At 48.2% G+C, this 288358-nt stretch overlaps 2 protein-coding genes across 4 annotated transcripts; both read right to left on the bottom strand.

The window, feature by feature from the left end:
• Window positions 1-5889: 5889 nt before the first annotated feature.
• On the bottom strand, window positions 5890-45427 carry Tmem233 (transmembrane protein 233). Of its 2 annotated transcripts, none has more exons than XM_052168419.1 (3): window positions 45102-45427; window positions 17763-17899; window positions 5890-5962 (listed from the first exon to the last, which is right to left on the bottom strand). In XM_052168419.1, exons 1-3 carry the CDS (start codon window positions 45363-45365, stop codon window positions 5956-5958), a joined length of 408 nt encoding a protein of 135 aa, XP_052024379.1. In that variant the 5' UTR covers window positions 45366-45427; the 3' UTR covers window positions 5890-5955. The 2 variants fall into 2 exon arrangements, with proteins under 2 accessions (XP_052024379.1, XP_052024377.1); XM_052168417.1 differs by lacking the exon at window positions 5890-5962 and adding an exon at window positions 10005-10196.
• Window positions 45428-93867: 48440 nt separating this feature from the next.
• On the bottom strand, window positions 93868-254930 carry Ccdc60 (coiled-coil domain containing 60). 2 transcript variants are annotated; one of them, XM_052168484.1, is made up of 14 exons: window positions 254841-254930; window positions 184091-184173; window positions 149712-149882; window positions 139388-139495; window positions 132983-133090; window positions 122654-122744; window positions 117567-117780; window positions 110807-110891; window positions 106276-106347; window positions 104177-104239; window positions 103510-103632; window positions 102005-102136; window positions 99227-99416; window positions 93868-93969 (listed from the first exon to the last, which is right to left on the bottom strand). In XM_052168484.1, the coding sequence occupies exons 1-14, from the start codon at window positions 254928-254930 to the stop codon at window positions 93868-93870; spliced, it is 1632 nt and encodes a 543-aa protein (XP_052024444.1). The 2 variants fall into 2 exon arrangements, with proteins under 2 accessions (XP_052024444.1, XP_052024445.1); XM_052168485.1 differs by having other exon boundaries at window positions 184091-184170.
• Window positions 254931-288358: the final 33428 nt, after the last annotated feature.

The following is a 288358-nucleotide window of genomic DNA, read 5'->3' as shown; positions in this document are numbered from 1 at the left end:
TTAGAAATATATATTTCAATAGAAATATATACATCAATAGAAATATATACATCAATAGAAATATATACATCAATAGAAATATGTATGTATGTATATGTATATATATATACATATACACACATATCAATGGAAAAATATGTATGTATCTCACTCAAAGGCAAGTAGCACTGATTTTGGCTCACGGTTTGGAGAGCTTAAGCTATGGTTGTTTGGCTTTGGAGACCATACCACGACAATGGAAAACACACCTCAGGGGAAGCTGTTTACTTCATGACTGAAGCAGGGAAAGAGGGGACCCCATCCTCTGGGCTAAGACCAGCACAGTCAGGTGGACACGCCTGTTAGTTCATCCTCTCTGTGAACACAAGAACACTCTCCCAGACACCCCCAAAGTTCCATCCACTCCGTCTCCTGGGTGATTCTAAACAGCAGTGAAGAACGGATTGGGATTTTATCTGTTTGTTCGTCTGAGACAGGGTCTCCCTATGTAGCTCTGGCTGGCTTGGGATGCACGTGTCTGTGCCTGCCTCCTGAGTGCTGGGATTAAAGGTATATTGACACCACACTCGCCCCAGTTTGGCATATTTGTAACACCATCAGAAATTAATTGTATTAATGGGTGTCGGAATACTTCTTTACCTTCTCTCTTATGTGTGGCGATTTGTGTGAAGTTCTCTTTCACGATCTTCACCAGGCCGTACGTTATCCTTTTAGGCTGTAAAGCAACTAGTTCTATTTCCATGAGTTCTGAGTCATACCCCTCCCCCTCCCTCTCCTCTCACCCCTCCCCCTGATCTTCCCCTCCCCCTCTTTCCCCCATCCCTCCCACCCCCAGCCCCCCACCCCCAGGAAATGAACTTTGAAGCAGCATCAGGTGCAGCCTCCTTGGGAAAAGCAAAATGGTTGGGCATCATCTGTGGCCTGCTGTGTGGGTGTGGCCTGGGAACCACCTATACTTGGGGAGAACACTGTGGCCCAGCCACTGTCAGTTTTACTGGATGCTCATCTGAAACAGGTACCAGATACTTCATATACAAACAAGGCTCCTGGCTGCTTCCTCCTTCTTACCTCTGATGATGGACAATCAGGGTTGGGGAGGGGAATTTCTACAGTCTGTGACTTCTCCGTGGTGATGTATAACACTTAAATAACATCTTTAATCAGTGTTCAGTAGATCAGGATTTAAACGTGTGGGTTCAGGCATCTTCTTTTGGGATAACTCCCCAGGGACTAATAATCATAGGAATATATCTTTTTTCAGGATTGGTAGTAGACCGTGACTGTGGATGCTATTTTAGATCGGAGGAGTAGTTGGTAGCCCTAAACTGTCTCTTATATTTAGAAGCCCGGGTCTAGGGTTACATATCAAGGTACGTACAGGGAGCTGTTTTGCTGATTGCAGCTGTCCTGCTGTTTGCCAGGGCTAATTTGCTGATCCAGGAGCTGAGGCCAGCGATTTTTATGTCTGCATCTGCTTCTGCCCATAACTCGTGGGCAAAGACAGGGCTGCTTCAAGGTACCAGCTGAGCCGTGCGCAGAGTGGTGGGTGCATCAGCACGTGCTCTGCTCCCCTGAATTGTCGGCCCCTCACCGGCAGCTGACTCTGCCTTCCGCGGGGCGCCGAGCTGCCCAGGGCTTTGGGTGCTTACATTCAGAGGCTCTTCCTCCCAACTGGGGGGCTGAGCAAACTTCCAGGGTCTCCCCTAGAATTTCAAAGAGGAGTGTGTTCATGCCCAGTGAATGTCAGTGGATGGAGTCTTCTTCTTTCTTTCTTTTTTTTTTTTTTGATTTGTTTATTGTTATATGTAAGTACACTGTAGCTATCTTCAGACACACCAGAAGAGGGGGTCGGATCTCTTTACTGATGGTTGTGAGCCACCATGTGGTTGCTGGGATTTGAACTCAAGACCTTTGGAAGAGGAGTCAGTGCTCTTACCCGCTGAGCCATCTCTCCAGCCCCCAGTGGACAGAGTCTTAACACCGTTGGAATGGCTTTGGAAGCTGGTCGATTATTCTGCTCCTGCTCGAGGATGGCATAGTTAGAACGGGACGCCCGATGTGGGCGGTGCTTATGGTTTTGGCTCACCATCTGTCTCTCCTGGTAAAAGCTCTCTGGTTTTCCTTTGGCAAATCACCTTTCCCCTGAGCTGAGCCCTCCATCTATGAAGTCTGAGTGGTGTTAATCTTACAATGGTCCCCAAAAGGGTGGGGGAGGGGGCGGGGAGGAGGAGGAAGGGAAAGGGAGAGGGGGAAGAGGGGGAGAGGGGAAGAGGGGAAAGAGGGGGGAGGGGGAAGAGGGAGGGGGCAGCATACAGACTTCTTGTTTGTGGCATCAATCTGTATTGGCTACACCTGCCTGATGGTGGCTGGTATCCACCTGGTACATTATTTTAGATTGTGTTAGATTTCGGCCCCCCCCTCCCGCAGCAATTATGGAGGAAGATGCTTTGTTTCCATGGGTTCCATGCTATGAGAGATGGAGGGGAATGAGTTCCCGACAAGACAGAGCAGGCCTTCTCCAGGACATTCCCCCTACGGTTCTTCAGGCACACAGACAGAAGACCCCACTCTTTGCTTCAGCCTGTTGGTGTCATTGGCTGACAGAAAGATCCCCTTGGCCGATGTCTTAGGAGAGAGGACGGTGTGGCTCCTCTTCCTGTGGCTGAGATGAAACACCCTGCAAAGACCAACTGAAGACAGAAGGGCTTCCTGGCTCACAGGTAGAGGTGGTGCAGTCTGCACAGCATCAGGAAGAGGGCCATTGGTTACATTCTTCAATGCCTCAGGGGGAGAGGGGGGAGAGGAAGGGGGAGAGAAGGAGGGGGAGGGAGGGGGAGGGAGGAAGGGGGAGGGGGAAGGAAGGAGGGGGAGGGGGAGGGGGAGAGAGGGAAGGGGAGGGGGGCTTGTGTTCAGCTCTGTTCAGCTCACTTTTTTCTTACATGCACCTCTCCGTTCACTCCAGGATTCTGCGTGAGAATCTGTGCCGCCCACAGTGGACCCCACTCACTTAACCTGATGGAGATTAGCCCCTCCCCACCATGCCAGAGCCTGCCCTTGCAGGTGGCCTCAGATCCCATCAAGTTGACAATGGAGATTAATCATGAAGAGGAGGGACAGTCTAGACTTTATGAAAAACCTCTATAAGGGCTAGAGAGATGGCTCAGTGGCTAAGAGCACTGACTGCTCTTCCGAAGGTCCTGTGTTCAAATCCCAGCACCCACAGGGTGGCTCACAACCACCCGCAATGAGTTCTAATGCTCTCTTCTGGCATGTCTGAAGACAGCTATAGTGTATTTAAATATAATAATAAATCTTTAAAAAAGAGAAAAATGAGAACACTTAGATTAAAAAAAACAAACCTCTATAAAAGAGAACTGTCCCATATTGTTAATTCTAGTGCTTAGGGACCTAAGGAGGTCAAGGAAATTCAGAGCCTCTCTTAACCCCGCCCATCTCACTGACTGACAAGAGTTTCATATTTATTTTGACTTTAGCTAGACTAACATGTTAAGTGCCTCATAGGTGAGGCATGCGTGTGTTCAGCAACGTGGGGCCTCTCTAGCCCTACCCCTGTCCTCTCTATGGCCTTCTCTATGGAAGACGTGGAGGAGCACATTTTGGTTATGGAAGTTTCTGGAAGGGCAAACACAGCAAGAAAAACCAGACTCATAAGGCACGGCCAATGAGCTTCCTTAAAGCCATTTTTATTCTGTTCTCTCTCAATAACACTTTCCAGTCGGTTTGGGGAAAAGACCAGAGGCCGAAACACACACAAGGAGGATGTGAGAATCCGGATCCAGTGTGCTGGAATGGCGTTGCCGCCCCTGTGTGCTGAGAATCCCTGTCCCCAAGTCTGTCTCCTGGGACAAGGGGCGTCCCGTGACACACCTGGGTGGAGTCCTGTGCCCACCAACCTCCCCCTCCCCCAGCCCTGCGCCCGGGGAACCTCGTGTTTTCCCAAACACCTTCAATCCACTGTCACCATGCGTCATATTTGTTTAGTGCACAGAGTCGCCCCCCAGGGGCGCAATTCATGATAGCAATGAATTTTCATAACAGTATGAGGTAAGGAGGTAGCCGTTCTTATCTCCATTTTTCAGAAGAAACTTGTCTAAAATCAACTTGCATAGCTAGTCTCGACGTAAATGCAGAGTGTGTGGGCAAGGCAGCAGAAGCCTGGGGTCCCAGCCCTGGGCACAGGCAGAAGGTCATCCTTGGCTACATAGCAATTCAAGGCCGGCCCGGGTTGCCTGAGATCCCCCCCGCCCCAATCCAACCCCGCCCAAAAGGCATGGAGACAGGTGTTTTGACTCCCCATCACTTGTTCACTTAATAAAATGGGGTATCTTTTCTTTATTCAAGTTCCTGTCACTGTGTTTCTGGCATTAGTTTTGGAGATTTTATTTTGCCATAAATATTACCTGTTAGGTTAATCACTTTAAATCTCTCTGAATTCACTTGCTTAGATGATAGAGTATCTGTCTGTCCGTCTGTGCAGAACCACAGGAACCTATAAATAACTACTATAAAAACAAAACTATGGGCCTGGAGAGATGGCTCAGCAGTTAAGAGCACTGACTACTCTTCCGAAGGTCCTGAGTTCAAATCCCAGCAACCATGTGGTGGCTCACAACCATCCCTCTTCCAGTGCATCTGAAGATGGCTACAGTGTACTTAGATATAATAATAAATCTTTAGAACAGAGTGAGCAGGCTGACGAGCGAATAGAGGTCCTGAATTAAAATTCCCAGCAACCACATGATGGCTCACAACCATCAGTACAGCTACAGTGTACTCATGTACATAAACTAAATTAAAAAAAACAAACCCAAAACAATATCACTGAGGTCTATTGAGACCAAGGCTGGACCTGAAGGCCACTGTCTCTTTCTTTGCTATGGTGGGCAATGACGAGTTGTGGGAAGGTGTGAAGGCGCCACTAGTACCCAAGAGCGACACTCTCCTCGCAGCAGCAAGGACTGAGAAAGGAGAAAGCAGGAAGCCTTCGAAATTCGGCGTTATTTACCTTTTTTTTTCTTTTATAAATCAGAAATCACCTTGAGTACCACCCCTGGCACGTGCTTTGCACACTGCAAAAACTATGCCGGCATCCTCTGGCCGTTGGGGCAGTGGCGTCCTGAAGCCAGGTTTTCACACTTGAGCAGTTGACTTTATACAAGAGTGGGGGGCAGGGGGCGAGAAGCACGAGGGTGTGGCTCTTCCAAGTGGCCTCCTGGAAGATCAAAGCGCTTGCCCGATATTTGCTAAAAGAAATAAGAAAGCCACATTCCATGAAATGGCCATCTTTACTCCACACGTGGGGTGGAGAGGGTGCGCATGCGCCTATGAATGGGCTCATTCTCGGGCACTGAGTGATCAATGCAGATGCAAGCAAGAGAAGGCAGTGGGGAAATTAAAAATGGGACAGAAATCTAGAAAGGCTGGGGGAACGCTGGGGGCGCTGAGGGAGATGGAGAGACCCTACAATACAGGGGGAAAAAAGAAACCTATGACCTCAACTGTACTAGAGAACTTTACGCATGCCACGGTATTTGTACTCTATTTTGTAAACACCAGCATTCACAGCTCTCCCTGAAAACCACCTGCTCCCCTCACCGCCCCCAAATCCATACCCCTCAGTGAAAAGCAGCGAGGTTTCTGGAGTTCATCCCCGAAGAGGAGGAATGAATGCAAAGGGTTTGCTGAACTGAGACATGGAGGCGCCATTTTCTTTTTCCAAAGCCACCCACCAATGGCTTTGGAGGGTGTGTCCGCACCACTGCGAGCTCTTACAGTTCCGGGCTAGTGGGTGTTCCTTTGCCAGGGACCTGCCTCTGGAGAGTCCTGGAGGAAAAGATCTCACAGTCTAAAATCAAGGATCCGTTCCTCAGAAACGTCTTTAGGGTGTGTGCAGAGGAGGACGGTCCACCGTGCTTCCCAGCTGAGAGCGGTTCCTCAGGCCCTGTGTGGCACAGAGAGGGAGAGGATGTGAGAGAGACAGAGCACAGGGATGCCGGGATGGACCTGGGGGGGGGGGGGAGGCTTGCTGGTTTTACTTGGTCGAACTTAGTGCATCTAGAGAGGATGCTATCACTGGAGCGCTACTGGGCCTTTCGTGCTTTTAAGGAAAAGCACTTTAAAAACAAACAAACCAACCAACCTGTTACAAGTGGTTCCTGCGTATGATAGAGATGGAGTTACATCCCCTGAGCGTCTCTGTATCGCTTTCTCTTCCCTAATGGTTTTTGGTTCTCGGTGTTGGGTTGTATATATCCTTCGAGCACTTTCGTCTGCATTTAAATATGCAGCTGTCCATATTTTCAGGTAGGAGTGTATGTGTGTGTGTTTGTGTGTGTCTAAACTTATGAAGGTGATGGGTCAACATCCAGGGTCCCCAATCACCTCACTACCTTATTTTTTGAATCAGGGTCTCCTACGACTCTTGACCTTTTGCACTAGGACAGGGAGACAGGCCAGCAAGCCCTAGGGACTCTTGCCTCTTCTATCTTTCCTGAGCTAAGATGCCAGGAACATGTTGTGGCACCTGGATAAAGAGGTGTGCCGGGGAATCTGAACTCAGGACATTGGGTTCACACTTCACTGATGGAGCTGTCTCCTCAGCCCTTAGGTAGCCCTTAGAACTTACGGAAGCACTAATGTGTACTTACTTGCTATGAAGTACATCTTTTTTTTTTAAAAGATTTATTTATTTAATATATGTAAGTACACTGTAGCTGTCTTCAGACACCCCAGAAGAGGGCGTCAGATCTCATTACGGATGGTTGTGAGCCACCATGTGGTTGCTGTGATTTGAACTCAGGACTTTCGGAAGAGCTAAGCCATGTCTCCAGCTCCCTTAGGTGGGTTTTGAAGTATGAAGTTGGTGTGTTGCTAGGCACCTAGGAACATGGTTATTCCCTGTATCAAAGTGGGGTTGGTCCTAGGTCCTGCCACTCCCACAGATACCAGCCTCCCTTCACACAGCCCAGATCTCCTATATAAAGTGGCCTGGTATTTATGCAGACCCTGCATGAAATCCTTTCATCTCTAGATTATTTATAATTCTGTATGCAATGTAAGCGCGGAGATCGTCGCTATGCTATTTAGGAAATAACAAGAAAAACACCAGCCTGTGTGTGATGAAGATGTGGTATTTTTCTAAGCAGCTTTGGCCTGAGGATGGTTGAATTTAAAGGATTGAAGGCAATAGAGGCCTGAGTGTATGTCCAGAGAGAGAGAGACAGCTGCGAAGATGGTCCCAAGCTGCTCTTCTACCAACAGCAAGCAACCAGCGTTTCACACTCTGCCAACCTTGATCGTACCCCATCTTTTCAGCCGCTTCAATCTGACCAACAAAATGACGCAGCACTCAACTAATGTTCTAAACTGCGCTTCCCTGTTCATCCGTGAAGTCCTTCCTTTTTCTTTTGAGACAGAGTCTCAGTAGGCCAGGCTCTCCTTAAGCTTGAGGCGATCCTTCTGCCTCAGCTTCTCCAATGCTAAGATTATAGGCCCTAGTTACTGTATGGACTATATCATATCCCACTCATTTATATTTTTTCACAGTTAAAAAAACCCTACATTGCTGTATATCTAGTCTTGAATTTTCTTTCTCTTAACTTATCTGAGCCAATAAAGAAAGCCTGAACAATCTTTGAGGAATAGGTCATGTCCCTATTATTATTAGGAATAAACCCCAGTGAAGACATATATATATATATATGTGTGTGTGTGTGTGTGTGTAAAAACAGTACCCTGGAAGCCCCATCCCAGCCAATCACAATAAAGAACACATTTTTGTTTTAACAATGTTTTAAGCCGGGCAGTGGTGGCACACACCTTTAGTCCCAGCACTTGGGGGGGGGGCAGAGGCAGGGGGATTTCTGAGTTCAAGGCCAGCCTGGTCTACAGAGTGAGTTCCAGGACAGCCAGGGTTACACAGAGAAACTCTCTCTTGAAAAAAATAATTTTAAAGGTCACGCAGAAGTAATGTCTGGGGATCCTATTGTACCTTTATTTTACTTACTGGGAAATCCACACTGTTCCTCAAAGGGTAAGAGCTACTGGTCAGTTGAAGCTGGCGGACCTGGCTGTTGCCACACTCAGTCAGTGGAAATGAGCACACGTGAGAACCTAACTCTTGCTCTTTTCATATGAGCTGTGTGTGTGGTGTCAGACAGACAGCAAGCGCTGGACACACAGCCAAGGACTTCGGCCTCCGGTCCTTGCCCACCCTGTTCAGAGAGGGGGTGTTCGGGCCTGATTGGATCTGCCCAAGTGTGTAAAATAGCGCCCTCCTCTGGAAACTTCCAAGGTGAAGTTTGATTACACTCAACACCAGAGAAGATGTAAGATGAAGTTCCTCGGCCCCGCGTGGTCACCCGAGATCACCACACTTGTGGAACAGTACAGTTGTCAGCCACCTTGATGCTCAAACTTTGTCATGCTCGGGTGGTCTCATTGCTAACAAAGTTACATTGGTCCCACAGAACATCAGGTAGGTGGCTGTGAGCCAGGTCATGACAAGAGGGGGAGGAGGAGGAGGAGGAGGAGGAGGAGGAGGAGGAGGAGGAGGAGGAAGAGATGTGGGAGATGTGGAGTGGAGTTATTTTGGAAGCAGCAATAAGTGACGTGTCAGCAGGAGTCTCGGGCTGTGCCAGGACCTCTGTCCACCCTAGGGGGCTATGACAACCCCTCAGTCCTTGGAGACAGGAGCCCTTACAGAATACCTTTGTTTTCTTTGACACCAGATCCTGGCATAAAGCTTCAGATTTTCTCCGACTTTCTTGAGTAATAAGATTATCTTTTGTTCTAATGGATAACTCTTGCTTGGTCCCAAATAACCTAGCAATGCTGGGTGGTTGCCGTGGAAACCAATCATGTGATGACCTGTCAGTAAGTCTCCAGTCCTGTCTCTTTTTCCCAACCTCCAGGGAAGGGAGAGAGGCTGAGGCTGAGTTAATGTTTGTTCTTTGTGCCAACATTATGGAAACCCCTGCAACCATTCAAAGAGACAGGGTCTAAGAAGCTCCCAACAACTTGTGCCTGGAGGAGGTTGCACAAAGAGAGGCAGGGAAGCTCCCACACAGGATACTTACGGACACTTCTTAATGATGTACTTCATAGGGGCTGGAGAGATGGCTCAGAGGTTAAGCGCACCGACTGCTCTTCGGAAGGTCCTGAGTTCAAATACCAGCAACCACATGATGGCTCACAACCATCCGTAATGAGATCTGATGCCCTCTTCTGGGGTGTCTGAAGACAGCTACAGTGTACTTACATATATTAAATAAATAAATCTTTTAAAAAAAAAACGATGTACTTCATAGCAAGTAAGTACACATTAGTGCTTCCGTAAGTTCTAAGGGTCAACTACGCATGTGGGAGGGGTTTGAAGAGGGGCCCTGGAACTCTGATTCCTAGCTGTTAGAAAGTCACATTTAATTGGAGGCTTACCTCCTGATTGATGGTGGTGGTGGTGGGGTATCTGAGTTGCAGGCTGGTATTTGCTGAGAGCTTCTCTGCTGTGCAGGGTACTCTACCAACCTACATCTGATTACAGAAGTGCACAGCTGCGAATGTATAAAAACTAGGAAGACATGTTTTTATCTCTTCTGTAAGGCATGTAAACAGTCTGGCTCTATGTTACACGCCCATGGGCGAGAGTGCTTTTTCATTAAGTAAAAACTGTAAGACAGTAGTTCTGTGATGTTAGAACATTTTAATCATCCCCTGTGAGATACAGCATATTTTAAGATCACTCCCCGGCTTGTTGGGGACCCAGAGATCTACATTTACAAGCCTCCCCCCACTCCCCGCTGAATCTGTTGCAGGTGGTCTGAGAGCTCAGGATGCTTTGAAAAACATGACCAAATCTTGCTGGAATCTTCAAGGTAATTAGGAGAATGCTAAGCCCCCAAAGACATAGTGGCTTAGGCCCAGGATTTGCATATGTTCAGGATGAGGACTACTACCTTTCATCCCTGCAATTTATCTCTGCAACTTTCCTGGCCACTTGAGGGTGGAGAAGTCTCTGACTTTGAGAGACTTCAAGTTTCTGATGCTGTTTGGACCAGAACCGTCTGACAAGAAGACCTTGTTCTGTGCAAAATACCGAATATTTGCATTATCCTCATGTCTTCTGATTGGATGACGTGAAACTGCTCCTCCAACATCATGTGACTCACTTAGGTGGCCTGCAGAATTGGATGAGAACTTTTTGTGAGTTTGGTTAAAGACTATTATGATTTTGGACTATTTAAAGAAATGCAGTGGAGACATTGGCCATTTGAGTTCTATTCTCTGTCTTGATTATTATTTGAGAATAAAAACTAGCTACTGCTGGCATAGTGGTACATGCCCTTAATCCCAGTACTTGGGAGGCAGAGCCAGAGGGATTTCTGAGTTCGAGGCCAGCCTGGTCTACAGAGTGAATTCCAGGACAGCCAGGACTACACAGAGAAACCCTGTCTCAAAAAACAAACAAACAGCTAGCTACTTTAATATTTCTCTTCCTCCTCCTCCTCCCCTTCTTCCTCCTCCTCTAATTTTTTTCAGTGCTAGGGACCAAACCTTGGTCCTTGCTCATACCAAGCTGACACTTTATCACTGAGCTATATTAATTGAAAACTCTTTTTTTGAGATTAATTTGTTTTTGAGGTAGAAATTCACACAGTCCAGGCTGAACTTGAACTTGCTATGTAGCCGAGGATAGCCTTGAGTTCTCAGTTTTGTTGCTTTCTTCCTACCTGGTCTGTGTTGGGGTTTTAGGCACATCACCATGCTAGCTATGAAGATCTTTTTTTCAAAACATATTTATTATTATTATTTAATATTTATTTGTTTATTTTCTGTATATGAGCACTCTATAGCTATACAGATAGTTGTGAGCCATCATGTGGTTGCTGGGAATTGAACTCAGGACCTCTGCTCGCTCAAGTTCCACTCACTCCAGCCCAAAGATCTATTTATTATATGTGAATACACTGTAACTCTCTTCAGACACTCCAGAAGAGGGCGTCAGATCTCATTACAGATGGTTGTGAGTCACCACGTCGTTGCTGGGCTTTTGAACTCAGGACCTTCGGAAGAGCAGTCAGTGCTCTTAACCACTGAGCCATCTCTCCAGTTCAAATATTTACTTTATTATTTTTATTTATGGATGCCCGTGTATTCGCATGTGAGTTTAGTGCTCTCAGAGGCCAGAAGAAGGCATCAGGTCCTTTGGAGCTGGAGTTGTAGGTGACCGCAGGACTGTTTGATGTGGGTGCTGGGAACTAGACTCAGTCTGGAAGAGCAGCCAATGCCCTTAGCCTCTGAGTTTCTCTCTAATGCATTTATCATCAGTTCATTAGGTTTATTTCCTTTTATTTCCTGAATATGGGTGTTTTACATATATATAGGTATCTGTCTTGTGTGCATGCTTGGTGCCCTTGGAGACCAGTGCCTTGGATCTCTTGCGACTGAAATTACAAACAGTTGTGAGCCATCTGATGTGGTTGCTGGGAAGTGAATCCAGGTCCTCCTAATGAACAGCCAGAGTGCTTAACCACTGAGCCATCTCTCCAGCTCTCCCTTGTTTTGTTTATTTTATTTTTTGAGACAGGGTCTCTCTAGTCCTGATTATTCTGGAGCCTCTGTCCATAGAGACCAGGCTGGCCTTGAACTTGGAGATCTTCCCACCTCTGCCTCCCGAGTATTGGGATGAAAGGCATATGCCACCATGCCTGCATCCCTTGGTTTTGTTTGTTTGTTTTTAAGATTTATTTATTTATTATATGCAAGTACACCGAAGCTCTCTTCAGACACACCAGAAGAGGGCGTCAGATCTCATTACAGATGGTTGTGAACCACCACGTGGTTGCTGGCATTTGAACTCAGGACCTTCAGAAGAGCAGTCACTGCTCTTACTGGCTGAGCCATCTCTCCAGCCCTGTTTGTTTGCTTTAAAGGCAAATACAAACAGTCTTTAAAAACCTGTCCTTTTCTGTATAGAGGAGTTTCGAATTAAACTCAGAGAGTCCCCACATTCACAACTTTTCGCCTCACACCCAGGCTTGTGTTCTGTGCAGTCAGATTTCCTCGCCCTTCCATGAAGCGCATTCGGACTTCCGAGTTGTCACAACGGAGCCTGCTGCGGGGACACACGCTAGCCCGTAATCCTATTCCCCTCCTTGGCATTGCCTTAGAGCAAACTAGGACAGTGAGCTTGCTGAGGCCAAGGAAAACTGAGCTCCGCTAAGGGCCGCCCTTAGGGTGTGTGCCTTGGGCTTGGGAGGAAGACGATGCCAGGACCCGGCCACGGCCACGGCCATGGGGCTTCTGTCAAACACTGGGGTCAGAGCAGAGTTCAGAGCTGAACATCGCAGGCTCCCAGTCTCACATGTGCTTTATCTAAGTGTTCATTGGGCGACTGTATCTTTAAACCTTTCCAGGTGATTCTTAGGTGGTCCAAAATTTGGGAACTTATGCCTTAATAGTTCCACCATGCAACTTAATTCCTCCAAAGTAGGGCTGGGATATTTTATTTCAAAAGATTATGGAGAAATGGACTCTGTTATTCAGATTACTGGGAGATACAATTGATTTCTATGAGCTCTCTCTCTCTCTCTCTCTCTCTCTCTCTCTCTCTCCTCTTTCTCTCTTTCTCATGCATAAAGAACAAAATATTAAAATATTAATTTATTTGTGGCAGGGTCTTAGGACATAGCCTAAACTGGCCTTCATTCTTGCAAAATGCTATAAATCTTTTGAGTTTCTCCATGGGATTCTGACTCTGGGAACCCTCTTTGTTTTCTTTGATAACTTGGAGAGAAATGCACCTAGAAGGGATCTGAACCTATGGATGGGAGATAACTCTAGCTTCTATTCTAGGAGTGAAGGAGTCAGACCTGAACAGCTAGCTCAGATGGTCTGTGTGTCAGCTCGAGGGTTTATTTTGAGACACAATGTGCAGCTCAGGAACTTGAGACACAGTACAGGTTGTCCCTGAACTCACGGAGCTGTGCTTCCGCACGGTGACTGCTGGGGTTACAGGTAGACATTACCAGGTCCGAACTAGGATTGGAATCCTGGTAAAAGCTGGTGCCTAAAGCTGTGCTCTAACCCTTGTGAGACACAGCCCCAGGACGAAAGAATGGAGAGGTGGCCTCCAATTCACACTTCATATTTGTATTAGGAAAGCTGCAACCATAAGTCTGTCCACACCAGTACCTTGTCACACCTGGAGACGTGTATTATGAATGGCGGGCATCCTTATGCCATATCTTCTGTGTCTCTTGGTCAAGAAAATCTTGGGTGACATCATAAACACCTTATTTTTTTTTTTAATGTGTGTGTGTATATATGTGTGTGCGTATGTGTATGTGTTTGTGTGTGTGTTTGTGAATGTGCATGTCATGTGTATATTGTGTATATGTGTGTATTGTGTGTTTGTGAATGTGCATGTGTGTGCATGTGTGTATTGTGTGTGTGTATGTTATAGAGCAGGTCCTAGTGGATGCCAGGAGGCATCAGATCAGGAGTGGGAGTTACAGGCAGTTGTGAGCCACCCATTGTGGGTCCTAGGAACCAAACTCAGTTCCTGGCTAAGAGCAGGAAGCACTCATCAACGCTGAGTGTTCTCGCCAGCCCAGACAGTCTTATGCTTGAAAGCTAAATGTTTACCTCAGAATGTCAAGTAGACAGGTTTCAATCTGCAGGTGTGGTTATCGTTTTATGCTTGGGTTTAAACTGTGTGATGGTTTGTATACGCTTGGCTCAGGGAGTGGCATGATTAGAAGGTGTGGCCTTGTTGGAGGAGGTGTGGTCTTGTTGGAGGAGGTGTGGCCTTGTTGGAGGAGGTGTGGCCTTGTTGGAGGAGGTGTGGCCTTGTTGGAGGAGGTGTATCACTGTAGACTTGGGCTTTAAGACCCTCATCCTAGCTGCCTGGAATCCAGTCTTCCACTAGCAGCCTTCAGAGGAAGATGTAGAACTCTCAGCTCCTTCTGCACCATGCTGCCATGCTCCCGCCTTGATGATAAAATAGACTGAACTCTGAACCTGTAAGCCAGCCCCAATTAAATGTTGTCCTTCTAAGAGTTGCCTTGGTCGTGGTGCCTGTTCACAGCTGTAAAACCCTAAGACAATCAGTATAGTTGTCAACATCTTAATCAGATTTCTAAACCTTTTAAAAATGGGATCAACGTCTGGAGGGATGGTTGCTCCCTTTAAAAGGGTTCACCACCATCTTCCTTCCCTGCCCTGCCCCCTTACTGTTTTCTAACCAGAGCACTGTATTTGTGAATGTTCCCTGCCTGAACCTCACATCTGCCCTGACTCATTACAAATCTCACAGTGCTGTCACACCCATTGATGAATGCTGGAGTTGACCGTAAAGCAAAAACAGTTTATCCCTGTCACCAGGCACACCAGAAAAGAAGACATTGACAGACAGACAGTATGAGCTTGTAGTTAAGATCCCAGTGCAAGGGGGCTGGAGCGATGGCTCAGTGGTTAAAAGCAGTGACTGCTCTTCCAAGGGTCCTGAGTTCAAGTCCCAGCAACTACATGGTGGCTCACAACTACCTGTAATGGGATCTGATGCCCTCTTCTAGGGTGTCTGAAGACAGCTACAGTGTACTCATACATAAAATAAATAAATCTTAAGGAAAAGAAAAAAGATCCCAGTGTAGGGGCGGAGACACAGCTAAGTGCTTACACTGTAAGCATGATTTCAGGTCTCCAGAACCAGCATAAGAGCCAGGTGTGGTTATGTGAGTCAGTCACTCCAGGGATGCGGGCTCAGTGTCGGGATTCAGTGTGTGACTCTTCGTCAAACAATATGGTGGAGATGTAATGATCAGCCATCAACCTCTGACTTCCACGTGACCTTCAGAAGTGAGTCCAGCTGCACACACAGATACATACATGTGAAGTGCATGCATATTCACACATGCACAGGCATGCACAGGCATGAACATACATGCATGCACACATGCATAAACACAAAACCAGCACAAAGAACTGCAATTAAATCCTATCTTTTCTGCTAATCCTCTGTAAAGCTTTAGGCACATTACTTTGCCTCTCTGAACCTCAGCCATCTCCTCTGTAACATGGTATTTCCTCTTGAGTTGCATGGAGAGGTTATGCAAGCTTACCATGTGAGAGCTCTGAGTGTCCCCTGGTGTGTGACAGGATCCATGCCAGTGACATTCTGAGTCTCGCATTGCTGTCACTATAACCCATCTAGCTCAAAGTCTTGATCTGGGCAGTTTGTGTTGTCCTTAGAAATAAAACCACGACTGGCTTGTTCCTTTCCCCGGGACACTTGTCCTTTGTGCTTGGCTCATGGGTACACAGTCCTGAACCTTCTTCAGTGGCCTCTTAACAGCCCAGGTCCCCTCCTGCCGCACTGACAGCAAGAGTGATCATAACTTCAGCAAAGGGTCTGCGTTTCCAGTGCGTTAAGAAATAGCCAGCAAGCTGCACACAGTCTCTGTCACTTAGTGTGAACCACAGTTGGGGAAACTGAGGGCTGAGAAAGTCAAACAATTGGCTTGTGGTAAGTGAGAACCTGGGCACAGGTAGTCCGGTACCAAGACTGTACTATTACTAATGCTTCACAGTCCCTTACAACACACACACACACACACACACACACACACACACACATACACACACATATGCATGGGCATACGTGCACACATATACTCACACATGTACACATGTATGTACATGTACACACATAAACATGCATACATACCCACCTACCCACATACATGCTTGCACACACAAGCACATCCACCCACATATGTGCATACAGATGCACACACATGTGCGTGCACATCCACACCCACACACATATACACATGCATACACAATGCACCCATACATATGCACACATACTCATGCATGTGTGCACACACACTAATGCTTGCACACACAGAGATATACACATGCACACACATGCACACTCAAGCACTCTCACACCCACCCACACCCACCCATGCACACAGTGCCTTCTTTAAGAATGAGGTCAGGCACGTTCACATCTGTTCTCCAGTATTCTCATCTTCCCCCCATTCCAGGCCGACATCATCGCATTTCACAGAACTCGATGACACCAGCGGCATCTAAACAAATTCTGAGTTCCCTTTGCTCTTTCAGTGTTCCTTTTCCCTTCCTTGGACACTGTCACCTGTTTCCCCTGGGACACTTTCTGTTAGGACATGGGTTCCCATGTCCATCTGGTCCTCACCGCTCATGGAGATGGTTTACCCCACAGGAAGCTGATCCCCTGTGGCATTGCTGTCCTCTCAGTTGCCAAGGCTGTGCTGGGTGATCTATCCAGATTAAGGATCTGACCTCCTCCTTCCTCCACCAAAAAAAAGGTGATGTTCTCAGCCTCAGGGGCAGAGAGCTTTGGTCCAGGAGGAAGGAAGCATTAGCTGTCCAGGAAGAAAAGCTATAAGATCCTCAGCACTATGGGTTTAGGCTTTTCACTTCTGGGCCTGGGCTGTGTGCCATGCGTCCTTTTCCTTTGTCAGAACTCTGTCAGAGGTGGCCTTGATTCTAGCAGGGGGAGCTCACTGCAGTTTATTAGAGAAGTTAGAAAAAAATATGTCCAAATCCAGGGAGAAACATCACCGATCCTCTCTCTATGAGAGGAGAGCTCGTGGGTGATCTCAAAGCACCTGGCTCTTCTGCCCTTGAACTAAGAACCCAATGAGCGCAGCTCAAAGTTGTGCAGGGCTTAATTTTGCAGACATGTAGTGAGGCGGTTATTAGAATGGTCCTAGATGTTCCATGTATACCTTCATGTCATGTCTCCTACAGCCAGGTGGGGCGTGTGATGGGCTTCTGTCATCTAACTGTGAGCCTAAGTAGGATTTTCTCAGGCAGTGGGAAGTCCTCTAGGTTTTCTGACTTTCCCCACTCCCTGCTTTAGCCTGATGTCACTTCCTGTTCTAGAAATGAAGGTTGGGGAGGCATAGCCCACAGATAAAAGTACCCGTTTCTGTAAATAAGGTTTTACCAGGACACAGCCACAGCCATTGTTCCCACATGGTCTATGGCTGCCTCTGTGTCCTGGTGGCAGAGGCTCAGTATTTGTGGTGAGAGGAGCCACGTGCCCTGTGAGGTCCAGAATATTTACTACTGTGCCAGGGCAATCCAGTCCCAGTGTGTGTGGACAGGCCCTGATGCACTAGATCAAGGACTTCGCAGTACACTTTACTGGGGGGACTTGCTGATAAAACCTTGGTTACAGGCAGCACAAGAACATTGGATCCCTACAGCTTGGGTCAGAACGGAGGGGAAGGTAACTCCATCCTTGTTGGAATGCCCCTAGTTTATCTTCAGATGGTATTGAAGGGTCTGATGTACCCATCGGGCCTGGGTCTGATTGCCAACTTTCATATTCTACTTTAATGGTTTTGTGTACCTGTGGTTTAAGGGGAAACCAAGCAGGAAAAACAGATTAGGGTCATTCTGCAGAAAAACTCCACACGACTCAAGATGACTACAGTCATGTCAATCCATCTCTTCTTCTCTAGACAGAACTGCTATAGTACAGCTGCGTTATTGATAGTCTGAGGCTCAGAATGCCTGTGTGGGAGAGAGAGACCTTGAATGTGCCCTGCATGGTGCATATAACAAGCAAACACGAAGACCCTGCTTTATTTTTAATTCTCAAGCCTTTCTTAAGCTATCCCAATGGATCCCCACGGGCATTTGGGAAAAGCTCTTCATAGCAAGAGGGGTTCGGAGTGCCCACTTACTTCCTGGTGAAGTGCACCACACAGGAAACGCCGATGATGACCAGGCCGATGATGATGGAGGCGATGGCTACCCACTTGGCGTTCCGCCCCAGTCTCCTGGCTCCTTCGTAGTCTCCGTCATTGTAGCTGTTCAGAGACTGGGGGACACAAAAGAAGAGCCGGTGACCACAGACATCCCATAGGGAAAGGCACGAGCCTTCTCAGGCTGTCTAGATAGAACCACTCTTTTTTTTTTTTTTTTTTAAGATTTATGTATCATATGTAAGTACACTGTAGCTGTCTTCAGACACAGAAGAGGGCATCAGATTCCATTACAGATGGTTGTGAGCCACCATGTGGTTGCTGGGAATTAAACTCAGGATCTTTGGAAGAGCAGTCAGTGCTCTTAACTGCCGAGCCATCTCTCCAGCTGCAATAGAAGCACTCTTAAGGGGCCATTGGCGACTGTTCATCTCAGTGTCAGGCTGATGAGAACACACGGTCATCATTTCTTCTCCGGAAGCCTTCCCTCAGTCCAAGGCTTCTGTAGTTCCTAGTTACCCCACCCTCACTCCAGGGCTGCCTGTGTCTCTCCCACCTGTACAGAGACTGTATGATTGGTCATGCTTGCCTCTCTCACTCAGCCAGATATGTTGGTTCCCATGGCCGTAAGTGGAAGATACTTAATACATATCTAACCCCGCAGATGCATATCAGCAGAACCAAAGGACATGACCCTGTCAAGCATTAGGGCAGTCATTGCAAAGTATGCCTCACAGCCCCCGCCAGGGCCAGCTTGCCACCTGCTTTTGTATAGCTCATTTGGATCAGACACAGACTCACTTGTTTGCTATTGCTTGTGGCTGCTTTTGTGCTGCAGTGACAGCGTTAGGGACTCGGGACAAAGGTTATAGCGATTGTCAAGCTCAAGCTGCCTGCTGTTTGGTTGCTTACAGAAAACATCCAGTCATTCACACGCTAAGAACTTTGGCTCAGTGATTCATCTCTATGTCCAAGCCAAGACTGTCTTTTAACTGGTTCCCTCAGATGTAGCTTCTCAGGCTGTTAAAATGTTGCAACAAGGAGAAATGCTACCCACGGAGCCTTGTTCTGCCTTCCTTCACCCCAGCCTTCTGCTTTTCCTGTGAATTGACTGCAACCCCCACCTCCTACGGTATTGTAACCCCGAGGTCTTTGGGTGTGACAGGGTGCTACCACCTCTGACCATCTCCATGATCACGAGGACCCAAGTTCAGACAGGTGTTTTAGATTCTTCACAGTCAAAGTCACTGCAAGGAACATTAGGAATCCAAATTCTGACCTTGTGATCTAGCTTAGAATTAGGAAGATTCAGGCCACCCGCCCCTGACAGACAAATTATCATTCTTATGTTTGTCCTTGGAAAAACAACTTAGAGATCAGCAGTCATGATGCCCTGAGTAAGAAGAGGAAAAATAATGAGACCCTCAAGCAGGGTTAACTCTTGACTGTCTAGACAGGAAAATGTGCTCTTCAATAGCAGTGATCAAATATGGTGGGAGGACAACCTGGGCCACTCTGACGGCATCTGCTTCATCAGGCAGGGGGCTCATGGACTCAGGGGAGAGATGGGGGCTCAGGGGAGAGATGGGGGGCTCAGGGGAGAGATGGGGGGCTCAGGAGAGATATGGGGCACAGGGGAGAGGTAGGGAGCTTAGGGGAGAGACAGGGGACTCAGGGAAGACATGGGGGGGGGGGGCTCTGGGCTATTTGACTTTATTAGGGCAGGCCAGCAAAGTCACAATGACTGCCCAGGAGGCTGCTGTAGGATTGACACAGTTGAAAAATCTCTTTCAATGCCAAGGAGGATTATCTTCTCTGTATATAGGACTTCAGCTCTAACTTTGTTTCCCCTCCTGCCTCTGGGAGAAGAGCTCTCTCCCTGGTAAGTCAGCTAGGTGAACGTAAAGATATTTGTCTCAGTCAGGGTTTCTATTCCTGCACAAATATCATGACCAAGAAGCAAGTTGGGGAGGAAAGGGTTTATTGAGCTTACACTTCCACGTTGCAGTTCATCACTAAAGGAAGTCAGGACTGGAACTCAAGCAGGTCAGGAAGCAGGAGCTGATGCAGAGGCCATGGAGGGATGTTTCTTACTGGCTTGCTTCCCTTGCTCAGCCTGCTCTCTTATAGAATCCAAGAACACCAACCCAAATGTGGTACCATCCACAAGGGGCCCTCCCCACTTGATCACTAATTGAGAAAATGCCCCACAGCTGGATCTCATGGAGGCACTTCCCTAACTGAAGCTCCTTTCTCTGTGATAACTCCAGCCTGTGTCAAGTTGACACACAAAACCAGCCAGTACAATATTGGAGAGGGATCAGGGAAGAAGATTATATAGAGGTTCAAGATTCTAAACTAAGGGACTTGTGCTGTGTTGGTGGTGGTGGGGTCAGCTTAAGGGTTGATGCAAGAGTTACTTTGCTCAGAGCTGCGGAAAAGGACCTGACAGAAACAGCTTAGAGGAGGAGAGGTTTCCTGTCTGTATGTCTGTCTGAGGTGGCAGGAGATTGGGAGTGGCTAGCTTTATGGCAGGAATCAGAAACAGAAAGGGATCGGAACCAGAGGCAGGGCAGAGAGCCCTCTGAGGCCTCTAATGACCTACCTCTGCCAGCTGAACCCTCTGCTCCAGGCCTCCCCAGCCTCCTCAGACAGCAACGGGGGAGGGGCCCAAGCTTTGGATACTTCCATTCAGACCTTCAACCATGGGAGCTGGCAACGGTGGGTAAGAGGAATCCTCAGGCCCTGTCCAGTGCTAGGGTGCAGCTCAGGGACTCAGACTCCCTGCCCTGAGTGCTCCCTCAGTGCTGGACAAGTGCTCCTTGCCCTGGCTATAGTAATTCTTTTGCTTTTGGTTAAAGTGTCATCCTCGGGGGCTCTTGGCAGATGGGACAGATCGAAGTTGTGGAAATGGGTGTTAGAGGAAAATGCACAGTTTATAAATCTTTTTCTTCCAAAGAGCTCTGTGCAAACGGCGCTCTCTGGCATGAAGGGACAAGACAGGATGGGGATGTGATCTGGTTGGAGCGGATTCTTTCCTTGACACAGGGGTTGCACGGGTTGAACTCAGGTCACCAGGCTTGGCGACAAGTGCTTTTACCTGCTGAGCCACCTCACGGGCTCAGTTCACATCATCTTCTTATTTTTAAAAGTTATGAGTGCAATTTGGATACATACCAATCACCTAAACTCTACAGAAACAAACAGAACACGAAACGTCACTTAATCTTGTTTCTCGGTGTTAAGTAGCTTGGTATGTCTTTTAGATGCTTCACCCACAAATCCTGTGGAAATAATCCTGACGCTCCTCCAGCATCCATGATGACCAAGCACAGATGGATGCTGGGAGAAAGAAATTTCCACCCGGAGATAAAGCCAGAGCAAACCGTCTGCATGTCTAATCCCAGGCCTTCACATGGGAGTGCCTCTCACATTTCCTAGAATCTTTGTAAAGACAGCTTCATCCTCCCTCTGGCAAGGCTGGGGGCACAACACAGGCTACAGAGAGCACAACACAGGCTATGGGGGAGCACAGCACAGGCTACAGAGAGCACAACACAGGCTATGGGGGAGCACAGCACAGGCTACAGAGAGCACAACACAGGCTATGGGGGAGCACAGCACAGGCTACATGAGGAGTATTGCACAAGCTACAGAGTGAGCACAGCTCAGGGTACAGAGAGAGAGAGTACAACACAGGCTGCAGGGGGAGCACAGCACAGGCTGCATGGGGAGCACAGTACAGGCTGTAGGGGGAGCATAGCACAGGCTGCAGGGGGAGCACAGCATAGGCTGCAGAGGGGATTTTTGTTCTTACTGTGAAGAGCCTGCTGTAAATCCTGGTAGACTTAACAGATGGTATTTCCTCTAGACACCAGTCTTGTGCTTTTCATTTGGCTAGTTGGTTGGACCTTTTGAACTTGGACTTCCTTGCATTTCTTTCTAAGTAAATCCAATCGAATCCTTTCCCTCTCCACTCCTCCTCTCTCTTTTCTCTTTATCCTTTTTCTTCTCTTCTGCTTTTTTCTTATCCCCCCTTTTCTAAATGTTTGACTCCTGCTATAGTTCTGGAATGTTCCCCAGTGGGCCGTGTGCTTCAGGCTTGGTGGAGAAACCTTCAAGAGGTGGGGCTGGGAGGGAAGGGGCTCAGAACATTCTTCTCTCCCCTCCACTCTGTCTGTCTGTCTGTCTGTCTCTCCCAGCTTCAGTGATGGGAGTCACTTCCCCTGCCTGTGTTCCTGTCATGATATACTTGCCACAGGACGGACCATGCGCAGAAGCCTCTGATGCCGAGGTAAACCCTTTCTCCCTGTAAGGCGACTTGGAGGCATTTTGTTACAGCAGGTGGGAGGCTGCTGGGACAGCTTCTCACTCATCCCGGGACAAAATGGGAACCACAACAGGCAGCATCTGTGGAGCATCCCTTAATGCGTGACGCCATGTCACATTCTTCTCAAGGACTATTTCATTTATTTTTGGCTCTCTGAGGTGCGGAGTTTGCCCCTGTGGTTTTACTAATGGGAAGAAGGTTGAGGCACAAGGTTGAGGCATTCACAAAAAAGTACCCTGCTTGTTTGCTTAAGTCTCTCTGTCTCTGTCTCTCTCTCCCTCCCTCCCTCTGTGTGTGTGTAACACACACATAGACATAGGTGTTTGGTTATTTTATTTTTTCTTTGTTTCAAAAAAATACGACTTCCTGGCTTCTGCCCACTACAGGTTAAACAGGCTTCTAAGCTCTGTCAGAGCTCTGTGCTCTGTTTCTATCATAACTCAAGAGATTGAGTTGTAGTGGCAAGAGTTACCCCCACTTCAGGTTATCACTGAATTCTTTTTTTTGTTGTTGTTGTTGTTTTTTTTGTTTTTGCTTTTTGTTTTTTTTTTTGGTTTTTTTTTTTTGGTTTTTTTTGGATTTGTTTTTTTTTTGAGACAGGGTTTCTCTGTGTAGCCCTGGCTGTCCTGGAGCTCACTATGTAAACCAGGCTGTCCTCAAACTTAGAAATCCGCCTGCCTCTGCCTCCCAGAGTGCTGGGATTACAGGCGTGCGCCACCACTGACTGGCTTGTCATTGAATTCTTGGTGAAAACTTATTTATTACAAGGGCTTCCTGTGTTACTTAGGCTGGCCTTGAACTCCCAATCCTCTTGTCTCTATCTCCAGAGGGCTGGGATTAAAGGCATCTACCACCATACCTAGCTATCTGGCATACACACACACACACACACACACACACACACATATATGATTTATTTATTGTTATTATATGTAAGTATACACTGTAGCTGTCTTCAGACACTCCGAAGAGGGCATCAAATCTCTTTACGGATGGTTGTGAGCCATCATGTGGTTGCTGGGATTTGAACTCAGGACCTTCGGAAGAGCAGCCAGCGCTCTTAACCATTGAGCCATCTCTCCAGCCCCTATTTCTATTTATTTATTTGTTTGTTTGTTCAGCATATGTATATAAGGGGTAGCTCATGTGTATGCATGTGTGAGTGTGGCCAGAACACAACCTCAAGTGTTGTTCCTCGGGTATCTGTCTTTTTACAGACACAGTGTCTCTCACTGGCCTGGAGCTAACCAAGTAGGCCAGGCGAGTTGGCTCGAGAACTCCAGGGATCCTCCTCTTTGCCTTCCTGTTCATTGTTTCTAAACGGATCCTTATAGAACCTGGGCAAGGCATGGGGTTCCCTCTAAGCTACAGATTTTCTCATTTCACAACGACGCACCCTGCACCCTTCCCTCCACCTGAGCCTGAAGGTAGAAAGCAGGAGGAAGGGGGTCCTGGCTATGAGGTTAACCGGGGCAGAGGTGGGGCAGAGCTGCTTGGGAAACTCAGTGTAGCTGAAGTGTTGTGGAGAGAGAAGGAGGCATGCTCATGGTTCATATTGCTATAATAACTGCATATGCTTTTTATTGTGCCAGGCATTGTGTGAGGTACTTTGTGGGGGCAAAAAACAAAACAATTTTAACCCATTGTACACATCAGAAAGCCAAGGCTCAGAGACACAGGGAACAGGACTTGTGCTGGGGACTTCAAACTTAAGCAAAAGACACTTCAACGACCAAGCCTTCACCTCAGTGACTGCAGCCTACAGCCAGAGCCTAAGGGGGATCGACCCATATTCCTGACTTGATTCTAACTTAGGACAGTGTTGTTGTCTGCTGGTCAAGAAAAGAGGGAGCAGGGCTTTCTTGGCTGTGCCTCTAATCTTACCATGTTGACAATTTGTCTGTTTTCTTGGTCCTTCACTGCTGTGACGTTTCTATATTCACCCTCAAACAACCCTCCCCCCAATGATGGAAAGATGTGAAGAGGTTGTTTGGAGTTTAGCTGCCTGGTGAGTCTGGCTTTAGTGAGCCGGTTCATGCAAGGTGCTCAGGACAATGTCTCAGGAATAGCCGAATGGTTTCCGCCCTCCCCTGCATTATTGCACTAGTTGACAGAGATGAAATCAGACTCACATGAGAACTGGATGGGGAGTAGTGGGGGGAGGAAGGAGAGGGAGAGGAGGGGGAAGAGGAAGGGGTAGTGGGGGGATGGGGGGAAGGGGAGGAAGAAGGGGTAGTAGGGGGAGGGGGAGAGAAGGGAAGAGGAGAGAGGAGGGGGAGAGGAGGGGGATGAGGGAGGGGGAGAGGAGGGAGGATGAAGGAGGGGGAGAGGAGGGGGGAAGGAGGGAGGAGAGAGGAGGGAGGGGCTGTGTAAAATGAATAAATGAATAAATTAATGAAAAATAAAAAGAAAATTATATGCATATATCACGTGTGTTTGTGAGTATATATATATATATATATATATATCTGTGAGTGTAAGTGGGCAGGCACATCCGAAATGTGTGTGTGGAATTCCAAGGATGTTGAGACTCACCCCACCATCATGTCTTTGAGACAGGGCTTCTTCTTCACTGGGATTCTACTGTCTCCGCCTCGCCGTGCTCTGGGAACGCTGGGATAGCACCCAGCAGTGTGCTACCATGTCCAGCTCTATGTGTGTTCTTGGAATCTGAATTCAGGTCCTCACGTCTGCCCAGCGAGCACTTATCCACTGAGCCATCTCTGCAGCTACAATTATACTTTCAAAGAGATTTGTCTTTACTTTATGTGCACGAGTGCTTACGTGCATGTTGATATGTGTGTCACTTACATGTCTTGTGCTCAAAGAGGGCACCAGATCTCCGTGAACTGGGAGTGACAGACTGCACAGGGTCGTGAACCATGATGTGGGAGCTGAGAACCAAACCCACATCCTCCACAGCAGCAAGTGCTCCTGACCGCTGAGCCGTCTCTCCAGCTCCTCCAAACATACTTTCTTTGTGCTTTTTGTTGTTGTTATTTTGTTTTTGTTTTTTTTGAGACAGGGTTTCTCTGTATAGCCCTGGCTGTCCTGGAACTCACTCTGTACCCCAGGCTCAGAAAACCGTCTGCCTCTGCCTCCCAAGTGCTGGGATTAGAGGTGCGCGCCACCACCGTCTGGCTTAGATGCACTCTCTGGGTTCCATATTTCTTTGATCCAGGTTTCCCTCTTATCATTCCCAATGTTACCATGCAATAGCTTTTCTGGAAAACTCTTGCTATCTGATAACGCTAAGCCTGTGAGCATGAAAAGTGGAGATTCGAACCCAGGGCTTTGTGCCAGGCAGATGCTCCTGCTGAGCTGTTTCCTCACTCACAGCTTTCGTTGTTTGTTTTCCACTGTGAGACTCGGTCTCACTAGTTTGTCCAGGCTGGCCTTGAACCTGCCATCTTCCTGTGTCAGCCATGGGAGTGGCTGAGATTAGGAGCCCATGCCACCAATCCTAGCTTGGAACTCATATTTTAAATATGTATAAATTATATATAGTTATGGGCTTAACTCTTATGTTTTTATACATACTCATAGTGCCTTCCAATCATATTCCTTTTTCCCTATTATACTTGTTTGTCTTTCTTACACTTCTGCTAATTACCTGCCTTTTTTAACGAGCCTCTCTTTGCTTCTGCTTTCCTGTTGTGTGCCTGTGCATGTGTGTGCATTTGTGTGTGTGTGCATTCATGTGTATGTGTGTGCGCACACATGTGTGTACATGCATGCTTGTGTGCATTTGTGTGTGCATGCATGTGTATGCTTGTGTGTGTGTGCATGTGCATGTGCGCGCGCGCGCACGCGCGCGTGTGTGTGTGTGTGTGTGTGTGTGTGTGTGTGAGTTATGTCAGATTTTTCACAGGAGCATAGATAAGGGTTTGCTTACAGGGACATGTGTGCCTTACCAGTGGCTATGCCACTGAAGACAATGTCTCTCCCTCTTTATCCACCATTAACTGTGAGTTAATCCTCAGGGAGGGGCAGGGCGGGGCCCCACGAGCCTCTCCCACTCTGTCACACTGTGTTGATTGGATCAGCTCTGCTCAGGTAGTCCCAGGACTATGACTCTCAGCAGCCTTGAGTTCAAGAGCACAGAGATCCTGCTATGCCTGAAGTCAGCTCTGCACACTTGTCTGGTTCTTACAACTCTGCCCTTTCTCCCTCTCTGTATCCTGCCCCTGAGTGAGCAAGGTGAGGTTCCTCCCTCATCAGATGGGGAAAGCACCTGCAGCTGGGCCATTTGTGAGGCTGTAGTAAGGAGATGTAAGGAGCCAGGCTCTGTCTCATTTGACACAGAAAGGTTGGAATCAACACACTCAGGGTGTGGTGAGGAGATCCAGGCTCAGGGCTGCTAGGATAAGGGGCTGAGCTGGGATCCAGAGTCTGGCGTTGTCTTCAAAGCCTCAAGTGATGTGATATCTGCCTGTGAGCCTGTCTTCAGCCTAGCGTTCCTGTTAGGAACCAAGGGAAGAAGGGGGGGGGGAGTAACTGTTAGGAACGGAGGGAGAGAAGGAGGGAGGGAGGGAGGGAGGATGTATATAAACAAGACAATAAGAGGAACACTTTCACTAAAACTTCTCAGTGATTAACCAGACCTCCAAGAAGCACAAGGTGGAGAGAGAAGTTCCAGATCACCTACAAGGTGGAGGTGTGTGTGTGTGGGGGCCGATGGGGTGATACATTTGGTAACAATGCATACTAAAAACCGATATTTATAACGAGCTCTAGTTACTTATTAAAGAACAAAAACTAACCCAGCTCAAAAGTGGACTGCAGATCTGAATAGACATTTCTTCAAAGAAGATGAATGGCTAATAAAAAATAAGGAAATAAGGAGATGCTCAAGATCATGGGTCATTAGCAAAAGCCTGGGTGACACCGCGGACACCCAGCAGGATAGGCTGGAGAAGACAGGTGGTGAGAAAGACTGTTGAGAGAAACCGGAGCCTCACTAGGGACAGGTGGGAAGATGAGGTGATACAGCTGCTTTGCAAGTGGTCTGTCAGTTCTTCCTCAGCAGGTTAAAGCACCACACAGCTCAACAATGATGCTCTAGGTACGCTCCCAAGGCACCTGACATATGTGCTCACAGAGGGCTTGTGCCCGGAGGTCCGTAGCAGCCTTATCTGTTAGGGCACTGTGTTGGTTCCTCATGTGCCCTGTGACAGACACCTGGCAGAAGGAAGCAGGGTTTTTTTTTGGCTCATGGTATGGAGGGTTATGGTCCATCGTGCTGGGGAAGGCACGGTGGCTGGGGCTCTGCCAATGGCTGCAGCTCAGTTTGTCACATCTCAGTTGCTTAGGAAACAGCTCACCGGAAGTGGGGCTGGACTACAACCAAAAGAGCCGGTGTCCCATCTCTGCATGCTAAACCTTCCATCCCAGACGTCTTACATTTCTCTGAGTGGTACCACCAATTAGGAAGCTGGTGTTCAAACGCAGGCTGGAGGGAGACATTTTAGATCCAAACCATCATAGGCCCCCGAGTGACTGAAATCCAGATGTCCATCAACAAATGGCAGAGGGAACCATCTCTGGTCCAGGATGTTGTTTAGCCTTTAAAAGAAGGGAGTTCACATGCTGGACAACCTGTGTGGCCCTTGAGAAACAGCATGAGAAGTGATAAGCCAGATGTGAGATTAGGAGTGTAAGGTTCCAGGCTGGAGAAATGGCTCAGCGGTTAAGAGCACTAACTGCTCTTCCGAAGGTCCTGAGTTCAGTTCCTAGCAACCACATGGTGGCTCATGACCATCTATAATGTATCCGATGCCCTCTTCTGGTACATCTGAAGACAGCTACAGTGTATTCATATAAATAAAATAAATATATCTTTAAAAATAAAAGGAGTGTAAGGTTCCATTTTAAGGGATTATCCAGAATAGATACAATCTATCAGGACAGAGAGCATGTTGGTTTTGCCTGGTGGGGTTAGTGGGTGAGTGGTAGCAGACCCAGGATCTTTCCTTTCTCGTCAGTGTTTTATGTATCTATTCCTTGAGAATCTCCTCATGTATCTGTGTATACAGCTCCTCTCTGACTCCCCCCAACCTCATGTCCTCCTGTTCTCCTTTATGACCCACTGGGTCCAGGTCGTGTGCCTATATATACAGGGTGTCAAGCCATTCACCGAAGCGTGGGCAACCTAGGAGAGGCTGCAGCATTGAAGAAAATAGGTTCTCATGCCCTCAATGCCAATAGCTCTCAGTTCTGGGTAAGGCCTTGTGACCCCCCCACCCCACTCCTATGCAAACTGGAAACTTGTGCATATCTTATATAAGCAGCCATGGCTGATATGATCATGAGTGCAGCAGCCCTGTCATATCCTGTGTGGCTTTTTAAAATTTGAGACAACGGGGGCTGGAGAGATGGCTCAGCGGTTAAGAGCACTGATTACTTTTCTGAAGGTCCTGAGTTCAATTCCCAGCAACCACATGGTGGCTTGCAACCATCCCTAATGAGATCTGATGCCCTTCTGGAGTGTCTTAAGACAGGGACAGTGTACTTACATATAATAATAAATAAATCTTTAAAATAAATAAAAAAAATTGAAACAAGGTCTTTTCTATGTAGCCAAGGCTGACCTTGAACTTGTAGCAAGCCTCTTACTTCAGACCTCCCAGTGCTGTATGTGATTACAGGCATGCACCACGATGCCGGGCTAAGAAAATAGAATTTCTATGCTGCTGTAAAATTTGAGATTTTCCGTATTCATATTTTATTTTCCTCTGTCTCTCTGTCTCTCTCTGTCTCTCTCTGTTCTCTCTCTCTCTCTCTCTCTCTCTCTCTCTCTCTCTCTCTCTCTCTCTCTGTTTCTCTGTTTCTCTCTCTCTCTCAGACTCACTCATAGTCCAGGATGATCTTAAACTCATGATCCTGCTGCCTGAGCCATACACCTGTCAATGCAAGTTTTATTACAAAACATGGATTTTCACTGGAATCAGTGGGGATGGTCTTTCAACTAAACCCACCTCACTGTGTGCTATTAGATGGTGGAAGGAAAAATAGCCAGGGCCAGAAGGTTAGCTTCTTGAGAATAGCCTCCAGGAATTGATTAGTGGTTTCTAGGAAAGTTGGTAGTGCCTGTTAGAAGATGGTGGCAGGGTTTAGAAACAGCCTGTGGGCACAGTAACCACCGCAAGTGCCCACTGTAAGCTGCAGCCAGACCGGCATCAGCAGATCAGCAAGTAGGACTTTTGTGGGAGCCCCTGAGAAACACCCTCTTTCTGGTTTCATTCCATTGCTGTGTCAAACACCATGACAAAAATCACCTTAGGCAGAGAAAGGATTTGTCTGTTTACAACTTGCAGCTTACAGTGTGTGATCTCTCCTCAAGGGAAGTCAAGGCAGAAGCCAATGCATTGAGAAATACTGCTTGCTGGCTTGCTCTACACAGCCCAGGTCTGCCTTTCTAGGGAATGGTACCGCCCACACTGGACCCTCCTGCATCAATTAACAATCAAGACAACCCCCCCCCCCCCAGATATCCTCACAGGCCAATCTGATCCAGATAATCCCTCAGTGGAGACTCCCTTCTCTGGTGACTCTAAGCTGGCAATTATACAGACAGTAAAAGCAATCAGGAACACCTAAGAAGACAGACGCTTTACAGGGAGCCGGGTTGGCAGGGAAAGACAAGAACCATCCAGATGCAGCTATTGTTGGTTGACAGAAGCCCCATTTAAATCACAGCTCATTAACACACAGGATAGCCAGCGCCCGGACAAAAATGGAGCCCTGCTTCCACAGTGAGCAATCTAGCTTAGGGGAACTGGTCCAGTTTGGAAAGAGGGGTGAAGAAAGAGCAAATTGTGAACTGCTGCTGGATTTGTGAGCAGGTTGTACTGAGCTGACCAAAGGAAGGTCTGTTAAAATCCATTGCCAGGTGGCTGAAGACCCAGCTCCTTGTGGCCATTTCTGTGCTAGGGTTCATTCCTGAAGAAGACAAACTTTCTGTGACGCTGTAGGTGACATGAAATGTTTACCTTCTGAACTTGTAGCTCATGTCTGCTCCTTCCCCCCCCCCCCAGCCTTATCTCACCTGCCAGCCTTTGCCCACCACCATTTCTAAAATAAAATTCCCTCCTACCACTTGCCTCTACTGAGCCTTCCTGTTTCTTCTCCATACACTGCTGGTCACTCTCTGGAAGGATCTTGTTTACTCGGTAACATGTGTTACTGAGTCAGTAGGCCTTCAGGAATCCTTCCAGCCTTAGCTTCCTCCGTGAGGCATATGAGGCAGAGAGATGGTGTGTGGACACTGTTTACTGATAACTATGTGTGAGTGTGTGAGGGGGGTCTCACTGTTCATACAACTTGATAATCTGACTGCTTCCCTATTTGATCCTTTGTACTAAGCATGTAATTCCAACTGTTAGGTAATGTCCCGTGCCACACACTAGGTGTTTTATGCTTGAGTCAGATTTCTATACTGGAATTGATTCATATCTACATTGCAATTCAATCTAAGGCCTGTTGGAACTAAGATGGAACTCGTACCTGGCCCCATTCCTGGGGCCAAGAGCCTGTGACTAGAGAGGCCACTAGTTTTCCTAGAGGAAAAATGAACACAATTGTTCTACTAAATGGACTCCTGATGACTTATTAATATACCCAGAGACCCATGCATCTCTCAGCCCTCTGCAGAGAAGCTTCTGTTCACAGTGAGTGGTCACTGACACAGGGGCCCATGACTGGTCAGTGCACAGAGAGTAACAGGCTGTGGAGTGCTTACCCTTAAATCAGACGTACGTATAACGCCCCTTCCTCAGCTTTTCATGGTCTTCTCCAAGAGCGGGCAGAAGGATCGTAAGAGCCAGAGGTGGTGGGTAGCTTTAAGGAAATGGTTTTCTACATGCAAAGGGCAGTTGTACATAGGAACTCACAGTGATTATGCCAGCATGCACAAAACCTGTGCAAGCTCAAGCCAGACACAATCCCAACATGGATGGCGGTGGGCATGAAATCCCACCTCTAGCTGAGGAGCTGTTGGTACTTGAAAGCTACAGGGAGAGGGGGAGTTGGCTTTTTTAAATGTGATCTGTGGTAGGGGGACCACACTTCTAAACAGGTCCTGTTCTCAAGAGCATTTGGGCAACACACATTGGACTTCATGGCCTTAGAAGAAGAGGAGAAGGAGGAGAAAGGAGAAGACAAGGAAGAGGAAGAGGAGGAAGGAAATGAGGAAGAGGTTGAGGAGGAGAAGGAAGAGGTTGAAAAGGAGGAAGAGGAGAGGAAGAGGAGGGGGAAGAGGGGGAAGAGGAGAGGGAAGAGGAGGAGGAAGAGGAGGGGGAAGAGGAGGGGGAAGAGGAGGGGAAGAGGAAAAGGTGGAGAAGGCAATGACCGTGATAATCACCAGGATGGGTAGAGTGGATCTCAGGGGAGATGGGTAAGGGGATTGAATAGGATTAATATACATTATATTAAATTATCAAAGAGTTAATGAAGATATTATTTAAAACTTTCCATATTTCTAAGGAGACCAAAAATATTCACTAAGCAGCTGCTATGTTAAGCACTGTGCTTCCAAGCTTCCTAACCTACAATATAATCCACTGATAATGCTGGTTGAATCTCTAGCCACACTGTAGCTTTCCATAATAAAATTATAAAATTAAATTTTCATCCCTTAGCAGTGCTTTCTCTATACTGAGCTGACACATGTCCTAAATGTGCTTGGAGTATCAAAAGCATGTGAGTGTACATGTCATGTTTATACATGTATGTGTGTTCACATGTATGGGTGCATGTGTGCATACAGGTATACATGCTCACATGTATACATGTATGTGGAGACTTGAAGGTGACATCAGATGACTTCATAGACTGTTTTCTATGTCTTTACTGAAGCAGGATCTCTCAACTGAACCCAGAGCTTACTGATTGGCTAGTGGAGTTAGCCAGCTTGCTTGAGAGAATCTCTTGAGGGCTGGGAGCAGAGGTGTCCACCATGCTTGCCTAGTCTCTGTGTGGGTTCTGGGACTCTAAACTCAAGTGGTCTGTCCTTATGCTTACTCAGCAAGTATCCATGGCCCATTGCTCTAGTCAAGGGTGAGTTAATATTTTCTATTGGCTATTTTCAATATACTACTAGTATTCTGGCTTTAAAAATAAAACCTTATATTTAGTTAATTAATTAATTGACTAATTAAGTATGTATAGTGGATGAGGTTCACACCTGCCAATGTGTGCAAATATCAGTTGGGTATTGCAAATATCAGTTCTCTCCTTCCATTGAAGTGGTACCAAGTGATTGAACTCTGATTGCCTGGCTTGGCCTCTCCAGCCTTCTCATCTTGTGAGTCACAGCACTGAAGTCTTAATATCATAAGATGTTCTCTTTGGTTTACACTGACTCTCCTCCTTTCCAAAGACACTGCCATCCCCTGCCCTTTATTTTCCATACATATGACTGGGAGGAGTGGAGGTTTTTTCCTTGGCAGTTGTCTGCCTTCCTGTTTCCTCCTGCTCTCTCTCTGCTTCTCTCTCTCTCTCTCTCTCTCTCTCTCTCTCTCTCTCTCTCCCCTCTCCGCTTCTCCCCCTCCCCTCCTCCCCTCCCTCCATGTCTCCCTGTATCTTCTCAGCACACCTGTAGAGTTACATTGACACCAGTTCATGGCCTGAGTCCTTTGGACATGATGCAAGAACTCTGTGTCGATCAGCATTTTAGACTCCAAACTCCCAGACAGCTGACTTCCATCAAAATAGCTTGACGCATGCGGGCACTTAGTGGATATTCTCAGTAACAATGCCTGGATTTTCAGATCATTTGGGGGTTTCTCTTTCAGATTTTTTGCTTGCTCCAGGGTTTCTTTGCTGGGAAGTATTCCTGGGGAACTCTTGAGACTGGGCTTTCAGAGGGCAAGGTGTATTTCCTCTTATTACAGAAGCCCATTCATGCTCATCTGTCTCATTCCTAGTCTCTTGGTCTTTTTTTGGTCCAAAAATATCTTCAAGGACAGATGAGAATAGTCCTTTTTGCCCATCATTAAAGCCAAATGTCAGGGAGGAATTCAGCCAGGGTTGATGGAGAATAATAGATGATGCTCCTGTATTGACAAGGCAAGTCTATTAAAAGAGACAGCTTTCAGGGCCGGGTTCCTGTCAAAGGGCTGTGGGTGCATAACTCTCTACCCTGTGACAATGTTTCAAGTGACTTAAGTGGAAAGCAGCTACAATGTTTCAAGTGGCTTGAGTGGAGAGCACCATGGGGGAGGGGCTTACAATGTTTCAAGTGACTCAGTAGAGAGCAAGGACGGTTGTTTTGTTTTTGCCCCCAATATCACTTTCCTGAGTCTGTTTAAGCAGAGAGAACAACTTTCATGCATAGGAAGTGAAGTGACATGGCTGAGAAAAATGCTTCCCAAAACAAAACATTTGATGTAGTAAAACAGCACCAATAACAGGGGCCATGCCAATAGCAAGATGGCAGACCGCCCGAAGAACAGCACTTAGAAGAACAGTGACCCAGACTTTTCAAAGAACAGATAGTTTTGTAAAAAGGAACTTTAGAGACTTTCCACTCAGTTCATATAGGATACATGATCTAAAGATCGAACGAAACAGAAAGTGAACTCCCCATGTCTGGCATAGGGAAAGCGGGGAGAGGGCACAGAGGAGGCAATTTTCCAACTGAGCACTGAAAGAGCTGCACCACTCGTGACCTAACAGGTCCTCTGGTGACCTGAGAGCCTGAACAGCATTGTTTAATGGTGTGACTCTGCCCTGGCCCTCTCGAGAGTTTGGAAGCATCCTCCAGCGCTACTGTCAGAGCAGTAAGTCAGAAATGGCCTCCTTGTTAGTGAGCGGCCAACTCCACCTTAGCTGTGACTTATTTTGTGTCTTATTTTGCTGAATGTCTGGACAGTGTTTAATACTTTTGGAAGGAAGGATCAGTCAACCTAACTGCCATTTGCCTGAAATGCAGTTTTGATGGATGAGCAGAGCCTGGTTTGGTAGATCCCGGGCCAAATGGAAAAACATGCACAGTTCTCTTTGTCTTTTCTTTCTGTGGGTATTTATTTTCTTTCTGACCACAAATCTTGTCATCCCGAGAGGGTGTGGTCAATTTCAGGGCAGGTTTGTGGCTTTCTGTGAATGGCTTTGGTCCAAGCGTCCATTATCAATCTTCTGTTGGTTTATACAGCCAGTTGTGATTGCAGTAGTATTTCTTTGCTTCTTTCCTACATTGGGTATTTTTCTGGGTTCCATATATATTAGTTATTTCCACATTGCTTTGATCACAGTGCCTGTTAGAAATGCCTCAAGGGAGGAGGGAGTTATTTTGGCTCTGTCTCTTAGAGGTTCAGCCTGTCGTGTGCGGTAGGAAAGGGAAGCTGTGTTCATGGCGGTGGGTATGCCGTAGTGGCTTTTCACACTGTGGCAGACCAGGGAGCAGAGAGAGTGTACAGGAGCCAGGGGTCCCTACAATCCATGAAGGCCCGTGCCCAGCGACCTACCTCCACAAGATAGCCTTGACCTCAGCAAGTACCACATCCTTCCTAAAGTTCACCATCAACTGGGGAACAAAGGCTCGCACTGTGCCTGTGTAGGGGACCGATCAGACTCAGAGCGTAGCAATGTATTTTCTCTCCTCTTTATTCATTCTCTTTGAGGAGGCTGAGGACATCTTGCCATGACTTCCTGAGACAAGGTGTGTGGCAGGCATTGTTTTTTTTGATATCTTAAATTTCTGAAGATGTCTTTATCTCTTTCCCTAATAATTATTTTGATAACCCTGGAATGAATCTGGGGGTAGTTCTCCTCTATGTTCTTAGGTCATTTGTTTCATTACGGTGCTGCTGCTGCTGTTATTTTCATTGTTATGTTTTCTTCGTGATTGGCAGGAATTCTGAAGTCAGGGTGAAACCTTAAGTGGCCTGAAGTGGCTTATTTCTTCTCTTTGGTGGTTTGCAGGAGAGTAGAGGAATCTTACTCTTAAGTATTCGAGATTACACCAGACGCACATCTGTGAACATCTGGTTTCTATCATTTTATCATACTGAGGGATGCTTTTAACCTGGAAGTTCATGTGTTCTGTTGTTCTGGGACTCATTCTTGCATTATTTATTTATTTGATCATTTCTTCTCTTGTATTTTCTTTTTTTTTTCTGCAACTTTCCTGGACTGCTAGATTTCTGGGGGGGTTGGTGGTGTATTCTCATATTTTAACATCTCACCTTGATTTTTCTGTACTTTTTATGGGGGAGGGTATTTCCTTACTCTGTTTTTTCCCGTTGTGACAAAATACATGTAGTTATAAAACCATTTATCCCCATTTTTAAGTACACCGTTCAGGGGCACTGGTCACATCTGCATTGTTGAGGGTGTCTGTCACCAGTGTCTATGTAGATTTTCAGAATTTTATCAATTTTCTGGATGAAATTTCCTTACTGTTAAACAGCCCTCCATTTTCCTCCCTAACTCCCTGCGGCTCCTGTTCTGTTCTCTGCCTGTATGATGTCCACAACCTTCGGTCCTTTCTATAATGGAGCCTAACAATATTTACAAATGTGTTTATTGGTGATTGATTTCTTTTAGGTAGTGTTACATCTTCCAGGTGTATCCATGAAGTATCTTGTTACAATGTTTCCCTATTTAAAGACTGAAACATTCTACCAAAAGACACTGAGTTGCTTCTAAATGTTTCATTCTTTTGCTTTGTTTGTATCTCATCCTTGTGGTTTTAAAATGTCTAGTTTTACTATCTTTAAACTATATGACCTCATATTTGAAAATTCTTTTGTTTTGTTTGTTTGTTTGTTTGGTTTGGTTTTGGTTTTTTGAAATAGGGTTTCTCTGTGTAGCCCTGGCTGCCCTGGAACCCACTCACTCTGTAGATCAGGTTGGCCTCGAACTCAGAAATCCGACTGCCTCTGCCTCCCAAGTGCTGGGATTAAAGGCATGTGCCACCACTGCCCGGCTTGAAAATTCTTATATTTATTATTATGTATGTGTGTGTATGTGTAGGGGTCAGGTGACAACTTTTGGGAATCATCTCTCTTCCATAGTTGGCAACTGGACTCAGGTCTCAGATGCTTGTGTCATAAATCCTTTAGCCACTCAGCCTTTTCTTCATTTTTTAAAAAAAGATTTATTTATTTTATGTATGTGAGTACACTGTAGCTGTCTTCAGATGCACCAGAAGAAGGCGTCAGATCTCTTTATGGATGGTTGTGAGCCGCCATGTGGTTGCTGGGAATTGAACTCAGGACCCTCAGAAGAACAGTCAGTGCTCTTAACCACTGAGTCATCTCCCCAGCCCCAGCCCTTTTGCTTCTGATACCCTCATCATTTTTTTATTACTGATAACTGCTTCTGCAAATCTCCTGGTTTCTTCAAGGTGTTCTTGTCTTGTGGACACAACACAGTCTCTTATTTCTCTGAGATAAGATGCTAACCACGGGCCCTTGACATTTTCTTCTGCTTCTCAAAGTAATTTCTTTTCTTTACCTTCTACTCAGTTCAGAAAATCCCTCGGGTGTTTTCCTATTTGAAAGCAAGGCACCAAGAAGCTGCTCAGAAGTTGTGGCCCTGAGGATGAAGCTTACCAGTGGCTAGGTAGCCACTGCATATGGTGGCTGCCATTTCTCTGGGCAGGGGGACTCCTATTGTAGTAACTATTTATTGTTTCCATGTTTTCAACCCTGACAGTACCCAGGATCAACCAAGGAGACAGAACCTTTGGGAACATCTGTGAGGAGGTTTCTAGATCAGTTTAATTGGGAGGTACAATGAGAATTTTGGAATTTTGGTTTCTTAAAAAAAAAAAAAGAAAAACAACCCACAGAAATATTCTAAGAATCTGTTTTTGTTTGAATCTCAGGTGTAGAGATGTGGGGTTGCTTTGCTGCACCTGACTATGATTTGCCTTGTGATCCAGCAGAGGCATGTTTTTTGCCAGATTCTATCAAGATTCCGTGATCGAGTGACATTTGGAATTCTGGGAACTTTTTCGAGGGTGTATAAATGCTAGAACGCCCAATAGACAGGGTGTGTGGTTGGTCTTTTATGGGGGGATGGTTGCAGTTTGGTAGTATTTTTTACTCAAAGAAGAGTCAGGGATTTCTCTCTTCTCTCTCTCTCTTCTCTCTCTCTTCTCTCTCTTTCTCTCTCTTCTCTCTCTCTTCTCTCTCTTTCTCTCTCTTCTCTCTCTCTTCTTTCTCTCTCTCTCTCCCCTCCCCATCTCTCCCCCTTCCTCTCTCTCTCTGTGTCTGTCTTTCTCTTCTCTCTCCTTCTGTCTCTCCTATCTTGTGTTAGGAGATGAAAGTGGTGGGGGGATAAAGGGTGGGAAGAACTAGAACCTACAAAGTAGCAAAGACAGGCTAAAGCGGGGGAAAGACCAAGCCTAACGGTGGGCAGCATTTTCCCGTGGGATGATGTCCTAGACTGCCTAAAAAATAAATGAGCCAAAGGCTGGGCTTTGCTCCCTGATTGTGGCTACAGCATGATCTTCTGTCTTAGCTTCTCCTCCAGGAGGGATGTGTCCCCCAGCTGTGATCCAAGATAAGCCCCCCTTCCCTTAAATTATGCTCATAAGGTACTGGCTCTAGTCAGTAAGATCAACATGTAACACCATTTTTCTAGGCACTTTAGTTTTTTATAATTTTTTTTTGGTTTTTTGAAATTGTTTTTTTTTTTCCGAGACAAGGTATAGCCCTGGCTGTCCTGGAACTCACTCTGTAGACCAGGCTGGCCTTGAACTCAGAAATCCGCCTGCTTCTGCCTCCCAGAGTGCTGGGATTACAGGCGTGTGCCACCACTGCCTGGCTACACTTTAGTTTTTTAAACTGGAGAGAAATTTTCCTGTCTCCCATCTGGTTGCCAGAGTAAGGGATCAGTGAAGTGGGGGGGGGGGGGGGCAAGAACTTCCTGTTGAACACAGGGAGTTCCCATTAATCTCAGCTTCAGGCAGCCCCCCTGACTCTACTCTCTGACTTGTGTCTAGATGTGTTCTGTTTACTCCTGCCAGAGAGGAAATCCTTTTTCTGACAGTTACTGAGGATGCAGATGCCTGACATCATAGACGTGCTAGGTGATTCCTCGGTATCTTCTGGCTCCCTCTCCTTTTTAGAAGATTTACTTACATTTTTTTCATGTATGAACATTTTGCTTGCATGTATGTCTATGCACCATGTAAGGGCCTGGCACCTTTGGAGTCCAAAAGAGGTGTCAGATGATCTGGAACTGGATTTGTAGGGAGGTGTGAGCTGCCATGTGGGTTCTAGGAATCAAGCTACTCGTCTGCAAAAGCAAACACTGAGTCGCCTCTCCAGCTCCCTATTGGCTTCTAGAACATACTTTCAAAGATTCCTCCTCTCTTCAGCCCTACCATTAAAAAAAATGACCTTCAAAGACAATATATTCATTGGCACTTCTAATTTTTGAATCTTCTTAGAGTTTTGCAGGAAAAATTGAGTTTTTTTTTTCTCCTTGGCCACTGTGTAGGAATTAGACCTGATGTTTGCATGTGCTGAACAGTCAGTCAGTGCTAACCTGTCTCTCTATCTCTTGCTTTTCTCCTCCTGCACTCTCACTTTGCCCTTGGGTGCTGATATTGTCTACCAGCATTTGAAGTGGGTTCAGATCAGAGGAAGAGAAACAAGAACATTCACCATTCCGCATGGGAGACCACGTCTTCCTCTCTTATGAGTGTATGTTTGCTTTAACATTTACCTTTAGGCTGCAAGAAATACTTATTCAGGAGGCATGTCACTACTGTTATTAATATCATATTTGCTGGTCACAAAGCAAAACAGGAAAATTTCCACTGGGAAAAGTAGTAACTTGTGTCTTTTGGTCCTACAGACACAATCACCACTGCCACCTCCTCCTCCACCACCATCACCATTATTTCCACTACCATCATCATCATCACCACCATCACCACCATCACCACCATCACCACCATCACCACCATTACCACCATCCCGACTGCCATTATTATTACCAACATCACAAACAGCACAGGCACTGCGGTACTGCATTCTGCTTGTGTTCAGGTAGTAAACGGAACCTTTTAAATGTTTATCTTTTAATCTCCACAAGTACACTTGGCTAAGTGCCACTCCAGCCTCCATTTCACAGGGTTTAAAAAAAACCCCAAAAAATCTCAAGCTCCGGAAAGGTTGAGACAGTTACATGGAGTCATAAATAGCAAGCCGCAGAATTTGAACCTCACCAGAGTCTGCAGACAGGATCTGAAGGTGTGAGTGAGGGATTCTGGTGAAAGAAACTTCTAAGTCCCCCAGTCAGAAGCCTCGGACTGTTTCTGCATCCACGTCTGCAGAGACCATTTAGATCAGCTGTAGAACTTACTGCATCAGGATGTCAGGAAGGATGGGGGCTTAGTGTGGGCACACCTACAGTCTCCTGGGCAAGGCACCAAAGGCCCGTTATAACACCGATGGATGGTGCACTCTCCAAATGTGCTGGCTATCTTACACCTCACTGGGGAATCTCATGACTTCCTGATCTACAGACACAGAGAGACCTTACTGGTCTTCCTGAGTAAAAATAGAGGAAGCTCCTGGTGTCTGGGGAAAGTCTCCCATAAAAATATTAGTTGACTTGGCGAACATTCTTCCTCCAGGTGGAGGACTAGGCTGAGGAAGTATGGGGCTCCTTTCCACTGTGATCAACAGATATAAAATGGAGATTATCCCCGTGACCCATTTGTCAAGCTGTGTGCCCTGGTGCAGGGCTGTACCTGCATTGAGGCAGGTGCTGTATTCAAGTTCATGTGGAAATGCAGTGCCGGTTATCAGTAACTCCTTCTAGAGGGGAGTTCTTGGGGTATATCTGGTGGGTAGTGATTTTTTTCCCAATCAAAACATTCCCTCCTTGAGGGAGGAGGGGAACTTGGGACTTTTCAGTGATACATTTACCTTTGAGGCATTTCTACTCCTTTAATTAAGTCCTTCCCTTATTCTTGTAACTCCTCCCCTTACTCCTGTGAGTAATTCCTCCCCTTTCTCCTGTGAGTAACTTCTCCCCTTACTCCTGTGAGTAGCTCCTCCCCTTACTCCTGTAAGTCCTCCCCTTACTTCTGTGAGTAACTCCTCCCCTTGCTCCTGTAAGTCCTCCCCTTATTCCTGTGAGTAACTCCTCCCCTTGCTCCTGTAAGTCCTCCCCTTACTCCTGTGAGTAACTCCTCCCCTTGCTCCTGTAAGTCCTCCCCTTTCTCCTGTGAGTAACTCCTGCCCTTACTCCTGTAAGTCCTCCCCTTACTCCTGTGAGTAACTCCTGCCCTTACTCCTATAAGTAAGCCCAAATAAACTCACTGATTCACTCCGCTAGAATTATCTCTTTTGTGTGTCGCTGGTGCCCTGTCTGGGAAGAGCAGACATTTGTTCTTGTTGCCCTATGAAAAGTCGCACAGTACAAACCCCTCCAAGTTGACTACAGGTTACATATCCTTCTTTCCTTGGGCCGAGAATCTCCATGCTCCTGCCACAGGCAATGCTAAGCTTTGTTATTGCCCCAGGACCCCCTGGTTCCACATGGGTGTTAGAGAGAACACAGACCCCACAGCTTGGATGTTCTGTATTTTTCAGTGTGGTTACTCCAACGTGCAGTTCTATGTTATAGGCGCTCCTCAGGCATAGCTTTATAGCACAGGCGCCGGTTGTTCTGAGATTGCTCTTTTTTTTTTTTTTATTAACCATTTTGGGAACTGCTTGCTATTCTCAGCATATAGATATGTTTACACCAACGTCTACTATAGGGCGTATCATTTATTAGGAAGCGTACCAATTATCATTGGTGGTCAACTTGAGAAAGACTCAACTGTGGATCCACCCGGATCCGTTTGGTCTGTGGGCATGTCTGTGGGAACTGCCTCGTTATTTGTTGTAGGAGACGCAGGAGTGCCCAGCCTTCTGTGGGCATCACCATCCTCGGGCAGGCCTTAGGCGGGGTAGGAAAGCTCGCTGGGCATGAGCCAATGAACACCAAGCGGCATCAGCACCACTCCACGGGCCCTGCCCTTGGCCTCCTACCTTGAGTTTCAGCCCTGCCTCTATTCAATGACAGATTGTGACCTGGAAATCAGAGGCAAGGAAATCCATTTTCATCAGGGTGTTTTATCGCAGCGACAGAGATGAAGCTGTAACGGACTTGACTGTGCTGGTTTTGGAGGTGGACTGTGAATTACAAACTGAAATAAACCCTTTCCTCCCATGTTGCTTTGGGTCAGAACGTTTTATCACATAAATAGAAAGCAAGCCAGGCAGTGGTGGTGCATGCCTTTAATCCCAGCACTCTGGGAGGCAAGGCAGCTGGATTTTTGAGTTCTAGGCCAGCCTGGTCTACAGAGTAAGTTCCAGGACAGTCAGGGCTATACAGAGAAACCTTGTCTTGAAAAACCAAACCAAACCAAAAAACAAAAAACAAAAAACCAGAAAGCAAACAAGTAGGATGCTATTGGTACTTGGGATATGTTAGTTCAGGGGGAGAAAACCTTAAGCGTTGCTGGGGGTTTGCATTGGGTTCTTTTTATCAATGCCAATAGACCCCCAAACCGCCGTGGCCCTAGACTCTCCCCAACAGTCCCAAATGTCTTGATGGGGACTGTGCAACTCCTAGCCGAGACCCCCAGACCTATCGCTGAATTATCATATATTTATAGATGAGTAAGATTGGAAAACTGCCAGGGCAGGACAGGACATCACAAGACATCCTCAACCTTCTGCTTCTGAGCAGAACTGGACAATTGACTGTTCCGGTTTGAATACAGTGTTTCATGGAATCCCATGTTCAAACTCGATCCCCATTATGAGCTATCGGGCTTCGCTTTTAGAAGGCGACCAGGGTGTTACCCTCATAAGTGGGAGAATCCAATCATAGGATCAAAGACTGATGTGTTAATGCAGCTTCATAGGAGTGGATCTTCTCAAAAGCCAGTCTGTCCTGGGCTTCTTTACTCTCTGTACTCTCACGATGTCATACCAGCCAGAAGGCATGACGTTACTAGATACGCACCTTTGCATTTACACCACTTGAATGAGAAATTACTTCCAGTACACCAGAGAGCGAGCAACAGCTAGTGTTTAGCAGGCACTGTTTACAATCTTGGCTTCAATAGTTTCTGTATTCTGCTTGTACATCCATATGTAACATAGGATGTCTCCAGATACCAAATCTACCCATCTGTATTATGTTTGCTGCACACACTGCAGGTTCAATATGGTTGGCATGACATATTTTGTTCTACTCAATGTTAATGTGTTCACACCAGGTACAATGGCACGGACCTGTAAACCCAGCAATTCAAGAGGTCGAGGCTGGAGGTTTGTAAGTTCAAAACTAGCCTGGACTATAAAGGGAAACTCTGCCTCAAAACACCACCACCAGTACAGCTACCAGCAAACTCTGAGCCCCCACACAAACAAAAACAACGAAACCGAACTGGCAAGATGGCTCACTGGGTAAAGCTGTTGTTGTATAAACCTGAAGACCTGAGTTTAGTCCCCAGACCCCACCGTGTAAAGGTGGACGGAGGGAAACAGCTCCACAACATCCTCTGATCTCTACATACAAGCTGGGACAGGAGCTCTTCCGCTCACACACACCCACACACGCACCCACACAAACACTTAATAAGACTAAAATTAAGTTAAAACCCCAAACCGAGCAAACGTCAGCAAGGCACCCCAGCATCCTTCCCCTGCTCTTCAGATGAGCAACCAACGGTTTAAATAGCAAAACAAAAATTGTGCGGAACTTTCCCAAAGCTTTCTGTGTCTGGCAGCCAGATAGGGTCATGCTATAAAAGCCACTGAGAAAAGCTTGGGGGGGTGTGTGTGAGGGGGTTAGGTAGAGGGACTTCCACCAGAAGCCCTGTTCCCCAGGCTGTGTCACCACCAGCTGGAGTGGTGGCTGATTTGGGACCATTGAGAGGGAAAGCCTTCAGAACTGCTTTTTCCTACTTAGTGCTGGGGAAGGGTAATTTAGCTGCTTCATGAATAACCACGAACGGAATGTGGGCACTGGTGCCAGCTTGAGACTCTGCCGCTGGGAGAGTCTGGCAGCCCACAACTCCTCTGAAAATAAAAACAAACCCAGGATCAGATACTCAGGGAGGAAGGAAGTGCCAAAGTCCGCTGGTTGGTCTTACGGAAACTGGTACCGATAACTTCAGCTTCCGGGACTTTGAAACAGGAGCAACATGGACAGACATGTGAAGCCATCAACCCTTCCCTCACGCAGGCGCTCATTTCGTAATATTTCCTAAGATTATCCACGTGACCGATTCTCTTGTGGCTGCTTCCACAGCTCCCACTAATCAATGTGGTAATGTCCCTGTCCTCATAGAGCCTGCACGTAATGAGGGGACAGAGATAACGAACTTATTAAAGGAGAAAATGAGATGGCCCCAGCCTGCAAAGACACATGTTGCACAAGCCTGGTGACCCAAGATCCACCTGAAACTTGCAGTAAGGTGGAAAATGACAGAGAAGCCACTCTACAGATTGTCCACTCCTGTGCTATTGGTGCTCCCCTAAATAAAAACCTTAGAAGTCTTTGAAGTATGTTGCACTGAAAGCAACAGGGATGGGTACCTGCAGCTTGGGAAGGGATTTGGTTTTAAACTTTTAAACAGGTCTCATGAAATGATATTTGAACAAAGAGATTTATTACTACTACTACTACTCAGCACATCACAGTTATCTCATTAATACAATCTCCCAGAAATATAGCCACAACAATTCCCATTTTACAAAGCAAACCGAGGTTCAGAGACACGCACTGATTTCTGGACACCATAGGGCTCACACGTGGTAGGATTGGAATTTGAGCCAAGGGTTGTGCGCTTGCATGCTGGTGCAGCCAGCCAGGTTTGGGGAAGGGCAGTGAGTGGGTGCAAACGGAATCTCTGCGGTACCCAGGAGAGGTTTTACCAGTGGCTTACCGCAGGCTTTGGAACCTTAGCCCTTCTGAAGGAGACCTGTCTTTGGTGGAAGTTGCATTAGCTAGCTGCAGGAGAGGTGGGCCTTGGGGGAGGGAGCATAGGACTTCTGCAACTGCTGAGGTTGTCCCAGGGCAGTGTCTGTGTGAATTTCACCCTGCTACCATGACAGGACCAGCTGCTCCAGTCAATAAGGGAGGATCTGGTTCCTGGGAGTATTGAAGAGGGAGGACAGAGCTGAGCCCCAGGGCTTAGCTCCACAGAGGAAACCCCAATACACTGGCTGGAGCGAGACCCTGGGGTAGGACAGAGTGGTAGAAGGGGGCTCTTGGGAAAGTTGGACAAGATCCATGTACAGCAAAGTGGGGACAGATTAGGACAAACCTGAGGGAGAGAGCAAGCAGGCTTTCTTCCCTTTTGAGAAAAGCACTGGGCACAATCAAGAAAGTCCTACGGAGGTGTCCTGTGAGATAAATAACCTGCTCAGAGCTGAAATACAGGGGCCAGAGAGAGGTAGGGGGCGCTGGGTGTAACAAGAAACAGGAAGGAACTTTGACCCTGGGGGGGGGAGGAATGCTGGGTATTTGGGGGAGTGGGCAAGCTCAGGGAGGAGCTGTGGGAATCATCTCCATGAGTAACGGAGGCAGTGCCCAGCCAGCCAGCGCAGTGCAGAGAAATAACTTGCAAACATAGATGCAGCTCTGAGCTTTGGAGGGCAGGGCCTGGGTACTCAGTGTGGCCATTAGCAGGATATAGCTGGACCCAGAGGCTGCAGGCTCAGAGCTATGAGGGTGTACTGTGGCTTGTCAGGGCGAGCGCGTTGAGGTCCGAGGAAAGCAATGGGACTAGGAGAAGCCGCAAAGTCCAATGAGCTTGGAGTGGGAGCGTCCGCAGCAAAGAAGCGCAAAGTTGGTCTGGGGAAGCCTTGGTTAGCGGCTGTGCAGCTGAGGGCTGGTGGTCCTGCGCAAAGCATGGAGAGGGGATCTGCACCCCTAAACCCAGTACATAGGGCGATGATTGACAGCGCCGCCCGGATCTCTCCTTTGCAGCTGCTTTTGGTCCCAACCCAACTCACCATGATAGAGAAGACTAAAGCCACGATGTTGACCGGGTACGCTGGGCAGAAACACGAGATGATGGTGAGCCACAGATAGTTATTGGGGGCAGGCATATCCTCCTCGGTCTTGTCATCTTCTGTGTAGGCTTCTGGGCTGCTGCTGTCCAAAGCTCCCTTAGAGTCTGAGCGGGAAGCATACTGAGACATGGGCAAAGTCGGTGACACCGGGAGGGACGAGGAGCGCACCGTTCGTGCAGACTGGAGCTCTGGCTGTCGGTTCATGGCTAGCAGAGGCTCTGAAAAGCTTGCCACTCCTGTGTCAAGGGAGATGAGACTTCACTACTCCTGCGGAGGTCAGTCCTCTGCCTGCACGCGGCTGGGCTCAGGGACTTAGGCCAAGAGCCAGGAGCCTCCCCATAAGAGGGAGGGAGGGAGGGAGAAAGCAAGTGGGGGAGGGAGGAGCCTGTCACCCCGGGAGGCAGAGGAGCAGCTGCCTAGCTGTATAGAGACCCCTCTGCATATGCATGAACCAACTCACACTGAGAAGTTTGTAAGAAAGGGTGCAGGGAAGGGGGAAGCAAGACCTTTTAAGTTTTAAACGGGCTGCAAAGGACCATCTCACCCTTTAAAATATCACCGAATCGTGAGAAGGATTGAGATTCCTTCTATCTAGCTATTAAAACACTTTATATTACACTTCTTTCACTTCCCAGGAGAAGCAGGAGACCAAAATCTCTTTACTTCATCGCCCACAGGAAGACTCTCAGGTGGTTTTGGCTGGTACAAACATCCTGGACAGACAGAAGGGATAAAAAGAGAGAGGGGGATTCACTTAGGTCCTGGGGCAAAGATAGCAGCTAATGTTAGGATGTAAACTATTCCTAAGAAATCAGAATAGAGGGGCTGGTGACATGGCTCAGCGGGTAAGAGCACTGACTGCACTTCCAAAGGTCCTGAGTTCAAATCCCAGCAACCGCATAGTGGCTTACAACCATTCATAATGAGATCTGATGCCCTCTTCTGTCTTCTAAAGATAGTTACAGTGTCTTACATATAACAAATAAATCTTTAAAAAAGAAAAAGAAATAAGAATAGAGACTCTGCCCAGATGGAGCTTGGTTATAGGAAAGAAAGTTCCTATCACCTTACCCAGTCTCTACATTTGAAAAGGGTGGGGACATGCTCCATGCCTCCTCTGGACCTAGCAAGGAAGGCGTGTGATTGCACATTAAACCAGGCAAATCTATGTGCTCAATAAATGTTACCAATTTTCAGGATTCTGATCTCTTAGAATAGGAGTGATTATGCTGCATCTCAGACCCAGTGTTCACTGCTACAGATGTTTCCTCTGAAATCCAGATATTCAGAGCTTTGTAGGACCATAAAATAATAATAACCTTGATACAATGGGTTTTCAAAGCAATTACATCACCATCCCAAAGGTATTAATCATCGTGGTGGCTTTCTCAGAGTGTGTGCAGCATATTTGTCTAGGATGCTCTTGCTTACAGCATGGTGGCGGGGGTCATACGTATTTGGTTGTTTGTCATACTTACCTGTTTGTTTATCTGGACTGCCAATTCAAGAGAGAGACAGAGAGAGAGTACAGAGACAGAGATCATATTTCTGACCCCTTGTATCAGTGTGAGGGACAGCGCCCAGTGCGAGCTTACTGGAAGAACACTCAAATGAAATGGTCCTTTCTTCTCTGTGCTCTCTTCTCTAATTTGCTTGGTTAACCAAGTATGGGTAAAGCAAAAAATTGGGTTCAGTCTTCCTATGTTTGGTATAGGTATAGGTATAGGTATAGGTATAGGTATAGGTATAGGTATAGGTATAGGTACAGGTATAGGTACAGGTATAGGTACAGATACAGGTATAGGTACAGGTACAGGTATAGGTATAGGTATGTAAAGATATATATGTGTATATATATTAGGATGTCCCTCTACTCACAGCAATTCTCCTGCCTCAACAGCCCATGTGCTGTGATTATATGTGCACCAGCACACCCAGCCTTCCATTTGGCCTTTGTCACGGCTCTTCCCTCTGTCTAGAATATTATTCTCAGACAGCCTCTCTTTATTCTTCACCTGTTTGTTCAAGTCAGGTCTTACCAACGGTAGGTCCAATTACTGTTTGGTGACGTTTTATTAGCATGGCTGCTTTTATGTGTGAGGGTCTCAATGCTCATTTATGGTGTGCTGTTTTATGTTTCTGTCCGGCTCTTACTTTTATGCTAGCACATAGGGGAGAGAGGTATGAAACATCCCTGACTGAGCAAATCAGAGAACATTGAAGAATAGCTCTCCAAGTCTGAGGCAGTTCTGCATCTAGAAATCTATATTTTGGGTGCCTGAGAAACCCATAGCTCTGGACTCTGGTAATTCTGCTGCAATGGGGCACTTTCTCCAATCCCAATGCCACCTCTAGATTTTAGGTCTTAGCCTTGGAACTTTAGTCTGCAGATTTCCCTCTAGCTCTCTCGCCTCAACCTGCTTCCCAAGGCTCAAGCTTGACAAAATGTTTCTGCTTGCCCCCAGTTTCTCTCGGGTTAGTCCACTCTTTTTCTGTATTTCAGTCGCATAGACTTTCCCTCTTTATCAAATACAGTGAGCCTTTCCTACCCCCATCTCTGCTGCTCTCCCCTCCCCCCTCGTGACTCCATGGGCTCCCTCTTCAGAGGGGACCATTCTGTGTTAATGTAGCCTAACTCCTTCTTGTTATTCTCCACTCCTTAACCTTGTCTACTATCCTCTAAGTTGCCATGACCCGATACTTTCTTTCCTTGTTTCTTTGTTATGTTGGTTTTCCCAGCTAGAAAGAAAGATCCACAGAACAGGCCTTTCCCCCCTCTTTGGTGGACTATGATTCTCTTGCACCCAGAACAGCACCCAGACCATAGGAAGCACACAGTAGATAATTCATTGAGTGAAGCTGAGGGTATTTAATCATCCAAGTCAGGTGCTTGTGGACTCTTCTTCCCCTTCTTTCAGCCTCTCTGAGGGCTATTCATCAAACCCTATTGATTCTGCCTCAAATGGGACTCTTCAGTCTGCCCTCTTTCCTTTGCTAAGCCTGGTGTCCCAGTCCCGGCTTTTAACAGCCATGGCAAGGCTCAATGTGGTACCCCTTCTGTGATCTGAGGATGATTATTTTACTGGTGTGACCAAACTCAGGGTTTAGATGCTAAGTGGAGTTTTACTTTTCAAGCTCACCAATTGCACCATAAACTTTAACCCACTAGTATCAGCTAGGGGAACACAAAGAAGTTGCTGCCTCTCCAGACCACTGCCCAGTTTACCAGATTTATCAAACATTGACTGAGTGGTTCCTGTATACACACAATGAATTCTTTATGTTACCAACTCATTTAATCCCTACAGCTTGAAATAAGATGTGTGTGTGCGTGTGTGTGCATGTGTGTGCGCGTGCCCACCTATGTGTATGTATGGATGTGTATGTGTGTCTGCCTATGTGTATGTATGGATACCTGTGTATGTACAAGCAGAGGCAGTAGTGGATCCATTGGACCCAGAGCTACAGGTATCTGTGACTGCCTGATGTCGGGTGCTGGGAACAGAGCTGGGGTCCTCTGCTGGAGCAGCTAGTGCTCTTAACTGCTGGAACTTCTCCCCAGCTCCAATTCCTGAGCCTTCTGTTAGCTAGATGGTAAAGCGTCCATTTCACAAATGTGAAAATTTGGGATGACTTAGGTAAGAAGTCTTGTGTAGGGTCTAGGCAGAGGCACAGGGGTTTTAAGTAGGGTTAAGATAGTTTCTCCAGTGTCCGATGGACATCTTTGAAGCGTGTTGGTATTTCTCTAGTCTACTTACAGAGGGTGGATTAAGAGCTTGTTGGCTGGTTGAAAGTGTAGCAGTAAAACCATACACAATGACTTGAGACACTTAAAACAAAATTGAAAAGCAAGTGCTTATACCAGAAACCATAAGGTATACAGCACGGATTCTTGAGGGATATGCATTAGATCACTCGCTGGGATTTCTAGGTCTCATTTCCGGAGCCTCGCTAATTTTCTTTTGAGAGCTCAGCTTGTTGCTCTTGGATGAACCCTGCTGGCTGAGAGCTCAGAGATGTGGTCCCACCTTCCTCTTAAGGAGCCATCCATGGGGAGAAAGCAGCTTCCCAGCAGAAGACGGAGAAGAGTCTGCATCCCAGTGGAGCAAAACATCTTCCCCATCTTTGTCCTGAGGTGGTTTTTCTTCTTTTTCTTCTTCTCAACAATTTATTTATCTTTATTCAGTTTACATCCCGATCACAGCCCCTCCCTCTCCTCCCAGTCCCACCCTTACAAAGCCCTCCTCCCATTGCTCCTCCCCTTCTCCTCAGAGAAGGGAGAGCACTCCCCCCCCCATATGTACCACCCCACCTTGGGCTATCTAGTTCCAGCAAGGCTAGGTACAGCCTCGCTCACTGAGGTTCAAGCAGGGAGTCCAGATCGGGGAAGGGGATTCAAGGACAGGGAACAGAGGCAGAGGCCACCCTATTTAGATGTGGAATGGGTTCATTCTAGACAACCAGAGACAGAAGTGCTGCATAAGAAAGAAGAGTCCACCCAACAGTGACAGGGCCTGATCCCCTGTTAGCTTGCTTTCTATGGGTGCAATTTTTCTTCACTAAAATGGGATTTACACTCCCGCTTCTCCCTTCCCTCACTCAGTATAACTTGGCTACGAACACCCTTTGGGGATGTCGTCATTTTCCTGTGATTTCTCACTGATCACGTGGGTTATCATCACCACCACCATGACCTGGTTACCAGGGTTAGGTTGTTTTAATGTTTATTATTGTTGTTGTCGTCGTTGCAATTTTGAAAAACTTCAGTGAGCATTGTTGGTCTCCACATGTCTGTAGTTGTAATAATTGCTTTGTGGCTCATGATCCTATTTTCTTTTGAGAGTCCAGCCTTTTAGGCTGTAATCTGTGTGGGGAATTACAACCTGCCGTAATGGACAGTGGGTGTGGGAGGGTAGGGATGGGCGAGCTTGGTGCAGAGAAGACATTTGGAGGAGAGAAAGAGAATCAACAAGAATTGTCTTTAAGGGCGTCCGGGGGGGGGGACATTTGATTTCTGCATTTAGGGTGCATTACTTGGTGCTTATAACATATAACTTGGTGCAAGGTGACCAGCTCTTCTGGGTCTTTGTCACTCTGCATTATTATATTAAGTACTTACTCATCTGAGGGTGTCAGTCATAGGAGGCAGGAAGAGGACAAATGTCAATCTTTTAAAATATTGTTTTGAAAATGTTGATTGTATCCTTTACTATGTGTCTTTGTGGGTACGTGTGCTTGTGTGCACTGTGCATGAGTGCAGGGGTTATGTGTATTGTGCATGTGCACAGAGGCCCACATGTTAGATCTCTGGGAGCTGAAATAGCAGGCTGTTGTGAGCCATCTGAGATATGGATGCTGGTACCTGAACTTGGAAGATCTGCAAGCGCTCTTACCTTATATTTATTTATTGACACTTTCTCTCTCTCTCTCTCTCTCTCTCTCTCTCTCACACACACACACACACATACATACATATATATATATATACACAATGTGTTTCCATCTTTTTACCCTGAGTCACCTTTTACACCGCTCTCTCTGAATCACACACCACTCTCTCTGAATCACCTTCCTCCCTACCATGTCCTCTTCCTCCTCTTCCATGTCCATCTCCTTCCCACCCTCTGAATTTTGTCAGGGTGGCTTGCATGAGCTTGGGCAAGGATTGCTGGCTGGAACCCGGGCTGCTTTTGTAAGAGCGAGGAAAACACAGAACGGTTGGCCGAGAAGCCACAGTAAGTTACGAGCAGAAAGCATTCAGGTTAAACAAAATGACCATGGGTTTAGCAGGTGATAGAATGGAGGTGCTTGGAATGTAATGGAAAGAGAAGAATTCAGAGACCGGACTTTACCATTCCTCACTAGGAGGTTCCCTGATATGCAACAGGGTTGGTACTGAAACAGTGGGTGTGTGCTGGGAGTGGGGGTTTCAAACTGGAGATGTGGATAGGATGCTGGAGAGCAAGAGAGTGAGAGTGGAAGGGTAGGAGGAAACGGGAGGGGGGAAGGATGGAGGGAGAGGGGGATGGAGGGACAGAGGGAGGAAGAAGAAGAGGAGGCAGAGAGAGAAACAGTGCGAGCCCCAGGAATCTGCTGATCTGTGAAATGCGAGAGTCCAGGTCTTTAGGAAATAGTCTAAGAGGTCAAGCATATTTGTTGCCAAATTTCACATTAGCTCAAGCACCAGCCTTTAGTCATGGTAAAGTAACTGCCGTGGTCTCAGGGGCTTTCTGCAAGAGAACAGTGCCTTTTCGGCTAATATTATTAGAATACCTTTCCAGTTTCCAACAACTTTTCGTGAGGGAAAAACAAGGCTGTGTGGAGAGAGAAGGACTCTGAAGGCAAAGAGGCTTCCGGATGGGATTTCTTCAACTGAGCATGTTAGTGGAACCAGTTTGGGATGGCGGTGGAGTATAAAAATCAAACCCGCTAACGCTCAGGCTGTAATTCTTCCTTCATTGGCCCTCCACTGTATTCAGCAATAAAATGCCTGTCCACCATGTTGCTCTGATGGGATGGTAGGAAAACCTTGCCTCTCGGACCACACTCTGATATTCAGGATGAGCCCCTATGATAATAAGCCCAATAGAAGGGTGAGGAGGGCTGCTCAACTGCCGGGTGCTAGTTCAATACTTGAGAAAGACTAGATGTTTAGGAAGTACCTACTGTGTGCTCTCTGCGTGGTCTATGTGTGCACCCATTGGGTTCCCATGGCCACTTCTGGGAGGTAGATAGATGGTGAGTGTCCCTCTTAAAGACGGAGCAGCTGGGTCAGAGGGAGGAAGATGACTTCGGTGAGGATCCAAAGGTAAGGAGAAGTTCCAGGGTTGGGGTGAGGGCTAAGATGCTTGCTCGGGTGGAAGAACTGGACAGACAGAAATCACTCGAGCTGTGAGACACCAGCCATATCCATTCCCCACACTCCTTATCATTATGCCTTGTTTCTGGGCATGTTTTTTTCTTCCTTATAAAAACATGCACCACTCTTTGTCTTGAATCTTTATAACCCAGTGTAGGTCTTCTACCATTCTCTGCTTAGTCATTCTTAATGACTTTGCTATTTTATCGAGATTTGACTATCTCTTTCATAGGGAACCAGGTAAGAGAGTTCCTGTTTGTGTTAGAAGTTGGAGAGTGCTCCGGTCTGCTTTAGAAGTGATGGTGGGGAGAATTTCAGAGACTCACCCCCTCCCATTCCTTTCCCTTCTCTCCCTACAACCCTACCCAGGACTCTGCCTTGGCTTCTCTCAATGAAATGGCAACATCAGAGCAGGTTTTCTTGGGCTGACCATATTGGGAGGATAGGGGAGAGGTCCCAGGAAGCAGAGTTGTTTAAAAAGAAAGGAACGTTTGCACTCCAAACCACTTACAGCCTTTTAGGCTGTAATCTGTGTGGGGAATTACTACCTGCCGTAATGGACAGTGGACGTGGGAGGGTAAGGGATGGGCGAGCTTGGTGCAGAGGAGGTATTTGGAGGAGAGAAACAGAATCAACAAGAATTGTACTTAAGGGCGGCCCGGGGTGGGGGGACATTTGGTTTCTGCATTTAGAGTGCATTACTTGGTGCATATAACATAAAACTTGATGCAAGGTGACCAGCTCTTCTGGGTCTTTGTTATATTAAATACGTACTCATCTGAGGGTGACAGTCATAGGGGAGAGGAAGAGACTCATGATTCCTGTGCTTTTAGACAGACAAGGTACTTATAACTTATGATCTAGGGTATAAAATAAGATAGTGCGGTATTGATAGAAGGGTGTACTCTATCCTAGCTTAACTGTCATCTTGACACAGCCTGGAGTTGCCTGAGAAGAAAGTTTTAATTGAGCAATTACCAAGATCAGATTGGCCTGCATGCATATCTGTGGGGCAGTGTCTTAATTATTAATTTTACGTGGGATGATACAGCCCACCACGGGTAGCACCATTCCCTTGGCAAATTGTCCTTGGCTATAATAAAACTAGCTGAGTGTGTGTCTGGGAGCAAGCCAGCAAGCAGGGCCTTTCATGGCTCCTGTTGTTCTTTCTTGTCTCATGATTTCCCTGGTGACACTGCACAGAATTGCAATCTGCCTACTGCTGGGTCCCTGTGTTGACTTTTCTCAGTTATGGAGTGTGATGTGGATGCATAAGGTAAAATAAACCTTTTCCTAAGTTGCTCTTGCTCAGAGTGGGTTATCACAGCAGCAGAGAAAAAGCTGAGAGATTTCTGTCTCAGTAACAAATACCCGAGATAATCAACCTAGACATTTAATTATATAATCAACCTATAGTTTTATTACATAGCCAAAGACACCTTGCCAAGGGAATAAATCTATTGGCTCATGGAAATGTGTCGTGGAGCAAACCTACTCATCTCATGGACATGGATGTAAAAGAGAGGAAGAAGAAGAGAAGGATGATGATCAGGAGGAGGAGGAAACTGGACATCACAATCCTCTTTGACTGCATATCTCCATCTCCCTGAACATCTCCCACAAAACCTTACCTCTTACAGGTTTTGCCATCTCTCCATAACGCCACATTGAAGACCAAACCACAAAGCATGGGCCTTTGGACCTTGAGAGCTTGTTTGGAGGTCCTAGTAGGGGAGCACAGCATTCATATGCCCTTGACTGAAGGATCAGTTCTCTACACAGGGTATGGAGAGATCTTGATGACCCTTCAAGGATGTTGGCAAGAATTTTACATTAGGCTAGGACAAGGAAGGAGCCTCAAGATCTTGATCATCTTGCTAAGTCCCTGAATACCACAGAACCTTTGTTTATGCCTTGTTTGTCCCTTGACTACTTTGTCTTTGACCTAGAACTGACCCTATTCTTTGCATGTACCTAGAGTGGTAGGTATAAAAGCTGACTGAAAAAAAGTAAACCCGTCTTAGTACTTGTTAGGGCAAGTACTATAATATCTATAATGCTGTCTAATTGTCTCTACTTTCTTTAATCCTCACCTCCCTCCCTCAAGACCCTGTTGACTGACTGAGCTGGCTTGGTCATCAGGGAAAGTCATTCTCTTCAACTGAGCACTCAGCTCCTGGAGGGATGCGCATGGATCTGTGAGGGAGGAAGGGGACACCCACCTGGCCAGTCAGATCAGCCAGATCAAGCCCTGGTGATCAGTGGGGTGACAGGTGCAGCCAGATTGCCCACACATCCTGCATGGGCCTTTGGGAGCACTTAATGTACAAACTATAACAAGTGCTTTAAATACAGTGGTTGGGGAACACTCCAGATAGACTCAGCTTAACCCCACTGTCATTCTGCCTGTTTCTACCCCATGCTCTGCTCCAGAATATCACCATTAATGCTCTACAATAAAGGCCTGCAAATTACGGCCTAGTGTCTGCCTTTTGTAAATAAAGGTTTGTCGCATAAAAATATGTTTTTATAGAATTCTTTTTTTAAAATTACCTATTATTGTATGTAAGTGCACTGTAGCTGTCTTCAGACACACCAGAAGAGGGCGTCAGATCTCATTATGGATGGTTGTGAGCCACCATGTGGTTGCTGGGATTTGAACTCAGGACCTTCAGAAGAGCAGTCAGTGCTCTTAACCACTGAACCATCTCTCCAGCTCCCTATAGTATTCTTATGAATTTGTTGAGACTTTCATATTTTCCCAACTCCTCCTAGATCCTTTCTCACCTCCTTACCCACCCAACTTCATATTCTTCCTCCTCCTCCTGCTCCCCCTCTCCTCCTCTGTCTTCTTCTTCCTTAAAAACAAATGATAAAGTCTGGATTGTGTTACTATTTGTAGGCACAAGGCCTGCCCTGGAGTGTGGTCAGTGTATGAGGTGTCGCTTCACTGAAGGAACCAGAAAGCCCTTTCTCGATCAAATGCCCACATCTCATAGGTGAGGGGTGGGGCTTCTTATTTAGTGTCCTCTTCTAGGCTAGGATTTTGTATGGCTTCAGGTTTGTAGGTTTTGTGCATGATTTCTGAATCTCTGAGTTCATATGTGTATCTCCTCTGATTTATCCAGCAAACATGATTTCCTTAAAGTTGTCCACCACTTCTGGCTCATATAATCTTTTGGCCTTCTTCTGCGTACTTTACCAATCTTTGAAAATGTCATTCCGTGTACAATGATCATATTCACTTCACTCATCCCTACAACTCTTCCCAGCCCCTCCCCTACCTCTTTTTGTGTCTTCTTCAAAAGAACGCACTGACTTCAGTTTGTGTTGCTTGCATTGTCATGGTTATGGTGCTATCTGCCAGAATGTGGCTGACCTCCTGGGGACCACACTCTTGAAGAGATCTGACTCTCTCCCCCAGAAGCTGCCTGTAGTAGGTTGCCCTAATGCTGTTTGTATTCTAATACCAATTTGGGTCCCCCCCGAAATGTTCACCCCAAAGAGAGTCCAAAACTTAAGATACCGAGGAACCCTGTCCTCAGTTAATTCTGATTGGTAAACAAATAGACCAATAGCTAGTGGTTGGGGAGAAGAGACATAGAGGAGGTTTAGGTTCCTGGGCTAGAGATCACAAGGAAGAGAATGGAGAGGGAGGAGCCACCATGGAAGAGGAAGAGTGTGCAAGAGGGAGAAGGAGAGACACAGGGGGGAGCTGAGACATAAAAACACGGCCATGTGGGCTGGCCAACCGCAGTTAAGAGCAGCTGAGATGGAAGAGAAATTAGTAATTAGTTAACTCTCATTATTGGTAGGAAAGCGGATTCTAACAGCATGGAGGGTAGGCAGCTGCCCAGCTATTGTGCCGCCTGAGGCATATTTAAAAGTATAAGGCTGTGTGTGTCTTTCCTCTGTGAGCTTATATGGTCAAAGGTGGGAAGAAACCCCACATCAGGATTTTTACATCTGTTTTTACTACAGCTGCCGATTGAGGGTAGCGTCTTAGGACGAGGATCATGAGTCCCTTCTTCCCCTAAGTAGAATGGTAACTGGCTTGATCTTGTGTGGGCAACCACATGAGTGCAGAGGTCCTGTCATGTCCAGGAGGCACTGTTGCCGTCCAGGCTTTCCTGACCTCTGGCTCCTCAATGTTTCTGCCTCCTCCTCTGCTGTGACCCATGAAAGGGTTATAGAGATCTCCCGTCTGTGGTCCAGCACTGCACATGTACTTAATTCTCTGCATTTTGAATTGTGAGTTTCTGCATGAACCACTACCCATTGCACAAAGTGCCTTCTGTGAGGTCTGAGATCTGAACTGATCTATGGGTAGAGAGATATTAGAGGACATTTTGATATGATTATTTAGGGGAATAATAATAGTGGGTTATCCTTGGGACCTGTGAACTCCTCAACCACAGGCCGCTGGCCAGATTTACAGTATCAGACATATGCCTTCCTACAGAGTGAGCCTTAAATCTGATTAGGAAGTTGTTGTCACCTCCAGAATATTCGTAACACTATCACATATCTAACTGTCTTCCCCCCTGCATCCTCCATGGTACTTTCTGGTTCTCTGAAAGCTGGCTCTGGTGAAGGGTGCTTGGTCAGCATCAACTTGATCCCTCCATGTCTTATAACTAGGATGTGTGGTTGCTTCAGCAGCAGGGTCTTACCATGAAGCTCTGGTGCCAGTGACAGCCAGCAAGACCACTGAAGGAAGGAGATGCAGCAGCAGGGATGGGTGTGGTTGCTTTAAGTCAGGTCTTTCCAGTCCTGGTGTGGTCTGGTTTTTACTTCAAGAACACGAGAACATCACTGAAGTATTTTAAACTATATTTGGAGAGAAGTTAATTAATGTTCTTTTGCGCTAATTAGTTGCGTTAATCAGCTGTCAGATCTGGAGCGTGATTAAACCTGACATTGGGAGACTTATTGAAAGGAAGATTTATTTCACAGGCTCTAACAAGAGATAGACAAGCAAATCGCAGGACAGCAGACAGATTGGTTAAGTTAGGGACCTCACCAGAGGACTTTTTCTCCTGTCTTCTGGCTCCCAGTTAATAGCCTGAGGCTATAGATCAAACTCCAACTCCTTGGGAAAGTTTGCCTTAACTTGGCCATTGTCTAGAGTCTGCTACTGAGTAGGTGACCAACCCAAGGAAGTAAGGAGTCACCTCTTCTTTGTGTTGTTTACAAACACTGCAAATACCTTGAGCTATGTTAGGAGCTAGGGATGTATATCATAATAAAATAAGATATATTTTGGAGCTAAGTGAGCTCCTTTCTAAAAAAAAAAATAGTGAGCGAAATTATTTCAAAATGAATACAATACTTCAAAATGCTTCTCAGAGTTGGAGCTTTTATCTGATCATAGCTGTACGTTCAGAGGCTAAACCATGCCTGGCATACAGCAGATATTTGGTGAGGTTTAGTGGACCGACAACCTGTCATAGCTTCAGTTGACACACTTGGGGAGAGGGAGCCTCCGTTGAGAAATCACCTCAATGAGATTGGTCTGTGGGCACATCTGTGGGACATTTTTCTTGCCTTAGTTTGAATAAGAGTGGCCTTCATAGGCTCAGATATTTGGATACTTAGTCACCAGGCAGTGGTAGCATTTGAAAGGATTAGAAGAATTAGGAGGTGTGGCCTAGTAGGAGGAAATGTATCATTGGGGGTGGGATTTAAGATTTTAAAAGCCCATGCTAAGTGCAGTGAGTCTCTCTGTCTCTGTCTCTCTCTCTCTCAACCTGGTGATCAGGATATAGCTCTTAGCTACTGCTCCAGCACCACACGTGCCACCGTGCTCCTTGCCATGAGGATAATAGATTAAACCTCTGAAACTGTAAGCAAGCCTCAGTTAAATGCTTTTTAAACAAATAGAGTTTCTGTGGCCATAGTGTCTTTTCACAGCAATAGAACAATAATGATTAAAACTTTAATTGACCTAGGAGGGGCCAGTCCACTGTGGCTGGTACCATTCCTGGGCAGGTGGGCCAGGGCCGTATCAGAAAGGTAGGTGAGCACACTAGGGAAAACAAGCCAGTAAGCAGGATTCTGAATGGTTCCTGTCTCCAGGTTCCTATCTTGAATCCGCAGCACTGGCGTCCATGGTGGATGGGTTGTAATCTGTCAGCTAAGGCAAACCTGTTTCTTCCAAAGTTGGTTTTGGTATGTGTTTTATCACAGAATCAGAAAAGCACATCAGAGTGTGACCTGTGATGGATGATAGTAACAGAGTGTGACCTGTGATGGATAACTATAACAGAGTGTGACCTGACATGGATAATAGTAACAGGGTGTGACCTGTGATGGATAACTATAACAGAGTGTGACCTGTGATGGATGATAGTAACAGAGTGTGACCTGTGATAGATAATAGTAACAGGGTGTGACCTGTGATGGATAATAGTAACAGGGTGTGACCTGTGATGATAGTAACAGAGTGTGACCTGGGATGGGTAACTATAACAGAGTGTGACCTAACATGGATAATAGTAACAGAGTGTGTCCTGTGATAATAGTAACAGTGTGACCTGACATGGATAACTGTAACAAAGTGTGACAAGTGAAGGATGATAGTAACAGTGTGACCTGGGATGGGTAACTGTAACAAAGTGTGACCAGTGAAGGATGACAGTAACAGAGTGTGACCTGGGATGGGTAACTATAACAGAGTGTGACCTGATATGGATAATGGTAACAGAGTATGTCCTGGGATGGATGATAGTGACAGAGTGTGACCTGGGATGGATAATGGTAACAGAGTGTGACCTGGGATGGATGATAGTGACAGAGTGTGACCTGGGATGGACAGTAGTAACAGGCACTTACTAAGGCAAGAGGGAGCTGTAGCTCAGTGGTAGACTGCTTTACCTCACCTTCACCAGAATTTGGGGTCCATCTCCAGTGTGGCAAGAAAACAAGGAGCTGGGAAGGTCTCACCCAGATGTTCACTAAATATTTTTTTTAAAGATTTGTTTATTTTATTTATATGAACACCATGTAGCTGTCTTCAGACACATCAGAAGATGACATTGGACCCCATTACAGATGGTTGTGAACCACCATGTGGTTGCTGGGAATTGAACTCAGGACCTCTGGAAGAGCAGTCAGTGCTCTTAACCACTGAGCCATCTCTCCAGCCCTTCACTAAACATTTAAGCTGAGTCATGTTGTGGGAAAGGTAGGTGTGGAAAGCTCCAAGGTAGACACAGGAGAGATGAAAATGAACAGAGATTTTTTTTTTTTTTTTGGTAAGAAATGACTTGGCTATGAATCTGACATGCGCATGCGCATGCACTCACACACACACACACACACACACACACACACACACACACACACACACTTCCTTATCCCAAGTTGCTATAGGAGTGATAATGAGTCCTAGGAGTCGTCAGTGGGCCCTGGGGTACCCCCAGACTCAGGTCAACCTCAACTGAGCCAACTATGAAGTGCTCGGTTGCCTTATAAATGGCTAAATTGTCATAATTATCTTAAAATGGGATTTGTACAATTGACTCTAGTGTTTTAAAGTTAAAGTGGGGCATTTCCCTCCTCTGCCCACTTACCTTGTTTCTGAAATTCATCTAGGTAAAGTTAGTCAAAGTTGGGGTCCCAGAAGTCCCAGGAACCCTCTACTGTATAGGTGTGTGCATGAGTGTGTGTATGTATGTACATGTATATGTAGTGTGTTCATGCATGTGCATGTGTTTGTTTTATGTGCCTGTGTGAATGTGTGTGCATATGTGCATATGTATATGCACATGTGTACATGTATGTTACAATGCACATGCAGCAGTCAGAGGTCTACTTTTAGGAGTTGGCCTCCTACTTTGTTAAGGCAAGGGTCGCCATCATTTCTGCAGAGCTGTGTGCTCCATCCAGGCCCAGCTGGCACGTAAATTTCTAGGTAATTCTCATGTCTCTGCCTACCATCCCTTTGTGCAGGAGTGCAGGATCACAGCTGTGTTCTACCATGTCCATCTTTTATGCATGGGCTACAGGGATGGGATTCAGGTGATCACGGTTGCACATTTGTTCATCCAACATATCCGCCTCTCTCTTGCCTCTGTTGTTTCCAGCTTGAAAAAAAATGCCTCCCACACTCTCCCCAGACTCACCCACAAGTTTGCCTCCTATGCCCACCCACTGTCCTATGCCTACTTACTACTGTCCTCTCCATCGGGGCTTCTTTTGACTTGGCTCTGCTGATTTTATGGAAGGGCAATTCTCTGGTTGCAGGGTATTCTGGAAGATTTTTGGAAGCCCCAGGGCACAGCCCTACCCACCACTTGCCAGGAGCACCCTACTCCCAATTGTGGCAATCAAACATGTCTGCTGTCCCCTGGGAGGCACAGTCACCCCAGTGTTTTAGGTTTCCAGAGCATCCCAAGTGGCCCTGGTCTGTGAAATAGATATGGATTGGCACTTCTCTAAGCCTAATAAGATAGCCATTCCCTCTCTGGTTTTGGAGCCACTGTGTGTGTCCTGGTTACAATGTAAAATAATGTTACAGCCTATCTATGAACCAAGTTAGGTGTGATACAAGGAAGATGGGCTTCCAGCACCAACCTCTCAGAGGTAAATTGTCAGGAGACCACACATAATGAAACTTCTATTCTTATACTCAGCAAATTGGAAACCAGCTGGATAATGAATAGGAAAGGCTTCTCCGAAGCAATCATTTTTTTGGGTGGGGGAGGGGAGAAATTCCCGCTACCTGAGGAAACACAGTCGAAGTGAGTAACTCTCAAATGTTCTGTTGCAATCCACGAAGAGGGTCCGATGGGCTGAGACTCAGAATTAGCTCTTTTAATTGCCGTGGAGAGTTCCAGAAGGGAGCAGCACATTAGCCGAAGGCTCCATGTTCAATTTCTGTGGAAGCAGGAAGGGTTGTCAAGACATCCTAAATGTATTCAATTATACACGATAAAGTGAGCTTTCTATCGAGACCCAGCGAGGATGCTCTTCGGGTGCTCCTAGGGAATTTTGTGCATTAAGGATTTAAACTTTCTTGCATCTTTCTTGGCCAATGAGAGTACAGCAGGCTCTCACTTACAGGAAGAATTTCTGTTGTTCATTTGAGTATTATCAAAAGTGTTTTTCCCCCAAGTCAGCACTATGGTCAGCAGAACCATATTTGACCTTTTCTCTGTTTTCTTTCTGTTTCTATAAGTGGCCTTCTCCTCTTTAGTTCACATACTGTCTTCTGTTCATCCATTTGATTTTTCTTATTTCTGTAAATTGAGTATAATGAAGATCAATACATACATTTTCTATCTTATCATTTTACTCTAAAGTGCTCTCTTCTTTTTTCTTTCTTCCTTCCTTCTTTCTTTCCTTCCTTCTCTCCTTCTCCCTCCTCTTTGTCCTCCTCCCCTCCTCTTCCTCTTCTCCTCCCCTCCTTCTTCTCTTCCTCCTCCCTTCCTCAACTTCTTCCTCCTTCCTTCCTTCTCTTCCTCCTCCTCCTTCTCCTCCTCCTTCTCGTCCTCCTCGTCCTCCTCCACCTCCTCCTTCTCGTTCTCCTCCCCTGAGACAGAGTCTGGTTATGTATCCCAAGCTGGCCTGGAACTCAGTATATGTCCCAGGCTAGCCTTGAACTTCTGATCACAGCCTCAGCTTTGGAGTGCAAGGACAGGCTCATACTGCCCATCTCTCACTGCACTTGGTTTGTTTGTCCTACAAAACCCAAAACAAGTCATCACAGCTGCAGGAAAGGCACGGAGTCACCAGCTGTGAGGATGTCCCACTCAGGCACTGGCCACTGTCTGCATTTCCAGGCAGGGTAAGTTTGGAGAAAGCAGGAGCTTAGGCAAAGGAGAGTGGGATGTTCTGGGCCCCTGGAGTTCCTGCAGCGGGCATGGCTGTGCGAGATACTTACTCATCATCTGGCTCCTCACCTCGGTTCCCTGGGGAAACTTTTCTAAGCCATGGATGCACTTTGTGCCTCATGCTCAATTCTTGGCATCTCTGATTATTAAGTGCCTCCCTAGAGTCACAGATGGAATCCACCTTCATCTAATCCCAAAAGGTTTTAGGGGGGTCTGGTAAAGGAACCTGAGGACTCTGAGATCCCTAAGGCTTAACAACTGGGTTAGGTTAAGTCCTGTAAATCTCAGGAGGAATAATGGTACCCAGCACAGGTTGCACACAATGGCAGGGTCTGCAAGTGGACGAGTTGAAACCCGGCTTGAACAAGTTATCTGTTTGTTGTAGCATTTTTTAGTCCTCAGACATGCTGAGATTCACATAGCATTTTCTACCCCACCTTTGACCATTTTAGTTCCCAGATAAAAGACACACACAACCTTTATATTTACAATAAGCCTTAATCAGCACTAGAGCTGGGCAGATCTTTACCTTCTGTGCTGTTAGAACTTGTTTCCTATCAATAGTCTTGAGTTACTACTGTGTCTCATCTGGGCTGCTCTTAACTCCGATTGGCCAGCCCTCAGGGCCATGTTCTCTTGACTCCTAACTCATGGCGACTTTCTCTTCTCTCCCTCATGGTTTTCCTCCTGATTCCCAAGCCCTGGAACTCCCAAACCACCAATGTCTCTTCTGCCCAGCTATCAGCTGTCAACCTCTTTATTTACCAATCAAAAATTGGGTCTACATGCAGACTCTCTCGTCTCTGGGGCAACCAGGTCTTGGGGGCTCATACTTAGCATTACAATACACAGCAACAGTCTATGAACCTTGGTCTTCTTGCCTACAAAAGAAGAATTGGGAAGTGTGGTGGTTTGAATATGCTTGGCCCAGAGAGTGGCACTGTTAGGAGGTGTGGCCTTATTGGAGTAGGTGTGGTTTGTTGGAGTAGGTGTGGCCTTGTTGGAGTAGGTGTGGCCTTGTTGGAGTAGGTGTGGCCTTGTTGGAGTAGGTGTGGCTTTGTTGGAGTAGGTGTGGCCTTGTTGGAGTAGGTGTGGCTTTGTTGGAGTAGGTGTGGCCTTGTTGGAGTAGGTGTGGCCTTGTTGTAGTGGGTGTGGACTTGTTGCAGTAGGTGTGGCCTTGTTGGAGGAAGTGTGTCACTGTGGACATGACCTTCCTCCTAGCTCCCTAGAACAAGATGTAGAACTCTCATCTCCTCCTACACCATGACTGCCTGGATGCCACCATGTTCCTGCCTTGATGATAATGGGCTGAACCTCTAAACCTGTAAGCCAGTCTCAATTCCTTATAAGAGTTGCCTTGGTCATGGTGTCTGTTCACATTAGTAAAACCCTAACCAAGACAGGAAGTGGCAGCTATGGTGGGGCTGTTGTGAGGGTTAAAGGAGACACTGAATATGTAGCACTTAGCCACATGCCTGGTGCTTGAAAAGTGCTAGGTGTTAAGTACTAGGAGCTCCTAAGGACAAAGCCATTACTAATCAGGAGAACCCAAAGTGGCATGAGATCAGCATAAACCATCAGGGTGCTCTAGGCCAGAGGACAATGAGTTGAGGTCAGCCATGGTACAAAACTAAATGCTTTGGAAGGATAAGGGGTGGGGGTGTTCTTACACCTTGCTTACAAGAATGAACTTCCTTCCTAATTCCCAAAGCAGGAGACTCAGTTTAAACTACAAGATTATTGTATTTTGGATACTTACTGAACTTTTGCTACTGGGAGCCTTTAAAGAACACGCCTCTAATACCCTTCCCCACTCTGGCATCTTTGTCATTGATTTCTTGTTCTAGAAGAGATTCCTTTTGAGGTTTACATGACTATCTCTCTTGACATTCAGACTTCATCCCATTCTTCTTTCAACAAGCTCACTCTTGACATATGAGCTAATATAGACTCCAGGTTCCGGCCTGCTTTTTCGTATTCTCTGCACTTTTGGGTCTTTTTTGTATCATCATCATCATCATCATCATCATCATCATCATCATCATCATCATCATCTACACAGTATCTGTGTCTTTCATTCATAAGGTATAGAAGAATAATAGACTTAGGAACTTTTCTTGATGGTTATGTTCCAGGGCTTAGACTGGGGCCTGACATGTAACAAATGTCCATTAAATATTGATTAAATGAGTAAAGTAATATGCAGATATCAAACCTGATCCTTGTTTTTAATTAAGAATCTGGCATATCTGAAGTAACTTTAGCATTTGAAGAAACCATAGATACTTACTTCAAAACTTCATTCTGTATATTTATCCTTTTGAGATGGGAATCTTACCTGTGGCCCTGGCCTGCCTCAGACATGCTGAGATTCACATAGCTTTCTCTCCCCGGTGCTGGGATGCAAGGTATGTACCAACATGCTCAGACTAAAACATTTATTATTATTATTATTATTTCTTTTTGATATAGTATGCTTGTCATTTTGAGGCTTACATTAGTTGTGGTGATCTAGAAAACCAGGATAAATGGCCTTGGGCAAGCTGGTCCTGCCCTACACACTTGATGGTCAAACCCTTTTCTGGGATGTCATTGCATATGCTTAAACGCTTTGTATAGCACTTGGGAATCCATATGGTTGGCTTCAAAAGACAAATGTGGATTCAGGGAGCCCACTATGATTAGATCTGAAACAAGGTAGGGTCATTTGGAAAGAAGGAACCTCTACTGAGAAAATGCTCCCCTCAGAGTAACTTGTGGGCAAGCCTGGAGGGCCTAGCACCTGACAGGTGGGGCTATCCCTGGACAAGTGGTCTTGGCATGTATAGGTGAACAGGTTGAGCAAGTCATGGAGAGCAAGACAGTAAGCATTCATCCATTGCTTGGATTTCAGTTCTTGCTTTGAGTTTTTGCCTCAGTTTTTCCCAGTGGACTGTGATTTGGAATATGTAAGCCAAATAAATACCTTCTTCTTCTTTGGTTTTGTTCTTCTTCTTCTTCTTGTTCTTCTTGTTCTTGTTCTTGTTCTTGTTCTTCTTCTTCTTGTTGTTCTTCTTCTTCTTGTTCTTCTTCTTCTTGTTCTTCTTCTTCTTGTTCTTCTTGTTCTTCTTGTTCTTGTTCTTGTTCTTCTTGTTCTTCTTCTTGTTCTTCTTGTTCTTGTTGTTGTTGTTCTTCTTGTTCTTGTTCTTCTTGTTCTTGTTCTTGTTCTTGTTGTTGTTCTTCTTGTTCTTCTTGTTCTTGTTCTTCTTGTTCTTCTTGTTCTTGTTCTTCTTGTTCTTGTTCTTCTTCTTGTTCTTCTTCTTCTTGTTCTTCTTCTTGTTCTTCTTCTTCTTGTTCTTCTTCTTCTTGTTCTTCTTCTTCTTGTTCTTCTTGTTCTTGTTCTTCTTCCTCTTCTTCTTCTTCTTCTTCTTCTTCTTCTTCTTCTTCTTCTTCTTCTTCTTCTTCTTCTTCATGATGTTTTATCAAAGCAACAGAAACCCTAATTAAAACATGCCCCAAGACTCATGGATCAAAGGCTTGGTCTACAATATGGCTGGGTTTGGGGGTGGGACTTCCCACCATAGAGGTGATGGATCATGGGAGATCTAACTTTACCAATAGATAAATCCATCAATGAGTTTATGGTTCAATGAGAAGTTCAGAGGAAGGAGGTCATTAGAGGTGTTCCTGGTAGAGTATATTTTCACTCTGGTCCTTTCCTCTTGTTTCCTGTTCTATGTTCTGTCTCCACATGTCCTCTCTGCGCCATTCCCCTGCTTTCTGGGGACCTTGAGTTGAGTTTTGCTCTGTCTACTGTAGCTGTCCAGAAGCTTTGGTCAACTGGACACACCTGGAAGGACAGCTTGGGCTGAAAGAGAACATACAGGCGAGAGAAATAATGAAGCCAAGACAAAGTTCTGATCAAGGCTCAATGTTTAATGTCTTAACTCTGAAATATAGAGGGGGAAAACTGGAGCCCTGTTCTTTGTTCTGCCTGAGATGAGATGTAAAGTGAGCTCAGCAGGTGGTCGACTCCTCAGGGTTCTGGCCTGAAAATGTGGTGAGGCCAGAAGCTGTCTCCAGCCAAGCTGTAAAACCATTGGAAGTTTTGCCAACTTAAGGCTGAGGGGAAGGGTACAGTCTACTATGTGTTCCCCTGTCACGATGTCCTGCCTCATCACAGGCCCAGAAACAACCCAGGTGACCTTGAACTGAACAGTTTGAAACCATGAGCCAAAGTGAATCTTTCCTCCTTCTGAGTCTCTCCCTAGTGTTCTGTCACTGTTATAGAAAGCTGACCACGTCTGAGAATACCTTGAAAGATATTCATGCTTAGCCCTGGAAAACTGAAGACATCAGAGTAAGTAGATTGATTAAGACATCAGAGTAAGTAGCAAATAGATTGTGTTATACTTAGCTTGGTGCCTGATGGTCCTCTGTGATGTCTTCAGGATGCTTGAATTGCTGGTTGAAAGACAGAGATCAGGCCATCATGGGTGTTGCATGATTGAAGTCTTCCACACAAAAGGGATGTTATAATATAGGAATATATAATACATATATATAATATATATACATTTATATAATATGCTATATAATACATATGCACATATCTATACATATATATATATACATTTATATAGTATGTTATAGTAGAGGAATATATATCATGTTATAATAGAGAAATATTAATAGCATATATACAATATAACACAATAGAACATGCCATAATATATAAGCATGTATTAGATATTATATATAAATATATAATATCAATATTATATACAACATATTAAACATTCATATTAAGTAGTATACTAAATATAAATGTTATAAAATATGTATTATATAGTAATATAATAGATAACATATACAATAACATAATATAGTATATATTATAATATATTATATATATTAGCTCACTCAGTAATATTCACCTATCTGCTTAGCATAGAGCCATCATATGTATATGCTTATAGGCTAATTGTGTCCCCTGAAAATTCATATGTTGATGTCCAAATGATCAGGTTTGGAGGCAGGCCTTTTAAAGAGCCAATGAGGCTAAAATGGCATCATTAAGGCAGACAATGACATCATAGAGGCAGACAAGGACATCATTGAGGCAGACTGTAATCCAGTATGACTAACATCTCCATTAGTACACAAATACACACAGGAAGATCACCTGGGACCAGAGTCATGGGCAGCTAAAGGATACATCTAAGAGGAAACGAATCCTCACATCAAGACCTCAGACTTCTTTCAGTGCTATGGACAAGTGAATTTCTGTCGTTTAAGCCACACAGCCTGCAGTGTTTTGCTATGGATGCACTGGCAAATGAACACATGGACCTTATTCCGGTCTTGGAAGGCACGGGGTAGCTAAGACCTAATCTATACCATGAGAGGGACATAACTTGATACTTCTCTGAATTTAGCTGGAATTACTTTTATATTATCAGCTGGATGGCCCTGTCTTCTCAGGCTCACCCACACCTCCAGATTCCTTCAAGGGATGACAGACCCTGGTCGTATGTCACACATACTTGTCAGTTGTCAACTGTAGTCCAAATGTCAAGCTCCTGTGTTTGGGTCCTGTACTGGCTGATGAAGCCCTTGGTAGCTGTTTTTAGAACACCTCATTGTTGTTAGCTTTGACCCTGCATCCCAATGTTTGTGGGAAAGGCACACTTTCTTGGCCCTGCCAACAGCTGAAGTTCTATGCTCTGCTCTCTGAGGTTGGAGGTTATATGAAATGTTTAAGTCTGAGAGTCCTTTGTTAAAACAGAACTTTTAAATTATAGTCTGAGATATCAGTACAGGCACCCCTGCCATGGGGTAATCTGGTGAAACCTATTACCAGCATCAATGTCACCAATATGTGTCCACATCCAGAGGGATCTGTTCTATTTGTGCTTCTCTTTGTCTTTCCTTGCAGAATTTTCAATCTTAATTTCTGTAAGTCTGCAACAGTCTTTTGCTCTTTATCTTTCCTTTAGCATATCAGGTCTTCTCCTGAGATAAATTCTCTAGTGTTTACTTGTCTAGATGCATGAGTGTCTCACCTTTCCTGTTACAATGACTTTCCTTTCAGATGATTTCAAACTTAGGGAAGAGCATCTGCTTCTCCCTTCATCAGAGTCCAGTCTCTCATTTCACACCAGTGGTTCAATAACTTCCTTCTTGCTGTATGTAGGGACAGGGGTTCCAATGCTAAGGTCCTGTTCCTCAATTAGTTTTTGATCTGTCAGTAAAGAAGCCATGGGCCAATTGTGGGGTGGAAGGGTTAGGCGGGACTTCCAGGTCCCTGGAGGCAAGAGACAGATACAAGGGGGAGAGTAGAATTCTTGATGCTTCTGATGGAGAAAAGTTGTCCAGCTATGTGAGGACTTGAAACAGAGTGGCCACACAGGCTGCTCCTACAGGTAGGTGGTCAGGAGTGTTTAGCAGGAACTAGATATAACTGGATAACTAAATTTTAGGGCAGGTCGAGAGGGGAAGAGATAAGAGTATTGACAAGGGCACACTTTTCCAGGCGGGAGATAGCAGTGCCCAGCAATTGTGCCAAAAGGCAAGTTGAAATTGAACAACTGTGTGTGTGTCTTCTCTGTGGATTCAAGGGAAGCTGGGTGGGGGCTAGTAGTGTGGCCTGTTCCTGGAACTTAGGTGAGGTAGCAAAAGCTACACATAACAGCTGTATCCAGTGTCTGGGAGACCCTGTCATGATCAGTGAGCCAGTGCTGCTTTACCATATCTAAGTTCTTCCGTCTACATTTATCCTAAGTGAGAGCTCTCCCATGGGCTGGAGAGATGGCTCAGCATACAAGAGCACTGACAGCTCTTGCAGAGGACCTGGGTTCAATTCCCAGCACCCACATAGTAGTAGCTCACAACCATCTGTAAGTCTAGTTCCAGGGAATCTGATGCTGCCCTCTGGCTTCATGGGCACCAGGCACATACATGGTACACAGACATACAAGGAGGCCAAACACCTATAGACATAAAATAAGTTAAAATAAATAAATATATACAAAAATCAAAACTGTTTTTGCCATGTATATTTCCTATCCTTTAAGTACAAAGTCTTGAGTTTGAAGTTTCTTGTAAGTAGCATATAGCTGATTTTTGCTTTGTTATCCACCTTTCAATGTGCTCTCCTTTTTTTTAATTAATATGTTTGTAAAAGCTATAGTTAAGGTTACTATTGCTATGCTAGCTCTCAAGTCTGGCACTTTTTTTTTTTTTTTTTTTTTTTTTTTTTGCTTGTTTTCTGTGTTTCTCTTTTGGTTGCTTTCTGGTGGGGGTGGCTTGGATGTGTTTTTAGATTCCATATTGATTTTACTTTCTGCATTTTGAAATCTGTTCTGTCCAGTTATTCTGCAGTGGTTCTGGGTGTTTAATATATAGAAACACTTGTTGGCTTCTGATGGGTGGGGTCATGTTCTGTTAAACCTAAAATTGGCTGAAAATGTCACAAGGTAAAACTACATTTAATCTCTAGTGAGCGTAGAGTGTAAACTTGAAAAGTTGGCCGGGTATACTGGTGCATGTCTAGCATCCAGTTGCTCTGGAGGTTGAGGAGGGAGGGTGAAGATATTGGGGGCTAGCCTGGGCAACAAAACAGGACTCCACCACAGCATCTCACACTATACTGATCCCTTCTGTTATTTTTGTCTGGGTTTGGCATCAGTAGTATTTTAGCCTTAAAATATCTGGAATATGTTTCCTCTTGTTCCATTCTTTGGAAGAGTCTGTATAAAATTGGGATCATCCTTTTCCTCAAAAGATTGGTATAAGTTGCCTGTAATTCTCTCTGGGGTTTTCTTTTTCCTTTGAGCAAATAATTTGTTTCTAATTTCTTTAACCATTATTTTGGGCTGTCTACATTTTATTCTTTTGGAGCCAATTTTGGCATAATATATAGTTTTATATTAGTTAAAGTAGCTTTCTCGGCATAACACTGAATGTTATTCTACCATTTTGAACAGTCTCTCCTGTAGGTCATTTTAGGTATGTCCATTTGTAATATTCTCCCTTTACTACAGATGAATTTTTCTAGAAGGCTATATACAGTATCAGTTCTTCTCATAGACCCAAGCTGTGGCTTTATTTATTTATTTATTTACAATGTTTCTCTTATAATCCTGTTCCTCATTGCTTTGTATCCTTTTAGTTATTTCCTCCCTTCCTGGAGCTACTTTGTTACATTTCTAACTTTAAAGCTGGGGACTCATTTTAGTAACTTTTAGTCTTTTAAAAAACATAGTATTTTCAATGTCATTTCATGCATGCATACACCATATTTTGATCATTGTCATTGTTTTTTTTTAACAAGAGTTTAAGAATATACATTTTGTCCAAAATATTGCATTAATTTTGTCTCATAAAATTTGAACTATAGCATTTTCTTCTCATTTTCAATAGTATTTTATTTTCCTTTGGCTCATGAATTAAAAGGAGACGGGCTCTTACATGTCTAGTCCTTCTGGTTTCCTCATTGTTATTAACTTAATTGCATTCTGATCTGAGGTTGCAATCTATATGGTATCGATTCTTTGAAAATTGTTAGAATATACTTTGCTGCCTGGAATGTGGTCCCTTTTTAAAATAAATGTTTCATGTGTAATTGAGAAGAATCTAATTGTTAGAGACTGGCTTCTGAATACTATGCCCATTAAATCAAGCTTTTAAGTTGTGTTGTTCAAAGACTCAGTCAGTCTGAAGTGGGATCTGAAATCCTCCACTGTCCTTGTGGGTGCCTCAGTTTCTCCCCTTGCTATCTCAATTTTTGTCCATAGATTTCAGTGTTATCTTATTAGTGGCTTATAGGTTGTAACAGTTAAAGATTTTTTAATGAACTAAATGCTTTATCGTTAAATATTGCTCCCTTATAGTTCTAGTGCACACAGATAGCATCTTTTGTGTGTTTGTTTTGAAGTCTGTTTTGTGGGATGATAGAATCTTGGCTGTGTTGTATTGGGTACCACATTGGTCTTCATCTTTCTCTGGTCTCTTGCTCCTCATCCTCATTATTATTTAAAAATGTTCCTTTTAACAGATAAGATTCATGTATTTTTAATTTTGGTGTGTATGGGTGTTTTGTCTGAATGTGTGTCTGTATACCATGTGTATGCAGTGTCTCAGGAAGCCAGAGAGGGCGTTGGATCACCTGGAACTGGAGGTACACATGATTGTGAGCCATGATGTGGGTGCTCAGAACTGAACCTACATCTCATGGAAGAGCAGCCAAGGCCCTTGACCAGTGAACCATCTTTCCAACCCCCTTGCTTTAGCTTTTTGAGTCTGGTTCTCATTTAGCCCAGACGGGTCTCAGTTTTGCTATCTGGTAGAGGCTGGTCTTGAACTTCCAATCTTCTTGCTCAAACCTTTCAAGTGCTGAGCTTGGAGGAGTGAGTTGCCACATCACCAGGGTATTTTAAAGCAGGTTATAGCCAGTTTCAACACCTATCTTTTTATTGGTTCAAAAGTTTTATTTTTATTTTATGAGTATGGGTGTTTTGCCTGTGTTATTCTGTGCACTTTGTGTGTGTAGTGCCTGTACAGGCCAGAAGAGGGCACCAGATCCTCTGGAACCAGAGTCATGTCACAGACTTTTAGGAGCTGTCATGTGGGTACTGGGAATTGAAACTGGGTTCCTCCTGGCAGAGTAGTAAATGTTCTTAACCACTGAGCCATCTTCCCAGCCCCAACTTACATGTTTTATTGCCTATATATTTGGATTAATTTCTGTTTCAATTTTTCTAATTGTTTCAGATGTGTTGTTCCTGTATTTTAACCCTACTAGATGAAAGCATTTGTCTTTCCATAATTTTTTTTCATTTGTTTAGTTTTACTTTTTCTGATGATGCTTACGGTGGGCTAGAATGAGCAGCTCTGGGGGAAGGTGGCTGGTAGCTGGCTCTGCACAGGCTGGGGACATCTGCAGAGTACAGTCTTGAGCAGCTTCCTTGACTTTGGTATTCAGCTGGCTGGAGCCAGGCACCAGGCTTGGGACTCACGTGTTGTCCTGGGTGGGATGGCCCAGACCCTATACCACTCAAGGACTGTTCCTGTGCACTGGCCCCTGAGAACCTGCCTGGGAGGACCCTGAAGGTCAGTGTACTGGCTAGTTTTGTGTCAACTTGACACAGGCTGTAGTTATCACAGAGAAAGGAGCTTCAGTTGGGGAAGTGCCTCCATGAGATCCAGCTGTGGGGCGTTTTTTCAATTAGTGATCAAGTGGGGAGGGCACCTTGTGGGTGGTGCCATCCCCGGGCTGGTGGTCTTGGGTTCTATAAGAGAGCAGGCTGAGCAAGCCAGGGGAAGCAAGCCAGTAAGTAACATCCCTCCATGGCCTCTGCATCAGCTCCTGCTTCCTGACCTGCTTGAGTTCCAGTCCTGACTTCCTTTAGTGATGAACTGCAACGTGGAAGTGTGAGCTCAATAAACCCTTTCCTCCCCAACTTGCTTCTTGGTCATGATGTTTGTGCAGGAACAGAAACCCTGACTAAGACAGTCAGTCACAAAGTTTCCAGTTCTGCCAACCCAAGCTTGTGTCCCAGAGCTGGACTGTTTGTCTCTTAGAATTCGGATCTTCATTTGATGGCTTCTGCCTACACGGACCCACATCTCTGTGACTTCTTGGAGAACCAGGATGTTTTGGATGAGGAGGTGAAGTGCATCAAGAAGATACACACAGACAGACACACACACACATACATAGACACATATACACACTCACTTACAGAGACACACACAGACACACACAGACAGACATAGATACACACACACACACAGACAGACACACACACAGACACACACAAACACACACACAGACATATACATACATACACAGAGACAGACACACACAGACACACACATACACATACATACACACGCACACCAGAAATTAAAGAAAAAAGAGACCATGAATCTGAAACAAAGTAAGATAGGGCATATATATGGGAAAGTGTGGAGAGAGGAAACGGAAGGGAGACATGATGCAATTATATTATAATCTCAAAAAATAATTAAAAATAATGAGGCTCTAAGACCACCTGACCAACCTCTGCATGCTGGCTAGGTTACCACCACCACCACCGCCGCAGACTGGCACGTTGTGTTGCTGGGGTAGCTTTCTTCAGAAGCTTGCCCTCAAACCTGTCTGGGTACAGTGGGTTGGTCTGATGCTGCTCATATTCTAATGCTAAATACTGGTTTCTTATTTAAGTGATGCCATGTGAACCTTCTCCCCAATTTAACTGGTCAATAAAAGGCTAGAACCTGTGATTGGGCAATGGAGAGAGAAAGGTGGGACTGGAGGTTGTGGGGGAGGGGTGCAGGTAGAGGCGCAGGAAGCTGCCATGGCCCCCGGAGACTTGTTAGGACTGTAAATTCTTACTACAGCTAGGTGCTCCCTCCACACAGCAGGACACCTGGCTCGCTGTGCTCCCCTGCTCCTCCAGCCCCCACACAGCCTTGTAAGAACTGCCCACCAGCCTCCTCCAAGCCCTGGACCAAGTGAAACCAAGCCTTCAAACAAGAAACGAAAGTGTTCTTGACAGTTCTCAAGAATGTAATACATTGTTACAAACCATGGCAGTCACAGAATGCAGCAACCGAGACAGCAGGGTCTGACTGAATCCACAATCCCCCTGCCCCAGCCTCTCTACTGCAGAAACCACAGGCGGGTTCCATTGTCTTCCTTGAAAGCAGTTTTTACCGTCCCATATTTTAAGTCTAGTTTTATAGCTCAGGAATAAAATACTATTTTATAGGTAGAACTTGTTCCTATTTACTGGTTTACTAATATCTTTGATACCGGTCTTATATTTCAGACTTTGTGACATCATTTTTCTTCCTTTTTTTTTTTTTTTTAAATCTCTCCTTGGAGCTGTATTAGAGAGGCCCGTTGGTAGTAATGACTCCAGTGTCTGCCTTTTTGAAAATGCCTTATGTAGCTCATATTTCTGAAAGATAGCTTTTTGGAGCACACAATCCCAGCATGACAGGCATTTTTTCCTCCATATTTTATAAATACTATTTCACGTGGAGCGGGCTTTCAAGGTTTCTGGCAAGATGGTATTGTCTGTTTATTGACCATTTCTTTATAAATGATCTGTGCTTTCTTTCTGGCTGCCTTTAAGATACTTGTTTTGTTGTTTGTAATTTTATTATATATATAACATTTTCATAAACTGATTTATTTTACACGGTTAGCTGAGCTCCCTAACTGAAGCTTGCTTGCTTATTTATTTATTTATTTATTCATTCATTCATTCATTCATTTTACACCCAGACTGCAGTTTCCTCTCCCTCTTCCCCTCCCAGTCCCCCACCCCACCCCATTCACTCCTCCTCTGTTTCTCTTCAGAAAAGGGCAGGCCTCCCATGGATATCAGCCAGTGTATCAAGTTGTAGTAAGACTAGGCACCTCCTCTCCTACTGGGATGAGACAAGACAACCCAGTAAGAGATAGGATCCCCAAGACAGGCAAGAGAGTCAGAGGCAGACCCTGCCCTCACCGGTCCGAGTCTGTCCCACAAGAAGATGAAGCTACACAATTGTTACCTGAGCAGGGTTGAAAGGCACCCTCAGGAGATCAATGCATCCAAAATGCAGTCAAGGACAGGGGGGGAGGGGAAGGGTTTGTGACGTGCTCCTGAGGAGGGAGAGTCAGTTTTCTTCTGGGGTGAGGCCCCTCAGAAGTGGTCTATGCTCCAGTAGACAATCCTATAGTCATAAAGCGGACCAAGTGGACATAGTCTATTAAAAAAAAAGTCTGGAGGGAGAAGTTGTGGGAGATGCGGGAATCGTAGAGGAGAGAACAGAGGATGGATTTGATGAAAACACATTATATGCATGCACAGAATCATCAATTAAAACATTTTAAAATATCAGTTCTGAGGGCTGGAGAGATGGTTCAGTAGTTTGTTTGTTTTTTGCAGAGTTCCTGGGTTTTATTCCCAGAACTTGAATTGAGTGTCTCACAACCACCTGTAACTAGACTTCCGGGAGATCTGGCTCTTCCTTCAGACCTCTGTAGGCACTCACATAAAGACAGAAAAATGGAGGGAGGGAAGGAGAAAGAGAGGGAGGGAGGGGGAGAAATACTGATTTGCATTCCCCTCATTCTCAGGGGCAGTGCTACTATAGCCAAACACATTTACAGAGTTAGGAGACATGAGGGAGAAAATACCCACCAAGGACCAATTACAATCACACTTACTTCAAAGCAGAAGTCACAGGCCTGTGCTGACACCTCAACTTTCTCCCTGAGTGTGCTAGATAGCTTTCTGTCACTGTGACAAAACTCCTGAGGGTTTTGTTAAAGTTAAAGGAGGGAAGGTTTATCTTTCTTTGGTCATCTTTAGAAGGTCTCAGTCCGGGGTCACTTGGTTCTATTGTCTCTGAATGTGTGATAACACGATGGGGTGCACCTGGCAGAGCACATCAGCTTACCTCATGACAGACGGGGCAGAGGGACGGAGAGAAAGGGGTGGGGCACCAACATACCATTTCAACACATACGTCATTGATTATATCATCAAACAAGGTTCCATGTATAATATCACCACCATCTGGGGATGAAGGGTTCTCTGAACCTTTGGGGGGAACATTCTAGATCTCAGCTCTAACACAGGGAAGGGTGTCTTCCAAAGGAATGGTGGCTCTCTCTATTTCCCCGTTTGTATGGAGAACAAACAGGGCTACCTCTCGGCAGGTCTCACAGGAGCTGACACTTCAGCTACTTGGCTTCCAGAGCCTCACAAGTCTTCTCAACACGGAGCAGCCGTTGGGACTGGGGCTTGCCAAAATCTTCAGAAGTCCCCAAAGAGCTCTTACATTTCCCATCAATAAATATTGCCATGTGCCTTGCCCAGAAGCCTGTTAAACTTGCCTCTCCTCTTGGCCACGTGTTGCCTCACTGAGGAGGATGGTGCTCCTGGTTTCCCATGGTCCATTTCGCCGATTTGTGATCTGAAGCCTTTGTAGGTCAGGGGACTTGGCGGTCAGTGGGGTCAAGAGGGGTGATGGGCTGTTGGTTTTGTTTTGAGTGATTTTTAAAATCTCCCATTGATGGTCTTCCTTTTATCACATGGCAAACTAGGATTAGATGATTCCTTCCTACTCTGTATTGGGTGAGTTTGAGGCAAGGTGGCCAGGCAAACTTTTAAAAACGTTATGGTTGTTATAAATATTACCATTATTGTGGTGTGTGTTAGTTCATGTGTGTGTGTGTGTGTGTGCGTGTGTGTTTGTGTGTGTGCAAGCTCATGTGTGCAGGCACCAGAAGACAATCTCCAATATAGTTCTTCAGGCACTGTTCAACTTTTTGAGACAGAGTCTCTCTCTGATCTGGAACTTAACAAATAGGTTAGGAATCTGTCTGCCTCTGCCTCCCCAGCATCAGGGTTACAGACCCTCCCGCTTGCAAGGCAAACATATTACTGACAGAGCCATCTCCAGATCACTTAGCATTATCTTTTAAAAGAGATTGATGTAATGGATATGGTACTCATAAGGGTGACCACACCCTTAGTTACAGCCCGTTCTGGGAAAAGTAGCCAAAACGCTCCTTACTTTTCTCTCTCTTGAGACCAGTGCATTAGAGGGCTGAATTATACCTGTAATATTATCAGAGAGAGTGAGAGAGAGACAGAGAGAGAGAGAGAAGAGAAGATACACTTAGCATAACACCAGATACTTAGCAATGCTCAAGATCATAAGCTATTTTTAATTATTATTTATGTTTTAGGTTTAACCTTTAGCCAGAGTAGCCAAACTACACCTCATGATCTAAATCCAGTCCTCACCTGTTTTTCTATGACCTGTGTGAACCAAGAATTGTTTTTGAATTTTCAAGTAGCCGTGGAAATGTATAAAATGCAAATGTTAAATAAGGCTCTACTGGTGCGTACAATGCCTATTCTATTGTGCTTGGTCTGTGATTTATTATTATTATTATTATTATTATTATTATTATTTTGCAGTAACATGATTGAGTCGAGGGGCTGCAACAGACAGAGATAAAATGACTTGCAGACTCTCAATTGTTTACTTGGCTCCTTAGAGAAAGAACTTGCCAAAATGCTCACTAGACTTTAATATCCATCCAATCCCACAAGTATCATGAATATTTGTTGTGTCTGTGAGTTTTAGAGCATGCCTGTCTTTAATATTTTTAAAAGGAGATTTTTTTAAAAACTTTTTATCCTGTGAGTGTGTATCTTGCCTGCATGTCTGTCTTTCTGTGCACCGTGCACATGCAGAACCCTTGGAGGACAGAAGAGTATTATACTCCCCTGGAACTGGAGTTAGAGTTGGTTGTGAGTTGCCATGTGGGTGCTGGGAATCAAACCCAGGTCCTCTGCAGTGCAGCCAATGCTCTTAACCACGGGGCCATCTCTCCCTTCCTGGGACCGTGTCTGTTTTGTTCACCATTGCTTTTCTGGTTCTGAATACAGAACTTTGATGGTTGCTTGGCTCTGTCGTGCTCCTCCCTTGTGACCCAGGTGTATGGGACTCTCCAGTGTGCCTGCAATGATTGTATTACAACTGTGTGAAATCTCTTCCAAGACTTCCAGGCTTCAATCAGACCAGCCTCAGGTGGTTGCGGCCAGGGGTGGGGTCCCTGAGGACTTCTTTGGGGCTCCTGTTTGTAAGTATTTCACCAAGCTTCTCTGGTTATCTTAGAACCCAGCCATCCACTGGAAGCCCGATGGTAAATATGGGAGCATATTTGGAAAGTATACATCCTTAATTTTATACTGCACATATGTCAGAGTTCATAAGTCATGCTCTTTGGGTACCCTGAAGCAGGGATCTTCTCCTACCCCTGCTGTAGGACTGTGATAACCAGCTTCCTGTGTCTTTGATCCCCTCTCCAACCTTCAGAGTCCTATTTTGTTCTGGAGAGAGGAGAATCCTTTGTACCTAGTCACACAAATATAGTTTCCCACCCAAGTACTAACCAGGCCTGATGCTGCTTAGCTTCTGGGTTGAGACAAGATTGGGTGTGTTTAGGGTGGGATAGCTGTAGATACAGGAACTATGGTGTTTCTTCATTTGTTTGTCTTCTTTCCTCTGTGTATTTGTGTATATATATGTGTATATGTGTGTATGTGTCTATGCATGTATGTGTGTATATATGTATGTATATGTATGTGTACATGTGTGTGTGTTTGTATAAGTTTGTGTGTATATGTATGTATACATGTATGTATATGTGTATGTGTGTGTGTTTGTATAAGTTGGTGTGCACAAGTGTGTGTGTGTGCCTGTGTGTGCCTGCAGGGTCCAGAAGAGGTCATCCAATTTCCTGGAGCTGGAATTACAGGTAGCTACGAATTGCCTGACACAGGTGTTTGTGAACCAAGGCTTTGAGAGCAGTAGGTGCTGTTCACCTGTGAGAGGCCGCCCACCCTCAGAACTCTCTCTAGAGACACACACTCATGCTCTCAGTGGAAACGTTTCCAGACTGGCAGCTTCTCCCCTTTCGCTTAATTCAAAGCCCTCTAAAAATGCTTTTCCCTGAGCCAAACACAGCTCCTCCCCTCCCTCCTCCTCAGATCCCCTGTAAGGACCCCGCCCTTTATCCAGAGAGCCTGAGCAGCTCTGGTGGCTCAAAAGTCTGTTTGCACGCCCTGGTGAATATTTATTTGCACACCCATGGTGAGAGTTTATTTGCTCCTCCTCCTCAGCCTACAAAGTGGGATGAAATATCAGAGCCCAGTTTTATATCACAAAACAACACATGAAGGACCTACACATTATCTGGCTTTTGTATGTACCCACCCGTTGTATGGATTAATGACCTGCATGCGTTTATGTGTCATAGACTCACACACATACTTTTCTCGACAAAGCTCATCAAGAAGCAAAATGCATTTACTGTATAATCAATTATGTGCCAACTCATGGCGGGATCTGGAATGATTTAAAATCATTGGTACATTTTGCCCGAGTAGCCTCGTAGGGATTCTGACTCCAGGGTGATTCGTCTTTGGCTTGGAAATGCTGGGCTTAAGAGCTTGGTGCTAATGCCCAGATTGCAGATGGTTTTTCTGAGTGTGCTGCTTGGCTTCATTCTGATTTTCTATAGCACAGCCTGGCATCCTTCTCCGGCATTGGCCACCTGTGATGTCTGAAGATAACGCCCACAGTTCCCAGGACCGGGGCAAGGAAGAAATGGAGGTAGAGGACCACCATAGATCCCCATTAATGACTTCTCTCTGGAAAAGTCTCCCAGGTGCAGCTGGGGCGGTGGGCAGGTTATTCCGGGAGCTTGAGTCTAGGCGAGGGTCAGCAAGTTCTTCTGGCAATCAAACACAGTGAGCTGGAGGAAGGCGGTCTTGGGAGGCCTCACTGAGGAAGAGCAGAGCTTTGCGTTTTTACTAGTGGTTTCTGATGGTGTCCTGTGGCCTTGAGGCTTTCTGGAGGAACAAAAGGAACGACCAAAAACCCTGTTAGGGTTGATGGAGGTGGTGCTGATGGTGGGGGCATCCGTCACTGTCTTTCTGCTATTTTTTTCTTGTGGCAAAACTCACAGATGCATGTGCACACTTAAGATTATAGATAAGGGGGGCTGGAGAGATAGCTCAGTGGTTAAGAGCACTGACTGCTCTTCTGAGAGTCCTGAGTTCAAGTCCCAGCAACCTTGGTGGCTCACAACCTTCTGTAATGAGATCTGATGCCGTCTTCTGGAGTGTCTGAAGACAGCGGTAGTGTACTTACATATAATAAATAAATATTTAAAATAAAACAAACAAACAAAAGAATTATACCTTTAATCCCAACACTCAGGAAGATGAGGTAGGCATATCTCTGTGAATTTGAGGCTAGCCTGGTCTACAGAGGGGGTTCCAGGCTACATAGAGAAACCATGTTTTGGAAAAAAACTATGTCTGTCTGTCTGTCTGTCTGGGTCAATAAGGAAACAGTTCTGCCTTTCCAGTGAGACAGAGCCATCAGACAGTATCTATGAAGTGTTTCCTGCTCAGTGTTGGGTCCCAGGAATGTGGGGGAGAATTCAGCGTCACTCTTCCTTCTGGCTTTGATGACTGGATTGGATGAGTCAGGTGATCTCAGATGATGTCACTGATGGTAAAGAAAATGAAAAGGAGCTCGTGGTGAGTGATTCGAGGGGAAGTGAGTTTGGCGAGATGCGGCCACTCTCCCCCGTTTCTGGTAGGCCATTTTCAAGGGCCTCTTCTCCTCCACGTGGTCCCCTTCCCACCCTGACGTAACTGTGCACCATCTCTCTTAAGGGGGGAGGGGGATTAAGATGTGTGACGATGTTGAAACTTTTTTTTCACTTACTGTAGTGTGAGCGACTTTCCGTCTCATGATTTATTCATCTGCATCATTGATTTTATGGATGCAGAACCATTCAGCACCCAGGCTGCCGTGAATGACATCCTTGTGTGAGTCCCTCATGATTTCAGAAGCTGCTGCCCTCTGTTGGATGGACGGCATCTCTGCAGCATGTTTCTCATTAGTGGTACTTTCTGTTATTTTCTAGAGTGGAGAGATAGGTCTGCGGTTAAGAGCAGGTATTGCTCTTGCAGAGGACACAAGTCTGGTTCCCAGCACCCATGCAACCATGCCTTACTTATTATATGTATATCCATGTGTATCCATGTGTGCCCGTGTGTGTCCATGTGTGTGTGTGTCCATGTATATCTGTGTGTGTCCATGTGTGACTGTGGTGTCTGTGTGTGCCCATGTGTACCCAAGTATGTTGATATGTGCCTGTGTGTGGCCATGTGCATCCATGTGTTAACATGTGTTCATGTGTGTCCTTATGTGTTCCCATGTGTGCCCAAGTGTGTCTGTCTGTGTGTCTGTATGTCATTGTATGTTCATGTATGTGTATGTGGAAGGCATAGGGGAAAGGATATCTCACTCTGTCACCTTCCACCTCTTTCCTCACACCAGGGTCTCTCCCTTAGGCTGGAACCAGGCTTATGACCAGAAATTCCCCTCCTCCCCTCTGTGACCTTCCCATGTTCTCACAATAGGGTAGTTACAGGCATGTTGGTAGCCACACTTACAGAGGTCACAGGTGCTTGTGAGTCACCTGAAGTGAGTTTTGAGCTCTTCAAGAGCAACAAGTGTTCCTAGGCGCAGTGTTCCAGTTCCTACGCCCACTACCCCCCACCCCCAGACAGGTGTCTCACCGGCCTGGACCTCACCAAGGTTAGACCGGCTGGCCATCAAGCCACAGAATCCTCCTGACTCTACCTCCCCAGTCCTAGGATTGTAAACACAGGCCTCCATGCCAAGTCGCTTTTGTTTTGAAACTGTGGGTTCTGGGGCTAGGGTAGGTGAGGGTGAGGGCCTCCTGCTGGCAGAGAAAACACTTTCCCAACTGAGCTATCACCTCAGCCCTCTTTTTTATTTGAACCAGTATCTCAGATAGCCCAGGCTAGCCTTAAGTTCACTATGTAGCTAAGGATGGTCTTGAGTTTTTGATCCTCCTGTTTCTGCTTCCTGGGTGCTGGGATTGGAGATGTAATCTATAGCAGGTGTCTTATAGCTAACTATAGCTGTGTGCAGTAGAACACCAGGACATTACTTGTCCCATCTACCTGAATTGTGTATTTATTAACCAGTGTCTTCTCCTGCCTCCTCTCTCTGCTCGGTGCTCAGCTGCTGATAACCACGGATGACCTTTGAGCTTCTCTGGGTATTTCTAGGTTACATAGATGATCAGGATCAAGCAGGTTTTGCCTTTCCGTGCCTGGCTCGTGCATGTTCCTGACATGACAGGATTCCAACCCTTTATAGCCAGATCATATTGCATTATGTATATTGACCACCTCTTCTTGAGCTATTCATCTGTCATGGGCACAGATTGATGTTGTATCTTGCCTACCGGCGAACCACACTGCAGTTAGCATGAAGCTGCAGGTGTGACTTTGACATCCAGATGGTGTTCCATGTGTCCAGATGTGTCACCAATGTGATTGGTGGAGGCGATTGCTGTTTATGTTTAGACAACATGACGCCAATAAGAATGTGTACTGAGTCTGCTAAACATGGTGGACACCAGACGTCCGGAGAACTGTAGTGAGACCCTGAAGGCTGGCACCAGATGTCCAGAGAGCCCCAGAGCAGGAAGCGATGAATCTGTTCGCTGTTTCTGCCCCAGTTCCACTGTTGTCTGGGTTTTATATAACATGGTCCTGAGGTCAGAGGTGGCTGCCTTCACCTTGCCAGCTTGAGTGCCAGCTTGTGTGTGTGTGTGTGTGTGTGTGTGTGTGCACACGAGGCTCCTCATGTACCTGGATGCCTGTGTGTCAGCCTCCCTGTCAGCCTGTGGCAGCGAGCAAACCATGTTTTATCTGCCTGCGTCTCCTTTTCTACCTTCTGGCCTCCCACCACTGTCCTTTTCTTGTCTTAGAGTTTGGACTTCACACACATGGTCATTTTTAGTTTCTTGAGCATCCATGCTGTTTTCTGAAATGACTTAAACAGTTTACATCCTGACTTTGCAGGATCTATGTTTTCTCGATCATTCCTACATTGACATGATATGCATATGTTTATGTATATGTGTATGATGTATATATACACATATACACATATGTATATGTATATCTGTATGATGTATATGTATACATATATGCATATGTATATGATATATATGTATATGTGTATGATGATGTATTATGTATATGTGTATGATGATACATACATATATGATGGACACATATATGTATACATATACATATATATGCATATGATATATACATATACATAAGTATACATATGTGATGTATATGTATATGTATATGTATATGTATATGTATATGTATATGTATATGTATATGTATATAAAATCAGACATTTTGATTGGGACAAACCAGTAGCTTGCTAATAGAACAGTTCCCGAGTCAGTGCCCATGTAGCATAAGAAGTAATAGGTTTGCTTCTGTCAGCAGAGTTGGAAGGAGAAAGGCCGTTTGTGTTTCTTTTTATTTGGTGCCCCTGTCAGACCCTATTTATCCGTCTGGTTGATGGCACTTGGGTTCTGGAGGTCCCTCCCCATTTTCAGTCACTTCCCATTGAGCATCTCCACGGTGGGGTCTGAGACCTGGCTGGGTTTGTCCCTTTGGCCACCTTCTGCTCCTCCAGCTGCCAGGCTCTTGGTGTGCCCCTTTCTGGCTTAATTGAATCTGGGCGTCTTTCTTGCCAAATACTGAAACCCTGTTGGAATGAAGCGTTTGGGAGGAATGGGCTTGTAATTATCTCCCCAACCAAAGCTTCAAGACGTTGAAAATACTGAGTGAGCGGCCAGGCCTGAATTTGGTCTGCAGCTGGCCGACCTGTGCTCTCTGGAGAAGCCATGTTGACGTGTTCAGAAGATGCTCTGGGAACTCCCTTGGGGGAAGTCTTGACTCTGCCACCGCATTTGGTGGCACCCAGTAGGTCTGGGTTGTGCATTTTAAATATGCTGTGATGTTTTCAAGGCATTAGGAGTAAGAATAGCAAACACTCACATTACGGTTACCACATGCCAGATGCTGCTTGTTCTGAGCAAGCCGTCTCCTTATTATGAAATTGTCTGCAAGCCTTGCTGTGCATTAGACTCCGCAGAGCAGCTCAAGCCATCCTTGATGCTCAGAGGACACTTGCCACCTCTGAGATCAGAATCTCTGGGCTTGGGGAGCTTTTAAAGCCCCCCCCCGAAGCAATTCAGCTGTGAGGTCATGTGCAAGAATATTTTCATCCTCACAGAGAGAGCGTTAACGAGGTGGTTACCACCCACACTGCACGGGTGCAGAAACCCCAGCATCCTAGCAGGTTACGGTGACCCTCCTAAGGTCACACAGATGTTAGATATCATAGCTATGATCTGAATCAGGCTGTCCAAGAGCAAACATTGTCAGAACCTGAGATCTGTGGGAACACGGAGTGTAAATGATCTGTGTCTCTGTATCTCCATCTTGTCGTAGGTCTATCTGCCTGTCTCACTTGATTGGAGGTATGTTGAGCCTCGGATCAGTGGCCTATCTCACTGTCTCTCGTGTGAGGAGTACACAGGATAGGTAGTAATACCAGATCTGGCAACAGTTCCGTCTGCAGAAGGGAGATACTGTCTCCTTATCAACAGGAACAAAGACTGTAAGCACCCTGGGGTAAGGAGAAATTGCAGCCCATTGGCTGTTGCTGGGGAGTAGCCAGTTTCTGCCACACTGTTTTCTTTGACAAAATGACTTCTGTTGGGAGGTAAGCAAGAGTGCCCAGGAGGAGACAAAAGGGGGGGGTGTAATTAGAAAGCCACCACTGCCAAGTGAAGGGCAAGCAAGGAATCCCCTTCTGGCCGCATCGCTGGGGTACAGGAGCACAGCGCCGATTTCACAGGCACACTTCCTGCTTTGGGATAAATGGGGCAGGGATCTGAGAGGGACGGCAGAGTAAGACGTATGTCCTGGAGTGAGGATGAGAAGGAGATCGCCGCGTTATCCCTACAGTGTGGCATTCACATCCACCCTTGGGTTTCTATGCTGCTTCTATGGGTACCAGCCAAGTGGAGCCAGTCTAAGTGCAGAGCCAGTAGGGGGCGCCAGAGTGCAGTGCCAATGGGGGATGTGTGACAGAGTTCAGGGACAATAGGGGGCGCCAGAATGCAGCACCAATGGGGGGCGCCTGAGTGCACAGTCTGAATGGCAGCGTTTCTGCACAGGCTCATGTGTTCGAGCGCCTGGTCTCCAGATGATGGCGCTGTTTTGGAAGATTGGGGGACCATGACGAGGCTGAGCTTTGCTGGGAGAAGTGCATTACTGGGGATGGACCTCCATGTTTTATAGCCAGTTCTACTTCCTGTCTGTTCTGTTTCCTGACTGCGGAAGCAGTGTGACCAACTGTCAGACTCCAGCCGCCACTGCCTTTCCCACCGCTAGGGACTGTGCCCTCTCAAGCTGTCCTTCCTTCTGTTGCTTTGTCAGGCATTCTGTCACAGCAGGGAAAGGCAACTAATGCAGAGTGAGTTACTGCCTAAGCTGCGAGGGCTTAAAATGCTAGCAGCCTCACTGAGATAGCCTTGAATCTGTTCTGACATCGCCTTCTGCTCCGTAGTGGGCCATCCTGGGCTTCTCCTCTTCTCTGGAGACCTTTCAGATGGGAAACTCATATCCCGAAGCACCTCTTTGCACAGTGGCTGAAACACGAAGGCTGGTGTTGACCAACAACCCCTACCTTATGTGAGTTTCCTGCGCTTTTAAATACAAGTGGGCTCCTTCGCACCTGCTGCAAAAGCAAGCCATAAACCATCCAATTCCCCTCTCTCTTTTCTCTCTTGATCGATGTGGTGGATTTAACTTGGGTATTTTCTCTCAGCTTCTCTGATCTGATGTGATCTGACGACGGAGTCTCCTCTGCTGCCTTGCTAGTCCTGTCAGAAGGAGGGGCCTTTCTCAGGCAGAGGATTCAGCTATGCTCACACATACACATATCTCTTCATTTCTCCCCCTCTCCCTCTCTCTGGTGTGTGTGTGTCTCCTATTGCACTTGCTGGGCATCTTTTGTTGGGAGTAAAGGGAAACAAGTTGGATCTAGTTTAAGCAGAAAGTGTGCTAACTCCCATAACTGAATAGTTCAAGGATGTTCAAAGGGGACAGCCCAGGCGTGAGCATTTCTCGACTTTGATTTTGATGGTGTCACTGTGTGGTAGCTCCCCTAAACCTTGGGACAGTCTTACCTTTTTGTTTTGTTGAGACATGGGGTCTCGCTCTGTAGCCTAGGCCCATTTTGAATTACAGATTCTCCTGTCTCTGCCTCCTGAGAGTCGGTCACCACACCCAGCTTTGCTTTGTCTATGGTCAGCAGTTGCAGAAGAGAGAACAATCAGCCTTCCAGATTCATCGGACGTTCAGGGACCAGCTTGTACTGTCCCTTGGAGCGACATCTTACATTTTTGCTGTGACCAAAGGAATGCAGCACTTGGACTGAATGGGTCTGGGTCACAAGACCACACCTATCTCTGAGATTGATACACACTCTGATCCACAAAGAAAAAGAAGAAAGAGGAGAAACAGGAGGAGCAGGAGGAGCAGGAAAATGAAGAAGAGGAGGAGGAAGAGGAGGAGAAGGAGAAGAGTTGAAGATGATGAAGAAGAAGAAAGAAGGAAGAAGGAAGGAGGAGAAGAGGAAAAGGAGATGAAGATGAAGAAGACCAAGAAGATGGAGGAGGAAGAAGAAGAAGGAGAAGAAGGAGGAGGAGAAGGAGAAGCAGCAGCAGCAGCAGAAGGAGGAGGAGGAGGAGGAGGAGGAGGAGAAGAGGAAGAGGAAGAGGAAGAGGAAGAGGAAGAAGAAGAAGAAGAAGAAGAAGAAGAAGAAGAAGAAGAAGAAGAAGAAGAAGAAGAAGAAGAAGAAGAAGAAGACGACTTCCTCTAGAGGTGGGAGGCTTGAGGCCTGTGATGGCTAGTCTTGCTTGTTAGTTTGACTGGATCTGGCATTAACTGTAACACAGCTGCTGTGCACATTTTTGAGGGATTATCTTGGTAAGATTATCTGACCTGAAACTCATCCTGCATATGGGCAGCGCCTTCCAGTGACAGCCCTGGGTAACAGGGAGACAGAAGAAGGAAGTGCTGCATTTTGCCTGCTTGCTTTTACTCTTGCTGGCAAGTCCGTCTATCCTGTTGCTGTGACTGCTGCATTTCTTTACTGGTATTAGAAGCTTCTTCAGGCTTCCAACATACACTAAAGACCAGCGGCTCTCTGGGGATCCTCCAGGCTATAGGTGCTAGACTAGGACTGCCCCATCCAGTCCTGTGGGCTGAACAACTACTGGACTCTCAGATTCTCCACTGCGAGTCAGTCATTGTTAGACTACCCAGGCCCCCTTAGCTCTCCCTTAGATATATTTCATGCTATCAGTTCTGTTCCTACAGAGAATGCCGACTAAATAAGACCTAATGGAGAAGTGCCGGGCGGGCAGACTGTGTGTTTTTACCTTTGGTTTGGCGTTCTTGCCAGGGGCTCAGCGACAGAGCTAGAAGGATCCTTTGACTAATAGCTTTCTGCTTGCTATCCGACTGTGTTGCTAAGTACCCAGGATGCATTTCACAGAACTGCCTTCAGGACGTGCAGTAGCTGCAGGGGTCCCTAGCCTACACTTTTGCGCAACTGAGTACAATTTGGGGATTCCATCAAGTAACCCCCAGGTCCCAAAAAATTTCTTAGAACAACTCAACACTCAATAAAGTATGACACCTAAGTCGTAATTTATTCTTCTGATATTGTAATTATCATCACCATCACCAACACCATCATCATCGGCGTGAATAGACTGGTTCTCTCCCAGGCTGGATATGCTTGGCTGAATTAACGATTGTGTGATTGAACTTGGTTTTGGGGGCTTCCTTCCTTACAGGACAGAATGAATGACTATTTGATGGCCAGAAGTTCTAATTTTCTAATTACATACATTACATCTCTTTTTTCTTTCCTTTTTTGTGGTAGGAACAATATTAGGCCCACAGAGCAAAAGATTTCCAAGGAAAGGGAGGGGTGTGCATTGCTATTACAAATACCCCAAAGTGCTGGGCAGTGGTGGTGCACGCCTTTAATCCCAGCACTTGGGAAGCAGAGGCAGGGGGATTTCTGAGTTTGAGGCCAGCCTGGTCTACAGAGTGAGTTCCAGGACATCTAGAGCTATACAGAGAAACCCTGTCTAGAAAAAAAACAAAAAACAAAAAACAAAAACAAACCAAAAACCAACCAACCAACCAACCAAACCCCAAACCCCATCTACATATCTATGTATCTATCTCTCCAATCTAAATATGTATGTATGTATGTATGTATGTATGTATGTATGTATGTGTCTGTCTTAGTCAGGGTTTCTATTCCTGCACAAACATCATGACCAAGAAGCAAGTTGGGGAGGAAAGGGTTTATTCAGCTTACACTTTCCACACTGCTGTTCATCACCAAAGGAAGTCAGGGCAGGAACTCAAGCAGGTCAGGAAGCAGGAGCTGATGCAGAGGCCATGGAGGGATGTTCCTTACTGGCTTGCTTCCCCTGGCTTGTTCAGCCTGCTCTCTTATAAAACCCAAGAGCACCAGCCCAGGGGTGGCACCACCCACAATGGGCCCTCCCTGCTTGATCACTAATTGAGAAAATGCCCCACAGCTGGGTCTCATGGAGGCACTTCCCCAACTGAAGCTCCTTTCTCTGTGATAACTCCAGCTTGTGTCAAGTTGACACAAAACTAGCCAGTACACTATCTATCTCTCCTATGTATCTGTCTACTTATGTATCTATGTGTCTGTGTATCTATCTATCCATCTATCCATCTAGTCATCTATCCATCTATCCATCCATCTATCTATCTATCTATCTATCTATCTATCTATCTATCTATCTATCCATCCATCCATCCATCCATCCATCCATCCATCCATCCATCCATCCATCTATCTATCTATCTATCTATCTATCTATCTATCTATCTATCTATCTATCTATCATCCATCTATCGTATCTATCGTATCTATCCATCTATCTATCTATCTATCTATCTATCTATCTATCTACAGGAGATCATGAATTTGAGAGTGAGTGGGGGGCCATGGGCAACGATGGGTGGAAATAATGTAAACTCAGCACACATTACGAAAATTTTCAAAAAAAAAAAAAAAAAGATTAAGTTGCAAAGGCCAGATGTGTCTTTTCTCGTCACCGGGTTGGGAGCCTGTGACTTCATGTTCTTAGAGGCAGTGGTGGGAGGACTCGGGGTGCAGCTAGCCAGAGTCAGACACTAATGCCTGCACGTGGCGACAGTGACTGACGAGCTGTCCTTGACATGCAAGACTGACTGCACACTCCATTCTCTGTCCCCTCTCTCACTGTGGCCTTCACTAACGGGCATCTCCTACCATGAGGTGGAGGCTGCACACAGGGTCCTTGTGGCCTCCTTAGTGGTCTCCGCACCTGACAGAGGCCGTGCGGGGAGTGGGAGCGCCGCTGACATCTGGACTTTCCCACCCTTATGCCGCTGTCATCTCTCACACGACATGGAGTGAGCTAGCTATGTCTCCCAGGTTCAAATGCTGTACGAACGGCCAGGACTTGCTCTGTCTTGTGGGTCCCTCTCCCACTTGCTACCTCCAGAATTTGTCCCTTCATTATGAATAATTTTTACTTTCTTTCCACAGCTGCTCCCTTCAATACATAACCTTTTAAGATTACATTTAGCGTGTGTGTGTGTGTGTGTGTGTGTGTGTGTGTGTGTGTGCGCGCGCATGCGCACGCGCACACATATGTCCATAGAGGCCAGAGACCAACTTTTGAAAGTCAGTGCTCCTCTTTTACCATGTATAGATCCTGGGGACTGAACTCAGGCCATCAGTGTTGGCAGCAAGCCTCTTTATCCATCTTGCTGGTCCCTGACACCTTACAACCAGTGTTGTAAATCTCTGACAACCTGTTCTCCCTTATCACACTTATGTCTAGATTCTTGGGGACTTTGGGGCTGAAGATGTCTGTCTGATGAAGTCATTTGCACTTAGTATATCCTCCACTCTAATTCTAACCCAGTGGTTTTTAACCTGGGGGTGTGACCCCTTTTAGGGGTCATGTGACCCTTTCACGGGAGACCACATATCAGATATCCTGCATGTCAGATAGTTACATCACAATTCGTTAACAGTAGCAAAATCCATGAATTATTTTGTACCCGAGGTACATGCATTAACAAACTAGCAATGAAAATAATTTGATGGTTGGGGGAGGGGCATCACCAGAACATGCGGAACTGCATTGAAGGGTCGCAGCATTAGGAAGGCTGAAAGCCACTGGTTTATTGCAGCGCCTTGCATGCGGCACACACAGGCATCCTGCTGGCTCTCTCCTAAATCACCATCCCTTGCTGGTGCTTGATGGAATATCCCTGGGAAGGCCCCAAGTGACTGGCTACAGTGCAGTTGCTGCTTTCAGTGAGAGGAGGTCTGAGCATGCTATCTAGTTCACACCATGGGAAGTCTCCCCCTGACACCACCCCCGGGTACGTGGTCTCTTCCCATGAAAAGATAGCCACTGCCATTTTCTAAATATCTAAATAGATGCTGAGGCCATCACACGTCATCAGCCCTCCCAGCGAGTGCTTTTGGAAAGAATAGAAAACTCATCTTCTTTACATTCACCCTCAAGCAGGTGTCCCCAAACTCTTGACTTTTTAGCCTAAACATTATAGCCTGTGGTTTGCTTTTATAGGATTTTGCTTTTTAAAATAAGGGCTATGTAACTGGGCATAGTGATTCACACACCTGTGATCCCATTGGGAGATAGAGGCAGGAGAATCAGGAGTTCAAAGTCAGCCTCAGTTACATAAGCAAGTTCAAGATCACTCCCACAACGCTGGGCTTCAAAACCAAATAAACAACAGAACTGTTTTATAGACAGAAAATTCCACTGATATCTTCTAGAACATTTCTCTAGGGAAGATGCAGTTTTAGAGGTCATCATAGAAGCTGCTTAGATGGCTTGGGAAGTTTAGTGGGATGGCGACCTTGGGGACCAGATGCATTGTTGCTGCTCTCGGGTTCTGATGAAGGCGTTCACTCCAAAAATCTCTCTCCCTAGGACTCTTGAAGCCCACGAGATGGGAGATGATGCTTGTCTTACTGCTCCTTGCTCCATGTCCTGTTTCAGTAACAAATTGTCTTCCTTGTCTCAGTGCCTGGGGTCTTGTTACTGTCCTTAACCCTCTCTACTTTCCTTTTTGGCTGGACAGTTACATTTATCTCAAGGGCATGGTGAAAGTGGTACTAACAGTCGCCACTAGATGGCGCCACAGTTCCAAGCAATAGATCACCGGGAAGGGGCCCGGAGTGGAGGAAGCAGCAAGTCCTGTGATTTCAGGCTACTTCCTGTCCTAAACAGACCTCGTTCTAGATTCAGCTCTGCCACAGATCTTCTGTGTATGTCGTCATATGCTTAATTACAAAAATGGGGATCGTATGAACGTCAGGGAGACCAGACCGAGTATCAGCACCGGGTATCACAGCGTGCTCACTAAAGCCATTTCGTGGACACACTTCTCAAGACATGGCAAATGTCATGACCTCCTTGTACGGCAACAGTGAGAATCTGGGGGTAGCAGTGGGGGAACCCACAGTTGGGCAAGGCTGACCAGAGGGTTCCGAGCCAAAGCTGGATGGCGGCAAGTTCTAGTGTGCTGTGACAACTCGGGACAGCTGTGGCTGCAGATGCTACAGTTTGTTTAAAGGACAACGGGGAAGGGTTTGGGACATTTTTATTATAAATGATAAATCATTTGAGGAGTGAGCTATGTTTACCGTGATTGGACACAGTACAATGTACACATAAAAAAAATCACCTGGTACAGTATGCACAGTTTTAATGTTTGTATAATTATGGATCAGTTACAAATCAGTTTAGGGTCTGGGGAGATGGCTCAGTCAGTGCCGTGCGAGCGTGAGGGCCCGAGTCCAGGTCCTTAGCACTCGTCAAGCAGCCAGGTAGGGAAGCGCGTGCCTGGGACCCGGCACTGGGAGGCAGAAGCAGGAGGTGTTAGCAGACTGCTAGCCAGCCGCTCTAGCTGAGTCCACAAACCCCGCCCAGTGAGAGAGCCCCTCTCAAACTATTAGATGTGAAGAATGCTACAGTGTGTGTCAACTTGACAGAAACCTGGACAGCTCTGGAAGGAGGGAGACTGAGCTGCAGAATCCCTCTCACCTCACCGCCTTCACCCACGGGCACGGCTGGGCCAGGGGTTGGGGGCGTTGTCTTGATCGCACGCGCGATCCTGTGAGGTCCCATCCCAGGCAGGCGGTCCGCGGCTGTAGCAGAAACAAGCTGGGCAATTCGTAAAGAGCTTGGCAGCGGGCGGCCAGCGATCCACCGTGGCCCGGGCTTCAGGTTCTGCCTGGAGTTAGTATCTTGACTTTTTTTCATGATGATGGACTGTTCTCTGTAAGCCAAATAAATCCCTTTCCTCTCCGAGTTGCTTTTAGTCAGCGTTTTTATCTATTACTAGTTTTTGTCTTTTTTTTTTTTTTTTTTTTTTTGAGACTGGCTCTCACTGTGTAGCTCTGGCTGGGCTGGAATTAAAGGCGCTCACTGCCATCTCCGGCAGGGCAGAGTGTTTTTATCGTAGCAGCACACGGAAAAGACAGAGGGGTAGAGGGTCACTCAGCGTTCACCTCTGGCCTATGTGTATGTACAAACACACACATACACACACACGAGTATACTCACATACACACACATGCACACATGTGCACACACAAACAACCCTATACAAGCAACAGTAAATGTAACTTCAATTTAAAAAGAGTGCAAGAATGTTTCCAAGCTTCTGTCTCCTAGTTTGCAGAACAGTAACAGTGAGAGAGGCAGCACATGGGGCGGTGGAGACTGAGTCGGACAATCGATGTGGAGACGGAGTCGGATAATTGATGTTGGGTATGGATTTCCACACCGTGTAGAAGGGAGCAACTGATCCGTCAGTGGCACATTGTGAGCAAGCGGCTCATCTGTGAGTCTGTCTGTCTGTCTGTCCTCAGGGCCCCCTCGTTCCTCTCACTTTTCTCTTTATCAGAAGATATCCTGATGTCAACCTCTGCCTTCCTCATGTGCCCATGCACAACATGTATGTATACATGTGCACACATACGTGCTGTTTCTTCTTCTTCTTTATTTTCTCTTTTTTCCTTTTTTCTTTTTCTTTTTCCTTTTTTCTGTTTCTTTCAAGACAGGGTTTCTCTGTGTAGCCCTGGCTGTCCTGGAACTCACTCTGTAGACCAGGCTGGCCTTGAACTCAGAAATCCACCTGCCTCTGCCTCCCAAGTGCTGGGATTACAGGCGTGTGCCACCACCGCCCAGCATGCTGTTTCTTTATGTACATCGCAGTTAACCATCCATCCATTTTTAATCTATACTCTACCTGTCCATTCATCCATCTGCCCACCCATCCACCCATCTGCCCACCCATCCACCCATCCATCCACCCATCCATCCACCCACCCACCCATCCATCCACCCACACATCCACCCATCCACCCATCCATCCATCCATCCATCCATCCATCCACCCATCCACCCACCCACCCACCCACCCATCCATCCACCCACCCACCCATCCACCCATCCACCCATCCATCCATCCATCCATCCATCCACCCACCCATCCATCCATCCACCCACCCACCCATCCATCCACCCACCCACCCATCCACCCACCCACCCATCCATCCACCCACCATCCACCCACCCATCCATCCATCCATCCATCCATCCATCCACCCACCCATCCATCCATCCATCCATCCACCCACCTATCCATCCATCCATTCACCCATTCATTCATCCATCTATCTACCCATTCATCCACCCATTCATTCATCCATTCATCTATTCACCCATCCCCTTATCCATCTCTCTACCCATCCATTTATCCATCCAACTGCCTGCCTATACATCTATTTATCCATCTCTATCCATTCATTTATTCACCCTTCTGTCCACCAAAATGGTGTATGTGATATCGAGAACAACAGTCTTGCTCCAATGATATGGAATAGGGACATTGTTAGTATGTACTCAGGAATGTTATATGCTAATATAAACAATTATATTATGCAGGCAAAGCCCGTGGCACTGGGTTGTCACATTTACAAAAGCTCAGACGTGATCGCTTGTGCTACTAAAATCTGACGGCCACACCCAAACTCCACACCTTGAATTCTTCCTTGGGCAGATGTCAAACATCCAGCTCAGTTTTATTATCCAGGGTTTTCTGGGGGAAGGGGGAATGGCGATGGAGTCTGGGGGAGAGACGGCAGAGTCAGCTTTGGACTGTGAGTGGAGGCAGGGAACCTGGTGGGGGAGGGGAGAGCCGCGTGGGACCGTTCCTCACGGACAACCATATTGTTAGAAGTGTCTTCGGCTGGTCTCGCTGCTCCGTGCTGTGTGCCCGTGAGAGAGGAGAGGCAGCTATCGCACAGGCTGGGCTTAGGGCGCTGGCTGGCTTCCCTCCACGGGGACCGGCCCCCTCTACGTCAGGATGGTGCGATGCCTGATGGGCATGCTGACCCGGCCCTGCAGCCAGTTGATGTAATCCTCCTGCGGCATGTGAATGATGTGTTCTCTCACAAACTGTGGGGGCAAACATGGGGTTACTCTTGGAGGCTGGTTTGGAAGCTAGGCTAGACCACCACTCCCAGCCTCTCCCTGACATCCCAGAAGCCTTTGTAAGCGAAACCCAGGACGCCCCTGGTGACTCAGACACTCATATTTAGGTTGGTGCAAAAGTGGCTGAGATGTTTGTGTGTGGCTGAGATGTTTGTGCGTGGCTGAGATGTTTGTGCGTGGCTGAAATGTATCATTTGATGTTGGAAGACGTGCCTAAAAAACATGGCACTGTAGCTGTCTTCAGACTCACCAGAAGAGGGCGCCAGATCTCACTACGGATGATTGTGAGCCACCATGTGGTTGCTGGGATTTGAACTCAGGCCCTTTGGAAGAACAGTCAGTGCTCTTAATCACTGAACCGTCTCTCCAGACTCAGATATGGCTATGTTATACATGGCTTTTAATGCATGTTTCTTGATTTACATGTTTGGTAATGGCTTATCTTCTCGATGTTTATAGCATACTAAGGAAATTTATATTAGTCAGAGGACAAATTTGAGTTACTTTCTTCTTAGGAAAAAAAATATGTTTTCATTTTATATGTGTGAGTGTATGTGTGTGACTGTGGATCCTGGAGGAGGGCATCAGTCCCTGGAACAGGAGTGGCAGGCAGTCGTGAAGGGTCACATGGGGGCGGGGAACGGAGCCAGTGATCTTAGCTGCAGAGGCATCTCTGCAGCCCTTTGATGTTCTTATTTGAATTCAGCAGAGACGACACGTTTGCTCCGGGGACTAGTGACTGTCCAGTGCAGGGCGGTTCAGGGAGAGACCATGGCTCGCTGAGAGCCACCTCTGAAGCAGATCCACCTTATCCAGAAAGCTGTTGTTTGAACTGTCAGTTTCTCTTACGGTGCCCAGCAACACCCATTTCTCGATCGATCGAGTATGACACGGGCCAGAGAGTGGACAGGGTGAGACACACGGTGACGGCTGTGACTGGAAGTGGCTTTAAAGCAGTTCCTGAAGCCAAACTTGTACCAATACCAGTCATGGTAATGGCCACTGCTGGTCTGGTCTGTGACACCCGGGAACATCCCGGGGAGGTGGCTTTGGCAGGCATCAAGCACGCTTGTACACACAGGCAAAACAGGAATACACAGAATTAAAAATAAATCTCAGAGAGGGAGAGAGAGAGAGATACAGACAGACACAGACAGACAGACACAGACAGACAGACAGGCCACTCAAATTTGCTGTGGTGGCTATTCTTGGTGGTTAAGTTGGGATCTCTGAAATCAGCTAAACCCCGAGCTGCCAGGATTTCTCCGTGTATTTCTTAATTAAATCTTTTGAAGTGGGCAAAGCCACTTTTAATCTGGATCTTTCGAGGTGGGAAGGTAACACCTTTGACTTGGCCCACACCTTTCTGCTGGCAGCCTTTACAGAGGGCAGGGAAGAAGGAAGCCCCTCTCTTTACCGGCTTGCTCCCGCTTTTGGTCCGTTCCTCTGCTGGCACCCGAGCCTGCTTCTTAGAAGACCAGCTCAGACATCCAGCCTCGCGGGCTGAATGATGACTGGGCTCTTGTCCCCCCCATTGGTAGATGGCCATTGCTGGGGCTGGCAGGACTACAGCACATAAGCCATTCTGATGAATCTCCTTCCTGTGTATACATACTCACTCTATACGTTGTTGGAGAGAGCCCAGACTAATGCATTTGCCTTTTGCCAACAGACCAGTGCTTCCAAAGTTGAATGAAGTGGGCGGGGTTTTGAGCTATGGAACTTGGGGCTATGACGTTTGGAGCTGTGGAGTTTGGGGCTGTGGAGCTGTGGGCTGTGTTCATCCAGCGTGTTCCTCGGACCTCCTTCCAGCCGGTGTCTGCTTCTTCAGTCACCCGAACAACTCTTTTGCTGGGGAACACATCTGTAACCGGCTTCGTGTAGATGACACTCTGTAAGAGATCCTTGGATACGAAGGCGTGGGCTTTTACCGTATTGGAAAAACCAAACATGATTCACTGGGGGGAAAATTCGTCATCAGAACGGCCCCTGTTCGGGCTCATACGCACATGTCTGAGCCGTGTTGGGGTGATGCAGAACTCGCTGTCTAAAACCTCAGCTACTCTGGACCTGTCCTTCAGGCCAGACGGGTTGTTTGGGGAAAGAGCCTCGCTCTGGTTTCCTGCTTCGATTTTAAGCTAATTTTAAGCTCATCTTGTTGACATTCGTCCAGGAAAATTTGAGGAGAGCGAGAAAACCCAGCTACATAACTTTTTATCTCTTTTTACTTTTTAATATCTTAACATTATATAAAGAGGTGGGCTTACCATGGCTCAAGAAGCGCAAGCTCATTAACAATGGCCAGTGGCCCCTCCTGTCCTCACTCCCCTTTTTCATGTCATATGTGTGTGTGCATGTGCGTGTGTGTGTGTGTGTGTGTGTGTGTGTGTGAGCGTGCGCGCATGTTTATGTACGATCTAGGTTCTACCTAGAGAAATTCTGGTAGTCTGGGCCTTTAAAGCTTAACATAACAGTGCTAAGTTATGGCCACCTCTCTGTCAATGGCCTGGGCAACTTTTATAAAGTCATTTGTCCTTAAAGTCTTCCTTCTGGCTCGGCAGTTCCTTTAAGATTTATTAATTTTTACCTTGTGCAGGCGAGCGTTAGTCTGTCAAGAACAGCTGTGGCATTACATCCCAGGAAAAAAGGGCTCACGGCACACCGACCCCGGTGTTTGGCGTGGGATCTTGCTCTTAGGCGGTCTGTGATGCTCCCTCCTCGGCAGGAGTCCCAGTCCTGGGAGCTCGCCTTTAGGAGAGGGGACAGCTTTCCTACTCAGGGAGAAAGACTCTTCTGGTGCACCTTGTTAACTGAATCCATGAGTGTGGAGCGGGGAGGTGGTCGGCTGCCCTCAAGTTCCTTGTGTCTCGTCTGTCAGAGGTGTCCCTGGGGGGGGGGGTGTCTGAACTGCTACACGGGGCCGGCTCCCCCACCACCCTTGACCTTACCCCCCTGTGCACACCCCCCAGGTCATCCTTAACACTGTCTACTCTTAGAGACTCACATGCGATTTTGCTTCTTTTCCAGGAGGTGCTGAAGCCCCTGTCAAAATGCGCCTAATTAAAATACAACCTGTTACCGGGCGTGGTGGCCCACGCCTGTAATCCCACCACTTGGGAGGCAGAGGCAGGTGGATTTCTGAGTTTGAGGCCAGCTTGGTCTACAGAGTGAGTTCTAAGACAGCCAGGGTGACACAGAGAAACCCTGTTTCCAAGAACCAAAACCAACCAACCAAACAAAAACAAAACAACAACAACAACAAAAAACCCCAATGTATTAATATTAAGGAAGCATGAGATGGAGAGAGAAATCAGGGAGCTAAGTGGGTTTGCTGCTCTTGGAGATGACCCAAATTCGGTTCCCAGCTCCCATGTGAGGGGGCTCATAGCTGCTTGTAACTCCGGCTCCAGGGCAGGTGGGGGGCGGGGTCTGATGGCTTCTCTTGGCCTTGGTGTACACCTGCACTCATGTGCAACTCCTCCAGTGCACATAATTTAAAGACAAAGTGAGGGCTAGGCCCGGCGCTTTCAGCCTTCCCAACACTGTGACCCTTTAATACAGTTCCCCATGCTGTGGTGACCATCAACTATAAAATTATTTTTATTTATACTTCATAACTGTGATTCTGTTTCTGTTATGAGTCATAATGTGAATATCTGTTTTTTCTAAACGGTCTTAGATGACCTCTGTGAAAGGGTCATTTGACACCCAAAGGGGCCGTGACCCACAGATTGAGAACCACTGGCCTGGAGCCTTGGCTCAGAAGTAGAGACCACCAAATGCTCTTGCAGAATGCCTGAATTTGCTTCCTGGACCTCACATGGCAGATTGTAACCATAGGGAACATGCTCCAAGGGCTCTGGTGGCCTTTTCTGGCGTGTAAGAGCACCAGGCGTTGCACATGGTACACGTATGTACATGCGGACAAACACTCACATGCACATGGTAAAAATAAATAGTCCTTAAAAGACATAACCATTGGATGCAAGGATGCACCTAAGTCGTTTTTAAGTCAGGGCGTCACATCTGATTTGCATGCACTCTGTCAGTGGGTGACTTCTCCAGCCTTCCTGCCTTGTTTGATTTTGAGACCAGGTCTGGCTAAGTCGTCAGGAATGACCTTGGGTTTACCCCGTAGCCCAGGCAGGCGTTGGCATTGCGACCCTTCTGTCTCAGCCTCCAGAGCAGCCGGGAATCCACGCCTGGACCACTCCAGCTCCAAAAGCACTTTAGCTTTTCCGTGGCATCCTCACTCCTGTTGATGTGCCAGGCCTTCAGGGATGGAGAAGGTGAACACCTCTCACCACCCTTGAGTCCTGAATCTCTACCGCAACCTTCACAGGTCTCCTCAGGCTGACACACCACCTTCTTGATCTCTTTCTGCCACACCCACTGGCTTCCAAAGTGTTTCTCCAACAAGTCAGGCTGTGTCTTGCTGGGGAGGGGGGCTTCACAGGGGCCATCTTCTTGTCGCTGTGTCTTGTGCCTTCTCTCCATGATTCGGACTTCTCAATGTTCAAGTCAGAGATTAAAACTTTTTTTTTTAATTTTTTAAAAAAAAATTAGTGTTTTTTTTTTTAAGATTTATTTATTATTATACCTAAGTACACTGTAGCTGTCTTCAGATGCACCAGAAGTGGGCGTCAGATCTCATTACAGATGGTTGTGAGCCACCATGTGGCTGCTGGGATTTGAACTCAGAACCTTCGCAAGAGCAGTCAGTGTTCTTAAGCCATCTCTCCAGCTCCGAGATTAAGTCTTACCTTTCTCAGTTGCCCTGGTTGGCTAGGTCCTCCCTGCTTTACATTAAACCAGGATGCATCACTGCACATCCAATGTTCCTGCATCACTCACTGTGCATTCAGCATGCCCGGGGCCTTGTTAACACATCGGTCAATCTGGTCTGGTGCCTGAGGCCCCACGTTCCCCACAAGCACCCAGTGAGGGCCACAGTGCCGACCCATGAACCCACCACATGTTCGGACATTTGGTAGCCTGCTTGGAGATGCTCGTTTCAAGGATCCATCTCCTCCAGCCTCCCTGTCTCCAGGGAGCACCACTGACTAGACTCTAACGACCCAAGGGCAGGCCACACTCCCACTCCCTTTAGGGCTTCCCGAGGGCTGGATCTTTGTGCTCTGGGAAGACTTGGTCTACCCCGCCCTTAAGCAGGAGCTGACTGAGAACGCCCAGGATGCTGTGGGGGAGGGGCGCTCATTACCTCAATGGCCACCGCAATGTCCGGGGAGCACAGCTCCCAGACCCGCAGGTCCTGGAGCACCTTCAGGAGGACGTGCGGCCGGATCCTCAGGTCCAGGTTCTCTCCAAACTTCTGCAGCTTCGTCAGGATCTTTTTGGCTGGCCGGAAGCTCTTTAGATCCTCAGGGAGCTTGGATAACAGATCAAAGTACCTTCGGCCCAAGAGGAGAGGGTCAGTTGGTTAGGGAACCAGGAGGAGGCTGAGCCCCCTTGGTCGGCCTTCATTTCCTTTTCTACTGCTCTTGGGTTGTTCTGCTGCCAGCCTGAGGTTTCACCTGGGGGACCTGTTGTGCTCAGTTTCTGTCACACAGGAGGCAAGTGTTTACTTTTAAGGGGTGGGGGTGGGGGAGAGCCAGGGCTAGCCTGTGTTTCCCGGATTAACACGGAAAGGGCACGCTTTAAAAGGCATGCGCTTGTAACATAGCTTTCCATAAAGCAAATGGCGTGAAGCCCAGAAAACAAAATGGGGTAAAGGGCATTTAGGATTCCTTTCTGTTAATCATGCTGGGGGGGGGGGGCGTGGACACATCTGGAGGCGTTTTCTGGGGACAACGGCAGCAGCAATGATGATGGTGAAGGAGGTGATAGCATGTGTTTTTTTTTTTGTTGTTGTTTTTTGTTTTTTTTTTTTTGTCACTGTGATAATAAGCTCCGCCGACAGGCTGTGTGTCTCCTGCTACCACTGGGCATGTGTTGTTGGGATGGTGGGACAGGTGGGTTCCAACCCATCTCATCTCACCCGCTCACCTACCTTAGCTCTAGGAGCATGCTTTCTATGTGGTCGGGGCTGACTTGTGATTGGATGGCTGCGTCATTACAGAAGTGTTCTCAGGGCCGGCAGGCACAGCAAAACTCAGGTTTGCCACCCATGCCTGACCACCTGAGTTTGATCTCCAGAGCCCACAGAAAGGTGGAAGGCGAGAAGAGAATCCACAAAGTTGCCCTCTCACCTTGGGGCCTGCCCCCTACTTTCTGCACCCGCCTCCCCCACTGCACTAACAAATCAATAATAGCTATCGTGTAATTTATGATGACTGCGATGACTTGTGCCCTCGGACTGCAGCAGAAGGCTTTGAAGAATTTGGCCCACCCAGCATTCTTGGATTCTGGTTTTTCCTACTTAGGGAACGCTTTTATATGTTCCTTCCTGCGTCTTCGTGTAGCGTGAATCCCTGTGACAGCATGGGCCCTGCCTGTGGCTGATACACAGTAGGTGCTCAGTGGTTGGCCTCCGAGAGAGCATTTTTTCTTTCTTTTTTCTTTTTTGGTTTTTCGAGACAGGGTTTCTCTGGCTGTCCTGGAACTCACTCTGTAGACCAGGCTGGCCTCAAACTCAGAAATCCCACCTGCCTCTGCCTCCCAAGTGCTGGCATTAAAATTAAAGGCGTGCGCTACTTTTAACCCTGCTATGGTGGCCCCTGTTTCCCCATTAGACGGGCTCTGAGGTCGGAAGCTCCGCACTGATTCTTTACTAATACCTCCGTGTAAGTTAGTGTCTAACCCTTCTGCTTTCCTCCCAGACAGGGAGGGTTATGAACTAACTCTGCCTCCCAACACACACACACACACACACACACACACACGGCACCTTTGGGACTGGGAGCCCTGCAAGCCCGTGTATCTTTGGGGATAGCTCCAGCTCATCAGACAGTGAAGCTCCGGGGGAGTGAGGCATTGTGGGTAATTCCAACATCTCTCCTAAAGCTCAGGCTCGCCCTGTCCTGTTCTGCATCAGTAAGAACACGGGAGGGATTCTAGGTCACCTCCCCCTTTCTCTGTTTTTCTTAGATCTTTTACTCATTCTTGGCAGAACTGGGGTTTTGGGGGGATTACCTGATACGTCAGACTCCGACTGGATCTGGCAAGCGGGCATGCAGCGTAGGAGCAGGCAGAGGCTCACATCCTGTGCTCACCACGTACAAACTATGGCCTGGGACGAGGGAATGGAGTCCGTCCAGTCCCAGTTTCCTTATCAAATAGGGGTTTCATGTGTATCTCCCAGGGCTTGGGGATAGTAACATTACATTTTCTTAGGGTAGCCTCTGCCACCTGTCGGTCCCTCCGTTCATAGTGATTTCTTACAGCTGCTCACGTATATCTGGGCACGTGTGCGATATGTCCGGACTTCTTTTTTTTGTTTTGTTTTGCTGCTTTGTCTTTTTAAGACAGAGTCTCACTATATAGCCTTGGGCTGTCACCCTGCCGTGTGGCAGCACCCAGCCCTCACTACGCGGCTGCCTGTTCTTCAGTGCACTGAGGTACAGTGTTCCTAGGGTATGTCTGCCTGCGACTGCACCCCTGAGAGATTTGATTATTTTTATGGGGTTATGCAGTGATGACTTCACAGAACTCAGACTCGGCAGATAGATATTGCTTTGATGAACAGTTTTGATATTGCTCTTGAGAGAGAGAGAGTGAGAGAGAGAAAGAGAGAGAGAGAGAGAGAGAGAGAGAGAGAGAGAGAGAGAGAGAGAGAGAGAGAGAACAAGTGAGTCTTGGCAAGTGAACTCTCCTTATTTCTAAATCTGGATGAAACACAAGGTAACTGTGAAACCTGGTACAGGTTTCATGATGAGTGGTTCTGAAGCTGATAGGTACCCCTGATTGTGATTTGATCCGAGGGTTCCCGACTGGTGGCCAACAGTAGCTGGGAGGTGATGTCTCTAGGCTACTAAAGAACGCTGGGATTGACCCTGACCCAAGCCCCAGGGACCCTGTTGTGTGGTCCGCAGGGTCTCACCAGTGGTCGGCAATCTCCTCCGCATCCCCCTTCACTATCGAGACCTGGTGTCTCATCTTTGCTATGTCCTTCTGGAAGTTCGAGGCGACAATAAAGGAGTGGAACTTCTGGAGGCCTCGTTCCTCCTGGCGTCTGTGAAGTTGTGTGGAAGAGGACATCAGTCACACACACGATTCCCCTCCTTCTCCCCCACCCCCATCCTTCAGGTATCACGACCCACCTCTTCTTCAACAACAGGGCTGCTGTTACATTGTAAATCAATGGCGCTCTTCAAGAGCACTCAGTGTTCTGCCAGGCACACAGTAGGTGCTTAACTCCTGTTGGTTCCTCTCTCCCCTAATCTTATCATTTGCCCCCACGCCCTCCCTCCACAGAGGATTCATGCTGAGACTATGTCTGTGGCTGATGCCCCCCCCCCCCCAGCACCCACACTGTGCATCTTTAGATTATCCCTTAAGGTCCCAGGTGACCCAGTTCTTCCCTTTCCAATGCATCATCATGCTTAGAATTCCATGCCTCGTCCCTGTGATCAGAGCCTTAGGGACAAAGTGTGACCTCCACCGGTAGGCTAGTGAAGGCCTTTATGATCTGGTTTCTCTGGCTCTCTGACCACCTCTGCCCTCTGGGATTTTGCTTTTTGGTGGGAGTTCCTTCCTTTCTTAACTTCCTAGCTGGAGTCTCTGGGTCTGGATCTTAGTCTACTGCTTTGCCATGTACAGAGCCCTCAGTACGAGACGTCTCTGAGTGTGCTTGTGGAGGCGGCTGTATGGGTTCTAAATAACGCCCCTCACCCTTGGGGGTTGGCTTTGCAGCAGAAATGGTGAGGAACGGCAAAGGTCTAGGGTGAGCTCCCTGGGACACGCGGTCACCTTAGTTAGGAGACGGGCTGTAGTAAGGAGAAGGAGCCCTGCGGCTTCTTAACACTGATCCTCGCTGACGGACACTGATCCTCGCTGACGGTATTCTGACTGCGTGTGTGTGAATGAATGTCTTGCCCCTACCAGAGTCCCCAGGTACGTCCTGCTTTGAGAGTTTGAATGTAGTTTCTCTGCCACCTGGGATGATTCTCTTGCCTGTTTCTTCTCCTCTGGGTTCCTCTGCTTCCGCCATGAGCATCCTAACGCCTCCTCCTTAGAGAGGGCCTCCTGTGTTACCCAGCCTGACTCAGGATGCCTGGCTTCTGGCTCCTCCCCTCAGGAACCTCTTCCTGCTCCTGCTCCTCCCCATCCTCCCCTGCTCCTCCCCCTCCTCTTTCTCCTTTGCCGTTTCTCTTCTCTCTTCCTTCCGTCCTCCTCTCTTCCCACACGGGATGATTCTAACTTGTGTCTCTCTGTGGATGCAGAGATTTCGATTCTGTTTTCCCAGAGGCAGAGGCAGCTCCCCGAGGGTGGCGGGATGTCTCTCTTTGCCATTACTCTAAGGCCCGGCCACTGGACACGTGCTGAGCCTGGGGTAGGTGCCAGGTACACGTCCTTGCAGTGAACTGGACATGTGTGCGCTCTTACTTCCTGAGGATTTCCATCTTGTCTTGCAGGCAGAAGCCGGCCTCCTGGGCTACGCTGTAAAACTTGGCCCGCATGGTGTTACACACCCCAGTCTTGCAATAGATGATGTCACGGTTAGCTCGGCTGTTGACAAGAGAAGAATTAGGGAATGGGGCCCAGTGGGTATTCCTGACAGCTTCATGGGTCCCACTGGCCTCCCTGAGCCCAAGATGCCCCAAAGTGGGAGGAGTTGGTGTCCAACCAGGCTCTCCGTTTTCCCTGAGAGCCTCCCTCAGCATCTTCTTAGGAGGCTGAGAGAATGGGTGGTACCTCGTGAGCTCCGCCTCTTATTTCTATCCCATCTCAGCTGGATGACCGAGGACGGGACGTTACATGTGGCCAATTCTCTGCCTGTTGCTGTGTAAAATGAGACCACGCTTCCGTGTGGCAGGAGTCATGGGGACTATACTTAGGATGTGGCCTGTGTACTGTCAAGGGATCACACATCACTTTCTACAGTGCTGTCCAGTGTCAGGTCTGTGAGATCCATGTCCCTCTCTCCTGTCTATGGCTTCGGGGAATCTGGTCTGCAACTGAGCTATGTCCATGGTTCCAGAAGACAGAGGATGCCATTACGACTGCGAGGTCTGCCTCCGGCCCACACAGTCCACTTCCCCACCCGGCTTACCTCTTCGACTTCTTCTGCGTCACCTGGATATGGCTTTCTCCACTCGTAGTGCTGGACCGCTCGCTGAAAGACCAAGGGGGCAGTTTCTAGTGGTTTCCATAAGAGGTCCCACTGAGGCCCTCCCGGCATGTGCTAGGCCCCCAGAATTCAGGCGCAGTGGAGCCCCTTAATCTGGGCACCAGGATCCAGCACCCATCGGTGTGCTCCGTCTCGTCTCTGATCTTATGCCTGTCACGCTTTCTGCCTGGAGTGTCCTCCTCGCCCCCTTTCTGCCATCTCTGCGGTTGCTGTTTTGTCTCACAGTCCAGAGTGAGCCCTGCACCCACAGACTCCTTGACTTTGACCTTTCGCCTCAGCGTGGTGTCGGGATGACCTGCATCTTCACAGGTGCATGCTGGTAAAGGGGCGGCCGGGGCTCCTCCCCCAGCCCGCCCTACGCTGCCTTCGGGGTTCTCTGCAGACTCAGTTCACTCATGGAGACGCCTTGCTAAACCCGGACCCTGGATGGCTAATCCAGGCTGTCCACTTGACCACCTGGAAAGAGCTAAAACCAGGGCAGCTGGGCGCGTGGGTGAGGGCCGACACTTGATTGGCTCATTTGAGGTGGGCGGACCCAGCTTCAACCTACGCCATAGCTCCTGGTGAGTGAGCAGAGGGGGAACAGCGGAAGTTCGTCCGCTTGCCCTTACCCTTTCTGGGAAGTTCATCTTTCTGGCTGCTGCGGCTTTCCTTCGCTGCAATTAGAACCCACTCCCTCAGGATTCTGACACAGACTGAGGACAAGCAGAGACTTCTAGCCTTGTAGACTGAACACCCACTGGATTCTTGGCCTTTCCTTAGGGAGACGCTGTTGCTGGACTAGCCAGACCCCGCCCTTTAGGATACAGCCCTTGACTCTTTCTAGTTGTGGAGTGATTAGGCCCCTTGTGTTAGGCTTCTGCCCTGGGTCTCTAGCTGGGCCAGTTCCCATGAGGAGATGAGCATTCGCCAGATTAGACCTTTCCCCTCCCCCCCACCCCGACGCCTTTCTCCCAGGACGTTTGAATATCAGTGTGTGTGTGTGTGTGTGTGTGTGTGTGTGTGTGCGTGCGCGGGCGCGCGCCCGCGCACATGCATGCAGCCACCTTGCTTTTAATGTAGGACCTAGAGACTCAGACTTAGTCTTTCTGCTTGCATGACACACACTCTTTATCAACTGAGCCGCTTCCTTATCCCTGAGCATCATTTTTGCTTTTGAGACAGGGTCTCGCTATGTAGTTCAGGCTGGCTTGGAACTCCCTTGTGTAGACTCCAGAACCATTCATGCTCAGTGCTAATCCGAAATCAGTGCTCGTTAGACCCGCTGTGAAGGCTTACTCTATAATTCAGGCCTGAGGAAGCCCAGAGAATGCTCCAAATTCAGAAGCAAAGTAGTCCAGCCACCTGTGTCTCCCTCGGTGCTTTCAGAATCCCAACCTATTGCGTGCACTTATAACACCCTGAGAGGTCTCCATGGGCTTCCTTGTGCTAAGGGCCCAAAGCACGGGGTCCCCGTCAGATGTCTGAACATTGACGCTTCCAGACCTAGTACAGTTTCTGACCCACAGAGGGGACCTAGGAAGGTTCGAATCGGGGACCAACTCCACGTCACACGACAGAGTCCTCCAGGAAAGGCAAGAGGTAAAGTTCACGCGGAGTAAGGTCCTCTAGGCCTGTGTGTATTTGCCCCGCAGTTTCATGCTGCAGATCTCGGGTAGGCAAGATGAAACTTAATAGAAGACAAGGAGGGGAGGGTCACGTGGCATGCTCTCGCAGCTGGGTCTCTTCACAGGTGGGAGAGTTCAATTAAAATCATGGGATAGAAACGTCGGGGAGGGAAGTGTCTGGATGCTCACTGTCAGCCCCGGGGGCAAAAGGAGCCTGTTTTCAGTGACGTCAAAAGAAGGGAAAGGCGCCCCTCCCAGCCCTTCTCCCTGGGCTTCTGTGTGGCAGTCCTGAGACAGGACCGGCTTCCCTGCCGCTGTGCCCCTCCCCCGCCCCGCCCCGCCCCCTCTCATACCCCCCCCCCCCCCGGGCTCCCCATCTCTCCCCAGCTGCTTGCAGGCTTCGCAATTTCCTACCTGGACTTGTGTGTGGTCTGCCACTCCTTCCACCCATAGTCGCTCTTGATTTGCTTGACTAAAGACAGGATGCTGCAAAGCATGAGGAAACTTTTAACAAAATGTCAGATGCTACGCCCTGTAGAGCAGGTTGGATGTCGGACCCCGAGTGAGCTACAGAGCAGAGGAGGCCCAGCGGAGGGAACGCTTAGTGGGGTTACTGAGAACACAGATTCTGGGCCGCATGTCCAGACTCAGAATCTGCGTTTAGACTCCCTCGCTTCCTTGGAGTCACACTGACCAATGCCAGGGTGATCCGCCCCCTTTAGAGAATTGCAGAACCCCAGAAACACACACATAGCTACTGGAGCACTACACCTCACTCAGGAACTCACAGTCATTTAATCACCCCCCCCACACACACACACAATGATATTCACATTTTTAGAATTAATAACGTACCTAGAATTTTACATGCACAACAGGAATTACACACACATGTACAGACACATGGGGCATTTGTAAAGCACACCTAGAATCACACACTCATCCAGAAATCACACACTCACCCAGAATCACATACTCACCTAGAGTTCTACTCACACCAAGACTTCCACAGATGTCTGTAATTTCACACCTGTAGAATGTCAATGTTCCTGGAACTACCCCCCCCCCCACACACACACATGAGCATCCTCACAGAAGCCCAGAACTACATTCTCCGTGGAAATCCAGTCACACAGTCGAATTGCCAGGACTTGGGAGATAGAGTCCACTTGAAGGGCTTACTAGAAACCAGAGTTGCTTTGGAGCTTCTGCCTTGGTGGGTCTGAGATAAGGTCTAGACGCTGGTGTCTTCCCAAACACACGGTTCTGGTCCCCAGTATCATGTAGGAACCATCAGTACATGTGACAAAGAAGCCATCTTCCTATAGCCTTCGGGCTGGGGTTGGGTGGCGCTGGTTTTTTAGAGAGGTCCCTGTGGAGCTCCCAGCCTGTCAGCTGACCTCAGTGTGACAAGAGGGGAGCTAGGGCTTTTCCCATCTCCTTTAGTTCCACAGAGGCTTCAATATCTGGTGCTTTACTGAGTTGGTGAGATTTCATTTTTTTCTGAGAAAGAATTAACAGGGAAGGGCGGTTTCTAGAGTTTCTCCATAGCTGTGGTTATCATCGAATCAAAGTCAGAGTCCACGTGAAAGGTTTCTCCAGGGTTAGGTGCTTTATGAACCATATGGGAGTCATCATGGATGTTCGATGTCTTGTGAGGTGAGCTGTACTGGGTAGGGTTTTTTTTTTTTTTTTTTAAATTTTTGTCAGTTTGACAGAATTTAGAGCATTTAGGAAAAGTGAGCCTTGATTGAGAATATGCCTCCATAAGATTGGCCTGTAGGCATGTCTGAAAGGAACTGAATTGATTAATGACCGATGTGGGTGAGCCAAGCCCACTGTGGGTGGTGTCATCCCCTAGGCAGCCAGTCCTGGGTAGTGTAGGAAGGCAAGCCACGGGGAGCAGGGAGCAGCGTTCTTCCCTGGCCTCTCTGCTTCAGTTTCTGTCTCCAGGTTCCTGCCTGGACTTCCCTCAGTGTTGGGCTGCCTGACCATGAGTTGCAGACTGACGTTAACCCTTTCCTTCCTGACTTGGTTTAAGTTAGTGTTTCATCACAGCAATAGAAAATGGAACAGAACACGTGGTGACAGTGACAGCAGACACACCTGTCTCAGCACACTGCTGCAAAGATGTGTGGCTCTTCTATAAGGAATAAGAGTAATGACTGTCCCCCGCCAGGCATCCATTGGTTGCTAACTCTATGTCAGGAAGAAGCTGTCATGTGAGTAAATGCATCATCTCCCTAAATGCTCTAGAGACTCGCTGAGACACCCTCAGAGTACTTTACAAGCACAGTATGGTTTACTAATCTCGCTATGGCCATTTTGGATAGGTTGCTAAGGGGATTTATTTTACAGCACTGTAATAAAACTCAGGAGAAACAGTGTGCCAGTTATCACACAGAAATTGAATGATAGGATGGAGACATTCCCTAGTCTATTAGGTTCCAAGCCATACCTTGATGCTCCACATACTTATGTGCTCCACATACCTAGGTACTCCACATACCTAGGTGGTGCTCCAAATACCTTGGTGGTGCTCCAAATACCTTGGTGGTGCTCCTCATTCCTAGGTCCTCCCTATTCCTAAGTGCTCCACATACCTAGGTGCTCCACAGTCTCATTTTACAGGTGGGAGGACACGTGCTTAGGGAGGAAGGAGACACCTGCCCTCCAGCATTGGGCTTCAGATCCTCACCAACTTGACTTAGAAGCTTTTACAAGAAGGGAGGTCTCTCTCTGAGTAGACATTTGCCAGCTTCCTTCGTCTGTCCCTAATGCTGACCCGGAGAGTGCCTTATGGGCTGGCACTGTCTGAGCCTCCGCACTGTGCCACCTTCGGCTGAGTGTTTGAGCTGAGGCTGCGGCAGACAGATTCATCAGTGACAGGCAGAGGTGGAGTGTGATGTATTCGGAAAACATCGGGCAGAGCATAATTACAGCGGTAACGATAACCAGTAAGTCATAGCTGGCGTCCCAGTAGGCCGAGGCTGATGATGAACTTCCTCTTCGCTTCATTTGTTTCCCTAAGTAATTTGCTTTCTCAGAGGGAGCCACCCGTGAGGAGGGGAGCTCTGACTGTACACCCAGCATTTTCTCTGGGGCAGTTTTAGAGGCCACAGGCCTGTGGGGGAGGCTTTTCACCAGAAAAATGGGCATCTTGGGCTCAAGTTCAGCACTACTTGGGAGTGTCCAAAGATGCCTGTGCTTTTAGCGTGAGAATAAAAATCCTCCAGGTGAGGGCTTCCAAGATGAAGTCCCTCACCAGCGCGTGCTTTTCTCTATCCTGTTTCGGCTCTGTTTCCATCCCCTGATGTGCCGTGGTCCCTCCTAACCACCACTGCATATGGCTGCCCGCACGTTCCTCCCCGACCCTGTATGTCCATTACTGATGACAGGCAGGCCTTTGCCCGACTTTATCCCAAAGAAAGAAGAAACTGATTCTCATGACTATCCCTCCCTGACTAGATTGGTACGCCCCTGCCCCAACCTGTTTTAAGCCAAGGGTCTTGCTGTGTAGCCCAGGCTGGCCTCAAACTCAAGATCTTCCGGCCTCATCTCCCGAGTGATGAGATTATATGTATATACTAGCACGCTTATCTTATGTTTGGATTTCTCTGACTCTCTCTGAAGTGCTTTGCATGCACTAACCAAGTCCTCCACCACCGAGCTTCCCGTAGCTCAAAGCTCCTATATTTTTGTTCATCTTTTAATTTTGACAACTCCATGCCTGTACACAATGCATCTCGATCATATCCATTCCAACTGTCTTCTCCTAACTCCCCTACTAAACACCCCTCAATATATCTCTTCTAACCTATGTCTTCTCTCTCTCCCTCCCTCCTTTTCTCCCCTCCCTCCCTCCCTCCCTCTTCCCCCCCCCCCTTTGTGTCAAGCACCGAATCACTACTACCCATTGGATTGTTGACTGGTCTTGATGCCTGGCTCTTGCTCAGATCTTATGCACGTCGCCATGACAGCAGTAGGTTTAAGAGTGCAGGGAGGGCTGAAGAGACGGCTCAGCGGCTAAGAGCACTGACTGCTCTTCTGAAGGTCCTGAGTTCAAAACCCAGCAACCATCCATAATGAGACCCTACGCCCACTTCTGGTGTGTCTGAAGACAGCTACAGTGTACTTACATATAATAAATAAATCATTAATAAAAAAAGTGTGGCAGCTGTGTTGTATCCAGGAGACAGCAGTTTGAGGTCTCACCACTCACCACAGCCTCCTGGTCTTACATTCTCTCTTCCCTGTCTATGCATACCTAGCACCAAACAGCTGTTTGTCCTCAGCGCTTTGACCTGTTTCGAGTCTCTGTATTGATAACTGCTGGCTTCAGAAGATACTTCTCTGACCAACCTCGAAAGCAACATTATTTTATGTAAAAACCCCTATTTTTTAATTTTTTAATTTTTTTTTTTTTTTTTGAGACAGGGTTTCTCTGTGTAGCCCTGGCTGTCCTGGAACTCACTCTGTAGACCAGGCTGGACTCGAACTCAGAAATCTGCTTGCCTCTGCCTCCCAAGTGCTGGGATTAATTTTTTAATTTTTAAATACTTAGGCCTTCCTGCTCTCCTTGAGTGCATAGTTTACAAGTGCTCATAAATATTCATGAGGAGGGTAGGTAACAACAGGACTCCAGGCCATCAAGGCGGCTGCTTTTGGGAGTTAGAACCATCTAGATGTAAGCAGTTTGAGTCACCTCACCATTCGCCAGCTGCGTGTCTGTCAGTTTTAGCCTCTCTGACCCCTGTTTTTTTATTTGTGAGGTAAAGATAGCAGCTCCCACCCTGAGGGGTGATTGTAAGAATCCGGGGCAGTTGCACACATACGCAAGTACCCGGCTCGGTGTTTGGCTCGAGTTGGTGACTGCTATCATGGCGGCCGTCGCTATTTGACTGACACCCTTTATCTGCCGGAGGAATTAAGATGGCGGACATACCTGGGGGCTTTCTTCTGCATCTCGTTCTCCACCAAGATGGTTCTCCGGGCATCTTCCCGGACCATCTCCAGGAGCTTCTGCAAGTCTGATGGGGACAGGAGAGGTTACCATTGATGTGGAGATAGGATGGATCCCATGCCAAGCCTGGGGATGCCTCTGCCGTGGGAGCCAGGGGCTCAGACAGGGATCCTGCCAGGCCCTAGAAGGGGCAGCTCCCAGCGGGCTGGCAGGTTACCTGTCTGTCTTAGTCAGGGTTTCTATTCCTACACAAAACATCATGACCAAGAAGCAAGAGGAAAGGGTTCATTCAGCTCACACTTCCACACTGCTGTTCATCACCAAAGGAAGTCAGGACTGGAACTCACACAGGGCAGGAAGCAGGAGCTGATGCAGAGGCCATGGAGGGATGTTTCTTACTGGCTTGCTTCCCCTGGCTTGCTCAGCCTGCTCTCTTATAGAACCCAAGAGCACCAGCCCAGGGATGGCCCCACCCACAATAGGCTGGCTCCACCCACAATGGGCTGGGCCCTCCCCCATCAATCCCTAATTGAGAAAACGCCTTACAGCTGGATCTCATGGAGGCATTTCTTCAAGGGAGGCTCCTTTCTCCGTGATAACCCCAGCGTGTGTCAAGTTGACACACGAAACCCTCAGCACACTATCCCACCACCACTCCTTGATGTAAAACCATCCCATAATTTATCTTTTGCATGTGGCATATACCTGTTCCCGTGTGTATGTGTATGTGGACATACGCATGTGTGTACACATGTGAGATCAGAGGTCAAAATTTGGTGTGTTCAATCTCTACCTCATGTTGTTGAGCCGAGAGTGTGTTTCTGAAGCTGGAGCTTACTGACTGAGGAGACTGTCTGGCTAGCAAGTCTTTGTCCCGAGTCTCCCTGCTGGGCACTGAGGTCACTGGCAGGCACCACAGTCCCTGGCTTTTTATGTGGGTGAGGAGACTGAACTCAGGCTCTCATATTGGCGCGGCAGGCAGTTCACCGACTGAGCCATCTTTCCAGCCCCATGAAAGGATCTTAAACTCTGCTTCCACCGCAGAAAACGGTCTCAGGTTCTGACAAGAAATCTTGTTTGGGGAGCTTGGACTGCTGATTTTCCAAACGGGTGATTTGCAGCCTGAATCCAGACCACAATTGCAATCGCACTTTGCTTGAAGAGAGTGCCAGCCTTGGAAAACCAAGCCTTTGCATAAACAGCCAGACCCTGTAATTCCCTCTGAAAGGAGCTAAGATGTGACCACACTGTCCTTGTTTCTGCCGCACACGGAGTGGGCTTCACACAGGCTGTGATTTCCAGCCCACACCACCATGTCAGCTGACCCTCATCATGGTTCCATGTGTCGGAGGTTTGGTCTCCTTTCATGGGGTTTTGAGAATGCTGCCACCGGTCTCGGTCTTGAGGGGGCAAACTTCACCAGGGCCGAGTCCATTCTGGATGTGCTGCTAGGAGGCGGGGTGTAGCCAGAGGAAACAGGGACATGGGACCGTATATCTTCCAGGGCTTGTTTCAGCCCCTTCCTTTCCGCTCACTTGGGCCTTTGCTGCCTCCAGGTGGGAACCACCATATGATGCTTTCCCTAGCCACGCCCCCGGAAGTGCCGATGCCAATGAAATCCCTGCAGATCTACAAATCCCCCCACCCTCCAGCAGTCTCCTCTGGACCAAGAATGATAGAAGCAGCTTTGACTTTCTTACTTGATGTGCTCTGTTCCGTAAGCTTTGCAAATACTTTTTTGATGCCTGGCTCCTGCGAGTTGGGTTCTTGTCTCTCAAAAGATAGGCTGAATTCCTAGTCTCCAGGACTTCAGAATGTGATGGTGACTGGAAGCAGTCAAGGTAATTGTGATCACTAAGGATGAGGTCACGCTAAAGTGTAGTATGGTGGGCTCCTACGTTTGTGTGACTGGCGCCCTTGGAGGAGGAGGAGGGCGGGGCACATCAGGGTGAGCATGCCCATGCGGTGCCGGAGGCAGAGGCGTGTGGCCTGCCTATGAGCAGAGGGGTGTCAGTCTTCCCAGCATCTGACAGCTAGAGAAGGCTAGCAAAAGGAAGGGGAGCACCTCTTCATTGACCCCATGATTTTGGAAGCCAGGTCCCCACAACCTTGAGGTAATAAATGATTGTGTTAGACCTCACGTACTGGCATCCCTAGGAAGCTCATATACAGACTCTCTAAAAAGTTAGAAAATGAGATGCGGAGTGAGCTGTGTGTTTCACAGAAGACGAGGAGGAGGGAAGGGTGTAAGGGAACAACTGTGTTTTACAGGGTCACACATTTGCTTGAGAACAGACCACTGGGAAACACCCTGTCCAGAAGCATGTAGCTGTCCAAGGTGCTGAACCATCACTTGGTGCTGTACCAGAATTTCTAGATTTAAGGAGGCAGGGAGGGAGAGAGGGGGAGGGGATAGGGAGGGGGAAAGGAAGGGAGAGGGAGGACCCAAGGGGAGGAGGAAACTCACATGGGCAAAGCCACTGATAGATAAAAGGGGAGACTAGAATTCTGAAATAGTTTTCAAATAATTTTGGGAAGTAAGAAGGAGATAAGGAGAAATTAATGAAATTTGAGCATTTGAAGGGAGAGTGGTAAGATTGTGCTCTTGGATTTACCTCAGAACGAAGATATACACAGCTGGCCTCATTGAGTAAAAGGAGTGTGTGTGTGTGTAAATATATATATATATATCACACATATATATATGTATAAAACCAATCATATATATTATATATAAAAGGCATGATATATCAATGTATATTATTATCAATATATGTTAATGTAGTAACATATATGCACAAATATCTATTTATATTTGTTTTATGGTCCCCTTTGAAGGGAGTGCAGTGGATGGTATCAGACTTACATCTCTCTCTTCACAGTCCCAGGTCTAGTAGGAGGAATGGGTTGGGCTTCAGGGGAGGGGTCAGTCAGTGGAGAGGACAGAAGCCTCTGTCCCCAAGATCTGCACTGTATAAGTTTCATTATGCAGCTGACCCTGGAAATTAGCTCTCCCCAGAAGGCATGCTGCTCTGGGTGGGAATCAAGAATTCAGCATCAATTTGAGCAGGGTTTAAAAGGCGAGGAGAGGCCAGGGAGCTAATCTGCCTTTGTCAAGGCTGCAGCAAATGGGGCGAGGCTGAAGATAAAAACACAAATGGGGCGGGGCTGAAGATGTAAATGAAATGGGGCGGGGATGAAGATGTAAATGAAAACGGGGTGGGACTGAAGATGTAAAGGAGAGGAGAGAGTGGAGGGGCTGAAGAAGAGAGGCTCCCCCCACCTTGCCTTGAGACAGACCCTGGTCTCAGCAATGGCTGCACACCTATTGTGCACCAGGCTGAAGGTATGACACAACACACTCAGGCCTGCAAGAGTCTGATCTCCCTTATTCTTCAAAGCTCTTTAATCTTGCAAACTTTTATTTACTTATTTATTTATTCATCTGGAAGGGAAGTTTTTTTCCAGTTCATTTTCCCTGAATCCTTTGCAGTTAGGTGTAGACCTATGACTGGGAGATCTAGACAATGAGGTTTTAATTCTCTCTCCTCTTTCTCCCTCCCTCCCTCTCTCCTTCCACCCATCCCTTTTTCCTTCTTTCCCTCCCTCCTTCCCTCCTCCCTGTGTATATGTGTATGGAGGTCAGAGGGAAATCTTGGAGTCCTTCCTCTCCATCTACCCTGTGGGTCTCAGGAATCCAACTTAGGCAACCAGGCATCAAGTACCTTTGACTGCTTAGCCTATTTATCTCCTTGAGGTTTTGGAAGTGGGGTTGCCACATCTGGGTGTGGGCACTTTTATACCCTGTCTACTGCCTTCTGCTTCAAACCTTGGACCTGGGTGTGATAGTTAGAGCTCTGGTGGCCACTCTGGGCCATGAGGTGATATTGGGGTTGGCCAACTGAAAAAAAAATGGAGTAAAGTGGATCTGTGGTGACACTTTTGAGGGTCATTTTTATCCACCCTTGCTTAGACTTCTTTAATCTGTAAGAAAGTGGAAACTTTGATCTTTTTAAAGTCACTTTTTTTTTCCAGGCCTTTGTGTCAACCAAAAGAAGTATCTCTTTGACACATGAGATGAAAACAGTAAACTAAAATTAAGACTTCAATAAGGCCTGCTACAAAGTATCAAGAGACTTGAAAAGAGTAGACTTGGTTGGGTCGGGTCAGGCTTCACAGGGAAGATGTAAGGGAATTGGGTCTTGAAGATCAAGGTGCCAGGGTAGGAGTTGGGGGGTGGGAAGAAAGGAAGTGACGTAGAATGATGCTTTTCTTGAACAGAGGAAGGTCAGCTGGTGAGGTTCGGCTGCTCAAGATACGAACCAGCAGGGTGCCAGCTCTCAGCATCCTGAATAAGTTATCTTGGAGGCCACGGGCATGACTGAAAGATGCTCAGCTGGGGGTGGAGGCAGGGAGGTCACTGTGTCCAGGGTTTAACTCTCTGGATCAAGGTGGAGAAAAATCAGTGAGTGGGGGCAGGCAGAGCAGAGAGTCGAGTCTGTTAGAGACTGTCAGGCCTTGATGCCCGTTCCCAGCCTCATCTCTTCAGGTCTCAGCTCAGTAGTCGGAGGTGACAAAGGCTCTCTTGAGTTGTAGTTGCTTCAAGCTGGAGAGAAAACCGCACCTGCTCTCTAGATCAGCACCTTCAGTGTCCTCTGAGTACTAGAGATCTTAGTCATCTTGTTCCTCACGGCTGCCTTGTTTCCCACCTGAGTTTTCCTTCTAAAATGTATGCTCATGTCATTCCTCCCTTATCACAGGTGCTCAGTACACACACACTGAGGGAGGAAGGTTCCACAATTCTGAAGAATCCATGTCTTGCTCCCTCTCTGTCTCAAGTAATGCCTCTGCCCAGAGAGCAGTTTTGAAAGCTCCAAGTCTCCCTTGGGCCCCTGTTGACTTGTCCTGACTCCTCCTTGGGCCCCCATTGACTTATCCTGAGTCTTCTTTAGGCCCCCATTGCCTTGTCCTGACTCCTTCTTGGACCCCCATAGACTTGTCCTGATTCCTCCTTGGGCTCCTATTGACTTGTCCTGACTCCTCCTTAGATCTCCATTGACTTGTCTGACTCCTCTTTGGGCCCCCATTGGCTTGTCCTGACCCCTCCTTGGGCCCCCATTGACTTGTCCTGACTCCTCTTTGGGCCCCCATCGACTTGTCCTGACTCCTCCTTGGGCCCCTATTGACTTGTCCTGACTCCTCATTGGGCCCCCATTTACTTGTCCTGACTCCTCATTGGGCCACCGTGGATTTGTCCTGACTCCTCCTTGGGCCCCTGTTGACTTGTCCTGACCCCTCCTTGGGCCCCTGTTGACTTGTCCTGATTCCTCATTGGGCCCCCATTGACTTGTCCTGACTCCTCCTTGCACTTCTGGAGTTTTGCTTGGTTTTGGTTCTGATAGCCCTGGCACAATCCAGACTCTGGGTCTACTCTGGCCTCTTTGAATCTAAATAGCACCTGGTCCTTGCCAGTTCTTCCAGGGCCAGCCCCAGCTCAGCTGTCAGACATCATCTTCACCTTGTAACAGGAGCTCTGTACTTTTCTACGGTGTGTACGAGGCTCAGTGGCTCACAAGCTCCTGGGAATTCTTGCTTTGGCTTCCCATCCCTCTGTGGGAATGCTGGGATTACGGACACTCGAGCTCCTCGAGCTCCACTTCTGGCTTTTTTTTTTTTTTTTGGCGGTTCTGGGGATTTGAACTCAGGTCCTTGTGCTTGCCCACAGAGGCCCTGCTATGCATCTTGTTATATTTGTCCAATGCAGGGGATTCTGAGAATGAATATTTGACATGATTTGTGGAATAGATTCTTGAACAGTATTCATGGTTTTAGATTTCTTTCTTAAAAGAAGACCCACAGCTTTCAGATTCTTGGGAAGTCTAAGTGACTTGTGAATGGCTATAAAGGTGACTGATATGAGAAAGCATACACTTCTGGGCAAAAGTAGATCTGTGGCACTTCAGGTTTGGACTTGGTGGGGAGAGGGTCTACAATGGGCTGCATCTTCTGCTGGGTCGATGGGAGTGTTTTAAAGTCGGACAGGGACAACAGATACACAGATACGGACTCTGTCAACTTCATAAAATTGTTGGCTTGTACATTTCACCATGTGTGGTTAAAATGGATGGCGCTTTGAGGTGGGGGTGGCAGCAAATGTATGTCTTTAAGTCTTTCCAGCCTTTGGGAGACTAAGGCAGGAAGATTGTGAGTCACAGGACCTCTTGGGCTATATAAACATGCATTGTCACACATGAACACACACACACAAAACAAGCAAAAATGACATGTCTGCAAATCAGTGTAGATATCAGGTACTAAATTTGAAGAAGGCAGAATAAAATAAGATAATCTATCTCCATCATAATTCCTATCTTCATGAAGTATGGAAAGGGAAAAATTCTATAGAAATTGATGTAAATACAGTATTTTTAAGGTGCTATGGGGGTAAATGGTAATTGTGCCTGGATCCCTGAAAGGGAATGGCCATTAGTGACATGACTTATGGGGGGAGGGATATTTCCAGCCTTTTGGGGATGGTGGGTGCGGGGAGGGGAGTCAAGGGACAGGACCCAAAAGCTTTGAAATAGCCTTCTGACAGACATCTGACAGCTGAGCTGGAGCTGGCCCAGGAGGAACTGTCAAGGGCTGGGTGGGTACTGAAAGGAATCGGAGGTGGGGCAGAGGGGCTTGAGGTCCTAGGAATATAAAGGCAGACTTTGGCAGGCTCTTCAGTGGGACTTACTGAAGTGGAGGATTTCCTCTTCCGGCTTAGTGGAGGATGACTCGTTGTCTTCAATGTCCTTGCTGCCCGTGGGCTCGTCAGAGCTGGGGTTCATTGACATCATGCTGCTCTGGGGAGAGGAGCCCCCACTGGTCCGAGTCAGGCTGAGGGTGGAGCCTCGCTTGCTGGGCTTGCGGCTGGCTGTGCGGATGGCAGGGGCTTTGACTTTCTTGGTCTGAAGGAAAAAGAGAAGAAAGAGGGATAGTATCGATATCGAAGATAGCAAGGGGGAGGGATGGAGGAGGGAGGGGGAGGAAGCCGTAGGGAGGGGAACAAGGGGAAGGGAGAGAAGGAAGGTCGAGGGGGGAGGGGAAGAGTGGGAGGAGAAGAGGAAAGAATGAGGAAGGAAGGAAGGAGGGAGGGAAGGGAAAGTGCTATTTCGAATCCCTGCTGAGGTGGAGGTCAGAGTCAAAGGATGCTCAATTCCTCCCAGGGCTCCTGCTGGACCCGAAGCCACCCTTTGTCACCAATCAAGCACATAAGAAGACACTGGAGGTGCCCTTGTCTCTCTACTGAATATCTTGAGATATAGTCTCTCGCTGAGCTGCAGAGATTCTGGGTCTCTACCACTTTCCCCACGGAGCCGGGGTTACAGGCACACAGCGCGCACACATCACCATGCCAGGCTCTTTGGTGGAGGTGATGGGGATTTGAACTCAGGTCCCAGTGTTTGTGCGGCAAGGCGTCTGACTCGCTGAGCCATCTCCTCAGCCTCAGGAGCAATTTCCCTCGAGAGCTTTTAAGATGAAAGTGCTCGGGAGACTCGGGTTGACAGCGGATTTATAGGAAACTTACAACCTCTAAGGTCCTAGGGAGGAAGGCGGTGGCAGCGGGGAGCAGCTGGGGTCCTGGAGGCCTTACAGAGATTTACCACCAGATGCACCACCGTGATGCTCGTGATGCTCGAGATGGGAGAACCGCACTTAGCCAGTTTGCTTCTGGGAAGTGTGTTAGTAATGGTTTGCTCAGCCTGCCTTGCAGGGCCTTGACTGCAGGCAGAACTGGAAGCGTGGAGGGAGAGGGATTTCTCTGTGGCACAGAGGAAGGGAGGAGTGGGGGAGAAAGGAGAGGGGTGACTTCAGCTCTCATTTCCTTTTTTTCTTTTTTTTTTCTTTTTTTTTTTTTTTTTTTTTTTTTTTTTTTTTTTTTTGCTTTGTTCCCTTCCTCAAGTATTTATGGGCAAAATTTTGCATGAGAAGGCGTCATTCAGGATGGGACAGGCTGGGAAGGCTGGACTTTTGGGTTGGGATTATCCATTTCTCAGAGGCAGTGCACAGAAAGGCCAGTGATGGAGGGAAAAGTCAATCATCATCATCATCATCATCATCATCATCATCATCATCATCATCGAGATCTTATGTGGGCCAGGACATCAGCCAGCAAAGTCAAGAAAGTCCCTTGTACTGACCTTGCAGCTTGGTGGAGAGCTTGACAGGCCACATCCCCTGCCGCTCTGTGAGAGAGGCTGCCAGAGCTCAGGGTTGGCCTGTACCCTCAGAGGTCAGCCCTGCCTGCTTCAGCTGCCAGCTGCTACTTGGCACTGGAGAACAGAGTCTGTAGACCAACACCATTGCTGAAGGTTTAACAGCCGGTGGGGGGTGGGATGGGGGCAACCCGGAGAGTCTGGCAAGGAGCCTTTGACTCCCAGCTGAGGGGCTAGAGCACCCTGCCTCAGTTTCCCCATTTATAAAACACTGGGAATGGGACTGAGGTAGCCACAAAAGGACCTTGGTGTCCTCCGCAGTTCTCAGTGCACCTCCCCTGAGCGGCTGGTTTCATCTGGTGTTCCTAAAGCTGTTGTTAATTAACATTCAATTAGCCACCCCTGCCAGGGGCCTAGAGTGAAGGGCTGACATTTCTGATTAATTGAGAGCGTCTTGGGGAGATGAAATGTAGGGGGAGGCGTGACCCGCTCCACCGTGTTGTTTGCCCTTTGTTGAAAGGACTCTTCTCCCTGACTTGCGTCTCCACGTGCTTTTTTTCCATTTCAGTTAACTCAGGGGTGTGTTGTGATCCTGCTGCCATGTTCTGCCTGGGGAGGGCCTGGCCCCTCCCCCGCTTCCCCTTTTCTGTAAGAAGGGAAGCGTTTCCTGAGTGAATCCTTTTGTTTTCTAAGAAGTAGGGGTTGGAATCCCATGGGGAGACCTATTTAGCCACTCTGTTTTTCTTTTTAAAATGACAAATTTGGAGAAACCCCTACACGTTGGGCTTTTGCTCAGTATAGTGAGCCCTGGGCTCCCGTCTGCGTGGGGGGGTGGGGGTGGGGATATAGGTGTCCCCTGCCTCCCCTTCTGCTTCATTTTGCTACAGACCTCGCAACCCCCTGCCGTGTTCCAGTCAACATGATTTTTTCTTTTTTCATTGACAAGGTTTCAGGAGCGCATGGTGTGCTACTGATGAGGTCTGTGCATACCAAAAAACCCACTGGGGGACTGTTGGCTGGGGGTCTCTTTCTAGATCCCCGTTTTACAGAGGGACAAACTGAGGTCAGGGGAGGAGAAAGGGTAAGCAGAATTAGGCGGGGCGGCTGCTCCAGTGTCCTGCCAGCCCTGGAGCAGACTGCACTACTGCCAGGGTCCGACCCACACTCTCTGCAGGGCATTCATTCGCTTGTGAGAATTCCACGGTAGCTTTACTGGACGTTCTGGAAGGACACATCCGCCCCACTCCCCCCACCCCCACCCCCCCGGAGGCTCATGGCTCCTACAGCTTTGTGTGTCTCTAGAGATGGATGCACACCATGTCTCCATAGCAACTTGGTGTGAGGAAACAAAGGCTCTTGCTTTTTGGGTCTTACCAATGAAAGAGCAGGAAGCAGTAAAATAAACGGTCCTGTTGTGGGGACCATGACTCTGAAGAACCTCGGGTTTAACACACAGGCCCAAGGTGGACCCCAGCCTAGATGTGCGACCCCATATAAGTCGCTCAGCCTCTCTGAACTCCAACTACTTCTCCCATCAGAGTAGAAGAATGGTGTCCTGGGGGACATTAAGAAGGCAGCATATGCCGGGCGGTGGTGGCGCACACCTGTAATCCCAGCACTCTGGGAAGCAGAGGCAGGCGGATTTCTGAGTTCGAGGCCAGCCTCATCTACAGAGTGACTTTCAGGACAGCCAGGGCTATCCAGAGAAACCCTGTCTCCAAAAAACAAACAAACAAACAAACAAACAAAAGAAAGAAAGAAAGAAAGAAAGAAAGAAAGAAAGAAAGAAAGAAAGAAAGAAAGAAAGAAAGAAGGCAGCATATGGAGGAACATTTAAAGAGGTTGACCCATTTGTCAGTATATTGAAAAGTGCTTCTAATTGTATGTCTTAGGTTTGTTGGTGTGTGTGTGTGTGCGTGCATGTTTCTTTTTCTTTCTTTCTTTCTTTCTTTCTTTTTTTTTTTTTTTTGGTTTTTTTCGAGACAGGGTTTCTCTGTGTAGCCCTGGCTGTCCTGGAACTCACTCTGTAGACCAGGCTGACCTCAAACTCAGAAATCCGCCTGCCTCTGTCTCCCAGAGTGCTGGGATTACAGGCGTGCACCACCACCGCCCAGCAGCATGCGTGTTTCAGAGGACTCGCTCCTTCCACCATGCTGGTCCTGGAGATCAAACTCAGGGCATCAGCCTTGGCTGCAAGCCCCCTTACCTTTAAGCCATTTTGCCTACTCCCATTTTCACACTTTCAAGGGCGTTTGCATGCCCTTTCTCTGAGCCTCTCACTGGCTGTGTGGTAGGTGGAGGTGGGCACTGTTTTGGTCCTGTGGGCGAGGGGGCACACCTCAGCTGCACAGCTGTGTGCCCCAACTGATACCAGCTTTCTCTGTGCTTGTTGAGTAGATGGACTCGAGAGCTTTGGGGAAAGGCACAGCTATGGGTTGGAGACAACAGACCTCAAACTACCTTCCTGGCAGCAAAGACAGGCATAGATCGGAAGACTGTCTGAATAGTCCGGGGATGGAGGGGAGAGGGACAGAGAGATAGAGACAGAGAGACAAACAGAGGGGAAACAGAGAGAGAGAGTCTATTGGTTATAGAAAAGAGTGAAGTGACTCTGCTTCCTTCTTGACATCTCACTAAGCAGGTGACGGTCAAACCCCTCGTCCCCTTTCCTCTTTTCTTCCAGTGTGTCTGGCCAAATGTCATTTTCCCTACAATCCCCAGATAACCATTTAAATTAAAAATTACAAACAAACAAACAACAACAAGAAAGCCCAACAACAGTGGCAAGTGGTATTTCCTTTGCTTGGAGAACCACCTAGACAGACACCTAGCCAGACACCCAGACAGACACCCAGACACCTAGACAACTACCTAGCCAGACACCCAGGCACCTAGACACCTAGATACCTACCTAGCCAGACACCTAACCAGACACCCAGACACCTACCTAGCCAGACACCCAGACACCCAGACACTCAGACACCTACCTAGCCAGACACCCAGACACCCAGACACCTACCTAGACAGACACCTAGACAGACACCCAGACACCTGGACACCTACCTAGCCAGACACCTAGCCAGTCACCTAGACAGACACCTAGACAGTCACCTAGACAGTCACCTAGACAGACACCTAGACAGTCACCTAGACAGTCACCTAGACTGATACCTAGACTGACACCTAGACTGACACCTAGACAGTCACCTAGACAGTCACCTAGACTGATATCTAGACTGACACCTAGACTGACACCTAGACAGTCACCTAGACAGTCACCTAGACAGTCACCTAGACAGACACCTAGACAGTCACCTAGACAGTCACCTAGACAGTCACCTAGACAGTCACCTAGACTGATACCTAGACTGACACCTAGACTGACACCTAGACAGTCACCTAGACAGTCACCTAGACAGTCACCTAGACAGACACCTAGACAGTCACCTAGACAGTCACCTAGACAGTCACCTAGACTGACACCTAGACTGACACCTAGACAGTCACCTAGACAGTCTCCCAGACAGATATAACTGAACCTTTCCCATCAGAGACCGTCTGAGGAGCACACACTCCTGCCTCTGCCTGGGGCCTGGGCACTCAGGTGAGCGTGGGCTCTGGTTACCTTGGGTGCCGTGACGAAGTGATCCCACCTCTGCCCCATGGACTTGTCCTTGATGACCTTCTTTATTGTACTCTTGCTACCACCTGGGTCCCTGCGTGAGAAATAGCTTGATGAGTTTTCAGTTTGCAGAGGCTTGGTTTATTACAAGGTCCCCTCCTCCTCACCTTTTCCCTAAAGGAAACGTAGATTCAGGCTGACTAGCAGCTGGTCTCTGGTACTGTTTTCTCCCCCTGCTACTTTTGAAGTGTTGGGGGCAGGGCAGCTCTCCATAGATGGGCCTTTTGAGGGGAACAGACTGAAGGCTGAGAGAGACCCCCATTCTCTGGGGGAGGACTGAGGGAGATGGGATATATTTGCACGTATTCTGTATCTATTTGTGTCCTGGGCATTATGGAGTCTAGGGTGTGAATGCAGTTATGCCAAGGGTGGACTAAAAGGTGTGCTTGTTTCTGGCTGTGCCTTGTGTGTTGCTCGTGGGCAGCAATGTGGACAGCACTCTTGAGTGTGGTGGGGGAGGGGGCACAGCAAAGCTGGGTGGAGGCGGGCCGGGGCTGGGGGTGGGGCCGGGGCGTGGGTGTAGGTGGGAAATGTGGATGAGGGCATGGCTAGCTGCAAGATGAATCTACTGGTGTGAGGCTTCCTGGTGAGAGGTTATCTGAGATGTTCTGTGCTAGATGCTTCTGGGCACTCGTGGAATCATCTCCATCACTGTAGCATTAGGCCTGATTGATTATCACCCCCTTCTGCAGCAGAGGAGAGGACCAGACACAGGGATCCTTGCCCCGGGGTGTCTGCACCTCTCTTATACTGTCATCTTGAATTGTTATAGTGCCCTCCTCCTCCCTGTGAGTACCTGTTTCATGCCTTACCACACCATGCCCTTCCCAGGTGGGAACTTTCTGGATAAGAGACTAAAGTCCCAAAGGGCTCTGTGGGTGATGGCTCCCTTACAGACATGTCAGCAAATTTGCCATTGTGGGATTTTATTTTCAATGGAATATGTTGCATGTGTTGTGTGTAACTAAAACCCTTCCAATGGGTTTGGGGAAGACTCTTATAATGAAACACATGAGCATGCCTGTAATACAATATGTGGATATTTATACTTTGTGAAAGAAAGACTCTAAAATTGTTGTTCCGTGTCAAGTTTCAGTTTGGTTCATTTTGGTTTCGGGCCTGATTTTGTGGCCAAATGAGTTCTGAAAAAGCTGAGTTTTTGGAGCCATTAGATTTTGAATGTAATGGTTGTGAGACTTTGGGTCTTCATTGTTTCGTAAGTGGGGAATCTCACTGTGTGATCTGACTTCCTGCACAGTCATTTGGCTTTTCAAGCTTTCCATCCCTCTTTCCTTTCATTATCTATCTTATCTACCTATCCATCCATTTACTGTGTGTCTACCTATCTTTCCACCCACCCACCCATCCACCCCCCATCTATCCATCCATGCCCCATCCATCCATCCATCCATCCATCTATTCATCTAACTATCCACCCCCCCATCCATCTACCCACCCACCCACCCATCCACCCACCCACTCATCCACCCACCCACTCATCCACCCACCCATCTATCCACCCATCCATCGTCCATCTATCCATTTACCCATCCATCCATCTATTCATCCACCCACACTAACTCCCTCACACCCCCATCTGTCCATATTCCTACTCATTCATAGATTTCATTATCCATACATCGATTTTTTTGTTTTTTTTTGTTTTTTTGGATTTGGTTTTTTCGAGACAGGGTTTCTCTGTGTATCCCTGGCTGTCCTGGAACTCACTCTGTAGACCAGGCTGGCCTTGAACTCAGAAATCCGCCTGCCTCTGCCTCCCAGAGTGCTGGGATTACAGGTGTGCGCCACCACCACCCGGCTCCATACATCCATTTTTTTAAAACCTCATTTTCTCTGCAGCCTAGTTTTGGGTGCGTGAGACCCATGATGTACTCGGCGGGCTCTCAGCCTGTACAGAGCAGGGATTTGAGGAGATGAAGTGATCAGAGCGACTTTGATGGCTGGGGTTGGGGGATGGCACTCACAGTGTCCAGGCTTGTCAGAGTCTGCCAGCACGATGGCTGTGGATCAAAGTATTCAGACACAGGGGACAAGAATGGTCGGATGAACTGAACTTAAGGCTGGCTTCTTGTGAGTAGTGCTGAGTAGCAGATCCACAGGCTGTCACCAATAAGGAGGAAAACTCTTTTGCCCCTGAGGCAGGAGCCGTTGGATGTCCAGAAGTACACAACCATGACATAAGAAGCAGACTCCAGAATGGGAGCCGGGCTGGGGTGGGGGTGGGATGTGCCTCCAAGCCTTTGTAGTAAGACTTTATATTTGATTACACAATAAAGAGTTCTGAATAATTAACAGAAAAGCTCATTTGAGTCAGTTCTGCTTGTTTTTCCCTTGAGTAATCGAATTAGGCAATGTTTAGAATCCAACTGGAGGAGGGAGCCCTTCTCCCAGCCTTATGCACAGTCTTTAAGCAACAGCCTTCTGAAGCCTGGTTGCAGGCTAACCAATAGGAGGCCTTGGTGTTCCACGGTGTCTTTCATGACCACCGGGCTTTTGGCTTTCTTCTTTGCTAAGGCAGCCCCCGCTGAGCTGCCAGCTCCTTCTTGAAGTTCAAAAGCAACCCCCTTTCCCTTTCAAAACTAAATCTGGGCCCAGCCAAGCTTTCGAAATCTTAAATATTCAGGTCCAATCGGGGGAGATAGAAGCCTTCCGCTAATGCTGACTTCCAAGGCGACCTGAAGACTTCAAGCAGCAGGGCTAAATGAACTAAAGACGTGGCCAGATCCCCGCAGCCCTTCCGCAGCCCTCAGTGCCGCCTCTGCAGAGCCGATGATAAAGGAGAGGCCAGGTTCGACAGGATCCGGCTCTCTGATGTTTCCTTCTCCGTAGCAAATAAACCCAAAAGGAAGATCAATAGGCAGGGAGGAGAGATCAAACGCAGCTGGAGCGGAGAAGTCCACTGCTCACCTTGCTGATGAGGCTAAAAGCCAGTCGGCAAACCTTCCTCTCCACTAGTGCTGCTCACCAGATGGAACCTGTTCCCCTGGCTCCCCGAAGTCCTGTGTCTCTCTGTGACTTGCTTTATTTATTTTATATATATATATGTGTGTGTGTGTGTGTGTGTATGTATGTATACACACACATATATCCATATATGTGTATGATATGTGATATATATCACATATATCATGTTATATGTAACATGTATGTTATATATAATAATATATAATATAAACACATATAACTATGTAACTATATATACATATATAACTATATATAACTATAACTGTGTGTGCATGTATGTGTGTGATATATGTGATATATATATCACATATATCATGTTATATGTAACATGTATGTTATATATAATATAATATATAATATAAACACATATAACTATGTAACTATATATACATATATAACTATATATAACTATAACTGTGTGTGTGTATGTGTGTGTGATATATGTGATATATATATCACATATATCATGTTATATGTAACATGTTATATATAATATATAATATAAACACATATAACTATATATATGCACATATAACTATAACTGTGTGTGTGTGTGTGTGTGTGTGTGTGTGTGTGTAGAATGACTTTCTTGGGCAGATGCTCTGCCAGCCGGATTCTGTGTTCTGCCTGGCTGATAGTAGGGACTAGGGTTAGGTAGGACCTCCATCAGCTCTGTTCCCCATATGGCTATAATGAGGAAGGGCCTGGTGTTGGATACAGAAGCGGAGCCAAAAGCCAGCTTTAGTGGTGGAGAAGAGGAAGCAACGGTCGTTCGGTTAGGACATCTGACTGGCTCACTGTCCGGGGACCTCAGGCGACGGTCCTTGCGTGTCAGGACCTGTTGTTCCGCTAGAGTCTGCCTGACCTGCTGCTTTCTATGTGCGTGGCTTTGTACAGGGTTGCTTAGCTTCTCCCAGCCCAGGGGTCTCCACCTGTAAGATGGTGCCAAGGATGTTAGCTGGGCCAAAGGATTGCTGTGGATGTGAAGAGAAAAAACTCTCAGACGGGTGAATCCGGTTCAGCCATTAGCAACGATAACAGGCTTTCATGGGCAGGAGGGAGCTGACAGGAGTGGAAAGTGAGGTGGGGTGGGCAGCTCTCAGCGGAGTGAGCTGTGATTTTTCAGGCCGTAATTTTCCCCCTGCTGACGGCTTTCTGGGGACGCCTGTTTCTCAGAAATCGAGGGAAGAGAGCAGAGGCTTGGCTCTTTAAGCTGCGTTCTCCGAGCACGTTTTGCTCTTGGAGGTCACTTGACGATGTCTATCTGTCGGGGCAATCAGAGCAATTTTCTCTAACGCTTTGCTCTCAGTTTCCCGGCTCTAATGCTGGGTGAAGCGCCCTCTTCTCAAGATGAAAATCTCCTGGGCTAGTTTAGGATGCGCATGCGCTCCTGGTGGGCTCTGTGGCAGAGAGGGGGAGGGGCTGGGAAGAGGTGCTGATTACACACACCAGGGAAGGTCCAGTGTTCAAGCTCTTGGCATCTTCCAGGCTGGGTACCCCTGTTCTACTTCTTCAGAAATAAGGTGACCAGGTGATCCTGCTGTGTTCTTTCCTGAGATGTTGGCTTGAGTACCAGGGTGGGGATTGACGTTGTTGTGTTGGCTGGGGAGAGGAGAGTGCGTGTGTGGGTGTGAGGCAGATATTTGCCCAGGTTGCCCATCCTAGGAAGGTTTTCCTTGACGATCAAAGTGGAAAGCAAGCCCGTACCCCACCACCGCCAGAGTGCCCATCATTCCTTAGAATTTTATGAGTGTTTTAACCTGTATTGTCTGTGCACCTCACACAGAGGTCGGGAGAGGGCGTCATAGGTGGGTGCTGGGAACCAAACTTCGGTCTTCTGCAGGAGCAACAAGTGCTCTTGGCTGCTGGGTCACCTCTTCCCCTCACGCATCACCTGGGCCTTTGTGTGTTGGGCTGTGGATTCCTCCAGCCCCTTCCCTGGGACGGGAGCTCCAGTGGGCAGTGGTGGGGGGCCCCCACTTCTTTTGCTGTTGATACTCCCCACCGGTGGTTGGGAGTAGACCCACGCGAGAAGAGAGCCCCTTTAAGTATAAAAATAGTTATATTAGGAAACTGCTGCTTATGTGTGCTGTTTAGAATACTGCCGTGTCTTTCACAACGATAAAGAAACTTAAGTCTTGGAAGTGTCCTTGAGTCTGTTTTGTTATCAGTAACCTCCAAGGTAGGGAGGGGCCCAGATGTGGAAGGCTGCTCCTTCTGTTAAGTCAGAGAGCACACATCTAGCTGCAAAGTTGCACATGCAGAACGATTTTGGAAAAAAAAATTTTTTTTTTACAATTTATTTTATGTATATGAGTACACTGTTGCTGACATGCCAGCAGAGGGCGCCAGATCCCATTACAGATGGTTGTGAGCCACCATGGGGTTGCTGGGAATTGAACCCATGAGCAGACAGGGCTCTTAATGCACGAGCCATCTCTCCAGCCCCTAAAACTATTTTATGGTTTTTGTTTGTTTGTTTGTTTTTGGATATTTTGTTTTTTTCGAGACAGGGTTTCTCTGTGTAGCCCTGGCTGTCCTGGAACTCACTCTGTAGACCAGGCTGGCCTTGAACTCAGAAATCCACCTGCCTCTGCCTCCCAAGTGCTGGGATTACAGGCGTGCGTCACCACTGCCTGGCTCTAAAACTATTTTATAAGAGAAAACTTGCTGTGGGATCATGTTCTGGAAGCCTGTCCCCACCTGGTGGAGCTGGTTTGGCTTCAGAACCTTCAGGAGGAAGACCCTATCTGGTGGCGGGAGGTCATGAGCCATTAAGTGTCTGGACTCTTAATAACAGGTAGGATGTCTGGGAGCTTGATAGAATGCAGATTCTCGGGCCCGTCCAGATCTACCAAATCGACAGCTTCCACACAGCAAGGTCTTCAGTTACTTCACGGTACAGCCATAGCTTGAGAAGCCTTGCCTCATGACAGTGTTCCGCAAAGTACAAAGGAAGCATTGTACAAAGCAAGACCAGTAGCTTACAAAAGCCAGTCCCCTACCCAGCTGGGTTTGTGACAAGGCCTGCCCTGGGCTGTCTTCTTTCTGGGACAGCCTGAGGTAACCAGGCTTACACACTCACCCTGCTCTCAAGGGCCTGTGTGTGTGTGTGTGTGTGTGTGTTTGTGTGTGTGTGTGTGTGTGTGTGTGAGAGAGAGAGAGAGAGAGAGAGAGAGAATGTTCTTCCGTGCCATGTTCTTCCTGCATGGTAAACCTGTGGCTGTCTTCTCCCTCTGTTCCACTGGGCTTGCCATCACTGGTGAGGGAGGGCTGGGCTAGCTGTTCTCCCCCGTCTGTGTGTCTGTCTGGTCACTGTGGATCTCATCTGTTGGAGGTAGAGTTCTCCTCCAATGCTGATTCCTTACAGCTTGAGGTGTCTGAGAAGCTGATGGGTGTATCTGACTGTGCTTCAATTAGAGATTTTTATCTTCAGAGTCTGTCACAGAAAGAACGTTCACTGTGTTTCTAGATGTCTTAGTTAGGGATTCTTTTGCTGCAGGGAAGAAAAACCATGACCAAACATCAAGTTGGGGAGGAAAGGGTTTATTCAGCTTAGACTTCCACATCGCTGTTCACCACTGAAGGAAGTCAGGACAGGCACTCATACAGAGCAGGAACCTGGAGGCAAGAGCTGATGCAGAGGCCACGGAGAGGTGCTGCTTACTGGCTTGCTCCCCATGGCTTGCTCAGCCTGCTTTCTTACAGAACCCAGGACCACCAGCCCAGGGATGGCCCCGCCTAATTGAGAAAACGCCTTACAGCTGGATCCCATGGAGGCGTTTCCAAGAATCTAGGTCAAGAGTCTAGCGGTGGTTCAGTCGGTGAGGCTGGATGTCCCAGCTGGTCTTCAGTGTACACCAGAACCCGAAGATGTAGGCGCCAATGCCAGTGAAGGGACAGTCTTGCCAGTGGGAATGAGGGCAAACAGGCTATGAGCAAAAGCTTCTTTTGTGTCCTTATATAGGCTGCCAGCGGAAGGCATAGCAGAGGGGCATGCTTTCCCGGATCAAAAGATCTGGATTAAAGCTGTCTTCCGACTTCCTAGATCTGGGTTAGAAGTAGATCTTCCTACTTCAACTTAAGCAAAGATTCCCCTAGAGGTGTGACCCTCCGTTTGAGTTTTAGTAAATTCCAGAAGTAGTCAAGTCGGCAACTAAGACCAGCCACCACAGTCTCTCTAAACTCCAAGTTCAACCACACCACACGGCGTTCACCATCTTGAAAGGGGCCATGGTGGGGTTTTCACATATATGTCCTATGGAGATCGGCATGGTGACAAATCATGGGTCTCTGAGCTCTGGGAACAGTAAAACTCTACCATCATGTCTCCAACTCCAAGCTTAGAGCTCCCTGCACAGAGGGAAGGATCCATTACAACACACAAAGCCAGGCAAACCCAGCTGCCTCCCTGTGGATGCCCTTCTGGAGTTCATTTCCGCCTCTGGTGCCCAGGTCTGGTTCTGGTTCTGTCTAGAGGGAGCCAGACATGTTTAGATCCTTGGTGGATTCTGTCCTGATGTATCCTGGAAAAATACTGGCTCCTCTTAGCGTGACCTTACATCTTTTTATCGAGGTTAACGACTCGCTACCCTGTCCCGAGCACATTTATGAGAGCAACTGAAGGCAGTGTAGGCTGACCGTCGTTATCATTCCGATCCGAGTCCTGCGTGATCAGTTTCCTTCCACGTGGAAGAAGGGGTGTTCATGAGGCAAAAGAAGTCACTGGGGCAGGTGATGTGCTGAGGATTGCTTGTACTGTCTTAAGACCCAAGCCCCCAAGCCCACAAATGCTTGGCCATGAGTGAGATGCATTCAGGCATTTTAGGAAACATGGGTTTTAATGGCAGAGATTGGGGAGCAGTGTCAGCGTCTGTCCACAGAGACTTGATGTGTCCCTCCATCTACGCAGGAGAATTCCCTGCTGGGGATCCTTCTCTGTGTTAAGCATGTAGTACCTGGGAAGATGGCCAGGAGCTGCTGCTTCTGGGCTGCTGTATTTGTGTGGATTCACAAGGGGGAGGTACCGAAAAGATGTGGGACAGCACTCCTTACACCCTTACCAACCGGCTTACACTCAAGGCAGGGATTTCCAAGGTGGTAGAAAAGCCTTCACACCTTATATATTTACATGCGGGGGTTTGGGGGAGAGTTTTTGCAGAGAACACCGCATTAACTGATAGCTTGGGCAGTTTTATTTGAAAGGAAGATAGATGATGTGTGGAATGTATTACTATTATTATTTTTTGTTTGTTTTTGTTTTTTCGAGACAAGGTTTCTCTGTGTAGCCCTGGCTGTCCTGGAACTCACTCTGTAGACCAGTCTGGCTTCGAACTCAGAAATCCGCCTGCCTCTGCCTCCCAAGTGCTGGGATTAAAGGCGTGTGCCACTACTACCTGGTGTATTATTATTTATTTTTAATAAACTGATTTTTGGTGTGTGTGATGTATGCCTGTGTTTATGTGCATGCCTAGGTATATGCAGAGTCACATGCATCTGCGTTGGCGCATGCAGGGCCAGAGGCTAACAGTGGACATCTTCCTCAATTTCTATCGTCCTGAACTTGGAGGTCACTTGACCAGAGGGCAGCAAGTCCCTGGAAGCTACCCATCTCCGCTCCTCAGTGCTGGAGCCACATGCATGAACCACCATGCCAGGGGTTTCAGTCACGTGCGGGGGTCTGAACGTGGGTCTTTGCTTGAACAGAAAGTACTTGACACTGAGGACCATCTCCCCATCCCTGGGAAGCTGTTGTTAAGGTCACTGTGTCTATACAGACTCTGGGAAGAGCCTACAAAGACATTTTGAAATAACTGGGATGACACGGTCGGTATGGGAGGAAGCTGTGGGAGGGGAATGTGTTTCCCAGACACCCAAACTTGTTCCAGACAGAAAGTCCATTGGGATTACTAGATTTGTGGGTAGGTCATTGGTTTATGTCTGTGATTGTGTTTGAGATGAGTTTGGGGTGATGAATATCGATTATCAACCTTGAGGGGACTGAGGGATTCCTAGGGGATCAATGCTTTCACGTCCATTTGGTATATCTGTGGGGGTGTTTCCAGACCATGAAGGCTCTGGCTTAGCGAATGCTTCCATTATTTGATGGATTCAAAATTTTGAATGTGTTGCCTGCGTGTGCATAGACACACACACACACACACACACACACGCGTGTGCACACACACACACACACTGTATAGGCAGTGCAAGAGGACTCCAGAAGAGGGCAGCAGATCCCTCGGACTCGGGGCACAGACTGTTACCAGCTGTGGATGCTCTAAACCAAACCCTGGCTCTCAGCAAGAGCAGCTGAGTTCTTAACCAACAAGCCATCTACCTCCCCAGCCCTGGGTTCAAACTTGACTATACAGAGGAAGTGGGAGGTGGCCAGGTGAAGGAGGGACCAGGGGACAACGCTGAGGAGACACAGTGTGTGTGTGAGGAGGGCCAGGGAGAAGTGTTTGTGGGTCCACAGCGTGCTGGTGTAGCTTGGTGTAAATCTTCCCGCCGTGCTCCATTTTAAGCTGTCAGTGTATCCCCTCTCTCCCCACATTCTCTCCCTTCCTCTCCCCTCCGTTCCTTCCTCTCCTTCTTCATCCCGTCATTTGCTCTTTCTCTCTCCATCCCACTTCCCCCTTCTCTCTCCCCACTTGCATTCAGTCCCTCGTTTTCCTTCCCTCCATTCTTCTGTAGATCTCCTTTCCATTTACCCATTCCTCTTTTCTTTCACCACTTTTTATTTCTTTTTTCCTATTTTTCTCTCTTCCTTTCCATACCCCCTCCTCCTACTGCCTCACTTTAGAACACTCAAAATCCCCCAAGTCCTTTTGCTAGGTCTGCTATTCATTTCGATTTTAACTTTCCCTATAAGTGAACGTAGACAGTGCTGTCCAGGAGCATCTGTGGAGACCCAATTATGTCTTCATGGCTGCTTTGCCATGAGGTAATATATATGCGGGAGACACATTCTGTAAGAGTCTGGGAGCCCAGCCTTCTTAGGTGCTTTAGCTTCCTCTGCTACTCTCATTCTCTGGCCTGATTTGTAGTGCGATGGCACCAGGCAGAGATGCTTTTAAAGAGGTGTGTGCAGTGGGACTCTGGGGAGAGCGTAGGCCTGAGCTCATCCACAGAGTGCATCAACTCCTAAGGCAGACCACCCGTCAACCATCCAAGGGGAGGGTGGGAAGGGTAAGATCCCCGCCCCTACCACCCAGGACGAGTGCCAGGTCACAGTTGGGCTGAGCGGGGGGGGGGGGGGGGGGGGGGGGGGGCGGCTGGGCTTACTTGGGGTTCCAACAGGCAATCAAGGGCCTCATGGTGTGGTGGGTGTGGTCGATAGTCAGGGCCTCTAGAAGCCAGTGGAGGGCACACAGCTGGCGGAAGAGGGGATCCCTGCAGAGACAGAGGGAGGGGGCACAGGGGCATCTGTTTAGAACACCTGTTCGCAGAGACCGCAGCTGCTCTGGCTTCAGTGGGAGCACTGGTACTCAGGTGACTGGTTTGTGCCCATTGTGAATGACATGCCTGTGGATCCCACTGTGCAGATAAGGACACTGGAGGTGGGTGGGACTTAGGGAGACCACATGACCATGTCACTGAGCTCTCAAGACAGGAGCACCAAGTTCCTCTGAACTTGGGGTGTAGTGGGTGGAGTCTCTCCTCTCCTAGCTAGAGGTCATAATTCAGGCAGATAAAATCAGGATTGAAGGCATTAATATTACACGGATGTCTGATAATTTATCTGATTAAAAAAATGCAGTAAATAGCCTGAAACTGGGGAAGAGTATTATCAGGATTGAAGCATAGCTGGCCATTGAAGAAAAACACATATCATTCGAAAATGAAAGAGAATGGATTGCCTAACAGTATGGCTGATTGACAGTTTTGACCTTCTGGGGACCCCATACTCTCTGCAGTGGACTACACAGCTGGTGTACTTTCTCCACATTATTTAAAGTCCCAACAACCTGTCGGGGCACAAATTATGACCCATGTCAAAGGGGGAAACAGAGTTCCAGAGAGGCAGAGCCAGTGCTCAAGGTCACACAAGCCTGCTGTGAGCAGAGGTGGTGACTGGATGTTTGATTTGACATCGAGGTAGGGTGGTGGGAGACCTGAGGGTCTGAGAGTCACAGCGAGTTACCTGAGGCCACACAGCTAACACTGGTGAGGGGCTGAACCAGGGAGTGACCCGGCCCAGAGATGGTAGCCTTAGGGAGCCAGTGCGTGGTGGCCACTCTGTTAGCCAGGCCAGGAAAGGGTTAAGCTGATGCCTTCTTAGAACCGAGAGGGGTCGTCCGGGAAGCTGCCTCCTCCCCCAAGAGTGCTTATCCTTGCTAATGGAAAAGAGCCTTCAATTACCAAACTCCTGGGATGGCTCTTTCCTGAAACTGCATCCTGCCCAGACCGCTGCTCCCCAGGGGTTCCCGGGCACAGTTCTCCCAGGCCCAGGAAGGGATGGCTTCTCAGTTTCCAGGAAGATCTCATCTTATACCCTGTGGGGAGCTGTCCCAGGGTGCAGGGTGTCCCCTGAGAGCCGGCTTTTTAGTTATCTAGGGTAGAACAGAGCTGTTCCACCTCTACCTGCCCTCAGCCTCTTCTCCTAGAGCGTGACTGTCACATCAGAGGACAAATAGAACCCCCGTCTCCACTCTCTCTTCTTCCCTACCGTGTGTGTGTGTGTGTGTGTGTTTGTGTGTGTGTGTGTGTGTGTGTGTGTGTTGTGTCCTGCATTTAGACAATGAAGTCAACGTGTCATATGCCTTTTACTGGGCTTTAAGCACTGAGATACTTCCTAATTGTAACACTAACAAACTAACAAGTCTTGAAAGGCTGGGGCAGGGAACCTTGCAGGTCTTTGCTATGGGATGTGTGCAGTGGGGGTGGGGGTGGGGGGTAAGCCGGGGTGGGTAGTGGGGGATGGAGTCTGCTTGGTTGTGGGGTGGTATGGGAGACATGGGGCCTGCGAACATCAGACTCTTTCATTCCCTCCCTCCCTCCCTCCCCTCCCCTCCCCTCCCCTCCCCTCCCCTCCCCTTCCTCTTTACACATAGGATCTCATCCCCCACGCCCACTTCCATCCTAGTGATTTATGAAACTGCCCAGAATGAGTCGAAGTGGACCCTCTCTGCCCTTACTTAACGCCTCCAAATTCCCCACACCCCTAAACAGCCTAATTGTAGACCTTGAAATTCTTATGTTAAAGCTATAACCCCAGTGTCCGCAATGTGTTTGGAGATACGGCCCGTTGAAGAGGCACTCCATTTAAAAGGAAGCCATTTTGGAAGGCTCTAATCCAGGCTCAGTGGCAAGAGGGGATGTGGATACATACTCTCCATTATCTACAATACAGAGAAGGTCGCTGTGAGGAGACAGAGAGAGGACTGCCCTGTGCAGTCAAGAAGGGACCCACCCTGGCAGCACCTTCCCAGAACTCTGAGACAGTAAACCGCACTTCTTTTAAGGTCTTGATCTCTCTAGGTCTGGGTTAGGCCCTGTCCAAGGATATTCCTATGACGTGTCCCCCTGAGTCTCTACACCCCAGGTCTCTGTTTATGTCAGCTGCTTGTTTATTTACTGTCCTTGCTTGTACTGGCTGGTTCTGTGTGTCGACTTGACACAAGTTGGAGTTATCACAGAGAAAGGAGCTTCAGTTGGGGAAGTGCCTCCATGAGATTCACCTGTGGGGCATTTTCTCAATTAGTGATCAAGGTGGGAGGGCCCCTTGTGGGTGGGGCCAGCCCCTTGTGGGTGGGGCCAGCCCCTTGTGGGCAGGGCCCTCCCTGGGCTGGTAGTCTTGGGTTCTATAAGAGAGCAGGCTGAGCAAGCCAAGGAAGCAAGCCAGTAAGGAACATCCCTCCATGGCCTCTGCATCAGCTCCTGCTTCCTGACCTGCTTGAGTTCCACTTCTGACTTCCTTTGATGATGGACAGCAGTGTGGAAGTGTAAGCTCAATAAACCCTTTCCTCCCCAACCTGCTTCTTGGTCATGATGTTTGTCCAGGGATAGAAACCCTCACTGAGACATTGCACAAGGACCTGCAAGACAGTCTTGGATACAGAAGCATCCTTCTGCTTATTGCATGGTGGGAACTGGTTGCTTTGGGTCTGACGTTTTCCTTCAAACTGATAGCTTGGGGTGCTCTTCTCACGTTCAGGGCCACTGATGTGTGGTAACAACCCAGCCCCAGCCCCAACAGTGAGCACCCCAAGAGCACAGTGTCACTCAGTCACTACTCATGGGTCACTCTCATCCTAGTGAATCTGGGAGGAGGGTACCACAGGCGTCCCCATTTTGCTGATGAAAGAAACTGAGGCATAAAGGAGCAGGAAACTCATCTGAGGTCAAAGGCAAGCAAGCATTAGAGATGGACCCTGAGTCTAGCCTCCTGAATCCCTGCTGTAAAGTAACCTGTTGATGCTGGTCTCCTGCTGTGGGTGGAGCCTTCCTTTCTCATCAGGAAAAGCCTTCATCTGATAGGGCTAGACCGCTTGCTCTTGCATGGGATACGTCTCAAACCTGACCCTCGCTCCTGTAATCCGCAGTGAGCAGACTAGAAAAAAAAAATGATCACAACAAAACCCGGAAGTGAGCCTGGTGGCCACCTGTCTTTTCTCTCCAGGTCACAGAACAAAAACCTCAGATTTAAAGAGAAAGCACTTATCTGCTTGAATGCAAGGCACACACGGTGAACTCACCACACTGGCTTGTAAAAGGTTCACAGCTGGCTGCAGTGCCCAGGCTCAGAACCTAGGCTATCGTCACTCAAGTGTACAACTCTGTGTGTGTGTGTGTGTGCATGCGTGTGTGTGTGCATGCGTGCGTGCGCACGCGCATCCCTGGGGGGAAGACAGTCATTTCCTCTCGACAGCTGCCACTCCATGTGTTCATTGCTGTCCTAGCCTGTGTCCAGTGGCAGATCAGGACACGGGGTGTGGGCATGCTTTCACTGAGCGGGTATTTAGAAAAGGCTGCTTGGGACAGCCTTGTCACTTCAGAGGGATGATAGGAAGCTGTATCTCAGTGCCCTAGATCGCCCCTCCCATTTTGAAAAGTAAAAGCCAAACTTCCCCACACCACCCCCTCCAGGTGATGGAATTGATCCCCACCCGACTAATTCAGGATTATCGGGCCAGCTTTGGGTTCAATCGCACTGGGATCGAGGGACTAGGCCAGATTCTGATCTACACTGGCTGGTGCGGTAGCTGAGGTGTAAGAGAGGACAAGCAGAGACTAATGGTGTGGGTCGGGCTTAGGGCCCAGGGAGCAGGCCCTGTGAGCTAGGACTGCCTGGTGATCTGCTCAGCTATCAGCAGACTGCCTGATGGCCGTGCCTTCCCCTCTAGGCTGGGCTGTGTCCCCCCAACTCCAGCCAGAATCATTTCTTCTTCTCTCACACTGCTTCTTCGCCTCTTGTCTTTTCAGGATTATTTACAATTGTGTGTTGGGGGGAGTGGGTGTGTCGTGTAGCACTTGTGGGGCTCAGAAGACAGACTGCAAGAATTGGTTTTCTCCTTCCCCCTTGTGGGTTCAAAAATCAGGGCACCAGGCACGGCAGTGGGTGCCTTTACTAGTCTAGCCCCTTAAGTTGCTTCTTGTCAGGCATTCTTGACAATGGAAAGAAAAGTGATGAATATGGCTGATTGGAAAGATGCTCTAGTTCCCGGAGAGACGGCTCAGCAACCAAGAGCACTTGCTGCTCTTCCAGGGAACCAGGTTCAGTTCCCAGTTCCCAGCACCCACACGAAGCTTAGAACTGCTTGCAACTCCAGCTCCAGGAGATCTGCTTCCCTCTTCTGAGCTCTGAGGGCATCACACACACACACACACACACACATACCCCCCCCCCCACACACACACACAGAGAGAGAGAGAGAGAGCGAGAGCGAGATTGAGATTGTACACCCATACCCAAACATACATCCATACACACACATACACATACATATGTACCCGACATAGGCAGACACACAGACACACACACCCTCACATACACATGCATGCACACATATAACACCCACACCCACATACATATACCACCATACATACACCTTTATACATATATACCTATACACATACACACAAAGACACATGCACCCATATACACATAGCCATGCACCCTCCTTACACACAGAGACACACATGTGACACCTATACCCACACGTACACCTTTATACATATACCTATACATAGACACACACAGACACCCACGCCCCCACATACAAACATATACACTCACACATACACATACATATAGTCACACATAACACATATATACCTATACACACACATACATGCACACATACACATGTACACCCCCCCCACATATACCCATACATACATATACCCATACACACACATAGCCCCCATACACACATACACACACAGACACACGCATATACATACCCCCCACACCAGATACTCAAATGCTCACAATTTTAAAGTAGTAAAAATAAACCTTTAAGATACCTAACTCCACCTCACTCCTCAGTTGGATACTCGGCGCTCTGACTTTGCTACCTCATCTTATCAGGAGACCAAGTCTTTCCCTCATTCCCTGGGTCTGCTCTGCTCTTTTGGCTTGGGCCATGGCATGGCAGAGGGCCGCTGAGCCTCCTGTGAGCTTTTGCCTCAGGAAGCCTTGAGTATCAAGGCCCTTGTGCTTAGAATTCTTAGGTATAGTGTGACCAAGCCCGTGACAGCCCGCTCTAGATGCTGAGAGATACTGCTGTCATCCAAAGCAACCAATCAAACCAAAGCCTGCCTTGCCAGGGTCAGACAACCTCCCATTTACCCATCATCTGGATACAAACAAGAAGGCAGACGCAGCCAGCCGGGAGCAGGCAGAACAGGTTTGCCCAGCAATCTGTAGACTTGGGAGCCGTGGGAGAAGGTTCTAAGTCATTCCGAGTTGAGTGATACATCAATGTTCCAGCTGTTCAGTATGGCCAGAACCTTTCACCAGCCAAGGAAAAGAAGCAACCATCTTTAGTCTAAGGCAAGGGTTGGCAAACTACAGCCAATGAGTGGGCGTGCAACTTGTTTCCATAAAGGCTGGACAATACAGCCAGTCTTGTCTCTTTTGTACCACAATGGTAGAATAGAGTCGAGACAGATCCTGTGATTGGCAACACCCTAGACATGTGCTACATACGTCACGGGATAACAGTAAACATTTCTATCACACCCGCCATGGGTGGACGGTCATGATGAGAGCCTATCTAATCCACTTGAGCTGAGAGCCGGGGTGAAGATTCCCGCTGCGAGGCCCCTGGCAGGGTTCAGTTTCCCACCAGGCATGGAAGGAAACAATGTCTATACACACACAAGCTACACTTGAGGCTCACCATGGTTAGCCTCATTACTCAGATCACACGGATGGGGGACAGGACACCTTTTTCTAGGCCTCTCTCCCCGTTCCCAGATCCGTGTGCATCTCGTGCTCCCAGAGCTGCTTATCTGAGGGAATGGCGGGGAGGGCGTCGGCGCTTCTGAGAGACGCCGTGAGAAACCACAGGGCCTGACGGGATGAACCACAGGTTCTCCTGACGGGATGCTTTACGGGCGTCCGCCTTGGGCTGCTAGTCGGAACTCTCAGGGCACAGAGGTCAGTGTGATATGGGGACGGTTTAGCTTCCCTCCCTTTTCTGACCCAGCGAGGCTATCAGAGCGGAGGTGGGGCCTGCTTACACGTGAGACTCAGGCAGGGAGGGCGCCATGATACAGTTGTGGATGGGCGTGAACGGGCGGATGATGACACCGGCCTCCAACTTCTTGATCTTTTCGTAGTCGTAGGTTCTGAGGGGAGAGCAGAAGGGGGAGTGCAGTGAGTGGGGTGGAGGAAGCAGCGGTGAGGCTCATCCCTGTCAGGTCTGACACTGGGTACTGGGCACCTACGCCAGCAGCACCCAGCAGTCCTGGGTGAGAATTCTGGAGGCAGATGGTGAACAGGACACATTAAAAGGAAACAGGCCTGCCCCTCCAGAGGAGACAAGCAAATAAGAAGGTAAATTCCTTGTCTCAGAGACACCGGGTGTTGGAATGTCTGGGGGGGGGGGGAGGGGAGGGAGAGGGGAGGGAGAGGAGGGAGAGAAAGAAACCTGTGGTGACTTGCTTACTCAGACTCCCAGTTTGTGGGATTGTGTGACTCACACAGGACAAATCTCCCGTTATTAGCCAGGGGGTGGGGTGGGGTCCTCTCTGGAAACCCTCTTACAGTCGCACCCATAGACAGACACCGCACATCTCGTAGGTGTTTTTCAATTCAGTCAGATTGATAACTAAGACTGATTAGCCTGCTTTCTGACCCTGTTCTATGCGAAGGATATGTCTGAGACCACACTTCAGCGGTTTCTTTCTTCCCTCCACCCCACCCCCACCCCCACGTCTCTTACAGAGGAGGTTATCTCAGTTACAGAAAATGGCTTCCTTTCAAATATTCCTACATCATAGGTGTTTTCTCTTATAACTGAATTCGGCCTGCAGGTGTTTTAATCAGACTTCTCTCTCTCTCTCTCTCTTCTCTCTCTCTCTGTGTATGTGTGTGTGTGTGTCTGCACATGCATATACACACATGCGCGCACATATGCATGTACCTTAAAATTTAAAACTACCAATGTTTTAAATTTTAGACTTTTCTTGTAAATGTTTGGTTCTTAAGACCTTAAAAATGCTGGCCACTCTGGGCCATGTCCCCACTGAGTATCAGTAGCAGCTGAAGATTGGGAGTCGCTGCCTGCTTCTCTGGGGTCGTGTGCCGCAGGCTTGAGCACCCCTGGTTTCTCACTCTCCCGTTCCCTCGAAGCTTTGATTACCCAGGAGCCCCATCTAAGTGCTTTCCTTACAGGATCGCTCATGGGCTGCTGGTTCACTGACTTCCATGTAGCAGGAGCTGCTGAATATCTTCTCTGTGCAGGGGCAGCAGACGTAGCAAAGAAGGAGGCTAACCCACCCCTGCCCCTCCTGAGGCTTAAGAGTCTTGTGAGTGTTGGGGACAGGGATAACCAAGCACATGGCTAGGTGTGTATAGGGAGATTACACAGCATTTCCAGCCTAACATTGGCTGTAATCCCCCAGGGAGTCATGAGTTACAAAGGACAAATGAGAGGTGGGTCCCCTTACTTTCTCATCCTTGGATCTTGGCTCTGTGGTGGGGTTGACTCAATAGAATTTGTCAAAAGTGATATCATACCACCATTCAAGAGTGAGTGGCTGGGCTGGAGAGATGGCTCAGAGGTTAAGGGCACTGACTACTCTTCCAGAGGTCCCGAGTTCAAATCCCAGGAACTACATGGTGGCTCACAAGCATCTGTAATGGGATCTGACGCCCTCTTCTAGGATGTCTGAAGACATTTACAGTCTACTTATATATAATAATAAATAAATCTTTAAAGAAGATTAAGGAAAAAGAGTGAGCGGCCTCTCCTCCTTGCCTCCTGGGATGCCGTCAGCGGCCTCCTCTCTATGAGGAATTCCCCAGCCTGCGAGGACAGTGCCACAGGGAGAGATGCCAGGCGGGTGTGAGACCATCTACTTTGAGCCACTCTGAATGGAGGGAACACCATCGTCCCCTCTGATCACAGATCTGGGGACGTTGTATTTGTTGCCTTGAGTAGGTACATCACAGCTGCAGTAATGAACGGGACAGGGACAATGAGCCAGAATCAGAAGGCCAAATGGGATTAAGCAGACAAATAAAAGGGCTGGCACTGGGGAGCAGCCACAGGGGTGGGGGGCCATGTGGTCAGAGGGGCAGGAGGAGGCAGTGTGCCCAAGCGGGAGCATCAAGCCTCTAGCAAGGCTGTCTGGGCCTGTGAGCTTCTACCCAGACTTGCCTTTTTCTGCCGAGGAAAGGATACCCTGGAGAGGGCTCCATTGGGAGCAGTTTCTCTTTTGAAAGGATGATCCTAGTTTCTTGTGAGGTGGTGGTGGCACATGAGGACCAAGCACCTTCCTCTGAGGAATCTGAGGACAATCCTTGGGGTCAGAGAACTAATTAACAGATAGCCCCGGAATCTAGGTGCCCTGGTTTCTGTGGGCATTGACCCCTTATTTGACACTGGAGCTGGGAAACAAACAAATTAGGGGGGAAAAAAACCTCACTGGCAAATACATCGCTGAATTCTGTGCCTGCTGCACATGGTTACGTGTTCCATGTCTCCCAGAGTATAAAGAAATTAACCTAGACATTGCACTCATAAATCCCTGGTTTGATACCGTCTCTTGATTCCAATAATAAGACAAATTCCACTCCCCCACTATTTTTTTTTTTTTTTTGGCCTGAATCTGTAGCTGAAGAGGGAGGTCACTGAGCATAGTGAGAGGATGGCTCGCAGGCAAGAATCTGTGCTGCACGCATGAGCATCCCTCTTCCTGGCCTAGTGTCAGACTTAAAGCTTTTGCCTGCAGTCACTCAGATCCTGACATGTGTGTGTGTGTGTGTTTGTGAATGCATGTGTGTACATGTCTCTGTGTATGTATATATGTATGTGTGTGTATATATGTGTGTATGTATATGAATGTATGTATATATGTATATATGTGTGTATGTATGTATATATGTATGTACATATGTATGTTTGTATGTATATATGTGTATGTGGATATATGTATGTATATATGTATATGTCTGTGTGAATGTATGTGTGTATATATGTATGAGTGTGTATATGTATGTATATATATGCATATGCATGTGTATGTGTGTATGAGTGTGTATATATATATGTGTGTGTATATGTGTGTATGTGTATGTGAATGTATGTAGGTATATGTGTATGTGTGAATGTATGTATACATGCATGTATGTATGTATTTATGTATGTATGTGTCTGTGTATATGTGTGTGACCTTTGCTTTATAAAAGCAAAAGGTCATGTACTTGGTTAGCAAGCATTTATGAAAGAACACTGGCATTCTTGAGACCTCTACATTGGAACCATATTTGCAGAAGGCAGGCTCTTAGATATGGGAGGCCTTCATGGAAAAATAAAAGATTTTTATGCAAAAATTCTAAGGAGTTTAGCTAAAGAAGGCCCAGAGAGGTCAAAATCACTTTGTTGTATTACAGTCACTGCAGCCACCGAGCATGTTCTGTAAGCTGTGATCCGTGCTAAGCTTCATTTCAAGTAATCCTCATAGCGAGCATGGGTGCTTGGTCCCATCCGTACGGGCGGGGTAAATGGAGGCTCCGAGAGGGCTGGCGAGCTGCTTGAAGTCCAGCAGTTGTATGGTGGAGTCAGGACTCGACTCCAAGTCCTACCTGTGCTCCTGAGTGTGACGCCATCTTGCTGTGGACAGTCTCAGTGCCAGTTCGTAAAGCAGGCCCCAGTCCTGCATTTGTTGCTGCACTCACAGAGTTAGGTAGCCATTTATTTTAGTAACTGGGCTTGTCCAGCCCAGAGACCCTACCAGATAAGACTAGCCGGACTGTTGAAAGAAGTAAGTATACACTTATTAAACTTTAAATAAACCATGTCTTGCATACCCAGGGGGAGGGACTGAGAAAGGATGCGAGAAAGGTGTCCTCAGACTGTGGATCCTATGAAACCTCTTCAACATTTTCCTCTCCTTACTTGGTGCAGGCTGGGTGGCGTCTTAGTCAGAATTTCCATTGCTTTGAGGAGACACCATGGCCAAGGCAACTTTTATAAAGGAAAACATTTAACTGGGGCCGGCTTACAGGTTCAGAGTTCAGTCCATTATCATCGTGGCAGGAAGCATGGCAGCATCCAGGCAGACATGGTGCTGGAGAAGAAGCTGAGAGTTCTGCATCTTGATCCGCAGGCATCAGGAGGGAACTGTCCCACACTGGGCGTAGCTTAAGCATAGGAGACCTCAAAGCCCACCCCACAGTGACAGACTTCAGACAGACAGGCATCATGTAATTGTGAGTTTAATATCCATAAATACAATTGGCTCACCAATTTAAGATTAAGAGTCATGCTTTACTGGGTATTTGGAAGGAGTGGGCAAAGGGTTAGAGCGCGGGGGTGCAGTGGGGCATGAGAGATATGGTCAAGCTGGCAGGATTGCTGTAGGAACTAGCTGGGAGACATTAGCTCAGTGGCAGCAGTGAGAACCGGGCTGAGCAGGACTGGGCCGGGACTTGGTGCTGAGGCCTGGTGGGGGCAGGAGAGTTGGCGGGGAGGTCCTTATTTTTTTTTTTTTAATAATTCCTGTTACAATACAGAATGCATTTAGTCCAACTTCAAAAGTCCCCATAGTCTGTCACAGTATCGACAATATTTAAAAGTCCAGCATTCAAAGTCTCTGTTGAGATTCATGCAATCTCTTAACTGTAATCCCCTATAAAATGAAATAAAAAAAAATCAAGAAGCAGGTCACATATTTTCAACATCACAGGATATACATTACCCTTTCAAAACATAGGAAATACTGGACAAACTCCAAAATCTGAATCTTCCTTGTGTGACGTCAGAATGCTCTTCAGATCTCCAAGTCCTTTCGTCTTTGTTGACTGCAGCACACTTCCTTCTCTTGGGCTGTTTCCACCCTGTTGGCGGCTTTCCTCAGGAGACATCTTGTGGCTCTGGCATCTCCAACATCTTAGGGCCTCCAAGGCCATCCAGGTTTCCCCTTCAAAGCTTCCCACAATGGCTTCTCTGGGCCTTCACGCAGGGACACTCCTGCCACATGCTGGCCTCAATGGCTTTCCTTAGTTGCAGAAGGAAATTCCATCCTTGAGTCTAAACCCGTAACTGTGTGGCCCAAACTGCCAGGTTCTGCTGCTTGCTGGGGCTGGAACATGGCCTCCTTATTCAATCACATCTTACTAGATTTCCGTTTTCCATGATTTCCTTCACCTCCTGAGCCTGGCTGTCCTGGAACATGCTGTGTAGACCAGGCTGACCTAGAATTCAGAGATCTGCATGCCTCTGTTTCCTGAGGGCTAGGATGTCTGTTGGTTTTCCCATTGTCATCCCTTAGAAGCATCCTTAGTCGCCGTGCCTGGACCTAAGCTCTTCTTTAATTCCTCCTTCTCATACGATGGAAGCTTAGCTGGTGTGATCTTGCCCCAAGGTTGCCACTCCCTTAATCCACTTAATATGGATTTAACTCCTTTCCCTTTAATCCTTGAACCACACATTTTGTATTTTTCCTTCCTGAGCATGCTATGTTTCATCAAAACGCTGCACAGGACAGAGTCTATGCTAGGCTATCTTGAGATGTCCTTTGTCAACGCAATTAATCTAAATCTCTTTACCTTATCCTCATGCAGACTCTTCAGACAAGGGCAAAATACAGCCACATCCTTTACCAGAATACCACAAGAACAATCTCTAGGCAACAAACTAAAATTCTTCTCCTCTGAAACCTCTTGAGCCAGGCCCCCAGAGTTCAAATAGCCCTCAGCACCAATGTCTTCCATATTCCTATTAGGACAGTTTATTAAGCCCCACTTAAAACATTCCACTGCTTTCCAAATCCAAAGTCCCCAAATCCACAATCCTACAAACAAAAACATGGTCTGGCTTATCACAGCAATACCCCAGTCCCTGGTACCTAAGACCTGTCTTAGGGTTTCTATTGCTATGAAGAGACACCATGACTAGGGCAACTCTTATAAAGGAAAACACTTAACTGGAGCTGGCTTACAGTTTCAGAATTTAGTCCATTATCATCATGGCAGGAAGCATGGCAGCATGCAGGAAGACATGGTGCTGGAGAAGGAGCTGAGAGTTCTACATCTTGATCCATAGACATCAGGAGACTCTGTTCCACACTGGGTGGAGCTTGAGCATAGGAGACCTCAAAGCCCACCCCCACAGTGACACACTTCCTCCAACAAGGCCACACCTACTCTAACAAGGCCACACCTCCTAACAGTGGCACTGCCTGTGGGCCAAGCATTCAAACACATGAGTCTGTTGGGGACCAGGCCTAGTCAAACCACCACAGGTGGTCTCTTCATTAAAGGACAGTTTCTGCAAAAAGGAGGGAGAACTTTAGTCCTCTTTATCCTAGGGCAAGGTTGCAGTGATGGGCAACTCTAGGAGTCTGCTGCTGTCTAACATGCCCCCCCCTGGGGAGGACAATGTCTAACCTTCCACAGCAGCAGAAGACAGTGAGCTGCATGCTTCTGTGAAGAGAATGGATCGGGCTCTGAATCTTCTCTACTTGGTGTGCATGAGGTGACAGGCCTAGTAATGATGCCAGCCCAACCACTGCATATTGCATGAGTCTATTGAGATGCCACACTGTACCCTATGAACACACACACACATACACACACACACACACACACACACACACACACACACACACACACACACGAGTTTGTACCATGAAGGCATTTTTTTTAAATTTATTTTTTAAATTTATTTACATTTCAAGTGTTATTTCCTTATCCTGGTTTCTTCTCCCAGAAACCCCCTATCCTATCCCCTCTCCCCCAGCTTCTATGAGAGTGTTCCTCCCTCTCCTGCCCCCCCCCTCGATTCCCCTACACTGGGGCATCTATCGAACCTTCATAGGACCAAGGACCTCTCCTCCCATTGATGCCTGACAAGGTCATCCTCTGCAGCTGGAGCCATGTGTACCCCATGGTTGGTGGCTTAATCCCTGGGATCTCTGGGGGGTCTGGTTGGTTGATATTGTTGTTCTTCCTATGAGATTGCAAACCCTTGCAGCTCCTTCAGTCATTTCTCTAACTCCTCCATTGGGGACACTGCACTCAGTGCAATGGTAGGGCGCATTTTTAAGAAAGAAAACACAGCACCGCCCTAATCACATAGACTGGATACCAGGGCTCCCGATGGACTGATCCTGCCGTGGCATCGATGTGTCTTGGCATCACACACCATGATCCGTCAGCCTTTCGGCCCTGATCAAGTCTCCACTCTCTGGAGGTGTTCTGTTTTTCCTTCTAGATTCCTGTTTATTCTTTCAACTGAAAGCGATGGGTAGAGTGGAGTTCGGGGTGTTCTGGGTCCACGTCTCAGTGCATCACTGTTAGGTGAGTAATACGAATCCTCAGATTGTGGTAGTTTAACTCTTGGCCTCCAGGTGGTAGTGCTGTTTGGGGATGGTTACTGTTGTTGTTGGAGGAGGAGGAGGAAAAGGAACAGGAGGAGGAGGAGGAGCCTTGCTGGAGGACTGAGGCATTGGAGGTGGGGCTGGAGCTTTCACAGACCAGATCTGCTTCCTGCCCATCCCCTGCTTCCTGAGTGCAGGTGCTGTGTGACCAGGCTGCCCTCCTGGTCTTTCCTGTCTCCATGCTTTCCCGCCGCCTTGATGGAATGAATCGCTTTGGAATTTAAAACCAAACCAAGCCCAAACAGGAACTGGCTCTTGTCAGGATATTTTTTCACTGCCACAGAAGAGATCAAGAGATTCTCTTTCTACTCTCCTGTTCACTTTGAGCCTGGTCCAGGGCCTGATAAAGGAACTTCTGGTCATATCTCATGAGGCAAAGACTCCTCAAAGCCTGCCTTCCACCTCCCTTTCCTCATAAGGGCGGCTCCCTCAGCTCTGCTCTTGGCTGCTCTCCGTCTGCTTCTAGAGGGCATCCGTGCCAACAAAGCCACCCCACCCCACCTGCGTTATGGGCTAAATGTGTCACGGCCATTTAGAAGTTCTCCAGTGGGGCGGATCCCGGTAGGAAGTGTCGATGAGGAGCTGTAAATCATAAATGTTGTTTTCTCATCTCAGAGTGAATAGAGGATTCATAAATGATGAACGACAGCTAGCTTAGCTTGAATGACCTTTTGGGTGAAAGTTATAAAATATGCTAGACAAAACGGAAAGAAAAAGGAAAGGAAAAAGAAAAGAGGAAAACTTAAGGGTGCTAAGTGGCCACTGGCATTGCAGAAGTAGCCGAGGAGCCCTCATCAGCATGGCCACCAGAGCCTCTAACCGGCACACACAGTCCTTTCATCAGAGGATGCTTGTCAGTCACTCTCCCAGAGCACCAAGGAGAAGGCTCAGAGGGGGCGGGGACACCATGGCATTTCCACAGTGGGAGGTAGGTGCAACTGTCTCGGCCTCCATGATGTCTGACTGTCACCTGGAGTGTTGGGCCCTGCTGTCCGCCGACCCCTGGCTAACATGACCCTAGTGATGCACCAGACTTAGAGTGTTAAGTGACATAAGCCACACAAACGTCACACGTGGTAGGAATCTCCCGCAGGAACTCCCCTTTATTTAAGATGTGCACATCAGTCTTTCTTTGAATTAACTCCCCAATGGCAGCATTTGGGTAATGATGGAGAGGAAATTTTCTCAACCATAGCTTCATGTTGGACTCACTGAGGGGAACTTAAAAAAAATGCTGTGAACATGTAACTTCCCAACCCACAACAGAACCTGTTATAGCTGGCTTGGATGGAGTCTGGACACTGGTAGCTTAAAAATCACTCCAGGTGATACTTAAGATATGTATGTGTGTGTGTATGCATATATAAGTGTGTGTATACTTGTATATGTGTTTATATATATGTATATATACATGCGTGTACATATATATGTATACATACACACATATATTGGTTGGGGACTGTGTATATATATATATATATATATATACACACACACACACACATATATATTGGTTGGGGATCTGTGTGTATATGCACACATATATGGTGTATGTGTATGTACATCTATCTATCTTGCTTGCTTGGAGTCTATGTATGTATATAAATGTATATAAATATATATATTCACACACATTTATATATGTATATAAACCCCCCAAATCTCTGTGTATGTATATACACACATGTCTGTATGTATATATGTGTTTATATATGTACACGCTACATATACATACACACACATATATATATATATTGGGGTCTGTGTATATGTATGTATATATACATATACATATATTAGTTTGGGGTCTGTGTGTATGTATATATATGTGTCTATACACACATACCTACACACACACATATATAGGTTAGAGTCTGTGTATGTATATATATGTGTATGTACACATGTATTGGAGTCTGTATATATGTATATATGTATACACACACACACGCACACGTCAGAGTCTTTAACTCCCCTGTCTCAGCTTTCTGCATAGCTGAGATTGCCAGCATGTTCTCCAGGTGATTCTATGTGTTCCTAGGGTGAGATCTGCTCACTGGTTCCCGCTGCAGCCGGTTCCTGTTGTGTGCCTCCCTCTGTCTGCTTTAGCCATCTCTTCACCACCTGAGTGATGTGCTGAGTGTGTGCTGAGATCCGTCTTCACGAACTGAGTCTCCTGGGACCTTGTTTTGTGATGACTGACCGCTGAAGCCTGTAAGTTTTGTTAGCACAGAGTGTGTGGCTGGGGATGCTTCTAACTAACAAGGTTGGGAAAAGCAGCAGACACCGCAGTCCCTGTTTCTACATCTCTCCAATGTGGCTAACAGATCCCTGTTTTGTAGGAGCACCACAGAGCTGACCCTCATCCCTACTGCTGTGCTTGATGCTATAGCCCCTCTTCATATTTTGTCTGTGCAAGCATCTCGGAAAGGACTCGTCCTCTCCCAGCCAAGAGAAGTGCCTTTACTCAGAAGTCAGACCTTTCCGTGGACCTGCAGTGTGCTGACCTATGGGCGGCAGCTGGCGGTACAGGACAGAGACACTGATTCAGGATAAAGTGAGTTAGTGTGGGCATGCCTTGAAGACCTGTGGCTGGCTGAAAGCTAGGACAAACCAGCGGAAGGCAGCACTGAAGATGGCTGTTGAGTACTGAGCAGAGCTTTGGTTGGGGGAGGATGTGGGGAGGGATCAGGGTAGGAGAAGAGGTGGGAAAGACAGGGGGAGAGACATAGGGAACCAGCAGGGTTTCCTCTGTCCCTCTTACTACCATCAGACAGGAGGATGCAGCGTGCAGCAGAGGATTCTGCACTTAAGGTCAGAGAGCGGGGATGGCCAGCTGGGCTGAGCTGGGCTGGGCTGGGGAGGGCACCGAGCGCCAACCTGGGCCCGGGCCCGGGGAGCTGCCCTGAGCCAGCCTCCAGCACCCAGTTGCCTCCTGAGACCGATGGCCACTTACGTCAGCAGGGTGTCCCTGCAGTGGATGTCCGAGATCTTCTTGGCCGGCTGGAACTTGTTCAGCTCTTCCTCCTGCAGCTTCTGGAGTTGCTGCTGCTTCTTTTTCATGGCATTTTCCTCTCGCAGTATGTTGAAGTAGCCGCGGCCTATCTTCACACACTGGATCAGGAAGCTGGAGAAAGAGCGGGATGTGGGGGGGAGGGAGGGGGAGGGGAGGAGGGGGAGGGGGAGGGGAGGAGGGGAGGAGAGGAGGGAGAAAGAGAGGGGGAGGGGAAGGAGATGGGGAGGGGCAAGGAGAGGGGAAGGTGGAAGGGGAAAGGGGAGAGGGAGGGAAGGGGGAGGGGGAAGGAGAAGAAGGGGGAGAGGAGGAGGGGGAGGGGGAGGGGGAAGGAGATGGGGGAGGTGGAGGGGGGAGGGAGGAAGAACAGGGAGAGGGGGAGGGGAGGAAAGAGAGGGGGAGGGGGAAGGAGAAGAAGGGGGAGAGGAGGAGGGGAGGGGGAGGGGGAAATACCAAAGATAAATTATTAAATATATTAGGAGAATAACCTTCTGTCTTTGGATCAAAGGGCACTACCAAGCCCACACAACTAGGACCGTTATATAAGACTGAGTGCGACATGTCCCCCACACATCTGCTGTGTGCTTGGCTCCGGCTGCTGGTGTGGCTCTGGGAGGCTGTGGGGAGTCTAAGATGAGGGAGTAGCTGGAAGAGGCGGGCCACGGCAGAGACCTTTGAAAGTTCTCTCCCGGCTTCTGGTGCTGCCTCCAACCACTGCTTCATGGTCAGCTGAGATGTGAGTCACCAGGTTCCCAGTCACTGCTCCCAGCACCAGAGACTGAGCTGCACTCTCTCTAGCGGTCCCTGCCATGATGAATCTGTGAGCTAGCCAAAATAGAGCTTTCCTTCTGCTGACTGTCTCTGAAGTAATGAATATTCTCTTCTGTCTCCCATTTTCAGAAAGACCCCGGCTTGAGTTCTGAATCCCTGGAAAGTTATGTTATGCCTTTAACATGACTTATGGAATGTGCTTCCTACCCCGGGCCTGCTAAAGGGTGCTAGGAGGAGACACAGGTTCAGAGCCCAGGCCAGGGAGGTGAGCCAGTGGGCAAAGTACCTGCTACTCAAGTGTGCAGACCCGAGTGCAGGACTCCAGAAAGCATGTAGACAGACCAGAGGTGGCACCTGCTCTTGGGAGGTGGCAGACAGGCAGATCCCTGGAGCTCACTGGCCAACCAGTCAAGCTGGACTGATGCGCTGCGGCTGCGGTGAGAGACCTTGCCTCCAAAAATAAAGATGAAGGATGACCAAGGGAGACCTCAGGCCTCCACATGAATGGAACCCACAGGCATACACAGTAACCACAGTAACCTTCAAGCATGCATATACCACAGTACCAATCATACACACACACACACACACACACACACACACACACACAGAGTACCAATCACACACATACACAGTACCAACTATACACACATACACTTAGAGTACCAACCACATACACACACAGAGTACCAATCACACACACATACACACATATACCTGAGTACCAACCAACCACACACAGTACCAATTGCACACATACATACACAGATTATCAACATCACATACACAGAGTCCCAACCGCACATACACACACAGTATAAATCACACACACACATAGAGTGCCATCCCCACAGAGTACCAACCATACACACATGTACACACACAAAGAATGTCAGTCTCACACACACACACCTAGAACCAATCACACAGAGCACCATACACATACACATGCACACACATAGAGTACCAGCCACATACACACAGTACCAACCACACAAATGCACATGTATACACACATAGTACCAATCACACATACACACACAATACCAGCCACAAATACATACTTGCACACACATACACACACAGTACCAACTATACACACTTGCACACACATACACACAGAGTACTGATCACACAAAGTACCAAACACACACACACACACATACACATACATAGTACCAATTGCACACAACACAAAGAACCAGCCACACACATCCATGTATACATACACACACAATGTCAATCATACACACATACAAAGTACTAGGCATACACACATACATACATACATATGCGCACACACAGTACCAATCACACACAAGTCCTATGTTGGGACTTGACATTCTTTCTCTGCCAACTCAACCACAGCTCCTGGGTCAGCCCTGAGGCTGGCTCTCTGGGAAGAGAGCCTGTGTCTTTACAGCCACACCTCCTTCCCCTTCCCCATCTTCAGCCAAAGGTAGGATCTGATGGCAATGAGCTGCAGAGGAAGAAGGAATGCATGAGTGTGTGTATCTGTCCATCCACCTGTCAGTCTGTCCACCTCTCTGCTTAAGGTATTGCCCGGCAACATAGTAAACTACCACCATGTTTCTTAGATATATTTTGGGGGCCTGGAATTTAATTTGTTTTTCAAATTCTTGATAAGCAACCTATGTATAGTGACTACAGCTGTGGACAGGACACTGGGGGCTTTGGTGCTTGTGGCTTTTTAGGGGAAAGAAAAGCACAAAAGGCCAACAATTACACAGAGTGAGAGTAAGGAGGAGATTCTGGGCTTTTGGGGAAGGGGATCCTTATTCAGATTAAAGGGTGTTTGGAAGCCTCTCTCTCTTGGGAGAAAGTAGCGTTTGAGTCCCCTGTTCTGAAGTAACCCTTTTCTCTTCTCCAGGTCCTCACTGTGCAGGCCTGACTGGCCCTGGCTTCAGAATTCTCTTGTCCCAGCCTCTGAGTTTACAAGCCTGCACCATCGTACCCTGGTATTCTTTAATTATGAATGGAAATCTCAGGCTTTGTGTTACTATTTGCGGTGACAAAGTATTGGGCAGAAGCAATTTGTGGAAGGAAGGGTTTATTCTAGTTTCTAAATCCAGGGCTTCTGGGTGGGGGAAAGATGTAATGGCAGGAAACAGGGAGTTGTCTATGGTCAGGGAGCAGGAAGGACGGGCTGTTAAACTTCAAGGCCCGCCCCCATGACTCACTTCCTCTATCGAGGCTCCACCTCCTAAATGTTCTGCAGTAGCTACAGCCCAAGTGTTCAAACCACGGAACCGGCATTTCCCACAGGAACCACTAGAGGACGCTACTATGACCAGACGTCCGCATGGCTAAACTGATCCCTACTGATTTTCTGAGGAGGGAACACTGCGAGGTTGGGGTGGAGTGGGGCGGGTCCGGATTTCAGACATCGCTGTTTAAGAGGGGCTACATCAAACACCAAGCACACAGTACTTGTGTAGGGTGTTGGAAGCAGCATGCACAAGCAGACATGCTCCTCACAATATGCCAGAGGGCCTGGTGGGGGTACCTAGAGAAATCCGGAGGGCCTTCCCAGAGGAGGTGACATTATGGCTAAGTAGGAGCTCACCTGGACAAAGTGCAAGTCGGCGTGCTGATGGGTGAACTAGAAAGCATAAATGCTGAGCTGAGCCTGCTGGCGGCCTGCTGGGGCGGAGCTGGGGCACCTGGAGCCTTGCACCCTGACGGGAGTGAGTCTGGGTTTAGGGGGGCTGCTGGGACTGTGCCTCACTACTTTAAGAGGCGCTTAGAGTGTTTGTGGGGGCTCTCTAAGCTAGTGAGCGCCAGGGACAGGCTGAGAAGCAGGGGCTGGTAATCTTGAGGAAAACGACTGAGTTTTCAGCCCCATCTCCAGCCAAGGCAGCTGGAATCCCAGCTGCTGAACCTTCTGGAAGGGCCCAAGTGACAGGTGAACAGGAACGGGCGAGGAGAGAGTCTAGCCCTGATGCCAGATGTACCAGCCTGTTCCTGGAACTTCAGACGGTGGGGACCACTGAACGAGCTCGGAGGTGTTCCCCAGATACTAAAGAATCCCTTTTAAAAGACGTTTGATTTTATTCTGCACCCACCCTACATGCTTCCCACACCTTCCTCCTCATTACTGCTGAATATTGAGTACTCGGCTATTTGTAGCACGGGGGCTATTTGCGGGGAAATAGCAGGTTTTGGTTTTAATCCACTCATGGGGGTTCTTTTGATCATGGCTGCACAGGGTGCAATGCTCCCCTAGCTGACGTCATAGGGGATTGATGTGGAGGGAGGCCATAGCCAGATCCAGGGAGCAGAGGCAGGGGCATGAGGCATGTTATAGAATGCAGTTTCCTCTGCCAGACACAACTTCCTCACTATTGAATGCGGTGGGTGCTCACATTTTCCAGGGACATAGGTTCTCTGTATGGGAGTCTGGGAGCCCATTGCAAGCCTGCAAGGATTGCTTGCTGTGCAAATGGGAGGACTCTGTGTGGCTCATCAGGGATAGGGCAGAGGAAGTGCGGTGTGCCATGGAGGGAAAGAAGGAGATGGGTCCATATGGGATTTTTGCTTTGTTACATTTTGTGAGGTGTTATTTGTGTGTATATGTGTGTATGTGTGTGCCCTGTGCGTATGCACGTGTTCATGCATGTGTACATGTGTGCATACATGTACATGCATGTGTGCATTGTGTATATGCATGTATCTTCATGTATGTGTGCATGTGCGTGCATGTGCCTTGTGCATGCATATGTATGTGTGCATGTGTATGCAGATATGTACATTGTGTATACATGTATGCATGTATGTATGCACACATGTATATGCACGTGTACATGTATGTTTGCAGCATGTGTACATGTGTGCACATGTGTGTATGCTATGTACATGTATTTGTATGTATATGTATCCGTGTTGTGCCTATGTGCAGAGGCCAGTGAAACATGTCAGGTGACCTGCTCTACCACATTTCATCTTATTTTCTTGACTGGGTTCTCTCACTGATCCTGGAGCTAGGCTGGAAACGAGGAAGCCCCAGCGATCTGCCCGCCTCCGCCCACCTGCGGCAGTGCGCCATCTCAGACAGGAGATTACCCTAACTTCTGAAGTAGGTTCCGTGATTTTAACTCAGGTCCACATGCTTGTACAACAAGTGGTCTGACCTGCTGAGCTATCTCCCCAACACCCGGATGGGTTTCGAAATACCACTTATTTGTATTTTTAGTTGACATAATGACTCCGAGTGTTTGGGGGCTCGGTGGGGTATTTCCACACAGGTGTGAATGGCTACTGGCCACTGAGGGTAAGTGGCGTGACCACCACCCCGATGCTGGGTAGGCTTTGTGTTAGGGACACTCCAGCCTACCCCTATCAGCTGTTTCCTGGCACTCAGTTAACAGCTGTCACTCAGCTACAGCCGTCAGCGCTACAGACCACTGGAGGGCCCACTGTACGCTTGTGCCCATGAGCCAGCCGTTCTGTCTTCCCTTCCTCCCTCCCAGCCTGTGGTAACTAGTATTCTGCTTCCTCGTCTATGCCATCAGCGCTTGGCTCCTGCGTATTTCAGGACACACCATGTTTGCTGCTCTGTGCCTGAGCCACTTCACCCAACACACTCCCCCCTTCCCCCTCCCCCGGCTTCCCTGAATAACTATAAATAGTATGTGTGGTGCTTAGTTTTAGTTGTCGGTTTGACATTGTAGAAGCACATGGGAGATGGTCCTTGGGCATGCTTGCGGGGCATTATCTTGATCATGTTAACTTATGTGAGGAGACCCACGTTGATGGTGGGTGAGGTCATTTCATGGGCTGTGTCCTATGTGGTAGATAAGGTAGAGAAAGCTAGCTCAGGACCAACGTGCGTGATTTGTGGTGTCAAACCCATTTTCTTCTTGAGGTGACCGGCTGAGCTCCTGTCCCCGTCCCGTCCCTGCTACAGCGGACTACAGCTGAAGCTGTGAGCTGGACTCAGCACTCTCCCCAGTTTTGGGTGGAGTGTTCAGTCACCACAAGGCAGTAAGAGGCACACGTAGTATGCATGTTAATTTGAAGGTGTGACCTGGGCTGGCCCCTCCCTCCATCTTGGGATCCTACTGGGTCCACCTCCCAGTGCTGGGATTTCAGGCTTGGTCTTCGCAGCTGGCTAATGAAGGGGGTTGGGGGGAGCTCTGTCTTCAAATGTGACAGGCATCTCTTAGCTCCTGCCTCAGACGGCTGTTGGGACGATTCAGGGAGCCCCCCCCCCCCCAATCCCCCGAACCAGTCATGGGGAGCTACACTTACTACTTAATTACTGCTTAACGGTCTAGAGGGGCCTGTGTGGTTTGCAGATGAGAGATCAGGGGGAGGCCGTTACATGTATGAGGGGTGTCACGGCAGGTGGAATCTACGAGAGAAGGGATCAGAAGTATCAGAGAACCCCGGCCTTTAAAGTGGCCAGGCCCCAACAGACAGGGCTGTGAGCAGGGTTGGAATGACACCCACCCCACAACTCATTATCAAGATAACTTGGCTTTGGACACACAGTATCCAAGCCACTCATCCCTGTGACCTCTGTGACCTCTGTGATCCCTGTGACCCGTTATGCTCCTGTAGCTCTTGCCACATCACAGGCCACACACACACACACACACACACACACACACACACACACACACACAAACCAAGCCTGCTTCCTCAGGGTGTAGGGTCTCTCCTTCCTCTGGAAACCTGGAAAGACAGACACCCCGCTTTGTCTCTTGAGTCTGCAAGTCTCTGCTTCAGACTTTTTCTGTGGCCAGTGCTTTGCCTAATGGATGACTTGAGGGAGGAGCAATAGCTGCTGTCATGTCGTTAGGGACGGACACACCTCGCCAGAAGAGAACCCAACTTTTAATGGTGTCATGGCTCCGTGCCCAGCCAGTTTTCACTCACGTCTTCTGTCTCTGCCTACAAGAAACATGGGGCTATAAAGACAAGAGTGCTTCGGCGGAGAAGGCTGGATGACAGTGCGATGGACAGATACTCCTGGCACACGGACTTCCTGCTCCGGGAGCCGGTTATGGCCTACACTGGAAAATTTCACTTGACCTGTTTTACTGGTTTCAAGGAATACCAGATGAATCAGTGTGTTCCCCATGCCCAGAGGCTAGGGGTTTAGAGAGCCAAAGCCTTGCTTTGTCGGCCCACGAGGTGAGGTATTGATTTCTCAGGGTGGGGCAGGGCAAGCATGAGGGAGAGTGGACAGGATCGAAAACACCATCCTCTGTCTCTCGCCCATTCAGGCAAGCTGGACGTGCCAAGTTAATACGGAGGCTCTGGTTCCCACACATCAGAGCATTTATTTTGCATTTAAATTCCCTGCGTTAGAATGCCCTGTTTATACAATAACTTAATAAAAGTAGTCTGGCTGCCAAATTGACAAGGAGGTGAGACCCATTCATTAAAATGCAAATGCGGCTGAGATGAAATTTGGGATATATTTATTACAGTAATTGAACCTCACTCATCGGTAATCACAACAGAGTTTGAATTGCCTTTTCAGACAAAAGGAGGGTGCGGGATTAAGCCCCTCCCAAGTTAACATCTTTGTCAGCAAGCAGGTTGAAGCTCTCTTCCTGAGTGCTGAGGGAGGCTTTTCCTCTCTTGCTAGGACAGGATTGCACAGACAGAGGTCAGCCACACACACAAAGGGTGACTCTGGTAGCATATTGTGTGAACTGCGAATTGACTAAAACTGGTTCTGAGTGCACATCGCTACCCACTTATTAGATGAAGGCAGAAGTGGCCCTGGGTCGTTTGCTGATTGTCACACTTGACTGTGGGGTGGCGGTTGGGGGCTCCCCAGCCTCAGGGCTTTATCTCTCAGGCCCCACATTCAAGATGGCTCTGGCTGGCCTCGAGTGACTCTGGCTGTGGGTGAGGGGCCACAGAGAGGCTGGTTCTTGGTAGTGGGGGGACAGGTCAGGCGGCGTCAGGGGTGTTCTCTTGAGGCCTCTCTGAAGGACAAGCTGTGTAGGTCTTAGGGATCGGCAAGGCAAGGCACTCCTTGCCTCAGAGACTCTGCTCGGTTGGTGCTGTCGGAGGCAGGGACCATGGGGGCAGGAGATGTGCTAGCTGCCTTGATGCTGCCCGAGGTGCCACTCAGGTGATGCTGGTGTCTCTGCTTGGCCGTAGAAAAGAATTGCAGGATAGTCAGTTTAAAAAAAAATAGCTGAATTTATTTGTAGAAAGGTTTTGGTATAGAGCTAACAGTGGTAGAGAGGGGCAGAGGGAGGGAGGCAGGAAGAAAGGGAGGGAGGGAGGCAGAGAGGGAGGGAGGGAGGCACAGAGACACAGGCAGAGTGAGAGACACAGAGAGTCTTATTTGAAGTGTCACTTGCTCCTTTGCCTGAAACTCTCCTTCTCTTCTCCGTGGGGCTGTAGAGATCTTTGTTTGCTTGTTTGTTTGCTGTTCCCCTTTTGAGACAGGGTCACTGCGGACTTCAGGTTGTCCTCAAACTCACAGTTCTTTTTCCTCAGCCACCAAAGTGCTGGGATTCCGAGTGTGTGCACCGCACACCTGGCACAAGCTCCTTCTAAGCTCAGGTCTAGCCACTGTAACCAGCAAGCTCCAGTTGGCCCAGTGGCTGCCCGCCATACTCGGGACAATGTCACATCCTTTCCTCCCCTGGGCTCTTAAGTCTTCTGGGACTTTGCCTCTAGCCACATGCCCAGGTTCTTCAGGGCATCTTCCTCTTCCTCTCCCTGGGATCTCTCTCTCTCTCTCTCTCTCTCTCTCTCTCTCTCTCTCTCTCATTCTGTGTGTCTCTTTCTCACTGTCTCTGTCTCTCTTTATCTGTCTCTGTCTCTCTTTATCTGTCTCTGTCTCTTTTTATCTGTCTCTTTGTCTCTCTCTCTCTCCTGTCTCTTTGTCTGTCTTTCTGTGTATCTGACTATATCTCCCTCTGTTTCTTGTCTCTTTCTCCATCTCTGTCTGTCTCTCCCTGTCTCTCTTTGTCTGTCTTTCTGTCTGTCTCCATGTCTATCTGTCTGTCTCTGTCTCTCTCTCTCTTTCTCACACACATACCCCATCTCCACCTCCATCCTTTCCAGCCCGGCACATGTCACATTGGATGACAGTGGTCCATTTACTAGTTGGTCCTTCTTTCCAGGCTGTGCGGTTATTTGATTTTATTTTTAATGTAAAATTTTAAAGCTTTTGTGTGTGTGTGTGTGTGCATTTTGCCTGCATGTACGTGTGTCTGTGTACCACATGAGTGCTTGCTTGGTGTTTGGGAAAACAAGAGAAGGCATCAGACCGGCCTTTGAATTAAAGTTACAGATGACTGTGACCCATGATTTGGGGCTAGAAGTTGAACCCAGGGCTCTTCGAAGAGAAGCCAGTGCACTTAACCTCTGAGTCATCTCTCCAGCCCAAGCTGTGGGCTTCATAAAGGAGAGTCTCCAAAGACACTTGTCTGACTCCCCCTCCTTTCTCCCTGGTTTCTAAATGCTCATTAGCTTCCTTAGTAGCAGACACCATGATCTTGGGCTTTAGTGTGCCCAGACAGGGAGGAAGGGAGGAAGGGAGAGAGGGGAGGAGGGAGGGAGGGAGGGAGGGGAGGAAGGGAGCCTTCACACTCCTCTGTTTTCTGGCTGCCTTTAGACTGAGCAGGCTAGTGAGATACAAGGAGAGGCTCCGGGGAAATTCTTTGATGGATTTTGGTGTACCTGCATGGCATGAATTCGAGTCTCTTTTCCTCCTATTGCTTGAAGTTGGCTGTGACAATGTAGCCTCCCGACCCTCCCAACCATTTTGCTACTGGGAGAATCCTGGCAGCGGAAACGGGTTGGAGTAGCATGTCGGCCACAGAGCAGGAAACCAGACACTGGTGACCATGGGGCCAGCCTGTAGGTGCTGGATTGTCTTCCTCCAGAAGGTAAACTTTTATGTGAAGGATGGCAATGATGTTGTTACTATTATCGTTGCTATTACTATTATTGTTGTTGCGATCTCTGTTATTGTCTCTGTTGAGACAGAGGCTTTTCTTGCATCCTACCCTGAACCCAAACTGGTGAGCCTTCAACTTCAAGATGTTCCAAAAGCTCGGATTAGGCATGTGCCACACACCTGGGAAGGGATGTGATTCATTTTGTAATGTCTGTTGGCTTTTGTTTGCTTGATACAGTCTCACTATGTGGCTCAGGCTGGCTTTCTTAAGTGATGGCATTACAGATATGAGCTGTATATGCCCAGCTTGAGGGTTCTAATGTTTTATTTAATTGTAGCCAGGCGAGTTTGGGGCTCTGCTACTATGTTTCAGAATTCAGTCCTAAGCGACTCCTTTTCTCTTAGCCCAGCATCTTTGGCTAAGGAAAGAGGCACAGAATCTCAGAAGCATAGGACCTCCGCCATGAGAGTTAGGTCTGGGAGAGTTTTTAGCAAGCAGTTGGTGGGCGAGCCCTGGAGGACCCAAGCCTTTAAGGACCAGGGTCTTAGGGCAGGAAGGTGGCTGCCATTGGATATAAACAGGCAGCTTCTGCAGCAGTGGTAGGGGTGCCTCATGAAGGGAGACCTTGAGCTGGGCGCTCGGCTCACCTCAATGAACTTGCCCAGTGCCCCGCCATGTGCCTGTTATCTATGTTCTGCTCATAAGGAAACACAGGCTCAGAGAGGTCGGGTAGACGAAGTGCAGAGTCAGCGCCCAGTGGAGTTGGAATTGAAATCCCGACAGCCCGACTCAGCAGACAGGCACAAGGATGTGGTGGCTTTGTGCACCGTCATTTCCCAGACCCAGGGTTAGCATCCGTGACCGTGGGTGACTCGTGCTGCTCCCTTGAGGGGCATCTTCCTCCGTTAAAGCAGCGGCTTTCAGCCTTCCAGATGCTGTGACGTTTTGACATAGTTCTTATGTTATGGTGACCCTCCCCCCCCCCGCCCCCTCCCCACCATAAAGTTATTTCCCTTGCTCCTTCATAACTGTAATTCTGCTTCTGTTAAGAATCATAGTGCAAATATCTGATATTTGGCCCCTGTGACAGGGTCATTGAACCCCAAAGGGGCTGAGACGCACAGGTTGAGAACCACCGCACAGATGGCTACCAATCTGTTGTACTTTGGTTGTGAATCGCACCTCCGCCCCACCCTCCAGGCTCATGAGTCATTCAATACTTACTCTCCTACTTGTGTGCTACTTAGGGAGGTTTTGGAGTTGTTGGGAGGTGGGAACTGGATTAAGAAAGTCTGTCACCAGGGAGAGAGTCTTTCAAGGGGAGCTGCCATGTCTCTGCTTCATGTCAGCCACGTGGTGAGGGACAGGCTCTGCCCCCACCCCGCCCCGCCCCGCCCTGCACCCCTGCCTCTGTGGTGTTCTGCCCTGAGTGCATGAGGCCAAGAACCACCCACATGTGTCACCCTCTGAGGACACGAGGCCAGGTGTATTTCCCCAGCTGGGGACACGACTCAGCCACACAAGCATGAGGACCTGAGCTCAGACCCCTGACTGGCATGTAAAAAGACAGGTGAAGCATGGCTCACCTTTAACCCCAGCTCTGAGGAAGCAGAGGCAGCTGGGATCCCTGGGGGACTTGCTGCTCAGATCTGCCATCCAAACTGGTGGGCCCCAGGGTCGGCGAGCGAGAGATGCTGTGTCAAAGAATAAGGCAGAGACCAAGGAAGACATCCAAGATTGACCCCTGCCCCATCATGCGTGGGTGTGTATGTGGAATACCCCACAAGTTCACACATACAAGCTCACGCTTGCCCATACACACGCATGCACACGTACACATACACACAAAATGCATGCACGCACATGTGTGTGCACACACGAGCTCACTGCACACATATACACATGCACACTGCACATACACACACACACACACACACACACCCTCCTTAAGCTATTTTGGTCAAGTATTCAGTCAACACACCATCCTAGGGAAAGTCTACATGAGAAGCAGTAGCCAGCACATCAGGGGACCTGGTTGCAGCACCAGCTACTGCTCTCTTCTTTACCATCACCGCTCATCCATCACCAGCAGTCACTGACGCCCGAGGCACCGATACGACTTGCACATGGCCAGGGTGTTGGTTTGGCTGTAAGCCCCAGGAGGCTGCTGGGAAGCGGCGCTTGCTCTAAGTGGCAAGCTCAGGAGCGGTGGCAAGAGCAGTCTAATTAGACCACAATTAGTTTGGGATTTGGTGAATTGCGTTATGAGGCAATTCACAAAGGTCCGGCGAATCTGCCGTGCAGAGTGTCGGTGCAGACGAGTGCCTGGCTTTTGAGCAGTAATGAAATTTATTAAACTACAGGGTCGGGGAGTTAACCTCCGCGCTGCTGAAGGAGGGGCCGCATGCATACACCTTCTAATTATTTTAAGTGGTTTTCTTTTCTGGGTTTTAATCTAATCGCTATCTCTGATTGTCACTGAAGAAAATATGGGAAGAGAGGGGCGAGGAGAAGGGAGTAATGGAGAAAGGCTGGGGGAGGGGCAGGACCTGCAGAGCTCACACCCACGCCTGGTGGGGTCACACGGGCCCTGCTGACCAGTGAATGTCAGTCAAGCCGGGTGGTTGGCACTGAGCTTTCTGAGTTCGCAGGTCAGGGAATCTGTCGGATGGACCCAGAGGTCCTATTCATGTTGGTGGTCAGCCATGCATATCTGATTGTGTGTTTGGCCCCTTACGAACACAATCAGTGTTGGCCTTCAGTGTGGTGGTGTAGACATCCAAGGCCCAGGGAGCACCTCAGAAGAAGGGGTGGAAGACGGTAAGAGCTGGAGGATGGAGAAGAATCCACTGACACAGCCTTGTGAGTATGACATGGTACTGCATTGTGAACACACAAACATGTGTCTACTTGCATGCATTTGTGCACATATACACACACATACACATATATACACAGACACATATACAGACATATACACAAATGCACACATGTACACAAATATACACGTACATACACATAGATACATGCACACATATACATATATAGTAATACATCTGCACACATATACATACAAATATACACATACATATATACATATTTACAGACATGCACACACATATACAATACACATATAAACATACACATATACACATACACATATACACACATACATATATGAGACACACACACATAACAAGAAGGAAGGCAGCTAATTGGGGAGGAGGGAGCTGGGGATATTCACTAATGGGGTGACTGCAATCCCAGTGCACACATAGAACTGTCAAAATGATGAAAAGATTCCTGGTAAAATGGGGGTACCGCGTAAAAGAGGCAGATGACGGTGTTGTTTGTAAGGTAGTTTGTAACCTTTAAATCAGAAAAGCTTCTGTAGGCATCCTCTCAATAAAGCCAGACAAAAACTGCAAGTTAGAGGCTGGAGCGACGGCTCAGTGGTTAAGAGTGCTCAGCTGCTCATGCAGAGGAACCAGGTTCAATTCCCAGCTCCGGCATCCTGCTGTGGAGAACCTGACAACCTCTTCTGACCTCCACAAGCACCCATACAGTTGTGGCGCACGTGACACACACACACCATCACCCCACAAATACCCCACATCCCCCATACAAACTCAAAACAAAAGTGAATCTTTACAGGACAAACCCCCCAGGAGTGAGGGGGGGGTTGAACCTCTGTCCCTGCTCTCTGACAGCTTGAAATCCACGTTCACAATGGCGGTGCGGCTCCCAAGAACCTTACCTGAGGTCCAGCCACTGCTGGACACCAGGCTTGGGGTCTAACTACTAACAACAGGATGTTTGATAGAAACAGGACTGGCCACTCTGCTCTGTCAACTGGAGATGTAATCAAATGGTCGTTATATAGAACGACCACTAACATCTCCACACCATCACCGCCAGCAGCACTGCTTACACCGTTGGTACACCAAGAACCACACCATCATGGCCAGCAGCACTGCTGACACCGTGGGCACACCAAGCACCACACCATCACCACCAGCAGCACTGCTGACACCGTGGGCACACCAAGCACCACACCATCATGGCCAGCAGCACTGCTGACACCGTGGGTACACCGAGCACCACACCATCACCGCCAGCAGCACTGCTGACACCGTGGGCACACCAAGCACCACACCATCACCGCCAGCAGCACTGCTGACACCGTTGGTACACCAAGCACCACACCATCACCGCCAGCAGCACTGCTGACACCGTGGGCACACCAAGCACCACACCATCATGGCCAGCAGCACTGCTGACACCGTGGGTACACCGAGCACCACACCATCACCGCCAGCAGCACTGCTGACACCGTGGGCACACCAAGCACCACACCATCACCGCCAGCAGCACTGCTGACACCGTGGGTACACCAAGCACCACACCATCACCGCCAGCAGCACTGCTGACACCGTGGGTACACCAAGCACCACACCATCACCGCCAGCAGCACTGCTGACACCGTGGGCACACCAAGCACCACACCATCACCGCCAGCAGCACTGCTGACACCGTTGGTACACCAAGCACCACACCATCACCGCCAGCAGCACTGCTGACACCGTGGGCACACCAAGCACTGGCAGCTGCATTCCACTCTATCATCGAGCACCGCCTGCCTCAGCAGCAGGACCTCCTTCACCATCATCACCTCCATCACCACCACACACATCGATAATGGCATCATCATCATCTCCACCATCACCCTGTGGCTGTGAGGATCTGTGACATGGGGCGGGCTCACCAGCTGGGCTCCTGTCTGGGCTCCAAGCCTGAGCTGGTTTCTTTTGGTGATTCTCCAAGACCAGGTTATCTCACCTGACTTGTAAACTTGGAAGTGAGGTAAGACCCAGGATCGGGAGGATTTAAAAGACAAAACCAAAAATAACAACAACAAAATCCCAAATGAACCTGGTGCAAAAATCCTCAGCTGAATATTCAGGCGGCTTTGGGAAGAGAGGGGAATGGTGCTTGCTGCTTGATCACATTATTGCTGGTCAACAGGTCCACAGCAAGCCCACCTACCATGCAGGGGACACACACTGATGGTGTGGGCACATGGGGGGGCGTGGGTGGGTACAAGATGCAAACATTTGAATGTCTATGAAAAACAGCACCTAGTCTCTGGAAATCTGATCCCTTGGAGGCAGATACAGGCTGGCCTGACCCCCCCCCCCCCCACACACACACAGTTTGGTGCATAGTAGGAATCCTAGAGACAAAGCATGCTGGATTTCTCCCCATCCCTTGTTTGGTGCATAGTAGGGACTTTAGATGCAGACACATGCTGGACTTCCCCTCCATGCCCCCGCCCCCCCCCCCATTGTTTAGCACATAGTAGGGACACTAGAGGCAGACATGTTGCTGGACTCCTCCCTCTGACTTCACCTCCCCCATTGTTTGGCACATAGTAGGGACCCTAGAGGCAGACATGTTGCTGGACTCCTCACACGCCCTTTGTTAGGCACACAGTAGGGACTATTTTTCATCATCAGTGAATAAAGCAAGCAGTTTCTGGAAGTGTTGTGAAGAACACAGAAGGATCAGGCCGGCAGTTTGATCTCCCGTTGGTTTAGTTTTCATTCGACTGCAGTCCAGGGTGGCGTATTGTATCGTGTATCGGATCGACAGCTTCGCTGCTATCTATTGCTATAATTAGAGGCCAGCACCTCTGGCTACACTTTCCAAGATTCACTGGCTCACTCGAGACACCCTGCTTTCTCTGCAGGGCGCTTACATCTTCCCTGCCACTAAGTAAACAGGATCAAACTGCCTGGCATGTGCATGCACACTGCCTGGTGCAGAAAGCACTTGTCCCTCCCCCCTTCTCTCCTGTCCTCCCCCCATCTCTTCCATCCTCCCCCCCACCCCTCCCTCCCAGGTATCTTTAGTAGACACTGCTTGCAGGGTTATTTGCACAACACGGAGAGCATGCAAAAGACACCGCCTTTCCCTCAAAAACTGCCCACCCTGGGTGGATGGTGTCTGGGCCTGGAGCCCTCTCCTCCCCTTCCCTCCCCTGGCCTTCTCCCCTCCCCATCACTTCCCTTCCCAGGGCCCCTGGCTTGACATTGGGAATTGCTGTTCCAGACCCAACTCAGAAGCTGGACTGAGTCTTTGAGAAAGACCCTGGTTTTCAGAGGTGTAGAGAGGAGAGGCATCCTGTGGCAAGTTGAGACATCCTGTGGCATCCTGAGACAGAACCTGGACCGCTGTGAGGGAGCGGGGTGTCTGTGGGCTCCCTGCGCCCTGTGCCTTCTTTTAGAGAGCCCCCACACACTGACTTAAAATGGCGGTAGAGGAACCACAGCGGTCTTTGGTCTTTATTCTGTAGCCTCGGGCGGTATTTTGTCTTTCTGCCTCACACCTGTGTCACCTCCTAGCCCCACTGACATTGTGTGGCTCTCTCTGTGCTTCTGTGACTTCCTTGGATGCATCTGGGGTCCGTCCCCAAAGCATCTAATCCAGACTTCTGTGTGACAGCCCTTCCCTAAAGACCTGGCCCTCTCTTCTGTCCTGTCTTCCTGAGACTGTGTGTGTGTGTGTGTTCTCTCTTCTGTCCTGTCTTCCTGAGACTCTGTGTGTGTGTGTGTGTGTGTGTGTGTGTGTGTGTGTGTGTGTGTGTGAAGCTGATTCCGGAGAGGCTTAACCTCTGGGGTCCTGGATTGAGTAGAAAGAGACCAAGGAGGGATCGTGCTGAGCCTAAGCATTCGCATGTCTCCTCTGTCTGTGGGCGTGAAGTGACCATCCAGATAGCCGCGTGATCCTTTTACTCACCTTCAGGCCCTGTGCTGTCCTACCGTGTGTTGCGTCTTAGACTACTGAGTCCCCACAGATCTCTATCCCTTCGCACTATCTGGTGTCTTTGTCATAGCAGCTAGAGAAGTGACTCGTGTGTTCTGCTGCCTTACAGGACCCTCAGGGACCAGGCTTGTCCCCTCTTCTTAACTTCTTCATTGCCTCTGGCTATTCTAGCAGCACCAAGGGCTGTGCTCTGCAGCCATGCCCTTCCATACCCCAGGGCTCTGCTTACACCACCTAGGATGCTCCGCCCCTCAGCCCTCAGACCCTGCTTAGTCTCAAGCCCCGCCCCCATGCTCACCGGAAGTCGCCCAGGTGGGGTGAGCTCCACCTGTGAACTGCTGGCCCCAGCTTGTGTGGCCACAGGTTCCCGCCTCCCACCACGGCACAAGAAATGCCCTCATTATATGCCAAGCAAAGTCTTGGCATGTGTCTGATTGGTAGTATAAATTCAAGAATTTCAAGTGGCCTCATCTGCCATGCAGCAGTGTTCCAAAGAGCAGACCCCCGTGTGCCCGATCACCACACCAGCTTCTGGGGCACAGAGGAGTTTAGAAAGTTCCTGAGGCGCCCGTTCTTGTGCTTGGCATATAATGAGGGCATTTCTGGGCGCATTCCCTTTCTCTTTGGGTGGAGCAGGCTATGGGACTGTTTGTGCAGAAACAGGATGTTGAAAACAGTGTGGAGATGAATAGCTATGCGTGCGCACACGTGCACACACACACTTGCACACATATATTTACACATATGCACAAATAGATATAAAAACAAATAGGTAAATATATATATATATAAACAAATATATACTTATACATATTTTTTCAGTCACTGGAAGAAATGATCAAATGGAGTGGCCTCTGCATGCCACTCAGGGAAGTTACTTCTTGACCCCCGTGATGCCATCTCTGACCCACTCCCTCATGCTACATCACATGGTACCCAAGCCCCCAAAGGGAGGGCAGAGCCAGCCTTTAGCATCAGGTCACACAGCGCCCACGTACGCATGACACTGTGTCACACTTTGATTGATTGATTCCAGGATCGCATGGGTGTTTCAAGCTTTGTGACCTCACCGAGTACATGCGTGTATGTACACACACACACACACACATACACACACACACACACACACACACACACTTTGTCCACAAAGACACCATAGACCCTGGAAACACTCCATAATGATTTTAGTGGCAGAAACTTTAGATGGTTGTTTTGTTGGAGGAGGGGGATGCTCCATTGCACCCGCCTCTCCCCTCCCCTCCTCTCCCCCACCTGCTCCTCTCCTCCCATGCCCCACCCAGCAGTCTTCCCTGTCAGGTTAACAGATGCCTTGGCTTGGGACTACTCTTTAATTACTGTGAGTCAGCATTTGTACAAGAAGACTGAGTCTCTTCTGGAAGAAGAAGAAGAAAAAACCTGCTGCGCGCCAACAAACAGTACTATACACATCCCAATTAGGGTGGTCGCTGGAAGGCAGCTAAGCCCCACCGTGGCTCTGGTTTCTAAGCAACTGCCATTACAAGTTCTGAACCTCCTCGGAGAGGGAACATCACCAGGCCTGCCTTGTTAAGGAGCGCGACAAGCCTCTTCCTGGCTCCCCCTTCCACCCCGCCTCTGTTTTTGTCTGTTTTACACCCATCACATTTAGAAGCAGAGGGGGGTGGCTTTGTGAGGCGGGTGTCGACGAAGCTGGGTGTCCTCGAGGTCAGAGGCCCTGGCAGAGGGCTCGGGCTCCCAAGATGCCCTCGATGGGAACCATCGCTAATCCGTGTCCACTGGGACTCCTGTCTTTTGTGTTAATCTATCTGATTCCCCCACAATGAGCTTATCAGGAAGAAACTATCATTTTGGAAACTGGAGAAGTACAGCCACTTGCCCAGCCCCTCACGATGGGAAGGCGGCAATGCCAGTCTGAATCCCAGAGCCTCCCCTCTCCTCTCCCCATTCCTCCTCTTTCCCCAACTTCCCTTTCTTCCCTCTCTACTCTTTCTCCAACTCCTCTTCCTTCTCCCTCCTCCTCCTCCTCCTCCTCCTCCTCCTCCTCCTCCTCCTCCTCCTCCTCCAATTGTATATATTTAAGACCTACAACTTCATGGCCCACTATTTGCATACTTGGAATAATCGCCATTGTCAAGATAATTAGGACATCCCTCAACTACCACCCCACCCTACCTCTGAGGACAAGAACGGTTAGGATCTAACTGGTTAACGAATTTCATGTGTTCCATACATCAGAGGATCTGGACCACCGCATTGCAAACCAGGACAAGGCCAGGCTGCAGAGCCGAGACTCAAGCCCCGCCCCCTTCACTAGCATCTTCCTGTGCTACCCCTGCCTGGAACCCAGCAGCTACCGCCCATCTCTGTTTCTATGAATTTGGCTGTTTCAGGCCCAGAATCTTTCTTCAGCCCTGCACAACCTGCTGACTGTCAGCATCCAGTCAGGTCCCTGCCCCCGGCAGGCAGGAAATCTGAGGAAGCAGACCAGCACCGCATAGGAGACACACAGAAATGGAAACAAACCCCACCCCACGATAGCTGCCCTTTCCTGTTGTGCTACAAGGGCTTAATGACTAAACAGGAGGGCTTGCTCTTCCGGGACCCACCGGGGTGGGCATTTAAAAATGCGTTAAGCAGGGAGAGAATGGCTTTTCCCAGGGTAAACAGACAATTTCTGAAGAATCACTGGGTCACAATGTTGGGACAGACAAGACACAAAGACCACCAGCCTGCGTTCTTCCTGACTGCCAGTGTGGCTGCTGTCTGGAGACATGTGCATCCTTAAGGATCTACACTGGCTTTGCTCTAAGTAACGTTCAAACAGGGGGAGGTAGGAAGGGCCCCAGGGTGTGACGTGATCGAGGAGGGTGTGGTCAATGGCTTCCTCATTTACTTCACAACCTTACTTTGCCTGTTACCAAGAGGATGGATCTAAGAGCCCCCTGGACATGGGGTGGTTGCCTGTCACTCTTTGTCCTTGCCACAGTTGATTTCTAGGGACCCTAGACTCCACCACAGCACCTCTTTCCAGGACCACGGCTAGCTCTTCCTATCCCCTGAGAGCCCGCTGGTGGCTGTCCCTCTGCCAGTATTCCCTTAATTGTCTGAAGTGGATGGTTGAGTGCCCACTTCTTGTCCTTTCTTCATCTCGGTGACAGTCACCTATTGAGTCCTACCTCAGGGCCTGGCACGGGGCAGGAATGCAGTCAGTCACCCAGCCTCCCAGGGCCTTTCCACTGCAAGCCTGTGAAGGCTGCCTTCTCTCCCTGGGGTGTGTCTCCCACCACTGGTGTCCCCCTTCCAGCCACTGCCTATAATTAACTAGATCTAAAACTTCCCGAAGGAAAAAAAATGAAAAACTTACAGGGGCATCAAGGGAAGAGGCAAAAGTGAGTTAGACATGTGCCTGTGTACAGGTGTACACACATGATGCGCATATCTTTATTGGTGTGTGCTTGCGTTATGTGCATGGATGCATATGTGTGTGGAAGCCAGACATCAGTCATCAGTGTCGGGTGTCTTCTTCAGTCAGCTTGCAGTTCAGTTTGTGTGTGCATGCATATGTGCATGTATGTATGTGTGTACATGTGTGTATGTGCCTGTGTGTGCACACTGTGTGTATGCATGTGTGTGCATGTGCTTATGTGTATATGCATGCCTGTGTGTGTACTTGTGTGTGTATGTGTGTGCACATATGTGTAAATGTTTGCCTGTGTGTGCATGTATGTGTAGATGCATGAGTGTGCGTGCATGTGTGTGCATGTGTTTGTGCCTGAATATATGTGTGTGCATGCCTGTGTGTGTGTATGTGTGGGGATGTGTGTGCTTGCCTGTGTATGTGTGCCTGTGTGTGTACCTATGTGTATATGTGTTTGTGTGTATATATGTGTTACATGACTGTATACATACACATGTGTATGCATGTTTTTTGTGTGTATATGTTTATGTGCATGCCAGCATGTGTGCATGTGTGTATGTGTTTTTGACTGCATCTGGGTGCCACAGACTGTATGTGGAGATCAGAAGGCAGCTTGCTGGAGTACCTTCTCTCCTTTGCCCGTGAGGATCCTGGGGACCACAGGTTACAAGGCTTGCCAGCAGGTCCTCCATCCACCCAGCAGGCTCTCTGTCTGTCGATATGGAGTCTCTCAACGCACCTGGATGCAGTTCTGTATTACATGCATGCAGCACTGTGCCCACAAGTTTTGATTTTTATTTTTAAACGTGGAATGTTGGGGATCTGAACCCAGGACCTCTTACTTGTGCAGGTAGTGCTTCAACCAACAGAACCTGGGCCAGCTCCCAGGTCCCCTCTGAAGCTGCGTCTAGTGAACACCCTTACTCCCCCAGCTTTGTAAGCTCCTGTGTCTGTCTGTCTCTAGCTGCCAGGAAAGCAAGGCTCACCTGCGTAGCCCCGTGGGCCCGGGACACCATGTTGTCCGCCCTGTGGTGACATTTACTTTGGAGCACGCACTGTGGCTCACATCCCAGCATGAGGGCTGCTTTCCCGCCAGCCCTCACCCTGGGCTCGGGTGATGGCATGGCCTTCCAGCGGCGCTCGTGGGGTTTCGGGGCTGCTTTGCAGCAAAGGTACGTACATCTTGAGCTGTCTTGAGAGAAAGATGAAGATTCGGGCTTCTCGCTGACTTGTAGCCACGACTTGGCTTTGTTTCAAATACTCCAGTGGAAGCGTTTCCTATTTAAAGGCTGTTGTGTAAGACCGTGGGTTTCTTTACGCCGCACCCATGTTTCACTACGATGCTATTTTGGCAGCTGACCCTGAGAGTCAGGTGTGCCACAGGGCTGTCAGTGCGCTTCCTGCAAATTGGACCCCTGAGTCTGGCAGTCGGAATTTCCCGTCCCTCAAGCTCGGCTCTGCTACAGCTTTGGGGACCCAGAGGACTCACCAGTCTCCATGCTACTTGGACTGTTTGGTTTTTCTGTCTTGTGTTTTTGCTTGGTTTTGTTTGGTTTTCTTTACTTAAAAAAACAAACAAACAAACAAAAACTCACGGCAGAAAAAAAAAAAGCTTCTCTAGGTGATCTGCTTGTTTTGCTCTCGTTTTCATGGGAAGTTTGGGGAAGATCGAGTTTGTGATGGTTTCGTAGGGATCCTCTTTATCCAGGTCTGGGGTAGGTGCCGCTGTGATGAGCTCAAGAGGGTTTTGCCTTCGGGGAAACTCAGCTTCCACCCCCGCTGAATCTCCTTTGACTTGCTTTGCATGATCTTTGTAGGTGTCTTAAGAAAGGGAGGAATTGTGTTCTTGGTACAAAATTGTCAGCAAGCCAAAGTCCAGCAAACCTCAGGGCTGAGCCTTGTGGAAATCCCTGAGACTGCCTTCCTTTATGCAGGCTGCCTGAATGTCTTGGAACGAGGTATGTAACCTATGGTGGTGTGGACTGTCAAGAGGTTGGTCAAGCAGGACCAGTGCAGGCTTTAAGATCAAGGTGCTGTATTCTCTACAGTGACACCTTGTGGTTGGGAGAAGCAATGGCAGTGTAGAGCCATTGTTGTTCGCCCAAGAGGGGAAGACCAAGCGCCTACAGAATGGCTCATAGAGCTGTCTGGAAAAATAAGAGAGGTGGGAACTGATATTTGTGGTTCATGCTATGAAAGAAACGGCCCTTACGTTCCAGTTACGTGTTTTCCTCCCCATGATGGGCTCCTGGGTAAGGAGACAGGAAATAGTCTGGTGACCTTTAGGGGTGACCTTTTACCACCCCATTGATTCAAGCCATTGTCTCTGGTAACAGTAATACTACTGAATCAAAGTGATAGCAACAAAAAATGTTAACAATGATGCCGCCGCCGCCGATGCCGACGACCATCACAAGATCCGGCATGTGCTGTAGGGGCTCTGTCTTCTCAGAGTGCCAGCTAGCATCCTAAAACTGATGTCCTCAGAGCACCTGCCTATTGTCTACAAGACACAGCACCCGGGGGCGTCTCATTTTCCAATCAGACAGGGGTGTGACAGCTCAGGGCCACTTGGTGAACAATGAGAAAGTCTTGCCTGGAGGATGTACAGATCCGGTGGCAGAGTCAGGCGTCTGGGCTGAGGGCATGGTGTGTGTGATTGCCAGGTAGTTTAAAGCTATGAGGTCTTGGAGCCAACCTGACTCCTAACTCTATTACCCATTTCCTGGTTGTTTCAATGTGAGCAGGTCAGGCAGTCTCTCTGGGCGCACCCGTTTCATCCATGAAATGGGAATGATAACAAACCCTGACTCGCAGGATGGCTGTGGATTCAACGAATGGGATGTGTGTGTGCCTGGCGCATAGATGTCCGAGTGTTGTGCTGAGGTCCCAGGTGTGTGCTGCTGTTGGTGACTTTTTATGGGCAGCGGATTTGAACTCGGGTCCTTTTGTGCAGAGGGTACTTTACTGACTGAGCCATGCCCCGCCCCCAGTCCTCACTTCGCTTTTAAGTGAAATTGTATGTGACTGGGGGATGTCGGTTCATATTACAGAGGAGGCCGAGGAGAAGAGATAGATATACGAGGGTCACCTGGGTTGGAAAGGTTGAGCAGGTTGAGATGGGCTGTGGTCCATCTGAACAAGCAGCCGGAGATGTTGGTGGCTGCAGATTAGAACGCCTGGATCTCTAACATGCTTTAAGGCTGAGTTCCCACTGCAATGCCATTGGTAGACCACCAAGGGAGGCTTTGGGGGGTGTCCTTGAGGGATGCACTCCGCCCGTTTGAGCCGAATCCTCTGTATCCTCCGCCACATGCTCTCACAGGTTCCAAAGCAAGTGGGACAAATGACCGTGGACTGAGAAGTCTGAGACCGTGAGCCAAGATAAGCTTTGTTTACAAAACCAAACAGACCAAGACAATGGCCGGTATTCTGTTTTAGACGTGGTAAGGTGATGGGACGTGCAGGCAGTACAGGAAGTGCTGAGCCCAGGGTGTTATGGGTAAGACTGTATATGAGTTTGGATAAAGAGTCCTGGGGTTGGGTGGAGATGGATACCTTAGCTTTATCTGTGGTTCAGCTGGGCGACACCCATGAATGCTTTGCCTCCCACAATCTAGCTGTTTGTTGATGACTGCTGTGCTGCAGTGAAGGGGTGAATTCGAGCGTCTGCCGTTCCAGCCTCAAAAGCGGCCACCGCTTTCCTTTCTGTTTTAGTCAGAGGCTCATTCTGTCCCAAGCATGTCTGAATTAGCTGTTCTCTTCGGTATTTCAGAAATTCTGTGCTTATCACGAGGAATTCAGTTAAGAACCCCAGAGCTATGTATATTTGAGAATCAAAATATATAAAGAAGAAAACTCTGAGGATGTCTATCTAAGTACTGCTTTTGTAACAGGAAAATTTAAATAGCCGAGAGCTCTGATGGTAAGAAATTACTGTATAAATTAGGCTCCACATTTATGGTAAAATATTATCTAAGCATTGGTGTGGTTATGATATTTGTAGGGATATTTGATAACAAAGAGTTATGGGTATTTTTGGTATGATGGTGTTATGCTGTGTGTTCAGAGTTCTTAGCTTCTTATATGATTATCTAAATATTTGTAGATAAAATATATAATGCTTCAAAATTAGAAGAGGAAGATATTTAGGTAAAGCATATCGGATTTATTTATAGTTTTATTTATATGACTGACATTTCCATAGTTTTCTTGTTTGTCTCTGTAGGTATTTAAATGTCTGTATACTCAAAAGTTTAGAAAAAATGAAACCAATTATTATGTTTGTTTAAATAATGGAAGATATTAACATCATCTTCTAAATTAAAGTCACCTTTCTAACAGTGTATTCAGAACGCCCCTTTTAATGAAGATACCCACATCTGTGCGTCTGCACAGACACTCACTGCACGCTGCACCTCAGATGCACTGGTTCACTTTCCTAGGCTGCACTGTTTATATAGTTCAAAAAGGTCTTTAAAATAACCTGCTGAGGGCCTGTGATATGACTCAGTGGGCAAAAGAGCTTGCAGCCAAGCTCTGTGATCTGAGTTCGATCCCCTGGACCCACGTGGTGGACCGAGAGTGCCAAATCCTGAAAACTGTCCTCTGATCTTCACACACGCACTGTGGCATGCATGCCACCTACACGGAAGAAGCAATTTTAAAAACCTGGGCTTGGGAAACACACTATCTGCTAATGCCACGCACATACCAAGTGGGCGAGCCAGCAGCTTCAGGCCTCCATAGAAGTGACTACGTACGCTCGCTCAGCACACGCTGCCTTAAGAATGTTCCCCGCAGCTGTAACCGCCCCAAGTGCAGATAAACCAAATGTCCATCGATATCAGAGCAGAGAGATGCTGCTCGCTGCGTCTGCACGGAGAACATGGACCCAGGAGAACGAGTGTCACCCAAGTGTCATGGGTGACCGCCTGAGTCACAACAGTGATGAGACAAGCCCCACGCGGTGTGCCAAGGGGGCAGTTAGTTTCATTTTATAAAGTCCAAGTGCGGGGACTCCGGGGGAGTGGCTCTCCTTGGGGCCTTAGTGACCGGGATGGGGACATGCTCTGGAAGGCCGCATCAAGATGTCTACGTCCATGGGTGTGAGTTACACTTTCCCTCAGAAACAGAGAGCTGCCTCAACAAACAGTCAAACCTCCTCCTGGAAAGCTTGCACGTCAGAACTGGTTTCCACGAGGATATGGAGGCCTGGTTGTCTTGCTTGAGATCAAGACATTTGTGAGACACCACAGCTCTGGAGCAGCCTGGGAGGTCACCTGAAGTACCCCAAATTTCTTCTCAGCGCAGTGTTTTCTCCACACTGCCTTACAGATACTCCCCCGAGAATGCTTCTCAATGAGCTCCCCTTACAGACCCTGCTCCTGGGAGCACTTCCCAATGAGCACCTATTACAGACACTGCTCCTGGGAGCACTTCCCAATGAGCACCTCTTACAGACCCTGCTCCTGGGAGCACTTCCCAATGAGCACCTCTTACAGACCCTGCTCCTGGGAGCACTTCCCAATGAGCACCTCTTAGACCCTGCTCCTAGGAGCACTTCCCAATGAGCACCTCTTACAGACCCTGCTCCTGGGAGCACTTCCCAATGAGCACCTCTTACAGACCCTGCTTCTGGGAGTACTTCCCAATGAGCACCTCTTACAGACCCTGCTCCTGGGAGCACTTCCCAATGAGCACCTCTTACAGACCCTGCTCCTGGGAGCACTTCCTAATGAGCACCTCTTACAGACCCTGCTCCTGGGAGCACTTCCCAATGAGCACCCTTTATAGACCCTGCTCCTGGGAGCACTTCCCAGTGAGCACACTTTACAGACCCTGCTCCTGGGAGCACTTCCTAATGAACACCCCTTACAGACCCTGCTCCTGGGAGCACTTTCCAGTGAACACCCCTTAGACCCTGCTCCTGGGAGCACTTCCCAATAAGCACCCATGCTACTGTGGGAACTGTACTCCAAAATGGGGGTTTTAGAGCCAGAATAGGCACCATGGAGCAGGAAAGGGTATGCAGCCTACAAGTGTACAGAGCCCATACACTAGCTCATGGGAGCCAGCTATGCCGGCTTCTTTCCCGCTCTCCGTTCTATGTCACCAGGCGAATGGTGTTGTACCTGAGACGTTGGTACATGCTACATATCAAGACCCATTTGCCCCACGGAGGGCCACATGGTGAGTGCTGAGAAGCGCCCATGGTCCTCCCTCCAGTGCAGGGGCAGGTTGCCAGCGCTTGGTGCTTGCCCAGCCAGTTGCTGGGCAGGCGGGGTTGCTGGGAGCTCCACGCATGCGCAAGCCCTGCACTTGCCACATCACACGTGTCAGACGGGGACAGACACCTGTGACAGCAAGGGCAGTGGCCGGTCCTGTCCCTGGCGCTTGCACTTTGTAGGGGGACTGGGCTGTACTGCAGACTGTACACACTGGGCCTCAGAACTGCTGCTGACAAGCTTCCCCAGGCAAATCCGTGGGCGTGACGACCTGGAAGACCTGTTCCCACAGAGGGCTGAGCTCGCCACATCAAGCAGAGGGACGGCAGAAACAGAAGCAGAAGCCATAGTTGGAACGGAGGTTGTGTTGCGGAACACTGTGCACATCTCCCTCCCGGTGTGAAGCATCGGACCCTGGACCACCCCCGCCCCACCCCCACCTCCATCGAGGCTGCTGAAGGCTCCCGGCTGAGTTCCTCCCCAGGCACTAGGACTAGAAGCTAGTTATCTGGGATGTCTGGACGTGTGCAGAGACTCCTCGACTACAGGATATCATAGTTGCTTTAAGATGCTGCTGTCTAAGGTGGGTGGTGGTGGCGCACACCTTTAATCCCAGCATTTGGGAGGCAGAGGCAGGCAGATTTCTGAGTTGGAAGCCAGCCTGGTCTACAGAGTGAGTTCCACACACAGCACAGCCAGGGCTATACAGAGAAACCCTGTCTCGAAAAACAAACAAAACAAAAACAAAAACGACAAAAGATGCTGCTATCTGGACACGGTGACACTCGCCTATGACCCTGCCTACTCCATAGGCTGCTGCAGGATGGTAGGAAGTTCAAGGCCAGACTAGGTGACTTAGTGAAACCCTATCTGCAAATAAGAAATGGGCGGGGAATGTCGTCTGGTGGTAGTTACCTAGCATATCGTGCCCTGAGAGTAATGCCTGGGGACCACAAAGCAAGCCAGCAGCCCAGACAGGAACGTGCATCTTTGAGACAGGGATACATGGTAGTGTTTCTCAAACATCCTCGGCTGTAGAGCCTGCCTCCTCGTAGTATATTCTATAGGGTGGGTGCTCTAGTCAGCTGCTCTGGGACACTCTGGGCAAGACGATCTGTTTTCTTATGTTTGTTATTTATTTGTATGTGATAAACATATGTGTATTTATCCACTTCTCTATTCCCGTGTTGTGGGGCACAGTCTGTGTGTTGAGGTGAGAGGACAAACTTGGAGGAGTCAGTTCTCTCCTTCTGTCATGTGAGTCCTGGGGACCAGGCCCAGGTCACAGGCCTTGACACAGAGCCGTCTTCCTAGCCTGTGACCCGTTTTCTTACACAGCTAGAGTGAAATATGTCTATTTAAGTCCCTTGTGTTATGTTGGGAAGGGGGCGGAGAGAAAGGATATTATCATTTTGATGAAAAGGTTGGAAGGTTTAAAATCATCATTGTCAATGTTTTATCTCCAGATTTCTCTGCTGATTGTAGTTGATCTGGAAAGTCCCGTGGTAAAGGAGGAGTGGCCAGGAACTCATTCATGAATTGGTAAGCTTCCCTTCTTACAGTTTTGGGTACACCCCTCCCCCCGCCCCATTTCCCTAAAATCCTGGTAGGAAGTACAGGGACCAAGGGACCAAGTTAACTTGTGTGTGCTTGTGTGTGTGTGTGTGTGTGTGTGTATGTGTGTGTGTATATGTATATGTATGTGTGTGTATGTGTGTGTATGTGTGTGTATCTATGTGTGTGTGTATGTGTATATATGTGTGTATGTGTATGTGTGTATATGTATATGTATGTGTGTGTGTGTGTATGTGTGTGTGTGTATGTGTATCTATCAAAGAGAAAAACATTCATGCTTGTGTTCTGCAGCACGAGGGCCCATCCTCCATCTTTGGTGAGGAGGAGATGTTTTCCTGGCTCAGGAGAAGACAAGGATGGACTTATGTGTTAGAGCTGACCAGAGAGGGGTCGGGCCACAGGCCCAGGCCTCCTGGCTTCAGTCTGTTTTCAGAGCTTTGGAGGAACCCAAGAGCAGGTGATTTGCTGGGTTCTTTGGTCCTGCCCTTTTCAGAAGTCCCTGAGGAAAGGGACTGGGTTCCAACTGGGCACATCAGAGAAACGGACCGGCTGGTCCAAGTTCATACAGCAGGTGGGAGACAGACTGGGCTGCTTTGTTTCTAAAGCTCATGGGTTTTCAGTTTTGTTTATTTTATTTTATTTTATTTTGAATCTGGGAATATGTCCCAGCTTCAATTGCCTTTTATACTCTTCCTTTGATAATCAAATTGGGAACTAGGAGGTAGAGTTGATTAACCTATGGCTTTCCCACCATTCCCCCACCTCCCTAAATGCCTAGCAGTGGTAGGATTTGAACCCAACTCCCAAGCCACCTAACTTTCCGCTACACCAAGTGAACCCTCCAAGCCTAGGTCTGAAAATGGCCGAACTGTTCCTTCTCTGGGAAACAATGTCACGGAAATGACTTTTTGTACAAATCTTTAGACAAAGGTTCCGGAGATTTTGGTGTTTGGGTTTTAAGCGCATGCACCTCTGGCCGTGGCCTCTCTGAACCAGCGATGCTGAGAGTGTAGCGAGGAAAAGCAGATGAGGAGTTTACCCGGGACTCTGGTAGACTAGGAGCATCAGAGACGTGCGTGTGGAGACACAGAGACAGACAAGGAATGGGCAGGGTGCCTGGGCCACACAACCGGGGTGGTAAAAAAACAAACAAATCGCAATTAGCTTGAGCCAGCTTCCCCCGGCATGGGTGTGTGGCCGGGTTTATTAATTCTGAGTCAAGAATATGGGCCAAATGTTTGTCCTCACAGAACATACGAGGGACTCATTAATACCAACTCTGCTGGCTTCGGGGCATGAGGGAGATGTGATTGACATCCGTCTTATTTTGGTAACGATCCAGAAATTTTAACTAGGCCTGCGTCCAGTGCACATACCGGTATGCAGATCCAGGGTCTTAAACAGTTCTGGGGCATTGAGACAAGACCCCAAGTGTTGCAGAAGAGGCAAAGGAAAGAGTTGGGGTTGGACTTGGGGGCCGTGGGTGTCCGTGGCAATGTCCCAGGTGTTAGATGATAGGTTGCAGAAGCTCACTCAGGAGAGTCCACAGATAACTCTCCAAATGTTTAAATTCACTGACTGAAATCCAGTCTTGTCTGGCACCAGGCACACTCCTTTAGTTGCTGCATATGTGTGTACCCACTCACATATGTGCATCTACATCACACACACACACACACACACACACATACACACACATGTGCACGCACTTGAGGGAGGGAAGGAAGGAGGGAGGGAAGGTCACCTCACTCTACCTACAAATTCAAATTCAATTGAAATTCAAATTAATAAGACATTATTATAGATTCCACAATATCCTCTTACAGCTTCTAATTTAGAGATGATGAATTAAAACCTGTGCCATGACGTTGTCTATGGCAAATGGCTGGAAACCAAGTCTGTGCTCAAAGGAAAACAGCATCGCGATCCATTAGTGATGTCTGTCACGGGCTTGAGGCAAGGGTGCGTGTGCCATGCATCTGTAATCCTGCATTTAATTTTTTTTCTCAGTTGGATGATGAATTTTATATCGTATTTGGGGAGTGGGGCCGGGATGGTGGGCTAGCTGGAAAGATCAACCGATCGGCCCGCATGTAAAAAGCTAGGTTTGGCTGCCTGTTTTCCTGTAACTCAGGGATGGAAGGCAGAGACGGGGACACCCCTGAGGCTTGCTGGCGTTCAGCTTCATTGACAAAAGCCTGTCACAGGTTAATAAGGCTGGGAAGAGCCGTAGAGCAGGACACCAGGCACCCTCTTTTAGTCTCTGCGTGTGTGTGTGTGTGTGTGTGTGTGTGTACCCACTCACAAATGTGCATCTACACCACACACACACACACACATACACACATATGCAAGCACACAGAGGAGGAAGGGAGGGAAGGAAGGAGGGAGGGAGGGAGGAGGGAAGGTCAATTCATTCTACCTACAAATCCAGACACAAATAATACTTCCAAGTGAATACCAATAACATTATCAAACATCATTAACTTACAAAATAGCCGGAGAAACGGGCTGAGATGCTAAAAGCAGCACGCTTTCGCTCGATTTTATGAGCTAGGAAACCATTTCATTCAGGCTCCTTGGTTGGCGAGCTCACCTCCCAAGAAGGATGCGTTCTAAGAGCGCATGTACAGGGCACCAGGGCTATGGCAGCCTCGTGGAAATCCAAGTCCGGAAAGTTCAGAGAGGGTCTGGACCTGCATTTAGAAGGTGGCTCCTGGGGGCGTGGCCCCCGGGGGTGTGGTCTCTTGGCTGAGCATTGCCACAGCGCAGAGGCTGCCCACCCATCTCCGCTCCTCCCCTCCCTGCCCCTCCTCTTCACTCCGTCGAGACCGATATGTGCAATCGTCCTTTGGTCTTAGTTTATGGCTCCAAAGCCTTCTTAGGGGTCAAGTGCGTGGTTGCAATAGATAGAAAAAGGGGTTCCCAGTGTCCAGGCTTTTGCAGCGAGCCCCTGCAGATATTGCCCACTGTGAGTGGAATCACTATTCCCTGTTAATCTGGGCTGGGTTGTGGCTCGCTTTGTTTGTGGGACATGGCAGAAGTGAAGCTTTCACCACTTCCAAAAAAACAAAACTCGAGGTCTTTCTCAGGGCCTTGCTTACCACCAGGAGGCCAGGCCCAGGTTGACCTTGAGAATGAGAGCGCACAGTTGTATGAATAATTCTAGGGTACAGTGTGGAAGGATCACTGTCAATCAAACTATGATGGCCAATAAGCTGAAGCAGGATTAGAAGGCGGGACATCCGGCAGAGAGAGAGAGGAGCTCTGGGAAAGAGTCAAGTGCCATCCAGACTGATCTGCCATCCAGACTCAGAGGAAGCCCAACCGACGAGAGGTAACTAGCTATGTGAAAGTCATAAAATAGTATAAACAGGATAAATAAGTTACCAGCTACTGCAAACAAGCGTAGCTTATGGCCTAGGCATTTTTAAGTACAGATGAAATCTCCGTGCCATTATTTGTGAACTGGGGTGCAGGTAGTTTAAAAGTCTGCTTGTATCTATATGACCTCTGAATACAGTCAGCAAAGCCACCCACACAATCCTCCACTGATTATGGACACGCGAGGGATCCCAGGAGAGATCGGAGGTGCCCTGGTGTGCCTTAACTGTCAACCTGATGCACACGGAGTTATCTGAAAGGCTTGATTGAGGAGTTGCCTAGCTCACTTGGCCTAAGGGCCTATTCATGAGAGGTTGTTGAGATTGCGGATTGGAATATGAGGGCCAGTCCTCATAAATATACTGCGGGTGATGCCAACCCTACGCAGGCGGTCCTGGTCTATGTAAATACTTTTCTTATTAACAAGATGAGAAAGCCAGGTAATCGTGAACCCATAGGGGAACAAGCAGTGGTCCTCCATGGCTCCTCCCTGGAGTTCTCATTCCCCGCCCTGCCCCCCCCCCCCCCGCAGTGATGGGCTGGGACCTAGAATTGTGAGTGCAGTAAACTATCCCTTCCTGTGGTGGTTTGAATATGCTTGCCTAGGGAATGGCACTATTAGTAGGTGTGGCCTTGTTGGAGGTGTAGCTTTGTTAAAGTAGGTGTGGCCTCGTTGGAATGGGTGTGGCCACGTTTGAGTAGGTGTGGCCTTGTTGGAATGGGTGTGGCCACATTTGAGTAGGTGTGGCCTTGTTGGAGGAAGTGTGACACTGTGGGTGTGGGCTTTGAGGCCTTCCTCCTAGCTTCCTGGAAGTCAGTCTTCTCCTGGCTGCCTTCAGAACAAGAGGTAGAAAGAACTCTCAGCTCCTCCAGCACTCTGCCTGCCTAGACACTGCCATGCTTCCCACCACAATGATAATGGACTGAACCTCTGACACCATAAGTCAGCCCCAGTTAAATGCTGTCCTTAAGAGTCACCTTGGTCATGGTGTTTGCCACAGCCATGGAGCCCTAAGACACCTCCCAAATACTGTTGGACAGAGCATGTCATCATGGCAATGGGATGAAACTAGGGTACCAGGCTAACTGTAGGCTCAGAGTTCTATCAAACAGGTTGAGCTGGTGAATCTTGGTTGCTGATGGGACTGAGGAGTGCCTTGGAGATGAATGAATCACACCTTTGGGTTTATCTGTGATGGCGTTTCCATAGAGGATCACCTAGCAGCTGGGGCTCTCTTAGTGTGGCCAGCTCTTCTAGACTGAGGACCCAGGTAACAAAAGAGGAAAAAGACCACAGTACAGGCATCCAAGACACCCGTGTGTGTACCTCTGTGTGTCTATGTTGTGTTTGTATTGTGTGGTGTGTATGGTGTGTCTTTGTATATGTTTGTGTGTATGGTGTGTTTTGTGTATATGTATGTATAATGTATATGGTATATCTGTATTTATCATGTATATGTGTGGTGTATATGGTATATCTGTTTATCGTGTGTGTGTGTGTGTGTGTGTGTGTGTGTAGCACATGTATTTGTATACAACGTGTGTATGGTATGTATATGTCTATGGCATGTATGGTCTGTGTGTATATATATGGTATGTATGTGTATGGTGTGCACATATATACATGTATATGTGATGTACATATGCATGCCTGTAAATATGCATGTTTATGGTGTGTGTGTGATATGTGTGAATGGTATATATGCATGTGTATGTATCATTTTTTACTAGCATGTTAATATTCTTCCTCAGTATTAACTAAATCATCAAGGTGAATAAGAAAATCAGGCCATCTCGATGAAGCGGGTGTAGTTATTTTCTTAAAGTTGGACCACCTCCTCTCACTCAGAACCCTCCAGCGACTTCTCCAAATGTTTCTGCATGGTCCTCAAGGCTTCCTGACATTTCAGCTCCATCTCTTTCCTCTCTCAACCTATCTTACCCCGTGGCTCCGCACAGGCCCCTCAGACACTGCAGTGTGCCCAGCATGTCCTGACATCCTCAGCGCCCCCACCCATGCTCTGAAGTACCCCAGCTGCTCCCCCTTTGTGTGAATGGCTCTCTCTCTCTCTCTCTCTCTCTCTCTCTCTCTCTCTCTCTCTCTCTCTCTCTTTCTCTCTCTCTCTCTCCTTGAGGCATCAGACCCAGGACCTCTCTGTATAAATTATTACAAACCTTAGGCACAGATACACAATCACATATGCACAAACACACAAGTGCACACATATACACACATGCACATACTTGCACACATGAACACACACATACCCACATGCACATTCACATTAACCACGTTCAGTGCTCTTCCCCGGCTCTCCCCTTCTCTCCTGTAGAATGTTCTAGTTTGCTCTCTGTGGCTGCAGTGAAATACTCATCAAAAGCAACTTGGGGGGAGAAAAGGGTTTTTTTTTTTTTTAATCTTTTTTAATTTTTTTTTTTTTTTTTTTTTTTTTTTTTTTTTTTTTTTTTTTTTGCCTTACATCTCCATCCAGGATATAGAGTATCCTCTGGGGAAGCCAACAAGGGGATTGGGAGTAGCTGGTCACATGACATCCCCAGCCACAGGCAAAAATGAATGTGCCCAGGGCCTAGACCAGGGAGTAATGCAGCACACGCCCAGGGTGGAATTTTCCACCCCACTTGACTCACCTAAGAAGAAGCCCTTCACAGTCGTGGCCACAGGCCTACCCAATCTAGACAGTTCTATGAAACCCTTTTCCCGGGTCTCAATACATTGTGTTAGGTCAACAATCAAAACAGAACCTCACACTAACTGAGTTGGCTCCAGCCCTAAATCCTTTCTCCTTACTGAATACAATTTGAGTGATAGTATTTTGAGTTAAATAAAACCTTATTGGAATCGCTTCTGCCTGTTCCCTTTCTAGTACAGATCGGCACAACTTGGCAATTACGTCATAGACAGGCCGTAGGAGAGTAGACAGGGCCATCTCTCACACAGAAAGGCCCCTTGCTTAACCCTGTGACCTATCAATCCCTCCAGCCCCGCCACACAGGCTCACCCATCATTCTGCAGGGCTGGACAGAGGCCTGGAGGGGAGGTGTCTAGGACACGCTGATCCCGTGTTCTTTCCCCAGCACGCCTCACGTGTGTTTTATGCCAAGTCTTCAAATGGATGTCTACAGAGAGACTCGTCCCTGCCCCCTGTCCCCAGCCTGGCCAGCCGTATCTGTGACTCACAAGTTGTCCCTCACAGGACTTACCGGCTTCGGATAAGATCCTTTTTGAGGTTTACAATTTCCTTGTCTATGTACTTGGGGTTCTTGGCTGTCTTGTCTGAGGCCTGCTGGGAAGACAAGAGAGGAGAGGGAGGGAAGGGAGACGTTAATACAGGCGCCCCGGGTGAGGGTGGATTATCAGAGGCCCCTGTATCTAGTGAGAATCAATTTACACAGAGCAATGTTCTACTACAGCCCGTGGTTTGGGAGGCTCTGGGCTGTCGCTGGTTGGCCCTGTTTTACTTTGGACCCCTGTCAGGGTTGGGGAGTGTGGTACAGCAGAATGGCCTACTTCTAAAGCTTGTGGGAAACACACTGTGAAAAACTTTGAGAAGGACAAGTCATTCATGCCCCTAGACCCAACATCTGTGGGAAAGCATCCTGCGAGAGAATATTCCTGACAAGGATGCCAAGGCACCCTGGCAAGACCGCTGTTGCCTGTGAAGACAAACACCTGCACATGTCACAAGAGAAGCCAGACTAAACAATCCTGATGCATTTAGATGCAGAATAGTATACAGCTGTGAAAAGTGACATGTTTCCAATATAGTGATACAAGTACTTTTATGGAAACAGGGATATTTGCATACTTTGATGGGAGGCCACATTAGAAAGCACGGTTTATAGCATAATTCTGGTTTCAGTTGTAGAAAAAGAACAATGTACATGGCCCCCAGGTGTAGTTTCTTCTCTGGCTGTGGTTGTGGCTGTGGTTGTGGCTGTGGTTGTGGCTGTGGTTGTGGCTGTGGTAGGGTTTCTATTTTATTTTTTCTTAGCTGATGTGGATTGGATATCATATGACTTCGCAGTACGTATGAGTTAGTGACAGCATTAAACAGAGAAGAGCTTTAACAATGGCCACACGGGTGCTGAAGCAATGGCTCAGTGGTTGGAAGCTCTGCCTGCCCTTGCGGACCACAGCTTCTCACAACCGGCTGTAACTCCAGTGCCAGGGGACTTCTGCCCTCTCCTGGTCTCCATGGGCACTGCATGCATGCGGGACAAACTAACCAGGAAAGCATATACATATACACTGTATGTGTGTGGTGTGTGTGGTGTGTGTGTCTGTGTGTGTGCATGTGTGTATGTGGTATGTATGTCTGCGTGTGTTTGTGACTATGTGGTGTATGTGTGTGATGTATATGGCATGTCTTTGTATGTGGTATGTAGTGTGCATGTATGTTGTCTGTGTACACATACATATATATGCATGTGTGTGGTGTGTATGTCTATGTGTTTGTGTATATGTGTTTGTGACTATGTGTGGTATGTGTGGTATGTGTATATGTGTGTGTATATTGGTGCTGGGTATGTGTGTGTGGTGTATGTGTAATGTGTGTGCATGCCTGTCTGTATGCATGTCTGTGTGTGATTTGTGTGTGTGGTGTGTATATGTGGTGTGTGTAGACGTATGTCTCTGTACTTGTCTGTGTGTATGTGATATGTGTGATGTATGTGGTGTGTATCAGAGAGAAACCACATAAAGGAAGGATTTGGTTTGGCTCATCATCTTAGATTAGAGGTCTCCCTCTGTGGCTAGGCCTGCTGCTCTCAGGCTGGCGATGAGGCAGAGAGGTAGAGGCAGGAGGGCCTGCTGAGGGGAGCCGATCACCCCAAGGCAGCCTGAGAGAGGGAGGGGGAGACACTGAGGGAGGAGGAAGGTGAGTTGAAGGGAGAACATGAGGGGGGTAGATATGTGTGGTGGGGGGACACTGGGAATAAGATACACAGTTCAAAGTCACATCCCAGTGGTCTCCTTTAATATCCAGGTTCTAGCTTCTAGCTTCCTCCCCTCCCCCACTCTGCTATCAAATCATAAACCCATTACTGGACTGATTCCCTGATTGAAACTTTCACTATCAAACTAATCCCTAAAACAGCTCCCTCTGGACATTATCCTTCCTGGTACTGTGACCCTTGAACACAGTTCCTCATGCTGTGGTGACCCCCAGCCATGAAATTATTCCATTGCTACTTTAGTGTGTAAGTTTTCTACTGTTATGAATCGAGACATTGATGTCTGGTCTGCAGGACATCTGATCTGCGTCCCCTGTGGGGGTTGCGGCCCACAGGTTGAGAAATGCTGACAGAGGTGTCGGGTCTTTAACACGAAAAATCTGCTCATCTGCGTGCATGTGTGGATGGGTACAAGTTTGGGTGGCTGCGGGGATGGGTGGGTGTAGCCGTGGGCACATGCAGGTGTGCATGCAAGCGTGTGCATATATTGTGTGCAAATGCACATATGGGTGGCTGCAGTGTGTGCATATAATTGTGCATGTGTGCTCCTACATGGGGAGGTCGGAGGGCAACCCTAGGTGTTGGTCCTTGGGTGATTTTGCTTTATTTCAGATGGGGGCCTCTCATTCGCCTGGAGCTTTGCTAAGTAGCCTGGCCTGGCTAACCAGCTGACTTCCAGGGGTGCCGCAGGTCTTCTACTGCTGGATGCACACGCCACAGTGCCTGGCTGTGTGTGTGTGTGTGTGTGTGTGTGTCAGTAGCTGGCTCTGTGTGTATGTGTTTGTGTGTGTGTGTGTCAGTGCCTGGCTCTCTGTGTGTATATGTGTGTGTCAGTGCCTGGCTGTGTGTGTGTGTGTGTAGGTTCTGGGATCAAACACAGGTCCTCATGCCTACAAGGTAAGTGTTTACCTCAGTGAGCCATCGCCCTAGCTCTGATGGGTAAACTTTCGGGGTGTGGGGTGGGGCACTTAGGAACCAAACCATGGTGGTGTCCAACTTTCAAGTATATTTTCAAAAGTTTTACTTTATTCTTAAATTATGTGTACATGTGCCAGCCGTGCAGGTGAGTGGGGTGCCCATGAAGACCAGAAAGAGGTATATGTTGGGTCCCCTGGAGAGACAGTTACAGGAGGCGTGGTGAGCCAAGCAGCCTGGGTGCTGGGAACTGAATCTGGGTTCTGTGGGAGAGAAATACTCTTAGCCAGGGAGTCATCTGTCTAGCCCTGTGTATTGTTTCCATGGGCGGCGGAGGGAAATGTGCTTGCGTGTCAGGGCTCTGTGTCACACACACACACACACACACACACACACACACACACACACACACACACACAAGCTAGGAAGAGGATGTATTGCTGTGTTAGAGGATTGACAACCCCGTCATTGGCCTGACACATCTAGGGGACAAGACATGCCCTGTGGCTCTGAAACTCAGTTGGCACTTCAGCGGGACCTCAGGAAGCCACTCCTGCTGTTTTTCCAACAACAATCACAAGCCAGCAGTGATAATCATGTGGAAGAGGGAGCCTGGTTCTTGGGACATAAACACGAGTATCATTTGATAGGAACAAAGTCAGAAGTTTACAAAGCATCCCCAAATTACTCTTTTAAAGCGAGTCTTGCTTTGGGGCCCAGGGATCTTTTAAGTTCTCGAATCTCTTGTGTCTGCCTCCCAAGTGCAGCCACCACCCCCGGGCTCCAAAAATCACTTCTTTTAAAACCATTACAGAGTTCACGCAGCATATATGTGAAAAGTCGCAGCACAGACGATGCTGTCTCATGAGACGGCCGTGGGGCTCCGTGGTGGAACGCTTGCCTGGCAGCCGCAGAAAAGGCAGCCACGCCATCAAGAACAGCAAGTGAGATGCCAGGGACCTACACAGTGACGTCACAGGGTAATGCTGAGGTCAGCACACCTGGAGTCTGCCACTTAGGTAAGACTGCACTAGGGGCTGGCTCAGTGGTTCACGGGCTTGCTGTGCAAACTTATGACCCGAGTTCAGATCCCACAGAACCCACCAACGTAATCATCAGATTGGCATGGCGGTGGCCCGCCTATAATCCCAGCCTGAGAGGGTTGGAGGTGGGGGATCCCCAGAGCAAGCTGGCTGGCAAGGTTAGCCATATTCAGTGAGCTCTGTGCTTGACGGAGAGACCCTGCCTTACTGAATATTGTGGAGGCAGCATGGAGTGTCAGCCTTGGGGCCGCCGCATGCACACATACATGTGCATGTGCTCCCAACACACAACTGACCACACACGTGCAAACAGGTACACACACGTGCACGCCCATGTGCTACTTAGTGCACATACACAAAAGAATGAAAATAAGATTAAAGACTACACTGTTTGTAATTACATGGGGCACGGGGCACTTGCTTGTGGTGACGGCCCTCTGTATTACTGGCTTAAGTGTTTGCTGTTCTGTGTTTTTATGGTTTTGAGAGTACAGTTCATATATATACATATACACATACATACATGCATACATATATACATACCTATATATACATATATGCATACATATATGTATATATACCCATTCACTCTAAGCCAGGTTGCTGGTGGCAGCCTTGGGTGGTCTTGACTGTGCTCTCTCGTGATGGGTTTAATCGCAGGTGGGCGGCAGGCTGGACCACCTAGGTTTGTATGGACATTCTATGATGTCTGTACGGTGGCGGCATGACCCAACACTGCATTTCTCAGGTGTCCCCATTGTAGAGCAGTGCCCCATCCCAGCAATCTCACTGCCAGCCATAGAAACCAGGTACTTCTCCACAAGGATGTCTGTCACAGCAGTGTGAATCACCCCACCAAGCCCTCGGTGCCCCAGCACACCACCGTTGTGGGGCCAAGTCAAGGTTGGCCCAGACGGTGAAGATGGTTCGGTTCTGTCGACAACGCTGCCTGTTGCTGTAGACGTTTGTTTATAGGCGTGGAAGAATGGCGGCACGGAATATAATTTCACGTGGAAATGCAGCTTATGGGTAAAGAAATTAGATTATACAGGGTGCCCATATTTCCTCTGTCTAGAAATTTCTCACAATTTTCTATCATCTCGTACAGACGACTTTTTAAAAAAAGAAAATTGATGGCAAAGAATCCATGTCATAATATAATAGAGTAATATGGAAGTAAACATAATAAATCAACAATGGAGATGCCGTATCAGGGTATCTGAATTATAAGTTAATTAAACAATCATTCTGACTCCGGTTGTTCCTCTTCCTGATTTACATATATTAATTCTAATTAAATAATGGCGGCTTTCATGTTTGTAGGGCAATTTTTTGACTAATTCTCTTGATGCGCGGAAATATAAATGTTTAATGCTGGTTTGAATTGAGTTGTCTAAGGTCCTGAATGGTGTGAGTGAGCTGTTTACGAATGCGTGGCATCAGGCAGGCTCCGGGTGGGAAGCAAGCAGGCAGTTCTGTAGAAAGAGCGGGAGCATCTGCAGAACGGTTGGAAGACCAGAGGGCAGAGCAGGGGCAGCAAAAGGAAACCCTGGATGTACCTTGGCCAACCATCAGGCAGGACTGAGGGAAGGGGGCCTGAGAAGCCCTGGGGTTGGTCTGCCTGGCACTGGGAAGGCAAGTTCAGTTCTTCTGAGAGACAAACAGGGAAACCCTGGGCCCTCCTTTCCTCCTACTCTCTGCTTTCCTGCTGGAACTTTCAATTGTTTGAACCCAAGAATCCTGGGAAATGTAGTTTCTCTTAATCGATGCGCTCCCCATATGGGATTCAAGAAATGATGGCCCAGAGGAGATGGTTTGGGGGCTGTGCTGTGGGTTTAGTAATTGGGTCCTAGCCAAGTCTGGGTTAGCAAGGCGTAAGAAGCCTTTTGGACCGGAGGCTGGGTCTTGCTTTGATTTAAGTGGGTCGCTGCAGACCTTAACAGTAGATGGTCCTAAGGCAGTGTTCCTGGTATTTCCTGTAGCTTTGTGGTACACCCAGGACCAGGGTCCTTCCTTGCCACTTCCTCTGAAAATCTCCGCCAAAAGCCATTGTGGTAGTCAGTTTTCCATCATTACAACAAACGCCTTATGTGGGTCAACTTATAAAGAGAAGAGGTTTATTCTCTCTCTGCGTGATGAGGTTGTGATGGAATGGACCCATGGCTTTGAGGCCGTGGGGAGGAGGGCGGTACATTATGATGGAGCCTGTGATTGCAAGGTGAGGGAGATACCTGGGTCCCGCAGTCCCCTTAAGGAGCACCCTCCAAAGACCTCAAGACCTCCTAGGGAGTCCTTGTCCCTTAAAGGGTCTCTAGCCTCCCAGTAGTGTCAAACAGGAATCTTTCTGGAATATTCCAGATCTGTGGCTCGAGGCTATCTAGAACCCTCTTATGTGTTCTGCCTTTCTCTGGAAACCACTGAAAGTTCTGCATCTTTATAGGCACCACCTCTTCCGCTAGATGGAATGCGTTCCACCACGATCCTCCTTTTTACCTTGTAACCTTGTATCCCATATTAGCATTGATGCTGGTTCTTTTTACCCAGGGGACACAACTCCCAACTGACACCACACTGAAGGAAATGTTCCAGCTACAAAGCTAGAAAGCATCATAGAAAGTCAGGGAACAACTGACAAATGGGACATAAACACTGTGCAAAGCCTACGTGTACCCAGCCATGCGAGATGACTCAGCCTGGCCGTAGGAGACACACCTTAGGGACAGTTCACTTTGGTTATCAGTCCCTGCTCTACTTGGGTGTGCTGTGTTGGCCTTTGGAGCCTCTAGTTTTCCTGTTGCTCTTGGATTCGAGCGATGTCTCTGCCCTGCATCTCTCTCCTTCGGCAGGTGTTGGAAACATGGATAATGTGAGGTGTGCAGACAGACACAGTCTGTGAAAGATGCTTTGTGGTTCCTGGGATGGACCACACTGGTGGTTGATGGGTGTGAGGAGGGGCCTCTGTGGATGGCTGCCTGTGGAGGTGACTCAGTTGAAGAGAAAAGGGCTTAGCTATCAGCAGGAGGCCCAGGTCTGTTATTTAGATCAGACTGGTGCTGAGTGAGCCGCATCCCTTCCAGAACCTCACTTTCCCCATCTGTTCAATGGGACTGTTGCTAATCCTACCAGAAACACTCACCTCTTTGCTACACATTATCCCAAGGACATTCCTACTCAGACACGTGATGTCATCTATCTGTGCCACATTGCAATCCCATGCTATAAGGCATCGGTGGAGACTTAGACTGGTGGAGAGGATTCTTCACGCATGCTACGGTGAAGACGACGCTGTCAAGTGGCAAAGTCTGGTCAAGGCGCTGGGCTCAAGTGACATGAGAACATCTTCTCTGTTGTCACCATGTAGCCCAGGCTTGACCTGAACTCATGATCTTCCTGCTTCACTCCCACCTCCTGATTCCTGGGATTACAGGCATGCACCACCATAGCCTGCAAAGCATGTGTGTGTTTTTTTTAAAACATTTATTTATTTTATGTGAAGAAGGCATTGGATCCCATTACAGATGGTTGAGAGCCACCGTGTAGTTGCTGAGAAACTCATGACCTCTGGAAGAGCAGTCAGTGCTCTTAAGCCCCAGAACCATCTCTCCAGCCCCAAACCACGTGTTCTTAATGACAACAGTCTGCCTTCCCCGACAGGGTCCTGTTTCACATAGTAGGGACTCGCTGTTGATCTAAAGAGATAGCTTACCCTCTGGATTTTTGTTTCATTTTACCATAACTGCTTCTATAAGGTAGAAAAATCAGCACAATCTGTTGCCGGTCATGGCCAGAGGACCAATCCTCTAAATATCGGTTTTCTCTTTGTTTTATGAAAGGATGTTCTAAACTCATCTTTGTTAGACCTCAAAGTACCATCTTCCCAGAATCAGATTAAGATGGAAATGAATTCTGTTAAATGTGCTGAGGTTGATACAGACATCAGGGAACAGCTGGGAAGCTCCAAGAAGCTGTGAGGGGGAGGGAGGCTGTTTGAAAGGAGATGACTGGTGGGCAAGCCGGAGATGCCTCCTGGGGATGGACTCAGGAGGCTGGGGATGATGGGCTTGCAGCTGACAGGTAAGCGATTGGTAGTGGCTTTATGGTGGGGGCTGGCAGTTTCCTTCCAGAAGAATGGGTGTTTTATTTATTCATTTATTTTGATTGTTGTCTTAGGGTTTCTGCTGCTGTTGGGAAGGAAAGGACTTATTCAGCCTACACTTCCATATCACTGTATCTCTGAGGGGAGTTAGGGCAGGAACCTGGAGGCAGGAGCTGATGCAGAGGCCACAGAGGGGTGCTGCTTACTGGCTTGCTTTTCTTTGTTTCTTTCCTTTCTTTTCCTTTCTTTTCCTTTCCTTTCCTTTCCCTTCCTTTCTTCTTTCTTTCATTTCTGGTTTCTCTACACAGAGACACGGTTTCTCTGTGTAGCCCTGGCTGTCCTGGAACTCACTCTGTAGACCAGGCTGGCCTCAGACTCAGAAATCTGCATCCCTCTGCGCCTCCCAACTGCTGGGATTACAGGCGTGCGCCACCACTGCCCTGCTACTGGCTTGTTTTTCATGGCTTGTTCAGCCTACTTACAGAACCCGGACCACTTGCTCAGAGATGGCCCCGCCCACAGTGGGTTGGGATGTTGCAAATCAATCATTAACCAAGAAAATGCCCCACCCTCCATCCTTCTTTGCATTCATGCCTACAGGGTAATTTTGTAGGGGCCTTTTCTTAATTAAGATCTCCTCTTCCTAGGTAGGGTCTAGGTTTGTGTCAAGTTGATGAGAAACAAACAAAAGTAACAATCAGAGCCACGTAATGGGTCGGGTACCAGTGAGGGGCCTTGGCCACACATGAAAATGTTCTGTTGAGTTCAGTACATCACAAACCTCTTTGCCGAGGGCCGGTAGTCCTCCCCTTCCCATGTCTTCTTATGAACCCAGGGGACATGCAGTCCATGCAGTCGGGTCTGGGCATTGAAGGAGAGAAGTGAGGGGGGCGGGGGAGGGCTGTCTTCTCGGGGTGGGGTGGGCGGAGCTATAAGGGAGTCCCCGTTAAAGAACTCAGGGGAGTGTTTAGGGTGGAAAAGGGCCACAGCGTTGGAGAGGAAAGGAAGAGCCTGCTGTCTGGGTTCTGAGCTCCTCTCCTCCCTCTGTTTCAGACTGAGGAGAGACGGCTGTACCGAGGGGTACTTATTGATTATGAAGGGAACATAGTACCTCTAATGTGGTAAGGTCTGCAGATGCCACGGGGCCACTCTGGTCAGGCTGGGGCAGACATGTTCCATGTGCCCCTGGGGTGCGGACCTACTGGGTGTCTGTGGAACATCCTTCCTTCACTGTCCCAGCTTCCACGGCTTAGTTTCACCTCCTAAGGAATCCTCCTCAAGGACAGCCTTACTCCTGTCTTGCCAAAAAGGGAACCACAGGACCCAGAGACAGGGTGACTTCTTCAAGGTCACGAAGACACCAGTGTGGAGCACAGCTTCCTGCTCCTGTCACCCTGCTGTGTCGCAGGGGTCAGCAAACTGTGACCTTCTGTACTGGGACTTGGTCAAACCCTTGTGGCAACTGTGGCCTGTGTGTGGTTTCCGGCTCCGACAGCTGCCTCTAGTGATTGCCTTTCTACCCTAGAGACTTCCTCAAGCTGTCTTCCCTCCACGCCCGGAGTCAGTCTCCATCACTGCCAGCCGTAGGCAACACACACAGCCTTCCACCCCTCTGCTCCTGTTCTTTTTTCTGCAAGTTATCAGGGCTCCAAAGCAGCGCCTTCATCAGACTCCGTGAGAAACTCGACTCCATGCGTGGTACAGGGAGCTTTAGCCAGGCTTACTAAGCCAAGATTCCTGCCACTATATTACCAGCACTTGTGTCTTTTACCCACTGAGGCACGCACCATGAGTTAAAAACAAACAAATTCGAGAAAGCGTATGAGAATGTCTCCAAACAAACTAGACAGCTGGGTAACTACCTCCAGGTCAGCAAGGGCGGCGATGTGGAGATGCACCGGTAGGTGGCGCTAGAAGCCATGGCTTTCAATCAAATTCCAGTTGCTTTTGATCTGCCGGCCCCAGCCTCTCTCAGCTCTTTCTTGATTGAAATGGAAATCGGCTGCTGGCTCCTGCAAGCCCCACCTCACCAGCCACTAAGCTGGCCCGCCAATAGCTAGGGTGCCAGTTTAAAAAGAGAACAAACGATGCTCCTCTGAAAGACCAGCTACAGGCTGGAGAGAGGCTCAGGAGTTAAGACTAGCTATGAGGGGATCATGGTACAGCTGTCACATGCTGGTAACCAACCCAAGTCTCTGCTAGGGGCTCAGGGCTGACCATCGTAATCCTGGATGAGCTTAAGGAAATAGGTTCCAGGATGGAGCTTAAATTCCATGTGTCAGTGCACTAAGATTCTTCGGAAACAAGCTCCATTGCCAGCTTCCGGCCAGCCGTAAAGGCGGGCTGGAGCACCCTGACGTCCAGTCTCATCAGAGAGATTTCTGTAATCGATTAGCAATGTCTGCCACAGCCCCTGGAGGAACCAGCACACTCGAGGAGGATATATGATAGCCAGCCTGATCAACCCCAAAGTTGAGTGGCCTGCACCCTCAAACTGTGAGCTCAAAGAAAGCCTTCCATCCTTGAGTTGCTTCAGGAAGGAGCTAGCCCAGCCTCCCAGCGGTACCCAGCTTTTCAGCCCTGACTTTCCTATGGAGAGCATCTAATCTTCCACACTGGACCGTAAGCCGCTGCTGAAATAGAAGGAAACCAAGAGACAAAGTGGCCGGAGTGGGTCAGAGTGTGACCCTCGCGTGAGCCTCGGTGTGACCACAGGGCCCCTGGAGTGGGATGTCTAGGGTGCCTTCCTCGGGATGGCAGTTTACGTCGACCTCATTGGGAGACACAGAGATTGCTGAGGATAGCCCAGGTCTGCTGCTGCTGCAGGGCTGGGCTGCAATCAATCCCTCCTCTGCCTAATGAAGGCTGACATTCCAGCCACATGCTTCAGAATTTAGTGTGGGTTCGCGTCTGCCTGTGGCGGTGATGGAGGATGGGCAGGCGTCGCATCCTGAGTGTCTCAGGAAGTGGAGGCCTGAGCTAAGCAATGGAAGCCTCTGTAGGCGACTCCCCCTCAGTGTGGCGGTGCTGCACTGGCACCACACGCAGCTCACAGAGTTCATACAAACTGAAAGCCAGCAGCTGATCTCTGACCTTTCCACTCTCCCCTCCCACTCCGTTCCCCGAAGCAGGCCATGGAAGCTAGAACTCTGATCCATCACCAAGCCATAAAACCTAGAAAAGGTGCCCCCAAGTGTCCCACCTAGCAAGGTCCTCCCTTGTGTGACAAGTGTTCTGCCTCATTCCTGTGTGTATGTGTGTGTGTGTGTGAGAGAGAGAGAGAGACAGACAGACAGACAGACAGACAGACAGAGGGACTCTGAGTAGTCCTAGCTGAAACCATAACACTGTGTTTTAACATACATCATTCCTTTTCTCCTGCCCCCCATTCCTCCACCCCCATGATCTGTTTCTTTCATCAGACTTAGCGTAGAAACACACAGTTCTCCCTTCCGGCCATCATAAGCAGGCTTCCATAAACTTGCTCTGCCTTCCTCCTGTTGGTCTTTCCTTGCCACAGGCCATGCATGACTCTGGAGATGGGTGATAGGAAAGTGTCACTTTTCCTCTCCCCCACCCCCTGTGGGCAATTTAAATGGCGGGTGCCACCAGCCGGGGCTTAGAATAAGAGTGTGATTGGAGGCTGGGGTGAAGGGGGGGATGTCACTTGGGTTCTTCTGACGACCTAACTCACGAAAGAACACGCCTGAAGCTGGCAATGCTGTGCGGAGGCCATGGGAGGTCACGCTAGCAAAATCAATTTAGGAGTGAGGAGCCAGCCAAGTACCAAAGATACAGCAGTGAAGTCCATTTCATTAAAATATTAAAAAAATCAACATGGTTTTTTCTAAATGGCTTAAAAACAGACCGGGGGAGGGAGGGGAGTGTGAGGATGGGGGAGGGGAAGCAAAAACATGTCACTCCCATCTTGCCAGGAAGTTGTGCACAATCTTGTCTGGAGATGACTGGAGTTGCCGAGTTTTGTGTATCCTTCTAGAGAGTTTACATAAATGTACACAAGCATGCATGCATGTACACACACACACACATACACACATGCATGCATGCATACATACACACATAAAGTTTGTCGTGTAAGCATGAGGAACTGAACCCACCTAAAACTGCTGGGTGCGGCACATGCTTGTAACACCAGCACTCACGTGGTGAAGATGGAGGGTGGTACCTGGGGCCCCATGGCCAACCTCCCTAAGTCAGTGAGCTCCAGATTCAGGGACAGGCTCTGCCTTGAAAAATAAGGTGGAGAATGATTGAGGGAGATCACATTTACTCTACCCTCCATATACATACATAGACACAGAGGAACACACACGGACGCGCACGCGTACACACACACACACACACCCACGCACACATGCGTGCTGACGCGCGCACACACACCAGCTCAGGTTTCATTTTCTCCTATATCCATTTACAGTATGCATATATTACAGTATGGCTCCAGAAACCCCTGTTCCCACCTCTGTGTAACCCTCTCCCTTAAAAGGTGTGCTGAGCCCAGGAACCTTGGAATGAAGAGACGACGACAGAAACAGTGGTGGCTTCTGAGAATCGGTGGCAGAGGGAGCATGGCTTCCACTCTGGCCATTGGCTCTTGCTCCTGGCGAATCTGAATCCAGCCTCCTGGCTGTGAGGCTCTCCTTTGGAAGAGACCTGCATAATGAGGAACTGAACTCTCCTGAGGAAGTGAACTCTCTGCGGAAACCAGTGAGCAGCCGCCATCTGCCCGCAGCCATGCAGATGAGTTCAGGAGCAAGCCACCTTTCCCACACACGAAGCCCGAGAGACCAGCTGCCCTGGGGCCATCTTGGTTTGGGGTGGAGACACCCCGAGCCAGAGGCCTGCAGCTCAGCCACACCTGGATTCCCAGTCTACAGCAGCTGGGGGTGATAAATATTTGTTGTCTTAAGTGGTCCACTTCTGGAGCAATCTACAGCACAGCAATACATCACTGCAACACAGCCATGGGGGACTAGCCCTTCCCCGGGAAGCGGGTAGTGCTCAGGGCTATATAAACTCATTTAATTTCTCTTCAGGGTCTAATCACGGCTTTAAAAGAACTTTCCAGACCATAGTGGTCCCAACCCTTTCCAAGGAGTGCGCTGGTCTGAACACAGCAGTGTGGTTCCGCACCCAGCTTACCACAGAGGGCAGGCGACGGCAGCCTAACTGTAATTAGTACCGTGTGTTACTGGTACAGATTTGTGTGATTCACTGTGGCTCTTCCACATGTGTAAGCATCACGTCCTGCTCATGCCTTCCTTGGCGTCTACCCTCTCTTACTCTCCCCCAAAATCCCCTTCCCCAATGTTCTATAATCTTCCTTTAGATCATCCAAAAATGTTTTCATATATGACATTGAAAGCGTATGTGTGTCTTGCAGGTGCATGGCGTGTTCTTATTCCTTGAGGCAGGGTCTGTCATGAACCTGGAGCTACGATGGTGGCCAGCGAGGTCCCGGGATCCTCCTGTCTCCACCCCTGCCTGGTGCTGGTGTTAAAGGTGTGTGCGTCACCCTGCCTGACTTTCTGCGTGGGTGCTGGGGATTTGAACTCTGTCACAGCTGTGCAGCAAGCACTCCTGCCCACAGGGCCTTCTCCTCAGCCCCACCTTTAGTCTTTCTGCCTTTGGCTTATTTCACTTAACACAATATTCGCTGGCTCCCGGCCTTTCCTTCCAGATGACCCAGATGTACTCTTTTGTTTCGGATGTATCATTCAAACGGTATCCATTGTATATGTGGGCAATCTTTGCTGTGTCCACTCCTCTGTTGATTTGCATTTGGGCTGATTCCATGTCCTGGCTGATTCCGCGTTGGGAGCCGCGCCTCGGAGAGGGTGTACTAAGGTACCATTGTGGCGCACATAATTCATTTCCTCCGGATGTAATATCAAGAAGTTAAGCAGCTGGAGCCCATGGTAGTTCTGATTTTAGACTTTCCAGGAGCCCCCATCTCAATTGCCATGGTAGCTGCTCTAATTCATATCGGCCCCCACCAATGGGGAATGAGAGTTCCCTTGACCCACCCACCCTGTTCTTATGGGGATGTTTTTGTTGTTGAGACTTTATTCACATGCATGGTAAATTTTGCATCTTATTTTCTCAGTGCACTCGGTCATACAGCGTCTATGTCTGCCATGCTCAATGTCCGTGTCTTTGTTGGGCGTAGCAGACCCAGTTAGAAAGTTCCCTTCCAAGGCTCCAGGCATCCCTTGTGTGTGGTGTTCTGTGCTGGTGATGCTGGCATAACAGGGACTGACCTGGCTCCTTTTACAGTGGCCAGATGTTTGCCCCCAGCTGTTCTCAAAGCCTTATTTTGAGCTGGTGTGTTCTGGACAGCAAAGGGAAGCAAAGCACTGAGAAGAAGGGGCTGGGCAAACACAGGATCCAGCAGCAGCTCAGCCCCCCCACACCCCCGCCCCGCCCCCGCCCCGCTCCCGCCCCGCCCCCGCCCCGCTCCCGCCCCGCCCCGAGGAAGAGCTTAATGCCCAGTAAGCTGCTTCCTTTCTCTCCTGGCTTCAGCCTGTGGTTGGCAAGTGGGTCAAATTGTGAGTTTTCAAGATTCTGTTTATGCTTATGAAGTAAAAGGAAAAGCAGACAGCTCGGATTTAAAATTTCCTCGCTGCATTTGGGCTCTGCTCCTCTCTCTTGCATTCATATTTAAAGCCCACTGGTTTAAGTGGTTCTTCCTTTCATGCTGTAAGTGGGGGTCTCCCCTCTCCCCTCTGGTCCAGTGAGATGCAGATGCGGCAGGAGTACGCAGAGTGTGTGACCTTGTCACACTGCATCTTTGGTCTAGGGCACGATGCCAAGCACTGAGTGGTTTCCTGGCAGCTGTTTGCTGAGTGGACGGATGGGTGTGAACATCGATTTGCTGATTTTTTTTTTTTTTTTAACTTTTAGACTCAACTCAGACACAAAGCCTGGAGGGCGCAGATGTAGAACGGAGTGGGAAAGCAGTTGACCCTGGTGATGACCAGGCAGTGACGAGGAAGTACAAGGTACACAGAGGGCTGGCGAGATGCTGGCCCATAAGGCAGGGACCAACAACATTCTCTTTACCGTGGGTGGAGAATCGAACCTTTGTATGCAACGTAGTTTCTTTTAAATGATAGTCGGTGTGCAACAAAGTTTCTTTTAAATGATTCCTGTTAAGGCTAGAGAGATGACTTCACAGTTAAGAACACTGGCAGCTCTTGCAGAGGACCTGGATTCGGTTCCCACAACCCACTGTTGTGCCGCTCACAACAGTCTCTACCTCCAGTTTCAAGGGAGCAGACACCCTCTTCTGGTCTCCTTGGGTACTGCATGCACGTGGTGCCCAGACATATACTCAAAACACGGATACACACAAAACAAAAAATAAAGCTTTGGAAGTTTGAAATCCACAGGGGAACTAAGGGCAGTAACATCTTTGAGGGCACATGAGGTGGTGTGGGACACAAAGGAGCTTAAACTTCTTAAACTAGTCTCTCAGAACAGATCTTCTGCACATGGGAGTACTGACTGTTCCGTGCATCTGTGATGAACTGCCCGACCGAGACAAGTTAAGGGAGAGTCACTTTGGCCCATAGTTTTAATCTTTCGCCGCAGCAGCCTGCAGCAGGGGCTGTTCACCTCCCAGTAGACCAGGGAGCAGAGAGGAGGGTGGGGACTAGGGGTCAGCGGTAACCTTCAAAGCCCGCCCCCAGGGACCTGTCTGTCCATTAGACCCCACCGAGGACCCAGATGGTTTCTCCAGTCAAGCGGTGAGTTCTGGGTGTGCATTTTAATTGGCGTGGCCAGAGGGTGGAGAATGTAATTTGTTTTCTGAGTCTTCCCCAGTGCTGGGATGCGGAGGATGCTTTTCTGAAGGTGAGGTGGGCTCTTCCCCAGCATGTCTTGCACAAACTGTGACTGGATCAGGCTGGCCAACCAGCTGGGAGGACTGAAAAGCTATGCCTTGCTACAGCTAAACTCCTCAGCCACACGCCCTGCTATGGCTAAGTCTCCCCACCGCATGCCCTGCTATGAGCGAAGTTCCCCTCACCTAATAATCCTAGCAGCTACAGAGAGGAGGGCAGATTCCCGCTCCAGATCCCTCCTCTCTTTTGGGGTCTGATTCTTTGCTTGAGAGGTTTGCTTTGAATAAACTCCAACTCTGTTTGACTTTCAAACTCTGTCCTGCCTTTTGATTCTTTAATGGGGGGAGGGGAGGGATAGACATAGTCTTGCACCTCTAGACTTTGACACCGCGAGGTGATACCCCCCCCCCCCCCACACACACACAGCTCTGTTGGCTGAGGGAAAAAAATCTTCAGAACATGAACCTGCCAGGGACAATTTTTTCACACTCAAACCCATGACACCCGGAAGTGTCAGAACTGGCTGTCCTGGGTAAAGGGGTGGAGGTAAGGGGGAGGGGTGGGGATAAGGAACAGGGGTCAGTAAAGGACTCCTATTCTCCAATCCATTTTCTATATTTTTCTATATTTTTCTATATTTTTCAAACTTATGCTTTATATATTAATTTTCTAAAACAAACAAATAAACAAATAAATAAAATGGTTTGAGAACCTTGATTGGAATTAAAATACTGAGCTCCAGTTTGTCCCCTCAAAACTCAACAAGCGTGGAGAGCGAGCGCCAGCAAAACCCATCTGCATTTCAGAGTCAAGACGAAATTAATTTGGAAAAGAAAACACAGCCAGGGAGCAGAGTTAGCAACCTCAGGAAATCCAGGGAAAGGTAATTGAGTAAGAATTATCTCCTTAATTACTTCTGACCAAATCAATACCAGAGCCAGATGAGAAGCCCGCAGCAGCCACCAATGAGCATCGAGGCTCCTGGGAACTAACTGGGGCTCGCACTTGTTTGAAAGGCAGGGCGCCTTCCTTTCCAGCCCTTAGCAAACACCGTTCCTGGGGCGGGGTGAGGCCGCAGAGGTTTGCCGCTGTGAATTGCTGAACTCACCGTGAACCATTCAAAGAGGCGGGCTCTGTGCCTTTGATGGTATCAGATGCTCACATCTTCTCAGGGCAAATAAGGGACAGAGGCAGGTCCGCCATGCAAATTAGGGGGAGGTGAGCAAAAGCCGGGAGGTGGGAGGTGGCTAGGTGGAGCTGGAGATGTAGAGGGAGGGAACAGAGAGGATCTGGGCTGAGCCGCTGGCCATGCTTCTTAGATCTGTCCAGGTTTGGGCTCTGGGTTCAGGTCCTATCTCGGGCTGATTCAAAGCTGCATCCTTTGGGTAACCTCAGACACCTCCACACTGCTGGAGGCTCTTGAAAAGTGGCTAGTCAGGCTCCTTGCTTTTCTTCCTCAGTCTACACCCTCGTCCAATGTGCTCTCAACCCTGAGACTTGTCAGTAAATCATCTTCACTGTCTAAGATGATGGATTCAACTCATAAACAGAAAGGAAAAAAATCCAAACCAAACAAATCAACAACAACAAAACCCCCAAACAAACAAAAAAGAAAACAATAACAAAAAAACCTAATAACACTTCTGGCTGGATGCAGTGGATGACACTTAAGCAATACCAGAACACAGCAGGCAGAGACAGGAGGATTGCTACCAGTTTGTGGCCAGGCCTGGACTACATAGTGAGTTTCAACCCAGCCAAGGTGTAATGAGACCTCAGTAAAACAACCCAAACCCCACAACCAAACCACCACCACCAACACAACGCACACATTCCTTTAATGCCACCACAGAGTGTCTCACAGCAGGTGGATAAGGCAGGCTGCGGCTGTGCCCTGTGGGCTGTGGGCGTTTCATCAGCAAGGAGGAAGGGCGGTCGGGAGTAAGGGGAGTGACCACCAGGTCTGAGCAGGCTCTGGAGGGGCTGGCGGTGATGAGCAGGTGGGAGACACTGTGGGTCTGTTGATTAGCCTGGGTTAATCCCTGTGCAGTGGAGCCACACAGCAGAACATGCACTCCATCCCACCAAAATGGACCCTGTCTGTCGACTAGAAAATCACATAGCTAAGAGGGAAGAAGCCGGTGTGCCCTCAGCGTGTGCAGAGGTGAGCCAGAGCTGGGGGAGGGTCCATCCAAATACAGCATACAAACAGGGCTGGGGAGGGCGGAGCGCTGAAGGATGAGGACCGGTGGCGTGGGACCTCTCCTGGGGAGACAGCCAGATGTCCCCTGTGGCCACCTCCACCCTTCCTCCCTCCTCCCCCCTTCTTCTTTCCTCTTCCTCCCTCCCTCTTCTTCTCTTCCTCTACCCTCCTCCCTTCTCTTCCCTCCTTTTCCTTCTCCCTCCTGTCCTCCTCCCTCCTTCCCCTTCCTCTGTCCTCCTCTACCCTCCTCTCTCCTCCCCCTCCTCCCTTCTTCCCCCTCCATCCTCCTCTTCCCTCCTCTCCCTCCCTGCTCTTCCTTCTCCTCCCTCCTCCCCCCTGCTCTTCCTCCTCCTCCTGCCACTAATGCCATCACGGGACTCCCACACTCAGACTGTCACCGGGTTTTCATCATTCCCCAAAGGCCCTGCCTCTATTACTGTGCACACAGGACTTTGTGGACTGGCATCTGGGAGACACCCAGCAGGGCAGGGCAGAGTGGGACCCAGCCCATGCACTGGCGACGCAGTCCCAGCTCTTTCAGCTACTTCGGCAGAATGTTCCCAAGGACACCCAGCTGGAGATGGGATCACAGAGCCTCACCTGCCTGTGTGCCAACTAGTAGGCACGATGAATCAAAAAGGGGGTGGGGGGGGTGGGATGGGAATCTCACAGATCCGTGCTCACTGCCCAGAGTCATCGGCGCCTGAGTCAGGTCTGTGAGCTCCACTTGCCCCGTGGCCACGGTGGAGAGTCAGCCCACGGATATACACAGGACGTCACACCTGGGTTTATGGCGAGGGGGTGCGAGGGGTGGCAGTTGCTAATGTTACCATTGTCATTAATAGGGTGTGCGGTTAATGAAGAGGGAAAGCCCCGTGAGCGGCCACAGGACCTCAGGCTGGGCGTGGAATTGCAGCGGCCTTCGGTGTGTGGGGCCCGGTCAGTGAGGTAGGGTTATCTGCCCTCTGCTCCCGACACCGGGGCTTTATGAGGATTAATTAGAAGTTTTATAATGTGCTGCGCACTTTGATGATCTATAAACAGAGACTGTGGTGGCGGAATAGTTATATAACCCCCATTACCGAGGGCCTTGAATTGCTTTCCTTGGGTTCCAGAGGAATGCAAATTGATATAAGCATAAGAGGACTGAGCAGTTAATGCCTCCCAGGCAGGGGGTCTGCGCACCTTTAGATGATCTCAGTGCCTAAGGAAGGTATGGACGGAGAGCCTGAGATCTGGGGACTTTCTGAGCTTCCTCGCGGCAAAGACCCCATCATGGGTTGGGCCAGGAAGTGTTCATGAACCTCAAAAGACCACTCAGGAGCCGACTTCCATGCAATCACACTAGGGTCTTTATTTACAAGTTTGGGCTTGGGCCACACCCCTGTCTCTGATGCAGTAGAATGGGAAGGTGGGGCCCCCCAGCCTACTTTCAGGCAAGCATTTATAGAGGCAAGAAGGGTACAGTATCTAGCCAGGCAGTGGTGGCGCACGCCTTTAATCCTAGCACTTGGGAGGCAGAGGCAGGCGGTGGATTTCTGAGCTCAAGGCCAGCTTGGTCTACAGAGTGAGTTCCAGGACAGCCAGGGCTACACAGACAAACCCTACCTCAAAAAACCAAAACCAAAACGAACCAACCAACCAATCAACCAACCAAAAAAGCCTGGTGCACATGGTCTTTAACGTGATTGGCTGGTACTGGAGCCAAGCTATAAATTTAACCTCTGTTTTTTTCTTGATTGGTAGTTGTTAGGAAGTGAAGTGTCAGGGGTGGGCTTGTAACCTGGAGCTGCCGAGATGTGGGGAATAACCTGGAAACTGGTGCTAGACCCAGGTCTTGTTGGGACGTAGCCTGGACACTGGTGCTAGGTACCAGCCTGTTAGTGAACTCGAGTCCAACCTTAGGGCAGCTTCTCTAAGATGGAGTGTGAACCCAGAAGATCTGGTCTCTCACGTGTTTGCCAGGGGATCTCAAGCCTTGAGACATGGTTTGACCCACAAACAATTACTAATTAAACGCTTGATGGGTGGACTGATGAACTTATGGGTAGACAGAGGAAAGGACAAGGGACAGGAGTGGCCGGCTGAATGAGTGGAAGGATGAATAAACAGAAGGAAAAATGGATTGACAGATGGGAATGAGAGGTGGGTGGGAACAGGAAATGCTGAATGCGTGGTAGGGTGGTCAAATGGGTAGAGACGTAGGTAGGTGGATGGACAGATGATGGATGGATGTGTGAGCTGGATGGACAGATGATGGATGGATGTGTGAGCTGAGAAAGGATGGACAGACAGAGGGATGGGCAAATGTATGGGTGGAGAGGTTGATGGATGAGCTCAGGAAAGGAAGGACAGGATGTTTAAGATGGGGTGGATTTGAACTCATAGACTTAGGGTCTGATAGGAGGAGAGTTGCAACAGGGACCAGGAAAGAAAGCTTAGTAGACATTATCAAAACCCAGAGGACATTTGACCCCACAAGGACAGACTTACTTGGGTTATCAGCTAAGTGACCCTTGCCCTTTCGTTTTCTTTCCTAGCCTGGTGATGTCTCCGTTAATCAGGAGCCACACCGCCACCTCCTGCCCAGACCACTTAAGTATAAAGATGGGGATGGCAGAAGGTGCTATACAACCTTGATAATGGAGGGCATTATGTATATTGGGCAATGCTCAACACAGAGGCTTGGCGGCGCAGTGTGGCTTCAGGCAGTGCCTGTGAGGCACCAATGTCATCTCCTCTTCAAATTATATGGAACAACAGCCTCTTGTTCCAACCGCACTGGGGGGACCTGCTGGCTGAGCAGGGGCACCCTCTGGTATCTGCATGGGGAGAGGTGGATGGCCACAGGTAGGATGGGGGGCAGCTGAGGCTAGACCAGCTGTGTCAGCCTTGTCCGCCCCTCTCCCAAGTGGTCAGAGCCTCACTGTGGAATTGGAGGAGATTAGAATCCCTCTCGGTGTTCTCATCTTTGCTCCCCGATTTCCAGATTCCCTGAAGTGGAATTATAGTTGAAACAGAAAACAACAGCCTTGGGGTATCAAAGGAGGGAAGATGGAGTCTGTCACTGAAATAGGAAGCCACTGATTAAGCAAGACAAGGCTGGCCAGTCCCACTATCTTTAATAACTCAGCCATCTCCCTAGCCCTCACACCTCCACCAAGCTCCTGCCTCCTCCCTCGAGAGGAACGTCCTTTGGCATCCTGTGGCCCTGGCTCCCCGTCCAGCTTCACCCTCGACCCTGGGTAGATTATAATCAAGAGATCCATAAGAACGGGGACCTTAGGAATACCACCTTTATCTTTAGCGGTGTAGAGAGAATAGGGGATGATGAATCTGAGGCATCTCGCACAGCGCCTGGCGTATAGTGTATGCATAATAAATGCTGGCTGTTAAGACGATTATGAGTGCTGCTAATGGGCCCCTCAGATCCGGTCCTAAGTGAAGCCTCCCTAGAAAAGATTGGTATGCATTATGACAGGCTTAAAACTCAAAAGAATCCTTGAGGTGGGCAGGCTGGTTTCTTTAAGTACCCATTTCCCCAGTGGACAACATTTTCTGTGGCTGTGCTCATTGGAAAATAGGAAAGCAAGCGTCTGAACCAAGATTCCCTTCTAACCACCTTCCTGGGTTATCCGTTTCCTCTTCCCGAGGCTAAGTCCTCAGTAGAGTGCCACACCTTTCTTCCACAGCATTTATGACTTCTTCCTTCTCCACAGGGTTGGCTTCCTGGGCTGGTCTCCCCTGTTCCCTCAACATCCTGGTCTCTTCAGTCTGCAGTGTGCTGAGTAGGGAGGTCCCTTCAGTATTTATATGCCCGCACCTAGGACTGTGGAGGCTTGGGGTGGGATTTCACGTTTCTTATTGACAAAATACCGGATGAAGCAAGGGAAGGAGAAAGGACAGTGCATCATGGTAACAAGTATGTGGGGCAGCTGGCCACACTGCGCTCATAGTCAGAAAGCAGACAGAGTTGGATGCTGGTACTCAGGCTCCACCCCTAGGCCGCCAATTTTATTCAGTCCAGGTCCCCAGCCAATGGCTTGGGGCTGCCATATTCGGGGAGAGTCTTCCCACCTGACTTAGTTTTCTCTGGGCAGGCTGACTATGGGGATTAACCACCAGGGTGACCAGATGAGGGCTTTGCAATAAGTGCAGTGGATCAGGGCCGGTCTGGAATCCCCATCGGAGAAAGATGATGCAGTCCGCAGCGAGCCAAGCCGACAGCCCAGCCGGGTGCCGGTGGGGGGTGGGGCTGGGGTGGGGGAAGGAGCACCAGGGGCTGCGGGGCCATCGGAAGCTGACACTGGGAGAAAGGCTGAGAATATCATCCACCTCCAGAGAGGAATGGATCCTGTTGGGCTTAAGACTTCTGGCTTCCTCAACTGTCAGAGACAAATTTCTGTTGCTTGAAATGACCTCACTGTAGATAATCGACTGACCTGTCGTAGCCACAAAAAAGGAGCACGCCATCTTTATATAGCACGGGCCTTATTATGCTCACTTAAAGACCCTTCAGAGGCTCCCTGCTGGCCCTGGAAGGAAGTCTCAGCCGAGTATCTGTTATTTCCTTTTCTACCTACCCTGCACACACTGTCCTGAAGTCGCTGACTCATTTTTAAACACGCTGAGCTCCTGGAAGCACATTCGGTTCTCCGTGGGTGACAGCTTTCTCTTTCTTTGAGATCTACTTCCTGTCTCTCATTTGAAAAAGCCCCTACTCACCCCTTCAACACACAACTTAAATATTATTACCTCCATGAAAACCTTCCTATGCATGTTGGCCTTCAGCTCTTTCTCCAATGGCTGGGTCCCACGGCAACCAGCCAAGCCTCTCTTCTCAGGGAATTTATTTATTTATTTATTTATTTATTTATTTATTTATTGTTAAAGGGTCAGTATGTGCTTTTAGGGGCTGAATGACTGTGGTGCGTATCATGAACAGGGAGGTAACGTAAATTATATAACGGGAGATGTGGCAGCTGGGGGTGGGGGCGTGGCTGGTTCATCTAGGCTGTGAGGAGACGACATGACCCAGGCAACTTAGGGAAGAGAGCGTTCCCTGGGGCTTGCTTACAGTCTCAGACAGCTAGTCCATGGCCGTCATGGTAGGGAGTGTGCCAGTGGGCAGGCAGGCACGGTGCTGGGTCAGTACGTGAGAACTTACATTTTGAGACATGGCCAGGAGGAAAAGAGGAGAAATAGAGAGGGAGAGGGAGATAGAGGGAGGGAGAGAGGGAGTGGGAGTGAGAGTGGAGAGAGAGAGAGAGAGAGAGAGAGAGAGAGAGAGAGAGAGAGCGAGAGCGAGAGCGAGCACACAAATGGCATGGGCTTTGAAACCTCAAAGCTCACTCCCAGGGACACGCCTCCTCCATCATGGCCACGCCTCCTCCATCATGGCCACACCCCTAATCCTTCCCAAACAGTTCCACCAAGTGCAGACCAAGTATTCAAACATGTGAGCTTGCGGGCTGGGGGCATTCTTCCTTATATCAGCATGCCTCCCATTCTGGGAGGGGTTAGAGGGTGCATCTGAGATTTGACAGAATGCTTGGGAGCGGTAAGAGACCACAAAGTTAATGGGGACCAGAAAAATGACCCCTGCCTGCACAGGGATAATCATACAGTCCCATGTGCCATGAAATTAACATGTGTTTGCTCCATGGGCGTGAAGAGGGGCTGCAGGAAATGGTTTGGGCTTAAAGGAGTGGGCAGCAGAGACGGGAACAGAGCCACAGACTTTACGCTCCAGACAGATTTTGGTTTTGAACACTTGAGTCTTACCCCTTGACCTTGGATGTGTCCTTCAGTTTCTCTGAATCTTAATTTGTGTGTGTGTGTATGTGTGTGTGTGTCTACACTGGTAAAGATGCTGAGTACTATCTGCCTCATGGCGTGGCTGTGACACCTATACCTGGTGTGCCTAGCCTGCTTGACGTGTAGGAAGTGATCGGCAAATAGTTTTTATCATATTTGAAAGTCTAGTAGGGGTGTGATTAATTCACTAACCATTCATCTGGTGGATTAAGAACCTGCTATTGGTAAGGGATCTTAGAATTTGAGAATATAAATGCTTAAGATGCCAAGGGTGGACCATGGCCACTAAGAATGAAGTTATTGAAGAAGGAACTGAAGGGGCATGTGCTTAACAGTGTGTGTGTGTGTGTGTGTGTGTGTGTACTCACATGTGCACTTGCTTTCTTCTTCTTTTTTTTTTTTTTTGTTTTTTTGTTTTTTTGTTTTTTCAAGACAGGGTTTCTCTGTGTAGCCCTAGCTGTCCTGGAACTCACTCTGTAGACCAGGCTGGTGTTGAACTCAGAAATCCACCTGCCTCTGCCTCCCAAGTGCTGGGATTAAAGGCGTGCGCCACCACTGCCCAGCATGCACTTGCTTTCAAAAGGTGCTTTTTAATGTCTGATGGCTTCAGTGTAGCCCTGCTGAGCCACAGAAGGCCACCAGACTGGCTCTGATCCTGCCCTGACGCTGAGGTGAGCTCCACCAGACACATCCACGCTTCCTCGATGCCTGCTCTTTGCTGACAATGTCACACAGGAGCAGGAAGCTCGGCCTGCTGACAGTTCCCTTCCTCCTGAAGCCTGTCATGTCAGAGGCACAGGGATGCCACTGTGGGGTTCTTTCTAAGCCTCTGGGAGAGGAATTCCATTTGCACACGGCTCCCTATGACGTGCTGGGTGAGTGGGTGTGTGCTCACTGTACATCCTAAAGGTTGTTTATGGCGACTGTAGTTACACAGTGAAGCTCACTGTCTACTGCTGGCCACTAGGATGCCCAGTTTACGACGTCTGCTATATAAGATGAGAAGCAGGAAAATGACATGGCTTTCCCAGGCAGAGCAAAAGGTATGAAGGGAGATATTGCTGTAAGACCTCTTCCTGTCACGGTCTGTGCGCCCCTCCCCCTCCCCCCTTCCTCCATGCCCCCCCTCCCCACGGCTGCTTCTGGTGCTGTCTTTGCAGCAGTAGGGGTCTCTTTGTCTCCGCAATGGCCCAGATCTCATTTTAACAAGTGCACATGATTGAGTTTGTCTAGCTAGAGATTTAATGACCTGTAAAATGGGCCCTGAGCTCCTGGTGACCCTTACTGTAGCATTTGCACCTTGCAGACTCCAGGTCTAGGCTTGGGATGCTGCACTTAGCTTGGTTTAGAGGCCAGGGTTTAAAGCCCTGCCCCCGACACACCCACCCCCGGAGAGAAAAGACATTGCACCCGTCTCTGGTCCTGGTCCATGTGCTGTAACGAACATCAGAGAGCAAGCACGTGGACTGACTCCCCACCCAGTCATTCACTCAGTGCTCGCCGTTCAGCCTGTATTCGTTGAGCATCCTGTGCGCCAGGCTTTGCGTCAGACTCACACTGTGGGAACTAACAGTGGCGGCCTGCGTTCTTGGAGGTGCACCATGCTCCTTTGGTTGGGTGAGACGCCAACATGGAGGCTCTCATCTGATCGTGGTTACAATCCTCCAAGTTAAACGCCCTCCCTGTGGAATAGCAGCTTCCTTCAGATTGAAATGTTCCCTCTGAGAGTGGGAGGGAGGCTGGGGAGACCCTGGAGATAAAGGAAACATCAAGTGTCTGGGAGAGTGGAAAAATCATGAGAGGTTCTGGAAGGGCCCTTCTTCATGGCTTTGCAAAAGGAGAGGATAACTGTTGATGGGGGGTGAGGTGGGGCTGAGGGTGGGGTGGGGCTGAGGGTAGAGTGAGGCTGAGGGTGGGGTGGGGCTGAGGGTGGAGTGAAGCTGAGGGTGGGGTTGAGGGTGGATTGGGGATGAGGGTGGGGATGAGGGTGAAGGGTCTGAGGATGGGGTGGGGCTGAGGGTGGGGCGGGGCTGAGGGTAGGGTGGGCTGAGGGTGGGGTTGAAGGTCAATTGGGGATGAAGGTGGAGATGAGGGTGGAGAGGATGAGAGTGGGGTCAGTGAGGTGGGGTGGGGTGGTGTGGTGTTGGGGAGGGCAGGCAGCTCTGACGAGCCAAGCTTTGAACAGATTTCTCAGACTCCTTGAGCAGCGAACGAGGTGTGCAGAGAGCTCCATGACCATTTTTTGGGGGTCTGTCTGTCACTCATGTTGGGGTGGGCTGTTTTGGAGATGTAGCCCCACCCCTGCAAGTAACCCCTCACCCATATTCCTGTTAGCCGCCCCAGTAAAACCTCAGTGGCTCACCGAGCTGGACTCTGGGGTGCTCATTACTTTGGTCTGTCGTGTGTTCCCTTTCTGTGGTGAGCAGGTGTGGGTGCAAGAGTCTGTGACACAACACGTCACTACTGTTTTCAATTTGTGTGCTGTTTTTGGAGTGAAGCCAGGTCCTCCTGCATACAAAGTGTGTCTTCACAAGGGCTGTGAGGACAGCTTAATCAGGAAGTAGCATGCTTGCCTTGCAAGCACGGGGGACTTGAATTCGAACTCTCAAAAAACAACAACAGAAAAATGTTCACTGTGTTGGTAGGCTCTTGCCATCCTGGTACTGGGCATGTGGAGACAGGGGGATTGCTGGCACTCGCCGGTCAGCAGGCCTTGTCTAATCTGGTGAGCTCTGGGATAAAGGAGAAGACTCCAACTCAAGGGAACAGGATGTACAGCTTCCCGGAGGTGGTACCCTGGTCTCCATGCATCCCCTCCCCCCATTCATTTACATGCACAGGAACACAGGCATGGCAGAAGATATGGCCTAGTGTGAATTCCACTGCCAGGCTCGATGCTTAAAAAAAGAGAAAATAGCCAAGACTGATGGGCCTCGGCATTAATTCTCAGGGGAGGGGCTTGGGTTAAGGGTCCTTTGCTCAGTAGGTAAGTAGACTGAACGGCTGTACATGGCAAACTGTGCAGAGTCTTGTCAGAGGATGTTCTCAGATGAGCAGGACTCTTGTAAGCAGCTGCATCTGCTGCTCATCAGAGAGTGTGGGGCATTAAAAGGAATGCTACTGAAGCCCAAAGCACACACTGAACCTCATACAGTAACAGTGGGAGACACCAACACCCCACTCTCACCAATGGACAGATCATGGAAACAGAAACTGAACAGAGGCACAGTGAAACTATCAGACGTTATGGACCAAATGGATTTAACAGGTATCTACAGAACATTTCACCCTAAAACAAAAGAATATACTTTCTTCTCAGCACCTCATGGTACCTTCTCCAAAACTGACCATATAATCAGACACAAAACATGCCTCAACAGATACAAGAACCGTGAATTATTACCATGTGTTCTATTCAAACCACCACAGACTAAGGCTAGTTTTCAATAACAGCAAAAACAACAGAAAGCCCACATACACATCGAAGCTGAACAACTCTCTTGTCAATGATGAGTTGGTCAGGGAAGAAGTAAAGAAAGAAATCAAAAGACTTTCTAGAATTTAACGAAAATGAAGGCACAACATACCTGAACTTGTGGGACTCAATGAAAGCAGTGCTAAGAGGAAAACTCATACCTCTGAGTGCCTCCATAAAGAAATTGGGGAGATCATACACTAGCAGTTTAATAGCACATCTGAAAGTCCTAGAACAAAAAGAAGGAAATACACCCAAGTGGAGTAGACAGCAGGAAGTAATCAAACTCAGGGCTGAAATCAACCAAGAAGAAATAAAAAGAAGTATACAAAGAATCAGCAAAACAAGGAGCTGGTTCTTTGAGAAAATCAACAAGATAGATAAACTTTTAGCCAAACTAACCAGAGAACAGAGAGACAGTATCCAAATTAACAAAATCAGAAATGAAAAGGGAGACATAACAGAAATCGAAGAAATTTAAAAAATAACCAGATCCTACTACAAAAGTCTATCTTTAACAAAACTGGAAAATCTAGATGAAATGGATAATTTTCTAGACAGATACCAGGTACCAAAGTTAAATAAGGATCAGATAAACTATCTAAATAGTCCCATAAGGAAACAGAATTAATCATTAAAAGTCTCCCATCCAAAAATAAATAAATAAATAAATAAATAAATAAATAAATAAATAAATAAATAAATAAATAATAAAAGCCCAGATGGTTTCAGTGCAGAATTCTATCAGACCTTCAAAAAAGACCTAATACCAATACTTCTCAAACTATTCCACAAAATAGATACAGAAGGAACACTGCCCAATTCAGTTTATGAAGCCACAGTTACAACTGATACCTAAACCCAACAAAGACCCAAACAAAGAAGGAGAACTTCAGACCAATTTCCCTTATGAATAGCGATGCAAAAATACTCAATAAAATTCTTGCAAACCAAATCCAAGAGCACATCAAAATGATCATTCATCATGATCAAATAGACTTCATCCCAGGGATGCAGGGATGGTTCAATATATGGAAATCCATCAATGTAATCCACTATAGAAACAAACTCAAAGAGAAAAAAACCAGATGATTATCTCTTTGTTGTATCTTTGACAAAATACAACATCCCTTCCTGTTAAAAGTATTGGCAAGATAAGGAATTTAAGGTCCATACTTAAACATATTAAGAGCAATATACAGCAAACCAATAGCCAATGTCAAACTAAATGGAGAGAAACTTGAAGCAACCCCACTAAAATCAGGGACAAGAGAAGGTTACCCACTGAGAAGGCTGCCCACTTTCCCAGCATCTATTCAATAATGTACTTGAAGTTCTAGCCAGAGTAATTAGACAACAAAAGGAGATCAAAGAGATACAAATTGGGAAGGAGGAAGTCAAGGTATCACTATTTTTGGAGGATATGATAGTATCATAAGCGCCCCCCCCCAAAGTCTACCAGAGAACTCCTACAGCTGATAAACAACTTCAGCAAAGTGGCTGGATATAAAATTAATTCTAACAAATCTGTAGCCTTCCTCTACTCCAAGGATAAATGAACTGAGAAAGAAATTAGGGAAAGGACACCCTTTACAATAGTCACAGTAGTATAAAAATATCTTGGGTGTGACTCTAACCAAGCAAGTGAAAGATCTGTATGACAAGAACTTCACGTTTCTGAAGAAAGAAATTGAAGAAGATCTCAGAAGATGGAAAGATCTCCCCTGCTCATGGATCAGCAGCTAACCAAAAGCAATTTACAGATTCAATACAATCTCCATCAAAATTCTAACTCAATTCTTCACAGAGATAGAAAGAGCAATTCTCAAATTCATCTGGAATAACAAAAAATTAAGGTTAGTGAAAACTATTCTCAACAATAAGAAAACTTCTGGGGGCGGGGGGGGGGGGGAAATCACCATCCCCGACCTCAAGCTGTACTACAGAGCAATAGTGATAAAAACTTCATGGTATTGGTACAGTGACAGGCAGGTAGATCAATGGAATAGAATTGAAGACCCATAAATGAACCCACACACCTATGGTCACTTGATTTTAGACAAAGAAGCCAAAACCAGTGGAAAAAAGACAGTATTTTCAACAAATGGTACTGGTTCAACTGGCGGTCAACATAAGAATAATGGTATATTTAATGTAGAATAATTGATCTATTCTTATCTCCTTGTGCAAAGCTCAAGTCAAAGGGGGTCAAGAACCTCCACATAAAAACCAGATACACTGAATCTAACAGAAGAGAAAGTGGGGAAGAGCCTCGAACACATTGGCATGGGGGAAGATTTCCTGAACAGAACACTAATGGCTCATGCTCTAAGATCAGCAATCAGCAAATGGGACCTCATAAAATTGCAAAGCTTCTATAAGGCAAAGGACACAGTCAATAGGACAAAATGGCAACCAACAAATTGGGAAAAGATCTTTACCAAACCTACATCTAGTAGAGGGCTAATATCCAAAATATACAAAGAACCAAGAAGTTAGACTCCAGAGAACCAAACAACCCTATTAAGCAACTGGGTACAGAGCTAAACAAAGTATTCTCAACTGAGGAATCGTGAATGGCTGAGAGGCACTTAAAAGAAATGGCCATCCTTAGTCATCAGGGAAATGCAAATCAAAACGACCCTCTCACACCTGTGGCTGAGATCAAAAATACAGGTGACAGAAGATGCTGGTGAGGATGTGGAGAAAGGAACACTCCTCCATTGCTGGCGGGACTGAAATCTGGTCGAACCACTTTGGAAATCAATCTGGCAGTTCTTCAGAAAATTGGAAATAGTTCTACCTGAAGACCCAGCTCTACCACTACTGGGCATATACCCAAAAGATGCTCCAGCATATAACAAGGACACACACTCCACTATGTTCATAGCAGCCTTACTTATAACAGCCAGAAGCTGGAACCAACCCAGATGTCCCTCAACAGAGGAACAGATACAGAAAATGTGGTATATTTATGCAATGGAGTACTATTCAGTTATTAAGATCAATGACTTCATGAAATTCACAGGCAAATGGATGGAACTACAAAATATCTTCCTGAGTGAGGTAACCCAGACAAAAAAGAACACACCAAGTATATACTCACTGATAAGTGGATATTAGCCCAAAAGCTCAGAATAACCACGATAAAACCTACAAACTATATGGAGCTTAAGAAGAAAGACCAAAGTGTAGATGCTTCAATCCTACATAGAAGGGGGAACAAGATAATTACAGGAGGTAGAGGGAGGGTGGGTCCTGGAGGGAGAGAAAGGGGGAAGGGAAAAGGGGGTCAGATCAGGTACAGGAAGGGACAGAAGTACAGAGGGTCAGGAAATAGAATAGAAATATGTAGCATTGGTGGACGGGCAAATGGGGGTAAGCCACTAGAAAGTTCCAGATGCCAGGGAAGCAAGAGGCTAGTGCCCAACGGGGATGACTTTAGCAGAAATAAGCAGCAAAGGGGAGATAGAACCTGTAGAGACCACCTCTACTAGATAGGCAGAGCCCCCAGTTGAGGAATGGGGTCACCCAACCATCTCAAAATTTTAAACCCAGAAATGTTCCTGTGCAAAGGAAAGATAGGGACAAAAAACAGAACAGAGACTGAAGGAAAGGCCATCCAGAGACCTCCCCACCTAAGGATCCATCCCATCTGCAGACACTAAAGCCGACTATTGCTGATGCCAAGAAGTGCTTGCTGACAGGAGCCTGGTATGGCTGGTCCCTGAGAGGTTCCCATAAGCACCTGACTAATACAGATGCTGATACTCACAACCAACCATCAGACTGAGCCCAGGGTCCCAAATGGAAGAGCTAAGGGAAGGACTGAAAAAGCTGAAGGGATTTGCAACCCCCCTAGGAAGGACAGCATCAACTAACCGGACCACCCAGAGCTCCCAGGGACTAAACTACTAATCAAAGGGTATACATGGAGGGACCCATGGCTCCAGATAGATACACAGTAGAGGATGGCCTTCTCTGACATCGAAGGGAGGGGAGGCCCTTGTTCCTGTGGAGGTTTGATGTCCCAGCATAGGCGGATGCTAGAGCGGTGAGGTGGGAGTGGGTAAGTGGGTGGAGGAGCACCGTCATAGAAGCAAACAGGAGGAGGGGAGAAGGGGAACAGGATGGAGGGTTTGTGGAGGGGTAACCCGGAAGGGGGATAGAATTTGAAATGTAAACAAATAAAATGATTAATTAAAAAAAAAAGTGTGGGGGCAGAGATGACCAGAAAACAGCAGTGTCCCCTGTCCTCCAACCACTGCTTTGAGAAGTCCTGTTCTGCCTTCTACCATGGCACTCTTTGGACCCTGTGTGCTAGGACAAAGCCCTCTTTTGGTCTCTGAAAGGTTTTATGTTTTTCACAGTGGAGGGGCCCTGGGCTGCCTGGTTTGGGGATTGTAGCGCTGGTAGGGTCCTGTCCTGAGTGTTGGCCTCTGCCCTTTGTGATGGTGTGCAGAGATTTGCACAGGAGTGAAGGAACGGAGCACACGGGAACCCCGAGCACTCACACGCTCCCCCCACATGCCGCTGGTGGGAGGCAGGTCTTTGGTGCGCATGCGTGCATACACACACACACACACACACACACACACACACACACACACACACCACACGGCAATCAGAAGGTGGCAACCCCAGGCCAGCATTTCTGCAGGACTCACAAGAAAGGCAAGGGGCTTTCGCTGACTTAACATAGAAAATCTCTCTCAACCTCTACACCTCTGAGCTGTCTTTACCTGTGTACCCACTGCTGATCACATCAGGCACCAACAGATAGCTGCAAACCTGTGGTCACACAGACAGTCACAACCGGAAATGCACAGTCCTGAACATGAAAGATTTGTGGGGAGCACTTCCACCCGGGAGTGGCGAGTGGAAGGGGGATTCGGGGTGAGAGTAGTTGGGGTTTATTTTGAAGGTATGTATATGTGAAATTGTTTAAAACCATATTTGATTAAAAAAATCCTCAGGCTTGGAGATGGCTCAGTGGCTAAGTAGATGTGATGCAAAGCATGCGGATGGGAGATCAGATTCCCATGACTCCATGTAAATGTCTAGTGGGAGTGGCTGGCATCCTCCAAGTGGGCATGGCATCCAGTATGGGCATGGCATCCTGCATGGTATCCAGGGTGGGGCGTGGCAGCTTGTGTGGGGCATAGCAGCCTGTATGAACATGTTAGCTTTGTGGGCGTGGCATCATGCATGGGTGTGACAGCCTTGTGGGCATGGCAGTTTATATGGGGCATGGTAGAGCGTGCGTGCGTGCATGCGTGCGTGTGTGTGTGTGTGTGTGTGTGTGTGTGTGTGTGTGTGTGTGTGTGTAGGCATGGCAGCATGTGTGGGGCGTGGCAGCTTATGTGGGGTGGGGCTGTATGGGGCATGGCAGTGTGTGTGAGGAGTGGCAGTGTGTGTGGGGTGGGGCATCTTGTGTGGGGCATGGCAGGCTGTGAGTCTTTTTCCAGCATCAGAAGCATGGGATGGGAATCTCCAGAGCAAGCTGTCTAGCAGACCATCCATATTGGAGAGCTCGGAGTTTGGTTGGGAGGCGCTGCCTTGTTGAATAAGATGGAATAGTGTTGAGACGATGCTCGACATCACTCTCAATCCTACACACACACACACACACACACGCGCACACACAAACACATACATATGCAGAGGCACACACACACACACACAGGCAGAAGCACACACATAACAGCATATATAGGTAGGCACGCATACACACACATGTGCACACAGCCACATATGCAAGAAGAGGAAACAAGAAAAAAATGTTTTAAACGTCTCAGTAGATACAGGAGCTTGCAGCTAAGCCTGAGGACCTGAGTTCAATCCCCGGAACCCACACAGCCGAAGGAGAAAACAGTCTTCTATGAGTTGTCTTTGGTCTCCACATGTGTACCATGGCATACACTCTCTCTCCAAATAAATACTTGTAAAGCAATACAGAGCTTCTCCTCCCTTTCTCTCCCTGTAGGTATCAAAAATGGCAGCGGCAGCAACAGCAACAGTGGCTCCCATTTGCTGACCCTTGCATGCCGGACCTTCAGGCCTGCATTTCGTAGATGCTACACTGTTATTAACAATCGTGTCAGTGAGCCTCTTGTCTGGGAGGTAGAAACAGGAACACCAAATAACCAAACCAAACCAAACTGGACCAAACCAGACCAAACCGACACCCTTTTTCCCAGTGCGGTTAGGTACGGGCTCAAGTTCACCCAGCTAGAAGCACATTGGGTGGCATCCTGACTCACAGCTTTCAGAGGCCGGGGCACAAGCCTGCACATCCACACCTATGGCACCAGTTCTCTGTCTGGGAGCCAAATGAATCCGTGGTTCCTTTGGAAGCGCTTAGCATCTGCTGCTCAGAGGACCCTTTGTAAGGCTCCAAAGCACCAAGATGTTGATGATATTTAAGAGAAGAAATGAGACTCATACAGAGGCATTTTCACAGAGGTACATTTATGTGCATATATGTATTGAGATGTGTGATCTGTGGGTTCTAATGTTTGGTTTTACAGATGCGTCTACACATCTCCCATAGCTGTCTATCTGTACGTATGTATTTTGAGTAAGTCTCAAGTGCCTTAGAGATACTGAGAGTAGCTGCTGAGACATTTGAGTGACGGTGAATTTTTCTCATGCTTCCTGAACCTGTTGGCAACCTAACATCTTCCCTTCACAGGCTTTGAAAGGCCAAGCCACGTGGGGCTGGGTACCTCGGTGAAGCAAATGGTTAAGATCCCTGGCCCTGTCAGGAAATCGAATCGGCTAGGATTTAACAAGGCATGCCTGGTTGCCCTGAGATTAAACTCCAGGAGATGTAGAGGGGTTATGGCTGCTCGCCGGGAGGCATGGCTGCTTTGAGAAGCTTTATGGAAACAAATGTGGATGAAAGTCCAAAGAACGAGCACACTGCAGAGAAATCCACTGGACAGCATTATCTGTTGAGACCACCCACATTCCTCGGTGGGTGTGGCTCAGTGGCCAAGGTGTAGTGTGTGTGTGTTGGCCAGGGTGTAGGTGTGGCTCAGTGGCCAGGGTGTGGGTGTGGCTCAGTGGCCAGGGTGTGGGTGTGGCTCAGTGGCCAGGGTATAGGTGTGGGTCAGTGACTAGGGTGTCAGCGTTGCCTGACAGCATCTGTCAGAAGTACAGAATCTACATCCCAGTCTGGCTTCAGGGGCAGATCCTGCATTTTGACAAGATTTGCAGACAGTCCTTGCTAGAGACTATTACATGATTCAAGTCAGTATTTGTACACCTAGAGAGTGGTTGCTGGCTTCCCCAATGGTTCTATCCGTTCATTCCCTTCTCCACTCGTTCATTCAGCTATTTCATATAAAGAGTTTTGAAACTTATGCATATGTGTGTGAGCCTGCTTGTGTGTATGCACACCATATGACCACAGCAGGCACCTGAAGTGGGCAAGAGAGAACACTGGCTCTCCTGGGATTGGAGTTACAGGTGGCTGTGAGCTGCCTCACGTGCGTGCTGGGAACCCAACCCAGGTCCTCTGCAGGAGCAGCAAGACTCTTAACCACTGAGCTATCTTTCCAGACACTTAAATAGTGCATTAAAATTTATTTATTTATTTATGGTGTGGGTCCTGGGGCTTGAATTTGTCCCATCTTGAGGTTGGTCCGCACTCATCCATTTTATACACACACACACACACACACACACACACACACACACATTCATATACAGAAAGTCTGTTGACCGCCAGGCTCCAGGGATATGTCTCTAAGGAGAGAGGTGAAGTTCCTGACTTCACGACTCATGTTGCTGATGTGAGAAGATGGGACACAATGTAACAACCACAGCAGAGGAAGCTTGGGGCTAACAGGAACATTTAGGGGTCTGAGGGAGGGGGTTTTTGTTTGTGTGTTTTGTTTTTGTTTTTGTTTTGTTTTGTTTTTTTTGAGGTAAAGTGATATCTACACTGAGATTCATGGGGAGTCTGTGAGGAAGGTGTTCTGGACAGAAGCCAACAGCTTGACCCAATAAAACTTTATTCATAAAAACAAGTGGTGGGCCCCAGGTGGCAGGTGTGGTGGGTGCTGGTGACCCTGGTGCAGAACATACTCTAGAGGCAAGCGCATGACCAAGAGTATGTCTGAAGAGCAAGCGTCCACAGCACTCACGCACCTCAGCTGAGTGTGAGAGGACGCTCGTAAGTGTGCTGCCTTCCTGCCCTTTCTGGAATGCTTCCTGCAGAGCCTTGGGCGCTCCTGTGAGAAGCTTCGGGTCTCTGTGCTATGATGAGAGTCTAGGGGAATACACACAGGAGAGAGAGAGAGAGAGATGCAGCCAGGGCACCCCTCTGACAATCTAGAGGTCTAGTCCGCAGTGAGCGAACGAACGTATCAAGGCTCAGAGAGGGGGATGGGCAAGGAGGGCCGGTGGTCACCCAAACAGAAATCACCCCAGTCAAGAGAGAGCTGGGCCCCGGGCTGCTTATGCACTGTGAGCTAGAAAAGAATGGAGCTCCACTCGGAAAGGATGGTGCTCCACTCGGAAAGGATGGTGCTCCACCCGGAAAAGACAGTGCTCCACGTGGCCTCCCTTTTATTGCTTTTGAACACCTGGCAAGGAGCTGGAAATCTACTGCATAGAGTCTGGAAATTGGGTCACCACGACCCACGAGTGAAGGGTGAGTGTGTTTGTTTCCTGCACGGTTGGTTATGAGAGGATCAGAGCGGAAACGGAGAGATGACTCAAGAGAAGATTGTTTACTCTTAAGAACCTTCTTTAAGCCTTTCCTGACTGAACGTTTTCAAGACAGAACTTTCAAAAACACCGACAAGACACCCAGAGGTATGACACAGTCACTCTTACAAGTGAAAACTCAAACCCGTGATAAACACATCGAGACTCCTCAGTGTGTTAGTCACGGGGATGGCGCGGGAGTCAGGAGGTGGCTCCTCTGCCTAAATGTCTTTTCGTTTTCTTTTTAATTTTTCAGTTAGGTATGTGTGTGCGTGTGTGTGTGTGTGTGTGTGTGTGTGCACATGAGTGCAGCTGCCCCGAGGCCAGACGTGGGCATCTGATCCCTGGAGCTGGAGTTATAGGTGCTGCTGCTGCTGCTGCTGAAAATCGTCATGGGTCCTCTGCAAGAGCTGCTGGGCTGCTGAGCCATCTCGCCAGTCCCTTGTGTTTCCTTTGAGATGGGATCTCCATACATGACCCACAGCAGCTAGAAACCTGGGATCCTCCAGCCTCAGCCTCCTGAGTTCTGACCACCATGACTGAGTACTAGAAGTAGCTATACAGCGGTTCCAGCATGGCAAGTCCCGAGGCACATTCTTAAGATTTAAAAATCTGGCAAAAGTAAATGCACTGCCATAATTCTGTTAGTGGAGAGATGTGGGACTGAGAAAGGCAGCCTGTTTTCTAGTTGAGCCAGGTTTAAAACCACAGAGACTCAGCAGGTGGCCCTGCAATGAACAGAAGGCGTTTGCCACGCTCCTAGACACCAGGCCCCTGATAGGAGGCCCCAGCTCTCCTAGGTCTGTGGCCATCAGTCACACAGGGCAACGCCCCAACCCCCTCCACAGGTAGATGTGACCACAGATCATGTAGCCTCAAGACACATCTCCATTTTGATGAGGTACCTAAAGGCCTGGAGGGCTTTGCCAACTAAGCTCTCCTCCCTAGACTCTCCTCCCTGCAAAAGGTATTTAACCTCAGGCCCGCCCTGAGAGAGTGCGTACCGTTTCACTCCTCACAGCTCTCTGCCATGAGAATAAATGGTTCCAAACCATGCACTGCCTCTTCCCATTGGGACCCACTGTGCTGGAGCAATGGAGGGGGTCTTCCTCTAAAGAGCCGTGCCTAGTCTCACACCAGAGGCCTCCCTCCTCAGACATGGTCTCCACCCAGCCAAGTCTCCCATCCGAGCAAGCCCTCCCCCATCTCTTCCCTTCGGCCCCAGCCTAGAGCCAGCCCGTGGGCCCCCACTCCATTCTCAGCTCTTCCAGGGCATCCAGCGGTGTTTGGGGTGTCCAAGAAACTGAGAACCTGTCGTCCTCAGCCTCCATGCAGGCCTGGACCCTAGAACCAACTCTTGACAGTTCCTCAGGGACCTCAGTCTGTCCTTCCCCACACCCGGAGTGGGGTCCTGTGGCTTCTCATAGCCCGATGCCAGCCCAGCGACGGACTTGGGAACAAGAAGACAAAACTTCCAGTGTCCCGCCTCCACGAGTGGCCCTAGCCCTGTGGCAGACCAGACGCAGGACATCACTTTAACCCACAAAGAAAGAGAACAAGAATGTGTGTATATGCGTGTGTGCACATGCATGTTCGTGAGCCTGCCTGAACAGTCATGCTCAGTGTGTGCACATCTGGACACAGAGGTCAGAGGTCAACTTTGGACTACTTCTATCACACACCCTGGTTTATTTACTTAAGACAGGGTCTCTCAGTGGACCTGAAACTTGTCATTTCAGCCAGGCTGGCTGGCCAGAGACCCCAGAGCCCCTCCTGTCTCCGCCCTGCCATGGCCAGCTCTGGGGCCAACTCTTCTGTGGCTGCTGAGGGTCCAAACTCAGGGGCTCGTGCTTTCTCAACCAACACTTTACCCACCGAACCACCACCCCAGTTCTACAAGAAATCAGTTCTAAAAATAAGACAAGTCATGGTGGTCTGTACCCGTGTACCCATGCACCTATGCACCCATGCATCCATGTGTCCATGCACCATGCACCTATGCACCTATGCACCTATGTAGCTATGCACCCACACATCCATGCACCTATGTACCCATGCACCTATGCACCCATGCATCTATGTGTCAATGCACCATGCACCTATGCACCTATGTAGCTATGCACCCACACATCCATGCACCCATGTACCTATGCACTCATGCATGCACCCATGCATCCTTGTGACTATGTATCCATACACCTATTCATCCATGTACCCACGCACCTATGGACCTATGCACCCGTGTATGCATGCACCCATGTACCTATTCATCCACACACCAATGTGCCCACACACCTATGCGTCAATGCACCTGTGCATCCATGCATTTATGTACCCATCCCATGGACCTTTGCATGCTTATCTCTGTAATAAAGGTGCTGAGGAACTGTATCAAACAAACATAGACACACACATGCACATGCATACACAGGCATACATATACATGCACACACATGCATATACACACCTACACATGCACACAAACACACACACACACATACACATGTGCACACGAATGTACTTCCTGTGGGGAAGGGAGATGGGCAGAAGACTAAGGCTTTTTGTTCTTTGTTTCTTAAGTAGCACTTTATTTTCTGGACAGGTAATGGATGAATTTATGACTTCTGTGCCCCTAAAAAGTGGAGCAAGTTTTCACCTGCTCATTACAGAAAATACAGCAAATGTTGGAAGGTTTGTTCAAATCATGCAGGACAGCTTACTAGCTCGCTCTCTCTCTCTCTCTCTCTCTCTCTCTCTCTCTCTCTCTCTCAGGAAACCTCTATTTCAGACCTTGGGAAACAGAGGGGGGCTTATCTCAGCCCCTCCTATGCCTTCTTATACATACAGTGATGCATTTGGAAGGTGGGAGGGAGGCATTGTCACGAGTGAGGAGGAAGGAAGGAGTGGTTGGGAAAAGAAAGTGGGTGGAGGAGGTGGAGCGGATGAGAGGGTGGAGCATCTTACAAGCGAGTCGTGCACGTGAACAAGTGAGCGCTTAGTATACCAAGTACAGGAAAGTGCACGGAGTACAAACTAATAAAATCATAAACTGCTTCAAACAATTGAAGGGGCTCAGCCGGGATGTAGCTCAGTTGGTAAAAATGCTTGCCTAACGTGCCTCCAGCCCCACAGTCGCCCAGCACGATGTGACAGCCCACCTGGTGGCATGTGCCTGTATTCCCAGCGACTGGACATGACGGAAGGAGCATTGGACACTTAGGATTTTCCTCAAACAGTGCAGAGCCAGTTCAAATTCTATCAAACCCATGTCAAAAAAAAAAAAAAAAAGAAGAAGAAGAAGAAGAAGAGGAGGAGGAGGAGGAGGAGGAGGAAAAATGGGAGAGAGGGGGAGGAGGAAGGAGGGAGACTTGCACAGAAGTCTGGAGAATTCTCCAGAGGAATATCAACCACTGACGCTTTTCCCTGAAAGACTTGGCACCATACGGACTTGACCTTCCAGAGGAGAGAGGCTTCTGCTAGACGTTTGATGGGTAGCGACAGCAGCAGGCATGGACTGTGGCGTAATTGCATTCCGCCCGTCTCCCACATTTTCCTGGGCTTGGCACCATTTGTTTCAAAGCTCCTGTCGTGTGGCCATTAAATCAGCAGTTGCTCTGACAGTGCCGTTTCTGTGACACCCTGGAGGGACAGGCCACAGACTCTGGGTCTGGACTGCTGCCACTTGGTCACCATACACAACGGCTGGCTGTCTCCAAAGGCGTTCCTTGGATGCGGCTGAATGCAGGCCCCCTGATAAACAGCTCCTGGAGCCCACCAGTGCTCTCTGCATTTGCAGAGTGGACTTGTCCCGGCTGGGGAGAGTGCCCACTAGTACTGATTTAGGAGGCGAGCTCTGGCAGACGGGTGAAAAGAAAACAAGGAGGCAGGAAAAATATCTGCACCCCTCGCCCCCCAAAAAAAGTTCAGAAAGGCTGCTCCCTTCTTGGTGAGAGATGGAGGCAAATTTTTTTCAGACAGGGTTTAATTGTAGTCTGAGAAGGATGGCTGAGGACAGGGAGATCGGAGGTCTGCAGAGACACGAGGCAGGCCAGTATTCTGGATGGATGTCCTATAGCCCAATCATGAACCGAGGTGAGTCTGGCAAGTACCGGGCAAAGCACTGCACAAGGCCTGTCCCTTGGAATAATTCATTCATTCACTCATTCATTCATTCATTCACGAGTTCAGCACTGGTGGCTACACTTCCTGGGCTTCCTGCAAGGAGACCAACACTGAACAAGAACAGGCTCAAGATAGGGATTCGAGGAGACTAGATCCGGCGATTGTTTGCAAAGGTGTGTGTGCATAATGTATGGAACTATGCACTTCCTCTCTCTCCCCTACCCTTTCACTGCACTCTGGTGTTCCCTGTTGGCTGAATCAAGCTGGAATCAGGAGACCAAGCAGGCGGGACTTTAAATTCTCATCCCCCTGAGGTGCTGAGCAGGGGGATGGGTGGCAAGGGGTCCTGGAGGGGCAGATGGAATTCTTGCAGATCCTCCCTGGATCCCACCGGAGCTTGTATTCTAAGTCAAACAAGCACTTTCATGCAAATCAGAAAAGACAGGACATGGCTGTGGCCCAAGGAATCAGGACACATGGGTTACCAGTGTGTGTGTGTATGTGTGAGTGTGTGTGTGCGTGTATGTATGAGTGTGCGTGTGTGTGTGTGTCCACTTGATGTTTGGGTCAGGGGCTCAACCCACAAAATGTGACATCACTCACTGAAACCATTGCCCAGCTGAGGCATCAGGAGCCAGAGAGGAAACTAGAGAATGACAGAGAACTCAGGAAAGAAGCAACAAGGTGTGGTGTGCATGTATGTATGTATGTATGCATACATGCATGTATGTGTGTATGTATGTATGTGTGTATGTATGAGTGTATGTATGTGTGCGTGTATGTATGTATGTATGTGTGTATGTATGTATGTGTGTATGAGTGTATGTATGTGTGCGTGTATGTATGTATGTGTACATGTGTGTGTATGAGTGTATGTATGAGTGTATGTATGTATGAGTGTATGTGTATGAATGTACATATGTGTGTGTGTTTACATGTGTATATTTGAATGTATATGTATAAATGTACGAGTATGCGAGTGTACGTATATGTGAATATGTGTGTGTGTGTTTTGAGTGTACACATATGTGTATGTGAGTGTATGCATGTGTGAGTGTATATGTGTGTGTGTGTCTGTGTGTGTGTATACATGTCCCTATTTGATTTCTCAATATTCTAAGAACCCTCTGCCTGTCAGTCCTGCTGCCACAGAGGGTCACCACCATGACCCAGAATAAGCAGGTGACAGGTGACACATACACAATCTTTCTGGAACATTAGGCATCACGACTGTGGCATGGTGACAGCGGTGGTCAGCAAGGGGCTCCTGAGGACATGGGAACAGGCTGTTCTGGTAGAACCAGCCTCCTACAAAGCTTGCAGGCAGGCAGAGACCAGGGCGGGTCCTCTGGGTGCAGTCGCTGGTGGGAGCTGCTTGGAGCTGCTCCCTGCTCTGGCTCCCTGAACTGTAATGAGCAATTTGTCTCTCAGCCTTGATCTGCTGTCAGCTGGGCTGACACTGACTCCGAGTATTAATTTCTCCTCGAGCTGTCTCACATTGCAGTCAACAGAGGGACGGAAAATGAAGTTGATGTGTGGGGTTCTGAAGCCTGCCACCTGGCTGCTTTTATTAGCTGTGAGTCTGTGGGAAGAGATGAGGCCCGAGTTGTGGGAACTTCTTAAGTGGCTGCAGAATCCCAGACAGAGTCAGCCTTCACTCTGCAGCCCTGAGCACAGCCCCCTCCCCAGCCACGCCCCTCCTCTGCACAGCACCTCCACTGTGTCTCTAAAGCGAATGGGGCTGACATCCCTTCACCGTCTTTGAGACGCTTGCTCATCTCTGGTACCTTGTGGGCTTTTCAGACTTCCATTTTGGGGGACTCTGTGGTCCTTGGGAAAGGAAATGTATTCACCCCATTCAGGTTCAAAAAGAAGTGGGATGCTTCACAGAATCCAGCGGTGGGAAACCTCAGCCAAGTCTGCTCTCTCCCGAGCACCGGCATCTTGTGTTTCTTCTTCTCTGCACCCTTTGTTTTCTTACACAACCCACCATGGCCGTGCCAATGTGGCAGTGCTGATCTGGAGATCTACTGGTGCCCCATACTCAACTGTACTCAACATTTATCTCCATCCATCTTCTAAGACCCAGACTCCACATTCTTGGATTCTGGACTGCTGGTGTCGGATGTTTCTCTCTGGTCTGATTATCCGAGGCCCAGAGAGTGGGGACATATTCCCTGTCACCTGCTTCAACTTCCGCTGGAGGGGCTGAAGGTTTGAAATGAGAGGTCCTTGTCGTGGGTTTCTGACTTGGGGTCTAGGCTCTTCTGCTCCTTGCCTTGGTGGCAGGGGTGCAGGTAGGGCTTCGGGGATGCATGCCGTGCCGGTTGCTTCTCTGGCTCTGCGGGAAAACCACCATAGCCAGAAGGAATGTGGGAAGGGAAGGGGTTTATCTTATCTTACAGGTTACAGATTACACTCTTTCATCAAGTGATGCCAAGGCCAGAACTCACGTAGGAACCTGGAGGCACGAACCGAAGCCCAGACTTTAGCGGAGCAGCTCTCCTTGGCTTTATACACGTGGCCTGCTCAGTTTTCTTTCTTATACCACACAGGACTATCTGCACAGAAGTGGAAGTTCCTACAGTGGGCTGGACCAATCCATATCAATCACTCATTAATCACGAAGATACCTCACAGACATATCCACGGGCCAGTGTGATGGAGGCAATTCCTCCTTCTTCCTGGTCAAAAAACCAGCCAGCACACATAGGAAGCTCTTGTCTTGGTACCTGGTGCAGGGACAGTCACAAGGGCTGACAGCTGTAAAATCAATTACTACTGAGTCTGAACATCGGATGCACAGCCTCTGTGGGATTTGGTGCTGATTTTCCTGAGGTAGAAAGCTAGATGGGCGTCTCCATATGGGATACCAAGAAGTAAATTGTCGTGCTGGTTTGGCTTCTTGCCTCTAAGCTTCTATTCCTTCCGTATGAAGAGGGCAGCTTCCTCAGGAGAGAGGCAAACAGGCCAAGAGCCAGACCTTCAAGGCCACGATGGCTTCCTCCACCAATGCCAGACACTCACGACAAACAATGGAGGTCTTAAGAGAAACGGAAGAAGGCTTTGGGACTGAGCATTTTTTGGTCCAACTGTGGAAATATTATGTGTGCGTTATTTAAAAATGGAGATGGGTGAGGTAGAGGAAACAAGGCGAGACTTCTGATTTGAAAGGGAAGCTTTGCCGATGGCGGCAATGGGCAAGGGTGGCCTCTCGCTGCTGGGTGTAATCAAACCAAGCCTGCTTGATCCACTGTCCATCTGTGTTCTCCACGTGCTGATCATTTACTAACGGCCCTGGGGATCTTCCTCGCGCCTTTTGTCACTTCTGTGACTAATTGCTTTGTATTTGTCTTTAAGCGGAGTCATTTAAGACCTTAAAGAACAAAATCCCGTCATTTTCAAGAAAATAGATGGAACTGCGCAGTGCTATCCTCAGATTCAGAAGAACAGAACTGCATCTCTCTCTCTCTCTCTCTCTCTCTCTCTCTCTCTCTCACACACACACACACACACACACACACACACACACACACCACACCATGAAACAAGAGGACTGTTTAACAGCTGAGATTAGAGAGGGAGCTGGAAAACGCCCATTTCAGGCCTTCCACAACTGCCTGTAATGCCAGGTCCAGAGGATCTGATGCCCTCTTCTGGCCACCATGGGCTCCTGCACTCTCATGTCTATAGTCAACACACAGATACACACATGAATTTCAAGAACAATTCTGTTCAGGGGACAAGCAGGGGTGGGGATGGGGAGCAGGAGAGGGAACCGGGGACGGAACACAGTCCAAACTTTGTAGTTTCCATCATTAAGAAACCTGTCGCTTTGTATGATGAGCATACACTAGTAAATATTTTTTAAAACTGGTAGAAGGAGAAGCAATGCCAATGCTGTATGGTTATGAAGAAAACTGTCACTGGCAGGAGCAGAAAGGTATAAGAGGAGACGGAACCATGAGAGACCAGCAGTCCCTTTGCTTACAGCCAGACCCTGGCCTGCACAGGCTCTGAGCTCTAGGCCTGGTGGTGCACGGTTAAGAGAGAGACAGGCACAAAAGGTGCCAAAGATCAAACTGGCCACACGCAGAGGTGCTCTCTACTCTATATCATGAAAGGGACAGAGGGAATTTAAAGTGCATTGTTTATCAGTTGTGAGATTCATGTTGCAAATCTGTATAACACTGAGATGCCTCTTGCTTTCTGCTATCAGCTGTGCTGGGACCCCACTCCCCACTGCGAGAACTGCATCCATCAAAGTCTAGACTGGGGGAGGGAAGACCTCTTTGCTATATCTCTTGAGTTTTTGATGTCCTTTATTGCCAAGAGTTAATCAATAAATGCTAGTAAATGTTTAATGACCTGCTTTCTGGAGAAGAGGAGTGGTAGTAGGAAGAGAATGAGGAGGAGGAGGGAGAAGAAGAGAAGGAGGAGGAGGAAGAGGAAGAAGAGAAAGAAGAGGAAGAAGAAGAGGAAGAGGAAGGGGAAGAAGAAAAGAAGCAGTAGTGGCGGCGGGCGGCGGCGTTGGTGGTGCTTGCCAATCCCTCTGTTGTAAACGCCCTCTTCATAGTTGCTCTGGCTGTACTACCTGGATAGGTGTAGTGGGGTCTCAGGAGCCAGCGGGAACCATTTCCTGCATGGCTTTTCCCAACAGCCCTGGCTATTCTCTTCAGAGCATAAAACAAAGCTGGCATCTGTAGATCAAGATCAAATACTTGAAACACCTCTAGAAAGCTCCTGAGTGCTCTAGCCATCTCTAGAGGGTCGATATTCATGGGGAATGACCTGGGTTGTCAGCATTCCGGCTCTTGACCATGTTCTCCCGGGCCCATTTCTGAGGTGGGAATGTTGGCAGTCACTGGGATGAAACCTTTACTTTTCAATCTGTGCAGGGAATTTAGACCCCAGAGGAGCCTGGCTAGCTTCAAAGTCGAGATACAAGTCCCCTGCTCTGGTAGCTTTCCTGGGTTGGTTCAGAATAACCGCCACCCCGAAAGCTCTGGCAGCCTCCACAAGGCAGTGGGTGTGAATCTCCGGGCCTGGCTGTGGTGGGTCAATCTCCATCCATCGGGGCTGTTTGCGTAGTTCATTCCACATGCTTTCCAGAAGAACTCTCGTCTGAATATGATTTCTCTGAGGTCCTACTATGTGCCAGCGACAGTGTGCTGATCCCAGTGTCTAGTTCATGGAACCATGGTAAGGATTAAGTGAGACTTGAAGCCACCCTGCCATGATGGGCCATGGACCCCCACAAAGCCCACAGCAGGGCTCTGTGCCCTCTGGTTTCCCTGTGAAGATCTTAGTGACAATGAGGCTGCCAGTGGCTCCCAGCTAGTCTTCAGTCCAGCCCCGCCCTCCTCACATCTCCTGGGTACCTGTAGCCCAAAGCATTTGGGTCCACTCCACTTGGATCACAATACTTTTATTTTTTTTTTTTAAAAAAATCTCATGTAAGCTGAATTGTGAGTGACTTGCAGGACTTTGTGTAAGGCTGTGATGTTGGCATGTGTGTTTCATGATCTGTGGCCATGTGCATCAGCTATTTTTAGCATGCTAGTGAAGGTCTGACATGGGCTTGCTCTGTCTCTGTGTATCCTCTTCCCTTACCTCTCCTCAATACCATCCAACACAGCCAAGCCAGGAAGAGTTGGGTGGGAGGTGATCTAGAAAAGTAAGGAACTGGTGGTCCTGAGTCCCTGACCCTGGTCCCCCCCCCCCCCCACTGAGATGAGTTTGGCTTTGGGCTATTTATTGTCGCCAGTCTCTCAGGCCTGTGACTTGTCTGGTGTGTGCAGAGCCAAGATCCCATGCATGGGTTTGGTGTCCAGCACGTGTCCAGCAGAGATACTTACTAGAAACCTGTGTTGAGCTGGCCTGAACAGAAGTCTCAGTATGTCACGCGATCTGGCTTCGTGTCTTGCAGACTTTGGTAGAGGAAATCAATTTCAGCAATCCTCTTGTTGCTTACTGGAATGGGAACAAGGGTGGGCTCTGCCTTGGGAGGCGGGCACCATGTTGGATAAGGGCATGAACGAAGCCTCTTGGAGGCCGATTGGCCTAGGATGGTTCTGAGCCAGTGTGTCTGAAGGACAGGGGCGTGGTGTGAGATTAGTGGAGGCCCTTTGCACAGTGCTGGTGTGTGGCGGACTCTTCTCTATGCTTCCTGGCGACGTGCCCCAGAGCCTGTGGTTATGGTTAGCGTGGGATGGGAGAGAATGGGCAGAGATAAAGTGGACAGGCTTTGGGGCTGCACTGCCCTGAGTTTGATTCCACGCTCTCTTGTTGTGAATCAAAGCAGAGGTACTGAGGGGACCTTGCTGCAGGGGGGGGGTCCACTATACCCATATCTACCTTGTTATTATTTGTGCATGTTTATGTGTCTGTGTGTACATGCAGGTGTGTGGCTGTGTGTGTTTGCACCCATGGGACAGAGGTGGATGCCAGGTGTCTTCCACAATTACCCCTACCCTATCTTTTGAGAAAGGGGTTTTCACTGGATCTAGAGTGCACCATTTGTCCAGTAAATAAAAGTTCACATGTTCAGGTGAGGGAAAGGATGCTTGGAGGAGCTGAGGCGCTTACTCAGAGCCACACAGTGTGTTTTCTGAGGCAGGCCCTCTCACTCAACTGGGAGCTTGTCCATCTGGTTTGCACTTGCTGGCCCACACGCCTGAAACATTCTGCCTGTTTCTACCTCCTGGGCACTGGTTTAACCGGCACAATGCCACCATGCCTAGCTTTTTATCTGGGTGTCGGAGGATCCGAGTTCAGGCCCAATGTCTGCAAAGCAAACACTTCAAGCAAGGACTGAGCCATCTCGCGAACGCTAGCCTTCTGTTTGTTTACCTTGAACTCATAATCCCCCGCCTCAGCTCCCCGTCAGCTGGAGTTATGGGTATGCACCGATGCTCCTGGCATTGTGGCCTCTCTCCAGGAAAACGTATTCCTTGAGGAAGGAGAGACCCTGGGGCCGGAATGCAGAGCTGCTCAGGATCTGGGTATGAGTTGGGTTTTTTGGTTTTGTTTTGCTCTGATTTCACAGACTCTGTCTGTCTGTGTTCCCCTCACTCACCCTCCCCTCTTCCCTCGCTCCATCCTCTACCTGTCCCTTCCCTCATCTGCCCACGCTCTACCAGATCATCCTTCCCTTCATCCTTCTATGCCTGCACCCACTATCTCCTCCCTTCCGTGACTGTTCAGTGAATCTCATCTCCAGTTCAGCTCTGGGAACAGGTTGGAAGCGAGGTTGAAGGTTTAGGCCCTGGAAGCAGATGCTCAGGTTCTCCGCCATTCAAACCTTCCTCCCACAAGCAGCGGGCGCGCGCAGAAACTGTCTAGAGACCCGGTGTGGTTTTGCGTGTGTGAACTGTCTCGAGCACCTTATTCCCAAACAGAAAGAACCTGCTCCAACACAATGGCTGCCCACAGACAAGGGTGAGGATCGACATCGCAACAACTAAGATTTTGTAGGGAGAGCCCAGTAGGTCCGGTGGCCAGGGTTCACAGCAACGAAACTGCTCACATGTTCCAAACCAGACATTGAGATAGAGAGAATGATTTTTGACAAAAGTCCCTTGTACTTACAGCCTGCAGTAGTTCTAACCTAAGTCTGCATACCACCCTTCAAGCCTGAGGCTGCTGATGCTGGAGACTGGCCTGACAGGGTACAGGCTCCTCCCACCGACCCTGCAGAATAGTCTGTAGGAGCCCTTTGTGAGAGGGGCCCTTTGTCACCCACCCAACTGTGACAAGCATTTGGGGATCATTGCCTTGTAAACGAGGTACAAGGTGTCACCTCTGTGAGGTACATCTTCTCTCAAGCAGACACAGTGTTCTGTGCCCTCTCCTAAGCCTGAGTGAGCATGGCAATTCATTACAGTGACAACCTGAGCCTCCGTCCCAGACGCCCGGCGTGTCGTGGGCACTGAGAGACTTGGCCAAGAATTTAATAACAGTGCGGTGATTTTATTTGAGACGTGTTCCTTAACTCACTGTGGAGTCTGTGGCTTGGAGAGGCACTGAACTTGAAAATTTGATTGTATTATTTGTGGCAAACTAAGAGCAAGGGCGAAGTGGGTGCCTGGACGGGATGTCTGACAGGTTCCAGCAGGTTGAAATGGGTCGGATGGCCACTTTCTCCAGCTGGGCTTCAGGCTCGCCCTGGGGTGGCAGGACATTTGTGCCCTCGAGACATTTGTGTCCTTGTCCTCCCAGTGATTCCTCATTCACAGTGTTTCCTGACTGGGTCTTAATGACGATTAAATCTGAACTTCTTGCATTTAGAAACTGGGCTCTAGGTGATCCACATACTTTCCAATGCCCTAGACAGGCCTCTGAACCCCTCTCCCCCTTTAATCACAAACACTCATTCAACAACCACTTGTAGCACTCGCTCTGTGCCACCACTGGGCTAGAAGCCGGGATTAGCAGACATCACCAATCAAACCCAGATTCCTCCATCTATCTTTGTAAGAACCCTATAAGGTACATTCTGTTACTGTTCTCAGTTAATGGATGAGAATGCTAAGGCTCAGAAGCTGGAAAGAACCCAGATGTCCCTCAATGGAGAAATGGATACAGAAAATTTAGTATATATACACAATGGAGTACTATTTAGCCATTAGAAACAATGAATTCATGAAATTCTTAGACAAATGGATGGAACTAGAGAACATCATCCTAAGTGAGGTAACCCAGTCTCAAAAGAACACTCATGGTATGCACTCACTGATAAACGGATATTAGCCTAGAAGGTTGGAATACCCAAGACACAATTCAATTACCAAATGATGCCCCAAAAGAAGGAAGGAGTGGCCCCTGGTCTTGGAAAGGCTCAGTGCAGCAGTGTAGGGGAATACCAGGGCAGGGAAGTGGGAAGGGGTGGATTGGGGAACAGGGGGAGGGAAGAGGGCTTATGGGACTTTGGGGGATGGGGGATCCAGGGCAGGGGAAATCATTTGAAATGTAAATAAAGAATAAATCGAATAAAAAAGAGAGAGAGAAATGCTAAGGCTCAGAGAGGCAGAGTAGATGCTTGTGGTTGCACAGCGAAAGAGAAACTCATCCACGGTCTTTTAAAGTTTTTAGGTTTTTGTATTTTGTCTTGTGTATGTGCGTGTCTGCCTGTCATGAGCGTGTAGGCACCATATGCACTGCCTGAGTGCCTGGTACCCATGGAGGTCAGAAGAGAGCACCACACCCCCAGACCTGGACTTAGAGATGGTTGGGAGCTGTCATGTGGGTACCAGGAACTCCACCTGGCTCTCTGAAGACAGAGCTGCTAACCACTGAGCCATCTTTCCAGCCCCTCCCCTGTGGTCTTAACACCTCTTGTCAGCCTTTGTCAGGCAAGGGCGATTCCTGGGAGCTTGAGGCAGCTTGCGAGGGTTGGTCTGGCTTTATGTTCTGATAGCCTTAGAGCCTCTCCCACAAAAATGCGGGGAGCATTTAGTAATGCCAGTGTGTGGATGTGTATAAGAGTGCAGAGGGATGTGTGTGAGAGTGCATGTGTGTGTGAGAGACAGAAAGCATGTATGTGTAAGAGAGTGTATATGAGGCTATGTTGTGAGAGAGCCTGGATGTATGTGAGCTTGTGTGAGCAGGTATATGAACATATGTGTGTATGTGTGAGCATGTGTGTATTTAGCATGTGTGAGCATGTGTGAGTATGAGCATGTGTGTGAGCAAATGTGGATGACAAAGAGCATATATGTGTGAGAGAATATGAGTACATGTTGTGAGAAAGAGAGCATTGTGTGTGAGAGCATATGTGAACATGTATATGAACATATGTGTGCATGTGTGAGCATGTGTGTGTATATAAGAATGTGTGAGCAAGTGTGTATGACAGAGAGCATATATGTGTGTGAGAGAGCATTGTTTGTGTGAGAGCATAAGTGAACATGTATATGAACATATGTGTGCATGTGTGAGCGTGGCATGTGTGTATGTATGAGCATGTATGTGAGCAAGTGTGTATCACAGAGAGCATATATGTGTGAGAATGGGAGTACATGTTGTGAGAAAGAGCAGTGTATGTGTGTTTTCAATGCAACAGAACCGGAAGACACCCGGTACCCGACCCCAACTGCCAAACCTCTGCTGGACGTTTTCCCTTCCTAGGGAACAGGAGACTCCAGGAGACGGACTCAGCCCTTTTTGCCTTGTAAATCTTTCTGAAAGTCTCCACCTCAGGTCCTTGCTCTCCAAATATGGTGACTTCTCAGGCCTCAGCCTAGACGAAGAGTGCCCCATATAAGGTCAGGCTTGTAGCTTTCATCCCGTGCCAGCCTGCCAGACTGGGTCTTCTCTCTGGTGTGCCTGCTCTGCAGCCTCCATGGGACAGGCTGCCAGGGACCCCAGTGTGGGGACTACCTCGCCCTATTACCGAGCTCTCCGAGAAAACAGGTTGCTCATTCCCCGCCCTCCCCCCTTCTTTCTGGGATGAGAGGAAGCAAAGAGGGGGAAGAGGGCTCGGAAGTGATGAGAGGATCCCGGGTGGCAGAGGCACCATTAGTGCCAATTAAATTTGAGCCATTAAAAGTAAGATGGCGGGAACCCACCCTCCGCTGCTTTACCTGGGGCCGCGTCTGCTGCGTGAGGGAGTCACCATGGAAACCTAAGGTTTGGACGTCCACAGGCTCCTGGTAATTATGCGAAAAGCTCCCCAGTGCTGAAAAGAGGGCAGGAGGGATTGGGCTCCGCCAACTCCACTGGAGTTCAAAGTCTTCAGTAGCTAATGAGGACAGACTCAATTTCAGGCGCATTTTCATGGTTGCGGGCCCAGGGGTTTGAAAGTCTGAAGGTGTATGCCACAGTTTAACAGGAATACTGCCCTCTATAGGCTCCTCAAGAGCCATCCACTTTCTCCTTCAGACAGGGTACCTCACTGGGACAGGAGGGCCATTTGATTCTACTAAACTGGCCAACCAGCGAGCCCCAGGGATCCTCCTGTCTCTGTCTCCCTGGCATCTAGATTCTGAGCCTATGCCGGGATCTGAACTTCCTAAGGGTTGTTAATGGCTGAGCCCTACCCCGCAGACCCCCTCCGCTCCCTTGATCCCACTTTCTTTAAAACCCTTGCCTTTGACCAAGCATAACTCCAAACCCCAAATGCTACTTTTACAGATTTAGAGGGAGGGCCTCCTGGCCAGGGCCGGGCAGAGACGAGCCTCTTTATTTCTGCTTCCGACGACGGAGGTGCAAGTGAGGGCAGACAGAAGTTTTGCTGAGATGCTTGCTCGGCTGTTTCTGGCTAACCCAGCAAAAGCTGTCTGTGTACATTCGGTGGGTTAAATTATGGGCCAAGGGCGTGTCACTCTGGCTCCATGCTACCACAATCCTGCCAACGGCCCGCCACAGCCCCGGTCAGCTTAATCAGGATTGTCCTCAGGGTTGGGTCCTACTAGGATTGCCCATGGCACCGCCTGAGGGAGATGGGTCGCCACATCTTCCTGAGTCAGACCCCTCAGTTATCAAACGGAGCTTAATGCGGTCCTCACGGTTGTCCTGAGGATTCGATGAAATGATATGCCTGAGATCTGCCTGTCACGATGCCTGCCTCCCCGTGTGGGGTGGACAAGTGGTGAAGTGTCAGCTTCCGTGTGTTTTCCACGGCTGCAGAGTTTTCTGCACACCCCGGGGGGGGGGGCATGCTTTAATCTTCCCCTCATTCTCTCCTGGTCACCCCCACCCCCACTCCCCACCCCCATCCCCGACCCCCACCCCATCTCTGATCCTCTTCTCCAGGCTTCTGCTGGAGCCCTTCCTGAAGCACTGGCTGGAGTCACCCTTCCAGATGTTTGCTCCCATGGCATCCTGTGTCTGCTATTTCTGTCCCGCTCACCCTGCTTGGAATGGCTTACCCGACAGGAGTGTGAGCTCCTGGGCTCCTGGTTTACACCAGGGCTGACACCCTGCTCTGCTCACCAGAGCATCCTGCATAAGATGCACCAGCAAATGGCTAGGAGCATTTTTTTTTTTTTTTTTTTAGATTTAAAAGACACAAGGAGGGGCTCAAACTCAATCACCAGGCGAATGGAGAAAGTCTGTCACGTTCACAACCCCGAGTACAACTTAGAAATGAAAGCGAGCACAGTCTGACATGTTTGTTCACGTGGGTGGGTCTCAGACACATGTGGGATGGGAGGGGCAGCCACATGGACCACAACAATCTCATCACCCACCGGGAGACACGGCCCTCAGCCATACAGTGTGGATGGTGTCTGGCTAGGGTCAGGGGAGGCGTGTGTGTGTGTGTGTGTGTGTGTGTGATCCTGAGGTTTACAAGTGTTCTGTATTGGGTTGAGTGTCAGTTACATGGGCACATGTATTTGTCATACCTTATTAAGCTGCAGAACCTAGGCGTGTGTGCGTACGCACGCATGTGCATTCTGGTGGAAGTTATAGTTTGAAAAGATGGCTACGAATAAGTGGATCAGAGCTGGGGAGATGGCTCAGGGTAAGATGGCCGCTGCACAGGCACAAAGACCTGAGTTCAGATCCCCATCGGCCACGTAAAAGCTGGCATGGTAGCACAGGTCTGTAACCTTAGAGTGATGGGGCAGAGATGAGGCAATCCTCCGGGCCTGCCAGTCGGTCGAGGTCTCCACAGACTCGGAAGTTTTGACACAAGTGAGAGACCCAGTGCTCCCCACAAAAATTTAAGAAGGTGGAAAGTTCTAGGGAAAGACACTTGATGCTGACTTCTGGCCCTCCACACATGCATGTGTGCCTGTGTACATCCAATCATACATAAACACATATACTCACACATACATACTCACACACATATACACATATACAAACACACACACTCACAATACACATTCACGCACACTTACACTCACACACATACGCACATACTCACAATACACACTCACATATACACACACACATACTTACAATACACATTCACACACACACATACTCATACACATACATGCACACATACATACTCACAATACACACTCACACACACATACTCATACACATACATACTCACACATACACACACACACAAACACACTCATACACACATTCACACACACTCACACAAGAACATATACACTGCTCCCCTCTCCCACCCCCCACCCCCAATAAAGCAGATTAATTGAACAACAATAAGAGCAAAGGGGGAAGCCTCGAGAGAGAACTCCTCACAGAAACCCCTGGTGGCTAAACACTGACGTTTCTAAGAAAGAGAGGGCGTGAGGGGGCCACTTATGTTCCTAGTAAGACAGATGGGGGGGGGGGGGAGATAAAAGTAAAGACTTGTAATTTTAAAGTTGCTGGAGAGATGTGGAGGCAGAAGCCTAAAGAGGAGAAAAGTCCAGAACAAGGAGTTATTTAGGAACTATAAAACAAATGCACAGAACAACGGAATGGCACCTTTAAAGAAACATGGTACCAACCCCCACCCACCCACCCACGCCCCTCACGCGAGCTCACTATAGTCTGACGAGAGCCGGCAAAAATGCCCCTCACAGCTGTCAGCAAAGGAAAAGCTTTTCCAGACAGGCGGAAAGAGAGGAGGACTTCCCTCAACATTGTGCTGATGGGACACAGGGCCTAGTTAGCCAAGCGGGCAGGGCTGGGGGGTTCCAGGCAGTCTGGGCGCTGGCTGACCCCTCTGCTTCAACCTTGGCTGGCAGATGTACGCCCCTCCCACTCCTGCTGTCACCGGCTGCTCCTGTGAATGCGACAAGATCTTCTGCCCTTTGAAGCAGCAGGCTAAAATGGACCCTTTCTCTCCAAACTGCATCCGCCACAGCCACCAACACAGCTGGTGGTGCGACAGTGGTATGGCCGCCGCGGATGACCAGAAGCAGCTACCAGGGGTGAGAAAGAAGATGGCAGACATCCCTTCCTTCCTCAATGCAGGGCCCTCCCATAGGTGAAGAAATGAGCCATCAGCTGCAGACTCCTGTGGTCAAACCTTTCCTCTCCTGAGCCATTTCTGTTGAGTGCTGGGTTACAGCAATCTAAAGGTTAATTAAGCAGTAAGCGACCTGGAGATGGCTGTGGGCTGGGTGATCATTAATGGCAGCCTCTATTCCAGGGACAGGCAGGCAGCGTGTGGTGAGCGCTGTGACTGCAGCACCCCAAAGGGTTGGGGAGAGAAAGAGAGATCATGAGAGAGTCAGAGATAGTTTCTTCAATGGAACTTGCAGTGGGTGTGGTGATGCACACCTTTGATTCCAGCAGTCAGGAGGCAAAGGTGGACAGATTCATGTGAGTTCAAGGCCAGCCTGGTCTATATAGTGACTTCCAGGAAAGCCAAGGCTATATACACAGTGATACCCTGTTTCAGAAAAGACAATGAAAGAAAGAGAAGAACTTGCTGATCTATTTGCCTCTGGTCCCAACAAAATACTTCGGAGTTCAAAGTACACATAAGAACCAATGCTTACTCTGGGTACCCAGCCTGGATCTACAAAAGGACCAGGTTATCTTAGTTACCCAAGGCTACCTCAAGGAGGGACTAACTCTTAGCCCCATTTTGCAGATGAGGACACTGAGATTCTGAGAGCTGATTTAGTCATCTGAAAGACTCCACAGGCAGGACTCCTGGTGTGCCAAACACTAGCCCTTCCTTCCAGCTGTGTTAAACAGGAAGTGGGCCAGATGCCATCGCTTTATGACTTTCTGGTAGGGTTGGGATCCAACTGTCACCCACTGACTGGCTCAGCTCCTGTTTGGTAAGCTTGACACACACACTCCCACCCCCCACCCCAAGCTGGTGAATCTGCTTTAAGAACAGTGGAGGCTTTCGGAGGTGGGGCCCATCCTGGGGGTGGGCATAGGCGGCTCACAGACCCAGTTCTGAGGGGGACCCTCTGACTTGTCTTTCCACATGCCCTCCCCGCGGTGGTGGAGGAAATCTCTCTGAAAGTGTGAGCAGAAATCTCCCCCTACCTTTCTATGCTGATTCTGCCCAGGTTTCGGCCGCAGTAACATGCAGAAGTAGCTCATTCCCCTGCATCAGCTATTCAAAGAACTGGGGGGGTGGTGGTGGAGGGGGTGCCAACAAGTTTGAGCAGTCAGTTTAGAGTGACTGCTCTGCTTTTCACAATCCAAGAGAGGATTCTTTCTTTTGGTCTCTGTTGGCTTCCATTCTGCACCTGGGCACAAAGTCAGTGCCCAAAAACTTCCTGACCCCGAAGAAGAGCACAAGGCCCCTCCCTGGGTGAGCTTGTGCCCCGCCCCAGTTCTGACTGAATCCTCTGGGCCTGTGGCACCCACTCCCACCCCCTCCCACCCCCCAACCCCAAAGTCTGTGCTGTGCTTCGCTGGGGACCAGGCTGTATAAAATGAAGAAAATATCTACAGTAACACTGCCTGTAGGTCAACTTTGAGGCCTTGTGATCAAGTTCTTTGTCAACCCCCCCCCCCCCCCCCCCGCCTCAGCCCCTCAGCAGGCAGCCCTGCACTCCATGAAGTGCTCTCAAGGAAGTCTTCTCCTTTCTCCTTTGTAAAAAAGCAGAAAGGTAACCTTCAGCAAGGGGCCACTGATGCCAAGAAGCCCAGAGGCCAGGCTCTTCCCTGAGACCACAGGGCTGGCAGCCCTATCCTTCACTGCTGACACGATGCCTCTCCGCCTCTGCCTCTCTGTTATCAGTCTTGCCTAATGATCTGTTTACCCGAGGTACTCAGTTACAGACAGATGCCCACCACAGTCCCCGGTGTAAGAAAGGGCATTCATGTATCTGAGAGGTGGTGCAGGGGGTTGCTTAGCAGTAGGTCTGAAACACTGGGTCCTTTGTCCAAAAGGCCAGCTTGGCTTCTCTGTGTCTCCCTCTTTTTAACTGTATGAGATTGTTGAAACAATTAATTAAGCTAATTAAGCTAAGAGAGGAAAAGGGATACTTGATGTATTGTTCTTCATTGTTACAATGACACGGGGTGAGAAAGGAGGAGGGGTGAGGAAAGGAGGGAGGGGTGAGGAAGGGAGGGAGGAGAGGGAGAGAGACAGAGACAGAGAGACAGAGAAGGAGAGAAAGAGAGAAAGAGGGCAGGGGAGGGAGAGATTGATTTAAGATTAAGGCTCAGCTCTCACACACTCCTGGGAAATAAATACAGCCTTTTGCTTCCTGGGAAGCAGTACTTTCCTGTTCCTCCGACTCTGGGCTGGCTGCCACTGGCTGCTTAGGGGACACTTGGCCTCTGCCTGGCGTCCCCTCTCTTCCATCCAGACCCCCGCTGCGGATTAAACCCTGGTCCTTTTAAAGCCCCAGAAGAGGCTGTAGTCCCTCCCAAGCAGACAAGGGCCAGATGGAGATCCAGAAAGGAAGGAGGAGAGCAGTCCGTGAGGAGCCACAGCCCGGCCACCTGTGGCTAAGAGTTCTGTGGTCAGGGTGGTTTCTCTCTCCATGTGCCCATCACTTGTCATGGGGATGACACGGGCTGGGAGAACAAAGTCGGAAATTGAATTTGGAGAAACTCAACAAAAACGAAGCCAAGCCTCTGCCCCAGAGGGGACCCTAGAGGGGACCGGTGGCAGTGAGCATCCACGGGGAGTGGGGCAGGGGCGGGGGTGGGGCATGTGGACCTTTGCCAGCAGAAGGACCTGGTTTCAAGGGTTGGTCTCTCCCTGAACAGCAGGCCTCTATCTTAGTCACTGTCCTATTGACATTTAGAGGCACCATGGCCAAGGCAAGTGTCTTATTAAAAGGCAGTATTTAATCAGGGCTGGCTTACAATTTCAAAGGTTCAATCCATGGGGGGGGGGAGAGTTGCGGGGGTGCAGGGAACATGGCAGCACATAGGCAGACTTGGTGCAAGAGGAGTAGCTGAGAGTTCTGGATCCACAGGCAGCAGGAAGAGAGCCACTGGGCCTGGCTTGACCTTTGGAAATGTCAAAGTCCACCCCCAGTGATGCACACTTCCTTCAGCAAGGCCCCGCCTCCTAAGCCTTCTCAAGTAGTGCCGCTCCCTGATGACTAAGTATCCAAATCTATGAGCCTGTGGGGGTCGCTCTTGTCTTGTCTTGTTTTGTTGTTTTTGTTTTTTCAAGACAGGGTTTTCTGTGTAGCCCTGGCTGTCCTGGAACTCACTCTGTAGACCAGGCTGGCCTCAAACTCAGAAATCCGCCTGCCTCTGCCTCTGCCTCCCAGAGTGCTGGGATTAAAGGTGTGCACCACCACTGCTCCACAATGGGGGCCATTCTTATTCGAATCACCACAACCTCCATTCAAGTCCCCCCCCCCTTTTCCCTCTGGGACCTGTCTGCAAAACGGAAGTGACATTGCCTCCCTCATAGGGTTGTCTTGAGGCCTAGAGGTCTGTTGATCACATGGTGTTCTGAGACTTAGAGGTCTATTGATCGGATGGTATGCTGTGACTCAGTGGTACACAGGAAGAGAAAAGACCCCAAGGTCACTGCAGAAAAATGGTCCCACAGGCCTTGGCTACCATGGGAAGGTAAGCAAAGTGGACCAGGAGGGAGGAATTTGGGAAGTGATTAATTGCCTCCACATCAGCTTCTGTGATGCTGGGCTGTGACCACAGAGCCAAGGAGGCAAGGACCATACAGGGGAAACCTTGCATCTGGGAGGGCTGGTGGGCTGGTCTTCCAGCGTCTCCCTGGAAAGCCTACAGGACAAGGGCAGGCTACAGAGTCTTCTGGGGACTGAAGAGTGGAAGCTATTTGTTCGAGGCACTTCTCTTCAGCAGTGTGACAGTGAGAGTGTACCAGCGTGCCTCCTCATGGTCCAGAGCTTTTCTTCGGGAATGTGTGCCTTACTGATGGCTGTGATGCAGAGGGAAATGTCTGCCACCTACATCAATGGTTAACTGTCTAGGTTCTCCCCTCAGGGTGGGACCTTATGGCCGATTCCACGTCCCAGGGAGGGCGATGATGAGCTCTGTCCTGGGGCAGCCATGCACAGCTCGCTGGGCTAAACACACTCACATCCCATTAATGTGAGAGCAGAGGCCGTTTGACAAGAGGAAGGGAGGTTCAATAAGAGGGTAACAGGGATGAATATGGCCGAGATACATCAGGAACACATGAATAAAGCACAACAGAGCCCATTAGGATGTACATTTAACATACGCTAATAAAACACTAAAAACTAAGGAAGGATCAGGCTTGCCTTTGCCTGCTTTCACAGACCCTGTGGTCTGGCCCCCAACTCACATGGTCTTTCCGTCCCGTGGTGAGGAAGCAGAGTTGATCTTCTCCCAAACTCCTTGGTGCCTTCTCTGAGCCTTGAGATGCCTCCTTTCAAAGGTCTAAAAATATCTGAGAGCGACTTGATTAGCAGACAACAAGTTCTGCTAATAAGCACAGGAACGTAGGTGAGAACCCTGCGCTAATTACCTTTTGGGCATTTGCTTCAAGGGCTCTCGGGAAGGGAACATTGCCGGCTGCTGCATTACCCTTTTGGTGCCTTCTCCTGCATACATATAAAACAAACAGCTGGGGAGCCGTCATCTCTGGAAATGTCAGCGCCTAAACATTCTAATTCTTGGTATTTGTGGGCCACTGGCTTTGATCCCTACACGGCAATAGAGAGAGAGGCGATTATCCCCAGAGAGCACGTCTTCTACACTGGGGACGTTTCTGAGCATTACGTCCATCAGTCCTTCCAATAAATCAATCATGTGGGAACTGTTATCGTTTACATGGGAGAGAGGAGACTGAGGCACAGGGAGTACCTTGCCCTTGGGGGTGATGATGGTTAATCCTGACTGGCAGACACACCTGTGGGTGTTTCTGTTGAGAGTGTTTCCTGGGAGGGGCGAGGGAGGAGGGAAGACCTCTCTTCACATGGGCAATCTGAGTGGGGTTACAGGTAGGGTAGTGTTTGCTTCACATAAACAAGGCCCTGGGTCTCATCTCAAGTACCCTGGCCACATCCCCTCCCAAAGAGGTCCAAGGGAATCAGCAGTGTCCCCTGCCTCCCTTTGTTTCTTCCTGAGTAAGGGGCCTTTCTTTCCTTACAGACCATCCTACTGGTTTTCTTTGGCTTTTTAACATGGAAGGGATAGCAGCAGCTACACCCTCTACCTCACAGGGAGCTTCTGGACCTTCATGGGTAGATTGGTACTATTTAGGCATCCAGCTATGTGGATGGAACTGAACTGGGGGAGGGGTTTACTATCCCAGAGTGTGGCTAGCCATTCTGAGCTCTCCAGACCCTGTTATGTAAAAGCTACTCTAATAAATCCTTTTGTGGTATTCTGGGCCCTGAGAGTTGACTCAGCTGTTAAAGAGTGCTTACTGCTCTTGTAGGGAACCTGGGTTTGGTTCCCAGTGCTCACACTGTGCAGGTCACTGCTGCCTAGAACTCTAGTTTCCAGGGGATTCAATGCCCTCTTCTGGTCTCCAAGGGCTCCTGCACATGCACGGTGCACATAAATGTCTACATGCACATGTGCACATAAATATGGCTATCAATCATTTTAGCGTATATACCTATTCTAGTTGGTTCTGTTCCTTTAGAGAAGCTGCTAGCTGCCAGTCTGCCATCTCTGTGGAACAGCCAGAGGAGGCTGGGGTGCAGGTAGGTGGGGCATGGGAGGGTCCCTGTTCAGGTGGGATCTATAACTGCCCAAGGGTGTGCATGCAGATACGGAAGGTTCCCCCAAACAGACGCTTGGGGGGGTGGGTTCTATCCTGTGCATGGGCACTTTCTGAATGTTCTGTTCTCTAAGCCAAGTGGTCAGATCTCAGAAAGAAAAAAGGATCAGATTTACAAAGCTGAGTACTTAAAAAAAAAAAATCCCTATAGGTCAGGGCTTAGATTCAGAAGGAATTCATTTAACTGGATATACCTCAATTATCCAACCCAATTATGCTGTTTAAATGATCAGCATCTCCGCCTCCCCCCAACTCCTGTCACCCCCCCTCTAGCCCTATCCCTCATTAGCTGAGTCTATTGTCTCCTTTCCTTTAGCTAGTGGGTCTTGGCAGTATGTTGACCTGGAATCAAAACACACCTTTCTTAGAAACTCGGTGGCTCTAATTAGAAACGGCATCCGTGCCTTCCACCGAAAGGGCTCTGTTTGGGAAGTTGACTGCTTCTTTTCTTGCTTCCCTCCTGTCTTTAGCTCTTCTCTGTGCCAGTTGCCTGACAGCATATTTTAGCGAGATTTCAAGAAAAATGCAAATGTCCTTGCCCATGGTCACGGGCACAGTCAGATTCTCATGTGTGCTGCCTAAAGCTAAACTTGGCATTCTCCTTTTTCTGTCAGGGACTTTTTGAGTATACTCCTTAGGAACTTGCTCCAACAGATGCCTCTCTGAAAGAGGTGCTTGCCTCCTGCTCTGTGTTACCACAGCTCATGAGGCTCCTCTTGGCAGCATGGGCTCCTTGGAAGTTATTTGGTTTGGGATTAAGACCTCTACTCCATCATCTGCTTATGAAGAATATTGTCAGTGTGTGACAGAATGAAGGATCACATAGGAGATAAGCCCCTGGGCACATCTGTGAGGGGTGATCTTGGAGACAGGAAGACTCTCAGACAGTGTAAGTGGCACCAGTCCTCGAGCTGGGGTCCTGGACTGACTAGACAGGAGAAAGTGATGTGATCCCCAGAATGGATTACTCTCCGCTTTATGGTTGGGGGTCCAGTGTGAACAGCCTCTTCAAGCTCCTGTCATGATAATGTCTCTAACCCACCCCTGTAATTGTAAGCTGAAATAGATTAGTCCTCTCTTAAGCCATGTTTGTCTGGCTGTTTATGTCAAAGCATCCTGGAAAGCAGCTTAGACATCTGGTAAACCTGAGTAGGAACCCACTCTAAGGCTCAGGCTACTCATCTCTGCACACAGAAGGTTATGATCTCATCTACTCCATGGGACTGAGGAGTAATGAATGGTACCTGATAGGTAGAAGGTCATTATATTTTTTTCTCCAATCATGTCACAATAACAGAGGCCAGAAAATTCCAGGTTAGACTCTCTGCTTATATGGAGATGAAGGAACCAGGGAGATCACATGGGTTTCCTGGAACGAGAGAGCTGGGATCCAGGGCTTTCCCTTCCAGGCTGTTCTGACACCATGTGGACCTCTGGGAGCATCCAGACATAAAAAGCCATGTGGTGGCTTCTGGTGATGATGTTGAGAGGTAGCTCCGACCTGTTCCCTTCCTGAGTTCCATCCTGAGCCCTGGTTCCTCTTCCTATCCCAAGAGGAACTGGGTTGGTTTTGGTACTAATGGGTGACTATCCATGTACTAATGGGTGACTATCCATGTACTAATGGGTGACTATCCATGAACTAATGGGTAACTATCCATGTACTAATGGGTGACTATCCATGAACTAATGGGTGACTATCCATGAACCAAGCAGCTCTTTGACCACCAACCATGACTCTGGGCTCACACAGTACCTTCCAAATCTTATCAAAGATATAAGCCCTCATCCTGAAGTGTGTGAGTGTGTGTGTGTGTGTGTGTGTGTGCACATGCACGTGCACATATATGTGATGAGTATCTCTCTGTATGCATGTGTATTCATATTTGTGAAGTGGTGAGAGTTTTACTTTCTTTAAAAACCCAGTTTTGTTACATGAACTTGTGTTTTAATTCCTGTGTGGAAACCACTTCAGTTTGTCCACAGCCACTGACTGTGATTGTCTGGTGCTCTAGGAGGTGGGTGATTTTGGCCAATCGCAAAGAGTTTAATTCTGGGGACACTGGAGAGGAAATGAATCTCAGAGAGCTAAGAGGGGCAGGAAGCACGCTGAAGAAGGCTGATGCTGATTTTCCTTGCTGCAGCTGCTTCCCCTGCTGCAGCTGCTCCCCCTGCTGCTGATGCTCCCCTTGCTGCAGCTGCTTCCCCTGCTGTAGCTGCTCCCCCTGCTGCAGCTGCTCCCCTTGCTGTAGCTGCTTCCCCTGCTGCAGCTGCTCCCTCTGCTGCTGCTACTCCCCTGCTGTAGCTGCTCCCCTTGCTGTAGCTGCTTCCCCTGCTGCAGCTACTCCCCTGCTGCTGCTGCTCCCTGCAGCTGCTTCCCCTGCTGCAGCTGCTCCCCCTGCTGCAGCTGCTCCCCCTACTGCTGCTGCTCCCCCTACTGCTGCTGCTCCCCCTACTGCTCCCCTTGCTGCTGCTGCTGCTGCTTGCTGTTGTCAAGTGACCCTGAGCAAAATGAGTAAAGAAATGAAAAGAAGAATCTGGAGATGTGCTGACAATGAAGAGTGGACTTGTCCCAATGAACTCATCCCTAATCACCAGGAAGTTGTCTAAAGAGGTCTACGCCCCCTTTCCCCTCTGACCTTCTTTCTCTCATACCTAGTATTGGGGGACTGGGAGAGATTGGGATGAGATAAAGGTTGGAAAGGTGAGCGATAGAACCACCTAATAACATAGTGTAAAAAAAGAACCACATCAACATTTTGAGTATGTGTGTGTGGGCATGCGCTTGCAGGGGTCTGAAGACAACCGGTCATCACCTAAGTTTCAGTTGTGTACTACATTCCAGCTTTATGTACATCCTGGGCATTAGAACTCTGGTCTTTACCCCTGGACATCAAGCCTTCTCATTCTGTTTGTATTGGGGGAAGAACAGCATTTTATACTCATTCAAAGAGATAGGTTGGAAGGTCACGTGGAGGACAGAGTGAAGGGAAGGGGCTGGGAGAAGGGTCCAGACAAGGAGAGGGTTCGCTCGGGCACTAACTGAATAGAAAGAAGGCAGTTTCTACAGAACACCTCCTCTGGAAGTGTGAGTAATCCAAAGTTGGTACAAGACAGTGTCTTTCATTTAGACAGGGACGGTCTCACTGTCCTCTGGATAGTGGACTGTGGAAAGGTTTAAAGCGCTTCAGGGTCCTCTGCTAGTGTAGCTTAACAAGGGCTGACTGTCTCCTCAGGACACTGGGCGACGAGGCTGCTGTTGCTGGAGGATGCTGCTGACATCTAGTGAGCAGAGAGATGTTGTGGCTCACCGCTCAGCAGCCTACAGGTTGATGTGACTGGTCCGAAGGGCTAACGGCACTAAGCTGGAGAGCCTGTCCAGCTCAGATTCTGATCTTGGAAGGATGTAGTCACTGAAGGCCTTGGTGAGGGTTCAAATCCCATCTAACTATACAACCCTTTGGGACAGAATTGGTTGTTTTTTGGAGTATATGTGTGTGTAATTACATGTATGTGTACATGTGTTTATGGATGGAGGAAGAAGGAGGAGGAAGAGGGGAGTCTGCAAGCTTTAGGAAGATGAGGAAGAGAGCCACTTCTATGGAGAAGAGACCCATGAGGCACAGTACCACAAAGGAACTTGTTCCCTAGAACAGATCAGTGATGGATGTCCCTGCTTGGCTCTTATGTATTACGAAATTAGCATTTGCTTTGTCCTGGTGTCCCACAGCACTCCAGTCTGTGTCCAGCCAGCATTCAAGATTCGGGCCACTGAAAGCTTCCTCCCTGAGGAATAACATTTACGGTACCAGAAGGCACTCACCGTGCAAGCTTCCCAAGGAGGGAGGCAGCCGGCAGTCTGACCCAGCTGTGACACCTCTCAGCCATGTCAGTGACCAGCGAGGCATTACAGCAAGGCTGCAGTGGTGGCACACATACCTTGGCAGCAACCAACCAGTCTCTCATTGGACTTAACAAGAGGGAGGCCATGCCTGGCGCTGGAAACCTGGCTAAGTACCCAGTGCCAGCAAAGTCATGGTTGGTGGTCGGAGAAGAATCCACAACCCATTTATCGCTTTGGCATAATCCCTAGCAACAGTCTATGAGCATCCATCCTCACACCCACAGAGAAGTGTAGTCCTTACCCCTCATCATGGAAACTTCTCTTTGCAACAGAAGGAGACTGCTACAGAAAACCACAACCAATCGGAATGCAGAGTTATGGAACCCAGGTGAGGTGGATACATCTACAAAACACCCCCGGCACCTAAGGCTGGGGGATCATTGCAGAAGACAGGGCAGAAAGATTGTAGGGGTCAGAGGATCTGGGAGTTTACTGTGAGATCCTGTTTCCTGGTGACATCTGGAGCTACGCACATTGAGTCTCACCAACATGGCTGCTGAAATGTGAGTTTAACAAGACGGGCTCCAATGGACGTGCCAAACGGATGGAAGGAAGCCCATGAGGCCTCAACCCTACACAAAGAACTACAGGCAACCAAGGAAGGCTGGGAGTGGGAGAGGTTGTCCTTCCCAGGGAGGACACACCAATTGGTGCTCCAGTGCCAAACCATCAGCTACAATAACATAATTCAGCATTATAAGACCTGAAGGGATATAGGAATATATAGGAATATATATATTAGGAATATACAGTACATAGATTACATTACATATATACATAATAGCATATATAATTACAGATATATACATATATATTTTTCTACTAAGAGTATATATGTATATTTATATATGTGTATGTATACATATTATATATACACATATATACACATATAGATTGTTGTATATACATATACATATATACACATATACATATATGCACATATACATACATATATCTACACACTATATATATGTGTATATACATGTACACATATGTATATATGTATATGTGTGTGTGTATACACACACACACACACACATACATATAACAGTAGAAAAAACAGAGGCCATGAATTTGAAGGAGAGCAGGGAGAGCTTAACATACGGAGGGAGGAAAGGCAGGGAAAGGAAGAAATGCTGTAATTAAATTATAATCTCAAAAATAAATTTTTAAAACAATCAGGTTACACGCTTCCTTATATAGTCAGCTCTTGGTAGCCATGGCTTCTGGACCCGTGCATTCCCCCAATCGGGGAGAACCAGAAACACTTCAAACATTTCCATTCCTACCAGTCCCTGAGACGGACAGCCCAGCATGGCAGCGGTGGCCATAGAGTTTGCGTTTGGGTCAGGTATTCGTAAAGCCCTGCGAAGACGAGTTAGAGCACCCATCTGAGTGGGTGTGTGTAGGTTTGGTGCAGACACTGTCACCTATCACTTCATGTCGGGAGCTTGTAATTGTGGATTTGGGTTGTGAATGGGGTCCTGGTGGCATTAACTACCCCTTTGATGAATAGTCACTTATGAGGGTTCTCTCCAACAGGACCATGGGATCCTTGGGGGAAGACCCGGGGTTTGCTTCATGATAGTGTCCTTCAAACATCTGTCACAGGGGTAGGTAGGTGTCCAGTGTAACCTCGGAAGATGACCCTAGCCTGTAGCTGGACGAGCTGCCTCTCCTTCCTGCCTCTGAGCTACAGTACACAAAACATTTGTACGCTCCTCGCAAACCATCCAGTCTTCTGAGAAACCTCAGGCACCACCTGCCTGTCAACACAGACCACTAGGTGAAGATGACTTTTGAGTTCTTACATAAACCTTTGACGGCATACATCCCTGATTGGGCAGAAATTCTTGAGATCTGAAGGGGTCCCCAGAAGATGTCCTCAGTGGGATTTGAACGCAGGAACTCAGAGCAGGAAAACATCACTGTCTCAGGATAGACAGTATCCCATTACTGGCGATAATGGTTTTGAATTTAGCTGTCAGAAAGATCTCTAAGGGGGAAAATATGTTGGTTTGTTCAGCTTGAGAAAGGTATAATTGGCTTCTGTTGGATTTGTCGTAAATGGTAAATGCCCCTCAGTGCTGAAACCGGTACAGATTCACAAACCGTTTGGATTCAGCGCAGCCGCCTGAGGTTTGGAGAATGCGTGGATGTAGGAAGGAGGTCAAGATTGAGTGTCCTCCAGCCGTGCTATGGCCTAGCTAAACAGTTCCTGCACCACCCACAGCTCTGGAATCCTCCTTTTGTGGTGAGACTATACCTCAGTTCCCAGAAAGAGATCCTCAGTGACCCATTATGCACCATGTTTGGCACGCCATTTGGGGTTCTATCTCATCTGAGTGGGTGGCTGCTCCAACAGGGAGACTCTCACTCCTCCTCCTCCCCGCCCCCTCCCCACACTTGTGTCTCAGTCACCCTGCGCTGCAGTGTCTGATGGAGATGATGTGGAAAGGAAACCTTTAGTGCGGCTCATGGTGAGGAGGGTGTGTCCTCAGATCAGATCATGGCGGCCAGGAAACCAAGAGAAACAGAACTTCACACGTGTGTGTGGGGGTTCTCCCTTTCGTGCTACACACACACACACACACACACAGAGTTCATTCCCTGGAAATGTGCTCACGCCTGCTGTGACAACCCAGACTGAAGATCACCCTGGGCCCTCCAATGGCTCTCTTGGGGTACCACTGTGGGCAAATGCAGTCATTGGGTGGGGCGAGGATACTGGTTCTCAACCTGTGGGTGGAAACCCCTTTGACAAACCTCTGTCTTCAAAACCATTCACATTATGACTCACAACAGTAGCAAAACTGCTGTTAATAAGTAGCAATGAACACACAGGAGGAATGTTGTTATTAGAGGGCAGTAGCACTAGGAAGGTTGAGAACCAGTAGGTTAGGACAAGGAGGCCTTTTTTTTTCCCTTAAAGACCCATCTGTCAGCGTGTATCTAAGGAGTCCTAGTGTTGGAGGTTCTATGACCTCATCTGTATCCGTCACTAATGATCTGTCAACCCACGCCATCTCCAGCCCAACCATCTGCCTCCTGCTCTGCTTTCTACACCAGGGTTAGAGAAACCTTCCTAGTTGCTCTTAAACTGAGAAAAAAAAATGGCAACACTCCCAGCAAATGAGACAGAAGGGGACATAAGCTGAGGAGGGTTCTTTGACTTGTTTCATCCAAGGGGCACATTAGGGCTCTTGGCTGTGAGACCTGGAGTTGGGGTAGCCACTTTGTAACCAGGAGAAGAGGTCAGGGCATTCCAGAGCCCTTGAACTGATACAGAAACTACTTGCCTCCAGACTTCTTACCCCCAGAGAAGCAAATTCATGTTTATGTCACCAGGGTGTTGGTTTTTTGTGCTTGTAGCCTGCAGTGGTCCTAATCAATACACGGCGGTTTCTTTTGATTTTTCTTGATAGCTTGTGGCTCTCCACGGCATTTCAAATGCAAGCGATGGGACCAGACTGGGGGCCACGCTCAAGGGACCTGAACTGGGTACCCTCTTTTTAATTAACTAATTAATTAAAGTAATTATTTTGAGACAGAGTCTGGTTCTACAGCCCAGGCTGGTCTCAAATTCCTGATCTCTCCAGCCAGAGCTTCTGAGTATTTGGAAATACAAGCCTGAGCCGTCCTCCATGGCCGCCCCCTTCTCTACAACCCAAAGGTTCTGAGGTCGGAATTTCTGCCATCAGGGTGAACACCGCAAAGATGCCTTAGCTCCTCCCATGCAAAATGGAAATGCCCCCCCCCACCTGTGCTCTCTGCCCCTCCCCGAGCTAGGATCTGGCCTTGCACGCAATGGGGCGCACTCCACTGTCTCTTCTAGGCCTTGCACTGGTGGTGGGTATATAGCTTCAGACTGAAGATGACATTTATGGCCAGCCAGAGAAGAGAGCAAACACAAGCCTATAGACCTGAGACTGTCTCAGCACCTCAGGCATCTGTTCTACTCTTTAAAATGTCTCCCAGATTGACCCCAATTCCACTCAGCCAGGTCCACAGATTCTCACCCTGGACAGGTCCGAAGGGGGACCACCTCCAAAGGCAGAGCTCCCCAAATCTCTACAGCTTACACTGCAGGAGGAAGACTTCCTGCTCTTGTCTCTCTCCCTCCCCCCACAGCCCCCTCCTCACACTGCACAGCTGCTGCTTCGCAGAGGGACAAAAAAAGCAGGCTTATGCTGTCCACTGAAGAGCACGCCTATCCTTCATCAGGAGGAAATGGGCCAGCTCCTTCCTGCCTCCTGGTTGATCAGGAGGGGGCTTGCTGACACAGGGTCGGCAATTAGCCACAGTGAGGTTCACTATGGTGGATAGCTCCAGTCCGGCCGGAGCACTAGACAATGGGTGGGAGGGACAGAGAGAGAAACAAAGAAAAACTGAGACAAATGAAGTGAAGGAGAGAGGGAGGGGGAAGGGAAAGATGGAAGGAAGAAAGAAAATCACAAACCAAGCCAGTAAATCGATTGCTTTGTGCGGTCACCATAGGTCCCCTTGGAGAGAGAAATAGCTCCCTGCTATTTTCCTGGCACACAGGGGCTGCCTACCTTCCTCACCCCCAGCATCAAATCACAAGCAGTCATTAGACAATTTACTGCTTTTTCAGGGTAATCAGTGACTCCGTGCAGGGGGTGTGGCGTTCTTGATTAGAGGGGACGGACGGCCTGGCTCTCACCTGCCCTCTACCATGCTGCAGTTCCTCCTGTCTGCAGAGAGAGGAGAACCACAGTGGAGCCGGTCAACCTGCTAGGTGGGAGGGTTCCCTCTGGTGGGAGAGAGGGTCTCAGAACTGCCTTGCCCCTCCCTCTTGGACTGCAGGCACTCTGGGTGCAGGGTGAGCTGGGTCAGACTCCCCACCAGGTCTCTTCAGTATCAGGAGTCTTGCCTGGCTTATCACCTTCCCCTGCCTGCTTGGGTTCTTAGGAGAGAACTAGACCTCAAGGCTCTGCAGGCTGGCGGACTCCAGAGTACCAAGGGACAAGACCTTAATCCTCCAGCCATTAATGAGACGAGACACCACCATCCCGGCGCTGGCTTTCAGTGGCTGGATTCCACAGGTTCCATTTGAACATTACCCCCACAATCCCATCACTTTCTAGAAGCCTTGGCCTCAGGGTGGAAGCCTTCAGCTGAACTTCACCCGTAGTGAAAGGTGCACTATATCCCACATTTTATTGTCTCCGAGAGCAGGGACTCATCCTGTCAGCTCATTAACTGGTGGAGCTTGCTTTAGATAGTGATCAAATCAATCAATCAATCAATCATAAATCAATACAAACCCAAACCCATCACAAAACAAGCCACATCACAAAAGAGAAGCTCTTTTAGGTTCTATTCAATCACAAATCAATACAAACCCAAACCCATCACAAAGCAAGCTACATCACAAAAGAGAAGCTCCGTAGATTCTATTTTTTTTTTTCCTAAAGAAATGGGGATTGGCAAAATGGCTCAGCAGGGTAAGGGGGCTTGCTGCTCAGGCCTGGTGGCTTGAGTTCTACCCCCAGGGCCCATGAACAGATGGTAAGTGGGAATTTCCTTTCTGTGAATAATCACATACCTCAGACACCTCACCCCAGGCCATGTACCCTGATAATAATAAATACAAATTTAAAAGTGGTGCGAGTACTTTTTTAAAAAATTGCAGAGTAGGGGATGGAGAGGAACTGCCTTGCTGAGGTCACCCTTAGGGTGGGATTGAAACTCATAGGGGTTATTGGAAAATTTACTCATGTTTGTATTACTGAGTTATGAGGATTTTTTTTTTTGCAAGTTTTAGGATCTGGCTGAGTTTAGGGTATCCTTTTCTATCTTCGGGTTTCATGATAGCCAGGCAGGAATTCCAGGGACCAAGAGCCAGTGTCACCCACCACCCTTCTAGAATGTGTAGGGATATCTGATAAGGCCCCTAAGCACAGCTTGACATTCTTCAGAAAAAGTAAAGCTATTTACCTTTACGAAATACTTCAGACTGTGTGGCCATTTCCTTAAGACCCACTTCTGATACTCAGAGAACGGTGTGTGGGAGTCTGCGGGCCCTCTGTAGCTGCTCTGATGACGACCAACTCAGACCTTGCTCTCCCTTCCATTCTGCTCTGCCAGGAAGTTTGGTTCCAGATGGGATGCTCTGGGTCAGACCCACTCAGTGAAGTATTTAGAGATGACAGGAGAAGCCCAAGGCTGAATTCTATGGAGGGATCGTCCCCGGTGGGTAGAGCAAGGAGGGGGTGTACGAAGATGTATTACTATTTTAAGAGGAGCAGTGTCGGGGCCGCAGAGAGGGCTCAGAGGTTAGGAGCACTTGCCGTGCTTGCAGGGCGCTAGGGTTCCGTTCCTTGCATACACATGGAATTCACAACCATCCTTAACCATCCAGTCCCAGGGGATCCAGCGCCCTCCACAGGTGTGAGGCACATACAGTGCACATCTAAGCATGCAGGCAAGACTCACAAACACATTAAAAAAAATGTAAATAGCAAAGAGCCTTGGGACATTGTGGGCATGTGTAAACTGGAGGGTTTTAAACCCCTCCATGCATGAGCTTTACTGAATCCCTGTGGGCGGAGCAGCTGCCATCTCCACCCTTGGCCATGGTGGAGAAAGACGTCGAAGACATCAAAGTTAAACGGACTTAGAACATCATCTGCCCAATTATGAGATTTGCAACTAGAAACCCTTGTCGCGAGTCGGTACCAGGGACACAATCACATGTCTCCAACCCACTTATACAAACATGCATAGTTAGTCTCCATACTTGAGTTTCTTACTCTTTCTACTATTTTGGCCCATCCCGGTCTCATCAGGGAGAAAGGCAGGTTCGGGGATGTGGGGAAACTTGCCTGACAGTGGGCAAACAGCCAGCCTAACCTACAACCCGGTCCCTATCCCCAAAATGTGACACCCTTGCAACCAACCTCTCCACAGAGCCATAGGAAGGGCTTGTCTCTCCAGCCCAGCAGATCCCTGGAACTAAGTTCTGTGATCCCTGTCTACAATTCACCTTCATTTCTTCCTTACTTTCTACTATGTCTTATCAATTTAATCCATCAGTTTGGAATTACTACCTAATGGATAGCCCGCAGCCCTAATCCGTTTTGTGTTTTCATTCTCTGTGAGAGGCCAACCAGGGATGTCTAGACAAATTCTTTAAAGGTAGACCCTTGTCACTCCCCTAACCCCCGGCCCCGCCCAGCCTGAGCCCAATCCATTGTGTTTGTTTAGCAGAGAGATGGCGTCTTACCTGGGTCAGTTGATCTGAGCCTGAAAACAGCCAAAGGGCTTTCTTGCTGGGAATTCTTTGTAACTTCTTGGTAGATGGCACTTTGGTCATCTTGAAAAAAATAAAAAACTTCAGCCTTTAAGCCCGTGCCTCCACTGAAAGTCTTTTTGTTGCTTTTCCCAGAATCTTGCCTTCAACACTCACTGGTGTGAACCGGTCCAGAAAGTTTTCCCAGGTCCCCCAAGTCCCAAGTCCAGAGACTGCGAAGAGGTTTCTCTCCAAGGGATTGTTGCAAAGCTAAGCATCTGGGTAAGGAAGTCTTGCTAGGCCCGAGCAGGCAAACCTGAGACAGTTACTTGTACAAAGTCAGTGTTATATAAGTTTTCCCTCTTTTAAATATGCAAAATAAAATGTAAACTGAAAAAAATAAAATAAAACTCTATAGACAAAAGCCCCACCCTCGGCCTGCGAGACCAGAGAGTAAGGCGGGCCCCACCATGGGGCTCAGCCTTGGGGCTTAAAACTGCCAGGTAGGGCACGCTTGGTTACCTGGCAACCGGACGCCAAGGAGCGCCGAAGCTTCCTGCTCGGACGGGATTGGTGGAGACCTGGACCCCAACTCTTCCGGGTTGCTGGAAAGGGGTTCTGAGCTGGTGGCTGGCCGGGAAGCCACATTGTCCAAACTCTCTTTCGGGAGTCGGGGTTGAGGAGGTGTTTAAATATATCTGCTCAGGCCGGAGGACTCCAGTCTCCTCTCTATAAGGTCTCTTCCTTTCAACGTCGGTTCACACGTTGCTGCTCGCCAAGAGCCTTTTCTCAGGCTTTATATTAATCCCTCACAAGTGTGCCTCCAGCGGCAGGTGCCTGTTGTTCTTCTCGCCTGGAAAAACTCCTGCAGGTCCTTCAAAGCCCACGAGCGCATACCGCTTTATGCACACGCCCATTTGTATGTATTTAAGAGTATTAGTACATACACATGTGTAGGTATGACATTTACTGAGAGCCTACAGTATACAGTGTGCTGTTTGTGTGTTTCACAGCACAACCTCTCTGAACTGCCTGACATCCCAGCGCTGGACGGACTGATGGACTGATGGACTGATGGACAAGGTTTTACCTACCGTGGTAAGAAACGTAACTGTGAGTTTGGGGCTTCCAGGTCTTTAAAATGGGGGCTGCAGGGTTACCACTGGCTGCTAAGGATTAAAGAAATAACACAGGTCGGTAGCCCAGGTGGAGAGGTTTCTGCAGGTGGATACTGACTCTGGGAAGACTCCTGGCTCTGGGCTCACAGCAGAGCAGATGTTAACACTGACTAATATTTATTGATCACCTGCTCTGTGCCAGCGTGCAGCTATTTAACCCATATATTTTGATTCATATGCCTTCCCCTTGGCTGTATTTCATTCCGTCTCAATCTGTTTGTGTTTCATCCCCAAACCTTGAGCTGTGAGGGTTATGGTCCCACCATGGGTCCATCTTCCTTCGGCCCCCTCCCAGGCAGGATGGCTCTGCCCTCTCTACCGGATTGAACTGCTTCCCTCCGACTGTTATTTTGTTTCCATTGTCTGCAGGCTAAATCTGACCTTCCTCTCCACAGGAAGTGTGGGTCAGCCCGCTTCCTCTGTGGGTAGCATTCAGTAACCACCACGTGTTTTCTGAACACGCTGCAGATAAACAAAGCCCTGTTAGAGAACCGGGCTGGGTCGGAGACTGCCGGGCAGCATAGGGACTGTTCAGGCTGCTCCGGAGAGCAGGTTACACAGCATTGTGGGTCTGGGGTGAGATGGAGCCGGCTAGGTCTGCATGATCTGGAGGAACAGGAGGATGGTTTGTGCTCAGCTTGAGAACATCTACACATAAGCACAACATCCTTGTCTACTAGCGATTGGGCGGCGTCCTGGGTTCCACTAGGGTACTTCCATGTCTGCGTGAAATGGAATTCAAACAATTCACTCCTTCTTATGCCTCGTTCCTCTTTCCCACACTCTCCTGCACGTCTCCTCTTAGATTGCGAAATAGAAAACAAGATATTCTTGTCTCTCTCTCTCTTTTGTTTTTGGCCTTATTTCACTAACATAATTTCTATCCATTTTCTTTAAAACTGAGTAATTTCACGGCGGAATAAAGCCTCTATTGCAAATACAGACCACGTTTGCTTTGAAGATTACATGTATGTGTGCGTGTATGTGTGTGTGTGTATACTCAAAAATATATATAAGCTTGAGTGCAGTACTCCTGGAGTCCAGTAGAGGGCGTCATATTCCCCCGGAGCTGAGTTACAGGAAGTTGTGAGACACCTTATGTGGCCCTGGTAGCCAAACCTGGTCCCACTAAAAGAGCAGTAGGCACTCTTCACCACGGAGCCATCTCTCCAGCCTTGGGAGCATGCTTTGTTCCTTCATTTGCCGAGGATAGTCACATGAAAATGGCACAGGCTCCATGCTGCTTGGTCACTGAGCAGCCTCAGTAATAATAATTGTTTGGATTGAGGCTGACACCAAACTGAGCCAGCCGGGCGTGCTTAGAGAAGCCAGCACCACTTCACTAAAATTACTCACCTGTATGAGGCATGTGAGAACTGGTAAATCAGAAGGGTTTTTGGAACACGAAGACCTGTGTTCAAATCCTGGTTGTGCGGTTGACTGGTCATGAGACCTTCGCCCCCTTCTCCCAGCTTCAGCTTTTACTACATCTGTGAAAGTCACATGCACCCACGGATCCGCCATTTTATTCCTGTCACTGAGAATCAGGGACAGGACAGGTGCCCAGAGCTCTGGTCCCAGATGGCTGGCAATATCTCCCTTCTCTGGTCAAGGGTTATACGGCTTAAAGCAACGGGCAAGCTCGCCAGTGTTTGGAGCATTCAAGCAAATGCTATTTGGTTTCTTTACGGGCATGTGGTTCATGAATTAAACCAGTGTTTAAATCCCACCCCACAATTACCAGCTGTGCAACACTACCTAAATAATTCCTCCTAGAACCTTAATTTTCTCCTTACAGAATGGTGGAAATTGTACACCCGTGGAATGATATAATGTCCAGAAAACATCTAGTCCACTGGCTGGCATGTAATAAACACTTGGCAAAGGTTACCTACTTCTGTTTTATAACCATATGAACCAAAGCACAATCTGTTAATTCAGGGATCAACTACTTAAGGGGGAAAAGCTCTCTGATCTTTTGAGTGCCTCTGAATCTATTTAGCTGAGAGCACACACAGGGGGTGGGGGTGGGGAGAGGGAGGCAGAAAGACAAAGAGACAGACACATGCACACAGAGTCAGAGAGGAGAGATAAACAGAGACAGACAGAAACACAGACAGACACACATACATACACACCAAGACAAAGAAGAGAGACAAAGAGACAAACATACACACAGAGACAGAGAGGGGAGACAAACAGAGATAGAAAGGCAGACAGAGATAGACACATGGAATATAAAAATTCATTTCAATTGAAAATTTTCAAAAAGAGTATTTCAGAATGGGTTCTATGTGTGCAGCTGTCTGGATATATTTTAAGTGTGTCTCCCAACCCTGGTTTCAAAGAAGGTCACATCCCAAGACATAGGGTGTTGGGACTTCTATATACATCTTGGAGGAGAAGGGGATTTCACATTTCACCCTGAGGCAAAGTTTACAGTGAACTCATAATTCACATGAGTTCAGTAGATGCTGTGATGGTTTGTAATTAGATCCTGTGATTGACCCAGGCAGTGGTACTTGTTGGGAGGTGTGGCCTTGTGATTGTGGGCTTTAATACCTTTGTCCTAGCTGCCTGGGAGCCAATATTCTGCTAGCAGCCTTCAGATGAAGATGTAGAGCTCTCAGCTCCTCCTGCACCATGCCTGCCTGGATGCTGCCATGCTCCTGCCTTGATGATAATGGACTGAACTTCTGAACCTGAAAGCCAGCCACAATTAAATGTTGTCCTTGTAAGAGCTGCCTTAGTCATGGTGTCTGTGCACAACAGTCAAACCCTAACTAACACAGAAGTCTTTGTGGTTTTTTTTTTCCGTCATATTAAAAATTAGCCCCGGGTCTCATATGTGCCTTTGGGATGGTTCCCGTGCACCTTGGTGTGCACTCCAGGAGCTAGGATGCAGGAACACACTCTGCCTTGGTGCTACACAAACTGAGAGCAAGAATTGAGCAGCCATTGAGAAAAGTTTCAAGGCAAGGATCAAAGGATGCTAGTGGGCCCACCCTCTCTTCCTCTCAGTTACCATAGCCCCCAATCACCAATGGAGGATTTACTTTTCTCATTCTCCTGCCTTCTCCCCTGCTAGCACTCCTGGATGGCCTCTAAGATAAACTAAAGATTTCCAAACTCCTCTCTCAGTTTCTGAGGGACCCAGCCCGGGTCAACATCGATGGTGGAGTCATGGAAGCCAAGCTTGCATCAAGCCTTGACATCAAACTGCAGCTCGCTGTCTGGGCACCCGACGTGTCTCCTCTCGCTCTTATAATGTGACACTCCTACCACGTTATACCAACTGTGCCCTTAATCTCCTTTGTACTGTGGTGTCTCATTGATACTTGAAAGAGGTTCTCTCCATACATCCCTTGAAGGCCGGGAGATCAACACGTCTTCCGAAAGGTGAGCATGTCTCCCCACAGCGAAATATTTGACAACTGTGATACAAAGTGATTGTTTAATTCTTAACTCCTTTCTGATTTATGCAAAATATGATCTGAAGGGTGCAGAGAGACAGGCATCTTCTCCTCCCTGTTTGCCAAAAGGGAAAGGCATCCAGAGGGATTAAAAATAGATGTATCAAGTAGAATAAAAATTTCAGAATGTGTCAGACACCAGCTGGGTTAGCTGAATTGAAATCTCAAGATCTGGTAAACACTTGGATGTCCGTGACTAATACATATGTTTGGCATTAAAAACCGATTGGAAAAAACGTCATCGTTTGGGTGGGTAGAACTTTCAATGTGCCTTATTGTGTTGTATCTAGTGCCACTGCAGGCTCCCTCTGGGTGTTTCTTACTGAAATGTCAGTGCCGGAGTTCCAGATTATGGGGCCCAAGGCAAGAATAAAACTTGGGTCTCCCTTGACACCTTGTAGCTGGCAGTCTGTTGATGTAGGGCCTCCAGGATAAATACCAGTGGCTAATGTCTATTTGGACGACTTCCATGAATCCAAGAACTTCATCAGATTACGGCACACTCCCTTGCCCCTTGGGGTGCGCCACCTCATTTCTGTCCTGTTCTCCAAACTGCAGTCTGAGGGGTTGGAAGCTTGGATCTTGGTACAGAAAAGAAGAAAGCTGAACGATTTGTTTCCTTCCTGCTTTCTATCACATCGTCAGTGCACACTCATGGCCGAGCTGGAGAAAGGAAAGATACTCCCTTCTATCCACAGGGAGTACTTGGGCTTGGTCTTTCCGATGCCTCGATGTGGGACGTCTAGTTCCAGAGACAGCCACAGCTTATAGTTATTTATTGCAGAACATTCTAGAAAAAACACACCATCCATCTTGGCAGTGCTTTCGATTCTCTCCCTCTCTTGCTCCCTCTCTCCCTCTCCTCCCTTTCCCTCTCCCTCTTCCCCTCCTCTTCTCCCTCTACTTCTCCCCCTCCCCCCTCTCTCTCTGTCTCTCTCTTTCTCTAAAGCCAAATAACTCACATGGATGGAACTCCCCATGATCTCTCCTGTTTACCAGCCATTTCCTCAAATAATAATATAAACAGCTTTCCTTTTATAGATACATCTCAATGTGGCTTTAAGACAAAAGTTTGCTGAAGTGAGATTCCAGCACATGGCTTTCCAGCAATGTGTTGAGCCATGTCCTTAGTGTTAGATGGAAAGCGACCCATTCCTATCCCAAGTCTACAACTGGGCAGCGTCTTGAGGGGGCGAGGGAGTTCTGTTGGTCACAGAGCCCGAGCCTAAGCATTTAGTGAGCATCCACCTCTCACTTCGGGGTTATACTGCCAGGACATAAGGCTGAGAGACAATCTGATGTCATCACCATTGTATTGTTGGTGTTCTGTCTAACATCTTCACTCAGCTTTCTGGTAACTGAAAAAACTGACAAAATGAGTATGGGAAGAAAGATGGTTTGGGCCTTTGGTCTGAGGTTGCTTGGCTCCATGCACTTGGGTAGAGCATCACCATGGTAATGGCTCCATGCACTTGGGTAGAGCATCACCATGGTAATGGCTCCATGCACTCGGGTAGAGCATCATCATGGTAATGGCTCCATGCACTTGGGTAGAGCATTATCATGGTAATGGCTCCATGCCCTTGGGTAGAGCATCACCATGGTAATGGCTCCATGCACTTGGGTAGAGCATCATCATGGCATGGCCCTGTGCACATGTCAAGGAGATGTATAGGATGGGGCTACATGCCGTGTAGAAGGCAGGAAGCAGAAAAGAAGACAGGAAAGGGCAGGGAGAAGATACTGACTCCAAGGACACATTCCCAGTGACCATCTTCCTCCAAAGAACCTCCTTCACTGAAGCCTGCCCTACTGTCACAAATATCTGGTGACCAGTATTTAACAGGGACCTATAGAGTTGAGGAGCATTCTATAAACAAATCGTAGCGACTTTCATTGGGGGACCGTCCCCACCCTACTTCATTCAGGATTTTGGGGGATGGGGAGGGTCAAAAGAGAGAGTTTATTATTCAAGGCTGGAAACCACCCCCACCATAACCTCACCATACCAGTGTCACATGACAGCATCAGGGATTAGCATTCTGCTAGGGTTTCTCCTCTAAGAGTTCATATGCTGGAAATGGCCTGGTGTGGGACCGTTGAGGTGACAAGAAAGGAGGAACTTTAGGAGGTGGCGCTCTGGGGAAGGTCCTTGAGTCATTGGTGCTGCCCTCCAAATAGTAAGGGGTTCCCCTTAAATCCACCGAGTTGTGCATGAGCTCCCTGAGTAGCTCCCTGAGAAGCTCTTCAGCGCTTGTCCTGTGATCACCCCCTCCCGTTCAAGCTGTCAGCATTGTGTTCGACCATGAGACTCCTACCAACCTGATGCCCATTAAACTGATAGAGTACTGTGATGTTATATGACACAATTATCTGACTATACATTTATTTTTATCCTCATCTGTTTATCTATCTATCTATCTATCTATCTATCTATCTATCTATCTATCAATTTATCATCAATCTATCTTCTATCTTCTACCTATCAATCTATCATCTATCTATAATCTATCTATTAGACTAAAATATGCACATGTATATGCTGATGTTCTAGTTTTCTGTTCTGTTGCTGTGATAAAAACAACCTGACAAAAAAGCAGCTTACAGGAGGAAAGAGGCTTATCTGAATGACACATTCAGGTCACAGTTCCTTCTGACTGACACATCCAGGTCACAATTCATTCTGACTGACACATCCAGGTCACAGTTCATTCTGACAGACACAGGTCAGAGTTCATTCTGACTTAGACATCCAGGTCACAGTTCATTCTGACAGACACATGTTAGCGTTCACTCAGACTTAGACATCCAGGTCACAGTTCATTCTGACTTAGACATCCAGGTCACAGTTCATTCTGACTGACACATCCAGGTCACAGTTCATTGTGGAGGGAAGTTGAGGGCAGGAACTCAAGCAAGAACAGAAAAGCAGAAACTAATGACATGGTATTTGCTGGCTTGCTGACGAGCTCACACGTAGCTAGCTTTCTTACATAGTCCAGAGCCACTGCCTAGGGCTGGTGCTGCCACAGTGGGCTTAATCCTCATGCATCAGTTAACACTCCAGACAATGCCTCAAAGACAGGCTAATCGGATCTGACAATCCCTCTTCTGACACTTCCTTCTTGGGTGACTCTAGGTTGTGGCAAGTTGAAACCGGAGCCAACCAGAACAGCTGGGTATAAAATATAATAGAAAATACAAAATAAGTTTTAACTATCATTATTAACTCCAAAGTCCTTTTTTGGGGGGGGGGAATTCATACTCCCCTTTCCCTCCTACCTCCTTTATTTTCTATTTTTCTTCTTTTCAGTTAGAATCCACTTATAAAGTATGCTCTAAGAGTGATAATAAACAGAAAAAATATACCAACACAGGGTTAAACCAATTCCACCCCTGACTTGCAGATGGTCTTTTGATCTCAGAAATGATAAATACTCAAGATTTGAGAATAAGTATCTTCCTATGTATTAAATTAAAACATGACCAGCATGCCAGGAGATAGGCCCAGATTAACAGAAAGCGAAGAGAAAACCAGAAACAGCAAGAATGAACACAAAGAGACAGAGACATTGGAGTCATCCAGGGAAGACTCTAGGAGCTGGATAGTTAGCTCAGCAGTCAGGAGCGCTCGCTGCTCTTGTTGGGAACCCGAGTTCAGCTCCCAGCACCCACCAGGGGAAGACTGACAACTGCCTGGAAAACTCCAGCTTCAGATTCTCTGATACCATCTTCTGGTCTCTGCAGGTACCCACACACAGGTTCACATATATGGACACAGACACATAAGTAAATAAACAGTAAAATGAATCTAAGACTTACCAGCAGAGGTGACAGGGCTGGAGAGATGGCTCAGCAGTTAAAAGCACTGACTGCTTTTCCAGAGGTCCTGAGTTCAATTCCCAGCAACCACATGGTGGCTCATGACCATCTGTAATGGGATCCAATGCCCTCTTCTGGTGTTTCTGAAGGCAGCTACAATGTATTCATATACATTAAAAAAAAAAAAAAAAAAAAAAAAAAAAAGCCCAGGTGACAAATGTGTCCAAGAAGCTGTGGAGTTTTCCTGTCTTTGAAATCTTCCCTCTTTCACCACCTGCTACTTTTATCCAGTGTAGTTTTCATCCCTCTGGTTCAATTTGAGCCTTCCCCACCCCCTGCATCACTGAATAACGTGTTTAATCTTTCCTAGCAACTGTTTGATGCCCTTATAATCTTAATTTATGAGTCAGTGTCCATGCATTGGTTTACATATTATTTTGGGTCCTATTTCCCCACTTTCCTTTGCACGTATGATAATTTTTCACAGGCAATCAGACATCATCACCTTTATCTTCCTGGATGCTGGGTAATCTCGTGTTCCTATGAGTACTCATGAGCTTTGTTCTGGGACGTAGTTAAATCTACGCTTTCCCGGGCTCTCTTTCCAACCTGTTGGATTCAATTTGAAAACAAGCCTTTCAGAGAACTCTATTCATTGCTCCACAACCAATGAGCTTTTCAGCCTAATTAGTCCTGTTTGACGCCATTGTTGTCTCTGTGAGCTGAGGTTCAGGTGCTGCTCCTTCTCCTTTTTCTGGTGGCTCGTTCTGAACTGACTCACAACGCACAAGGTTTGGGCAGGGCATTGGGGGTGGGGAACCTTTGAGAGACATCTGAGTTCTTTTGTGGTGTGACTCTATTTTTGTGAGTACTCTCTCTGGGAATTCTGGATTCCTTAATCTCTGTAGATCCACATCGTCCCATCCCAGGTGTCACCACACCCATTTCTCCCAATTTTCAAGAAACTCTGCATTCCGCGGGAACTGGGCTCTCTTTTCCAGTCTTTGCGAGTTTGTCTCCAGGCTCTTGGAGGTCATGGTCTTTTATAGCCTCGTGTTTTAAAAACCCTAGTTTCATAATATTGTTTGACTTTTTTTTAAAAAAAAAGTATTTCAGGGGAGAATTCATTCCACTTTTATCCATCATAGTCAGAAAGTCTGTAAATACACAATGCAGTCATTAATGTACACAAGAGGAAAATCCAATAATATGATGTTGCAGAAGGTCCAGGGAAAAAAACGGGGATAGAGTGTGTTTTGGCAAGAGCAGGGGACAGTGAGTGGAGGAGGACGGGGATCTTACCCAGCTTGTGACATTCTACCTTTCCATTGGACCAGCAGTTCTCTGGGCATGCCAACTGTTCAAATGTTAAACACTGTACATCATTTGTATAGTTTTCTCTGCAAAAGTTACACTTGAGTATACCATAGTAGGCGACCTTTTTTTTTTTGATACATTAAAGCTACAATGTAAAACATTTCAGCCTGTGTGACTGAGGGCTGGTCTTTAGATCTGGAGTGATGCAGAGCTAGATTGGAATTGCTGTACCCATATTTACTTCCTAAACAACCTTGGTCTGACCATCATCTCTCTAAACCTTAGCATCTCTATGGGGTCTCCTCTCAGAAATGGATGTAATAGCGGCAACTGCCTCCTAGTCTGACTGTAAGGATGGAAGGATGTGAGAGACACTATGTAGACAGAGGCCAGGTGCAGAGTGGATTGTGAGTGCATATGTTTCAATATGTTTCAAGCTATGCCTATATATCGCTATGGAATTAGGTTAGCAAATTGTGTGACATTCTTGCAATGGGATCCTACTCAGCTGCTAAAGTATGAATGAGATCGTGTTGTTTATGTGGCTGAGACATGATCCAGTAGTCCTTTCGGATTATAATTCTAGACTTGAAGGGGAAAAAGTGAGGGAAGAATTACCTGAATGAGAATCTGTAGAAGAAAGGTACGCAGCAAGATTGAGCCAGATGGAATCAGCCAAACTTCTCAGCCTGGAAGGAGGAGCAGGAAAGATGGGGATTCCCAGCTAATTTCCCATTTAGGGTCAATGCCTTCAAGGAGAAACTGGCCTCCAAGCATCTAAGCCCAGATATAACTTTGCAGAACATGGGAGCCGACAGCCCTGCACACACAGGCCACTCTCATGAATCTTAGAGCAGAGCCAAGGAGGGACAGTGGGTAGGGTAGCAGCTGTGAAGATAGCTGTGCAAAGCATGTAGGCACAATCGTTATTCCTACACATTTTCCTGAATTAAATGATATAGGGACTGGGTGGGTGCCTCTGTGGGTGTTACCATGCAAGCATGAGGACCTGAACTCAGATCATACATAAGAAGCCAGGAATGGCGACATGTAGCTATAATCCTAGTACTGGGAGGACAGAGACAGGAAGATCCCAGGAGCTCACGGGACAGCTAGGCAGCCTAGTTGAAACAGTGAACTCCAACTTCAATGAAAGACCCTGTGTCAAAAAAAAAAAAAAAGATAGACCAATAGAGGAGGAAGACACCTGATACAGGCTGATGGGTTTCACACTCACGTGCATGGACAGGCACACCTATACATCTGCAATGCACACACCACTTATATACAAATGTATACATACATACATACATATACATACATGCACACATATGTACACACACATACATATGTATACATACGCATGCACACACATATATGCACTTGCACACACATATTCACACATGCACACACATATGTACACACGTACATATATGCACACACATGCACACATGTACACACATATACATACATATATGTACATACTCATATACATACATACACACGCACACACATATGTACACACATATACATACATATATGTACATACTCATATATACATACATACACACACACATACACACACACACACGTAGATGTTAAGGGGTAGAATGGATCAGGAAGTATCCCAGAGATAGAATAAGCAATATTGCAGACTATTCCTATGATTATGGAACAAGAGGAAAAGGTAGGTACTAATACTTGAAGGAGAAAGATTATGCTGACAAAGGCCTCCCAGAGGAAAGCAGTGATCTACTGTTGAGAGACTCAGTCTGAGGTTCCATTGCAGGAAGATGGCAGGGGATACTCCCTGCTCCTCTTTTTCCTGCCAGGGCCTCCCACTTAGAAGGCAGAGGGCACGCACTGTGGGATGCTGCCTTCTGCTCGCGGCATGGCCATTTTTATCTGGGAAGCCGTGACTGGGTATGTTGGCTAGTTTTTTGTCAATAAAGCTAGTCATCTGAGAAGAGAGAGCTTCATTTGAGGAATGCACCCATCAGATCCGCAGGTAGGCAGGCCATAGAAGCATTGTCTTGATTGCTGGTTGATGAGAAAGGGCCCCGCCCACTGGGGGCGGGGCCATCCCTAGATAGGTAGTCCTGGGTGGTGTAAGAGAGCAGGTTGAGGATGCCACACCCATCGAGTAAGCTGGTTAGCACTTCTCCATGTCCTCTGCATCAGCTCCTGACTCCAGGTTCCTGCATTGAGTTCCTATCCTGACTTTCCTTTATGGTGGAGTACAATTGTAAGCTGAATAAACACCTTGCTGTCCAAGTTGCTTTTGGTTGTGGAGTTTATCACAGGAATACAAAGCAACCTAAGACAACCAGCGGGGTTATCCATAAGATATTCTCACAATATACTGCCTGTTAACATTCCTTTGTAGAGGGAACCAGGGAGGGTCCTTAGCTCTGCTCCATTTAATCTGATCTAGGGGTGTTAGAATATACATGAGTATATGTGCATGTGTATATGTATATATATGCATATATGTGTTTATATGCATATGTATGAATGTATGTATATACCTCTCTCTTCATTAGGAAGGGATTCTCTCTCAATCTCTCATACTGAGTTCGGATTCTTCAGTGATTGTTATGTGAGACTTTTCCTGGAGAGACATGACACACACACATGTCTACTCAACCTAGGCAGGGACCCCCAAGGCAGACCAAAGGTGTCATTACGCCAAGTTCTAGCTTGCTGAACTGAGTTGAGTTACTAGCAGGAATATGGGTGAGGGGTTACTTCAGGAACAGAAGCAGTGGTATCACCAGGAAGCCAGGCACAGACTACCACAGGCGCAAAAAGCTCAGCTCACGGCTGATGCTGAGTCACAAAATCTGCAGCCCTGGAGCGCTCTGTCTCTCTGTAGGAGGCTCTTCCCTCCTGCATCTTGGCTGGCTGGTTGAGCTTCCCTCAGCAGCTGTTTACAGCTTCAAGAACCCTGGGAAGGACCCTTGGGAGGCTTGTACCCCTCAGCCTTCTCAGACATGAAGTTTGTTTACCTCTCGAGTCTCATTCCTGTGCCTACATGGAGGGAATGTTCTGATTCAAAGGGAATTGCTATACACGGCAACATGGGTATTTGGAACACCAGGCTAGCATAGCTGCCCTATCTGGGATGAATAGACATTTGTTCATCTCTCCAAAGGAAGGCAGGCAGTACAACGAAGGAGCTCGGTTAGTGCCCCAGAGGTGACAGATGACCCTGAGGACAAAAGAAAGATGTCTAGGCTGCCGATAACACTCGGCTGTCATCTTTACTTTGGCAAAGCTTTCCTCATCCAGCTGCTGGCATGATTTGTAAAAACACAGCAATGAACTAAATTTCAATTCTGGCCTGCATGTAGCACACAAAGCCAAGGGGGGTAGGAAAGTTACTTTTTGAAAAGAAAAGGAAAACAAATGGCTTCCAGGTACAAAAAATAAAAAGATTCCCCATTCCCCGGAGGACTGAACACCCTCAGGGAGGCTGTGGGATCCATCAGCACCACAGAGGGGCCAGACTATCTGCTCTGACCCCTCCCTTCTCTGCTTACAGTTCGTTTCTCAGAACTTAGAGTTTTGAACCCACAATATGTCTATGAATCTCTCTCTCTCTCTCTCTCTCTCTCTCTCTCTCTCTCTCTCTCTCTCTCTCTCTCTCTGATGCACTTGATGGAAAGAGCTATCTTTTAAAAACGTTTATCTGCTCCCTGTTCCCCATCTATTGGTTTTGTCCGATGTCACCGTTGCATCAGATCCAAGGACAGTCTCTGAGACACTTGACCGCCTGTCATCCGACTCCTGGCTCCCTGATAGGAGCTGTCTGTTTTCCTCAGCTCCAGGGACACTTCTTACTCAATAAATTCTGCTCTTTCGAGCAGACGGTGAAGGCTGGGACATCTGGAATATAAACAGCGGCACCCTGACACACAGACAGCAGCTGTAAGATGGAAATGAGAAGGGTGAGATGAAAGAATGCGAAAGATCTGCGTGTCCTGCCAGATCACGCCGTCCTCGTCCAGCCATTCTTCCCCATAACTACATTTTATTATTTCAAGTCTTGTTTGTAACTGTCTTCCTCTCAACAGACAGATCCATGGGCTTATAACAGAAGAGTAAAGTATTTCCCTTGAGTGATGAGCATGGGATACCTCCCTATGAGTTATTGGTTGGGGGACCACCCACAAAGGGACACAGGCTATTTCCAATGCTCTTGGTTGATCACTGGGACTAGATGGTAAGACCCTATTGCTGATGTCACCACACACTTTTTAGCTTCAGGGTGTAGAATAATCAATCTGGAACAAATCTAGAGAATTCCTCTGTGTTGGCTAAGTTTCACAGTATTGAAAGGGGCTATCTAAACTGCTGGAGGAGAAGGGTCCTTGTGCTGGACCCTGCATGTTGTAGTATGGACCTGTCACTCAAGATGTATCCACTGTTGCATTAGTGGCAAGGTTGTTGTGAGGTAACCAAATGCTTTTCAATTGGCTTGTTCCATAGGAGGGGTTCATGCCTAATACTGTAAACCTATTCAAAAGCCTTGGTCCTATTAGGAGACCTACTACTGGTGTTTGCTACATGGCCGTATACAACTGTTTCCTAAATATTTATGTTTATACCTGTGGATTACTGTAACGCCTAACCTTGGCCAGAGAAAGGACTATCCACAAAGGGCATCAGTTAATGAACAGATTCATAATTAGCCCAGGAACTGAGAAAACATGACTACTGAACACTCTGCCTTAGATGGGACATCTATATAATCCCTTCAGCCTTAGATGGTATCTTACCTAGACTTGTACTGCCGTGAACAGATACCATGACCAAGGCAACTCTTATAAGGACAACATTTAACTGGGGCAGGCTTAGAAGTTCTGAGATTCAGTCCATTATCATCAAGGTGGGAGCATGGCAGCATCCAGGCAGGCATGGTGCAGGAGGAGCTGAGAGTTCTACATCTTCATCTGAAGGCTGATAGGAGAAGACTGACTTTCAGACAGTTAGGAGGAAGGTCTTATAGCCCAGGCCTACAGTGGCACACCTACTCCAACAAGGCCACGCCCACACCACAGGGCCACACCTACTCCAACAAGGCCACACCTACTCCAACAGGGCCACACCTATTCTAACAGGGCCATACCCACTCCAACAGGGCCACACCTACTTCAACAAGGCCACAGCTCCAAATAGTGCCACCCCCTGGCTAGGCATACTCAGACCACCACAGATGGGACCTCTATATAAACCCTCCAGCCTTAAATGGTATATCATCTATATAAACTCTCCCCACAAGGCTCAGCGCAGCTAGAGAGAATGTAGCGTCTGAAGGATGGAGTACTGGGAAATGCTGTCTCTGGAAACAACACTGCCATTCCACTCATGCACTTACTGCAGCTGTGGCTACTACAAGATCAAGCCAACAAGAGCAGCTAATATTTGAGCATTAGACAGTAATTGGAAGTGTTGGAGGATGTCGAGGAGCAGTGGAAAGGGGCATCTGGAGATAGAGATGATCAAGATAAATTGTATAGACACGCATGGAACTGTTGACAGTCATTAACATATTTGAAAAGGGCAGAAAACAATTAAAATAGCTTTCCTCCTACATGCATCCTTGTTTATCATGGAAATATGCAAGATGCAAAAGAGTTTACAAGCCAGAACATCAAATAAAACAACAGAGTTGCCTCACATGTGGTTTGTAGCACAAGTGTTCACGAGTTGGAGGCTGGGCCTTCCATGTGGAGGTGTTGGGGTGGAGGGACCTTAGAAGGAGGAGCCTAGTGGGTGGCCGCTAGGTCATTGGTATTGCTGTACTCAGGAGAGATCTCCACAGTTCTTAAGACCCCAAATTAGTCTCTTCCAGTGTAAGTTATAGAAGAGTGAGCTCTACCATTGCAGCTCTTTTCATCTTCCTGTCTGGCCACATAGCCTCTCCCTCTTATCATATGCCAGGCCTTTCCATCCACCACAATGCTCTATAGCTATGGAGGACCCTCACCAGAGAGAACATAATTCTGTTTGGACTTTTTGCTTCCAACCCAGCAAGCTCAACAAACCTCTTTCCTTTATAAAATACCCATCCAAGGGTATTTTCTTTTTAACAACAGGAAATGAACTATTATTACTACTGGTGCTATTGTTTGTGGGGCACATTTATTTCGAGTATTTTCCCTAGGTTTTTGGAACTCTAATATCTTTCAAAATAAGCGATCTTTTTCTCTTACGTTTTGAAACCAAAATTAAATTCGCGTCTAAGTTTCTGAAAACTTCCCCATCACTGCATACTTGGTTTTTTTTTTTTTGTTTGTTTGTTTGTTTTTTAACCACTGGCTTCCAATGTTTTCATACCACGATACCCAGGGAAAAATGGATTTGAACTGAGAGGCAGAACATGTGTCTAGTACATGTATGTTTATAATTGAAGTTTCCTGAGCCCGGAGTCCCCTCCATTATATACGACACACCCTATTATCTTCCCGTTTGTTCCCTTTCATTTTTTAAAAATACTGTTTATGACCCAGCAAATTGTTTCCAGGACCCTCTAATGGGCTATGAAGTGCATTTTGAAAGGCATTCTCCTATGCCACAGTTTCAATAGCACCCCTGTATTTGGCACGCCGTGGTTTTAAATTGCATGGAATCGCAGTGAAGGGCTTGCCTGGCCTCCTCATTTTGTATGCAGAGGAGCAAAATCTTTTATTTTCTCCGTAGATGGAGCATAATTTCCCCTAAGGAAGCAGTTTTACTTTTAGGGAAATACCATCATAAACACTTATGAGAAGGTTGGTGCTGTGCAGGGAGTGGTCAAGCCAGTCTACACAGAAATAAGCAGCTGTGCAGGACTGAGAACTCTGAAGAAGAAGGGAGCAGAGCTGTGGGCAGACCCTGAGTGAACAAAGCCTGCAGGAAGCTTTAGAAGCAAGGATGCTCCAAGCTGTGCCCATGCCTTGCCTTCCTGTGTTGGAAAATTCACCCACCTTTTCAGGAAGGTTTAAATTTAGCCAGGTTTCTTTCTCCAACAAATAATAGAAATCCAACTGATATTAGACTAAGGTAAAATAATCCAGGAGTATTTGTTTGCTTATGAAATTGAATGCCCTAGGCACAGTGTATTCTGTGTTAGACCCTGGGTCTCTAGTAATAGCATTCAAACCTGGGCATCTCTTCATATCTCTTTTCTCTGATCAAGTTACCTCACTCAGTAGCTTCTCTACCTGACAAAGATCCTAGACAAATCCTCATCCAATTTCCTGGATCCTACAACCATCTTTGATCTGATCACTGTGGCCAGGGTAATGATGGATTGCTCTGGGGTTGGTCAAGACTGGGATCGTATGTCTACCCTTGAAGCCAGTGTTGGGCTGGCTTACAGGTTCAGAGGTTCAGTCCATTATCATCAAGGCAGGAGCAGGGCAGCAACTAGGCAGGCATGGTGCAGGAGGAGCTGAGAGTCCTATATTTTCATCTGGAGGCTGCTAGCAGAATACTGGCTTCCAAGCAGCTAGGATAAAGACCACACCCACAGTGACATGCCCACTTCAACAAGGCCACACCTACTCCTATGAGGCCACCCCACCCCAACAATGCCACACCCACTCTAACAAGGCCACAGCAGCTCCAACAGGGCTACATCTTCTAATTGTGCCACTCCCAGGGCCAAGCATATACAAACCATCATGAGATATCTATTAATTTTATCAAGTCTTAAGGAGTCTTTGAAGGTGTCTGGAATACATAAATGGAGAAACTGAGGCCCAGAGAGGTTCAAAGGCTTCCTCAATGTCATTCAGCTGGATTTTCACTTCAGCCAGGACTAAACAGCTCAGCCACGGGCTCCTCTACACCACTCAAGCTCCCTCCTTTCCTGTGTCTTCCACATAAATTGGAACTTGTGCCCCAGCACCTGACCTTGTGAACCTTTGTTCAGTAAAGCCTCCTGGGGCCTCTGTGAGGAACCAGAGGAAGGAGTTCACAGGAGACCCATTCCATGACATTTTCCCGGTTGTTTTAAAGGCCCAGAAACTCAGGGGTCCGGAAGGATGCTTGGGTCAACCAAAGAGAGAACCGCAGGATGCTGTCTGCAGAACAAGAAGGAACCGTGGACGGGAGACTGACAGCTGGGAAGGGCTTTGGGGTTTACTGCTAACTCCCTTATTTGTTGTGGTTTTGTGAATATTATCTTATTTAACCAACACAAAAACTACAGTTTGAGGGAAAAGAGCAAGTCGCATTCTGAGGTTCTGGCAGATGTTATGTGTCTGCAGCCTCTAAGGTGGTTTCTGGTGTGCTGGCAAGTCCCCACTACCCTGAGTCTGGACCAACAAACATGATACAAATGACGGTCTATGATTCCTAAGGCTGGATCATTAGGGCAGTGTTGTTTTGCCTTTGGCCTGAGGTCATAGATGAATCTATTCTCTCAGTTGTCACTCTAAGGACAGGTGTGTGAGAAAGCCACAGCTGAAGTCACCCGAAATCTGACACTGCGAGTATCACACAGGTGAATAGCCCCCCCAAACACCCTGCCTCAATCCAAGCTACAAGCTACAAGACCTCAGCAAAGAATTTGATTGTGTGTGTGTGTGTGTGTGTGGTATGGTGTGTGTGTGTGTGTGTATGTGGTATGGTGTGTGCACGTGTCTGCATATGTTTGTGTATATGTGTGTGCTGTGTGTGTCTTCACTGGTGTGTGTCTGCATGGGTGGGTATGTGTACATGTATGTACATGTGTGTCTGTCTGCATGTGTTGTGTACATGTGTATGCTGTGTATGTCTGCATGAGTGTGTGTACAGGTGTGGTGTTTGTGTGTTTGCATGGGTTTGTGTACATGTGTGTGGTGTGTGTGTCTGCATGTGTGTGTACATGTGTGTGGCATGCGTGTCTACATGGGTGTGTGTACATGTGTGTGCATGTGATGTGTACATGTTTTTGCTGTGTGTGTGCATGGGTGTATATAAATGTGTGTGTTATGTGTGTTTGCTTGGATGTGTATACATGTGTGTGGTATGTGTGAGCATGTATGTGTGGTATGTGGTTTGTAGTATGTGTGTATCTGCATGGGTGTGTGCACGTGTGTGCTGGGTCTGTCTGCATGAGTGTATGTACATGTGTGTGCTGAATGTGTGTGTCTTCACAGGTGTGTTTACATGTGTGTGCTCAAGTCAGCACTGGGTGTCTTTCTCAATTCACTTTATTTTTTAGTTTAATTTTAAAATTCTTTATTTTAAGCATGCTTACATCTGTATGTGCACCATGTGAGTGCCGGAGCCAGCGAGGCTGACAGAGGGAGTCGGATCCCTCGAAGATGGAGTAACCTGTGGTTGTGAACCATCAGAAGGATGCTGGGAGCTAAACTTGGGCTCTCTGCAAGAGGAGTGGATGTTCTTAATTGCTGAATTGTCTATCCAGCCCCTCCCCTTTAGTTTTGAAGGCAGGGGTCTCTTACCAATCCTGAAGCTATTTCACAGATGAAGTAAGCCAGCTGGCCAATGAGTCTCAGGGATCCTCTTGTCTCTGCTTTCCTGACCCTGAAGGTGAAAGTGCTACCCCAGCCTTTCCATGGGTGCCAGGACTCAAATCTGGAACCTCAGGCTTATATGGTAAGTGCCTTACCGTGTTTCAAGACATTAAGTTTAGCCTGTCTTCTTCAGGGAATTAATCAGATGTTTGAAATTTCCATAGGATACATATTTCATAGAATATACATGTATGTATGTATGTTTGTATGTATGTATATATGCATGTATGAATCCCCATACCTATCCATATATTGCCTAGTGATTAGCTCAGCCTGAGGTCTTAGCTGATTGCCTAGACAATCAGTGAGTTCTAGGTTCAGTGAGAGACCCTGCCTAGAAACAATATGTGTGCGTGTGCATAAGATGTAATTGTAGATGCAGTCAGCCCTCCATATCTGTGTGGACTGGCATGAACAGTCATTTTCTCTTGCTGTTATTCCCTAAATAATACAGTAGAACAACTGTTTTCATGGAATTTCCATGATTCTAGAGATGGCTTAAAAGTGCTCCCGGAGGTGTGACTAGATAGTGTGTGGATACGATGCCCTATTGCACACAGGGACTTGAGCATCATAGATTTTAGCATTTCTAAAAGGTCTCTGAGCTGATCCCTTGTGGCTTTTTGAGTCTTTCTGTATATGGACAGATTTAATTCATGGAAGTGGTTTGTGGGACCATGGAAGTTGCGAAATCCAAACTCTAGGGATGGCTGGAGTCTGGCAGCACAGAGGAGAGCTGGCATTGCACTCGAAATCTGGGGAAGACTCCAGTTATTTCTCTCTTCAGATCACCAGAAGGAGCCCATCCAATTAACCAGATGCTTGACGTTCCATAGGATACAGATTGCATAGAATATACATGTATGTATGCATGCATGCATGTATGTATCTCCCTACCTATCTATTGCCTAATGATCAGTTACCCTTGAGAACCGTCTCTCCCATATTTACATATGAGCAGTTTAGCCTGTCTTCTTCGGGGAATTAATCAGATGCTTGAAATTTCCATAGGATACATATTTCATAGAATATACATGTATGTATGTATGTTTGTATGTATGTATATATGCATGTATGAATCCCCATACCTATCCATCTATTGCTTAGTGATTAGCTCAGCCTGAGGTCTTAGCTGATTGCCTAGACAATCAGTGAGTTCTAGGTTCAGTGAGAGACCCTGCCTAGAAACAATATGTGTGCGTGTGCATAAGATGTAATTGTAGATAAGATAAATAAGATAAGATCATATAAGATCATATAAGCCTGAGGTCTTAGCTGATTGCCTAGCAATCAGTGAGTTCTAGGTTCATTGTTGTATTGGGGGTGGGTCTGCCCTACGCAAGGTCTACAGATTTGTCAGTCTTATCAAAAAACATACCTCACAGTATTTGACCAAACATTTGGGCACTGTGCCCTAGTCTAAGGGAATCTATCATTAACTACCACAGGCTGGCTTGTTATTGAACTGAATCATGGACACAGCCTCTCACAGCTGGCTGAGCTGAGCTGGGACCTTCTAAGCGGGTGACAATATGTGACATATTCTAATCAATTGAACAAACACTCCTCCCACCTTTTCACACGGATTTATTTACGTGTATGCACATGTGTACATGTGTTTGCTGGTGTGTGTGCAGAGGAGTGCACTGGGTCCTTCCCATTACCACCTTCACACCCCTACTTCTTTGAAGCAAGGTCTCCCCCTGAACCTGAAGCTGACATTTTCTCAACCAACCCAGAAGCTAGCACACCCGGCGACCTGCCCACATCTGCCCCCCTTTGGGCTGTGCCTTCCTCGAATGCACAGTTTGTCACGTAGATGCTAGATCCAAACTCTGGTCCTCATGACTGTGTAGTAATAACTTTTAACCACGGAGCCATCTTTCCAGCTGCCTTCCTCCTTTGCAGTAGAGATCTTTCGGGGTCTGGTGTTCTGCAGAACACCCTTTAAAGGCTCAAATGCTTATTTTTAAGTTACAAAGAACCAAGTTTAACTTTTGGCTCTACCACCTCCTAGTCGCAGGATCTTAAGCAATGCATTTAAACGCTGAGCCGACATCGCCTCATCTATAACATTAAACGAGTCTCCCGGTCTCAGTACAGCTGCAATGTGGAAGTTAGAGCAGCCGCAGAAACTCTCAGTCTGGTACCTAAGCATGCAATTTTAATTTTTATTTTACTTATTCATTTTATTCACTTATTTATGAGTCGGCCCCAGACTTTGCCCTTCCATGGTGCCGCGCGCTTCAAGGCGGTCTTTGTGAGGTTCCAGCTCCCACCTCAGTTTCTAGAAACTCATCTCCCTATTTCCCTTCATCTCTCTGGTTCCTGTTTACCCCTTTCATTTTTCTTCATAAAGTCGGGTCTGCCTCACTGGGGAGCACAGTGTGCTTCGCAGATTCATCTTACCTGTCACCTCAGTCAGCCGCTGTTCTGCGGACCACTGCCTCCCATTTCCCATCATGCCCCGCTCTCTCTCCCCTTCCCTTCCCTTCCCTCTGTTTATTCCAGCTGCTGGGTCCTGCCCAAGCTGCCTCACAGCTCAGAATGGAGCCTTTCCCAGTCTCCCATGACAGCAGCCAAAAGCTGGCTGAGTCCTCTCTGCCCGAATGGCTGAAAGTTACAGGAGAGTTGAAAGGCAGCAGATGCCAAAGCTACGCCCAGCTGTTGCTGGCTGTAGCTGCTCAGGACCCCTGCTTCCAACTGTGTGGTTTCCTGTGGAGTTTCTCCACCATGATAGCATCTGTCTTTCCTGAGAGCTCCTATTGAACCTGCCATTACCCAGTCTAAGGCCTCTGTACACCCGCAGTGTCTGGCCTTGTTCCAGAGCAACTGGTAGTGGAAATTCCCTGTCTATTCAGAGGATTCAGTCCCACTAACAGGAAGATTTTGTTGCCTTATGGCCTTGTATGTCAGCCAGGGTATGTCAGAGAAATAGACCAACTCGTGTGTGTGTGTGTGTGTGTGTATGCATGCATATATGTATGTGTATGATTGTGTGTATATATGTATATATGTCTGTGTATGTGTGTGTGCATACATATGCACAGGTATGTATGCATGCACACATCCATGTATGGTGTTTATGACATCTTTTTCTCATAATAAATTGGCTTCTGTGTTCTTGAGCTGAGCTTAGACCAGAAGAACGGATGACCATGGCTCCATTCTGAATCCATCTTGGCTTGTCTGGTGCTGCTGTAGCAGAAGACCCTGACACTGGATATTTTATAACAAGGAGGAAGGCATTTCTTACAGTCCTAGCAGCTACAAAGACCTATAGCATGGTGGCGTCCCTGGCAAGGGTCTATGTACTGTACCTTCACATGGTACAGCACCAATGGAGAGGCAAGGGAGGGGCCGAGGGAGGATAGCACTGGCCCTTTAATTAGTGGCATGGAGCCTTTCTGCCCTAATCTCTTCCCTAAGGTCCCACCTGTTAGCACTGTTGCAATGGCAACTAAAACCCAAGCAGTTAAAAACAATTAGAGGGGCCAAAACTCTAAGGCTGTGGCGTTGTCCCATAAACCTTACTCCAAAGGAACACTGTCTCGGTTACTTTGCTGCTGCTGAGAAAAGCACGCAAGAAGAGACTCAAGGATGTTTATTTTCGTTCACAATTTGAGGGTTTCATGGACCACAGTAGGGAGGGAGTGGTCATAGTTTGAGGGGTTCATGGACCTCGGCAGGGGAGACTCTAGTTCATAATCCTCCTGCCTCAGCCTCCTAAGTACTAGGGTTAAGTTTTGTATTGTCCTGCTTGGCTGGAAGCCATTGTTTTGTCTTCTTTGGGCACAGAACCCTGTTTTTCTTTTAAGATATTTACCCCAAGGCACCCTCAGACCCCAAGGTACAGGTAGGACCCGCTTCATCACCACCACCCCCTTCACGATTTCATGTGTTAACTTCTGTCCAGCCAATGGATACATTTAGTCCACCCTTCACAGTGATTGGCCTAGCTGTGGACACGTGACCAACGCTGCGCCAACGAGACTGTAGGAATTGTAAACTGGAAGCTTGGCGTTCTGGGGGCTTCAGTTGCTCTCAGGGAGAAGCCTACTTACTCACAGAAAGAAACCTTGTGAGAGGCACCAGGGGAAACTGATGCTAGGCTAGGGTGACCATTCTCCTCTAGGTGGAGCCGAGCTCGGAGCTCACATCAACAGCAGCCGGTCCACTTACAGTATACTTCTTTTTGGTGTAATGTCAGTGTGGTGGGTGGGTGGTTTTTGCATCCCAATGTGTGTTCTAATTAATCGGTGTGATTCCACCCCTTCCAACCCCTGCCTCAGTAGCTCTCCAGTGGTTCCAGGAAGCTCCCAGTAGGAAAATTTTACTAGGACTGGAGAATTTCTTTCAGGTTTCCTTCCTTGTTTCCATAAGAGCCCGATTTGAAGCCTCAGTGGAGAGCTTTATAATTGGCCTGTGTAAGCAAGGGGGCCGGCTCGTGAATGTGTGCCAACAAATAACTCAAGCAGGCAAAAACGCCTGGGGACTCGATAATGATGTGGAAAGGCCTAAGATTTCTGTAAAAGTAGGGGTCAGTGAATTAAAATTCTCCCAGGAGTGAAGGGCCTCCGAATGCTTATTTCTGATAATCTTATTTACATCCCGGGGTAAGTAAATCTGTCTTTTGTTTGGTATTGTTCAACTCGCAGCGCTGTTCGCATTTAAAGGGGCGGGGAGTGGAGAGATGAATGAGTTCCTTAATTGGTTCTGTTCTAGGTGACTCCAAGTCAGAAGAAAAGGGCCAGGGAGGGTAGCCTGTTCTGCCATGGGCAGCCAGGGATCAAGTGGCGAAAGGAAGGGGATGCATCGTCATTAGTGTGATCAATGGACGCAAGCCGGGCCTCCTGGGCATGAGATCTTCCTGGAACATGGTAAAATAAATAAATAAATAAATAATAAATAAATAAATAACCGACTGGTTTCAGAATCACCCCTGTTGTCAAGGATTCCCTGGAGGAACGATCACCCACTCACTGTGTTCCTCCAACCATAGTTTTGGGAGTTGGAGAGATGACAAATCAAAGCAAAAGGCAAATCTATGGACAAATCACTTTTGAGGAGGGATTGTAGAACGAGGTTTAAAGAGGTTCATGTGTACAAATAAAAACAGAAACTTGCTCACACACAGTTCTTCCTACAGGACTAGATTACACTACAGGCAATCACACATGAGTGAGTTTTTAAAAATATTATTCATCTTTAATGTGGCTGTCTTCAGACATACATCCATGACAGATGGTTGTGAGCCACCATGTAGTTGCTGGGAATTGAACTCAGGACCTCTGGAAGAGCAGTCAGTGCTCTTAATCTTGGAGCCATCTCTCTGGCCCCACTGGGGTATTTTTTTAAAAGATCATTTTGATTGATTGAGTGATTGTGTGTGTGTGTGTGTGTGCACATGTGGGTGCAGGTGCTAATGAAAGCCAGAAGAGGGCATCTGATCCCTCTGAGCTGCAGTACAGGCTATGTAACCAGCTTGATGTGGGTGCTAGGAACTGAACTCTGGTCCTCGGGAAGATCAAGAAGGGCTCTTAATTGCTGAGCCGGCTACCCAGCCACCATACTCAACTTTTTAACATTTGCAAGAATCCAGGGCTGGAGATACAGCTCAGCCATAAAATGTGCATGCTGGTCTTTCAGAGGACCAGATATCAGTGCTTAGCACTAAAGGAAAAGGCCAGAGTTCGTTCCCAGAGACCCACATCTGGTAGCTCACAGATGTTGCCCTATAATTCCAATTCCAGGGAACCTGAAATCCTCTTCTGGCCTCTGGATAGCTACACTTAGATGTTCACCTACTCCTGTGTAAACCCATAATTAAAATTAGGGTTTGCAGGAAGCTCAGACTGTAGGCACGTCTGCCTGAACCATACAGATGATGAGATGGAGACCTTGAGAGAGGTTTTGGAATTTGTAGGAAATGATGAAGCTGACATTCACATCAAAGTCATGCCAACTGCAAAGCCATGCATCCTCCTCTGACAGCGCCCTCCTGTTACAGCGACTTTTATTCATCTGATGTAATTGGCATCTCTGAGACTTCCTGCCTCCCTCCGCTAGCCTAGGCCTAGTCCTGGAAGCTTCCAGCCACCATGCAATCTTATCTAGATCTAGAGTTGTTTTCAGCCTCTGAGACTTGCTGCTGGAAAAGTTCACCCTTTATCTTAGGGTTTCTATTCCCGCACAAACATCAGGACCAAGAAGCAAGCTGGGGAGGAAAGGTTTTATTCAGCTTACACTTTCCACACTGCTGTTCATCACCAAAGGAAGTCAGGACAGGAACTCAAGCAGGTCAGGAAGCAGGAGCTGATGTAGAGGCCATGGAGGGATGTTCCTTACTGGCTTGCTTCCCCTGGCTTGCTCAGCCTGCTCTCTTATAGAACCCAAGAACGCCAGCCCATAGATGGTACCACCCACAAGGGGCCCTCCCCCTTGATCACTAATTGAGAAAATGCCCCACAGCTGGATCTCATGGAGGCATTTCCTTAAGGGAGGCTCCTTTCTCTGTGATAACTCCAGCTTGTGTCAAGTTGACACACAAACCAGCCAGGACACCCTTTCTTGTTCTTTCTGAACTCTGGCTGATTCAACTCAGCTGTTCTGGCCCAAACTCCTCTCCAAGCTGACTAATTCAATCTGGCTTCTCTCTCAGCCTCTGGCTGAGTTGCTTTGCTTGGTCTCAAACTGACTTTGGCAGTATGCTCTGATCTTCTGGCTCCTCCTCAGCCCCTGGCTCGTTCTGTATTCATTCATGTCTCTGCAACCTGTCTTCCATTTACTGTCCCAGTAAAATGGCCTCCTCCTTTCTCTCTGCGCTGCTCTCTCTTAAGCAGTCTTCCTCTTCTCTCTGTCCTCCTAGAGTTGGGCAGATCCTATTCTGTCAAATCTTTCTCTGATTCATAACTTTGTCTGCCACCCAATTAGACAAACTAGCTTTATCTTCATTGTTAGGGATTAAAGGTGTGTACTAAGGGCATGTCTGAATTCCAGCCGGAGGGATCAAAGGTGTGCGCTAAGGCGGAGCCATGACACAACTAGAAACAGGATTTCCTAGCAAATAACAGTCTCAGGGTTTGAAGTGAGACCAAATATCCTGCTACCCCCTCCCACCTTCATGGCAGCATCTAAATTTCCCCCATTCTGTAGCTTTTTTTTTTTTTTTTTACTCTGTCACCACATTTTTTATCTCTGGGTCTTTGGAGCCATATAAAGTGGGGGTGACAAGAGCCCGGTGTAACAGGACCCACAAGAGCCCGGTGTAACAGGACCCTCCGATGCAGACGGAAGGCACTCAGACTTGGGTTCATTTAATCGAAACTTAGGAAGTAGAATTGACCCATGTGGACACATGGAGTAGAATGCACACATGTAAGAGAAGAGGCCCATCTAGAAAGACTGCACGGTGAGATGCCGGCTAAGCGAGGGAGGTCAAAAGATTAGTGGTCACCCGAGGCTTGGGGGAGGGAGAGATGAATAAGCAGTCACTGGAGGATGTTCAGGGTGGGGTAATTATCAGGTCTGAGGAAGTCGTGATGGATGCGTGTCCTCATGGATTATGCAAGACCAAGAGCAAATCCTACTGTGAAATGTAGGTGCATCTGACTGAAGTGTACTGTGTCAGTTCTGGGGAATGTCCCACCAGGGATGCAGGGTGCTAGATAACTGGAGAGGCTACGCATGGGTAGAAGCAGGGGTGTCTAGGAAGTCTCCGCACCTTCCACTCAATATTGGCACCAACCTAAAACTGTTCTTTAAAATAGCATCTGAAAAGTGGAATGTTCCAGGAGGGTGATGGAGAGTTAAGCCTTCTCTGGAGATCTTAGCTCTTCTGTTGTGTGTGTGTGTGTGTGTGTGTGTTTATGAGAAAGAGGGGGGGGGGGAAGACAGGCATATGGGTGTGTATGTGTGTGTCATATGCATGTATGTGCATGTGGAGACCACAGGTCAATCTCAAATGTTGCTCCTCAGACACCAGGTGCATTATTGTTTGAGGCAGGGTCTCTCACTGAATCTGAACTTATTCATTCAGCCAGACCGGCCTGAAGGGAGCCCCAGGGATCCAGCTGTTCTGCCTCCCCAGTGCTGGGCTTACAAGCAAACACCTCCATGCCTGGCTTCTTACATAGGTGCTTGTGCTGGGGATTAAATAGCTCCTCATGCCTGTGTGACACACTTCACTGATGGAGTTGTCTCGTCTCCCCCCCCCCCCCCCCCGCCCCCACTTCCCCTTTTCTGCTTTTACCAGGAACCACAGCAGTTCGGGATTCATCCCAAACCAGAAGAGTGTTCCAATGGTTGGGACCTAAAATATGTCCTGTACGGGCTGGTTTTGTGTCCACTTGATACAAGCTAGAGTCATCAGAGAGGAAGAAGCTTTAGTTGATGTTGATGAAATGATGCCTCCATTAGATCCAGCTGTAAGGCATCTTCTCAATTAATGATTAATGTGGGAGGGTGCAGCCCACTGTGGGCGGGGCCATCCCTGGGCTGGCAGTCTTAGGTTCTATAAGAAAGCAGGCTGAGCAAGTCATGGGGAGCAAGCCAGTAAGCAGCGCCCTCCATGGCTTCTGCATCAGCTCCTGCCTCCAGGTTCCTGCCCTGCTTGAGGTCCTATCCTGTCTTCTTCAGTGAACACTGCTGTAGAAGTGTAAGCCAAATAAACCCTTTCCTCCCCAACCTGCTTTTTGTCATGGTGTTTCACCGTAGCAATAGAAACCCTGACTGAGACACCCCTCCACCCCATTCCCGAGAGGACAGTGGTTATGGATGTCTTTAGCATCAGGTCTGATGCAGTCGGTGTCCAGGAAACAGTGGTTATTATTCTCTTTATGAAGAACAGTCTCCAGGAAGGGGCAGCCTCGGCAAGATGCACGCCTGCTGCAGACATATTCCAGGCTGTTCTTCCTGTGGGGTGATTTAGGCTTCCTTTATGAACAGAGACATAAAGCAAGCTAACACATCCTCCAGACGGAAGGAGGCTGGCGTGCTTTCAAATTGGTCACTAAAGCGTGTCCTAAATTGGGAAGAAATCAAAACAGATTGCATCTAATTTCTCACAGTTCCAAGCAAGAAATTACCTTTTTAAGTGAAACGCTATGGCTCTCAAGCTGTTTGCAAACACAAGGTTTGTGTGTGTGTGTGTGTGTGTGTGTGAAGTGTCTTGCTTTGTCTTTGCTTGGTTTTCTGAAGTAGGCTCTCTGCCCCATGATGCTGACTGGACTTCCAGGGACGAGAGAGGCACAAGGACTCCGCTTGTCTCGCCTTCCATGTTACGAGCCTCAGTCATCCCACAGATAGGCCCGCAGGCTTTCCAGTCAGGCCGACCAGGGCTCACATCCTGACTCTATGGTTGTATGTGTGTTCTGCTGCTGTGGACCCTATTTTTTACATCCTGAAAAACCAAGCAGTTTACTCCCTAGGCTCTGCAGAGTCCCCCAGAAGCTGTGGATTCTGCTTGGTACTGCTATGAAGGGGTACCTTCATATAAAACCGAAGACTCCATCCTGTCTTCTAAAAGACGTATCTGGGGCCATGGTCTGTGGCTTGCTGTGCAGATGCAGGCAGGGATTTTATCCCTTACTTCATCAGTTTGAGGCCTGTGTGTGGCATGCAACCTGCCAGCTGTTCACAAGGTCCATGGATATTTATCTAAGCGCACCCTTTCTTCACTCCCTTACATTCTCTCTCTTTTATTTAGTTTAGGTGCATATGTATATGTGGTGTATATGTTCAACACATGTCTATATGTGGTGGTGGGGGACGGACACATGCCACACAGAGACCAGAAGAAGACATCAAGTGTCCTGATCTTTGCCTTGTTCCTGGGGTGGGGGTCTCAGGAAATCTGAAGTAAAAATAAATATCTAGGGTGCTGGAGAGATGGCTCATGGGTAAGAGAGCTTCCTGTGTAATCGTGAGGACCCGAGCTTAGATCCCAGCACACATGTAACAAGCTGTGGTGTGTAATCCCATCTCTGAGGAGTGCAGGGGCTGGAGGGCTGCTGAGGCTTGCTGACTGACAGCCTAATTAAAAAAAAAAAAATCACACCTGCTGGGTGGTGGTGGTGGCGCACACCTTTAATTCCAGCACTTGGGAGGCAGAGGCAGGAGGATTTCTGAGTTCAAGGCCAGCCTGGTCTACAGAGTTCTAAGACAACCATGGCTATACAGAGAAATCCTGTCTCGAAAAAACAAAACAAACAAAAGAAAACAAAACCAAGAAAATCACACACACACACACATACACACACACACACACACACACACACGTGAGCGAGGGGCTTACAGAACAGCAAGCTGCCAGCAAGTTGCAGGGACCATCCTGTCTGCACACCCCCCTGTGCTGAAACCAAAGACCTGCACCATCACGCCTCGGTTTCACAGGGGCATTGGGAACTTAATTTCCCAGCACCCAAATATGCTATTCCTAATCCTTACACCACACAGTGCAGAGCACCATTTTAATTTCCATTCGTTTGTAAGGAAACAGAGGCCCAGAGACATTTCTCAGGGTGCCTGCCAGTTAATTTTGCTTTATGTCTCCATGGTTTGTTTTTCTTCCCACAGAATAAGATAGCCAGGCACGGCGACGCATGCCTGTGGCTCGGTTCTCAGAAGGCTCAGACAGGAGACACTGGAGTCCTAGGCGAGTCCGGACTGTGGACGAGACCCTGTTTCAGCGCTTTCTTTACTCCAAGTTGGAAATCTACACAGGAATGATGTGTACATTTTAAAACTAATGTTTGGTTGCATATAGCGTATTGGATATTTTGAATGGTATTTTGCATGGTTTTTCCTTGTTTATCTCCATTCCTGCTGCTGCTCTTTCTTGTCCCTTCTTTCATCACCTAGTTAACCCCTTCTGTCCCCATGCCTCCTGTATCCTATTATCTACTGTCTTTTTCCTTTTTGAGTTCCTCCTCCCATAAGAGTTCTCCCACCTTCTCAGTCCCTTTTCTTCTTAGGGTTAATTAAACACATCCAGAAGACCCCTCCTCAATAACTATCCTTTCCTTTCCAGCGTGATGTACAGTGCTAGTGTGGGGGGCATTTTCTACATTCTTAGTGCCACAAATAACACATCTTCATAGGCTGGGAAACCAAGCCTGAGCGTGAGAAAAAGGAGGAGTCACATGGCACAGAGAACTCTGGGAACACACTACTGTGTTTCCTTCCTGTTGAGTTGTGCATTCATGAGTGTGTGTGTGTGTGTGTGTAAATGTGTAGATCTGTGTCTATGCATGTATGTATATGCGTGTTCATGAGTATGTGTTGTAGGCATGTACTTGTATGTATAAATGTGTGTGCCCGTGTATGTGTCCATGAGTGTGTGTATATGTGTGAGTGCACATATTCATATCTGTGTATATGCCTGTGTCCATGGATGGTTGTTTATATGTATGTATGTGTATCATATATGAATGTGCCTTATGTATGTATATATATATATATATATATGTGTATATATATGAGTGTGCCTGTGTGTGTGTTCATGAGTGTATGTGTATACATGTGTGGATTGTGTACTTGTGCATGTGCCTGTGTGTCCACGTGTGTGTACATGTGTGCTGATGCGGGGCACCAGTTCATAGAACCCTTGGGAAAGTGCCAAACTTGCTCCTTCACCTCCCAGGCTCCTGCGTTGCTATGACAACGTCATGGGAGGGAGGGAAAAGATAAGATTAAGGGGAAGTTTTCCTTGGGGCAAAGTTCAGGTGTGCCTTGCTTCCCTGGTGTTCCCAGCATTCTCTTAGATTTTCGGAGCTCCTGATTCTGGCTCTCTGCTCTGCCTGCAACTGCCTTTCATCGGTCAGAAGAGATGCTCTTCTTCCTGTGCTCTGGATTTGAGCCCCCTTTGTGCCTGGCACAAGAGACAGTGATGGTTGACTGGGGAGCGGGGAGGGGATACATAATGGAGCTGGGAACAGCAGGCCAAAGAGGTCCCTTCTCTGGGCTCCGTTCTCAAGGCCTTGGAAGAAAAACAACAGCTGCTTGGGTCACTGTGAGGATTAAAAGGTGATTGACATCTCACACCTACCACAGCGCCCAGTGAGCGACAGTTGTCACCACAATCCCCTCTCACCTCTCCTTCTTTGGAAACAGAAAAGCTATGGTCTTCAGGCAGTCATTTGTTGGAGACAGACAAGAACGAGGCCTCTGGTCTCCTGATCCCCTCGTTCTCTGACGCCCAAGGGGGCGGTGTGCAGACACTGGGTAGCCCCTCTTCAACTCTGTACGCCCCCCTCAACGGTTTCCTTCCAGCCACGCCCCCACCACACGCCCACCGCAAAGGCTTCTCTTGTGCTGCCTGGATCTTGGACAACTACCTGCCGGAGGGGACTGGAGGTGAGGTGGTGTGGAGTCAACAACACAGACTCTGGGAGCAGGAGAGAAACGTGGAGGCAAGATCATCTGAGCACTGCTATAGGCTCCTTTAATACCCTCCACCCGCGCCCCATTGGTCTCCCAAAAGTATCTAGCAACCTTTGGTCTCTCAAGCGGTCCTCAATTAGGTCCTGTGGGAGATGCTTTTGTGGCTGCGCCCTCCCCCGACCCCCAGTATTTACATAGACGTGGCTCCGCCCCATTCTCGCTACATTCTTGTCCTTCCGCCTTTCTTAGAAAGTAAAAACAAAGTAAAAGTAAAAACACCTTGGTGGCCCGGCAGTGGTGATGCGCATGCACGGCTTTAATCCCAGCCAGCACCTGGGAGACCTGGTCTACAGAGTGAGTTCCAGGACAGCCAGGGCTACACAGAGAAACCCTGTCTCGAAAAACAACAAAACAAAACAAAACAAAACAAAAAACAGCGTGATGAACTCAGTTGCGCACGGTAGGACCTCTAACCGGTCCGTTCTGCGGATTGGAACTCAGGTTTCACCCACTGCTGTAAAAGGGGGCCACACAAGGAGCTGTGGACAAGCCGAGGTCCCTGCCTTGCTTCTGTCTCCAGAACAGCCTTATGGATGCAGAGAGTCACGCACACACCCGTCTACTGACCCATTTTACAGATGAAGTGAGAACTGGCTTGAAACCAAGCATGCAGCCAGCGACTCAGACGTTTGTGGGAACTGGGAAACTTTGTGCCTGCCCCGATGGAGACCTGGATGTTAGATTGGATGTTAGGTATTCATTCCAAGTGTTGTGTATGACTGCATTTCCCAGGGACCCACCAGGCACACAGGACAGGGAGGGCAGGAAAGAATCCCTGAACACAACCTCAAGAAAACGAGATAATGCCAAGGGTCACGATGGTGAAGATGATGACAATGATGGTGATGGTGATGATGCTGTTGATTGTGGTGATGAAGAGGATGGCGATGGTGGTGGTGTTAATGATGATGATGGTAGTGACAGTGATAATGATTAAGATAATTACTTTTTCCTCTAGAGGACAGTCATTCTAGTCACGGTATTAACCTCTAGCTCTGCTTCACCCAAACTCAGATATAGATCATTTTTGCTCCCTATTTTAGATGAGGAAACCAAACCTCAGAGAGGAAAGGCAACCTTCCTGATGTCACATACAGCTGCTAAGAGGCAGAGTTGAGATTCTAACGCTGGGAAATGGAAAGCTCACTCTCCTTTTATTACAGTCTCAGGTAATAAACTTGGGAGGCAGAGGCAGGTAAGTCTCTGGCCTCGTTCCTCCGGATCCAAAGAGAGGTGGAGGCTCAAGCTCTGCCCTCGTGGACTCTCCCACTGAACTGTGGGTCAGACACAAGTCAACAGTGCGCGCCCAGTGCTCTCTGCTCAGGAAAGGAGGCAGTTCGTGGACAGGCATCCCTGTCTCTTGGATTTCTCTTTAGTTTCTCAGCTTCCATCTGAGATCCCCCAGTGTATGCTCCCTCGCCCGAATGCTGCGGAATAGTCACGTGATTCTACCCGACAGCATCGCAGCTGAGGCCTGAGCTCACGTGAACAACTGTTTTGAGGTTGGCGCAGAAGCAGACGGTCTCTGTTCTCAGCCCCACTGGCTTCTCAGCCCTCCCTGAGGTTTAGCTTCAGGAAGAATGAAGGACAGGCATGCTTCGCCAATCACCATGCCCCCTGAACAAGCCAGCAGAAGGCAGTAACTATGGCCTCCCTAGAGATGGCAGTCCCTGGTAGCCCCTTGTCTGAGGATGAAGATGCTGATTCCCTGCCCCTGACTTTGCCCTCCCGCCAGGAGCGTTGTCCCGTGCTGAGCTAACCATGTGACA

The sequence above is a fragment of the Apodemus sylvaticus genome, chromosome 22, assembly GCF_947179515.1.
Source record: "Apodemus sylvaticus chromosome 22, mApoSyl1.1, whole genome shotgun sequence".
NCBI classification, from domain to species: domain Eukaryota; kingdom Metazoa; phylum Chordata; class Mammalia; order Rodentia; family Muridae; genus Apodemus; species Apodemus sylvaticus.
The sequence above is the reverse complement of the archived record's forward strand: the minus strand, read 5'-3'. Positions and strand labels throughout refer to the sequence as shown.

Excerpts from the sequence above, each read along its gene's own strand:
- Tmem233 (XM_052168417.1), bottom strand. The coding sequence starts at position 45,365 with ATGAACCGACAGCCAGAGCTCCAGTCTGCACGAACGGTGCGCTCCTCG. Across the intron at positions 17,900-45,101 it reads CTTTAGTCTTCTCTATCATG|TCTCTGAACAGCTACAATGA; the intron begins GTGAGTTGGGTT and ends TGTGTCCCCCAG.
- Ccdc60 (XM_052168484.1), bottom strand. The coding sequence starts at position 254,930 with ATGACCAAAGTGCCATCTACCAAGAAGTTACAAAGAATTCCCAGCAAG. Across the intron at positions 139,496-149,711 it reads TGCAGGGACACCCTGCTGAC|AACCTACGACTACGAAAAGA; the intron begins GTAAGTGGCCAT and ends CTCTCCCCTCAG. Across the intron at positions 106,348-110,806 it reads ATGCAGAAGAAAGCCCCCAG|CATCCTGTCTTTAGTCAAGC; the intron begins GTATGTCCGCCA and ends CATGCTTTGCAG.